Source organism: Vipera ursinii, assembly GCF_947247035.1.
Source record: "Vipera ursinii genome assembly, chromosome: 1".
NCBI lineage: Eukaryota > Metazoa > Chordata > Lepidosauria > Squamata > Viperidae > Vipera > Vipera ursinii.
Window position 1 is genome coordinate 286,028,609 of NC_139512.1, and position 288,358 is coordinate 286,316,966.

A 288,358-nucleotide genomic window follows, 5' to 3' on the forward strand; every position below is an offset into this window, starting at 1 on the left:
ATTTGATTTTTCTCTCTCTTGATTTCTTGTGTTTACAAATCTATCTTTTTCCATTGGAGGCTTACCACACCAATGCCAACTAATTCATAGGTAGCATTTCATTCAACCAGTTTGATAACCATTTTGATGGTATGCTCCTTTCGTATGTTTTGCCGCCATGCCACATTCTCAGGATTTACTGCTGGAAAAGCATACTTGACAAGATTCACTAGGATATGGCTTCCCGGGATTTGCTCTGCAATGTTGACTTGGAGCCATATTGAATAGACAGCTTTTGAAACTTCCCAGTACAATCATTAGTAGTTTCAAAAACTAATCTATCCTTCCAACCAGCTCCAGAGCACCAGACAGATATACTAAGTGCAGGCAGGCATAAATTGTATGTATTACAGGGGGAAGGGCCACATTCTAGAAATATATTTATTTTTCTTTGGGGGAAGGAAGGACTGTTTGTAATTTATGGAGAACAGGAATCTGTGAGTGTAGACTTTTCATTTGGCTAATTTGAAACAGAAAATGAGAACAGATTGACTGGTGTCTCTACTATTAGGCAGCTTGCTCTGAGCAATGATTTATGGGTTCTGCAAACTCCAAATTCACAAGCTAATAAACAGCTATTCTGAAAACATTTGAAAACATTTGAGTTCTACAGTAAGATCATTGAGAAATAGCACTGTGGAAAGTCAGCTCCCCCTTCCCAGAGAAGGAAATATTAAAAGGGCAGAATATTATATTTCCACAAAGGATCTTAAAGAGGCAGAAAAGCATGCCCAGTTTTTCTTAATAGCCCCAAATCTCCCTCCCCCAAGCAGAAACCAGCTCTGTAGAAATGCAGATGTGATAATCCATTCAGGAAGGTTGGAACCCTCCAGCTAGAAGCTTAAGAAGACAAAGACCCTTAAAATCTACATACCCCACCCAAACTCTAAGACAGGATATAATAGGATTAACCCACAGATGCCAAAGGGGCGCACTCAGACTCAGGTGAAAGTACATGACAAAGGAAATACAAAGCCTCAAACAGGAACAGGAAACAACCTCAAGAGCCCCAGAGGGTATAAAAACCCACTCCCTACATGTGCTCACCCTCTTTTCTTTCAGAGCCATCTTTCTGTCTGGCTCTCCTCTTCAATAAACTGCAAACTTCTTTCTAAAGCAATCGCTATGTTGTTTATTCCCGACTTGGACTGAACCCTGATGAAGACTTTTTCCTACAACAGCACGTTGGTTTTAAAATGTATTAGCAAATAAAAAGAGTTGTATTCCATGAAGGCAATTGGGCACCATGTTGGAGAAAGATGATTTAGTGCTAACTATGAACTGTAAATCCATTAAATACTTATTTAGAAAAGAGAGGGTTTGGAATGAAAAAGGAACTGTTTTTAAGGGGTGATTGAGTCTCTCCTTACACAAGTAATACAATACAATAGAGATACCATAGAGAATAGGAATCAGCAGGGGTGTGTTTTCTGTTGTGAGTCAAGAGCCTTGATTTAATTGCTGCTCTAAATAGATAGCAGCAGCCTGATTTTCTGAGAAACAAGATGAAGAAATTTCATCTACAGCAGGGAGGAATTAATTTCCTAATCCATACAAAACTCTGCTCCAAATCAGGCACAGTTGACATAGAAGAGATATTTCCACTTCTTCCCTGACTCACTGATGGATTCTTTGGCAAAAGCTGTTTAGCTCTAGAGGCTATTTGTGGTGTTTTCTTTGTCTAGGGATGAGTGGAGGGGGCGGGAAGGCTGGCAGCTTCAGCTAAACCCAGCCTGGTGTTCATTTTCTCTGTCTCAATACATGTTTCCACCCCTTAATTCGGTTTCATCATTTCCTGCCCTGGCCTGTGCAGTTAGCGGGAACAATAATGGCCCTTATTTTTTATTGTTACTACCAGAATCCAACATCTGGATTTGGATCAGCACTTCATGTCAAGACCCCACCTCTCTGTGTCTGGGAATGTATTATTTACAATCCACCTCCTTTTACTTCCACCCACTCTTCCGAATGACTTCTGAAAGTTGGCATAGCACTGTACCATTATAATAATGTATGCTTTACTTAAAAGACACGTCTCTCTGGTTAGCCTTAAGTAGCTCTGATCTGACTGACCTCATTCTTCCTTTGTTACTTTTATTTCATATAGGGTGATATCATATAGTGAAATGAATACAAGGTCAATTTCAGTTTGTTGAAAGTAGAAATGGATGAAATAAAAGCAGGAGCTTGTTGAGCATCCCATCCCTCACCCTAATATGGTCTTTAGAGTCTTGGCTTATCAAACCCTTCTTCAACTTGACCTCCAGGAATTATGAGCTAGATGATCAGGGGACTGAAGGCTAAAACATATATGGAATGGTTGCTGAAATTGGGTATGCCTATTTTAATGAAGAGAAGGAGGAGGGGTGACATGATAGCAGTGTTCCAGTATCTCAGGGGTTGTCACAAAGAAGAGGGAGTCAAGCTATTCTCCAAAGCACTTCAAGGCAGGACAAGAAGCAACGGATGGAAACTAGTCAAGGAGAGAAGCAACCTAGAACTAAGGAGAAATTTCCTGACAGTTAGAACAATTAATCAGTGGAACTGCTTGCCTCCAGAAGTTGTGAATGCTCCAACACTGGAAGTTTTTAAAAAGAGACTGGACAGCCATTTGTCTGAAATGGTGTAGGGTTTCCTGCATGAGCAGGGGATTGGACTAGATGACCTCCAAGATCCCTTCCAACATTATTGTTGTTGTGGTTGTTGTTGTTGTAGCCAATAATGTGGCACTCTGGATCTTATAGCGACAGTACACAATACACCTTTCACAATTGGGGAAATCTGGGTATACCAGTTCAGTAACAAAACACAGGAATCAAGAAACATCCTCAGCAGTAGACAGATGTACCAGATTGGGCAAGGCTGTTACTGTGCTAGGCATTCACAAGGTTTGTGCCTTCTTCATGATTTGAAGAAACAAGGCACCTGGAGCCTCTGTAGGTGTAGTCCCATGTCCTGTTCTATCTTGCTAGTATACTCAAATATTTCTAAATACAGTGAAGTAGACTCTGACAATTAAAGTTTTTATTTATCTATGTTGTCTTCATTACTCAAATTGATCTAGGTGGAGAATCGGATGCTTTCTTAGTGCAGCCTTTCAGTTAGTCCAAGATAATGATGGAAATTACCCCATATCCACTGGCGAGGGTGCTTTTAGAGGTAGGTAGATAGGATGGAATAACAGAGATGACTTCCTGATAGGAAAGATGCCTTCATTGCTATATGCCTCTTCTAGGATAGTATGGTCCTTTTTTCTATAATATCATTTTGTCTCCAGTTACCAACTCAGCCATATTTTTTTTATTTTTTTATTTTAATTCCATTTATATCCATTTATATATGGCTGCTAACTTCTAAGAAGGAGAAGTGATTTATGCAAACAATATTTACAACTGCTTTCCAGCAATCTGCAAAACAGATTTTTTTTTGTGCTTTCCAACCAAACAGGCACAAAGTTGGAAGAAAAACAAAACTATTATAACTGCCTCTGAATGTTATGTGGGATGCTGATGAAAGAATGTTGGAATGGCTGCAAAACATTTAAGTGTTCACAAGCCTGGACTGAGTCATGATCTCATCTGGGTCCTTCTGCAGAGCCATGCAGAACACACACAATTGGCACACAAGACGATGATGTAAACTTCATTTCTCTTCTGGAAATGACTACTTGGTTTTCTGAACTTTAATATAGGTTAATTTGGATTTTAACTCTCTTAAGATTGGAACATTTACAACTATCTTCCAATCTTCCCCAACTCTCCAGATGGCTTTGTGAGTTGGGAATCCTGGTACTTGTCATCCAACTCATCTAGAGATCACCAGATCATAGAAGGCTGTATTTATTTGTATTAATTGATTACCACGAACAAGTCAAAGCATGTTTTAATCATAGCCTAGTAGTTGGACCTTGTGGGTGATATTCAAGAGTTTTGATTCTCTAAAAGATTCTCTCTTTTTTTAGCATTTGGGCAGGAAGTTAGTACTAGAGAACAAAGGTAAGATTAGAGTAACTGAATCCAAGGGTCCATTCTTGTATGAAATAAGTTCGGTAAACAATTGCCCCATTCACAGAAAATAGAATTTGCAGTATTATTTATAGAAGCATCTAAACCTGGAAATAGACATCAGTACTAAGAGAAGAGTCTAGTTTGTGTTACAGTTTTTCATTGTCACGCAATGGATTGCCTAGCTATGTTAAGCATCAGTGCAAGGAAACATTCATAGTCTAAAGGAAAATAATAATAATAATAATAATAATAATAATAATAATAATAATAATAATAATAATGATGATGATGATGATGATGATGATGATGTTGGAAGGGACCTTGGAGGTCATCTAGTCCAACCCCCTGCTCAGTCAGGAAAGCCTATACCATTTCAGACAAATGGCTGTCCAGTCTCTTCTTAAAAACTTCCAGTGTTGGAGCATTCACCACTTCTGGTGGCAGGTTGTTCCACTGGTTAATTGTTCTAACTGTCAGTTCCTGAGATATTGGAAGACTGCTATCATGTCATCCCCTTCGTCCTTCTCTTCATTAGACTAGACATAGCCAATTCCAGCAGCCGTTGCTTATATGTTTTAGCCTCCAGTCCCCTAATCATCTTTGTTGCTCTTCTCTGTACTCTTTCTAGAGTCTCAACATCTTTTTTACATTGTAGTTTTTATGTCGTGGGCTCTGATGAGCAGGAATGAAGACACACAGTTGAGTACAGAGAAACTCATTCTTTTATTAAGCTGGAACTGTACTGAGAACTTGAGTGCACCCCGCCACAATATATAGCCAGACCCTCTGGTAGCAACCAATCGGATTGAACCCATGCTTGCCGCCCAAAGTTGACCAATTGCAGGACTGGAGACGTGCAATGCACGTGGTGAAGTACCACAAGCCCAGTACATAACACCCCTCCCTCCTAAGATCAGACTATAATACCCTTATTAACTTGACAATAGTCAAGATTTATAACTCACTCCCAACAACCAAAATACTAAAATAATAATAATAATAATGCTTGTTAAGTCAAAGCAGTTAGAATGACATTACGCGACCTTTACAGACGTGCCTTGTAGAATGGACTACAGTGAGATTAAACAATAGATAAAATAGCTTGTCAATGCAGTATAACTACAAAGAGATAAAACAACGTCTCAGTGAACATGCTTGACAGCAGTTACAATTTACCCCCAATTTCTGTAGGTAGTGGTACAAAGTCATAGCATTACACATCACTTTATTTTACAATATAGTCTGTAAGATATGCTGGGGGTTTGCATAGTCTGGAGGAACGCCTTGGAGTTCCAGTCACTTTGTGGTCTACCAGCTTACCCGGTGGGCTGGGTAGACCCATGTCCCCTTGTGCTCCGTCGTCCAGGGGAATTGGAATGCTCTGGCTGGCCTCTCCAGGTTGGGCCACCCCAGAGTCATACTGTTTTGCAGAGTCAGCACAGCAGTCGCTGAGATATGGCTGGTTCGCCTGGTCAGGGGTCCCATGTTGCACTTCTGAGCTGCCATCTTCCTCCTCAGAATCAAGTTCCACTGAGAAGGGAAAACCCTGGTGGTTCTGGTGTGGGCTGGCTTGGTTGCCAGCTTGAGGACTTCGTGAGGGACTTGTGCCATAGTCCTCACTTAGTGACCATTCTGGAAACCTCTTCCTAAGTTGGTCAATGTGTCTTCTGACCAGTTGCCCTCCCTCCAACCCCACTTTGTAAGATAGGGGTCCGGATGCTTTCGTCACCTGACCAGGAACCCACAAATTTCCAGGCCCATAGTTTCTGGCCCAAACCCAATCACCTATTTGCAGCTCCCTTGGGGGTTTTGGTCTAGAGGCTTTGGATGCCACTCTGTCTGGATGCAACCTGTCCAGTTTAGTAATTAAGCTCCTTCCCCAACAAAGTTCAGCAGGACTTTTACCTGTAGCTGTGCAGGGTGTAGAATGTTGACAGAGCAAGAAATCTGCCAGTCTATGATGCCAGTCACCAGTGATAATGCGCTTGAGTGCCTCCTTTGTTGTCCTCACCATGCATTTGGCTTGTCCATTCGAAGAGGGATGAAATGGTGCAGATGTTGCATGTCTGATGAGGTTAGCTCTAAGAAAAGCCTGAAACTCAGCAGCAGTGAATTGAGCCCCATTATCAGAAACCAAAACATCAGGCAACCCATGTGTTGCAAAGTTTTCTCAGCACCTCGATAATACTAGCAGTAGTCATATTAGGGACTGGAACTACTTCCAGCCATTCTGAGTGGCTATCCACTACTACCATAAAAAGCTGTCCTTGAAAAGGCCCAGCGTAGTCTATATGAACCCTGGATCAGGGAGTATGTGTTTCCTCCCACCTATGAACTGGGGCCTGAGGCATTTCAGGCCTAGACCTCTGGCAGATATAGCACCCGTGAACTTGATCCTCTACAGCCTTATCCAGGCCAGGCCACCAAAGGTAGCTTCTAGCTAAGGCTTTCATCCATACAATGCCTGGATGGCCTTCATGTAAGGATTGTAAAACTCTGTCCCTCAATGATGTGGGGATAATGACTCTGTTGCCCCATAATATGCAGCCCTTGTGTGCAGACAACTCATGTCTCCTGACAAAATAACTTTGGAAATCAGGACCTGGACTTTTTTCCAACCAGCCCATGTATACCCATGACAGTACTCTGCTCAGAATTTTATCTGTGGCAGTTTCAGCAGCAATATCCCCAGCGTGGAGGGGAAACGTAGGCAAGTCCTGAATGGATAATATTTTAGCAGCAGGAGCTGGATCAGGATCCATTAGTGGCAGTGGTAGTCTGCTGAGGCCATCTGCATGGCCCATTTCCTTCCCAGGTTTGTGAATTAATTTAAATTTGTATGCAGACAAAAATATAGACCATCTCAGCATTCTTGGAGATAGTATGTGGGGACTTTGCTTATCCGTTGTGAATAGCCCCAAAAGAGGTTTGTGGTCAGTGTAGACAGTGAAATCCCTGCCATATAAATAATCATGAAATTTCTTGACTCCAGCCACTATGGCTAAGGCTTCTTTATCAATTTGTGCATAATTACGCTCAGCAGCAGATAAGGTTCTAGAATAGAATGCAATAGGAACTTGTTTCCCATTCTTCTCTATGTGGCTTAAGACTGCCCCCACCCCGTAGGGAGATGCATCACATGCAAGACATACAGGTTTAGACTCAATGTAATGAGTTACAGTGGACTTTTCTGAAATTCAGTCCATTTCCAAGGGGCTTTTTTATCAAGTAGCCTGTGGAGGGGCTCAGCTATTGCAGCCTTATGAGGTAGAAATGTGTGATAAAAATTCAGGAGGCCCAAAAATGCTTGCAGCTCTCCTTTTGATTTTGGCCTAGGAGCCATTTTGATGGCCTTTACTTTTGAATCAGCGGGGTGAATTCCACTAGCATTGATACGGAACCCCAAAAATTCTGTTGATGAGACCCCAATACTACATTTGTTTTTCTTTAATTTGAAGCCCGCATCGTGGAGCCTTTGCAAAACAGCCCTGAACCTATTGGCCAATACTTCTGGGGATTCCCTGGCAATGAGAACATCATCAAAATAAGGACAGACACCCTGTATACCCTTAAGTGTGCGTTCCATAATCCCTTGGAAAATACCCGGTGCAACACTGACTCCAAACTGCAAGCGTTTGACTTTGAATGCCCCTCTATGAGTTACTATTGTTTGAGCTGCAGCTGTGGCCTCATCTACCGGCAGTTGCTGATATGCCTGCACTAAATCAAGTTTATCAAAAATGGTTCCCCCTTGCAAAGAGGCTAGAATATGGCTGACTATCGGGACCTGGTATGTATGTTGATTGAGGGCCTTATTTAACATGCATTTATAGTCTGCGCAAATGCAAACCTTCCTGTTTGACTTTAGTGGGGTGATAATAGGAGTTTCCCACTCCCCCACCCTTCAACAGGCTGTAATACACCCTGCTCTACTAACTTATCGATTTTGGAATCGATTTTGGTTTCAAGGTGAAAAGAACCCTGCGAGGCTTGACCCTAATCGGTACAACGTTAGGATCTAATTTAAAAGAAATTGGTGGCCCAGTATACATTCCCAGTTTTGACTCGAAAACATCCACATATTCCTCACAAACAGCCATGAGGTCTGCTGTCTGTGTCCGGTTAATGCCTGTTATTTGAATGCCCAAAGCCTCAAACCAATCAAGTCCAATAACACTTGTTCTTTGGCCCTCTACTACTATGATATCCAGGTGCCCCCAAAACCCTTTAAATTTCACCAATAAGGTGGCTTCACCCTTAATTTTAATGTGAGCATTCTGAAAATCTGTTAAAATAATATCTGAGGGTCTTAGTTTAGCCCACTGGTTGCTGCGTCTGCACACAAAGTTGAATGTGTCATGCAAGATGATTGAGACCGCCGAGCCGGAGTCCAATTCCATTTGACATGGAACTCCTTGTAGTTCTACCAAGAGCTTGAGTTTAGGCTTAAGGGGGCAACGAGCCCCAGTGCGGCAAACGCTTTTCCGGCTCCTGAAGAACCCCACACTAACTGGATCCTGGGCCCCAGTACCTCTCTTAGTCGGTTCCTCCAACTGGTGCTTGGGTGGCCTGTCTCTCTGGTGGGCTCTGCACACCACCACGATGTGGCCGGTCCTTCCGCAAGCTCTACACGTGGCCAAATGAAATCTGCAATTGGCACGGGAGTGGTTGCTTCAGCACCCCTTACATCTAGGTAAGAGAACTGCCTTGTAATCATTCTCTCTTTGTTGGTTGCCGCGGTTTTGCGTGTTTGGCTGTCTCTGGAGTTTGTTTATTTCAGGTTGTCTTCTGATGATTCTCCACTGCATTTGGCGACCTCAAGGTGGACGGAATCTTCTATTTTTGAAGATTTGGTGGGCTGCACTGTTTGTACTGCACCTCCGGCTGCTTTATCAGCCATGACCTCGTCCTGTGCTTTGGCGAATGTGAGATTTGGTCTGGCAAACAATCTCTGCTGCAGGGTTCTGTCTCTCAGGCCACAGATGAGTCGGTCTCTCAGACGTTCCTCTAAGTTCGAAAACTTGCAGAGGCATGCGGCCTGCCTTAGGCTCGCGATAAACTCTGATGCTGTCTCACCTGGAAGCTGCACTCGTTGATCGAATTTAAAACGCCATGCCATCTCCGACATTTTTGGCTGAAAATGCCTGGTCAGCTTCTTCTTAAGGTCAGCAAAAGATACTGCTTCAATGGGCGTTGGCGTGAAGAGATTTTCCACTAGATCGAAAGTCTCTGGCCCACACACGCACAGCAACATTTCAGCTTTTAGGCCTTCCTCTGAAAACTGGTTTGCTCATAGATAGTTCTCCACTTGCAAGAGGTAAGATGGCCAATCTTCTGGATGTTTAATGTCAAACTCTCTGAGTTTGCCGACCTTCAGCATTTTTTCCTAAATTCCTACATTGTTGGATCCTGCTTCTTAGGCTCAGGGAATGCGTTCTCTGAGCACGCTGCCACTAGTGTAGCTTTACTAGCCAGCCTGGGGGGGAAGTTGCCTCTTCCCACCAGCGAGTAATGCCGACCCCTCGTGACTTCAGCCCTTAGGCGGTGAAGCAGGATCCCATCCTCGTCACCACTATTAGGTCGTGGGCTCTGATGAGCAGGAATGAAGACACACAGTTGAGTAGAGAGAAACTCATTCTTTTATTAAGCTGGAACTGTACTGAGAACTCGGGTGCACCCCGCCACAATATATAGCCAGACCTTCTGCTAGCAACCAATCGGATTGAACCCATGCTTGCCACCCAAAGTTGACCAATTGCAGGACCAGAGACGTCCTGTCTGGGTTGCTGGAGAACCGTTAGTTCTTCAGCAACGCATGTGGTGAGGTACCACAAGCCCAGTACATACCAGTGGTGACCAAAACTGGATGCAATATTCCAAATGTGGCCTTACCAAGGCATTGTAAATTGGTATTAATACATCACATGATCTTGATTCTATCTAATTCTGACCAAATACAGTCTTTCAGGTTTAGTTAAAAAAATAGTACATTCCACTTCATTCACATTTAAGAGTATAATAATATACTCTTAAGATTATAATAATATACTATTATATTAAGAGAGTCGCAGGTCAATATTCAGCAAGATTAGTTTCTGCTCACTCAAAATGTATTCAGGCAATGCATTTGAGAGGACAATTTTCTTTGTTTCAGTGTGTCTATAACTACCGCAAACTAGCCAAAATCAAAGAGACAATCTGAAGCAAAGTGATGTGTACATACCTACCAGATTCCATCTTTTCTCTAGCAATGATATATCAGATCAGTGTGATGGGTAGCCATAAACATCCCACACAACTGAGCCCTTTTCCCTCCCTTAAGAATTACTTTTCCCATCTTCTTCGTTGTCAAGGAAGAACAGCCTTGGAAATAGAGCATGACCTCCTCCCCAGCCAAGGTGGGTGGCTGCTGTAAGACAAAATCCCAGGTGGGCAAATTTCTAACAGGGCCACTATTTCCTGTTATTGGCCAGTCAGGTATCGGGTCAGCAATAATGTTAAATTTGTTTATATACAGGAGTCAAACTCCTTAAAGCTATAGTGCAAAACAGCCTCCAGTCGGATCAGATCTGGATGGGAGGGCACTGTTTTTTATTTTTAATACAAATGCCAAACACCAAAAATTCAGGTTTAAAAATAAAGTTTCATTGAGTGCATAGTTTTAACAAGTCTGTTTCATCACCATCTTTTCTTAGAAATGTGCTTACAGTAATCATCCTGCATCTCTCAAATAATATAGGGTAGAAGAATTATCTATTTATTCTAAAAGCAAAAATAAAGTACTGGTTTTTTTAAAAAAAAACATATGCAGTCAACCCTAGGGATGGTCTCTAGAAAAAAGAAGTATCAATCCTTTCTATGGTGCAGCCATTCTGAATATTCCCAAATTCTGAAAGCATCTCAGAACCACAGGCCAAATTACAATCCCAATTTGTTTTACAACAACAACACCCCATATACTACCTCAATCCCACCTCTCTTCCAATGAGCAGGTGGAACAAAACGGCTGATTTAGAGATGGTTGAATTGACTGGCCAATCGTTTTTGTCAGTTAAAATATATTGGAAAACAATGAATAAATGTGTTCAGAATTTGCAGGCCATGCACAAATGGCCCAATTTTGAAATTACTGAAACTATAGGGCAAAGGATGGTTCTCCAGCATCCTCCAGATTTCAATTACTTGATAATCACTGAAGTTATTGATAGTGGAAATATATCACATTACTATAATCAAATCTGTGTCACTTGTGAAAGAGAATTAACATATAGGTGTTTTTTCCCCCAGTGTCTAAGCAGGTAATAGTAGGTCTGGGTTCAAAAGCTAAGCAAGCTTAGATGTGGTTTATTTATTTATTTTTATTTTATTTTATTTTATTATATTTATATACCGCCCTTTCCCGAAGGACTCAGGGCGGTTAACTCTTGGATGTGAAACTACTAGGAAAACCAAAGGGTAGACCAGGTACTAAAACAAAAAATAACTTGAAGAGGTCAGTGGGGAAACGCTTCGGTTTTGTTTCCAACAACATGATAAGGACAAGTGTATAAAATTTGATGATTGAGCTTGATTTGAAAGAGAGTTTACTTTTTTAATTCATGACTAAAAGGGGGGAAAAAATCTACCTCTGTTCAATAAACACCCCAAGAAGATACACGTCAGATCTTTCTCAAGTCATTTAAATGTTGTTCATATTGCTGAACTGAATACATATTACTTTCAGTTCCTCTTTATGCAATCAGGAAGTATTGTATGGGCTCTCTGGGAACAGTGTGAAATATGCTTTTTCTATCTGCAAAAACTTTGTTTCTCAACCAACTGAAGCTAAGATAGCTGCTTCCAGTGATGATCTTGATCTCGATCTCCTTCTCCTCCTCCTCCTCCTCTGCAGTGCTTATTAGACTGCCACCAAAAGGGAAGGTATGCATTTGCATTGAAGGCAATTGTGTTAATTTATAACCGTAACTACATATTCAGTATAATTCATACAGAAATGTCATACCCTAAATTATAATAGAGGGGATTCTGTCCAGATAATCTATGTTTTAGACATGCTCACTTTGCAGCATGTTGTCCTTAGGTAGTAGTTTCATACCAAAACTCTAATTACTGAACTATTCCTTCCTTCCTTCTAAAAGAGCCTTGGTGGAGCAGTGGGCTAATGCCTCCTTAAGTAACACCAGCTGCCTGCAATTAGTGCAGGTTCGCATCCCACCAGGCTCAAGGTTGACTCAGCCTTCCATCCCTCCGAGGTAGTTAAAATGAGGACCCAGATTGTTGGGGGCAATAAGCTGACCTTGTAATAATGCCGCTTGGGGGGGGGCGAAAGCCCTAATAAGCAGGCATATACATAGAATGAAGGCTATTGCTAAGCACATTTGATTTGTGCTTAGATTGTAAGCCACCCTGAGTCTTCGGAGAAGGGCGGGATATAAATGGGATTAAAATAAAAAATAAATAAAATAAATAATATAGGATTGCACTGAACTTTCTTGACTTTCTGTATTTTTCAATGCCAGGTACACCCTCCTTGTCTCCTCCCCTTCAGATCCTGAATCCAAGGGGCCATGTTGGCCTGCCACATTCTCACATTTTATTCTGGACAGGACAGGGCTTTCACTACAATACAGGTAGTCCTCAACTTACAAAAGTTTATTTAATGACTGTACAAAGTTACAATGGCCCTGAAAAAAATGCATTATGATCATTTTTCACACTTAACGACTATTGCAGAACCCCCAGGGTCAAATGATTCGGATATACTTGGCAACTGGCTCATATTTGTGACAATTGCAGTGTCACAACTGCAACATTTATAACCTTCTGAGAAGCAAGATCAATGGGGAAGCCAGATTCACTTAACGATCATGCTACTAACTTAACAACTGCAGTGATTCACTTAACAACTGTGACAAGAAAGGTTGTAAAATGGGACAACATTCACAACTGTCTCATTTAGCAACAGAACTTTTGGACTCAATTGTGGTTGTAAATTGAGGATTATTGTGGCTGCCAGTTTTAACTTTTTCTTTTTAAACTTCCTGGACAAACACTGGTTTTAAAAAAAAACTTTTCAAAAGCCCAAGAAGGGTGCATTTGTATTTTGGGAGTCAGCAGTCATGTGGAAGGGCCTCCTTTAGAGCAGCACATGAAACCTTGAGTCTAGTTTTAGCAGCTGTGCTTCTGGAAAAAGGAGCCCCCAATAAAATTGTCAAGGGAAGGTTTCAAACATTTTTCATCCTAGGAATTGGCTCAAGAAAAGAAAAACTTGAAAAAGAAAAAAGAAAAAGAAAACTTGAAAAACTTTGGCAACTTGTAATCACTGACAAAGATTAAAAAAAATCCTCATCAAAATAAGAAAAACCAATTGACACTTCAGAAAAAAAGGCTATTAGAGAATAAATAATCAGAAGTTTAAAAAATCATTATTATCTAGATAGTTTTGTTTCTTAAGGGGGAAAAATAGCCTTTAGAGGTCCAAAACTTAGCCATTTTATGTAGATTTTAAGATAACTGCTTGAAGTTTAAGATGTCCTGAAAACCTTGGGGAACCAATGGTTTTTGAAATCTTTTAAAGTTCAAATTTCCAAGAACTTGTCTTCTGCACTCAATCGCTGAGCTACACACATAAAGACACACATTGAAGCCCAGGGAGTGGAGTTTCTCATCTCTTCCGACAGCTCCGTGGTTTGTTTCAGAATGTTTTCATCATAACTGTTGGAATTTGTGGTTATCAACACAGCTGTCCCATCATGCCTTGCAACATTTCAATCATTATACAAGCAAGGAAGTAAACTCGCTTAACCACGAAGTCAGTTTCTCTTTCCAAGTGCTTACTGTTGCCTCAGAAGTTGGCTTTTTTTTAAAAAAAAGGGTGAGTGAAAGGCTCTTTCCTGTTTTTGAAATCAAACCATCTGCACGGTTGACTAGTTACACAAATCTTATCGCTTAAAATAACAAGGGCATGAATTTCAGAACTGCCTACTTGAGTTGCCCTCTTTCCTTTCCGTACGTATCTCTATTTACTCACAGGAACCCATATTTATACTATTCTCTTGCCAACTGCTGACATAAAGGAAACATAAAACCTGGTTACACATTAAGCTGTGTTGCTAAAGAATGCCAGGCCTTTTCTAAACACGCTTTTCTGATTGCCTTAAGCCAAGAAAAGCTGAAAAGGGACAGTATTTCTCCTTGTTAGCCCAAATGGTTGCTTCTGACTGCTTCTTCTCATCTTTCTCGGAGAGCCATAGTTACATTCTTCACAGGAGGCAGAGTTTCATTTTCAGAAGTACACAACTCCATCTAAGGTCACCAGGGAAGGCTTGGGTGAGGAGATGGGCGTTAAGATGGCATCTAATAAACTGCTCTATAGATACGAAGCTCTCTGGGGCTCAAATTTTGACCTTACAAACCGTATACAGTACTGTCCAATCAGCAGGTCATGTTTCCCTCTTTAGAAGAGGGAGGAGGGGAGGGAGGAGGGGGAAAATCCCAAGAAAAAAAGGATGTGCTTAGTAAAATCCAAAAATTAGTTTCAATATGTCTGTTTTGCACAGCAGCTTTGGAAAAAGCTGCCAAATATAACAGCTTTGTTTGATAGTCATCTCCTGGCTTAACTCTTGAGCTGGCTACTATCCATTTTACATTGCACAATAAATGCCTGCAAAATTAATCATGAACTCTCTGGTTGGGATTCAGACTGCAGTTTTCCTGGAGGGTTCATCAATCCATAGTCTTCTGCCAGCAATATTTTTTTCTAGAGGCTGTTTTCCTCAGTGACCCTGGCTGTAAGGGCAAAGCACGTCTACGTAAATGCAGTTTATTCTTGTTTTCCTGCTTTGCTTTAAAAAAAAAAACAACAGCCTTGGCAAGAGGTAACAGCAGATAGCTAAACTTCACACATTTGCAGCCTTTTTTTTTGGCAAAATTAACACTTAGCTCAGAAAGGAAAGAACACATGTTCTTTAAAAAGAATTGTTATTAAAAAGTGTTTTTCCCCTTTCTTTGCCTACCAGCCAGACTTGCAGTTGTCACTGCTCTTCTGTTTTAATATTATTTTTATGACATTTGGGTAACGCCAAGTGAAACTGGTCTGTTCTACTTGATGAACTTGCCATTTTATAAATACGCTGAAGTGCAAAATAAAAAGAAAGGGAAGAATCCCTATTTCATTCCAAATAAATGTGCTTTAAAATGTGTGTGTGTGTGTGTGTGTGTGTGTGTGTGTGTGTGTGTGTGTTTGTTTCTGTGTTGATTATATTAGCAACTGCAAAATAGGGACATAGTAGAGACATGACCAAACTCTTCATACATTATTCAAAGAAAACAGCCTCTTCAATTTCAGCTATTTCTTGTCTTGATGCCCTACATAAAGTTCTGCCAATGAAATCTTTGACCTAACTTTTCTCTACTGTTCCTAATGGTGAGGGAGAAAATAATCTTACTAGTTTAATTCCCAAAGTCCCAAGATGGTGGAGTCTAAATTAACCAGATAAACACTACAATATAATTTGCAATTTGTAGATTTTTTTAAAAAAAATGGGGGAGGGGGTGTTATGTGTGTGGAGGAAATTGCATATAAATATATAATCAAGATCTATTGTATTTAACTCATTCTTCAACCCACATCCACCCATTACATCTGGAGGGAACTTATTCTGCTGTATCTGCATGAAGTCCTAATGGTGCTACCTACCATACATACAATAACGAAAATCCTTCTAGGTTTTACTGTTGCCTGAGCTGCATAAATCTGGATGACCAATAAATGGCAACAAATATTTTCAGAAAACCTAGTGATACCTAGTGGTAGTCTGGATTTTTGCTATATAGCCATGAAACCCATAGTCTCTACCCAAGGTTTCCCTGTGATTGTGCTCCAATCAGACCCTGCCTAAATTCTAGAACACTTTTATCTCAAGTAGTTTTCAAAAAGTAGTTATGAACTTATAGGATTTATGAAGCATTTTGCTGACTACAAACAATAGACCATGTTACATTGCTTTTGTTTTGATTCCTTCTCCTTCTAAATTCACAGGTATTATCAGAAGAAAGCTCTGACACAAACAAAAAATGAATATATAGGACAACTGCTTGAAGAGGAGGGTGGTTTTATTTAACAGCATGACAGACTGTATAGCTCTCAAAGGTGGACACAGGTGAAAAGGTTAGGGGCAGTAATATTTATAGTGTGGTTGAATTGCCGTTCCTGAGTGTTGTCCTGAAGTGTTTGCCTTGGGGGAATGTGTAAAGTCTTGCAAGGAGGAAATGTGGTTTTCTCCCCTGTGTGGGTGTGATAATTTTTATTTTCCTTGCCTGGTTGTTGGGTGAGAGGTGTTAAGGAGGGGAAACTGTGTTATGTGTCTAAGGGATTTTCATATCTTGATGAGATCTGTATTCTTATGATTAAGTTGCTGATATTTACCAAATTCTTAAGAGAAATGTCATGTGCAAAGGATCAGGACCATTTCTTAAGTTGCAGCACGGAAGATTTTTTTTCAAGCCTATACACATGAATCTAGTTAACTAAAGTTTAATATTAAATTGGCACCAGATAAGGGTCAACAGAATTCAAGAGAGGTTGAATTTGAATTGTTTGTGGGAGCATAAGGACTCTAAGCCAGGGGTCTTCAAACTTGGCGCTTTTATGACTTGCGGACTTCAAGTCCCAGAATTCCTCAGCCAGGCATGTTGGCTGAGGAATTCTGGGACTTGAAGTCCGCAAGTCATAAAAGGGCCAAGTTTGAAGACTCCTCCTCTAAGGGGATGGTACATTTAACTCAACCTCCCAGCTCTGCCTGCTCTTCTCCTACTGAAGATGTGCTTTGTTAGTTTCAGCTTACATGACAATGTAGGATGAAAGGCTTAAGCAGTGGTCTCTTGCAACATTGTGTTTTTGCTAGTATCATTGGTGGATTCACTGGCGGGTGGAATCAGAGACTCTTGTATGGAATGGATCGTAAGGGGTGACAAGGGTATTTTCGTCCCACAGTATCAAGTCTGGTTTTTTTCTTTCCATTCAATGTGACAATGACTACTTTATCTACACCTCAAATTCACAAGGCAAAACATCCAACACCACACAATTGTTACATTATGTTGTTTGGTACAATGGTTACTTTAGTTGCTGGTGTGTATTTATTATTTATCTGAAACATTTTAAACTCTTCAACTGGGAAACCCTTCTAGAAAGAGCTTAGAGATGATATATTATGCATGATATATTACAGATGTTTAGATTGGATGTAGCGTTTTTATCTACCTATTGAGTCCTTCCTAGTATCTGGGATAGGGACATATTGTTATTTGATGGTGTTAAAGATTTTTTTTTTGCAAACTATAAGCTGTTCTAAGTAGTTTCCTTTTTGTAATTGATTTTGTTAATCCCAGTGGTGTTCAAATGATGCTCCAGATGTTCTGAGATTGCACCTAAGTCATCTCTTACTATTGGTACTATCTTCACTTTCTTTTGCCACAGTCATTCTACTTCTATTTGCAGACTTTGTATTTTATGATTTTCACCAGTTCTTTCTCTTCTCTTCTCTTCTCTTCTCTTCTCTTCTCTTCTCTTCTCTTCTCTTCTCTTCTCTTCTCTTCTCTTCTCCTCCCCTCCCCTCCCCCCCTCTCTCTCTTTCTCTTTCTCTGTCTCCAAGTACTGCAATGTCATTATCCAGGCTTTTTTGTCTTTATTACTAATAATATATGTTATAAAATATAATATGCATTGTTTATTAGTTTATAATATAAAAATGCAGCCTCCAAAAGTAGGAAGGGAAAGGAAGGACTACTGTATTTTGAGAAGTTTCATTGTTCTAATCACAACCAACTGGAATGCAAGGAATCAATTCGAGAAGAGCTTGATAAAATCAATCTCTGTAATGCTCATAGTAATAGACTTCCTTTCATCTTTGTGTTACAACCAAATTGAAAGGCTGATGCTAAAAGGCAGGGAAAATGCAGGTGAGGTTAATGATATATCTCCATGCTGAAAATATAAAAGCAGGTTTGCACCAACAGTGAAAAGGCACGAAATAGATGAAGTCACATTTTCAAATTTTCTCCTGCTTCTGTGACAACTAGAATCGGGTTTTTAAAAATGATAAATCCCAGAATGAAAATGTGTGTCTCTAAATGCAAAATATATCCTAATTCATCAATTTCTTCTTAAAGGCCAGACATGAATTCACATTCATCTAAAAGAGGAAGGGTTATGAAATGAAAAACACGTCTGTAATAATATGCTTAAATTTTGATACTGAAAGCAACGTAATGATCATATAAATTTAACTAGTAATAGGAACATAATGTAACAAATCCCGAGTTACAATCATTCTACCTTTAGCCTCACTTCAGCTGGAAAAGCAATTAAGCCCATGCAGTTAGGAAGTCACTGGGACTTTGAACTTTGCCATCTGGAGAGTGGATTCAGTGTTTTCATAGCCTTGGGTTACAAGTTAACCTTCTAAATCAGGTTATTTGCGTAGATAGCCTGGGCTCTCTCAGACTTTGTCACTGGGAGTGTTTTGGGAAGTGTAATTCAGCTAAGTAGGTTATTGTTGCCAGGATGTTTGGGAAAGGAGCAGAGGTAAAGGGGGGAGGGGGGAGAGAGAAAAACATCAAGACAGTTTCAGCTAATCTAAACTTATCCGTTTTATTTTATGAGAAGAGGTTGCAACATTACTGGTAATTTTGCCTCATCCTGCAAGTCAGCACACACAGGGAAGCTAAAAGTTCCTAACTTACTGGAGAAGATCAAGCTAGAGCACGCTCAGCTCACCAGGCTGAGCACGTGGTGACAACACAATCCTCGTCCATCTGTTGATGTATTCCTGGAACCCCTCGGGCATTTTTCCATCCAGCCTTGCAAGCAGCTGGATCAATTTACTCTTGCCTATAGTGCCCCTGCACGGGCAAGGAACTCATGGAAATCCCCCTTCTGTTTCAACTTTTGAAGAAGGAATCAGGTAGCTTTTAAGCTGCTGTTGATTTAAAGTTTCTGTGATGGAAGGGAACTGAAATCTCAAGCAGCTCCTGCGATTGCTAGCAAAATGGAGGATCTAGAAAGGGGGATTCAGTGCAACATAGCTCTTTACTGATATCGCTAAGGATGCCTCATTCTTCCAGTCTTTTTTTAGTTTAGTTTAGTTCCAGCCACAGATGCTGGAAAGAGCCTCCACTTTTAAAAGCCTACGGGTTATCATAATGTGATTTATATCTTTCAAGAAGCACTTTTTTCCAACAGTCATTGAAGGGAGAGGTGGGTGGGAATCAGCTGGGAACTTTTGGAATTAACAATACATATATTTTTTGCCAGCAATGTGATTAATGTTATGACTAAGAAAACACTTTTTCCTGTGGCCAAGGTAACCTCATACAGTACTCAGATGTTGCTCCGTTTTTAGTTTGTAAGAGGCTCCTCCCTTGCCCATAATTCTTGGCAAAAAGAGTTGGAGTATGTTGTCTTGGCTTACTAGAGAATGTTGGTTCCCTTTAAGTCATTTCAGGTCCCTTTTAAAGAACCTTACATATTGGGCAACAAATGCTTGCACCAACTACCAGCCTTGGACTGCAGAAATCTGGATGAGCACTAGACAGCTGCAAAGGGTTGAAGTTGTCTGGATTTTTGCAGTCCAGATCTACTAAACCTATAAAATGTGGAATAAGATCTAAAGGACCACTGCAAATGTCCAAGGTATCTAAGTGGTTTGCAAGCTCAGTTTTAAATTGAAAGATATTACAAAAACACAGTACATGGTTAAATGTTAGAAAAAACTCCCAACAATAAGAAAAGCTTGACTGTGAAACCAATTAACTAAAGAAGTGGTAGGCTCCCCTGATTGAATATATTCAAGGGTTGGTTATATAACCATCTCTCTGGGATGCTTTACTAGGATTCTTTCATTGAATGGGTGGTTGAATTCTATGACTTAAATAGGCCCTTTCAATTCCATGATTCTATAATGTGGCATAGAGATGTGCAATTCCATATGAAATTTTCTTTCAAAATCCACTGGTCTGGAGCAAGTCTGGTTGTCCATCAGCTCAAGTCTTCCTGGAGGAACAGGGATGCAACAAACCTATTGCTTCTATAGTATGGCATCAGTAAGAAATGAGAACATGGTCTTAAGCTCAGAAAACACAAATCCAGCCTCTGCACTCAGAGCTCCTGCAAATGCCAAGAGAACCATAAAAGAATGTTGTGCTTCTACCTGGAAGATTCATTTTGCTTTGTTTTTCAGCTGTCCATCTCATATGCAGTTTTAGCACCATGAACAGCCTTCAATGGTCACAATGAGGAAGATGATAGTATAGTAACCACAGTGATTAACAAAAAATAAAAAAAATAAAAATTGAGTAACAACTACAAGAGATGAGCAAACCTCTTAGAAGAAGCAACATGCCCGTCTTTTCTAAGAAAAAGTTGCATTTGTATCAAAGGGCAACACTACAGGGATGATATCAAAGATACTAAGTTCTTCTCACTATATCTTTAGAGGTGTGAAGAGAACAAAGACTGCATCTTGAGCATCCTCAGTTAAATCTTAATGGATTCCATTCTAGAAGTAGGAAGAGTTTATGAGCCCCTGGTGAATCTATACTGGGATTATAGATTATAGCCTGTTTGAGGAATTCTGGGAGTTGAAATCTGCACATCTTAAAGTTGTCAAGGTTGAGAAGCAAGGAATTACATTTTAGGCACTGCTTTGCTGAAATAACCTTGATTATTACTGAGCCTTGGTGGAGCAGTGGGCTAATGCCTCCTTAAGTAACACCAGCTGCCTGCAATTAGTGCAGGTTCGCATCCCACCAGGCTCAAGGTTGACTCAGCCTTCCATCCTTCCGAGGTAGGTAAAATGAGGACCCAGATTGTTGGGGGCAATTAAGCTGACTTTGTAATAATGCCGCTTGGGGGTGTGTGAAAGCCCTAATAAGCAGGCATATACATAGAATGAAGGCTACTGCTAAGCTTGTAAGCTGCCCTGAGTCTTCAGAGAAGGGTGGGATATAAATGGAATTAAAATAAAAAATAAAAAAAAAATCTGGAAAAGCAAAGCATGGTCAGACCAAGTAGGATATCATCAGAGAAGGCTGTAAGCTAGGAATTCCAGAAAAAAAGCCATCACAAATTACTTCTACCCTCTTGCCAAGAAACTCCATAGATGTCTCCATGCAAACCCTAGACATCCTGTGACTTGAAAGAAGCATGACTTTATTTTGCTGAAATGATGATTTCTATCAACAAAGACCTTGCTCTTTTCCACCAATGTACAGCAGGGAAAACCAAATGAATTGAATGGAGTCAATTCAGTGTGAAAAGAAAAAGAAGCATACATATTCCTCTCTGTTCAAGAGTTAGTATGTATATAAAAACTATAATATTTTTATGTATTAGTTAAATATGAATATATTACTGAATTGAACTACAATATCTTTATAACAGGATAAGCTGTTGAATGGTTGCTTCCATGTTTTATATAAATTTCCTATCATTTTTTAAAAAAATAGAAACATACATAATTTGATGCTATGTGAGCTCTTTCCACGCATTATAAAACGTCATATATCAAAAATGTAAACCATAATTCAAAAAAAGGCTACAGTGGTCTGTAGCCTCTTTTTGCATTATAATTTCCTTTGTTATTGTTAGTTGCGAAGTCGTGTCCAACCCATCGCTACCCCATGGACAACATTCCTCCAGGCCTTCCTGTCCTCTACCATCTTCTGGAGGCCATTTAAGCTCACACCTACTGCTTCAGTGACTCCATCCAGCCACCTCATTCTCTGTCATCCCCTTCTTCTCTTGCCCTCAATCTTTCCCAGCATTAGGCTCTTCTCCAGTGAGTCCTTCCTTCTCATTAGGTGGCCAAAGTATTTGAGTTTCAACTTCAGGATCTGGCCTTCTAAAGAGCAGTCAGGGCTGATCTCCTCTAGGACTGACAGGTTTGATTGCCTTGCAGTCCAAGGGACTTGCAGGAATCTTCTCCAGCACCATAGTTCAAAGGCCTCAATTCTTTGGCGCTCAGCCTTTCTTATGGTCCAACTTTCACAGCCATACATTTATTTATTTATTTATTTATTTATGGGACTTATATGCCGCCCTATCTCCCAAAGGACTCAGGGCGGCTAACAACAATAAAAATACAATAATACAAAAGTTAAAAAAGAATTAAACTAGCAGCCCCAATAATAAATTAAAAACATTTTAAAAATCCATGTCAGTCCAGGTCAGCCTGATGGAAAAGGAATGTTTTAAGGCCGCGGTGAAAGGACTGAAGATCCGGGGCCATCCGGAGCTCAAGGGGAAGTTGGTTCCACAGGCCTGGCACTCCCACAGAGAAGACCCTCCCCCTGGGGGTTGCCAGCTGACATTGTCTAGCCGACGGCACCCTGAGGAGGCCCTGTGTGAGCGCACTGGGCGATGGGAAGTCGTTCCCGGCAGTAGACGGTCCTGCAAATATCCCGGGCCTAGGCCATGTAGGGATTTAAAGGTAAGTACCGTATTTTCCGGCGTATAAGCCGACATTTTAACCCATGAAAATCTTCTCAAAAGTTGGGGGGTCGTCTTATACGCCGGGTCGTCTTATACGCCAGAAAAAAAAAACAAATCAGTCGAGCGTCCCCGTTCTTGCAAAGCCGGGCCGCCCCGCGCAACCGAGCTATCTCCGGCGCGGCTCCGGGACACGGCTGGGCGGGAGCGTTGGGCGGCTCTCCCCACGTGAAGGCAGTGCTGCCCATCGGCTCTTGGCCCGAGGGGAGGGCCTCGCGCCTGCCGGACTCACCTGTCACCAGCACCGCTCTCCCCCCCATGGGGATGCGCTTCCGCCGGGCGGTGCTGGCCGAGACAAGCCAGCAGGCAGCCGCCGTGAGCGTGGCACTGAGGGGCAGCGGCAGGATGGCCCAGCGCCTGCAGGACGGCCAGCAGCCCCATGCGCAGCAGCAGCTGCCGGCTCAGCAACAGGTCCGAGCCCAGGAGCCGCACCCACCGCCAGGCTGCCCAGGAAAAGCAGCCACACCGAGAGGCTGCATGCCCAGTCCAGCTCCATGAGGGGCAGGGCGGGAAGCCGGCCGGGAAGAGGGACCGGGAGCCTGGGCCGAGCGCGCCTCGGCCGACGGTGAGAGGGAAGCGGCACATGAAAAAGAGGCTGTGGGCGGAGCTGCCCCGCCCTGCGCCGAATGGGAGAAGTTCAAGGCCTGGGGGGGAAGCAGGAGGGGTGCCGGCCATGGCCGGGTGGTGGCTGCCCTCTGGCGCTGCCTGCCGCCTGGGAAATGCTGCGCCTTGGGGGCTGGCAGAAGCGCGGGAGCAGTGGGAGGGCCGGCGGGGCCAGTCGGGCCTTTGCCTCCTCTGCGACAGACAGGGAGGGCAGGGCATGTAAGTATTTTCCGGCGTATAAGACAAAAAACTTTGAAAAACGTCTTAAAAGTAGGGGGGTCGTCTTATACACCGGGTCGTCTTATACGCCGGAAAATATGGTACCAACACCTTACTGGGAAGACCATAGCCTTGACTATACACACTTTTGTTGGCAGGGTGATGTCTCTGCTTTTTAATATGCTGTCTAGATTTGCCATAGACATTTCTTATGCAGATGCTATTCAACATTGAGAAAAGCATGAAGTCCTCTTATACTAGGCTGCACAACCTGTTCTTACGAGTCCACATGAAGTTCTTTACAGCCTTGGATCAGCCTCTAGAACCCTCTGCCAGGAGATATACTGAGTAAAATTCTCCTTCTTTAGCACAGTATTTGTGCCACTATCTGTGTGGTGTGTGGAGGATACTCTACTTCCCATTGACAGATGACATTGAGTGTCTTAGGGATGACTCTTCCATTTTGCATGGGGCTTTGGCTTCTGTGAATCTTTTGTTTTTGAACATGAAAGCATGCTACATGGGTCATGATGATATGGCCCTATTCCTTCCCCAGCTCCCTTTTTGATCCTGCATGCCTGGAATCTAAAATGAGATCAGATCATAAATAGTTCAGCTGTCTATGCTTCATTTCTGGAAATCTTCCAGTGATCTATAGCCACCACCATGTCTTCTCTTCTTTGTGAACTATTGTCACCATTGCTGTCAGCTTTTACTCCATCAGCTTTATTTAAAAAAAAGTTCCTAAGATGGAATCTTTTGTGACCAAACAAAGGTCAGAGTTTTGCCTGTTATAAATCATACAGAGCCAGTGAGGAGGAAAATTCAGCTGACACTGTCATCTGATCTCTGCAGCTGTGCACCAAATCTAAACTAGTTCTTTCTCTTGTATCTCTTTCAAGTTAAGCATAAAGCCCAGACATCTGTTAGTTCCTGAGTTACAGTGCACTTGCATCAGTGGACATTCTCATGCAAGCTTAGAGTTTTCCAAAATTTGTCTTAATCTTCAAATGGACTTAAACCAGGGGTAGGCAACCGTGGCTCTTTTATGACTCGTGGACTTCAACTCCCAGAATTCCTGAGCCAGCCATGCTGAGGGGAAAGGGAGAGGTTTCCAAGCTGAGCCAGGCTGGCTCAGGAATTCTGGGAGTTGAAGTCCATGAGTCACCAAAGAGCCAAGGTTGCCTACCCCTGACTTAAAATCTCAAATGAATTACCATGGGCAGTGGGAAGTTTTGTTGCAGAAACGTCAGTTGGGATTTCAACAACTCTCTCCTTTATATGTTGTAACTGAATAAATAACTAATCCTGTATCAACATAGTTCACAGTTCTTTGTTCCACAGATCTGAATTTGAAAAATTCTATATATTGGTTTTTTGTTTATGGTCCTCTGTATATGTCATCCTGGTCTTTAAATTTGCACCCACACTAGGAAGCTTTCTATTTTAAATCAGGGGTGTTAAACTGCTGACCCGCGGGGTGGATGCGTCATGCCAAAACCACGCCCACCCCAGCTCCAGCAATGGGGGGAAAGTTGCAATACATCGTGACACATCATGTGACATTGCAAGTTTGACACCCCTGTTTTAAATGGTCTGACAGAGTAGCACTCCGCTGCCTGCACTTTTCTGCATGTTCCAAAATACAACCAGAAATAAATAGGTATGTTTCCTAACAATCATACTGATTTTTTTGTAAAAGTGTAAAAGAAGTTATACAATTCCATCATTAAATTAATAATTCCATCATTAAATATCTTTATGAATCCTGTCAATCAATTTAAGCAGAGATTCAAACCAGGTACTTCATTGTGCACAATATAACGTACCGGTATCTAATTTATTAGATACATATGTGCATGTGTGCAATGACACAAAGTCATAATATAATATAATATCTTTATTTGTTTCAAATGGAAAAATTATTGTGCTGCAACTTCTGTGCCTGGTTCAATATTGCTTTACAACCTTTCTTCATTTATTTAGATGTTACACATATAAATATAGGATTGCAACTCAAATGTTTATCATCAATAAATACATGCACCCTTGCTTTGTTCTTTTATCCCTGCCAAATTATTGGGACTTTTCACCATGAATGAGTCATACTTCCTCTTTTCACAGATCTAATTTAATGCACAAAGAGGGAACTTGTGCGACTGTACAATATTTCTGCAACCAACATTTGCAAAAATTGCCACATTGGTAATGGCCAAGTTGCATCTTTAAACATTGCAGGAGGATAACAAAGGAAAGAGATTTAGGAATTACCTTTGTGTAATCATATAACACAATACAAACTGTACTGCTTGATAAAGGATTATAACACAGGCATGCGCTCAGCTGTTGTAGCAATTGCTCACCTTCCTGTTTTCATCTTCCCTTTCACCTCTGTTTATTGCTGCATTTAGTTATTTCTCAGTATTTAATGTCTAAGATTGGGCCAAGCACAAAACAACACAATCCAGTGAGCTACATTCTTTTGTTCGGGGGATCTATGTGTCAGCAGTGACTCATTTACTGAGAATTACATTACTGAATGCACCAGGACCACTTCCTGCAGTATTTCCTTGCAGGCCTTACATTTAACATATAGTTAACCAGCAATTATGTCTAGCTGAATGTTTCTGTCCCTCTGAGACATGTAATCTCTTCCATCTTCATTTTGTTTCTGCTGGCTTTCTTTTAATTTCTCTGCAAAGGGACTGATGCCATTTTCAAAGCCCGTTGAATCATTTTCTCTGTGCCTAAATGACCATCAAATGAATCAAAACATGCCAAATTTAAAAATGGCTGTAGTCTCAAGAGTCTGCAGTCAATGACTCCATATGAGAATCTTCATGGTAGATAGCCAGAGCAAAAGGGATAAAATCTCAACTAAACACTTTATCAGCCATAGATAATGACTTTATGCTACCTGAAAAATCTATGGAAAACATGAAATCCCTTTTCTTCCCCAGATTGCTCTTTTTTCATTTAATTTACTACGATATATATTTTACAAGGGAAGGTGACAGTTATAAATCATAATTTCAATATATATATCTAATATCAGTCATTGTTCCCCAATTATCAGCATATTCAATCAAGAATATGCATCAGCCTGCAAAAAAAAGATACCTTGCTTTTGTTTTCCTGTATATCAACATAAACACAAACACACACAATCACACACACACAAAGCTTTCTCAAATATATGCATTTTTCTCAGCTGCTTCCATGGTTATATATATATATATATATATATATATATATATATATATATATATATATATATATATATATATATATATATATATATATATATATATATATATATATATTATAGCTTTTATGGCAAAAAATAACTTTGAATGATGTGCCCATTTGTGCTACAGTACATTCAGTCTCTGGCAATCGTTTTACCTGAAAAAAATGAGAATACGGTAGGTGTTTCAAATTCCAACTTCCTCTCCTGCCTCAAGGGTTATTGCACTGGGAGGATATAAGATGGGATGAGAGGGGTGAAATAGTTGGACCACTTTTGGAGGTCATATTGAAGATTAAGGAGCACAACTGGTTCCTTAAGCCTTGGAGAACACAAAGCATCCATCTGGTCCCTTAAAAATCTCTCCCCCCTCACACAACTGGGCAGAAAGAATCAGAGTCTTTAAAAGGCACAATGTATGTCGATTTAAAGCATCCTTCTACTCATCACCCAAAATGCAAAAGAGGTTCAAATATTTAGGTCCTACTTTCAGGGGGGGTGGGGACTATGACAACTGTGTCAAGATTGGGCCAAAGCATTTTGTGATCTACCATCCTTTAGACCTTGTAATCCATAGGGTTCTAATTATGCCCAGGTTCCATTGTGCCAATTCAGTGTCTAACAAACACAAAAATGAAACCAAAGCTTCAGATTCTACAAGTAAAGGAAATGCTTAGGAACAGGTAGACAATAGGCAGCCAAAGAAAATAAATTATAAGAGAATCTTATCTGAAAACTCTTATATATTCATGAAAGAATGGGAGTAAATATCAGGATGCTTTATTGTGCTTTTGCTGCTATGTTTCTAATCTTAAAGCTACATATTCAGCAGCACAGCATTACACTGCTTTAAACTCCCTCTTACCCCAAATTCTACTGTCTAATTGCTGTGTTTCTTTTCTATTTCCTTCTGTTGCAGATAAGCAAAACACAATCTATTTTAGGTCAAAAGGCAGTCAAGATACCAGGAGATACATCAATGCTTGATGATATTGCTGCCAATAGTACAAGGTAGGCAGAAATTAAAAGTCTCACTCTACAGAATGAACCAAAACTGCTTTTAGCCACCTTGTATCTAAAATAATGATAATTGGAATAGGTACAAAAGATAGTATATCTATCATTCTTCTATTCCTGGCAAACTCTCTTTGGAACAATAACATCTATGAGTTACAAAGGCAGAAAAATGCAAACTACCAATCAACAGACACACATTCACACACAATGTAAGCTATATTCAAGTGGCTGATAAGGAACCAGTGCCCTGAAATTACTGACACATTTTTACATCTCCATATAACCCTCAAGATACCCCCAATTACTGGATGGGTACTACTGGGAGGGCAGGTTTTTCTTTCTGATTTTTTTTTAAGTTCAGTACCATCCCTATTCTAAAAATCTTACTGCTCCTGTTTGCAGATTTGTTCAAACATTTTAGCAACTCACGGGTTAAGCAAAAGCTTTAAATCGCACTGCACAGGGAAATGGAATGCCCAAGGGGATGCTGGGTAGAGTTTCTGCTGTGATTGGGTGAGTGTGAACGCCTTCCATCACTCTGCAGTGCTTACTTCCCTTGCACACACAGTATTTGTTTGCCTTAAGGCCTTATATCTTAACATAATCAAATCAACTCTTACAACCCAGACTGTTTTTCTTTCCCAGATGGTTAAGGTGAGACATGTGTTGGCTATCAACCCGTGTACGAGTAAAAGGGGATTCTGCTGTACATACAGGAACTCAGCTTAAAAAAAGAATAACATCCAAGTCTGTACAGCTGTGATGAAATCCCAAAAGAAGAGGGGATTTTCAGCCATTGGAAAAAGTCAGCTTTCGTGGTCCAAGGAGTTCCTTCTTTCAGTTCTTGACTCAATTGCTTAGAACTGATGACTCAAAATGAGTAAATGCTTCAATTGCTTTGTGGTAATTTGAGGTATTTATTCTGACCCTCGAATGTTTGCTTTTTCTTGAATGTGAGATTTGGTGTAGGGTGAAACATGCACACCCTATCCTAAGGTAACATCACCTTCAAGATGATGGACCTCACTGACACATTGATGTAATTCTTGCCAATGATACTGGTTTGCCACTGCTGCCTTCTGGGATATATTTTTTTTCCCAACTGCTCAGTTCACCCTACCCTCTTAGTACTTCATGGTGCCGCCGCCCCCCCCCCCCCGTTTCAAGCAGTAGCCAGGTCCAACTTTGCTCAGCTTTTCAAGATCAGCCAAGATCAGATTAATCTGATAAATATAGCTGAGTACATACCATATTAACTATAAGCATATTGAATGTAATTGTGTGATACGGGTTACTTAGCAAGTCCTTTCTTTTTCTTATCTATGTACATATATACATATACATTTTGAACTGTTGATCCAGGAAGGAGCAAACAAACGCTGGCATCACACAAAAGCGGTTTGGTGAGAAACAACAGAAGAGGGGGGGAAAAACCAAAAGAGTAAGGAAGGGAAGTTTTCATACTCTCGACTTCATTGTGAATGGCATTGCTTTGGGCAGGAATCTCATCTGTGCCAGATCGTATTCAAAGACTGCACTTGGGATCTTAGCTCTGCTAATTCTGAGCTGTTTATAACCTAAGGCACAAGTAGGTCTATGTATTTATTGCTAGTCCGTAGATAATAGCTCCCAGAATGATATACAATAAAATGCAAATAACATTCAACATTGTAATATAGCAATCAGTTAAAAGCAGCAGAGTCTAACTATAGAGAGTGAAAAAAAGAACTAAATATATCACATTAAAAACTCTTCTTCAAAGCACAGTATTTTTGTTTCATCTACTTTGGGGGGGTTCCCTCCCATTATTTATCTGGCTATGCTTTGAGGGTAGGGAAATTTTGTTTTTATTTTATCTTAAAACTTATCTTTTTCCTTTTTTTTAGCTAGTCTGTTCTAAGCTCTGATGGCTACTTGCTTTGTAATTTTTTTTTCTCTGCTTCCAAAGCTGCAAGGAATGAACTGGGAAGGGCATAACTTCCAAGTCTGCTCTTTAGATTTTGGGGCATCAGTGGAAATGTAAAAGAATAGAATGGTTGCTTGAAGCCTTGTAAAGGCCAGTTTGAAGCTTCATTTCCACCCAAAGGGACATATCAGCTGAACTGGAAAAATAAATTACATGCTGCCAATGTTCTGGGTCACATGCAGCCTGCAGTCTGAGAAGAATCCTGGAGTTTATGAATGGAGGGGTTCTTCTATTACCTCCTCTCTGCTGAATGGAGGCCTCTCCCAGAGTCTTTGGCTCGGGAATTGCCAGCGTTCTGGGTGTGGCGATTGATTTAACCGAGCCTGGGGATTGTAGCAGTGTTGCTGTGCAGCTCGGTAAATGATGGGTCGTTGCCTAATTATAATGCACTCAGTGGAAATGTTGGTCCTGAAACATTATTTCATGTTTCTACTAGCTTTGTTTTTTGCTGTTTTATTTCACTGCCAAGAATGCATTAGACGTTTCTCCATTAGGTTGAAGTAATGCTCATGTGAGCATTTGTGTAGCCAGATCATAGGAATTTGTATCATTCAAGAGAGAAATGTTTGAACTTTGTCTGCTGTTGCAAAACATATTTGTCCTTGAGACATAGCTGTTTTATTTTTTGGCTAGATTTATATTCTGCCTTTATCCTAGGAATATTCAAAATGGATTGTGGGGGAGTCGATATGGGAGAAGGACTTATAATCGTCACAGTAACCCTATGAAGTAGGTTGGCCAGAAAGTGAGCAGGTGATCCCAAGTCACCTGCACAATACGTTTCTATGTCGGGGGGGGTTTCTCCTATTTTACCATTTTACCCATTATAAAACACTGGCCACTAAGCATCATTAAATATTCGTAATAATAGCATAGTATAGTTCTTTGAATGGAACCCTGCACATACATAGTTGTATGTTTGAAAGCTTCCACCAGACAGACATTTTACATATCCTGGCCTGTCTTTTAAGTGACATGCCCAAAGCACCATGCCAAGGGAGAAAGCAGCTCACAGCCACTTGCACTTGCAACTCTATTTAAAATTTCAAAATTATACATCAATTTTCACGTTTTAAGTAAAAAAAGAGGTTACAGTAACAACCATTCTCTAATTTTGCTTCTTTTTTTAGTGCTCAGTAACCCACATATAATATTGACTTTTTTCTTTCCTAAAAACAGGCTCACTCAGAGCAAAAAGGGGGGAAAAATGTACTGGGAAGAAAGCAAGGTCCCGTTAATCTTAACTTTGTCTTGAAATGTCAAGGTGGGACTACAGAACATTAGCAGCCGAGAAACGTTAAGCAGGAAGTTCTTTATCCTTTCCTTGCTTGTTTTTTCTACTCAGCTCTCAGCCCAATAAAGCAGTTTTTTTCCCCCTACTCAGGTGTTGAGTCCAATAAAGAAGAATAGAATTTTTCAGGACACAATCTGCTAGTTTAGGAGGAATTAGGTTCCCTCCTGCCCACTGGTCCTCCCCTGGAAAAAACATCACTTCTGAAAAAAATGGGCTGAAGATCACAAATTTGCCAGTTCAACATAATACATACCTTATACCCATCATCCCATGCACCTGCTCAGTCACATTGCTTTGGCACCACCGTGTGGACATTTTTCAATGCCTCAGCAGGGTGGACTCTACAAAGGTTTTTTTTTTAAAAAAATAGAGCAAGAGGTTGAAGTCAAGCAAGATGGAAAAACTTGGACAGCTTTTTCTGGTTAGTGTAAAGAACTGGCCAATTTGCAAATTGTTTATTGTGTTTGACTTCAGAACTGACCTGAATTATCCTATTTGTATTAAGACCACCATATCTGTCCTGCAAAAATCCACGTGAGGATTAGATGGCAGCAAAGAATCAGAATTTGTTTATCTCTTTGCAGCTATCGTTCATGTTTTTGCAGTCTAGCTACAGTAGCCCTTCCTTTTAAAAATCATAGGTAAAGGTAAAGGTTCCCCCGCACACGCGTGCTAGTCGTTTCCAACTCTAGGGGCCGGTGCCCATCTCTGTTTCAAAGCCGAAGAGCCAGCGCTTGTCCAAGGACATCTCCGTGGTCATGTGGCCGGCATGACTAGACGCCAAAGGTGCACGGAACGCTGTTACCTTCCCACCGTAGTGGTCCCTATTTTTCTACTTGCATTTTTACATGCTTTCGAACTGCTAGGTTGGCAGAAGCTGGGATGAGTAACAGGCACTCACTCTGTTACGCGGCACTCGGGATTTGACCCGCCAAACTGCCGACCTTCTGATCAACAAGCTCAGCGTCCTAACCCACTGAGCCACTGCGTTCCATGGTATTCTGGAACTTCCTTGAAAACCTTCTGCTCCTGTGCTGAGAATGAAACCAGTTGCTTTTCATGCTGAGAAATGATTTGGCTTGCTTTCAGGTTCCCTGTATACCCCTTTGCTCTTCAACAGGTGTATCCTATTCCTGTTACAAGCACGATCGGTGAGGTAATGGCCTGTAGTGCAGACATGTGCAACTCATTGAGACAATGCTAAAAGAAATTTAAAATAGTCATCTGTGGCTATTATGGGGAGAGAATCAGCTGCATGTAAATGAGCTGCTTGGTTTTCCCCTGTACTATGTGATAAAACCACCTACTTCCAAAACAAGCTGAGCTGATTTATAACATCAGCGTTGAAATGCTTTTACTCAAAGGCGAGCCTGGAGTGGGGTCTGTGGGTTTTTGGTTTTTTTAAGGCCTCTAAGGGCTATATATGGTGTTAGCAGTGACATTGCGCAGAATAAATAATGTTTAATCCCCCTATTGCCCCCTTTTATGGATAGGAATGTTGAAGTGCAGGATATGGATGCCAATTATTTTGAATGGTGCCCTTAGCCTGGCAGCAGTGATTGCAGTGTCTTGAGAATGAGGCTTGCACCCCAAATATTGTGACTGGAGTATCCTTCCGAATCACACTGCATTCTGTGATATTCTGGTGCTCCTTGTCAACCATTATATCCCTTTCTCTCATCACATTTCTAGGCAGAGAAGAGTCTAGAAATGTCTTCTCCTTTTTAATAACTTTCTAAACAAAGGGAGTGCATTGAGTATGGTAGACAGACTTGTGTATGAAGAAGTAAAGAGAAATGGGTGAGTGTATGGACGTGCTGTGTCCTTTCATCTAAGGAAAAGGTAGTTTGTTTGACTATATTTCCATAACAAGGTCCATGTATGCTAAGAGGCCATTGTTAGCATGCCAAATAGTGGGCTGATAACAGAAAGTGTCAAAAAGAGTCCAAGATGATTGGTTGATGCTGCTTCATTAATGGCATCCTTAGAACTGGGAGGCCATCTCTCCAGGTTTTAGCATGACATATCCATGAAATGTAGAGGGGGGGGAATGATCCAGCTAGTGCAGAGGTGTCAAACTCGCAACGTCACCTGATGTGTCATAACATATTGTGACTTTTTTTTCCATTGCCGGCAATGGGGTGGGTGCAGTTTCACCATGACACATTCAGCCCACGGGCCAGCAGTTTGACATCCCTGAGCTAGCAGGAAATAAAGAGAAAAAATGTTTGAAATTTTGATTACCATTTGGATGGTTGAACATTAAAGAATTATGCCATTTATCAAAAACAGCAAATAATAGTTATCTTTAAGATATCAGAATTTCTTGGATGGATTTACTATAGAGAACTACATGGTGAAGTTACTAGAAACCATGGAGGAATGTCCTGGGTTTATAACTTACTGGTGGAATATATTTTTTAAAAAAGTTATATTCAACCGTATAAAACAACCATATCATGGGCAACTTGGACTTTATATGTTGTACTGAGATGGCTGAAACACAACATTCATTCTTGACAGACTGCCACGGAGTTTAAAATGAAGCCAGAAGTCAACGGTGGAAGGAATTTTGTGGCTGAAATCCAAGCTGCTACCAACAGTGGGTGGGGTGGGATTCATATTTCACAATATTTTATACTGCTTCATATTGCCCAGTTTAAGGTATTTTTCTTTCATGATTTCTTTCAATTCTAGTATTACTCATTAAAAAAGAGCATTATTCTTTTTTTAAAAAAAATAATTAAAAGCTTCTGAGATGAAAGCTTTATTAATTTGGTAATCTGAAGTCAGGCCTTCGACAAGTACATATAAACATACATTTTTTTAAGTCAGAGTGATGTTGCATTAGAGGGACGCCAAAACAGCTGAGCATCAAATATTTGGCTCTAGAGGTATCTAGACAAGGTTGTAAGTGCGAAAGAGAGGGGGCTTCTGAAAAGGCCAGGCATCTGGGTGGGCTCTGCAGAGCCCCTGCTTTAATATCCAGCACTTCCGCAGAGGCAATTTTTCTCAGAAAGCTGCTGATGGGAAAGGCAGATGCTCCATTTAAGATCACTGTGGTACAAAATAACTATTATTATGCTTTAAAAGCCTGGTCTAAATTATGGGCCTGTAGTTCCAGCTCGAGCTTTGGACGAAATGATGTTTTTCATTTTCTGATTTTACAATGCCAACAGTAGAATCATACAGAACAGTAAAGCCTTCAGAGCTGGAATCTGTCCATGATTTACCCACCTCAACTCCAGCTGCAAAGCCAAAGTAATAAAAAAACATAATGAAACTTTAAGCTTCCCTGACAGAGAACGATATTTGTAAAAAGGCAGAGTGATGTTACAGATTAGCTCACTGATATCTGAGTTGATGTGAAGAATCCAACCTTCCCTTGTCAGAACTGAAATCAGAATTCAGAATCAAAAGAGAAGCAGAGAAATAAGGGCCCTTAAAAGACTACCAGGTTAGTGCGAAAGTCAGTGGGGAATTCCGTCATGTGTAGCATGTAGGAAAGAGGAAGTCAGAAGTACCGCAATCATGCAGCATCTATAGCAAGATGAATTGATAAAAAATCTAGAGATGGAAAGCAATTGCCCTGGAAAAACATTGCACAAACCATAGAATTGTCATAAAAAAATCCCAGATGAATCTAGATGGAAGTTCTAAAGATAAACCAATATGGTTTACATAGTTAATATACTTATCAAAGTGTGAGTTTAGGATCGAGGAGTTGTGTTGGCTGCATTGTGTAGACTAAGAGGATATTTATTAGCCCATAACCACTGATAGCTCAGAAATGGGGCTCAGATTGGAAGGCATTCTTTGCACTCTGTTGTTAGATACCTGGAGGGAAAGCTGGAAAACACTGGCTCACGATGTCGCCTGCATGATATTTGCATTTTGAAGACTGTGAGGAAAATCCCAGGTCAATTTTAAACCATCTTTGTAGGTCTGAAGAGGTAGAAACACTAGTAGCTTAGAAATTTCTTTAAATGAGTCATTTTGAGACAGTAGTTCATATGAAGTGAATTACATTTTGAGTTTCCCTTCTGGACTACAGTATTCAGGTTTTCTAATAATAAAATCAGGAAAGCTCAACTGTATTTCAGTGTGTAACTTTAAAAAGAAAATTTGATAGCTGTAGTGTAGTGCTGTTGTCATCCAGAGCGATTCCACAATATTCCTCTGAATATGTAATCTTAGAATTTCTACAACCCTCACTAAAATTCTGTGCCTCAAAACAGAAGGGCATCTGCCAGTTCCTTGCATAAATAGCATTTATGAAATTATCCAAAGCTGGTTTTGCCAAAATCAATAAATAATTTGAAAATGTTTGGGCCAAACCGACTGGTGTTTACAGAGTTAGTCAAATGTTTTGTGCAAATACATAACTGAACCCTGACATTGTTTTTCCAATGAAAGCAGCTTTAAAAGAGGGAATTCAGAATTGTTTTTTCTACCCCAAATACCTCCCAGTGGCTCCCCACCTCCCTGGTTTTCATAGGCATGTTTCTCTTATACAGTACATCTTCAAACAGTCCTCCTTGCCCCCGCAAATGATTTTCATTGGACTGGATCCAAAATAACCTTATCAGAACAAGTACAAGAGATGGTATTGTTCCACTCGGGGCTATGAAAATGCTAAAGGAACAATTAGTACAAGCCACATTTAGTGTGTAGTAACATAATGAAACTGCTTGTATCAGCAGAGTCAGAATAATGGAACTGCCACTTGTAAAAGGGTGAAAACAGGATTTCTGAAGAATGACGCCATGAATTGCAATAAATTTTCTTTAAAACAGTGTCAAGGTGCAATTTTATAAAAAGGTGAAATCTCCTTCAAGTCAAACCTGACTCCTAATGACTTCATGTGTACAAAAAAAAGTACACAAAAGAACAGCTGGTTGATTTGTCCTTTTAGGAAATTCCCCTGTGATATCACACTGGGCAATCGCTTCCTCAGGGGCATGGCAGTGGGTTAAAATCAAATGCGCTGTAATGTGAACCAACTTCAGCAAGCAGAAGTGAGTTTTCCTGCTTCCCCCTTCTTAATTTACCCAACTCTGTTAACTAAAGGTCATGCTTAGAAAGTGGAAATGGGTTAAAACAGGAGAATGATGGATCCTTGAACTTAGCTACCCCATTTCTTAAAGAATTCTATGCATGCTAAGCATTCCTCCTCTGGGATCCGGCCTGTAATATGAACCTATACATTTTTATTTGGGTCACTAAACCAATGCTAGATCAATTTGGCAAGGATTGTCACCTTAATCAATGGATTCAGCTGATGCAGTTTTGTCAATATTTACAAAGATGACACCTGCATGAAAAATAAATACTTACATGGCAGAAACTATTGCTGATACCTGTTATCTTTGGTTGATGAAAGAAAGTGAATAAAGAGACTGTGTTAAGCTTATTTCAGGGGTAAGAGCTTTTGATCAATAATAAATGAAACATAAGAACTTTTCAGCAATGCTGGCTCTGGCACCTAACAGGCACAGTGAGTGACTTGAGGGAAATGATGAATGCTGAATCATGATGCAGTTTGCTTAATTTGCCAAAGTACTTACATAATCCCAAAATAAGACTGGAAGGAACAGCAGTTTGTTGGCAAGGAGCACAAGCGCAATTATTGTATATAGAAACACACAGCACGATGATATTAGCAGAACAGAAGATAGGTGGGGACTCTCAATGAACATGACAAAAAGAAGCCACTGGGGACATGATTGTTCCATGAAATGCTAGTAAGCTGGAAGGCCTCTGCTGCCCAGCTCTTTAATGAAAGTGCTGTTTTGTCTAAGCCTCAGTGCAAGGTCTTGTTTTTTTAGCTGACCAACCTGACTACCCTGAGATGACCTGAAGGACATCGATACGTGAATCTAGCAGTAGTTAGTTAAATACAGTTTAACTTCTGAGTATCTGCCAATCAGACAGATACTCTTAAGTATGCTAACTTGAAACCCAGGTTTAGCCAGCTCTCTGTTTCCATTCCAGATGACAGAATTGTTGTTGCTAAATAGCTATTGAGAGCCAGCAAAGTGTAGTGGTTAAGGCATCAGGAGATCTTCAGGTCCAGTCTCGTGGGTGAAGGAAGCTGGGTGATCTTAGGCTAGTCACTCTCTCTCTCTCTGCTTTAGGAAGAAGGCAACCGCAAACCCCTTCCCAAAAACTTGCCAAGAAAACTTCAGGAAGGAGCTTGTCCAGGGAGTTGCCTGGAGTCAGCACTGATTTGAAGGCGTGCGCGCACACGCACGGCCACGCACACACACATAAACAATGAGTTCCTTCAGTTTCACCTCAAGAGCAGGTGGGATACTCATGCATCCTGCTATGTCTTAGCAATTAGAGCACATTTGCCCCACCAGACCAAGCTGAATCGCCAGCCAAGCTAAAGATGAAGGTTGTTGAAATATATTATTTATATGTTTAGCAGTTTTGCACACCACTGCAATCATTTCCTGGACTCCCAACAACAGTCATGCGACAAAAGAATAGGTGGATAAGTGTGGGAACAAAGTGCTCGTTATATAAAAAAAGAAATGGAAAAAAGAATGAGGGAAATAAGGACACCAATGCAGAAGAAATCAGAAATGAAGGGAAGGCTGATTCTTCAGAGTAGGACAATATGGATTATCTTTTACAAGAACTAAAAAGAAATGAGGATAAAGATATTGAAATGGCAATGATCAGAGATCATATCAAATAAAAGGAATCTTTTTGTAGAACGGGAAAGATAACTCCGAGTACAGACTTAAATAAGAACTCTGCTTCTGTGTTGCCTAGCAACCAGATAAAGCCAATTACATTTTATTATCGACCTGGGTTTTTTGCTATGTATAGTATATCTGTGTGTGGCTGTCAGCTTGTTTTGATCTGGGAAAGGCGAGTTTCCCATGATCCTTTTTAGTAGGTCATATTATCAATAAAAAAATTTTTTTCCACGTAGGATGAAATCAGCTGGAGGAACTCTTTCCTCACTATCTATATCTTCTGAAGGAAAGCTACCATGTGACAGCTTTAATATGAGGCAGTCATTAAGGATGAATCAACACATGATGACAGACAGCAGTCACAACCCATTTGGTTATTAATTATCACACAATTACAAAATGTGTGATCTGAACCATATTTCTGATGGTGCAGAAAGCTCTGCCACAAGGTGCATCATACATTGCCCTGGAATTCCAAATAAGATGATCAACACTGTATATATTTTAAAATATTTTAAACATTAAAACAATAAGAAGCTTCCCAGAGTTTTCTACACAATTGACATGTGTGTGACTGGCTAACACTACTGTGTTAATTTGGAAAGAGATCCATAGAAAGTAGGAATTGCAGAGTAGATCACATGTAGCTATTTTTCTTAACAAAGTCAACAACACACTGTAGTACTGTGGTGTTGAAAATAATGGAGAATTGTCTGTGCGGTAAAGAAACTGTTTAAGAAATTTACAGTGCAGGAAGCAGTGACTTCATATTCTTACTGCTATCCTCACACATTCAGGATTTTGGCTGTCTCTTCTGGAAAATATAAACACAGATATCCTATTTGTCATTTACCATTCATAAAGGGAAGGGGGAGAGGTTAAATAAATGTGAAATTCCCAAACAAAATAGAGTTTTGACACGTTGTAAAAGTTTAATCTTCCACCAAGCATTATAAAAATGAAACTTCCCTTCCTCAAGCTTTTGTGCCCCAGAACTGTAACTGAAATCAGTTTGATTTGAAAGTAAACGATTATTTCATTTCTCAGAACCTGACAAAATTATTACTTTTTCAATTTATACAGGTGTAGGAAAGGAGCTCAAAACTATAACAGGTGAAAATAAGAATAGGCATGAGAAAACTTTTTATTTATGGTGATACTGAAGAATGCTAAGCAATCCTCATGTAAAATGTGAATGGCACCTGTGACTAAAATATATATATCACAATTTTTGGCTCTTAAAAGTTCTCAGCCATAGCTAAAAACAGGGGCCACCCAACCTGTTCTACAACTAGATCTTTAGTTTGGAAAATATTCTCCTTGTGCTGGACCTAAAATATAGCTCATGATTTATTATATACAATTATTTAAACGGAAGGAAGCTAATGAATGTTTTGTCAGAGAGATAAATGAGTGATAGGGGATTAACAGGAAAAAATGGAAAAATATTTATTTTAAACCAACTGTTAAAAATGGAATACATAATGAAAGAATTGAGAGGGAAAGAAAATGTATGAAAAATTGAATAAATAAACCAGCCAGTCCAATGATATGCAAGTGAGAATAGGGATAAGGATAATTAAAAAAAATAATTGGTTGATTGATCTGCAAGAAAGAATATAACTACCCAAAATAGAACAACATAAAAAGAAACAGCAACAAGTGGTGTGAGTATACAACACTGAAAACTCATACACAAATATAGAGATGCACAGATACATATACCAGCCTTGCCACTCATCCAATAGTTTGGGTTGAGGTGACCAATTTCAAAGATAATTCTCATTTGACAATAAACTTATCCATTTCAGAATCTGGCAATTCCACTCCCCACTAGGGCAAGACTGCCTTGGTGGAGCAGTGGGCTAATGCCTCCTTAAGTAACACCAGCTGCCTGCAATTAGTGCAGGTTCGCATCCCACCAGGCTCAAGGTTGACTCAGCCTTCCATCCCTCCGAGGTAGTTAAAATGAGGACCCAGATTGTTGGGGGCAATAAGCTGACTTTGTAATAATGCCGCTTGGGGGGGGGCGAAAGCCCTAATAAGCAAGCATATACATAGAATGAAGGCTATTGCTAAGCACATTGTGCTTTAGATTGTAAGCCACCCTGAGTCTTCAGAGAAGGGCGGGATATAAATGGAATTTTTAAAAAAAAGACCCCAAAAGTAGTGTTTAGAAATTTTCACCATTTTGATCTTTTGCCTATTCTGGTGCCATGAGTTCGAAATTAGATATCAGAAGTAGGAGATTTGGAATCTTAGCTGATTTTAATAGATGTTGCATTTTATTGAACAGTTTATTTTAAATATTTCAAAAATAAAAGAAACAAAAATTAAGGGTAGATTCTGCTTTAGCTATGCTTTACTGAACTGTTTACATATTCAACACTTTTTTAAGCTTGGAGAGTAATTGGGAAGACATTCATAAAGAAATTCTGATTCACTCACTAAGACCATGTCAACAGAAATGTCAACCTGTTTTTATTGAGAAGGTTAGTCCGATTCTTTCATGCTTTGCCCTTCATTAGCTGTATGTGCACCACAAACACAGAGGCAGCATCACCAGCTGTTAATGCACCAGTAGTCATATGTAAGGACTATAAATATATGCTGACATAAGTGTATGTGACCTTTTCATGTAGGCAGGAAAATTCTTAAATAGAAAAGCCCTTGATCAACATGGCCTCTAAACATGTAACCGTGGAGGAATTCACCAGCATGTCTGTCTGTCTGTCTGTCTGTCTGTCTGTCTGTCTGTCTCTCTCTCTCTCTCTCTCTCTCTCTCTCTCTCTCTCACACACACACACACACACACACACACACACATTCATGTTTTCTGTGTACAAAATGCAGTGGACTAGAGAATTTAGAAAGCATTAATACAATGGCTTTGAGGTCAGACCCAACCATTCTGCGAGATACCTTGGGAAAGTAAACTTTTTTTTTGCATTTCTGGTCTTTCTTGCATTTTCTGTGTGCTTCAGCTACATTCTAGACAGCAAGGAAGTTAGCAGGTTGGCCCTTGTTCATTCCATATGTCTCAGCTGTTGGAGCTGCACACAACGGTTTCCTGCCAGGAACCGTTTCCATATTGTGTCCTGGATACACCTCCCATGCATTCCAAAGAAAGCACAGGACTTTTCTACTTCTGTGCTGTGGATGAACATTTCCATATTATTATCCTGAAGAGTAAGGTCTTTGTATTTTCATATGATTATCCTGTTGATCCATCCAGATACAGCATCATTTTGGGCTGGCTCCTGGCTGAACACTACTAGGGCTATTAGCACACTAATAATATGATGTGCCATTAAAAGTACTATTTAATATTGGTCATATATTAAATGCAATGTAACAGGCTGCTAATAGTGCAGCATGATTGGGGCACATCATGGCTAGAGTTCATAAAAGAGAATCAATGGCCTTCGTTTTAGTCTAACCTACTTAGCTGAACTATTTTCTCCTTGCACTTGCTAATTCATCCTCAGCCAGTTGCCATGGAAACACTGCAGTGTGCCACACACAACTGCAGCTCACCAATGAGAAACGCACTCACGTTCTCATGAACCTGATGAGTCACGAGAGGTGCAGAATAAGGGAAAAGCAAAATAGGACCAAGGCTAATGCAAACAAAGTCCTTTCCCCAAAGCTGTAAGTTAAGGTGGCACCTATTCTAATTCTCCCAAATAATTCGTTTCCTTTTCTTTTCATTTCCCTTTGCCTAACTACAGAATCATTCTCAGCAGATTACTAAGGCAATATTCATTCATTCATTCATTCATTCATTCATTCATTCATTCATTCATTTATCAGTCTTGTTTTTATAGCTATCCATCTCATAAGAAAGTGACTCAGGGTGGTGTACAATACTTAATTAAAAAAAACCAATAAATATATATAAAACAACCACTATTAAAAAATAACTATAAAAATGACATAAAAATACACAGAGCACTCAGCTCAATGAGTGTCTTCAAATTAGTTCTTCTTTTATGTCAGCAAAGCTTGGTAGTGTTGGTAAGAGGGGAAGGATAATAGACTTCCTCGGCTTTTCCACACACATGCCCATGCATATAGATCCAACCCTTTGTAGCCATCTCTCCATAAGTGTTACCTCAGATGTCTGTCACTGCAGAGCCTGGAAAACATTCCATCTGTCCAAGATGTTTCATCTGGTGTCCTCCAAATGTAGGTTGGATTATAATTAACGCCATCCCAATAGGACATTATAGATCCTCCGTTATCCCAAGGATGCTCATGAAAAAGTATCCTTGGGATATCTATGACCTGGATGGCTGAGAATCTCCATTGACAGCCTTCACTTTTAATGGTTTGTTACTTCCTGTTTCTTGACCTAAAGCATAACTAAGCTGATGGAATTGATAAAATTGCATTATTTCTTCCCTATTTACCTCGTCTTGCCTTCCTTTCCTATTGTTGAGGTTTCCCCTGTTCAACATTTAGATGGAAAAGATCTCAGGCCCCTGAAGGATTCAACTATCAACCTATTTGGTAGGTCTTATCTGGTGAAAGTCACAGTAAAGGAACATGTTCTCTGTGGGATTATCCTTTTCCCACACCTGCACAAAGAACTTAGTTTTAATGAAATGAGAAATCAAAAAATCACAAGGCATATGATCAATTTCTTTGCTGTCAGGGATATTTTGAATGTTTTAGCTCATTCCTTTCTTGCCCTATAAAAAGGTTTTGCCCATCTGTAGGTTTTGCTCACCGACTGATTACATACACTTATTTCATCTGTCTCTCAACTTTTTTCTTCACAAAATACTGTATGTTAAGGTTCAAGTTATCAATCAATGGTTGACAGTTAACTCTGCAAATGCATGTATCCATACCGTAATCACAACAAGGATATTGTACCCATCGATCACATCTACAGCAGGCAAAAATCTTTTGGACAAAAGATTTTAACAATAGGTGAGTATGGAGCAACGAAGTTTTTTTCCATAGGATATACCATGTATTATTTGTTTATTTATTTATTTGACCACATCTACTGTAATCAAGGTTGACTCAGCCTTCCATCCTTCCGAGGTAGGTAAAATGAGGACCCAGATTGTTGGGGGCAATTAAGCTGACTTTGTAATAATGCCGCTTGGGGTGTGTGTGAAAAAACCCTAACAAGCAGGCATATACATAGAATGAAGGCTACTGCTAAGCTTGTAAGCCGCCCTGAGTCTTCGGAGAAGGGCGGGATATAAATGGAATTAAAATAAATAAATAAATAAATAAAATAAATCCGTCAGATCACCACCAATTCCTAAATGAAAAACAAAAGCAGCACTTCTTAGCATATGAATTTCCTTGATTATTTTCCCATTTGCAGATAGTAAGTTGATAGAAAGTGGCATCACAAGCAAGTGTAAAATTGATGTGAGAACTTAACAAAAAAAAATATCTAGCAGTTCCCTCCCCACACTCTTATAAATTCTAGGAGTTGTGTTCATAAGAAGGGTATCAGGTGGGAGAATAATTAAGAATATAGATTAAATCTTTAGATTTCCTTTTAAATTACCGTTATCCAGAATTGTTATGTCTGTTCTGTGCTAAAGCCTGTCAATGTTTAATACATTACGCTCACATTTTTATAAACAGTAGATCTTCTAACCTGATGGGCAAGCAATTTGAAACTATACAGTAGAAGCCAAGTTTATGAAAAGTGCAATAGCAGGATAGACGCAGGCGGATAAGGAAATGAGGCTTGCCAAAATAATTGTAGGGAAATAGAAGACAGTTCCTGCAATTGGAAATTTGGCTGTTTTGATGTTGGCAATGTCTTCATGGATTACATTAAGATTTATGAGCTTCAAATAAGGAATAATTTGCAATCCAACATGTTACACAAGGTAGCTGCGGGGAAACCAAAATTTGAATAATATTCATCATCTATCCAGAAATGGGTGTGTTAAATTTTCCATGTCACGGATTTTGCTACTGCTTCCAGCAAAGTTAATTAATTAGCCATGCTTTGCCTGACTATCCATATAGAAACTATATGGAGAAAAGCTGGCCATATTGATCTATTTGTGACAATTCACAGGATATTCCAAGGACATTCCACTGATCTTTGGTATCCTATCCATTCACTTTATCCTTTGTCTTCCTCTTCTATTTCTTTTAACTTTGCCAAGCAACTTTGTCTTTTCCCCCCCTAATCCATCATCTGCTCACATCCAATGCCCAAATTATATGAGTTTCTGCTAGTTGATCCTTGCTTCAAGGAAACAGCCAGTTTGTTTGGTGCAGAATTGATTCATTGATTCTTTTTGCAGTCCTTGATACTCTTAATAATATATCCAGATCTGTATTTCAAAGCCATCATCTTTTTTTTTTTTCTCTGACTATTTCTTGCTGTCCTGCTTTCGCAGCTCTTCTTTTACCACTGGGGAAAAAGCTCACTGCTTTAAACTGTTCTGACTGTTGTTGTATTAGAAATATTCTTTCTTGTCCTGCATGATCTTTCTAAATTCATCAGTGCTTTATTCTCAAAGATTAATGTCCTGTTCTCAGAGGGTAGACTGTTCATCTTTATTTTTGAGCCTGAGAAAACTTCACTTTCTTACCTCAACTCTGAGTTACAGATAGCAAAATGATTTAAACTCTCCTTTAACTTTCTCTGGACAGAATAGAAGGATACACTGAACTAATAACAACAGCAATAATGGCAGCAAAGGGAGGCCAAAAAATAATGGGTCTCAAATGCAACAGAAAGAACCGCATTCAAATGTCATCACAAATGCTAACAAAAATGGCTTTGTCTTGGTATGTCAAAGAAGCCCTTTGTCCATATAAAGCCCTTTGTTCAGCAGATTACAAACTAAATGTAAGGCAGTAATCTGATGTTGCAGCTGAAAAGGCTATGCAACTCTACCCTGCATCCACATAAGTACAGTGTCCAGATCATACTAATGGTACCATTCTGCTTTGCTTTAGAGGGTGAACAGATTCAAATTACAAGGGGATTCTGATTAGTTTATTAGGAAGATCTTCCTGATGGTATGAGCTATTTGACAATGGGCTTCTTCATTAGAGGTTTTTAAGCAAAGGTTGGGAGATTTACCTGTCAGAGATGCCGAAGCACTTGATTTCCTGTATCAGCAGGAGTTTCAATTGCACCTTTGAGGTCCTTTCCAACTGATTTTGACTGCCTGTCACCCTTCTGAAATGATGACCGACTGGCTACAGCGGTAAAGAAATAAAAAGTTACAAACCAGTGCTCACCTCCCATTATTGGAACAATAGTTTCTCTGTTGTTTCTAATCCAATATTTATCATTAAGATTCTTCATGGCTTGATAGAAGTAGAGGAGAATGCATTATAACAAGATGCTATTAAGCAAAAGCAGAATAGCTTCTGTTAGCTGCATTTCTGTTCCAAATTGGCAACAGCCCGCTTTATTGATGGACTGAGTCAAACATAAGCCCAACATTTTGCAAATGAAATACATTGGTGTTTAAATGTACACCCCCTCAATGAAATAGAGTTTAGATATTTGGCCTGAATTTGTGACACATTTTTATAATGTAGGTAGTCCTCGACTTATGGCCATAACTGAGCCCAAGATTTCTGTTGCTAAGTGAAATATTTGTTAAATGAGTTTTGCCCCATTTTATGACATTTCTTGCCACAGTTGTTAAGTGAATCACCGTAGCTGTTCAGTAAGTAATACAGTTTTTAAGTGACTCTGACTTCCCCTTGACTTTGTTTGTCAGAAGGTCACAAAAGGTGTTCACATGACCCTGGGACACTGAAACAGTCATAAATGTGAGTCAGTTGCCAAGCAGCTGAATTTTCATCATGTGACCATTGGGGATGCTGCAACAGTTGTAAGTGAAAAACGGTGATAAGTCATTTTTTTCATTGTGGTTGTAACTTTGAGCGGTCACTAAACAAACAGTTGTAAGTCAAAGACTACCTATAATGTCAGTTGTCTTAACTGTCCATGAAAAATTTAACTTCATAAATGACAGTAGCAGATGTGTCTAAGCTGGCCTTTGGTGAATTGGTCCATACATTTATTGATCCTTAGTACATTAGCTCATCATCTAGTCTTCATATATATAACATATATATGACTTTCTCTACTGGTGGTATAAATCTGTATTTTTCATAGTTTACATTTTATCATAACTCCTATATAACCTCTCTGTTGTGAGTCCACAGTGGATTCAGCTAGATTTTGCCAAAAAAACTTCAGCAAGCAAATGTGCATGATTGAATAATAACCACAGACATGGTTACTAAACATTACTCCAATCCAGAAACCCTATTATAAGACATTTCCCTGTAACCAACCCCACTTTCTTTGTCTAGTGATGAAATAATGAAACCTTCTAAAAAAACAGCAGGGGAAATCATCTGGTTCTATTTCTTTTCCCAATGCTACATAAGGTTTTACCTACCTTAGTGTGACTGGGCGATCTTCACTTTATATGAACTGTTTTCCCTTTTTTTATAAAGGGGTAGCTGCACTTGCAAAGTTCACTGATGCTTTAATGAGAGGATTTTTTTTGCCAAAACAGCTCTGGGAGAATTTTACTATTCCCACTAAAAGTCCTCCCTCACCACAGACACACACCCAGACTGGTTTCTTGTCTAGGAAAAAGAAGCTTTCCCCTTAATTCAGGGGGAACTCACAGCCAACATCAATGATATGGTAGACTTCTGGAAAATGGAAGGATGATTTTCCTGCACTTCCAGTGAGAAACAAGAGGGATACAAGCCAAACGAAAGGTAAGTCTCTACTGGACTTCAGTTTCTAATGGTAAATAGGCATGTCCACCTGGTTTCCTTGGGGAAAAAACCCCAAGTATTTCCCCAATCTATTCCACAATTCTAAGCTTTTCTGGGGTTCTTCCATTCAAGTACTAAACAGGACTGACCCTCACTTAGCTTTCTTGAGAGACAAGATTAGTTAAGTGCTAGTTCCTGAGCTGGAAGAAAAGGCTTCACGGCCCCTAAGAAAGGACACACACACACAGAGAAAGCATAGTCCTCATGTGAATACAGTGTTTATCGTCTGCCAACCCTCAGAGGTTTGGAGTTCTTCCCTTTTTTATTACTTTATAACATAAGGTAGAAACAAACACAAAAGAAAATAGTGGGAAAGTAAGGGAGGGAAAAGAGAAGGCAAAATTGTAGGGCAAAAGGAAAAAAGAAAGGAAAGGCGTTGACTTCTGACTGCCTTTGGTGCAGAAGAATAAAATAATACTATCAAACCTTAACTTTTTATTTTTACATAGTATAAAGTAGCCATTTCTGTAACAACAAACCTATCTAATCGGTAAAACCCAAAATCAAGGTTTTATTTTTTTCCACCTCAAGCACAAAGTCCAGAAGTGGTTTCCAAGTAGGTAAAGGTAAAGGTTCCCCCGCAGATGCGTGCTAATCATTTCCAACTCTAGGGGCCGGTGCTCATCTCCGTTTCAAAGCCGAAGAGCCAGTGCTTGTCTGAGGACGTCTCCGTGGTCATGTGGCCGGCATGACTAGACGCCAAAGGCGCACGGAACGCTGTTACCTTCCCACCGGAGTGGTCCCTATTTTTCTACTTGCATTTTTACGTGCTTTCGAACTGCTAGGTTGGCAGAAGCTGCTCACTCTGTTACACGGCACTCGGAATTCGACCCACCAAACTGCCGACCTTCTGATCGACAAGCTCAGCGTCCTAACCCACTGAGCCACCACGTCCCTTGTTTGTTTCCAAGTAGAAACAAACATAATTGTGGTTTTTTTCCCTTTAATACTATAGGTTTGGCTCTCTTCCATATGTGAACTACTGTCACTGCTATAGAAGAAATTTCACTTTCCCATTCTTCCCTTATAGAATCCCTTTGCTATTGTTGCAACTGCTTTGGGACAAGAGAATTTATAAGTAATAAATCATAAGGGTTGCATGAACTATATCTCAAGGTTGTAGTAGAACTACATTGGGTACAAAAATAAAAAAGAAAGGAAACTTGTGGTTTTCAAGGGGGGGAATGGAGTAATGGCTCTTTGCTCAATATATTTCAAGTATTTGATAGTGAAAATAATAAACTATATTATCATGTCTGTAATGAACATTCTGCCATCAACAAGATACTTGTCCATTATTTCCTTTTATTACCCAGATATATTGGTCTTCATCTCCCAGAATTCATGAGCATTGTATCAAAAACCTGGGATAGAGCATGAATTTTTAAAAAGCATCTAGCTCATCAAGAAAAATATTAGTGATCCAAACATTATGTACCAGACAAAAAAATATAGAAAGAAAACCACCTTTGTTCATTTCAGTGATCTGTGCCTTTGGATAGGACTCATTATATACAATCAAGAATTTTCTTTAAAACACAGTGCATTGGTGAACAATAAAGTTCAAATATTGGCACATACTATATTTCCCTTGAAATCATACCAAAATCCAGCATTAATCCTACTTAGCATAGATATCATGATTTTAATAGATTGGCATAATAAAATGCAGCTTAATGTTCTATCATAAAGAGCCAAAACTGACATTTTTATAAAATACTCTTTTGTCCACCTTGGGATCACACTGACTCATAAGAAGTCACAGCTTCAAAGAGGTGTGATATTTATCTTAAAATCAAACAAAAACCTACCAATGTTTGCTTAACGTGGCCAATACGTATTTCGTTAAAGTGACTCTTGGAGCCTCTCTATATTTGAAGATGTTGGTAAGAAAATAGAGCTTAGCTCTAATGTGCTTGAGAGGGATGGTTAAAGTATGTGGTTTTAACCTGAGGTAAATGAAAGGGGTTACAAGTCTGTCTTTTGGTAAGCTAGGCTTTATGCTTCAAGAATTTGCAGTGTTCTCACAGCAGGAAAGCCAGGAGACCTGGGGAGTGAAAATTGAGGGAATAAGGCTGCCCTCCTGGAGTACTGAAGTAATTGATGGCACAACGAGATATCTGAAATCCATGATATACTCGAAGTCTGCAGAGAACACATTACAGAACAGAGAAAAAGACTCTCCCAATGCACAGTCAGCCTGAATGAAGTATAGTTTCATCTCTAAGGTAAAGGTAAAGGTTCTCCCGCACAGTCGTTTCCAACTCTAGGGGCCGGTGCTTATCTCTGTTTCAAAGCCAAAGAGCCAGTGCTTGTCCGAAGACGTCTCCATGGTCATGTAGCCGGCATGACTAGACACCAAAGGTGCATGGAATGCTGTTACCTTCCCACTGTAGTGGTCCCTATTTTTCTACTTGCATTTTTACGTGCTTTCGAACTGCTAGGTTGGCAGAAGCTGGGAAGAGTAACAGGTGCTCACTCTGTTACACGGCACTCAGGATTCGACCCACCAAACTGCTGACCCTCTGATCGACAAGCTCAGCATCCTAACCCACTGAGCCACCGTGTCCCTGTTTCATATCTACCTACCATCATTTGCCCTCCACGAAAGACCTCTTATATATTCTAATAAAATGGAAAGTGAGGCTTCTCTGGTAAGTTAAAAGATTTGTTAAAGTTGCTTTTTTGCATGAGTTGGAAATGTTCTAAGAGTGGAAATTTTAGTTGGAAAAAAATAATTAACATGCAACATTTTCTCAAGCTTTCAAAAGAAACCTTTCCAGTATTATGGGCAAAGGAATTTTCTATTCGACAGTGATATCAAAGAAAATACATGACCCCTGGAGACTTTCACAGTTTTGTTCATTTGTTGCAAGAATTCAACTAAACAGCTTTATATTTAATGCGTTTATCGTTTTGTGGATTTGGATTTAACGTGATTTTCATTTCACATTTCTTAAAGTATTTCTAGTTCAATTACTGTAGCTTACCCCAATTTAATTCCTTCCAAAGTATTACAATATCCATTGGCCTCTACCACCAGGTCTATTGGCCTGTTGGCTGAGTTGATGCCAAACTTTGGACAGGAACCATGTTGAGCAAAGCTAATACATACTGGCCAAGCCTAACAATCCTTTTCATGCAAAACCCAGAACTGGAATTCAGTCTGTGGTGATTTCTTTTCAAAGAGTCCCATATCAAATTTCACGGAATTTAACTCCTGCTTCCAAAAGAAGTTTTTCCACAGAAACATGCCATATGCCTGGCTGAAGGGATGCCAAATTGTTTGATATTCCCTACCTTGGCTTACAGTTTCAAGGGATGGTCCACATGTACCTAATTAATTAATTCTAGCTAATTTAAGTTAAGGAATCTTTGGAAGTGGGGCCCCAGGATAAGGGAGGAATCACCGGGACCCAACAGACTACATCCCAGAGTTCTGAAGGAGCTGGCAGATGTTATCTCAGAACCACTGCACCATAACTTTCAAAAATCCTGGAGCACCGGGGAAATACCTGAGGATTGGAAAAGGGCTGACGTGGTTCCCATCTTCATGAAAGCAAAAAAAAAAATGGATCCAGGAAACTATAGACCAATCAGTTTAATATCAATACCTGGGAAGATCCTAGAAAAGATAATCAAAAAACAGATCTGTGAACAACTAGAAGCAAAGTTATAACTAGTAGCCAGCACAGGTTTGTTAAAAACAGATCATGCCAAACCAATCTTATTTCATTCTTTGATAAAGTGACTAAACTAGTAGACCAGAGAAATGCTGTGGACATAGTATACTTAGATTTCAGTAAGGCATTTGATAAAGTAGACTACAACCTACTCCTTGTAAGCTAAAAAAAGGTGGGATAGAAAACATCACCACCAGATGGATCTGTAGCTGGCTGGCAAACCGTAGTCAGCGAGTAGTCCTCAATGGCCCCACATCCACATGGAGAGAAGTAAGCAGTGAGGTACCACAAGGTTCCATCTTAGGCCCAGTACTCTTCAATATCTTCATCAATGACTTAGATGAGGGAATTGAAGGGGAACTCACAAATTTGCAGATGACACTAAACTGGCAGGAGTATCCAACACCCCAGAAGGCAAACTCAGGATCCAAAAAGATCTTGACAAACTTGAACAATGGGCCCTATCCAACAAAATGAGTTTCAATGTGGAAAAAAGCAAAGTTTTATATTTATGCAAGAAAAATCAAAGGTACAAGTACAGATTAGGTGAGACCTGCCTTAAAAACAGTAACTGTGAGAGAGACCTTGGAGTCCTAGTGGACGATCACTTTACTATGAGCCAGCAGTGTGCAGCAGCAGCCAAAAAAGCTAATATAATCTTGGGTTGTAAAAACAGAGGAATAGAATCAAGATCATGTGAAGTATTGTTGTTGTTGTTGTTGTTAGTTGTGAAGTCATGTCCGACCCATCGCAACCCCATGGACAATGTTCTTCCAGGTCTTCCTGTCCTCTACCATCTTCTGGAGTCCATTTAAGCTCACACCTACTGCTTCAGTGACTCCATCCAGCCACTTCATTCTCTGTCATCCCCTTCTTCTCTTGCCCTCAATCTTTCCCAGCATTAGGCTCTTCTCCAGTGAGTCATTCCTTCTCATTAGGTGGCCAAAGTATTTGAGTTTCAGCTTCAGGACCTGGCCTTCTAAAGAGCAGTCAGGGTTGATCTCCTCTAGGACTGACAGGTTTGATCTCCTTGCAGTCCAAGGGACTAGCAGGACTCTTCTCCAGCACCATAGTTCAAAGGCCTCAATTCTTTGATGCTCAGCCTTTCTTATGGTCCAACTTTCACAGCCATACATTGCAACTGGGAAGACCATAGCCTTGACTATACGCACTTTTGTTGGCAGGGTGATGTCTCTGCTTTTTAGTATGCTCTCTGGATTTGCCATAGCTTTCTTCCCCAGGAGCAAGCATCTTTTAATTTCTTGGCTGCAGTCCCCATGTGTGGTGATCTTGGAGCCCAGGAAAATAAAATCTGTCACTACCTCCATTTCTTCCCCATCTATTTGCCAGGAATTGAGAAGGCCAGATGCCATGATCTTGGTTTTCTTAATGTTTAGTTTCAACTCAAATTTGCACTCTCCTTCACCCGCAACAAGGGGCTCTTCTTCACTTTAGTTCTTCTTCACTTTCTGCCATTAGAGTGGCATCATCTGCATATCTTAGCTTGTTGATATTTCTCCCAGCAATCTTAATTCCAACTTTTGATTCATCTAGTCCCGCCTTTCTCATGATGTGCTCTGCATATAAGTTAAATAGGCAGGGTGACAGTATACAGCCTTGCTGGACTCCTTTCCCAATTTTGAACCAATCAGTGGTTCCGTGTCCAGTTCTCACTGTTGCTTCTTGACCCGCATATAGGTTTCTCAAGAGACAAATAAGATGGTCTGCTACTCGCATCTCTTTAAGAACTTGCCACAGTTTGTTGTGATCCACACAATCAATGCTTTAGTATAGTCAATGAAGCAGACGTAGATGTTTTTCTGGAACTCCCTAGCTTTCTCCATGATACAGCATATGTTGGCAATTTGATCTCTAATTCCTCTGCCTCTTCTAAATCCTGCCGTACTTCTGGTAGTTATCAATCCACATACTGCTGAAGTCTAGCTTGTAGGATTTTAAGCATAACTTTACTAGCATGTGAAATGAGTGCAATGGTGCAATAGTTTGAACATTCTTTGGCACTGCCTTTCTTTGGAATTGGAATGTAAACTGATCTTTTCCAATCCTGTGGCCACTGTTGAGTTTTCCAAATTTGCTGGCAAATTCAGTGTAGCACTTTTACTGCATCGTCTTTTAAGATATTCAGCTGGAATACTGTCTCCTCCACTAGCTTTGTTGTTGCTCAGCTTTCCTAAGGCCCATTTCATTTCACATTCTAGGATGTCTGGCTCGAGGTCAGTGACCACCTCATTGTGATTATCAGGGACGTTAAGCTCATTCTTGTATACCGTAGTTCTTCTGTGTAATTTTGCCACCTCTTCTTAATCTCTTCTGCCTCTGTTAGGTCCCTGCTATTTTGGTCCTTTATCATGCCCATTTTTACATGAAATATTCCCTTCATCTCTCTAATTTTCTTGAAGAGATCTCTAGTCCTTCCTATTCTATTGTTTTCTTCTATTTCTTTGCACTGTTCATTTAACAAGGCATTCTTATCTCTTCTAGCTCTTCTCTGGAATTCTGCATTCAGTTGGGTGTATCTTTCTTTTTCTCCCTTGCCTTTTGCTTCCCTCCTGTCCTCAGCTATTTGCAAAGCTTCCTCAGACAGCCATTTTGCTTCTTGCATTTCTTTTTCTTTGGGATGGTTTTAGTTGCTACCTCTTGTACAATGTTGCAAACTTACGTCCATAGTTCTTCAGGCATTCTGTCTATCAGATCTAATTCCTTAAATCTATTTGTCACCTCTACTGTATATTCATCAGGGATATGATTTTGTTCATATCTGAGTGGCCTAGTGCTTTTTCCTACTTTGTTCAGTTTAAGCCTAAATTTTGCAATGAGAAGCTCATGGTCTGAGCCACAGTCAGCTCCTGGTCTTGTTTTACTGACTGTATAGAGCTTCTCCATCTTTGGCTGCAGAGCACATAGTCAATCTGATTTTTGTGTTGACCATCTGGTGATGTCCATGTGTAGAGCCGTCTCTTGGGTTTTTGGAAAAGAGTGTTTGCTATGACCATTGTATTCTCTTGACAAATTTCTATCAGCCTGTGCCCTGCTTCATTTTGTACTCCAAGGCCAAACTTGCCTGTTATTCCAATTATCTTTTGGCTTCCTACTTTAGCATTCCAATCCACCATGATGATAAGGACATCATTTTTTGGTATTAGTTCTATAAGGTGCTGTAGGGCTTCATAGAACCAGTCAATTTCATCCTCTTCAGCACCGGTGGTTGGGGCATAGACTTGGACTACTGTGATATTGAATGGTTTGCCTTGGATTCGAACTGAGATCATTCTGTCATTTTGAGGATTGTATCCCAGTATTGCTTTTCCTACTCTTTTATTGACTATGAAGGCTACTCCATTTCTTCTGAGGGATTCTTGCCCACAGTAGTATACCTGATGGTCATCTGAATTAAATTCACCCATTCCTGTCCATTTTAGTTCGCTGATTCCTAAGATGTCAATGTTCAGTCTTGTCATCTTGTTTGACCACATCCAGCTTTCCTTGATTCATGGATCTTACATTCCAGGTTCCTATGGAGAAAAAAGTCTTTACAGCATCGGACTTTCCTTTCACCACCAGATACATCCACACCTAAGCGTCCTTTCGGCTTTGGCCCAGTCGCTTCATTCTTTCTGGCGCTAGTAGTACTAGCCCTCTGCTCTTCCCCAATAGCATATTGGATGCCTTCCAACTTGAGGGGCTCATCTTCCAGCGTCATATCTTTTTTCCTTTTGGTACTGTCCATGGGGTTTTCATGGCAAAGATACTGGAGTGGGTTGCCATCTCCTTCTCCAGTGGATCACGTTTTGTCAGAACTCTCTGCTATGACCTTTCCGTCTTGGGTGGCCCTGCATGGCATAGCTCATAGCTTCATTGAATTACGCAAGCCCCTTTGCCATGACAAGGCAGTAATCCATGAAGGGGGTGAAGTATTAGTACAGCTTTATAAAACCCTAGTAAAGGCCATACCTGGAATACTGCAAGCAGTTTTGGACAAGATATCACAAAAAAGATGTTGAGAGTTTGGGGAAAAAAATTCAGAGAAGAGCAACTAAGATGATCAAAGGCCTGGAGACTAAAACATATGAAGAACGGCTGCGGGACTTGGGTTTGGCTAGTCTAAAGAAAAGAAGAAATAAGGGAGACATGATAGCAGTGTTCCAGTATCTGAGGGGCTGCCACAAAGAAGAGGGAGTCAAACTATTCTCCAAAGCATCAGAGGGCAGGACAAGAAACAATGGTTGGAAACTGATCAAAGAGAGAAGCAACCTGGAATTAAGGAGAAACTTCCTGACAGTGAGGGCAATTAGCCAGTGGAACAGCTTGCCTCCAGAAATCATGGGCACTCCATCACTGGAGATTTTTAAGAAGAGGCTAGACGGTAACTTGTCTGAGATGATATAGGTTCTCGTGCTTGAGCAGGGAGCTGGACTAGAAGACCTCCAAATTCCCTTCCAGGTGTATTCTATTCTACTTTTAGGTCAATCCAGGAAAAATGGTATATAGCAATTAGTGGAGGGCATATATTTTTGATGTTTTGGGATAAAATTGTCCTTATTAAAAACTGGAATATTGGGTATATCACTGAGAACGAAGCACCACTTAACAATCTTTGATCAGAGCATAGATTTAACATCTTCCTTAAACATCAGGCTTCTTAGATTGACTGATTTTTTTATTATTATTATTTTTGCATTTCCATCCTACCTTACTAGCACAAAGCTGCAGATACAGTTCTTGGGTTTAAAGGATGATACCAGTCTTCTGGGTAGAGATAGTAACCTACCAAGAAAACACAGGGGTTTCATAGCTCAGGTGTGTGCAACCCATGGCCCACTTTTTTACTTCTGAAGAGATTGGAAATTTTAAATAAATAATCTTTAGCTGTCTTTGCAAGCTTCATTCCTTTAAACAGGGCTTTGTGGTTGTCTGCTCTTTCATTTTCAATTTGGTTTTTAAAACCTGATGAAATTGAGAAGTATTCTGCCATTTTCCTTTCTGGACAAAATGACAGGAAATATGATAAAATTGTGGTGGGTTGGGTTTTGTTTTGTTTTTACTATTCTAGGAGGGGTTTAAAAAGAGGGGAATAACAATAGCACTTAGCAATTAGAATGCTAATTAGAATGCACCAATCAGGAGTTGTGGGAAGTGCAATTCAAACAGAATATCAAGTTATCTCTTGTAGCCAAAATGGAGGAAGGGATTGAAATCAAAACAGGATTTCTTAAGCCAACTTCATTTCAAACCAGCTGGAATTTAGTAGCTTAAGGCTGCAGTATAGTACAAAAAAGCTTTACTTTCACTGTTATTCTTTGGATTTGTTGTACAAAAACGACTAGTTACCTCATCAGGTTCAGAAGTCATTGATGTGAATGAGTTGTGTTGTTTTACCATCATCCTATCTGCACACAGTTTTAACTCAGGGAGGAATCTTAAGGACTAAGCAATGTTGCTGTAGTGGCTACATATCTACTTCAACAGGCAAATGGAATAATTTCCTTTGAAAGAGGTTTCTACCTATTTTTAGTTGTAGGAGAGTTGGGGAAAGAATATGGTAGAAGATGATTAGAAGAGGCAGGATTGATGGGGACCGAGAAGCATAGAAACAAAATTGTTTATATAGTGATTATAGCAAAAGTAGGGCTATGAGTCAGTTCTATGCAGCAAAACTGTCTGATCTCTAAAGGCCAACAACTCGCTTATGCCATGAGATTTATGATCCTGAGGAAATTTATATACACAGTTGTTTGTGTTTAGAGGGCAAGGAAAAGTGGAAAAGGTAAAAACAAAGATGAATTACAGGATTATTTTGAAAATGACCAAATGTGAATTAATCATACTTTGTTTGGCATGGACCATTTAGCACTGATTAACTCTTGTTCAGTCACTGTTATGTCAGACTCTTTGGACCCCATGGACCATAGCATGCCTGGCGCTCTGTCCTCCACTGTCTCCTGGAGTTGGCCCAAATTCATGTTCATTGAGTCAATGGCGCTATCTAACCATCTCAATCTCTGCCATCCCTTTCTCCTTTTGCCTTCAATCTTTCCCAACATCAAGGCCTTTTCCAATGAGTTCTCTTTTCTTATTTGAGCTTCAGCTTCAGCATCTGTCCTTACAAAGAACAGTTAGGATTGATTTCCACTAGGATTGACTGATTTGATCTCCTTGCCTTCATTAACTAGCCAGCTAAAAACTATAATGCATCCATACTCAATCCATGAGAAATCTTGTAGTGGAATCTTATAGTGACTGGGATGGGATTTGCATAAGGAATGGATGGTAATTGATATTACTTGGGGTAGGGTAGTTGGTTATTTCTAGTTAATACCTGTTTAAGGGTCAGTGGGTTATCATGCAAGCCTATCTCAACTTGATGTCCTCCAGATGCCACTGATCTCCCCATAATAAAATAAGATACTTTTTCATATTAACGTAACCATGATACATACATGCCCCGGCAACTGCTTTTTTATGTGTACAGGGTCACATTAAGACTGTCTACTAGGAATCGTTTGACATAGCCTGTTGCCAGCCCATGAGTGAGACAAGCTAAAGTGGTCCTTTCTTGAATCAATATTAAAGTGTCATTTCCCCCCTTATCACAATGCCATCCAAAGAATAGGAACCTTTCTTAGGATTTTCACTCATTAAGTGAAAGGGAAGTCAGGGGCCTGCAGCCACTGGGGAAAGAAGCAGCAGGGTCAGGATAACGATGGGCAAAGAGGAAGAACCCATTTTATGTTGGTGTCATTTTCTACCAGCTCAGCAATGGTGGAGAGTCCTGCAACTCAGGAGACGAGAAAGGACAGCAGACCTCCTGAAGGCCAGCGACCAAGCCAGCCACTTTAATAACCTGACTGCCTATGTAATTTGAACCGCTGTGGGGTTTTTAAAAAAAAAATGTCCAAAAACCAGATAATGGGTAGAAAGTAAAGCGTGAAGTATGCAGTGAAATTTGGGGGGAGGGGGGGAAACAAAACTTGCTGAACCAAATCCTCTTGACGAGACAGCTTCAAGATTAATCATGGTAATTCTGAGGTCCCCCGAGAAAGAGGAGAAGACTCTTTGGTTTGGGGAGAGCAGATCCAATTACTACTGAATGTTGGGAAGTCGAGAGAAAAAATATTGTTCCTGGCATTAAAATATATTGATTTGGTTTTTAAAATGTGTCCAGAGTCTATTCATTTCCCCACTTGGCAACTTCTCTTCTTCTAAAAGTCTTCCTATTTGTCAAAGGGTTTGCAGCTGGATCCCTTCCTGCTCGCATATAAATTGGTGGTGTCTGAAATGGCAACAAGCAGATTTAACCTTACAGTACTGACTGTGCTGCAAGAGAGAAAAAGAACACGCCAGCCTTTCTGCTCCCTGGGAACTGTTTACCTGGAGAGGCGATTGGCGTGCGTGCACACACACACACACACACACACACACACACACTCCTGGCTGGAGCCCACTCCGATCTGCAAACCTGCCAGCATGCTGGAGACTTTCCCAAACTGAAGCCTCTAAAAAGATGATTACTTGGCTCTAAGGGATCAGATTTCTTTGTTCTTAGAGTTACATTTTAACTGGGAAAAGTTTAACAGCTTTGACTTATGGACTTCTACAACTGGCAGGAGAAAAATGAGCAGAGGAAGCATGGAAAATAACCACAAGTGAGGCCAGCCTATGCTCTACATAATTCCTGTGCTCTTTGTCCAATTGTTTTTGGGGGTGGTGGGGGGGAGGGGGCTGGGGGAAATATTTTCCAGATACACAGGCCTGGCCTCACGAAGTGCTGATTTATGCCAAGTTTATAAAAAGCAGCTGCAGACAGAGCTGAATGAATGGATTACACTGCTGTCTCCCTTCCAGAATGTGCTTTAGTTCACACCCTGTCCCAGAGAGCAAGGCTGATCTCTTAGCACTCCATAAATTTACTTTTACACACGTGTGCACGCTCAAGCAAAGGGGGAAAATCCTCTTCCTGGCCAGTATCCTCCCTCTTTGTGTCTATATCAGAGTAAAAACTGTTCATGAGTCAGAAAATATTTTTTAAAAAAATAATAAAAGCTTGTTCCAGTGCCTTTAATGCTAGCATGATGCAAAAAGCTGAAACCAAGGTGAATGCTCCAACACTGGAGGTTTTTAAGAAGAGACTGGACAGCCATTTGCCTGAAATGGTATAGGGTTTCCTGCCTGAGCAGGGGGTTGGACTAGATGACCTCCAAGGTCCCTTCCAACTTTATTATTATTATTATTATTAAACGTCTCCTCACTGCTTTTCTACCACTCCTGGTAGAAAATGAAAAATATAGCCATTTAATTGCCAAAATGATCTGAACTGCTTCATTAGAACAGCCCCGCCCTATGCATTGAGGACAGTCGCAAGATTCGGAAACAGATGTGGCAACAGATCCAAAATTTTGCGTACTACAGCAGTTGCACAAGATATGAACATTTTGTGCTGAATCCAGAGGACCCAGGCTAAGCCATGAAATGTCTGGGAATATTTTACTAATTGGGATACAAATATCGATATTGCTAGGGGCTGAATAAAGTAAAAAAAATGTTTTTAAATGTCACAAATGACCATCCAGTTGAATGTGCTTGTAATGAAATTTTGATTACTAAAGGGATGCATTTTAAGTCACAAATGGGTGGAGTCCATCCATTGTACACCCCACCCCACCCCTCCCAGATAGTTGCAGGAATGGGAAATAGCAAGACAATGGTTGGGAGAGAAAGAGATGGGAATAGATGGTGTTCCCAAAATCCTTATTCTAATTATTATTACCCAAGGCTTTAATATAATCAGGATTTGTTGGATTGTCCAAGCTCTTCGGGTCTGGTTTTGCCCTTCTCCAACACTGTCCATCCTGTGTGCAGGATAACAGCTTCTATTGCTGCCAATACTCAGCCATCAGCCAGGCTGGCTGGAACACAAGACAGAGTCACCAGGCTGAGGGAAGAGACTGTCCTGCACAGCTGGAAGGTACCCAAAGAGGATAGAAACATAAGGGCAGCTCTTCATAGTGCTGTGCCAGAGACAGATCAAGCTGCCTGACCTTGCAAATATTACAGCTTCATGTTTTTCCATTAAAGGCCATCCCCAACTTGCAGCCAGCATCAGCACAAGCATGCCTCAGTGGCATCTTCTTTCTGCTGCTGTCCCAGCAAAATTGCTCTCTTCATCTCATTCCTGCCCACCCCCAGTCCCATGCCTGAAATTGTCCTTTACTAGATCACCATCATAGTGTAGCCCTCAGTTATTCTGACATCATCCCAGAACAGCCTCAAGGTGTATATAAAATCTGTTAGGTTTTATCACCCATTAAAGGGGACTTAGGCAAATGTGATGTCTTTTTTTAAAAAAAGGGTGGGGGTGGGTCCAGCAGGATTCCAGCAACAAGAACAGTAAATTTCATGCTGGCATAGTTTTCTGTTGACAGAATGATGGGTGGGTAGCATTTCAACTCAGCAATGGAGAGACTTGAAAGATGGTTGGGCTGCGGGTGGCAGACGCAATTGCAGTTTGAAGGATATTGAAAGCCTCCTGCTTTTCAATCGCCTGGAATAACGTTGCTGAGAAACTCAGCCCCGCGTTACAAATATCGGTCAAAAGAATAGTTCCTGGCAATTGTTTTGAGAACAGTTTTTCTCAGAAGTAATTGCTCCAGAGAGGCTTGCCTTTACCTGGTGGTTTTTATTATTATTGTTATTCTTTTGGAGAAAGGAGGAATGTTTGCACCACTGTTTCCTACAAAAAGACAGGAGTTGAGGATTGGATCAAAAATATAATATTCCTAATGGATCATCAAGCCATTTCTTTTTCTTTCAGGGTGGACTGCTGGGTGAAATTATCAGTTCATGGAAAATCAGACCCTGGGAGGAGGCAATATTTTTACAGGAAAAGAGGAATTACAGTAGTTTCCCACACAAGAGTGCCACATTGCCCCCTAGTGGCAACCTTTTAGAAATCGACATGTTTCTCCTGCTAAAGTTGCGGCTTCTGAAAGGCATAATCATCCTTTTCAATTGAGAAAAAAAACACTAATGTTCAGTACCAGACAATGGCACTTTGAAAATTAACTTATTCCTGATGACATTCCCCCATCTGCCCCCTTTTCTGGGACTAGATTTCTTTAGAGATGTGAAGGCAGCAGTCTTTTAATGGCTTATGGAAGATCAAGAAGATCTTCCATAAACAAGCAGTTTAATCATGAAGCTTGAAAGGAGTCATTCAGTTCAATCCTTTGTTCTGGCACTAGCTTTTGATTTGTTTAAATTCTGCTATATAGCAAGGAATCCAGTGAAGAAATTAAGTGTTGTGATATAGCAATATTGCAAGAGAGTAGCTTAGAGAGTAGTATTGAGTGACGGAGGTTCTGGGATCCATGTTGATCTATATTTTCATTAATGGCCTGGATGAAAGGAATGAGGGAACATTTTAGAAGGAACAAAAGCCACAGGTCTCAATGGCAGGAGTCAAAATTTGCAAGATGATAGCTGCCTGGTTGTGATCAAATTCCCACCCCTTGTGTGTGTGCCGTACATACTAAAGGAGTGAGAGTCACACTGAAAAAGATTTTAAAAGTTTGAACGCTGGACTACAAGGAATGATATGAAATTTAACAGAGGGAAATGTATATCTTACACCTGGAAAGGGGTGAAAAAGGCACAAGGATAGAATGGGACAGATCTGACTTGGCAGGAGTTGGTATGAAAACGATCTGGGTAAGATCACAAGATAAACATGAGCCAGCATTGTGATGCATTGTGAAGGCAAATGCTATTTGGGGATGAACGAACGGAACATAAGAGTCCAGATAATAGGAAGTATTGTAGTTGTCCCCCTCTTTTCTGCTTCCCTCAGACCCTATTTAGGTTGATTTTTAAACATGGTGCACATCTAAAAAGAATATTTACAAACTGGAATGTTTGGAATGCTACTAAGGCAATGAGGGACTGGAAACCATCTGAAGAACAACAGTTAAAGGAACTGGGTTTGGTTAGCCTGCAACAGGGAAGACTGAGGATAGCGGTCTTCAGAGATCTAAAGAGGTATAGACAGTGCTTTTTTTGTAAAAGAAAAAGGTGCCGGAACTCACCCATGTCATACAACCCGCCTTGCCTACCCTACAAGGTTCCATCCAAAAAAGGTGCCGGAACTCCGTTCTGAGCGTTCTATGAGAAAAAAAAGCCCTGGGTATAGATATCTAAAGAGGAAGGGGTAGACATCTTCTCTGATGCCCCAGAAGTAATCAGGGAATTAGACGCAGGTTAGATATTAGAAGGAATTTCCTGACTATAGGAGTCTATATAAGCCTGTGTTCCCCTTTGTTGTAGGCATTCAAAGATCAGATTTCCATTTGTTCCAAATGCAAATCCTACATGAATGAGAGGTCGGATTAGAGGACCTCATCGTTCCCTCACAACTGTTAAGATTTTAAGTTTCCAAAGAGCCTCTGTCACTCTCTGCATAATATGGGGTGGTTGATACAAGCTAATATTTGGAAATACTGGAAAAAAATTGAGCCAATACATTGACTCAGTATATGTTCCAGCCTTCCCTAACCTGATTTTCTGAGGTTCTGAAGAATAACAGCCAGTATCTGCAGCTCTCATGGCCAATTGCTAGAAATGCGTGGCTTCTGGAGTTGCAGATTAATTTCCTATACCTTTTAAAAGTAGATACAATCAGCTCTTATTTCTCAGTAACTCTCCTCTTCTCCCCCCCCCCAAGCCCGTGTCAAACTAGTATTATTTGGGCTAAAGTGGGGGGATCTATTTTGGACATAATTTGAATGCATTCAGACATAGGCATTTTAACAGCTGGGCACTTGAAAGCTAGGCTTGCCACATATGATGTTTTATTTGCTTTGACAGTACCACTCCAGGCAATCGTTTGCTCCATCTTCAGCTTTCTAAAGACACACGCATTAACCACAGGCAGTGCAGGCTGTTGCGATGGCCACCAAATTCAACTTGTGTACTCTCAGTGTATCATTGCTGGGAATCCTGAAAGGGTCTTAACAGGGATTCTGTTCCATCATTGAATTCACTACTTTTATATAATGCTGCATATTTTTCATTCATTGTCCAACCTGACCTGACTTCACACTCACTGGGAAATTAGCAAGGAATGCTTCTGTTCCGATACATCCCTCCAGGAAAAAGGGCTTGTGAACCAGGTGGATCAATGAGTGAAGATTTTCATCTTGTACTTCTCACATTCAGCCCCTCTTCGTACTCTATCCATGGTGATCAGTATTAGGTGCTTTGTGTCACTTTCAAATACTAATAACATCTAGGAGGCCTTGAAGACTCAGACCCACCTTACATACAGGGATCTCTCAAAGCTTTGGTTTGATCATGAAAACCTTGAAGATAGGGCCAGATCAATCAAAGATTTTAGAGTATAACAAAGATAGCGGACTACAATATTTGCAAGAAATGGTCTTCAAAATGAAAAAAAGTTTACAAAACTCTATTGAAAAGAAAAAAGGAAGAAGCTCAGAGAGGTAACTGGTAGACGATTGTTCAGTTTACAAAACAAATTCCGCCTTTTTTGGTACTTCTTTGCTCCCTGGGTTCCCAAAGTCTCCATTGAACATCATGCTTGATTGCTTCTGAGGTGCTGGGTTAAATATTTTTACGCTTGTGTTGAGATGCTGTTAGGCATATGGTGTTAGCCTACAATGTTGGGTTGAAAATATATTAACCATGATGTTATGTCTTTAAGATGTTAATTGGCCAATGGGTGTGTAAGTGTTCTCATGGCCATAAGAGGGAGCTAGGAACGTAGCTTCTCTCTCTGAATTCACTGCTCTCTACTATTACTGTTTTTGCTCTGTTTTGCTGTACTATTGGTTTACTACTGTGATAAACCTGTACAACTGTGTATTGACCTCTGGACCAGTAAGAAGACTTTGTATTTTGGATTACTCCTTGGACTGTTGCTATTGTGTATGACCTGGACTGTTTATTTTTGACTGTGCATTTTTGTTTTTACACCAACTCAAAAGTAAAATACTTTTTGCTTTTACAACTCAATGTACTCTTGTGTTTACTGTGTGACTCTTACTGCTCTCAGTACCCTTCCTTGTCTGTGCAACTCTTTGGTAGCACAAGGAGACCTCTGCACAACAAATCCTTAACAGATGCAATAATGAGCCCACCCTTGTTGGATCTCTGCAGCAAAGTGACCTCCTCTCAAGATGACCAGACACGTTTTGCAATTCAACAGCAGCAAAGCAACCAGAGGGGATACTAGTGGGCCTCATTGGGCGATTCTTCTCCCATGCAAAGTATTTAGAAAATCTCTCTTGCCTGTCCAATTTCACCCACTCCGGCTACAGGGTTTTACCATCTTTATTATCAGAAAGACGATGCAATGGCATCATCACAGCACAAGAGAGAACTTGCCCCACCTGCTGGTTGAAATAGAAACAGTCTCCTGTGTGCTTTTATTGTCCCTTTTTTATTTGGTGTGACAAGCTGACCCAATCCCTTTCATCTCCCCCATTTCTTGCACTAGCCATTCTCTTTCAGTCCAATCCAGTTCACTTATGGAAAACTAGGAGTAGGGAGCATTACCTTTCTGCTTGGAGTTTACAAAACAAAAGGCAGAATGTCAGTTTAATAAATAAATTCCCTCCTCTTAGCTGACAGAAGCAATCACCATCACTATCAAACTGTTTTAACGAGATTCAATACTTTTACGTAAAGTTTTGTCTGAAAACTCTTGGTTATCTTCTTTCTCCCTCACCCCTTGCCCAGCATGAATGTTTTTCTGTGGTTGTAAAATAGTAAAATAAAACACAGAATAAAAATACAAGGCGACATCCATGTTGCTTTCTTAGCAAACAAACTGCTGTAGTTCATCACTACCATTTTATGGGACTTTTTTTTTTAACTTCTCAAGGAAAGCTCTAAAATTGGGGTTTTCTAATGATGTCCTAATACTAACCAGGTCCCATCTTGTTTCACTTTTTCAAGATCAGCTAAACCCAGCTAGATGCTAGGTGTTGGCATCTACTGTAACATAATGTCTGGCACACAAAATATCACTTCTATTTTCTAGGGGAAAGGAGGATTTTGTTTGATGTTGCATAGGGCTGATCACACTTCTATCGTGACTAGCTTAGATTACTACATATTCATTCAGTCTTATTTGTGTCCCAGCTATTCTGGTACTTTGGAATTATGGAAGGTGAAAGTTTAGAAGGAAAACATTTAGTCCTATGAGACTGCAGTCTTGCACAATACTTGAGATGCTTATACAATAAATAGCTGATGGCTTTTGTGATTATGTAAAATTAGCCAGGAGGGACGATTTGTCCCAGTGAGGTACTTCTTGGTACCCTGCATTCTTGGCAGAAAGGCCTTCTTCAGCTTTTGCAAGGGCCAGAGAAGGCAGACACAGCAGGCCAAGTGAAACAAAATGGCGTCTTCACTTTTCCCTTAGAACAGAGATGGCAATGTTGCTTTGCAAATTCTCCTTGGGTGGGTGCTTTGCTTGAATCCTCCTTGGATAGCTGCACAATTAGTCACTGCTGTGTTTCTCTGCTTTTTTCAAGTAATCTAACTCGGTGGTAAATCACCACGCCTAGAGTTATAAAGAAACGGTGCTTTTTGTCTGTCCTCAGTTTCCCGCCACTCAGCTTGACTCAATGATCTTGATTCTTGTATTGCTGAAAAACCAATCTTCTCCTAACCATCCTTCTACACACCGTTTTTCTGGCCTCTCCCTTGGAAGAAAGGCACAAATGGTGCCTTGGTCCACAAAAGAGCCTTGGTGGAGCAGTGGGCTAATGCCTCCTTAAGTAACACCAGCTGCCTGCAATTAGTGCAGGTTCGAGTCCCACCAGGCTCAAGGTTGACTCAGCCTTCCATCCTTCCGAGGTAGGTAAAATGAGGACCCAGATTGTTGGGGGCAATTAAGCTGACTTTGTAATAATGCCGCTGGGGGTGTGTGTGTGAAAGCCCTAATAAGCAGGCATATACATAGAATGAAGGCTACTGCTAAGCTTGTAAGCCGCCCTGAGTCTTCGGAGAAGGGCGGGATATAAATGGGATTAAAATAAAAAAATAAAAAAAAAATAAATATACATAGAACGAAGGCTATTGCTAAGCACATTGATTTGTGCTTCTTAGATTGTAAGCTGCCCTGAGTCTTCGGAGAAGGGCGGGATATAAATGGGATTAAAATAAAAAAATAAAAAAAATAAATATACATAGAACGAAGGCTATTGCTAAGCACATTGATTTGTGCTTCTTAGATTGTAAGCCGCCCTGAGTCTTCGGAGAAGGGCGGGATATAAATGGGATTAAAATAAAAAAATAAAAAAAAAATAAATATACATAGAACGAAGGCTATTGCTAAGCACATTGATTTGTGCTTCTTAGATTGTAAGCCGCCCTGAGTCTTCGGAGAAGGGTGGGATATAAATGGGATTAAAAAAACAAAAAAAAAGGTGGCTGCTGCTGTTGCTCTTGCTGGATGGGATAAGAAGGAACATTCTTTTCTGTGCATGCCTGAAATGCCTCCCAGGAGACTGGAGACTATGGCCGGGTCCCAGCTGACTTCTAAGTACGGCACAAGCATGTCTCGGCAACCTCTTTATTAATCCCAGTTGAAACAGGTTTCAATTGTCCTTAACTATTTCAGCGCTAAAGTATTTCCTCACTGCTGCCAGAACTTCTAAGGCAGGCCACATCCCATGTGCTGTGCTGAATGTGGAAACGGCCCAATGACCATTATTAATTCAAGTCATATAGCCATCCTTTTTACCACAATGAAGCTAAGTGGTGTACAGAGATTAAAACCAAAGGAATACCATCATTTATAAAACAATATGCAAAACCCCAAAACATTCTACATGCCTGATGTTGAAAAACTGATTCTACTTTTTCACTCAAACGGTATTTAAACAGCCAACCAAAATGTCTCACTTGTCCTCCTTGTCCAAACACCTGTGGGAACACCCAGATCTTTAATGTTTTACGAAAGGCCAACAAAATTGAGGCCATCTAGATCTCCAGAAGGGAAAGCACAAGACACTCTTGGGTCCCAGATGTTTTAGTGGATGAGACCTTGAGTCCCAATTAAAAATGATCCCAGTTATTTCATTGAAATTACCATAAATCAAAATTTATTTTTACTCTAAAGTTACCTAGGTGCAAGAACAACAATGGTAGTCTCATAGCATCTGCCTTAATAGATGTCGTGTTGTTATATTGTTAATCTGCCTATTTTGCAATCCTCAACTGAAATGTATAAATGGCAAGTCTAATAAAACCAGGTCATCCTTCATTACACTTCAGCAATAACAAACTACTTCAGCAAAGAATCTACTTTCACTCAAGTTACTATCTGACCTACAGTATATTTTGGTATTGCTATCTGTAAGTCAGTTAAAGGTTCCATTCAGGCAATACAGTTAAGAATAGTATTTCCATCCTGTGATCTTGAAACTCACTTATATTTAAAATGTTTGCTTCCAAATGACACCCCAATGAAATTCCAACATTATCTCTCCTCTATAGTCACATCACCAGCACGTTTCAAGGACTCCAGTCCTCAGAAAAAGTTTTGGGGAGGGCTACAGTGAGGAGACAGGATGGAAAATTCCCACTGCAAAATGTTTTGAGTGGGTTTGATAGCAATGGATATTTTAGTTATTTGGCTTATAATAATTGAAACTATAACGCATTTTGAAACTTACTCAACCTACTGTGTCAAACTAAACACATACCAACCGTGTACAGTGTTCACCCTAGAACTGTTATAAGGAATTAAGTTGAAATTAAGAATTCCATTTCAGGAGCTTCATGAGATTGAAAGAGTTAAAAGAAAAAAAGGCCCATCTGTCAAGTCAGGTTATTAGCAAAGAAAATGAAAAGCCCAGGAAAATCAACACTTAGTAGTTAATTCAGAGAGTGGATTTCCGTTGTCAGGGGGAGGGCAATCTCTTGTTGGCCCAGAAATGGGCCAAAAGCAGAAAGGCTAGAGCTTGGATTGGAAGAGTAAGTTATGATTTGCAATACAGAATGTTAAATTTTACCGCCTGTACATTTCTTTTGGAGTGTGTTTTAAGATCCTGGGCTGGAAGGAGCAACCATTTTGTCTCTTTGGAAAGTTAACTGCCCATTCTTCCTCTCTTCAATTTTCTTCTAAGGCCTGTAACACTGCTATATATAAATCACACATATCTAAAAAAATGTTTGTTCTGGGAAAGGGATCTAGCCTTCAGTATATATCTTGTCAAGGAAATCAGTAGCAGAAAGTAAAATGGCTGGTGGCTGCTTACTCAGCCAGCTCACCAGTAGCTATGGAAGAGAAGCTGGGAGACCCTTTGTGGGAATCAGCAGAGGACCAAGCCACCACATTCTGTGTAGTCTGCCTTAGGCTGTGAAATGTAATTTGCTAGAAAATTAATTCAACCAGTATCTGGGTGTTTTTTTAGCACTATTAAAAGGCAGAACAATGACATCCATCCAGAAAGATCTGGGAACAGTGATCCAGTGAGAAAAATTAGTAATGACTGAGGTGCAAAATCCTATTCCTTATAGTGGATAATCATTAACACCTATTATAATACAATCACTGCTAGCAACCTGATAAACATGCTGCACAGATCAAGTTAATAAACTGTGAGATCTTAAACCTCTCTATCTGACATTGAGAAGCTAAATGAGACTGTAATTCTTATTCAACATCAATATATCACAAGGAATGAACTTAATAAATAGTACATATGGGAATGCTTTCATTCAAGAAATCTAACATAGAGCCAAAGAGCCAACAACTTTCAGTTTTAAGAATTTAAAATAGTGTAAAATAGGTAGCAATGATCAGAACTTTATTTAATAAACATGGGAGTAATTGATGAGAAAAATTAAACTAACGGATGTCTAGATAGAAAATGGTAAAATAGACTGGGCATAAACACAATATGCAGGAAGAGTTACAGACTTAAGAGACCATAAAAGTCAGATGTCTGAAATACTTGTCACAATGCACAGTGTTATGCAAAAAGAAAATCCGATTTCTAAAATTTGTGGTAAATCTCTGGAGAAGTTGCAGCAGATGGTTAAATAACTAAAAGTCAAATTCCTGCGAAGAGCAGAAAAATTAGTAGCAAAATAGCACTTTTTAGCAATTTACATTTTTTTCTATCACATAACTCATAAAATGATTGTGATAAACATGGAGCAAATAAATAAGACTGAAATAGGTTTGTTATACAGAAGGTCTGGGAATTTTACTCGGTTCACAAAACACAATTCCAGGCTTAGTACTCTTTAATTCTAAGTGCCCGTCTTTTGTACTGTCCTTTGGTAGGCAGTGGACCTGAAATCTGTTGGTGCTCTTGCAGCAGAGTGAAAGGAAAAATATTACAGTTGCCACTATGAAAAACCGGTGGTAAATTCAATGTATAATTCAAAAGTGGTTTCCATTTAGACGCAAGGCACAAATTCCTGCAGCCAGATTTTTTATTCTCAGTGATATTGTTCTACATTTATTACAGGAAAGCTTCCAATACGTAATATGATTATTTTATGGTATGTGGCTGAAAGACTCTCAATTAATTTACATTTAAAATCAGAGTGCCATCTTATGTGGGTCGGTAACATGGTAATAGAGATCTATCTGTTCTATCTGTCAAATCCAGGAGGCAGTTATCTTAATTCAAGATGATGTTACTTTCAGGTACATTGATCTAAGACCCCTAGGCAGCTTTCAGAGAATAAAGGAAAATGTATGACATTCTTAATAAAAATACAATCAAATGTCAGGTCTACTCGTTTTCCATACCACGAGTCCCTTTCTGAGTAACAAGCATAAGAAATTTCCAGAAGATGCTGAAATCTGTTGACATTGTCCCCCCCCCAACCCCACCGCTTTGACTGCTGAAAAAGCAGGCTTACACGTGAACGTACCAGGTACATCTTTAATGCCTTAGCTTCGTGTTTTCCAAAAATGAGCATGGGGTGTGCATGTTTTAACTTTGCAGTCTGTGTATGTACAACTGTATTTGCATTGACGTTAACGATATTTTTATAACTCAATATGATGCATTTATAAAATGAGTTTATCAAAATACACTAGTTAATAAATAAGTCCAGCCAAACCAACCTACTCAGAGTTAAAATTAACTTTGGCAGGCTTAAATGTGGTACATAGTCCATTATGACTATTATCATCATTCTTTTACTCCTCCCTACCCCTGGATGCTCATCTTTTGACTAAGGAAGCCGCATTCCTGACAGATTTCTCATTCCACATCATCTTCAGCCAAGCACTGCGCACTTACAATTCTCTGCAAAATAAAATATAGGAACTTTAAAATGAAACTGTTAATGGTATATTTCTCCAATTAAGCACATTACTGAGATCAGTTACAATCTCTAGCTTTTGACAATCAACCTCCTTCAAAAATCAACATCAGTAACAGTATTTAAAATGCAATTAAAAGTATTTAGAGAAATAATGAACCAAGACAAGCAAATAATTATAGGAGATCTTCACGGTTTGCTGTAGTTTTGTTTGTGGAGGCAGTTGAATTAATCATACCCAAAATACATTTCTGACAAGACAGTAAGCTTTAAATAAAGCTGCACATTGATATTTCTTAGCCACATGGCTCACGATATGAATCCAGGGGGCACATTTAACCAGTAAATCATTCTCTGAATGCACCACTGGGAACAAAAAGTTATTCAACTTATTCAGAAGCCTTTCTAACTTATCATAAGCTGTGGTAGCTGTTTCCCTTTAAAATTTCTTATTGTGCAAAACTGAAATAAGCACACATTTGGCAGGAAAAGAGCCAAGATATTTGAATATGTTTCTTGCAACTATTGCAAAAAGATCTAATACAAACTCAACTACATTATGGGTAAATTTCATCTATCCAACAACCTATAGAAACTTGTATTAAGCATATTTTTAGCAGCCTGAACTTTATCTCAGCCTTCCTCAAACACTTTGGACGTGCCCAATTTTTCCTCATTTTTGCTTGAGTTACATTACTATAATAAACATATCTATGTAACTTTACTAACTAACTTTACTTAGTTCAGTTCAGCACAGTCACTCATGCACTCGTGACCTCCCGTCTAGACTACTGCAATGCTCTCTACATGGGGCTGTCCTTGAGGACCACTCGGAGGCTTCAGCTGGTGCAGAATGCGGCCGCACGAGTTGTGATGGGGGTTTCCCGATACTCCCATGTAACACCTCTACTCGGTGAGCTGCATTGGCTTCCGGTTGCCCTCCGGGTGAGATTCAAGGTGCTGGTGATGACCTATAAAGCCCTGAATGGCTTGGGTCCGGGATATCTGAGGGAACACCTGCTGCCAGCATCAAGCTCCCTTCGTCCAGTGCGCTCCCACAGGGAGGGTCTTCTCAGGGTGCCGCCAATAAAAGACTGTTGGCGGATAACACCCAGAGGAAGGGCCTTCTCTGTGGGTGCGCCTGCTCTCTGGAACCAGCTGCCCGTGGAGCTTAGGACTGCCCCCGACCTTCGCACATTTCGCCGGGACCTGAAGACCTGGCTCTTTGAGCTCTCCGGCCCAGGCTGAGAATTTTTAACTGGGCTTTTAATTTTAGGGATGATTTAATCTTTTTAAATTTGTTTTTAACTTTTGTACTGGTTGTTTTAAATATCCTGTAAACCGCCCTGAGTCCTTCGGGAAAGGGCGGTATATAAATTTAATAAAATAAATAAAAATAAAATAAAATTAGTGTACAGGACTATCAGGTTTGGCCCAGCATCAAACCAGTTCAAAGAACAAACTGATGTAAAATCGAAATTTAGTTAATTTTTTTCTCGGAGCCATTTGGAAAGTTGTTTCTTGTTTAGATGGAAACACTGAGAATTTCAAATAGGGAAAACTAAATTATGTCATGTCAAAATATTTTTAAGAATTGTTTTATCACATTCGAATTACAGATAAATATGAATTATTACATAATCCTTACAGAAGGTTCCACAATGGAATGCTGAACTATAGCCTCTTTATACGAATAATTTATAAATAGCATAGATAGCCAAATTTCAGTTCTGACACGCGACCGGAACTGTCTGGAAGGAATAAGCTGTGATCACTACATATAACCTCATCTACTTCAATTCTGGATCTGATCTTAATGGATTGAAAAACAATACTAATGAGATCAGGAGAAATAATACCGATAATTACTAATTCTATTTCATAAACCAAACGATAAAGAATTTCATACCTGACTAATTGAAGGAAGTTTAGTAAGAAGCATTTGGAAAACTGGTGGTGGAAGAGTCTGTTGGAGAACTTGTAGTAATTGCTGAGGTTGTCCACAAACAGCGATGGCATTTGTTAAGTGATCAACACCTTTTTCATATTCTCCTGAATAAAAAAACAACTATATTATAGTGACTAAAGATTACGCATAATAATATTTAATGAAGATTTGAATAACTTAAAAATTCAAATTAATTCACCAAGTAAAATAAAATATCTGCATGACACATCTAAAAATTTGTTAACACAAAATACCCACAGTTCAAATCACTATCCTAGAATTTTCAGGCTTTATTCTTCTGTTAGTGGCATTCTTGATTTATGAACTGTTTTAGCCAAATTTAGAAAAACAACATACAGTATATTAAAATAACAGTGATAACATCACAGATCCAACTGTAAATTTAGAGATTATTTTTACTTTTTTTGCAACTCTCAAAAAGTAATTTGGCCTGCAATCCCTGGGCTCTGGGATTTAGTGTCCTGAATTTAGCTGAATTTATTTTTGAGTGGCTTAAGACGGGCTTCTCTATAGTAAAATTATATACAAAAAGGAAATAAATCATCAAACTCAACAGAGCTGGATTACAAGTTTGTAGATAAACATAGGCTTGCCCTTTATGTCACGTGCAACTTAGCAAAAAGAGAGAGAGAGAGAAATGCAACAACCTTGTGCTAGAAGTTCCTCTCCCAACTGTATCTCTTCAAGAAAGAATTTTTGAACTGCTTCAGCATCTTTTAGATCAGGCAACTACAAGAACAACATTCATCAAATCAGCCATTTAGGTATCATAACAAAATCTTCCACCCTCCCCACCACGCTTTTAAATATAATAAACTTTCAATTTCAACAAAGTTAATAATACTAAGAATTTTTCAAAAATAAAGAGACATTTATTTGCTATAGAAATTAGCTATCCTTTGTGAAGTACATCATCCCACAATATGCCACGCTAATTTACACGGATCAAGAGAAATATCTATAAAAGGAAAATAGCAGAAGGTTATTTGCCCCCTCCCCAGCAGCTCCTGAATAGGCTAAGATGGGTTGGGAGCTCAAAGGGAAGGGTTGCTTGCTGACAAACTAGTTTTCCATCTTCAATGGAAAAGGGGAAGGGGGAAAAAAAGAAAGTTATTATTCTTGCTTCTCCAAAATTAGGGCTATTGGATATATGCTACAAAAGGTTGATGGTACAATAATTTCAAGCCAGACACTTTGGAAAAAAATACTTTATTGTATTCATTCAATTATTTTATACCATCTACTCCAGAAATTCTTGATGATTATCAGGAGATATAAAAATATATAAAAACTAACACAAGAAAAATCATCCAAACAAATCAGTAAGAATAAATGTAAGATCGAGCCAGTATATTCACATTAGCCCCAAACCCTGCCAGGAGAGCGTATTATGCAGCATAAAAAAGCATATTACTACTACCTTAGAAAATCCTGCTCTTTCTTTGGCAAGCTTCTGTTTCTTTCTTCCTATAGATTAAATAAGGATATATTGATTTTCAAACAATCATGCTACTTGCACTTCAGAGTAATTTTCAGAAGAGAGGTCCCACCTTCACATATTTCTGTATGTACCATAGCAAAGAACATAAGGGAGATGCTCACATGCAACATCAAAAAGAATATTACCTTTTACATGTAGAACAATTATTCTTGAATTATGCAAAATTATATGTACAGGTCACCCAAGAGTCAATGATAGATGTTATTAAAATATTCCCATACAGGTAGTCTTCGAATAATGACTGTAATGGAGCTGCCCATTAAAATCAGAAGTTGTGATGACCATTAAGTGAAGCACCTCTGCGTCCTCCTCACATGTGATCGCTCCATTATCCCTGCCCTCCCTGATGTGCTTGTTAAATGCACGGGTCGTTAAGCAGAGCACGTAGTGCCATCCTGGAAGTGGTCATATTCCGAGCGGCGACATTGAACTGTGGCCACTAGGGAAATGGTGGCCACTTGTGGGATTGCACCAGAACTCCCAGCAATGGAGTGACTCGATTTTCTTCCTTAATGTGAACTCTGGAGATCTTTGAAAGGTAAGCGAGGAGGAGGCCTACAGGGATGTGATAGTGGAGGGGTTTGGGGGAAATAGATGGAAGGGCGCTGCAGCATCCCTGCGATCAGTCATAAAAGTGAGTGACCATGGGGGTTCTGAGCAGTCGTAATTTCAGGATCAGGTCATAAGTAGCTTTTGGGGGGGGGGTCTGCCATAACTTGCTAAACAACCTGTTGTAAATCAAGGACTACCCTATCTAAATTTCTCTTATTTTGTTCTAGCACCAAGAGACATGTGTATTGCTTCTTGTGTGTTGCAAAAGACCAAGAGTCCTTAGAAATTTGATGGTTATACATAGAAATATGTTAGGAGTCAAATTTTAATCAAATGCTGTACTTAAGCTCACCCATAAGCTCTTCCATATGGGTATAGGAAGACCACCAGTAATAGAAATATCACATAATCAGGGAGTTTTCAGCATTGTGACCCTTGCATCAATTGCAAAATAGGAAGCAAGTTAATTGTTTCTTGTTACTATAATCTATTGCAAATTGCTTTGGAGAAATATTTACTTTGATGGTAGGAAACTCATTTCACTTACTAATGTAAACAGAAAAGTATTTTCACAGTCTGGGGGGAAAGTTTCTACAAGCATGCCTTTTTATTAAGGGAAAACATAACAAAGGACATTGAGTATTTGTTGTAGAGGTGAAATAATGCAGAATTACAAAATAACATGCTGCATTTTGGATAACTCTACATTTTTCTTTTGCATTTCTCCTTATCCTGGAAGTTATTAGTGAAACAGTACCAGGAGGGTTTTGAGAATGCATTCTGTAGCATGACTCTACAAGGAGGATTTGTATGTGCTGCAACTTAACTATCGAATATTACCAAGTGAAGGTAACTATAATATATATGTAGTACTATGCCAGAAACAAGAATCTTTCCCCCCTCAGATTTCTTTTTCCAAGACATACAACCTTCTATGGCAGTCCAAAACCCTCTTATGTATCGTCAGATGCCAGGTGGGTGTAGCCCATTGGGTGGGCGTGGCTGCTGTGGTAATGGCAGACTGGGTGGGACTAAAAGGTTCAATCAATCAATTCCAACTTTGTGAGATTTTTTTTTCCCTGCGAGAAGTTGATTGATTGAAACTTTTTTTTTTTTTGCACACGGTGGTGGAGGCCTAAAGTGAAAAGGTTTAATAAAACTCAGCTGCAGGTCTCGGACTGAGACGATGGCACAAGTGCCCACAGAGAGGGCTCTGCGTTTCCACCTGTGCCATAGGTTCGCCACCACGGTTCTATGGCATCTGGATGGTGAAAGAACATGTTGGGGAGGACAAATGACCACTGTATTTTAACTATTTTTTTCATGTCCATGAAGAATGGCGACATAAAACTAAGTCTTGTTTCCCAGTGGCCCTCTTTTGACTTTAATTAGCATTCAGCCAACAGGGTTAGGAGCAATGATAGGATACGTCATTACAATATTTTGGATTTTTAGTGAATAAATGTTTTAGAGGATTATATAACTTTTCCATGAATACAGAAAGTATTTGCAAAAAAAAAATCTCCAAACATGAAGCAGGTTTCTGAAATTTAATTGGAACGTACAGGTAGTCCTCAACTTGCAACAATTTGTTTAGTGACTGTTCAAAGTTACAACGGCACTGAAATGTGTGACTTATGACCGTTTTTCACAGTTATGACCTTTGTGGCACGTGATCAACTAGTTCATATTTGTGACCATTGCTGTATCCCAGGATCATGTGATCACCTTTTGTGACCTTCTCATAAGTCAAAGTCAATGGGGAAGCCAGGTTCATTTAACAACTGGGTTACTAACTTATCAAGTGCAGTGATTCACTTAACTGTGACAAGAAAAGTCATAAAATGGGGCAAAACTCACTTAACAAATGTCTCGTGCAGAAAGGCAACAGAAATTTTGGGCTCAATTGTAGTCGTAAGTTGAGGACTACCTGTATTACATATTTTACAGTAATAAACATTTATGTTCATTGTTTAATTTAACAGCTGGACACACCTCTTTTCCCAGGACCTAGGGCAATGCTATATGATTAAAACAGCCCGGCACACACATTGTGTCTCTGTATATTAAGAACATTGCTTATGTGTATACAAATGTCAGGCTATGTGTTCAAAGTGGTATTCATTTCTGAATCTCCCGATTGTGGCTGGCTAACACTAAAGGTGAAGGAAATGTTGATGATGAATGAAAGACCTAATTAAGCAAGCAAGTAAGCCCAGAGAGCAGTTTGACAAAGGAGTTTAGATGGGCACAATCGTTACTGGTAGGAACTAACAAAATGTTATCAATCCAACCAGATCTTCTTCTTTCGATACAATGACCAGTATATATCTTGATTGAAAGGTAAGAAAACATTAATACATTATTCGTCAACAACAAAAATTTGAGGCAGGGTAAATAGCAAATTCCCTGGGGACAATATCAAAATTCCAGAAATTTTGCATAGCAAAAATTAAATACATGAATATAGGATAGGGATATCATACTGGGCAGCAGCGCCTACAAAAAGGGTCTGGTACTGTTGGTGGATCACAAGACAAACATGAATGTAATACAATTGGTTTTTTTAAAAAAGAAATGCAATGTTGGGTTGCAACAAAGTAGCATAAGATCAATTACAGCTAGTCCTTGACTTATGACCATAATTAGGACAAGAATTTTTGATGCCAAGTGATGTGGTCAAAAATCAATTTCATATGACCACGTAGCTTAGCAACAGTAATCCCAGCATTTAACATTGGTGTTAATCAAATTCCATCAGTCATTAGCCAAGGATCCACCCCAATCCAAGTCATTATGGGCTTGATCCCCTCCCAGCCCAAGCCTTGATTCTTCCAAGGTAAGAGACTATCTCCCCTTCAACTTCTTATTCCCCCATCTTTGCCCCTTTGACCTCACACACCATGTCTTGAAGAGTGGCAAGCAATGCTAGAAGTCTGCAACTCTGGGGCTGCTTATTACGCTGTGGCACAGGAACTTCTTTGCATGCCATGCTTTCAGGGCTGGAAGAAGCCCGAGTCGCAATGCAACATGAAGCCTCAGCCACCTCAGCCCAGCATCACAGCGCAAAGCTGCAGCCACCTCAGGAAGCCCCAGCCAGAGTTGTCTCACCACTCTGCACTCCAAAGCCCCTGCTGCCCTGCACTCTGCCACTCCAGCTAACATTCACCACCATTTTCTTGCTGCACTGCTAAATGGCATATCCAGCTGGCCCTTCCTGAGACAGCTGGTGGTCACACATGGCCAACTTCCCCAGGTCTTGTGAGGAAACCACTGTGCATGATCTGGGAAATAAGGTCTAATGAGGCCAGCAGCTGCCTCACAACAGGCCAAGCAGAGCATGCTTGGTCAGCAGCAAGGAGCAAGATGGTAGATGTCAGCTGGGCTGGCAGAGCACAGGGGCCCTGGAGGCCAAAAGAAAAAGGCAGGTGGGGTGAGTTGAAGGGCACCTGCGCTTGTAAGTGCAAGTAGGCTGCCCAACACCCAAATCTGTATCACGGGAACAATGGAGGTGTTACCAAGACCATAACTTTGGAGACGGGTGGTTCAGTTCCTTTGTTAACTTCAAAACGGTCATTGAATGAAGGGTCCTAAATTGAGGACGACTTTTAACAATTCATTTAACCAGACTTAGACTAACACGTTTAGTTCTGGGCATTTCATTTTAAGAATAATGCTTACAACTGGAGTATGCCGAGAGGAAAGCAACCAAGAGTGATAAAAGGGCACAGAATGTAAAATAATGGTTATAGGCACTGGGTGTGTTTAGAAGGAAGAGAAGGTTGAGGCGAGGCATAAGGGGATGGGAAGGGAGCCATTTGCTGGGATACGCGATAGTCTGTCTATCTATCTATCTATCTATCTATCTATCTATCTATCTATGTATCTATCTATGTATCTATCTATCTATCTATCTATCTATCTATCTATCTATCTATCTATCTATCTATCTATCTATCTATCTAATTTATATACCGCCCTTCTCCTGAAGGACTCAGGGCGGTGTACAGGGCAATAAAAATAAGAATACAGGATACAAGATTTAAAGTTAAATGATTGTGCCCAATGTTGTAGGTTAGTTAAAATAATGTTAAAACCCAAACCCATCAGGCCAGGCCGGCTTGTTCGAATAGATAGGTTTTTAGATCACGCCGGAATTTGTGGAGTTAGGGCAGGACTAGATGATCTCTAGTGATCTGGGATACCCAATTTGCACCTAGTTTGCACCTGTGTGGCTCTGGTTCCTTCTCTATCCAAGGTTCCCTCTCTGGCAGGGGCCTCTCACTATGGCAGGGGTAGGCAACCTCGGCTCTTTTATGACTCATGGACTTCAACTCCCAGAATTCCTGAGTCAGCATAGCTGACTCAGGAATTCTGGGAGTTGAAGTCCATGAGTCATAAAAGAGCCGAGGTTGCCTACCCCTGCACTAAGGAAAAGACTAGCAGCCGTTAGCCGAGGACTTCCTGGACCTTGAAAACCACAAATCAGGGCAAGGGAAGCGACTCTTCCAGGCATCCGGGGGGGTGGGTGGGGGGTGGGAATGACCCTAACGCGCCCAGCCAGAAAGGGAAAGGTTAAAGAAAAAGCATTCGGGCCGTGAGGAAGGCCGGTGGGGAGGGCAGCGCGAAGTCAGCTCTCGGCGGGCGGGCGGGCGGACGCACGAGGGGAAGAGGCCGAAAGACTCACGTTCCCGCAACCGGTTCTTGAAGTTGGGGTCGCTCCTCCTCTTGCGGTCGAAATAGATGCAGTAGCCGATGAAAAGGGCGCCGCACACGCCAGCGGCGATGGCGCTGCTCTTGCCGCCCATCATCCTGCCTTTCGCGCCCACCTCGCGCTTCCCCGAGCACCTTGGCCAGGCACGCAGGAGAGGAAAGGGAAGGGAAGGAAAGGAAAGGAAGGCCCGCCTCGCGCGGGTAGTCCGTCATCAGCCGACGACGGCAAGAGGCTCGCTTTGCCTAGGGCAGGGGTCGGCAACCTCGGCTCTTTTATGACTCGTGGACTTCAACTCCCAGAATTCCTACGTCAGCCTAGCCGGCTCAGGAATTCTGGGAGTTGAAGTCCACGAGTCATAAAAGAGCCGAGGTTGCCGACCCCTGGCCTAGAGCAGGGGTAGGCAACCCAGGCTCTTTTATGACTCTAGACTTCAAGTCCCAGAATTCCGACGTCAGCCTAGCTGGCTCAGGAATTCTGGGAGTTGAAGTCCACGAGTTGCCGACCCCTGGCCCTAGGGCAGGGATAGGCAACCTCGGCTCTTTTATGACTCACAGACTTCAACTCTGGGAATTCTGGGAGTTGAAGTCCACGAGTCTTAAAAGAGCCGAGGTTGCCTACCCCTGCCCTAGGGCGAGCACTTGAGAAGCGAAGACCGGGCATGTCCTACCTGAAATGCGCCTGTGCATTGCAGAAATCCCCCCCCCGCCCCCCGACAAAAAAACCCCCCAAAACTTTGTATTACGCATGCGGGAAGGATTCGCACGAGGTTATCTCCGTTTCCGTAGCTGCAGGAAAATTGGTTGCATCGACGGGCTTATTCAGAAGTAATTCTCTTTATGGAATTGGTCTGGACGGGAAGCGTGCAAATCAACCCGTTGGTGTCTATCAGCATTAAGTCGAAATTAATGCTCAATGATTTACCGTCAACGATAAACTGGAGCATGCTAACGCGGGCGAACAGAGAAAACTTCTAATTTTGTCCGAAGCAGGCCATAATTTTAAATATTCTTAGAAACCCCGAGACATACGTTTTATTAGACTACCCCGATCCCTCATGGCAATTACAGTAAAAGGAAAGCCTGGTACAGGATACATGCTTTCTTCCTGCTATGAATAAAAAGAGGCAACTAGATACTAAATACTGACTTTGAAAAAGGCAAATAAAGCCATTGGAACAAAATTACATATTTTATGTAAATTACATAGTATATTCTGCTTTTTTCCATGGGGAAAAAGCCTCTAACCGTAGAATTCTGACATCATTAAATCAATGCAGGATAATCTGTAATCAAATAATGTTAACAAAATTCATGTAAGAATAGTAAAAAAAAATTGTCTAAAAGAAAAAAAATATTAATTGCTATTGAAGAGCACTCACAAAGCTTCCCATATCTGATCTGAGGTTGAATAGATGGGCTCTTTTAAGAATCAACCTTTCAAGAAATATTGATGTTGTACAATGCTTCTTAAAGATTTGAAAGCTGTAGTTAGTATTAGATACTAAATGAAAGTAAATAGCATTTATTCCCTACATAATCGCTTCAAAAGAATATGTAATTAACATCAGCCAGCAATGTGAAAATTGGAGATGATCAGATTAGATTAATAAATGGCCAGGTTATCATAAAAAAATCTATTACTGAATACACAGAAAGACCTGAAATTATTCATAATGTTATTGCACACACATTTAACAGAAAGGACAAATAAACATGACAAAAGAATACACTTGTAAATAATTAATTGCCTCTTATTAGAACCCTTTAAGAGAGGCTTTCTGATATTTATTTACATTATAAGTACAATAGATGAAAGGCTATTAAAATAGTCATAAATTACTGGTGGGACATTTTTAATTTATCTTCTTCCTATGCTACCTTTGCAGATTAATTTAGATGACCTTCTAAATTGTGAAAGTGGAGATAAAATATCTAAGAAATCCAAAAGATTTGTCTATGTGATAAATTTTATTGAAAAATATCTTAACATTGCAGAGTAACTGTGTCATTTGGGTTTCCTCATTTTCATGCTGTTTTTTGATTTCGCTTTTTTGCTCTTTTTCATTGGGTCTGCCTTTTCGCCAACAAAAGAATTAGAAGATCCTTTCGATTTTTTTAGAGAAGTAGTCTTTGTGTGTTTCAATCGAACTGAGCTCTTTGCATTTTTGTTTGATTTCGTCTGTTCTTCTTTCTCTCTTTTTACACAACGTTGTACTCTTAGCTTTCTTCCTTGTAATTCAGATTGGTTTAGTTTCAGAGCAAGGTGTACAGCATCTGTGGTCTTTTAAGGAGAAAAAAAATAAGAGAACAACTCATAAAATTTCTCTTACATGGACTGAGAAGGGGAGGGGAATTTCCTCATCACAATACAACCCCATGCCTTCTTAATAGATGATTTGGAGATGCTTCAGAGCAGATCTGCACAGTACATAGTAAGAAGGCAAAAAGTAATTCCCTCAAGGAAGCAGACTTCCCATCACTTAATGCCACATTCTACTCTAATTAAATTGCCCTTTAATTTCAAGCATGACATACTGGGAAATTCAACTATGTACAAGGACTTGTATCATGACATGAATCAGTTTTGCGCTTGCAGACCCATTAGCGACACTTGTCACAAGAGACAACACAGAAGAGCTCTCTTCTAATGCTATTTTTGATTACTGCAAATGAAAGCATTTCTATTTTTCCCAAATGATCGATAGATAACTATGCAAAGTATTCATGTTTTGGGATACACCAGAAGTAAGTGTAAAGGTGTAAAAAGTCAGAAAGAATGAAATAAGCTGCTAACAGAATGATTTGAAAATTAAGTGTTCTATTATAGCATTGCCTGTTGTTTTCAAGACTTTGCTGATTTGTGCCATCCAAGGCACAGAGTGGCATACCCATCTCACCATTTTTAATGGGCAGTTTTTTAATTACTGTTATTTCAACAGACAGTAAAATAGTGGCTAGCTAGTTGAGCATTCAACCCCCAGGTTATCCTGTTTCAAGTTTTATTGCTGGGATAACATTACTGATGACTGATTTACACCTATTCTAATCCTTTTAATAACTATTACTGGATGAAAAAAGATTACCATCTTTGAAATTGGAGTAAGTGTGCAATATTCATGTAAATATTTGATGTTTTAGTGCTCTCTTTGTGAAGTTACAAGGGAGATGTCTAGATATGGGTACTAGTGCAGTTCTGTGCATTTCAATAAATTATTTAGGAGATGCCTAATTATACCTAATTGTTTACCATGATGTTTTACTGTGTGGCTATTCCCTGAGTGCAACACTGCGTGCTAGATTAAATAACCAATACAGTTATGATTTAAAGCCACGCTAAATGCATTGTTGCAGCCACTGAATAACTGACATACCTCAAATAGAACATAACCAAATCCTTTGCCGATGCCTGTGTTTCGATCTCTCACAATTCGTACACCTGTCACATTTCCACATTCCAAAAAATGATTTCTTATAGTCTCATCATCAATTTCTGTAAATATAACATCTTTCAGAAACATGCAGCTATTTAAACACAACAATTTTACGACATAACCAAATTCCTATCACTACTTAAAATTTCTATTCTTCTTTAAACAAATACAAATATAGTTGCTGCCTCTCAAAGTTATCTGCTTAAAAGAAAGATTAAGGCTATTGGGACAGTATTGGCAAGGAAATAGCTCTATATCCCTTATGTTTTAGTTATCTCAGACATGTCAAACACAAGGCCCGGGGGCCGGATCCGGCCCGCAAAGTGGTTTCATGTGGCCCGCGAAGCCATCCTGGAAACAGTGAGGGAATGGCTCCCACTGCCTTGGCCCTGGCCCAGAGACCCTCCTCCTGCCAGAGACCCTCAGATTTGTCCCACTCCTGCCCAGGCCCCCATAGGCACCCTTGATGCAAACGATGTAGAGCTGGCCATGCCCACCCAGTAGGCCATACGCACTCTAGCCACACCCACCCAGTAGGCAACACCCACCCAGGCCATACCCACCCGACCCCCTGAGGGCAACTGCAATGCTGATGCGGCCCTCAATGAAATTGAGTTTGACACCCCTGAGTTATCTTATTTTGACATACTTCCTAAACAAGGTAACAAATTTACCAATTCAAAGCAACTTTTTTTTGCTTTATCTGCATTTGTAGATAACATTATGTCTATAGATAATTATAAATCAAGAACTTAAAAAAACAAAATTCGGCTTGGGGCTAAAAGAAACAAGTAAGCTGAGACATTCTGGCTTGAAAAGGTGTTAGTTAATGTTACTTGCAAACCAGTCTTCCAGTAGTTGTCACAATACCTACATGTATACTTTTCAGCCACTTTTGACAAAGGAACTATTACATTTCACCTTCTACATTTAAGTTTGTTGTTAATATGTTTACAAATATACTCACTCCATTAATCTGCAAAAGTATAATTTTCTACCAAAGTAATGTACATTTCTTTGAATTGATTAACATTAAATTATAATACTTACCATAAGGCAGATTTCCTACGAATATTGATTTTTTGATATCATGCTGTAAAACAAACAACAAAAAGAACTAACTCAGGAACTTAGAGAAAAAGCTAGAAAAAATATATAGCAATTGAATTATGTCGATGGAGATTCTCAGTCATGCCATGGTTGTCCCAAAGGTGCTTTTTCAAAAGGCAACTGGATTTTGTTTTTCCTTGAAGACATTTTGCTTCTCATCCAAGGAGCTTCTTCAGTTCTGAAGCTGCCTTTTGCAAAAGCATATTTGTGACAGCATTTGAATTACTTACACAAGTAGATTTTGAGGCAAGGTCAACTCTGATATGGAATCCACTGGTAATTTCTGTTCCATTACTATGAAACCATAAGAAAATAAAGTAACAATATAAATTACCCTAAATTTGATCTGAACATTGTTTATTTTAGAAATAGCATTTAACAATTAAGACTGATATATCTTAAACATGGAAATTAAAGTAAACATACCATTTTAAGGCATTGTTTGCTGCAGACTCCTCCTTGAAAACAACGTAAGCATTAACATATTTCATATTAGGGTGTAGCTTTCGCCTAAAGGAAAAAAAGAAAGCATAATATTTGTTATATTTTATACTGCCAGACTCAAAAATAACTCCATATATTTTACATCATAAAAACATAAAGATGTGTCAGAATAAACAATCCAATAAAAATACAGCAACAGTCTCCATTCATTCCAACAGTGCCCACTAGATCAATTTTGTCTTAAATAATTTTCAGAAGGCCAGCAATACAAATGCAGCCTAACTTCCAGACGATGGATATTCTATACTGTATAATTATATTATCGCATAAAGATGAACTTTCATGCGTTGGGACACTAGCCATAACAAAACATGAGATTTGCTACACAACATTTAAATTTAAATTATATTTAAATTTAGAGTTAAGAGGAACAGTATATTTTCTAAAGAATACATTCTGATTTCTTGAATCTAGATTACAGCTCAACCATGGAGAACTTACAGTTGTCCAGATTCTACTGATCTATTACTAGGTTTTCCCAGCCAATTGAAAAGCCACAGATTAGCATCTACAACCCACAGAGTCAACTTCTTTTAGTCTTTTAGTTACAATTTCCCACAATGTTATAAATAAGGCAGTTCTGCTATGGTGAAGGAACAGGACCATCACTTAATTCCATAGCATTTGAAGAGGCCATTATATTTCAGTTTTACAATTAAAACTTTACTATAATCTACAAAAGTAGGTTACATGCTGCAAAACTAACTTCAATTTTTACTTTGGCCCAGAATAGCTGAAAAATGCCCTGATATAAGCAAAATATAAGCACTGCTATGATACATCAGTATTTTCTGTTATACACATTTTAAATTAGGGCTAAAAAATCCAGGCTGCACAAAAAAATCACCAACAACAATTAAGTGGTAGCAAAGAACTAGATGTTTTAAAAATATTTCTTTGCAACTATCTAGTGGTCATCCAGATTTCTAAAGCCCAGATGTGATAGCCCCAATATAAGAATAAAAAAAAATATAACCCACAAATCTATTCTCATGCACAAATTAAAACATACTTTATAGCAGCCATTTTTTTGGATATTGCATCTTCTGCTGGAATCTTCAAAGAGAAAAAAATGGTATATTATTAAGTAGGCATTATTTACCAATATTATGAACATTTACAATTTCTTTAAAACAGACAATCCAACTCAACAGGAGAGATAAATTGGATAAGCATTTCTAGCCATGCTAGCATTCAGCTTATAGCACTAACACACACACACAGAGAGAGAGAGAGAGAGAGAGAGACAGACAGACAGACAGACAGACAGCCCTACAGACAGCCCTCAGTGGGAGATCAAGTCTCTTCAATGAAGCAACCTGGAACCAACCCTTCAACTGAGAAGAATGTATGCAAAATCTTTCCTCTCTCTTTGCCTGGAGGAAAAGGAGCATTTTCTTATATTACGCTGCTGACTTCCTGCCAAGTCCAAGGTTAAGTGTGTTGTTGGAAATCTACCCTGAGATCACAAAGAAATGATGGGAGGAAATTATACATTGGTTAAATTAAGCACATCTCCTAGATACAGTATTCTGTTCCTCCTTGTCTGCTTCTCCGTTTTCCTAATAAATAACAGTATGGTCCTACTAGAGGCAGATAGAAAATCAACAAGCAGAAGACCTATTGGTAATCTGCAAGTGTCAGTAAAAAGTGAGTTAAAATAATAAGAGTATAGGCAAGGAATTTGTATATTCCAAACATGTTAGTTTGGAGCCAACTCATGAAAGATTAGGCTGAGAAAATGTTAAGGAAAAGAACTAGGTTGCTTATGCTATTTATGTTATCCAGTAATCTGTCGTTCCATGTGTAACTCTATGCATACTTTCCATACCATTATGAAACTTAAGGCGACTTTTAGAAACATAATAGTCTTACATACTCTTACATAATGCATTCAGCAGCTGGCCAAATTACATTAATTTGCTAGTTTTACATCATAATCAATTATGAAACGTGAGATGATTTCTTAGAAACAACTGAATTATCTTACACACTAAAATGCATTCAGCAGCTGACCAAATTACATTAATTTGCTGGTTGTACACCCAACCATAATCAGTAGGCTCAATGGCTTCCAACAAATTCAATGAAACAATATTTTAAACACCTATGTAACAAATCAACAGAAATGCCTATAAATAAAGAAGAATGAAATAACAGGCATGGCACCATATATATTAACAAATTCATGACAATTTTCTCCACATTAAATTTGTATTTTAATAGCTTCCAAAGGCCAGTAGGGCAGGGGTCTTCAAACTTGGCCCTTTTTTATGACTTGTGGACTTCAACTCCCAGAAGTCCTCAGCCAGCCAGGAATTCTGCGAGTTAAAGTCCACAAGTCATAAAAGGGCCAAGCTGAAGACCCCTGCAGTAGGGAGAGGGAAAGCTTGATTTTCAGTGAGAGGCTATTCCTTAGCAGTGGTGCCTCTACTGAGAAAGAAACTCCACCTAGCCTACTTAGACATTCAACAATATTTGGTTTCCAACCAAAGCCAACCATTTAAATAAATGGTTTTGCTTAACAACCATGACATTCACTTAACAACCATAGCACTCGCTTAACAACTGTGACGTTTGCTTAATGACAGCTGCAAAAAAGACTGGAAAATTACTTCCAGTCACATGGGTGCCTCAATTTATGACTATAGTGACTTATGACTGGATTACTGGTGTCTCAATTACCATCGTAAGTCAAAGACGATCCATATATAGTGCACTTTTCGTGCAAGCCAGAAACTGAGATTATTTACTAGTGAAGAATCACAGAATAAAGTAAATAAATAACATACCAAAGAACGGAAACGAATTGATTCAATTTGTCCATATTCTTTGAAAAATGCCTTCAGCATCTAAATCCAAAGAGATATAACTTTATTAGGTCAAGACATATAACCAGTAATAGAGAAACAGCAGCAAACAATCCACATACAATGAACAGAGCACCAGGAACCCCAAATAATACGTGTTTGACCAATGATTAAAAGATAAAATGAAAGTAGTTGGGGTTTTTATTCTAGCAGAATTATTAAAGATTAAATCAAACCAAAAACATTTTCCGAAAGTAACCGGGGGTTACTTTTTAAGTTGAAATAGTAATACAAAAGTCTACATAAAACACTTTACCTTCTTTGCCTATGCACATTTACTCACAAGAAAATGTGCTTTATAAAATCAGTAGGCTAGCACAGTATAATGGTTACAGATTAACACAGGGATTCCCAACCCCCTTTTTATTTGTGTTATGTTTTATATTTCTGTATATACCATATTTTACCTCTTTTCTCTATTTTGCTTACAGTTGTTTATACTAGAACTAGAACAAAACAGTAATGGGTACATATCTATTGATGTAATTTAAAAAATGCTTAATATAATCATACAAATAGTCCATTATCAAAGTTACTTACTTGTGCTGTATAGGTAACAGGTAAATTCCCCACAAAAAGAGTCCTCTTGTTCTTTAACTTTTCTTTAGCCAGGTTAACTTGGATTTTCTTTTTTTTACCTTGAGCAGCTTCCTCTGAAGTTGGAAAATGTTTGGTAGCCCTATTTTTCATTTGCATTTCTTCTTTTTCTCCTGATTCTCTTTCGTGAGCCAAAGCACATTCCCTTGATGAAAAATTGATAACCAAGTTATTAAATTGAGTGTATGTAAATAATGGTGAATGTTCACATAATCAACCCCCCCAAAATCAGTATTTTAAAACTAACTTTTCACTGACAAATTATCAGTGAAAATTATCAGATTGTAATTATCAGATTGTAATTACCTATATTAAAAGCATGCACTTACTATCATTTAACTACATGCAACCAACAAGCTTTGAGGAAAAAGGAAACACAGAAAGACCATAGCTACAATTTTAGCACGACACATACTTGCTGGTAAATAAGTCTTTATCAGAATGAGATTTATTTCTAAGTAATGCATCGTAAGAGACAGTTTATGTTACAAACAGAATTGTCATGAGACTTTACCATTTTTAACAGTATGTGGGAATGACCTTGGGAGATTGAGTGAAGAGATACTGCTTAGGGAATGGTCACATAAGAGGGAACATTAGTTCACAGTTGCCTACTGGGCAAAACCAGAGGCTCAGGAGGGACCCTCCCTAAGAATCAGTGTGGAAAGGAGATGGTAAGACAATTGTATTTTCAGATTTACAAGATTCTGTTAACATAGCTTTATGATGAAGTCAAATTAGCCTGGTTACCTGGTAAGGCTTACAATAATTTTCAACTAGAACAAGTACACATGTAGTGTTTGACTTACAACAGCTGATTTAGTGACCATTCAGTTACCATAGCACTGAGAAGTGACTTAGGACTGCTTTTCAGGCTTACGACCATTTCAGCATCCCCATGGTCACATGATCAAAATCCAGTCACTTAGCAAGTGACTCATATTTATGACAGTTGCAGTGACCCGGGGTCATGTGATCCACCTTTTGTGACCTGACAAGCAAAGTCAATGGGGAAGCCACTTAACAGCTGTTACTAACTTAACAACTGCAGTTATTCACTTACCAGCAGTGACAAGAAAGGTCATAAAATGGGGCAAAACTCACTTAGCAAATATCTCACTTAATCACAGAAATTTGAGGCTCAATTGGTCGTAAATTGAGGACTACCTGTATTTATTTTAATAGCAATAGGACCTTTTAAGAGGCAATTCTCATGCTACATTTTTAAAATTGCTAATCTGCCCTTTCCTTTAGGACCCAGAGGCAGTAACTAACCAATGCGTGAAATTAAGCATAATGCATACGGATGCTGTGTATAGTTTTTCATTTACCTGTTTGCTACTGTTTCATTTGCTAGAGAGGTATCTTTCTTAGATTTCTTTGTTTTTTTAAAAGGCTGTCTTTTAGCTGATAAATCTTGAATTTCTGTGATAATTTCCTCTTCTTTATGGTTGCGTTTCTTACTTTCCTTTTAAAATTAATACACAAACATGAAAAATTAAAGTGTTACACTTGTTAATTTTTGAGTGTAAGATCACATGGCTATAGGCTTGTAAGCTACATTGGGAAGTTGAAAAAACATCCCAGAAGAAAAGAATAGCAAGTTCCTCCCATATTGTTGCTAAGAAAACTATACAAATATGTTCATGAGGCCTCTGGATTCAAGCTTGTTTCAAAAGAGAGTTTGCACACTGGGCTAAAAAATTTTACTTGTTCACCCTGATCCCCAAGTCCCTTTCCTGATCAGTCACTGTCAGCTGAGATGCCATGAAAGTATAATGGTGTTTGGGTTTTGTGTGCTAATATGCATCTCTGCCCATAAATGTACTTAGTTGATAATAATAAATACTGTATTAGCCTTATATGAGATAGTAGATATTAAGGGAAAAAGAGAGGAAATATCTGATGTTGTAACTTGAGATTTGTACTAAAGATTCATATGTTATTGAACTATTGATTAACCCAGTCACCATGTTGCTTTTTAAATACCTAATTGTAAAATTAGAAAAACAATAAAATATTATAAAAGAGAAGTTCTTTACATAATACACAAACTGCACAATTTACTAATAATAGGTGTCACTAAAGGAATGGAAAATGTAATAGAGGATTGGGCTATTAGCAGCCACTAATTTTGATTGGCTGTTTGCTACCTTTCCAAATAGAGGAAGTCTTTGAATACCAGCTTTTATAGTGGTCCATGATACCAGAACAGAGGTCTGCTCCTTTCCTGTCCACATTGGTGAGCTTAATGACTATATCTAAATGGCTATGATATAACAAACTATATTGGATTAGATAAAACTGGAGCCTGATGCAACAGGGGCTTTCTTATGTAAACTGGATATCAATTGTGAATATAGATATGTTCTTCTGCTCAGATAAGTCTGAAACTGGTTCACAAGTCATAGCATTTGCATGATATTGTCACACCTACTTTCGAACATAAATTAGTTAACTTACTCCTGCCACAGCAACATACATTGGCTGTTTTTCAGCCTCAGGAGCACTGAAGAGTTGTACAAGGACATTTGAATCACATGCTGCAGATTTGTTTTGAAAGAGGCTGCCAGCCACTTGCCCCACAACATAATCTTCACTTGATTCAGGAACAGCATTCCTGCCACTTGTTTTCCTATTTAAAAAAGATAGAGTTGGTCAGGATTCACTACAGGAAACAACTGCATCCAAAAATGTTAACTGTTGATAATTTTCCTTAAGATTTTTGAAATGTATAAAAAGAGGAGATAATGTCATCAACTGTGGAATCCCTATGAAGAAATTTGCCGGTTTGTGGAGCACTGCTACTTAAGAATGCAGTGTCTATTACTGTAAATATAAGATAAGATAATCTTTATTGTCATTTTTTTAGTGTGGGCACAACAGCACACATCAAAAATGAAATTTAGTTGCCTGCTCTCAAAGTGAAACATGACACACACCTAAAACATACTACATACAACATATGTACAGACCCAGACCCCTACATATACCCCTACAATATTAAATACTGTCCATCTTGAATATATAACGGAAGGAGGAAGCCTGAGAGTTCACAAGGTTATTGCTGTATGGAATAAAACTATGGCTGAATCTGGATGTTCTGCTGCGGATACCACGAAGCCTCCTCCCAGAAGGTAACAAAGAATATATATAATTGCCCACGTCATTTTATTACTAGTATGTCATGCCCTATTTCTGTGTCTCTGTGTGTGTGTGTGTCTTTGAGTCAGTGCTGACTACTTGCCACTTCGTGTACTAGTCCTTGCAGTTTTCTTGGCAAGTTTTAAGAAATGCTTTGCCATTGCCTCCTTCCCAGGGGCAAAAAGAATGTCTGGCCCCAAGATCACCCAGGGAGCTTTGTGCCAAATGCAGAACTAGAATTCCCTGCTTCTAACCTGGCGCATTAACCACTGCATCAAACTGGCTCTGAATCGTTTAATTGCCCCAAATCAGCTTTCAAGTTCTTTTTTCAGCACAAGAGCAGACGAAAAAAATGGGGGAGCGGTCTTTAAGGGGGAAACACGTGGTACCCCGGGCACAGCTGGAGCTTCAGCAACTCTCACTTCTTGGAGGAGCGACCACGGCATGATCCTAGGCGAAGCGACCTGGCTCCGGGTTCAAAGGAACAAAACAAGGAACATTCCCACAACCACAGTCCTCACCCTGAGGCTGGAGAAACTTTAACCGTCCGGGCACGCTTCATCTTCACTCGGCAGCTGCTGCAGCCACTTCCGCTTTCGCCTTCAAACATAGATCTAAGCTAGCAAAACAGAGGAGACTTCATCGCCTTTCAAATTTCGTGAAGGATGTATAAACACGGGTACCTTCGGTTTGGTGTATCCCTTGAGCCCATACCAGTATTTGGGCGTGCTGGCATTTATAGCATTGTTGCCCACTGACTGGAAAAGACATTTCGGTAGGGTTTTACACATTCTGATTGAAACTCAAGAGAAACTACTAAGACCGCCTTCCAAAACTTGCTGTGGTTCCCATCCTTACATCGTTCAGGTGCTGTTTGAAGATCCGGTTATTTTGCCAGGCCCCCTTTTTACAGTATTTGGGCTTGCTTTGCCTTTTTATATTTTGCTTTTCCAGTCTTGTTGGGTTTTTACTTGTTAGCTGCTAAGAATAGTTTGGGATTCAGGCAGTCTCTAAATAAAATTTTAAATGTTTGAGCAATCAGTAATGAGCTGAAGGGTTGAATCGTGTTAAATCATCTGTATTTAACTATGGTTTATTGAATAAGCCATAAAAGGCTGGCAGATATAGGCACTGATGCACTGCAGGAGTGGATGACACTAAGCAGGGGAATGCGATCCAATTTATAATTGAAGTTCTGTAACTAATAGAGCCAGTTTGGTGTGGGCATCAGGTTATAATCCGGGAGGACATGAGTTCTAGTTCTGCCTTGGGTACAAAGCCAACTGGGTGATCCTGGGCCAAGTCACTTCCTCTCAGCCCTAGGAAAAAGCAATGGCAACCATTTCTGAAAAAAACTTGCCAAGAAAACTGCAGGGATTTGCCCAGAGAGTCTGTGAGAATTGGACATGACAGAAGAAACATAAATATATAATATAATAATAATAAACCTTTATTGTCAAAGTACATGTGTACATTGAGATTAGCTGAGCCCCCCCCCTGCTCTCTCCCCCCCAACACACAGTGACAACAAACCCTACATCCTACCACACCATGTGAACCATATGCACAATTTACTGCTGATTTACAAGGCTCCTGGACCATCAAGCCTAGGTATGCTTAACAGCTGGATTGAGCTGCCTAGGGAACACAGTGTGCTGAGCTTGATGTTGTTCAGAATGACCGCTGTTTTATAGCAAGGAGATTGAACTGAACTCCAACCAAGCCTATAACATCATGAGTGAATTACTTTATGGCAGTTTTTCCTCAATCTTGGTAAATTTAAGATGCATGGATTTTATCACCTGGAATTTCCCAGCTGTTTGAGGAAATTTGGAAGTTTAAATCTACATATCCCAAAATTGCCAAGATTGGGAAACCTTGTTTCACAAGGTTTGGCTTTAGATGATTGTCTCTAAAATAAAGCCCTGTATTGGAACCAGCACGTTTTAAAAAAAGTTTAAATCTTTTTTTTTTTTAGTAAATTGGAGTGAAGTATCATATTTTGCTCCTGGATAAATGCAAGTGTCTGCTATCACTATCTACTAATGCTTGGATTTCTCCATATATTTTAGTGGACTGTTTTTCACTTCCTCTTGTAGACAGAAATTATAGATCTCTGTCCCGGAAGTCTGAGGTAAGAGCACTCTAACATTTATCTCTTCTACCTGCAAGCGTTTAATTACGGTAGTACTTGGACCACAAGGCTGAAGCGTTCCGATTTTGTCTCCCCGTCGCCGGCGTTGTACGTCATATTGTGCTAATAGACTCGATTGAAAAAGAACTTGCGCGCTCTCTGCTAGGTGTCCTATTCGGAAATGCTAAATGGTAGCAAAGGGACTCATAAGAACGGAAAGCAGGAAACGAGAGAGCTACGGTACATGTACTTAGTTCAGTGTTTTAAATGCGTCATTAAAACCTTGACCCACTATCCCTGCCCCCAAAATGCTTAACTGGTCTTTCCGCTACACCAGGGGTCTTCAAACCTGGCCCTTTTATGACTTGTGGACTTCAACTCCCAGAATTCCTCAGCCAGCAAAGCTGGCTGAGGAATTCTGGGAGTTGAAGTCCACAAGTCATAAAAGGGCCAAGTTTGAAGACCCCTGCGCTACACCAATAGAGAACCGGATCAATAATAGTCAGCAGGTACACAGTATTGATGCAGAACCTTAATGCATTCCAAGCTTTGTGAACCGCTTGAAATTCATATAGTGATATATTCTTTTTTAAAAAACACTGATTAAACGCCATCAAATCATTGTCGGTTCCTTTTTCATATATAGTTCAGGAATACATCTCTTTCAAAGTTAGGGAACTTTATAACCCCCCATATTAACAAACCTACGGATATTAAATTAAAGGGAAAGATAGTGGGGTGTATCCATATTGTATGTTGGTTGTCCTATTATCCGCTTTACACTTTCAGCATGGTAAGGTTGATAAGCAAATCTTTAAATATTCTCTCAGAGACCAATAAACACACCAAAAATGATAGTTTGAATTAATCTGTTTAAACCATGCTTTATATTCTTTTAAACCCAACCATTGAAATTTTTTATTGAGTATTCTAACTATTCCAGTTTTTGTAAATATTAATATCTACTTGAATGGCGCTTTTAAAATGTTTACAAATATTGCAGAATTAAAAGCATCCAGTCCCCATAACAATCCTGAGAGTTTTAGATGGTGCATCTTGCCTACATTGCAAATTTAAAAGATATTTAATTGAATAGATTGCTATATTTCAGGCAATCAAAATATTCCTTCCAACAATGCAAATAGTTTAAATCTTGATTAGCTATAATTCAAAGGTTAATACTCCTTGCACAGGATTTAAAAAATATTCCAAATTTTATATTCCAGTATTTGTAACAAATATGCTTTCATTTCTACATTTTTAAGTATGTTTTGCATCACCTAATGCAGGAAATGCAGTAAAGCTATGTATTGCTAACTACAGATCCAGACTCCAAGATTTGGAATGCAATGGGCTCTCTGGAATACAGCCCTTAGGAATGTCATAATCATAATCATAATAGTAAAGTTGGAAGGGACCTTGGAGGTCATCTAGTCCAACCCCTTGCTCAGGCAGGAAACCCTATACCAGTGATGGCAAACCTTTTAGAGACCAAGTGCCCAAAGTGCAACCCAAAACCCACTTATGTATCTTTGGGTGCTGGGTGGGTGTGGCCCATTGGATGGACGTGGCCCATTAGATGGGCATGGTTGCAGTGGTAACAGCAGACTGACTGGGACTAAAAAGTTCAATCAATTCCAACTTTGCAAGATCTTTTTTTTTCTGCGAGAAGTTAAAATTGATGGATTGAACCTTTTTTTTTTGTACGTGGCGGCAAAGGCCTAAAGCGACAAGGTTTTATAAAACCGAGCTGAAGGCCTAGGACTGGGGCAACAGTGCGCGTGCCCTCAGAGAGGGCTCTCCATGCCACCTGCGGCATGTGTGCCATAAGTTCGCCACCACAGCCCTATACCATTTCAGACAAATGGCTGTCCAGTCTCTTCTTAAAACCTTCCAGTGTTGGAGTTTGCCTTGTTGCAAGAGAAGGAAGTGCAAGGTCCTGGCTGGGCATTAACAAGTACTTATGCATAAGCCTTATTGAAATACAGCTTCAGTGGTGCTGGGATATGCTGGCTTCTTTGGTGAGGTAAAAATTAATTTTTTAATTGTTTTTTTTTAAAAATATACCACTTAAAATTTAATTCTTGTACTTGTAAAGTATTGCAAGCTTATAAATGGAGTTTAATGTGATGGTTATATAGCAACTTTTAAACTCTTCACAATATATAGTTTATATCAAGCAAGTGAGGGGTTTTTTTACATTTTCAAAGCTCCTTTTTTGCATTTGCAACCAGAAAGCTCAACTGACCAGTTTATCAAAATTTGATTTCTATCTTATTTATTAATGTGAATCCCAAAGACCAAAACCCCACTTAGAGCCACATTGGTTTAATATTTTATGAGAGATTGTTGCTAAATTGCTTTCTGTATTATCTTTATTGTTAAATCTATATGTTATGTAGAAAAGAATTCTGCTTATGTCTCTCATTTTTTTTAATTGGAAACAGTACTTTAAGAAGCTAACACAGCTTTCCAAGAACTGGTCATAAGAGTTCAAATCTAGTTTTGCTAATACAACCTAATTATTTTTGGTAAACTGCAAGCTCAACTCATGTGAACAAATTTGAAAAAAAAAATTGTTTGGAAAAGACTCAGTGAGTCTCTCAGTGAGAGAGTCCCATTATGGTTTACTGATGAACAAGCAATGTCCTGGTGCATACTGCTTAAAACATATGTTTGCTTCATCTGCAAGTAAGCAACATTAATTATAAATTATAGGTAGCTCTATCTGTGGATTGTTTAACATATTATCCAAATCATGTCCTCTGCTTTGTTCCTCTCAGAAGGAAAGCTAAAAGCTAAAGGGAAAAAAATACAAATATACTGCATCTTATTTGAGACATTTATGAGCCGTGATGGCACAGTGGTTACAATGCAGTACTGCAGGCTACTTCTGCCGACTGACTGCTGCCAGCAGTTCGGCAGTTTGATTCTCACTGGCTCAAGGTTGACTCAGATCCTTTCGAGGTCGGTAAAATGAGAACTCAGATTGTTGGGGGCAATAAACCACTTGGAAAATACTGTAAAGCACCATGAAGTGGTATATAAGTCTAATGTTATCGCTATTGGTTCCACAAGAATCCCAAACCTTTCTTTAGACAAAAGAGCTAACAAAATCTGTATATTGTATTTTTTTTTTTAATTTGCCCTGTAAACCACCCTGAGTCCTTCGGGAAAAGGGCAGTATATAAATCGAATAAAATAAAATAAAATAAACAAATAAAATAGGTAACTACAACAAAACACAACAGTCTGCTCTTTTTTCTTATTTGGTATGTCATGAGAACCAGCACAACCCCTGCAAAATTTGGAGCAGTCTTGATACTAATTTCTAATTAGCAGATCAATTGTGGATTATTAGTGGGGTTTTCTTTTTATATATAGTCATGGCCGAAATTGTTGGCACCCCAGAAATTTTTCCAGAAAATCAAGTTTTTCTCACAGAAAAGTATTGCAGGAACACATGTTTTGCTATACACAGGTTTATTCCCTTTGTGTGTATTGGAACACAACAAAAAAGGGAGGAAAAAAAGCAAATTGGACATAATGTCAAACAAAACTCCAAAAATGGGCTGGACAAAATTATTGGCACCCTTTCAAAATTGTGGATAAATAAGATTGTTTCAAGCATGTGATGCTCCTTTAAACTCACCTGGGGCAAGTAAAAGGTGTGGGCAATATAAAAATCACACCTGAAATATACATGCTGGTTTCAAACATGATGAGACTACTTACAAGGAAATTTTAAGTTTGGAAAGGAATATTTGGTGCTTGAAATCATATAGTTTCTTGCGAGAAGAGAAGGTTGTTCAGACTTGGTTTCAATATATTCAGTTACAGGCCAGGTGGAAAGAAGACCAAAAAAATGGATTTGCAACAATTGATGAAAATTTGATAAAGCAAATTAGAAATCAAGGACCAGCACATATTAAACGGATATATCTTGCATTGATAGAGATCGATTCAGAAACAGAGCTTGTTAAGGATTGTATGATAAAATGGGCCCAAAACATTCAGGAAGTTATTACAATGGACACGTGGGAAAAGATCTGGGTGAGGAATGTAAAATTCACTCAAGCTCAAAGTCTAAGAGAGAACTTTTACAAAATGTTTTATAGATGGCATCTAGATCCTAAAAAGCTTGCAAGTATGTATCCGAATTATCAGCCTAAATGTTGGAGGTGTGGTGATGAAGAGGCAACATATTTTCACATATGGTGGACATGTAAAAAGGTCAAGGCTTTTTGGATAAAAGTCTGGTGGAATATGCAGAAGATTTTTAAACGGAGGATAAAGTTTTGTCCGCAATTTTTTTTGTTGGGAATAATTGTTGACGCTACAGTTGTGGACTCTAAGCTGATGTTGAATTTAGTTACGGCAGCAAGACTTTTGATAGGTCAATATTGGAAGAAAGAGGAACTGCCGACTATACAAGAGTGGATTTTAAAGGTTTCCGACTTGGCAGAGATGGCGAAGATTTCGGCCTATTTGAAAGATTACTCGCAAGAACATTATATTATGGAATGGAGAAAATGGATTGAGTTTATCCAGAATAAGTATAGGGTCAAGAAGTTTTATCTAGCATTTGAATAAGTCTTCTTTCGTTTTCTTTTTTCTTTTTTTATTTTGTCTTCTATATATATTTAATAATGCTAAATGCCGCTTCAGCATTGCAGTTGCCCTCAGGGGGCCGGGTGGGTATGGCCAGGGTGGGCGTGGCCTACTGGGTGGGCGTGGCTAGTGCACGTATGACCTACTGGGTGGGCGTGGCCAACTCTACATCATTCGCATCAAGGGTGCCTATGGGGGCCTGGGCAGGAGTGGGACAGATCTGAGGGTCTCTGGGCAGAAGGAGGGTCTCTGGGCCAGGGCCAAGGCAGTGGAGGCCGTTCCCTCACTGTTTCCAGGATGGCTTCACGGGACGCATGAAACCACTTCGTGGGCCAGATCTGGCCCCCGGGCCTTGTGTTTGACATGTCTGTTCTAGTAGGACAATGACCCCAAACATACGTCAAAAAGCACCCAGAAATGGATGGCAAGAAAGCGCTGGAGAGTTCTGAAGTGGCCAGCAATGAGTCCAGATCTGAATCCCATTGAACACCTGTGGAGAGATCTTAAAATTGATGTTGGGAAAAGGTGCCCTTCCAATGAGAGACCTGGAGCAGTTTGCAAAGGAAGAGTGGTCTAAAATTCCAGGTGAGAGGTGTAAGAAGCTTATTGATGGTTATAGGAAGCGACTGATTTCAGTTATTTTTTCCAAAGGGTGTGCAACCAAATATTAAGTTAAGGGTGCCAATAATTTTGTCTGGCCCATTTTTGGAGTTTTGTTTGACATTATGTCCAATTTGCTTTTTTTCCTCCCTTTTTTTGTTGTGTTCCAATACACACAAAGGGAATAAACCTGTGTATAGCAAAACATGTGTTCCTGCAATACTTTTCTATGAGAAATACTTGATTTTCTGGAAAAATTTCTAGGGTGCCAACAATTTCGGCCATGACTGTGGCTGCAAGTTCCTCTCTTAAGAAGAAGGAGGGAATATTTAAAGGTGCTCACCCAAAGGTGCTTACCCAAATCAAGATCACAGAAATCTTGAGGGAGTTTGAAAGGTTTACAGCCTACTAAGGGTTTGGGCTTTTGTTACGTTGTTCACTGATCAATGTTTACACATTCCCCTTTGGGCACTGTTGATATTAGGAACTCCTAATAATTTATGGAGATAGGAAAGAAAATTTAGGCCTGAAACCTAACTGAATTTTAAATTTGGTCAAAAGAAACATTTATGTTGCCCCAATAACAAATGTTATTACGACCAACAAATGAACAACACTGGATTTACAGCCAAAGCTGCCGAATATGCTGAAATGTCTTAATTAAACTGTTAGAAACAGAATCCAGTATTCACAAACTATGGCATTTTATTTCAGAGGCCTTTGCTTACATTTTTACAATATATTACATAATTCCATTGTCTGCAGAACCTAATATATATTTTATAGCTTTTCTTTATATGCCTTTCCTTCAATGTTTGTCAACAATTTTTACAGTCCTGTACATATGAAGAGTTTGAAACCATTTTCAATAAAATCAGTTACCTTTAAGCACACACTACTAAGACTGAAAATGCTTTTCTTAGAAAAGTCAAATGTAAAGATTCGGACACTCTAGCATCTACAAACAGAATGTTTGAAATTCTTACATGTTGTATTGCCAGAAAAAGAAAAAAACATGCCAGCCCCCATAAGCCCAGCCAAAAGAAGTACACAGAACTACAATTAAAACAGTAAAACAATCTGTACAGTAAAGTACTGTGTATTAACAGTGCCAGGTATTAAATAGCTCGAATGAACACTCCCGCAATATACAAATGTCTTACAAAGTTGTGTAATTAAATACAAGTGCCAAACGAGAGGGCATGGGTTCAATACAACATAAAAGTCAATAGAAGTGAAAACAGCTGAATTGATTTTGGATTTTATACAAGGCAATTTTAAAAAAAAATCATTTCAACCACTCAGTTAGCTATTTATATTATAAACAACTATCCCTTTGTGGCAATGTTCTTCTCAACAATGACTTAATATTAACACCCTTTACTCCTTCTTGAAGACCTCTCAATTGCAGCTCATAATAAAATAAGCATTACTAATGAAATATTTGTTGCTTTAACTGAAAAGAAACTTTTACAAGAAAACACAAAAATATAAGTGTTATAATTCATTATGAATAAATATACACTTTAAACTGGCTAAATACAATCTTTGTACATTAAGATTTAATACAGTTTGTTAGCCGTTTTCTTCCTTTTTCACAATGTATTTTATCAAAATTAAAAAAAATACTGATTCATAGAAAAATGGCAAAGTACAGTAGTTTCATTCCAATTCATGGGCTATCAAAAACCCACGATAACCTATTTTGCCTAATTCAAACCTGTAAACATTAGTCAGCCTTTTAAGCAGAATCCTTATATTTGGTTGTCAATCTGATGAGAAACATCCTGTTAACGGCAGGTTTGGAACTGAATTACCTGTGCTTGACTTGTACAGTTACAGTCACCATTAAGGCAACAGTTAAAAAACAATTATCTTGTAAAAATGAAAATAGGTTCATTTTTCCTAAAGAATGGAAAAATATCAAATGTTCCAGCTTTAACAAAATACCAGGGAATACATGAACAGTAAGCCACTTTAATGTTTTAATTTGGCCTACCCAACAACTGCATGCTTACCACATTGATTCTACTGGCAGTGAACAACTTCCATTTGCCACAGTGGAAGGCCTTCAATTCATTCAACATACAATTCCCAGACAAGTTGGAAACAATTATTGCTTGAGGAAAAGCAGTCTGTTGTACTTTTTCTTCATAAAAGTGCACTTAAGTGCAAAGTTAGCTTGTCAAGATTTTTTTAAATACAAAATAGTGCTTGTCTGAATTTTGTGCCACTGTGCAGTATAAAAAGTGGCTCTCAGCAGCCTTTAAGTGCAAAGTGCTTCGGCAAGTCTTGCTGTCACCTGCACTCGACTGACATTCCATTCTGTGATGAATTGGACACGGGTGGGTCTGCTAAACTTAACATAACTGCTGCCGTAATGGTACTGGAGGAAGGTGAGGAAGAAGAGGAGGAGGATGTGGTAGCAGCACCTGCAACGATAGTAAACAAATAAATTATCCCATCTGAATGTTTGCTGCTGAAACTAAAATAGAATATGGGGCATACACATATGTACATTTTAGAAAAGTCTAGTTGCTCAACACTTGTAGTCCACCAACTAACTTACGGATATAGGTAGTCCTCAACTTATGACCACAATTGAGCCCAAAGTTTCTGTTGTTAAGCACAACATTTGTTAAGTGAGTTTTGTCCATTTTACGACCTTTCTTACCGCAGATGTTAAGTGAATCATCAGAGTTGATAAGTTAGTAACAAGGTTGTTAAGTGAATCTGGCTTCCCCATCGATTTTGCTTGTCAGAAGATTGCAACATGACCTTGGGACACAGCAAGAGTCATAAGTATGAATCAGTTGCCAAGCATCTGAACTTTGATCACATGATCTGGGGATGCTGCAAAGGATGTATGCGTGCAAAATGGTCATAAGTCACTTTTTCAGTGCCATTGTAACTTTGAATGGTCACGAAATGAACCATTGTAAGTCGAGGACTAGCTGTAGTTATGCACAATTATGGACACACTCTGAACTGAGTTAAGAAAAGGAAAGTCTTCACCCTTAATAAGGCTAACTATGCCTACTTCTTATAATGGATCTATGAGAATTCACTAAAATCTTGTAGTGCTATATTTTTTATTTATGTGAAGAAGAAAAAACATACGCGGGATGACCAAGTTGCTTACTTTATATTTTTGAAGAATTCCAATTTACAGTTCATTATAAGCACACTTCCAACTTATAAGCAGTAAATCAGACATGACTTAATTATCAGAGTACTTTTTCTTTTTTCTTTTTTTTTAAAGATTTACAATACATTTTGACTTTAATCCCCCCCTCCCCCACCCCTATTTAACCCTCCCTATCCCTCTCCCCCATTCCCTCCTCCCTCAAGAGTACTCCTCAGAGTACTTTTTCTGAATTTAAAACGGCAGCATCAGGCAGATCCTTTGTTCAAATAATGCCCACAGACATACAAAATATTCCTCCAAAGCCTATATATGTTCTCACTTTCAGAATTGAATATTCCTCAACTGTATATGTTCACCACTGTTATCAGTGAATATACAGAATATTAAGGCCATGCCATATTTTTAAAACATTACGGAGTTGGGATACACAGAAAGAAATTGGCTCAGTTCTAAACAAATGGCACTTAGATCAAAGAATTAAGGTGGTCTGTATTATTACTATGGAAAGTGTAACTTTTTCTGACATATGCCAGAAGTAATCATCAGAAATATAAGGATAAATACTAAGATGTGACAGTTTGTGGATATTATAATTAGCTGATATTTAGTTGTAAGGGACGTGGTGGCTCAGTGGGGTTAGGACGCTGAGCTTGTCGATCAGAAGGTCGGCAGTTTGGCGGGTCAAATCCCAAGTGCCGCGTAACAGAGTGAGCGCCTGTTACTCGTCCCAGCTTCTGCCAACCTAGCAGTTCAAAAGCACGTAAAAATGCAAGTAGAAAAATAGGGACCACTACAGTGGGAAGGTAACAGCGTTCCGTGCGCCTCTGGCATCTAGTCATGCCGGCCACATGACCACGGAGACGTCCTCTGACAAACGCTGGCTCTTCGGCTTTGAAACGGAGATGAGCACCGGCCCCTAGAGTCGGAAACGACTAGCACGCATGTGCAGGGGAACCTTTACCTTACCTTATCTTGTTTAGATAGTTAAAATATTAGTCTGAACCCTGCCTGTAGTAGCTCCATTTTTTAAAAGTTTATGCATGAGGCAAAAAGTTGGCTAGTTTTTGCCACTCACCCTCCAGAAATGGATGTTGATGACCAAATAATTGTAATTAAATAAAGTGATAAGCTGTCTGAGAAAGCCAAGGGAAATCATCAAAACAATTAAAAAAATGAAAGTTAGAATATTTCAGACATGTGATGCGACACCCAGAAAAATAGGGCATACTCCATTTAATCCTCCAGGGAAAGACTGAAGGGAAACGAGATCCAGGCAGAAGAAGAACATCATGGCTTCAAAATCTAAGGGACTGGTTTGGACAAAACTCAGCAGCACTTTTTCGTGTGGCTGCTGATAAAAACAAGATCGCCAACGTGATCGTCAACATCCAATAATGGGTATGGCACAAGAAGAAATACATCTTCCAAACTCACTTGCATCCACCCTCCCCACCAATACTAAATAGATTAAAATTTAAGTCCACCATTTGTGGACCTTGGTTTCATTGTGGACCTTTCTTTTACTGTGTCTCTCCCTAGACAAATTTTTAAAAATCCATTTAACACATTGTATTTGCAGACTTTAAGCTTGAAAATAATAGGTGAGATAAAGGAGAGGTGTTGATCCTTATTCTAGATTCTAGAAGACTCTAAAATGTCCTTAAAAATTTTATAGATCTGAAAACCCATATATGGAATAACGACTGTTATGAAAACTTTTCTTCCAAAAACATTTACTTCTTTCAAACAAATTTAAATTCAAAGTCATTAAATATAACCCTAACAGTTGCAGAGTTAAGACCTAATATTTTAAGATAACTAAGGGTGAAATTCTAAGTTTAGGAACTCCATTTCGTCCCAGTAAAAAAAGACATAGTTAGACCTAATCACTTACTTTCCCGCTCTTTTTTCTTCAAACGCTTTCTTCTTCTATCAATGGAAGCCACTTCAGATTTTAAAGACATGTAGTGTTTCCTGATTTCCTGAAGTTTTTCTTGAAGGATTGCAATGCGTTCTGCACTGGTCATATTTTCTAAGTCAGCTGGCAAATAAAGCAACTTTTATTAACCCACATCAAAATTTCAATTCATTTTTATTTAGTGAAAGCAATGCATATATAGCATTACATTCAGTAATTCCATTACATTCAATGGAATCAATCTATGCCGGTCTCTCAGCCCCTTTAGAGAAAGCAATACTTGACAAAATGAACAGACAACTGTTGCTCATATTTATAATATTATTCCTATTAGCGGAGACCAATTTTTATAACTTATGTTTGTTCAATCCCTCAAAACTAGTTACTTATACATTAGAGTAAGTACAATATTTATACTGCTAATCTTGTAAGCCGCCCTGAGTCTTCGGAGAAGGGTGGGATATAAATGTAATAAATAAATAAATAAATAAAAAATAATGTCAATTAATTAACAATAATTTACAATTACACATTGTGTGACTGAACTGTTTTGGTAAGCAAAAATAAGTCTTGGGAAAAAAAGAGCAGGAAAGGGTGTGATAAAGAATACTTTTCCCCATAAATATGTGGTTGAGAGCTGCTTGATGAATCAGTAAACGTGATGGAAATAAAGCCAGTGTAATAATAAATGGGATATTTAGTAAAAGACTCAATATGGAATGGAGAATAAGCTAAAAGTATGCAAAATCCTTTTGGTTGTTTGATTACTTATGGATAAATGTTTAATTAATGCTTGGGGTTAGGGTTAGGTTTGGGAATAGGAATGTTGTGTGAGAATTCTATGGTTGTATGAAAGCTAAGAAGGCTGCATGATGCAATGAAGAGAATGGATCTGAACGTTAATGTACAGAGGTCCTCTTTGCTTAACCACTAGCTGTTTTACAACCATCCAAAGCTATGATGGCCATAGAACAGGTATTTTACTCTCAGTCAAGAACTGCTGGCCATTATAAATGGTCATGCCACTTCCTGGTCATGTGACTACATGTTAGGCAAGTCAGCTTTATAAACCATCACAGCATTTTCAGAGACATGTGACCATGAGTCATGAGTATTTTTGCCAGTTTGTGGCAAAACATCAATTCAAATGAATGGGGTTCACTTAACAAAACTGCTTCCATTCACGTGGGTGCCTCAACCTATGACTATAATGATTTATGAATGTCATTATGGGCTCCGTTATAGTCGTCATTCAAGGACTATCTGTACTGAAGACCAAGTTAGCTGTGTTTTATAAGGAAAATGGAGTGAATGATCACATTACATATAAGTAGTGGAAAAATAAGAGCAAATAGATGGATCTATGGACCCTGGTAAAACAGGATGGAAAAAAATTCTTGTAAAATTTTATGACATACCAATGCTGGTAGAAATGTAATGGAAACTATATGGACTGTTGTCAAAAACGGAATATTTGTCAAAAGCAAAATGGCTATGTATATTATATGGAAATAAGAGTTATTACATCAGGAGAAATGAATGCAGTAAAACAAGAATTTAATACAAAAATGAGTTATCAGTATAAAAGACAAACCCTGAGGTGTTTGGGTCATACAGAAAGAATAGTTATTGAATTTCAAAATAAATATTTGAATGAAGGATGAATGGGTTGACAGAATGGGAAAGACTGAGAAAATTTATGAAGTTGATGAGATTTCCAAAGAAAGAGAAAAGGAATGTTTAAGGAACAAAAGAAACATAGGAAGCCATGTATGGATGTGATAGAAATAATAATAATAATAGTAATGGTTTTCAAAAATACAAATTTATGAAGAGGTATAGTGAACAGTGTAGGTATAAATTAAGTGTAATTAGATTTCCTTTAATCTCCTCCCTCCTTTAATTGAGGTTTTATTACTTCTTACGCTTTGCATAATAATGCTTTTCCATATAATTTACCGACTATTTTACTGCATCATATGAAAATGAAAGGTTATGTCCATTCTTGGGAATTCAGCAGATATGAATTCAAAGCACTTGGTACCCTTCCAGAATTCAGGAGGAGCAAACTCAGCCACAGGAAATCTTTACTTACATAATTGGAAACTCCATTTGTAAAGTTTTGGCAAACGACTGTTCTGTTCTTTGAGATCAGAATCTTTTTCTCCATTTTTCCCACATTTTCCAGGAGACTGTGTTCTAGCTGGAGCTTTTGTATGCTGAGATTTCACCCCTGTAGAAACTGATTTTGCTGGCTGGGATTTGGTAATACTTTCTCCACCAGAAAGTTCTTCACTATCACTACTGTTTGCTGAAAGAAGAGACAACAAATGAATTGTATAGGCTTAGACTGATAAACATTTCAGCACTTCAAATACTTATATACAGTCACAAAAAGCATTGTATTCTTATCCTCCAATAAACTATATAATGGAATATTTCCACAGATAAATTAAAAGCTTGCATTTTTTAGAGATAAGTAAGAATATGACTCACTTTTATTTTTATTTATTTTATTTTAATCCCATTTATATCCCGCCCTTCTCCGAAGACTCAGGGTGGCTTACAATCTAAGCACAAATCAAATATGCTTAGCAATAGCCTTCATTCTATGTATATGCCTGCTTATTAGGGCTTTCGCATGCCCCCCCCAAGCGGCATTATTACAAAGTCAGCTTATTGCCCCAACAATCTGGGTCCTCATTTTACCTACCTCGGAAGGATGGAAGGCCGAGTCAACCTTGAGCCTGGTGGGATGCGAACCTGCACTAATTGCAGGCAGCTGGTGTTACTTAAGGAGGCATTAGCCCACTGCTGCACCAAGGCTCTTGGGGAGCACTGCACAGTTTCCTAAGGGTGGAAGCAATCTTTAAGCGGGGTTCAATTTAGAATGTTTTGGCAGGCTGAAAGAGGAAGGGGAAGTACTTTTAAAGGAGGATCTTCAATGCTTTGGGGGAGATCGGAGAGGGCTGCAGAGAAAAGGAACCAGCAAAAATTCCTTCCTCTCTATTCTGCCAGTATAAATACAAGGTATGAAACTTTTGTTTCTCCCGATTCCAGAAGGTTTGGATTCAGCTCATGATCTATTCAGAGGTTTTAAGACGCAAGTTTTACACTCCATCAATTTGCCATACTTACTACTTTTGTTCTTTTTTTTGTTGTTCACCACAGATGTTTTATGACTTCTTTTCTGCTTTTTTGAGGGACCACCACCCTGGCTATCTTTAAGTCTTTTCTGACCTGTACAAGCTTTAACATAAAAAAGATATTTTACATGCAATACATCAGAAACACATTTTGATTTTGATCATCTATATCATTTTGCTACTATCTACTATTTTGCAGTGATAACTTTTTACAATCTAGTTGGGAACAGATAAAGCAAAAACAAAACAGTGCAAGTGTCTTCAAAATGGCTGCAGCTTAACATAAACACAGACACCTTAAAATGTATTAACTAATTTTTTTTAAAATGATAATCAGGAAACTGTAGTAACATTTTAAAAGGGAGAGAGAGAAAACAGAATTTTCTAAAATTCATAGTTAAAATTTTCTTATTCATACTAAATAACTTTTCTCAACTGAAGATTCCTGACTAGACATAAAGGCAGGCCCACAGAAATTAATACACTAATCAGGCTTGAATGTAACCAGCATATGAACTAAGTACGTGGTATTTTATTCTGACATAACAGCTGAGGTGGATAAAGGTGCTCCTGGCCATTGCCTCCTCCAGATAAAGATTGGGACACACACACACACACACACACACACACACACACAGACACACACACACACAAATTTCAAACTGTTTTCTCTATTTGGGACAACATGACTTCATTCATTACAGGAAAATCTACCAACTTTTTGGAACTGTGACCCCTCACAACGAGCACCTCCATCTTGCCTGGATTCAATTTCAATTTATTATCCTTCACTGGACCTATTATTGACTGCAGTAAGCATTCAGGAGAACCAAATTATTATTTGACAATATTACAGAATTATAAATTTGGGGATTATTAGTATATTAATAGTATCCTGCTTCATATCTGACAGAACAGAGCTGCAAGGAACTCCTTATAATATTTATCCTTTCAAACAGCAACTATCCTCAAATTACCCCATTTGAAAGCTATCTTAAGAGAGAGAAATAGAACCACTTCAGAGCAATTCTTCATATTTTTAGGAAGATAATGATTCCAGGCAAGAGGTGCAAATTATAGAAGCAGTAGAATAGTTCTCTGTTTCACTTTCAAGTTCACTCTCATTTCTACTTCTATCTCTTCCATTATCTCACCTTCACCAAAGGTTACTCTTTGAACTGCTGTGGGCTGTCTCGTAATATCAGACCTTGTTAGGACAGGGGGTTTCACCAGATTTCAAGATTCCCCCCAGACACATCTCTGAAATCCCCTCCCCTCCAGGCAAGCCAAACAATATTTATCTAGCTCATTTGCCCTATCCTTAGAACTATGCAGCCTGGAAAGTCAGAAGAAAAGATCCTAGTTTATATCTCCAATTATGATGTAGTTTTGTCACAAGAAACCTGGCATTTGGGAGCATTGTGCTTGGAGGAATAGAAATATTATTATGGAAGCAGAGTTTGGAGTGGGACAGGGGGAGCTTTGCATTTGTCTTGTTTGTTAATTTCCACTTCTTCCCAGCACCAAATCACTAGTTTGCAATCCCTACAACAATATGTCATAGCAATGTGAAAGAATGAATTGCCCTGCAATATTTAAATTCTTCAAGAGTCATTTATTGTTAATGTATTCACTCATCCTTTACTTATTCGAGATCAAATAAAAAAACTGTGTGAAGTAAAATAAAATTATACTTGGAAGGTTTATTAAGTAGGTTTCCATCAATATATATTATACAGGCTGGAAACTTCAGTGAAAAAACTGGGATTGATGATGAGCTTGTGAGACTGCATAGTCAATCTCCAGATCAGAGAATAAAACAATATTGCCGTTACTGCAACAATCCAATGACAAGACTGGGAATTTTAGAGGATTCTGCTTTATAAAAATTTTGCTTTATCCAAAACTGCCTTTTAAACTGAATCTGACAGCAGTGATATTGGCAAATATATTACTCGGCTGGTAGTAACCCATCACTGGTTGGTAATTAAGTAGTGTTGCTAAACAGCAATACACCATTTACCGTAAGTTTACACTTGCCAACAAATTTGATCATATTTAACAACATTTGATAGAATTCTTTTATTATCCTGCTATTTTTGTAACAAAGCTTGCCCAGGTGCTATTAGTCTTCTCAGACTGATGGTAAGACTGATATAGTCCTTAACTTACTACTTACTCACATAACAACCATTTGAAATCATGATGACCCATAAAGCCACTGTAAAATAGCCCCCCCCGGGGGGCACATGGGCACATTTTGAGCGCTTGGCAACCTGCTCGCCTTTACAACTAGTTATGGCACCCCATGATCCCATGATCATGATCTGTGACATTTTTTGCCAGTTTCCAGCAAAAACTGCCCATTCAGAAGTATGGGTTAGTTAGCACTTACGACCATGGTACTTGCTTAATGGCTGCCTAAATGCAGTAAAATACAACCTAAGCATTTTACTGCTTAGATTGAATGGATATGAATTGATCCTGAGAGACAAACAGGCAATATTCAGGGCAGGCAGGTTTACATTAGCTTATGCTATAGTGCTCAGCATTTGGGAAAAGGTATCCTTTGAAATGTGGTTCATCTCCATTTGTGGCTTTCACTGACTTAAGCTTGGATTCAATTCAATATTCAGGACCAAATTGTGATGCAAATTTAATGATTCCACAATTGATAAGTATCTGTTCCTATTAATATTTAACATGTATGACAACACAAGTAAAAGTCACGATGTAATGCGCAAGGACATCTAACCAAAGAAATAGTGAAAAAAACAGAGAAAGCAGGACTGCTATGTTACCTCCCACTACTTAGCTATTTTAAGCAACCAGGTTTTCCATCCTAAGATGGACAATAACATGTCAATTGCCTTTTATATGCTGACTATGTGGTAGTTTTGCCTTTGAATCTCGTAAGACCTGTAAGATGATGTGCTATAAACTATTCTAAGAGTTGAATATCCAAGTTATAAAATTGCCAAACAGGAGAACACATCATCAAACAAGTCAATTTTTTTAAATACTTAGGGTTGGCTTTCTAAGCCTCTGGAGCCTGAGATGCCCAGCAGGACTATGTATCCCAAAGAACACAGAAATCATCCTCAACTATTCAAGCTTTCCACTTTAACTGAGTTGCAGAGTTTATCCAATTGCTGTTAAGTTATGCCCAGCTATTGTATGGGATTCAATTAGAGCTTTGTAACAGGAGGCAATATTAGAGAAAGTTAAACCTAACTTCTCAAGAAATGTTTTCCTGGTCCCTTGCTATGTCCCAAATATAATGTTTCATTGAGAAGCAGAAGTAATTTAGAAGCTTTGGATTATTATTATTATTATTATTATTATTATTATTATTATTATTATTATTATTATTATTATTAATTCAATTTGTATACCGCCCTTCTCCCGAAGGACTCAGGGCGGTTAACAGGGCATATATAAATAACAATACAAAAATTAAAAAGAAATTAAACAAATGCCCAATAAAAATTACAATAACAATAAAAACAGTAAAAAACCCATTAAAAAAACCCTAATGTTCCCCATCAGGCCAGACCAGCTAAGTGGGTCTTCAGCCCGCGCCAGAAGGAGCGACGGTCCGATGCCATCCGGAGCTCAACCGGCAGTTGGTTCCATAACGCCGGAGCGCCCACAGAGAAGGCCTTCCCCCTGGGGGCCACCAGTCGACATTCCCTGACCGGAGGCACCCTGAGGAGGCCCTCTCTGTGGGCACGCACAGGGCGGAGGGGAGTTGACGCCGGCAGCAGGTGGTCCTCAAGGTACCCCGGACCCATGCCATGTAAGGACTTAAAGATCATAACCATTATCTTTAATGTTTGGTTGAAACTGGTACATAGCTCAGGTGGATGGGCCACTTTAATTATAGCCGATGATTTTGATTCTTCCTGGAAAAATTATAATCTTTTTTTCTGGGATGCTCTTTTGCCTTCGGGGTTACAGCACGGTAACTTAACTTTGAAACACAGGATTTTAGATATAGAAGGTCAATGGGATTATGTGCTTGTCCCGATGAAGCGTTTATTGACAACCAGGTTCTAAATTTTAAATCAGTCAATTACTTGAACAAGATCACTTTCAAAATTCAGAAGAACTTTAACCCTGATCCGTTTAAATGTTCTCCTCACAGCAGTACCATATTGGAAGGGAAATATAGGAAAATCCCATTTGCTACAGGATGGAGTCCTGATAGTTCAGGTGGGATAGAAATTACAGCCTATGTTTTGTTACACTGTCAGTTCTGTGTAATTATTACCCCTCTCCTTTCTAAATCCCTATGGCATTCTGATTTATTTTACTTAAATTACTTATTAGATAATAAAGGCAATTAATTATATGTCCTTAAATGCTATCTACACTGTTATACTATGTGCATGAACTCTGTAATCAATAATGGTTATGCAATGTTTTACTATGCAAGTTTTTTCCTTTAGTCCATGAATGCGAAAAAAGTATATCACTTAAAACTGATGAGATGTCAATAAGATCTGCAGACAGAATTATCCTCAGGTCAATAAAGGCAGTCAAAACCCTGAAACTTGATCTGAAGACGTCTGAAATGAACCAAACCATCTGGGTGAGAATTAGTTTTACTAAAGCAAAGGTTTACCACTGGTTTTCAATGGGCCTTTGCAGTACAGTTAGTCCTTGACTTACAACCATTCATTTAGCAATTATTCAAAGTTACCATGACACTGAGAAAAGTGACTTATGACAGTCCTCACACTTACGACTGTCACAGCATGCCCATGGGCATGTGATCAACAACAGCTGCAGTGTCCTAAGGTCCTGTGATCTTCATTTCTGACCTTCCCAGCCAGCTTCTGACAAGCAAAATCAATAAGGGAAGATGGATTCGCTTAACCACCATGTGATTCACTTAATAATTGCAGTGATTCACTTAGCTACGATGGCCAAAAAAGATTAAAAACTGTGTGTGGTACACTTAACAATGCCTTGCTTAGCAATGGAAACTCTGGTCCCAACTGTGGTCATAAGTTGAGGACCAGCTGTACTTCAGTTTTGTGAGGTGGGGCTAGAATGTACAGATTAAAAAGAAAAAGAAGACAATTAAAAAAACCCAGAATTTTGGTTCTATTGATGTGGTTTAACTAGCAAATAAACTTAAAATTTCAAAACAGTACTTTATTAAAAAGAGTATTGCTAGGAATATTTTATTACTAACTTCAAAGGACCCATCTTTGTAAAAAGACTACTAACCTAATACTGAGACCTTATCACCCTGGCTTCTAAGCATCTACAAGTTCAGCTAAGATGTGAAAAACGTGTTTTGAATACATGGTAATATAAGAAACCTCAAAAGAGCAAACATGAAAGAAACAAAATCTACTAGAGTTGGTTAGCAATGTCAAATAGATACTGTATGATTAAAATTACCTTCACAACCAGCTGCATCATTACTCTCGACCCAACCCTCCCATCAGGGCAAATACAGTGAATAATGACACACTGAAATCTGAAACTATCTCATTCAATTTCCATGGTTGGCTATAATGAAGCAGATTAGCCCTTCTGAATCCAGCACTGTCTGAATGTGTTGGACTATAGCTTCCATAATCCTCAGCCAGACAGATACATACTTAAGGGAATTGGATTTATTATACCTTTCTCAGTATGTTCTGGTTGATTACTGCTGCTGGAGCTGACACTGGCATCAAAGCCTGTAGGAGATACGTTTCCTTCCAACTGAAGGTCCTGCAGTTCTCCTCCAATACTGTCCACCTCAATTGTGCTATCGGTTTCACTCTTGATGCTTCGTACTTCTTCTTGACTCGGTGCCAGAGTTTCAGAAATAGATATGCCCGACTGATGCCTGCTGGAATCTGCTGCTGTTACAGATGGAGGTGACTCGGGTGTAGTGGGTGGGGTGTTTAGAACTGAATTACTGCCACTACTTGGGAATTCAATTTTCTTGTCATTCATTTCCGCTGGCTTTTCTTCAACAGGTTTTGTATCTGTGCTTAGTGGCAAAGATCTTTCAACTTTAGAACTAGACAAAGAGGTATCCTCTTCTTCAAGGGTTTGCAGATGCTCCTCTGGTGTTGCCTCTTCGGGAGAAGCATGGGGTGGAGAAGCTGCTGCTTCTGTATCAGAATCTGAAAAAAGTTCTTTGAGAGTCTTTTTAGGCCATTGCCCCTGAATACTTGACCACACATCTTTCCGGTCTTTTGCTCTGGTATTCTGAAGCCTTTCATCAGAGTTACTTAGAAGCTTTATTCTCTTCTCTGACACTTCAGAGAACCCAGGATAAAAAGCATTCGTCCGTAAAGATTTCCTTTTATCATCTAACCCATTATACTTCTTATTAGGTGTTAATTTTAACTTATTTTTTACTTCATCGTCATCTGAAGAACTATTACTGCTGTTTTCCAAGCTAAGTACATCTTTGCCATTTGATTTCTCATCCTTACTATTAGGGGACCCAGTTTTTAAACATTCTTCAGGTACACAGTACCTTCGTTTACCGCGTTTTATTTTATCCGTTGCCTCCTTTTTTATCTCTTTCCTTTTCTTGGCACTTGCATGGTCACCATCACAGTCAGTATCATCAGATAATTCTGTCAATTCTTTCTGGTGTCTTTCTGGGGATTTTGATACTGGCTTGGAAGCTGTAGCATCTCCAAGGGTTACTGTTTCTTCTGGCATGGATAAGCTGATTTGCTCTTTCAGACAAACTTCATTATTGTCTTGGGTCAAAGTTTCATCTTGAGGATCCTCCTTCCCATTGCTATAGACATTTGGAGCACTTTGGTCATCATCTTGTTCACTATCATCTGAGCTTTCAGATGCTACAGGAGGAAAAAAAAGTAAGAAAATCAACTCCTCTAGTATCAAAATCCTACATGTAGATATGTTTCAAACATCTGAATTAGCCTTTAACTTCTCTGTGAGTGGTATCCCTATTTGAATTTATTTTTTTAAGAAAAAAATAATGTCTATATGAAAGTATGACAATGGATTGAATCCAAAGTTTCTACTACATAAACAAACTACCACTTAAGGACAAAGTTTTCTGTAATAATCAGAACACATGAACATCTTTCAAATGAGTCCAGTTTTTACATCATTTCTTGCAATTAATAACAAAATGTCCCTCCCCAACTTTTGGTATCCTAAACAATATGTGTCATATTCAATATTAATTGAATATGTGAATACAAATAATAAAACAATTACAAATATGGTATAGGAAGAAACATACTTTCATTAAACAAGCTAAGTCAAGTGATGAAACATTCTGTTGAAATGGCAATCAGGCAATAGAAATGAGAATTATTCTGAAACTGTTTATGTTTTGGAGCACAAAGGCAAATATATGCTGCATACAGAAAGAAACAGTGAATGAGAAAAGGAGAAAGTTCCCCTTTCCCCACCAAAAGAAAGCATTCTTGACTCCAATAGTTTTACCTCTGTTTTTTCAGGATTAGGAAATTCTACAAGGCTTAAGGCATCCATTGTACTTCCTAGCTATCCCGCAAACTTCAAAAACCAATTAATAATTAAGGACATGCCCATTTACTAGCCACATTTTCTGCATCCCTCAGAGAAGGCAGAAAAACAAGATGTACCATCCAAACTAAAAAAAAGGTTGTGTACCCCTACTATATATGTTTATATCCAAAGAATTAAGTAAAACTATATACGTCCAACAATGGTTTATCATCTTAATCAGCAACCTGCTGCTTCAGATAATTTTTAAACTGAAATGGATTTCATGGAGATCGTTTCAATCAGCCGAAATTCTGACAGTAAAACAACCCTTGAATTCATCTAAAGTACTAATTAAAAATTGGGAAGAGGCAAACACTAAAGGGATGCTCAGGTTAAACAAAATTAAAACTGGAATTATAATTTTAGTAATAAACACAGGAACAGATGAATCTAGAATAGTAGGAAGCTAACAAAATAAAAAAGGAGCTAACAATAATACATTGGCCATCGTACACTATAGATTTATTCTTAAACAAGGAGATAAAAAGCAAAAACCAAACTCTTATCAACATTATAGAGAAATCCAATCTAATTAAAAATAAATAAATAAAGAAGGTCTGAATAAGTAGCTCAGGTTTCCCATGTCATGGGAAGCCAAATTCGCTGGAATTTGGGTTTGCCAAAGCACAAGCTATGTGATGATAGATCCTGCTCAAATTATGACTGCTCACAGAAGCAGCTTAAAAAATACAAATGGCTCTGCCTTTAAACTGTCATGAAGATGAAGGACTTGGATTTGTTCCTCTCAGAAAGAAATACTTTTTTGTGCTCATTACCTTGCAGTCCATTAAGGATAGAAATAATCTCTAAAGATTTATTTGGAACTAGTTCAGAAGTTTTGGCTTCAGCGATGTCAGGCTTGGATGCCATCTCAGGTGATATACCAACATGAAATGGTGGTTTCGATGAACGGCGTAATTTAAATGCTCTGGGGGAATATTTCTCATCTTTATCAGCTTTATTCTAGTTTAAAAGAAAGATATATTCTATTAATATACCCATATGATTTATCTTATATCAGAATTAACAGGATGTTGAGAATAAAACAAAATCAAATGGCAAGACATCATATAAAGTAAATCTAGTTGAGATGCCAAACATGTTTTTAGAATAGATACCTAAATTATATACTTGTAAATCTTCTATAGACCTTAGTATTGTGCAGAACCATTTCACATCCTCTCTGATACATATCTACATCTTACAGAATTTTAAGTATCCATTTTTCAAATTGGTAATTTTAGACACAACGTTATTATTGTCTACAGGTTGAGTTCTATTCAATGACTTGGAAATCACTGAAAAGATTTGAACAGCTTGAAGGCAATATTTAGTGGCTGGGAAGAACTCAGGTTTACAGGGGCAAAATGCGCAAATAGGCAGAGTAAGATTTTTGAATTTCTTCATTTTGAGGAACAATTTGGAGGGTTTTTAAAAATTGATTCAGGTCTATTCATAATGTTTATTTCTGTAGGTATGATAGATTATGATCACCATATAGTCTTAAAAAAGTTTTAGCTCTTTGCACGGCTATTTAACCACCTTGTTTTGCATCTCTGACTTCTGCTATGTGTGTGAAGAAAAATCTTCAGGCTACAAAGTTTGCTTATTAAAAGAAATAATGTAGTTTATCAAATGATTATCAATGTGGCTAATTGTGTGTCCGAATAAACGTGGTAACATAATTTGAAATAATCAGATTTGTTATCAGTTTTGCCAACAAATCAGGAGAAGACTCAAGTATGTTACTTCACAATGAGTGGCATAATGATAAGTAAATATGAAAATGAAATCCCTATGTAACTCTTCTTTCTGGTAGAAAGCTGCTATCAGTAGTAACTAATTATGAAAGTCTTTCTATTTCTACAGGTAATATTCAGCATTAGCAATCTAAAATAATCTACCTTTATTTTCTTTCGATGCTTTATTTTGGGTACATTTTTGTCTGCTGGTCTCACTATCTTGTCCGCTTTTATCCATTCATCATACCTAGAAAGAATTGAAATACATAAATTTATATTTTGGAGATAGTTAAATGTAAGCTACAGAAAAACAAGTATACATTTTATAAAATTATATCTTCTCTAACAATTTGATATATTTTTATGTTCATTATATAACAACAATAATTATTTTTCTGGAGATATTTACAGAATGGCTTACTATTAAAATGGAGCAGACATGAAGCATGTTATTATCATTAGCAGTGTTAAAAATGTAGAGGTAAATCCAATATCAAATTAGCAAACATTTGACAAGGCAAGAGAAAATTCCCTTTCTCAAATCATTATCTGAAATCTTCTTTAGAGATTCCAGTCAACCAGAATTCTGGAGCAGATGTGGAAAGAAAACACTGAGGAATGAATGTAAGATGAAAGCAAAATCCAATTATCTACAATATCTGTTCCAGAATATGAAATCTAGCTATTATTTTGATTAAATTTTTTTTTGCTGCGCTTCCATATTCCTATAAAACCTGTAATAGTTCTGATATAAAAATTAAGGAAATTTTTACTAGATTCTTTCTCCCATCAACAACATATATTTAGAATTTAATTCAAATTACACAATCCAAATAAGCATTGATATAATCAGAATTAACATATTGTCTTAGCCACCTCCCCCCCCAGGCTAAAAAAACTAATGAAATAAGCATGTTATACTACTGCTAAGTAATCTTTTAAATTATAATAATTCATACTATTCTATCTAAGTCATCAGGCACAAGGAGTCAGGTGAGATATCTATACAGTGATCTTAACATATTCTGGTAGAAAACAGGATACAGTGTATTACAGTAGCATATATTTATCACAAAAGAACATAAAAGAAATACCCAAGCAATTAAAAATACAATTGCCAAAGTGATCTCATTCATAAAACACACATACAAACACACACGCTGTACTATACGATTCATGTCAAAATAAAACACTACTCTATCCTTGTAATCTAAGCTAAGAAGTCCAGAGTATATATTTAGGGTTTGTGTTACAAATAGAAGTTTTGCTGGGTAGAATCACAATCTCAGTGGGAAATCTGAATTACAACCACACGCTCCAGCACGAGTCCGAAAGCTTGGAAGACTAAATCTCTGGTTCCGGTGAACAAGTCAGATTGGATCCAGCTACAACCACATTCCTTTGCCTTTAAAGTATATATTTCCTACTGTACAGAACATCTCAGTATCATACTCCAGAGAAGCTAGCATAAAAAAGCCCTTGTAAACACTAGTATCTAAACATCAGTCAAAATTAAAATCATTCTGAAAACATGTACCCGAGGGCATGTATTACAGAGTCCTTGCCTCTGAATTTGTACCACTGATTTTAAAGGCCCACATTTTCAGTAATGTCTACAGCAAGGAAAGTCTTCATCGTGGAAAGGCTTCCATTCACGTTTGAATCCTGAAAGTACATATTCTATGACATAAAATACATTCCTTTACTTTTCTGAAATACATATCCCATGAAGTTAAAAAAGGAACGTGAGGCACAAGTTAAGAAAGCAAAAGAAAATAAGACCCCTAACATTCATGATCTTTAATACCAGCTTTTTATTTGTCTGATTAGTGGTGACTTCATCGAGCTATAAAATTCAGTTATAAAAATTAAGATGTAAGCATGGCAAGGTTTTTCAATTATGACTCATGTTTGGCCAACACCCAAAGAGTTTAAGCATGGCCTTTCTTAGGTCTTCCTAGACGAAATTACTGATAAAAGTAATGCAGATTGTAAGCAAAGATGATTAAGGAACTTATTTAGAAATATCCAGAAGTAAAAGGCCAGTTACAAAGTCTGTGCAAAGAACATTTCAATAAAGGGAATGTGTGAAAGATATGAAGAATTGAGCAATACAGGAACTGCATAGATTGGAATACTTAGTAAATGGTATAAAAGAAGACAAGACTATTTTGGCAAAAATATCAAATTTTCCATTTCCCCAAAAGCACAAAAGTTATGGCAATAAGCCAGAATAAAGAGAAGATGCTCAGACATAAAATAGAAATATAAGACTATGCGAAGATGGATCTTTTAAAGAAATATATGCCAACAAGAAACTAAGTTTGACCATGTGAAAGTATAGATAAAGATTCTAGGTACTCAGAGAGAATGATTATTGGATTTAATCCAGATTTTCCAAATGAAACCTCATCTCACTTCTACCGCATATTAAAAGGTTTGAGTTTAGGTTTTGAAAAATGTGTAGAAGTAATTATATTTTGTCCAACATAACATGACAGCAGAATAAGAAATGTACATGTTATATCATTGCTTAATATTAAGATAAAACTGAGGCAGGAGACTGACTCAATGATTTTTTTTTATTTACAGGTTACTTAGCTATTTTTTCCCTAAAATAAAAACAATTTTAAGTACTATGATGATCTTCACAGAGCAGTAATATTCTATGTGTTTTAGAATACACAAGTGTATTTTAGACTATTTTAAAGGAAGTAATCACTAGCTAAATCTCAATTACCTCACATTCCATCCGCAGTAGTGCACCAAGTAAAGGACTTCTCCACCTTCAATATCAGAATCTTTAATACTAGCTTCATACATTTTTTGACTTTTCCCTCGTCCATACCGCACTTGGACTTTCATGCCTGGTGGATAACACTCAAACTCTTCCTCTTCATTTTTGTCATCTTCCTCCTCCTCCTCCTCCTCCTCTTCTTCTTCCTCCTCCTCTTCTCCTTCTTCATCTTCTTCCTTAATGGTGACATCGCTTGAAAGGTTTAAAAAATGTCAGTTAATAAAAATATTGAAAAAATGTTCAGTGCCAAATGGTGTATACTGATTAATATTGGGGATGCACAGAAAGTGAGGAATAGCAGGTTCCATATATATTTATATGTATAGATAGACAGAAAGATATAGGTATATACACGCGTCCGTATATATGTGTGTGTATATGTATACATACATGTATATATGAAATCCTTTAAAGATGAGTGATTTCTAATTGAGTTGGCAACTGACAAGAAAATAGCAAACAATCAGAATAGTGACAAAGGAGGCATTTTAAGGAAGATTTTAAAAGATGACTTGGTTTAATGAAAATGTTTCATTACTATCTCTGGAAGCTAAAGATGTATGTTACAGTGCTACTGGGACAAATTATTCTTAGCTGAAGTATGTTTTCCTCTTGAAATTGTATCAGTTTAGTGTGCTTTACATAGGACTAGTCCTTAGAGTATACTATATCTCTGATTTCTCTTTGTTATGATGGCTCAATCAGTAACAGATTATTTAGAAAACACATTTGATTATTTTATCCTATTTTATTTATGTGTGATTAATATTTTAGTTTAAAATCAGCACATTCAAAAATGCTTTGAACTAGTGTTTTTCAAAGTTGAAGCAGTAACCTAAGCCTCAAGAGAGTTTATCAGAGTACTGTGAGGCTCAAAGAAAAAAAGATTTCTAAATAATAGGAATATTATTGGGAGTTCCAAAATAATATAAACTTTAAAACTCAATACTAATTTATTATGTTTTTGGACTTAAGAAATATTTCTCTGTTAAATGCTGGGCAGGGGCTTTATTTTCTCTAGTGAATTTCAGTTTGGGAAAGGAAAGAACTCAAAATTAAGGATCCACATTTGATTGAGTAGATCAGAAATGAATACACTATATGGCAGTTAACTTTGCCTGTTTCTGCTGAAGTCACATTATTTTATCCAGTACAGTTAGTCCTTGACTTACAACCATTCATTTAGTGACCAAAGTTACAACAGTGCTGAAAAAAATTACATATACCTAGTCCTCACATTATGACCATTGTAACATCCCCAGAGTCACATGATCAAAATTTGGATGCTTGACAACTGGCATGTTTTCACAATGGTTGCAATGTGGTCACCATTTATAACCTTCCCAGCCAGCTTCTGACAACCAAAGTCAATAGGGAAAGCTGGATTTGCTTAATGTCTGCAGGATTCACTTAACTGCAGTGATTTGCTTAACAACCATGGCAAAAAAGATCATAAAATTGGGTGTGACTCACTTAATAACCAGCTTGTTTAGCAACAGAAATTCTGGTGCCAATGGTACATCAAGGACTATCTGTATAAAAAATTAGCCTGCTTCTTAATCTTGGTAATAAGTTATGAGAAGCAGAGAACAAAACTCTGGTTACTCCCACAGTTCACTCCTGTTCCATATTCTTTCTCTATATTTTTCTCTGGTAATATATTTAACTTATGGTATTAAAAACAATTATGTTTTAATAATTGAGCATTATGTTAAAGAAAATCTCAACCCACAATAAGCGTGGTTGAACAGATTACAATTACAATAGAAATATTGCAGTAGAAATGATAAATCTAAACTGTAATTTTTAATTTGTGAAAAAACCCTCATCTTTTAATTTAATGCAGTTTAATAGCTCTCTCCCACCAGTTACGTAATAAAAGTTCATTTTAATACATATATCTTTCTTACTTAGTAATATAACCAGTCTCCCAAAAAAGATCAAACCGTACCTTAGTATTTTTAGTACTGTTGAAGACACTTTTAACAATACAAAAAGTGTTTGGGGATCACTCAAATAGCTTTTTCTTATTTAAAATGCTTTTGAATAGAAAACCCTTTTTTCCTCATACTACAGTATAGAAAGGTACAACATTGCAAAATTGGTTTACTTTACTTCAGAGTCAGGCTAAGGAGGAAGCATAAAAAGTTCAAATATTATTAAAAACTAAACAGAAAAATGCCACTGAGTGTATGGAACTGTTTAAGTGATTTAGAAATCATAAATACTCTTCTTAAGGAATATTAAAGAGATCTAAAAATAGCAGATAGCATTTACCTCCCGTTCTCTTCTTCTCCTTTCTACTAATTTATATCACCAGTATTTTAATTCTCATTTTAAAATATCTAAAGCTGATGAATGAGATTAATTGATAATTCTATCCTTTTAGCATAACAATAGTTTACTATCAGAATAGAATAAAACGAGAATGGCCAACTAGTGAAGTAGATAGATGCCTAGCTGATTTGCAGTAAATCGGAAATAATGGATCAGATTTAGGTTACGACTAAATTTTACATTTTTAAATGTTGCTTCTTATTTATCCATCAACTCTTGGAAAAATTAGGAATATAACATAAACCTAAGCAATTGATGGAGCTGCTGTACTTAAAGGCCACTCCCACATTCTCAGAAAATGCAGTTACATAGAACCATGGGCTTGTATTTATGCCACTATTTATCCTCATACTTCCTTCGTTTTGTTCACCATGTTACCTTTGTGATAGCTTAATAAAAAATACTGACCCAAGAGAGAATTTTATTTTTATTTTATTCTGGGCAGCTTGAGTACTTTTCTTGTGTTATGCCCAACTATTTAAAAGAATCAATGGAAATAAAGGCAAATGGATGGGAAAGGAAACCACAAATGAATTGTTCTGTGGCTATCTTAAGAGCTCAGTTCTCTTAATGAAAGCAAATTCCCAGGCTGCAGTAGGTATTCAGTAGTACTCTTTAGCTTTATTTAAATTTTATGTGTGCCACATTTAGTTATAATGGAAATCTTTGGTTACAAATGCTGGATCCAGAAGAAAAGCCAAACTAGAATCTGCAAGATATGTCTCCAGCCTTCTGTAGATAAATAAAAAAAATAATATAATATAATAAACATTACATGTTCTCAACTGTTTCTTGTTAAGGTTAATTTCTAAGATTCCTTGTTGCAAATAAAAGGTTGCAAAAATCATGGATTGTGAAAGCAATGCCAATAGTCCTTAAATTCTCACAATCAGGCAACATCATCTCCTGAGAATATATATCAATTTCTAATGAAGTTAAAGCACAGATCATTTTTTTTAACTACTGTGTGATAAAGAGTGATTAGCAATTATAGATGGAAGATACAAAGATGTAAGTAAATTCAAGAATGTTCATTTGAAGGCAAAGCTGAATGGTTAAGAATACATACATGTTACACGTTTCTCAATAGATTGCTATAATGTGAGGACCAATGCAACCTGTCCCCAAATTGAAAATCTTGAATTATAGATAAGAAGCGAAGTATTGAACACCTTGAGATAGAAATCCTTAGAAGAAAAGTCCAGTATGGCTTTGGGGAAATTTACTTTGCCATGTTTGCATCCAAGTAAAAGCTCACTTTCTTATATTTCAACTTTGATAAACCTAATACAAGAAGGATTTGTGTAGCGGGTGATATCCACAACTCTTAAAACATGTTTATAAAACTGATGTGTAATTTTTTATATACATAAGTAACAGTGCAAAAATCATAGTCTTGGAAAGCAGTGAACAAACAGGCTTAGAGCATTACAGCATCAGAGTTCAGTGTAGCAATAAGATGGCAAAGTAAGATGAGAATGTAAGCAGTTCCCATATATAAACCATTCGAAGCAAATAAGGTAAATATATTAAGGAAAATAGAAGCTTTAATCTTCAGTATAGGAAAATGAAAGAATCCAGTAAGCAGCAAAAGGAACTATATTAGAACGTCCTTTGGAAATGGAGACACATTTTTCTTGACCCTAATTGTATAAGATCTGTATTAATGAAGTGTGCAAAGGAATTCCCATCAATTCTAGCAAGGATTCCTATAATAATAGTGTTTTATTATTTTTACCTGCCATGCACTTGTATCTTAAAATAGTACAAGACCTACTTTTCCCCATAACAGACACCTTTTTTCTCAGTCTGAGAAAGTGTCACTAGCCACTCATAAACTTCTATGGCTGAGAGTGGAGAAGAATTTGGGTCTCCCACCTATCATGCCAACATGTTAACTCTATGGTATTCAGAAAAAGAAAAATATCAATTGCCACCAAATTCGTTCTAAGAATATGTCTGTCAGCAAAGTTCAACAGGAGCTCAGTTAGTCAATATTCCAACATTATAAAAATTTAACTACTTAGCTTGTCTCTTGTATGTGCAAGAATACACAGAAAGAAGCATTTAACTGTTCTGCAAATTAATGAGGTAAATCCAGTGACATATTTGAATCTTTGATATTTTAGAAGATCACTAACTTTCTTGGCCATTTTAAAATGTATCCCATAAAGTTTCATCAGTTCATAGAAAGTATAATCAACAGCAACATCTGGTAGAAGGCAATGTGATCCTATTAGTGTAACTCATCAGAAGATCATTGTATGTTATGCTGTTCAGATACTCGTCACCAAATATAAAAAGTAAATTGAATGTTTGCTCAAATAAAAACTATTTTGCATTATAGAAATAAAGATTCTGTCAGGTTTCAACAATTTGCTATTCATTATAGATATGCTGACTTTATACACTTTATATACAAAGTACAATAATCCCTGCCCTTTTGCCTCCTTTAAAAAATTGTCTTTGTCTCTAAATTCTGTCATGACATAATTCTCAAACCATAATTTTTTTAAGAAATCATTTAATAAACCTATCTGCCAAAATATATTTAACAAATACACCATTATAATTTTATAAACTCAACAGCTAATTAGGGAAATTATACTGTTGTTAGCTGATCTTTCTTCTTACTGCAAATATTACTTTGACTAAAAATCTACCATGAAACCCCTTTATAAAAAATTAAACAAAACAGTGACATATAATTCAAAACTTGACTCCATATAAACATGAAGAACATTTTTCTAAGTGCAAAGAGACTTTGCTTTAAATTTTTACAGTTCCTTTCTCCAAAGCTACGTGCAAACAGAAAATTATTTGTCAGTAAAGCTCACAGCACAATCCTAAATCTCTTACTGTATTTCAGAGACTAATAAAATATGGGCATTATATAAAAGGCAAAGTGTTATTGATTTCATTATTAAGGCCAAAATTACAGTTGTACTACAATGCATTTCAGAAGTATGTTTGGATTTGTAATAATAATAAAAAGAGAGAATGTGAACTTTAGGAAAATACGATGCCATGGTAAGGGAAGAAAAAAGGAACACCCAATATGCCATGCTATATCGGGGCAATAAGCTGACTTTGTAATAATGCCGCTGGGGGGGGGGCGAAAGCCCTAATAAGCAGACATATACATAGAATGAAGGCTATTGCTAAGCACATTGGTTTGTGCTTAAATTGTAAGCCGCCCTGAGTCTTCGGAGAAGGGCGGGATATAAATGGGTTTAAAATAAAAATAAATAAATAAATAAATTCATCTCCTAGGAGGAGAAGAGAGGGAGAAGGAGAAGGAGTTATAATTTAATATGCAAAGTGTTTTATTGCACTTAAAACAAAATTCAACAAAGACATTAGTCTGACATCTTGCCAGGCATGATTTAGAAGGGGAAGCCACACGTTCTCTGCTTATTAAGCTTCGAGTATTTTCACACAAGTGTAAACAATTAAACAACCTGAACAGTGAAAGTTCTAGCTGCTGCATGTGCGTGTCACTCTAAGCTTAGCCATGCAGAGTTTGGGAATATGTTTTCACATTTGTTTGTCTGTTTAAAAGATTTATATGGTCACCCATCTTAGTCAACTCTGGGTGGCTCATAATCTATATAGTACTAAAACTCTGGTGTCAGTCAAATATATTAGCCACTATATCTTAATCTTTGCCCACCAGCTTTCATTTTTCAACTGCTTCCTACTCTGAAACTGAGTGTAGACCAGTTCCTCTCTGGCCACCGGAAATCAGGTAGACCGATCCCAGTCCTGCTGTAGCTCCCAGGAGATCCCATGATCCTATCTTTAAACTGTCTCTGACAGCTTCCTACAATTCCACGTAAAAGCCGGCAGAGATTCTAAGCTGTTCTGAGGTCAAAAATGCAACATATAAAATTTTGGTTAAAAAAATTAAATTAAATTATTTCCAGCATAATTGTGTCATGTGGAGAGAGAGCTGAAGAAACAGAAGATGAAAAGACTGCTTGTCTCCAGAATCACAAAGAAAGGTACAGAATGAGGAGACAAGAAAAGAGGTGAAAGGGGAAGATCAAATGAAGAATATGTGGCAAACACTAATTACTGTGAGAGTCACTCAACGCACCAGTACCCTTCAATAACAAGACCTCAACAGAGGAAGAGTGAAGCAAAACGCATGGCTTGTACAATGTATGATGCTGCTGCTGCCATGGCCAAAGTCTGCCATCACTGTTGTACCTTCCTATTCCCTGGAGAAACTGAGGAAGGGAAGGAAGGATTTTCAATTGCTCCTTGCCAACTTCACACAAAGAAACTCAATGGGGAAGCTAGTAGGAAATCAGAAGTTGCTCCAGCTTCCAGTGCTTTTTTGCCCATCCTTGATCATTCTGTTTCTCTGTTCTTAGGTAAGGAAGTATCTCTTAAATAATGACCCAATGAGACACAGGCTGTCTGATAGCAATTATAATTCATTGTAACACTTATAATGAAGTTAGCAACCACTGCAGAAGCAATGCCCTAGAACAGACCTCTGTGTTTCCTTGGAAAAAACAATCAGTTCTTCCCCACTTTATTGGAAGGGCACGAGAAAGAAAGGCAAAAAGATAACAATTCCCAGTATATCAGACTCACATTTGAAAACAAGAGTATTTATTAAAATTCTTGTGCACTTACTTAAAATACATATTTTATTTCATCTAATCAAAATTCAGAAAAACTTGTGCCTTGGCTGTTCATTTTCCCTCCTGGTTATTGCTGAGAGGTTTGACACTAATTTGTCTGTGTGTTGGGGTGGGGGTGGGGGATGTTAATCCATTAATCAAGTTAAGGATGAATGTAACTTTATTGGTTGTGTTGACTTTGAACTATGATAAATCATCAGAATCTGTAAACTCTAATATTAACTAGACTTAGCATTGGTACAAACATGAGGATTAAAATCTGAGCTAAAATGGAGTGTGTGTGATTACTTTCTAGAAATGAGAGAAGGAATAGGGAGGGATATTCCCAAGCATATCAATGTAGGAAACTAGTATTGTATAACCGATCCTTAAAAGAGACCTAAATGAATACCGATCACACAACATTAAAAGTTTCCCATCCTTTAAAATGCAGCCCATGCAGAGTAAAAGAATAGGTTAAGTCAATCTCCAGATGCTGGCAATATTCAAAAAGTAGTAGTAAAGAACATTTTGCAATTTCAACAGATTTAATTGTAACAAAGTAACACAAACTTCGCATAAATAAGTAACTTCAATGCAAACATACTATTATTAATCTCCAGAATGAAGCAGTTACTAAAAGTTTATAAAGATACCAAATTTTATACTGTTTTTATGAATTCCTAGCAAATTTTGTACAGATATCTAAAATTACAGATATATTTTAATTAGTTGTTGGTAAACTATCATATCTTCTAATCTAAGAGATATTACATTAAATCACTAACCTCTCTCCCATGAAAATTATGTACCTTTGTCTAAACGTCCTAATTTATAAATCAAAAGGTAACAATTACAGACAGAGGAATTAATATGATTAATAAATCAGAGTTGCAGAATGTTAGAAATGGACACAGATTAGTAAACCGATTAAAAAATGTCTAAATCTGCAAATATCAGATAGATAGATAGATAGATAGATAGATAGATAGATAGATAGATAGATAGATAGATAGATAGATAGATAGATAGATAGATAAAAACACATATATAACCTTGGAACATTCTGTTCTATGATAATCATATAGTAACTTTAAAATGGATCCTTTTATATCTCATCAGATTAAATATCTTTTAATCACAAAATATGAACAGCTGCAGTTATATGCTGTAATCTGATGTTATATATATCAAGCAGAATTCCACAAAATTCAGTAGTGAATGTTTGTAGCTCTGTAGTTTCAAAAGTTTGCTTTTATCAAATTATAGCCTAAGCCTAACTTTGAATTCCCCTATGTATTTGCATAAAGCCGCAACAAAGATGTAAAATTTTGAACTCTGAAAGCACTGAGTAAAAAAGTCTGAAAGGCCAGAAACTTAATGGCAATCATTTTACAGTTCTATTTTATGTTGTTGCAACATAACCTTAGCAAGAGGTTCTCACCTTGTTTTTTTTTTCTAAATTACCAAACACTATATCTGAATAAATTTTAATGATGTAAGTCTTTACGATGATCATTAACCAGCACAGGAATGAAGTTTTGATGAAAAAAACATCCACACAGGAAACTGTGTGACTATGTTCCATGTCTACACCCTGTACTTGCAGTGTTCCATCCACAGATACAAAAAAAGGGTTCTTAAGTTTAATGGCATCAGTACATTTGTTTGCCAAGGGGACCTAACAGCCATACCAATATATGCAAGCTATGGAACTGAAGTAGAACAAAAGAACAGTGAAAACTGCAAACTAAAAGCAAATCACTAATGCTTTCATCAGGTGTAAACATGATCTATGAGACAGTATCTTCTAATCTAAAACATCATATAAACACTACATTGACAATGTAAATTGGTCTATCTCTCTGTCTCTTTCACACACACACACCTACACATACGTGCACACATGCACGCACACACTTAAAAATAAACATTCTGGAGCATGTTAGGATATTGCCCAAATATCCTAAAACAAAAGAATGACACTGCATATTTCAGTCACATGACTAACATATTTTAGGTGCATCAGTAATAACTTTGTATGATACTCAACCCAGAATCAACATTTCTGCTTGTTATGCCCAGTATTTTCTGCAACCTTGAGGGCTGTAAAACAACTTTTGAAAAAAGCTGAAATTCAATATAATAGTTTATTAGCTAAAAATATAAGGGAGTCAAATCAAGCTTTGGGTTAGTAAGAGACATTGCCATTTGAATGATACTAATATACAGTGAAACTTCATTTTAATGGGAGAAGTATTCAATATTCACAAATATCCATTAAATAAGTCATATAATTGGATTATGTCATTTTCATAGTGACATTACATAGATTGTACAAATTATATAATTTGCATCAATTGTACAGTTATTCGCATCTATGTGAGAACATTACATGAAATGACACAAATGATGTAATTTGTGTGACGGTAATGATGCAAATTATGTCATGTACAGTATGTCATTTAAACCATGTCATTTTGTTAATGACAAACTGCCATGTAAAGTCTATCAAACTCTAGTAAGTTGAGGTTTCACTGTATTTAACATTAGATACATTGTTAAAACATTTACATTCAAAGGTGGCATATGCTAATGAATTCTAAAGTATGCAAGGCAATTTAGGTTTTTCAAAAATACTTCTCAAGTTTATGCCATACCTACAGTGCTTCCCTACATTTTTTAAAAGACTCCTTTTACTTAACCTCCCCACTTTCTTAGCAGGTTTTTGTCACAATCTAATTTTAAAACTCCACCAACAAAACCACCAGAAACATGTAATTATGAAAAGGTAATAGCAATTCTCAATAAGGCAGTTAGTGCAGTTAACTGAGAAATTAACTCACTTTTCTCACTAATAATACAATATAACATTTGAACAGAAAAGCTCCTACACATTAGTTCTGGGAGTCCTTTCCTCCTCAAAACCTAACTGCCTTAAAGATAAATTTACCTAGAGTCCCTACTCTAATAAACGACAGTCAAATCACAGATACTGCTATGTTCATTTCCAAGTGATTTTACTAGAATCATTCATTCTGTCAAATACTGACCAGCTGAACACAATGAGTGAGCAAATGCTTCAACAAACTCCTTAATACTTACAGAATTTCTGTTAATCAGAAACCAGAATAAAAATTCATTTACAACAGTGATGCAAATAAACTGGATATCCAGATAAATTATATCCCAACAAAAATTTCTGAGTAAGGCAGAACGGTTATAAGAAATGCGATTTTCTTCCACAGTTTTTAAAAATTTACATCTTGTTAAAAGTCTATTTTAAAAACCTTGTTCCTTTCATAGAATTTAAGGGAAACAAAAGAATCTTACTTTGCTATCTCTCTCTCTTCAGTTTCCGGAATGGTGCTCTGATTTTCCAGATTTTTACATTCTGTGTCTTCGTTACATTCCACATTGGCTTCATCATTTGTTATGGTTATTCTTAACTCTTTCTCCTGCTCATCTGGAGGCTCCTGAAAACATTTTTTAATCCCCTATATGAAAGAAGAACATTGCTATCATTCACAATTAAAGAAACTGTTAATTACAAAGTTGACTGTCTTTGCACCAGCCATTTTTCCAACTAATGTCCAAATACCAACAATCAATTAACACATCCTTAGTATTCATCCACAGTAGGGGTCCTTTTTCATGTTTTGTTACTATGAAAGGTGTGGTATGGATATGTTTATGAATCAGCTTCATTGTTAGGTATGAAAAACTGCACATGCTTAGAAATAAATTTGCTTGCAAACTGGTGCCTTGCCCAGCATCTTTAAGAGAGGGTGATGTACATGACCTCAAGCAAGAAATAGGACAGAAATCTGTAATCAAAAGACTACACAATTGGGATAGACTACTTGGTCATTAAGCTAGGTGAAAATCACATGGCTGTGATTGTGCTTATGATTTTACTTCAGTTTTCCTTTGCTTTAATAGCATCAGAAGAGTACAACCCAAACAGATGAGTGACCCAAATGGCAGGAAGTGCTTCCAGAACTTGATCCACAAGGAAACCTGATAAATGGGCAAATGTTATAGCCCTTTTCCCCTCACTCTGCTCCCTTTTGGAATGCTTATCCCAGCACTGGGATAATTAGCAAGAAGAGAAATTGATGTATTTACATTCATTGGGATTATAAGTGACTAATATTGGGGAGTACACATCGAAAGGAATGTGCTAGTACCAGTGTTTACCTAGCACACTCACGGCCTTCAATGAAAAACTGATTAGGATTTTGTCAAGTGTCAGGCAGCAAGGGAGAGTCTAATTGAGGTCAAAGACTTGAGCTTGTTAACTTACGATTAGCCCTTTTCAGGGATGTGCTGTGCTGCAGCTAAAAGCAGCTTAGGAAGATATAGCTTGTTTAAACAATCCCTATGATATTTTTTTTTGAGGGGGGGGGGGAGAGACACAGGTCAGGTATAGGACAATGCTAACGGATTGTAATGTTGAACATGTGACTAAAAGAGCCGGACACAGCAAAGGTCATCAATATGGAAATTGGTTTCCAAGTTATTTTTTCCATGAGTGTTGTGTATATATATTTGCCAGTGGCCTTTATCCCAAGATGGCAAGCTTTAAAAAAAAAGATTAAAATTGCCTGTAAAATAAAGTCCTTTTATAAAATTAATTGACCCTTAATTAGCATACAATGATTGGGTCCAAAGGTAATCCTTCTTTCTTTACAATAGAAAAGATGAAAAGAAGATAGTATAAGTTTTATTGGGAAGAAAAGATTAGAAAAGCGGAGGGAGGGAGGAGCTCCTCCTAGGCAATGGCTAATCTTCAAAGACAAAAGCATCTTGAAGACTTCTTCGATTTCAATAGTGCCTTAGAGTCTTCTGAATGAACATTAAACAAACTACTACTCAACTGCTGGCCTATTTGCATCCAAATGGAACAGAGGAAATTCAGAATCTTCTGTTAATTATAGCAATTCTTTGGAACAGAAAATTACACACACACACACACACATATATATATATACACACATACACACACACACACACATATATACATATACATATACATATACATATACATACATATACATATACATATACATATACATATATATACATATACATATACATATACATATATATATATATATATATATATATATATATATATATATATATATATATATATATCAATATTAACATACTAACTCCTCCCCTTATTTTTTAATGAAAAGATTGTTTTAAAGAAAGCATTCCTATACAGATAGTTCTTGTTTAATGGCACTAATTAAGACAGGAAATTCCATTGTTAAATGAAGTGGCCATAAATAGAAAAAGCACATAAGTGCACCACTTAGCAACAGCAATTCCAGAAATCCCAGTGGCTGTTGTTAAACAAGGATTTGTAGGTTGTTAAGTAATCATCTCAAGTGTCGGCGACTTCTTGCTGGCTTCCTGATTGACTTTGGTTGTGGGAAGCAAGCAGAGAAGGTTGCAAATGACAATCACATGACTGTGGGACACAGCTCTAAGTATGAGGTCTGGTTGTAACTACAATTCATTCAGCACCATTTTAAGTTCAAATGAGTTCTAAATGAGTGACCATTAAATAAGGACCACCTGTAAGATAAATCAGTATTAATATATGTCAATATTCAGTTACAATTTATAATGACGCTGAACTCAACCGGATAACATCACTGATGAGCATCTTCAAAATCAAACACTGCTTGTTCTACCCTAATAATGTAGCAATAAATTCATTATCATCAGCACTTTGGAGGTATCTCAGATTGAAATAATGAACGGGATGCAATAACATTTCATGATACAGTTGCAAAGTATCTCAGGTCATTTCCACACTACTGGTTTTTACAGTCTTTATAGCATCAGACAGCCAACTACTGAAGTACTAATAAAGGAGAATATTTGTAGCTTGGGTTGACATGAGGGGTCCTTGGCCCTCTTAGACCACCCCTACCAACTGACAGGCAAGCCACTAGAATATAAACCAGGGCTCTTCAAACTTGGCCCTTTTATGACTTGTGGACTTCAACTCCCAAAATTCCTGAGCCAGCTAGCTCAGGAATTCTGGGAGTTGAAGTCCACAAGTCATAAAAGGGCCAAATTTGAAGACCCCTGATATAAACTGACGGCAAACAGCACTCCTTACTAGCACTGATGATGTTACCTAGTTTGGGTAATGAAACATCTGCATGAAAACAAGCAAGGTCAGAGAGCTTGTCTTTGTCTTTTGTGTGTGTCCTTTCCAGTCAGTCTCATTTCCTGCCAAGTGCCTTTCAAAAGATCATTTGGAAATAGTGTTATTTTTCCTGACTTTTCCCCATTTCTCCATCACCACACAACTAGGCCTTTATATACTAACTGAAATTTCACCTTCCACCAATAAAATTACTTGTATGGTAATTCTACTAGTAGCAGTTTTAAATTTCTCCCTAAAATAGTGCATTTACATAAGGATTTAATAATTTTTTCTGGAATGTTTCCTGCACTTCTCTTCCTGTGTGAGCAATACAAAAGAAGAACATGTGGGTGGGGGGGAGGTACGGGGAGGGAAGAGGGAGGGGGGAGCTGGGGAGGGGAGGGTCGGGGGGGATGGGGGTTTTTAATGGAAAATTGTATTGTAAAACTTTTCAATAAAAAAAAAAAAAAAGAAGAACATGTTCTCGTTCTAGAAAATAACTAGCTAATGTGGATATAATTATTCTTCACTTGTACTATATTATTACTATGATACATTACTTGTTGATTACACAGTAACTATGCTGTGATTAATATTTGCCCTGTTAAACATAAATAACAACTGCAAGATTAGATTAATGAAGTAATTCCAAGTCCCAAATCTTTTCTAATTTAAAAGCTGCATGTTTACTTTCCCCTTTTTGATTCTGAACAGAAAAAATGTTACAGTCTGTGACACTACACTATAAAAAGTACACTAATTAGATATAAATTATGCAAATCTATCCATATTTAAATATAGCACATGCATATAATTTGTCCTAAAGGGACACGGTGGCTCAGTGGGTTAGGACGCTGAGCTTGTCGATCAGAAGGTCGGCAGTTTGGTGGGTCAAATCCCGAGTGCCGTGTAACAGAGTGAGCGCCTGTTACTCGTCCCAGCTTCTACCAACCTAGCAGTTCGAAAGCACGTAAAAATGCAAGTAGAAAAATAGGGACCACTACGGTGGGAAGGTAACAGCGTTCCATGCACCTTTGGTGTCTAGTTATGCCAGCCACATGACCACGGAGACGTCCTTGGACAAGCGCTGGCTCTTCGGCTTTGAAACGGAGATGAGCACCGGCCCCTAGAGTCGGAAACGACTAGCACGCGTGTGCGGGGGAACCTTTACCTTTACCTTATAATTTGTCCACGTAGTATGGCATCCAAAAGATCCTAAATAACATTTTAAAAGAATTGTTAAGCTGATAAAGGCAAAAATAACACGTGATTTGGCCTTATAAAAGTTTCTCTTAAAAACTAGTATTTATTCAGAAGTGCAAACATTTCAACTAATAAATCCTCCAAATATCTATTTTGTTCAAAATAAGTTGAAGATCTGTTAACTCTGCAAATGCCATTCGTTCCTTGAGATAATAATAATTTGTACACTAAAACCGAACTGTGGAAGAAACAAAAAATGTAGCTCTTACCAAAGAAGTTGTTTTATCATTTTCTTTTTTTTCAGTCTCATTCTCAGTTAGTATGACTTCTTTGTTCACTGCTGTTATTTCATCATCTTTTTCTTCATTTTTCACCTTTGTTTCTTTTATATTTAGCTCAACTTCTTCCTGCTTTTTCACCTCTTGTTCATGGTCCTTACAGGGTTTGCTTGATGTTTTCTCTGGCAGTGCCATTTTAAATTCAACATTAGCTGATGTGCAATACTCTTCAAAGCCATAGAGATATCTAAAAGATGATAGCAACAAGCAAAATCAGTTTCCATTGGTTTGCTTTACAATTACACTTTGATGATATGAATTCATTAGTTAAATTACAGTAGTTTAGGAATGATTCACAAAAGCTCCAGATAATGACAAGAATGGAAGACTGAGATTAGTAAAAGCCTAAAAACATGTACAAACGTCTAGGTCAGCTTTAGAAGTCCTCAACTTACAACCACAATTGAGCAATATTTCTGTTGCTAAGCAAGACAGTTGTTAAGTGAGCTTTGTTCCATTTTATGACCATTCTTGCCATGGTTGTCAAGTGAATCAATGCAGTTGTTAAGTTAATAACACAGCTGTTAAGTGAATCTGGCTTCCCCATTACGTTTGCCTGTCAGAAAGTTGCAAAAGCTGATCCCGTGACCTGGCACACTGCAACAGTCATAAAATACATGCCAGTTGCCAAAACTCTTGTTCACGTGACCACGGTGATGCTGCAACGGTCATAAGTGTGAAAAATGGCCATGTCACTTTTTTTTTAGCACTCCTGCAACTTTGAACGGTCACTGAATGAATGATTGTAAGTTGAGGACTACTATACAGCTGAGTGTACTTTTATATGAAATAAAAAGTTCATTTTTGGGTGCCAAACTGAAGTATTCAGTATTATATTAATTACTTACTTTTTGTAAGCACATTTAACATTATATCCAGCAGCAGAATTCAAGACGGGGATACCAAGGTCCTGATATACTTGCTTCCAGACAGCTCCACTTTCAATCTGCAAAATATAATGAAAATAGCCTTTTGTTTAGGCTTAAATAAATAACACCCTGATGATTAAAATAACTCATTCTACAAGGTCTGAAATTTCAAGAAAAAAAATTGATGTAAACAAATACTTTCTTATTGCTTTGATGTACAGAAATTTATTTTCATCTGCCCAAGTCTCACTATAGATGCATTACTCGAGAGGTTTAATATATACACAAGGACATATGATGGAATTGTCTCTTTTCCTTCACTTCTTGAATAGCCACCCCTTTCCAAATAAGAACTGCCCAACCTCTAGCATAGAGGGGAAAAGGGATGAACAAGTTTATAAGTGAAAGGATTTAACTGGACTACCTATATCAGGGGTGTCAAACTCAATTTCATTGAGGGCCGCATCAGCATTGTGGTTGCCCTCAGGGGGCCGGGTGGGTATGGCCAGGGTGGGCGTGGCCTAGTGGGTGGGCGTGGCTAGAGTGCATATGGCCTACTGAGTAGGCGTGGCCAGCTCTACATCGTTCGCATCAAGGGTGCCTATGGGGGCCTGGGCAGGAGTGGGACAGATCTGAGGGACTCTGGCAGGAGGAGGGTCTCTGGGCCAGGGCCAAGGCAGTGGGGGCCGTTCCCTCACTGTTTCCAGGATGGCTTCATGGGCCACATGAAACCACTTCGCGGGCCGAATCCGGCCCCCGAAATTTTGTATATCTAAATTGAATAATGGGGAAGAAATGGAGGTAGTGACAGATTTTATTTTCCTGGGCTCCAAGATCACCACAGACGGGGACTGCAGCCAAGAAATTAAAAGACGCTTGCTCCTGGGGAGGAAAGCCATGGCAAATCTAGACAGCACACTAAAAACCAGAGACATCACCCTCCCAACAAAAGTGCGTATAGTCAAGGCTATGGTTTTCCCAGTTGCAATGTATGGCTGTGAAAGTTGGACCATAAGAAAGGCTGAGCGCCAAAGAATTGAAGCCTTTGAACTATGGTGCTGGAGAAGACTCCTGCGAGTCCCTTGGAGTGCAAGGTGTTCAAACCGGTCGGTCCTAGAGGAGATCAACCCTGACTGCTCTTTAGAAGGCCAGATCCTGAAGCTAAAACTCAAATACTTTGGCCACCTAATGAGAAGGAAGGACTCACTGGAGAAGAGCCTAATGCTGGGAAAGATTGAGGGCAAGAGAAGAAGGGGACGACAGAGAATGAGGTGGCTGGATGGAGTCACTGAAGCAGTAGGCGTGAGCTTAAATGGACTCCAGAAGATGGTAGAGGACAGGAAGACCTGGAAGAACGTTGTCCAAGGGGTCACGATGGGTCGGACACGACTTCGCAGCTAACAACAACAAAGTTGAATAAAGGGCATCAAATTTATAGGACTGCCTCTCCCTGAAGATATCTGCTTGCCCACCAAGTCCAACAGGGTAGGCATGTTCCTGGGTCCCCTCCCTTAAATGTTGCCATCATATGGGATCTAAGAAGTGTGTCTTTTCCATGTCAGTCCCTGCCCAATGGAACACCCTTCCCCCTGAGGTCCAGCAGGCCCCCATATTTTTAATTTTTGGAAAATCACTTAAGATTTAGGTCTTTTCCCCCAAGTGCTGGGATAGGGTGAAACTGGCATGGGACAAATTTGTTGGGCGGCAAAGGAACAGTTAGTTGTAATGACAGGTCTTTATTGTTGTTCTTTGTTTTGTTGTGTTTTATTTTATTGTTGATGCATACTGCTTTTATTTTGGCACTGTGAACCACCCCAAGTTTGGTTTAAGATGGGCAGCCATATAAATGTTTTAAATTAATTAGGAGACTGAGATTATCTATTTTTAGATAATCTAGGGAGAAGGGCGGCATATAAATTTAATAAACCTTAAATCTTAACCTTAATACTTCAGATTTCCTGTGGCAGATAACACATTACCCAAATAAATTTTAAGTGACTTGGAATAAAAAAGGTGGCCTAAGCTATACTGTTTAGTGAATCATAGCACTAGAATCCACTGATATCTATGTTATACAGAAAGTGTCAGTTGAGAGCAGGACAGACTGATGAGACTGACCAATAAGCAAACTTTTTTAAAAAAAAATTAGCCAAAGTTAAGTACACGTGAAATTTTTAGCCAAAGTTAAGTACACGTGAATTCTTTTACATAATCTTGCTTGTTCCTCAAATATTACATGAAGGTTAAATAATTTTAACTTGTTTAGTTTTGTTATTAATGATTCAACAACTTTAATTATAGTACCATTTATAACAAAGAAGACCAATTTAAGCAATTATATTGCCCTCTTCACTTGCATTCCAACAACTGAAGCTGTCACGGTAGTGAAAAAATGCTACAACACAGCACCCTAGGTGACAGAACCAACCTCAGCCCAGACAACATATGTGCTATACTGGACTTCTGCCTGACCACTACCTATTTTAAATTCAGTGAAGTTTTCTACAGACAAAAACACGGCTGTGCCATGGGCTCACCTGTGTCTCCCATTGTGGCCAATCTCTACATGGAAGAGGTAGAAATCAAACCTCTAAACTCCTTCATATGAATTCTACCCACTCAGTGATAGATAGATATGTGGACAATACTTGGGACAAGATCAAAACACAGGAATTGGAAGCATTCACTAAACATATCAATTTGGTGGACAGATACATCAAATTCACATGTGAAGATGTTAAGGAAAATAGTCTAGCCTTCCTGGACTACACTGTATACATTAAGGAAGACAGAAAACCCAAACACAGAGATCAATATTTACTGCATTTTACATTCCAAGTGGCCCTTCATCAAATCTCAAAAAAGACCTAGCAGGAACTTCTCCATAACAGACCAAGAAGAAAAGAATAAATGAAGCAACGTAGTCATCCCATACGTTGCAGTAATATCGGAAAAGCTCAGGAGGATCTTCTGCCAACACAACATACGTGCACACTTCAAACCCAAGAATACACTAAGGCAGAAGCTTGTCCACCCCAAGGATAAAACACCCAAACAAAGCAACGTGGTATATGCAGTATAATGCACTGAGCGATGTGCAGATCTGTACCCTGAGGAAACGAAACAACAACTTCATAAACGTATGGCACAATATAAGAGAGCAAACACATCAGGACCAGATTCAGCAATCCATCTGCATTTAAAAGACAAAGGCCACTCTTTTGAAGACAGCAAAGTTCACATTTTGGACAGAGAGGACCGCTGGTTTGAAAGAGGGGTCAAAGAGGCCATCTATGTATTGAACAGCCCTCTCTCAAAATCATTTATCTCCAGTCTATAATATAGTCCTTTCAACAGTTCCAAGAAGGCTCCACACACACATTTGCACCACTCAGGTGACCCTGAGGACACAGATAAGCCTCTAGGTAGCATTAATGACTCACTAAAAGAATGCAAATGACCAGCTGTCTGCAAGGAGTATAAATCTTTCCATTCCTCACCATCCAGTCAGAGCTGAAGAAGCTTCTTGGATGAGAAGCGAAACATCTTCAAAGAAAGAAAAACAAGAAAGTCCAGTTGCCTCATGAAAAAAGCATCTTTGGAATAACTATGACCTGGATGACTGAGAATTTCCATAGACATCATTCCTCTGTTGTTTGACAGCTGGATTTACAAATTATCTGGAGAAGCTACGTCATGAAATGCCAAGCAAACAGTTCTCTTTTATTAACCTTTCCTTCCCTAAAACAAACAAAAATCATTATTTGACATCTCTGCCTAAACGCGTGCTGGATGCTTCAAGAAGACACGCCCTATTTTCTTCCTGGCTGTTCTTTCTATTCATTACAGTTTAAACAGACTTTTCTACCTATCAATGGAACAATATTCTTACCTTATCAAAGAATATATACCGTATATACTTGAGTATAAGCCGAATTTTTCAGCCCACTTTTTGGGCTGAAAAATTCCACTTCGGCTTATACTCCAGTCAACAAAAAAAACTTACCGAGGACTTGTGCGCGGCCGAGGCTTTGGTGCTTCCGGGATTGCGCGCACCTCTCCCAAGCAGCCGCCGTCCGGAGACCTGCCGAAGTTTGGGGAGGTTTGGGGAGGTGCGCGCGCACCTCCCCAAACCTCCCCAAACGTCGGCAGGTCTCCGGATCTCCGTGCCTTGCCTGCCTGCTTCTTTCCGCTGCGGGTCACGGAGATCCGCAGCGGAAAGAAGCAGGCAGGCAAGGCACGGAGATCCCGAGACCTGCCGACGTTTGGGGAGGTTTGGGGAGGTGCCCAAACCTCCCCAAACGTCAGCAGGTCTCCGGATCTCCGTGACCTGCCTGCCTGCTTCTTTCCGCAGCGGAAAGAAGCAGGCAGGCAAGGCACGGAGATCCCGAGACCTGCCGACGTTTGGCGAGGTTTGGGGAGGTGCCCAAACCTCCCCAAACGTCAGCAGGTCTCCGGATCTCCGTGACCTGCCTGCCTGCTTCTTTCCGCAGCGGAAAGAAGCAGGCAGGCAAGGCACGGAGATCCCGAGACCTGCCGACGTTTGGGGAAGTTTGGGGAGGTGCCCAAACCTCCCCAAACGTCAGCAGGTCTCCGGATCTCCTCCCCAAACCTCCCCAAACGTCGGCAGGTCTCCGGATCTCCGTGCCTTGCCTGCCTGCTTCTTTCCGCTGCGGAACAAAGCAGCCGGAACGAAGCAGCCTGCCTGCTTCTTTCCGCTGCGGAACGAAGCAGCCTGCCTGCTTCTTTCCGCTGCGGAACGAAGCAGCCTGCCTGCTTCTTTCCGCTGCGGAACGAAGCAGCCTGAACGAAGCAGGCTGCTTCTTTCCACTGCGGAAAGAAGCAGCCTTCTTTCCGCAGCGGAAAGAAGCAGCCTGCCTGCTTCTTTCCGCTGCGGAACGAAGCAGCCTGCCTGCTTCTTTCCGCTGCGGAACGAAGCAGCCTGAACGAAGCAGGCTGCTTCTTTCCACTGCGGAAAGAAGCAGCCTTCTTTCCGCAGCGGAAAGAAGCAGCCTGCCTGCTTCTTTCCGCTGCGGAACGAAGCAGCCTGAACGAAGCAGGCTGCTTCTTTCCGCTGCGGAAAGAAGCAGCCTTCTTTCCGCAGCGGAAAGAAGCAGCCTGCCTGCTTCTTTCCGCTGCGGAACGAAGCAGCCTGAACGAAGCAGGCTGCTTCTTTCCGCTGCGGAACGAAGCAGCCTGCCTGCTTCTTTCCGCTGCGGAACGAAGCAGCCGGCGGCGGAGGCTTGCAGAACGGCGGATCGGCTTATACTCAAGTCACCAACTTTTTCCAGTTTTTGGGGGTGAAATTGGGGGTCTCGGCTTATACTCGAGTCGGCTTATACTCAAGTATATACGGTATTATACCTAAGTGATTACTAGACTCCATTCTAAATTACATATAAATTAATCCATGAGTTGGTAAAACCCAAATTAAGATTTATTTCAAGCATTTATTTTATAGATAATTAAAATAAATTCTGATTTTGTAGGGTGTAAAATAGGTTTTCATTACTATAGGTAAGAATATTTAATTTTAAATTTCAGATTTGCTTTAAAAGTAATGAATTCATTAATACTGAATATATTATAGCTGCACATTATCATTGGTTCTGCCACATTAAATCCCACACTGGTCATTTCATTGCTTTAAATTAATCCATGCAAGCCCTATTTCACAAATTGTGATGTTACCATTATATCCCATAAACCACTTATATCTTGTCCATTTTAATCACAGTCTTAAGAATCTTACCTTTAATCTACTCTATCTATTTGCAGGTTATTATTTTTAGATATGTGAGCAAATCTCACCTTCTCAGCAGAACCATGAAGCTGTCAAAATTGAAATCTAAACCATAATACAACTTACATTTTGAAATCTATTGATCTTCTCACTTTTCAGTAAAATTTATTAATGTACTGCCACAGGCATAGTAACTATTTTTCCAGTAAATAGTTTACAACTAGTCCTTGACTTACAAGCATTTGTTTAGTAACTGTTCAAAATTACAATGGCACTGAAAAACGTGACTTATAACACTTATGGCTGTTGCGCACCTAGGGCCACACGATCAAAATATGGGTGCTTGGCAACAAGCATGAATTTACAACAATTGCAGGGAGGTGAGGTCATGTGATCATCATATGTAAACTTCATAGCCAGCTTTCAACAGGCAAAGTCAACAGAGAAAGCCAGATTTGCTTAATAACTGCATGATTCACTTAAGAATTGCAGTGATTTGTTTAACAACTATGGCAAAAAGTAAAATGGGGCAAAATTCACTTAACAACTTTCTTGCTCATCCAGGAAAATGTTGGGCTCAATTGTGGACATAAGTTGAGGACTACCTGTATATTAGATTACAATTCTATCATTTATTCACTTTATATTTTAAGGAAGTATCAATTAACTTCCATTATCATAAATTACATTATACATAATAACTTAGTACAGTACAATGTCAATTTTTGATATCGGCAAACAAAATAAAGGTTGCTGTTGGAATAATAATAATAATAACAACAACAAAAGTGGCCTCTGCAAACAAGCTGAAGAAGCAGTGGACCACCTAGTCATCTATTGCCTCAAATAGCTGACTACCTTGCATTTAATTTATAGCTAAACATCTTAATGAATTATTGCATAATAAATCAGCAATTTATTAATAATTGACAAAACCTAGATGATTTTTAGAAACCAGCAAAAGAAACAACATAGGAAACTGTAGACCAACAACATGTTTGCCTACAATGTTTATATTACTTGCAGGCACGATAGCAGACAACATTCAGGCTTTGAAGAAAGTAACTATTTCCCAGTAGAAGAAAAAGGAAATAAAAGAAAAAAGAAAAAAATCAACATCTGAATGATAAAATGTTCCTGGAGAACTGCAGAAAGCCAAAAAAAAATTACACATAGTCTACATTGATTATAAAAAGCTACAACATACCGTATTTTCCGTCGTATAAGACGACTTTTTAATGCATGAAAATCTTATCAAAAGTCAGGGGTTGTCTTATACGCCCAGTCGCCTTATATGCCGGAAAATAGTAAATCCTCGGGAGCAGAGACGTTAGTGGAAACAGACAAATCCAGCACTCGAGAATGGCGAAAGACGGCCTCCTCATAAATAAACCGACCAGCCCAACCGAGGCTGAGGCTCCAGCTTACTGGCGTCCTAGGGCAGCAGCCCTTTTTTTTGTGGAAGGGAGCGGGAGTTAAGCGTGTGCCAAGCCGCTGGCGCTCCGCGAGCACGAGAGCTCAAGGGAGCGCGGGAAGCCAGGCAGAGGCCGACCTGACATGTTCATGCAGAGCTAAGCTTCACCTGACCCTGGGAGTTTGACTTCAGGGTGTGGTGCCGCGGAAGACCTACAGCAACACCCGCCCGGGAAGGCGCAGCTCAGGAATTGCTACAGGCAGACCGCAGCGGAAAGCTGGCACTGGGGCTTCAGCAGCCCGGGGTCGCCCCTCCGCCCTGAAGTAGAAGGCGGCTTTGGGGAGGGTGTGTGTGTGAATCTTAAACTTGCAGCGCAGGGCTGATCCCGTTTCTTTCCCCCCCACTCCGCCACCCTGTTCATTAAGTAACCTATGGAAAGAACCGCCTTCTTTCAGACCTGGTGCCTTCCCGAAGTGTTGGGCCACAATGCTCGTCGCTCCTGGCCGAAACAGCCAGCGCGTGTGGCTGAAGTAGAAGGGGGCACCAAGGCGAGAGGAGACGAGGTTTAGACGAGGCAGAGCAAAGCTGATCTCAAGGCCAAAAGCTCTTGATAAACCTTCACCTAATTGAGAAGCAGCCCTGACTTCCTACTTACCCGTATTTTCCGGCATATAAGACAACTTTTTAACCCATGAAAATCTTCTCAAAAGTTGGGGGTCGTCTTTTACGCCAGAAAATACGGTAGTTGGATCATCAAATGTTTGGGGGAAAAACTAGTGGCAAATAAAAGCATTGCTGTAGAATGTATGTAGAAGAATCATGAAGCACAGGCAAGACAGAATTGGTGGTTGGAAATGAAAAGTATGGGCTTGTCAACATGAGCAGAAGCATTTTCAAGGGTAACTTATTATCACTTATTATTTGTCATTGCTATGATCCCACTTTCAATCATTTTGAACAAAACAAATCTTGGTTACCAAATGGCAAAAAACAAATGCTAATAAAAAATTTCATTTGCTTTACTGTATGTGGATGATCTGAAGCTTTGTGGAAAATCAGAAATCAAAATCCAGTCTTTGACAAATACTGTAAGATATTTTAACACAGATAAAGCAATGGAATTTGGCTTAGAGATGTATGCTACAATAGCAATAAATGGGGGTAATGAACAGTTAATGAAATTGAAATGCCAAACACCCAAACCATTAGGAGCCAACAAGATGAAACCTACAAAATGCCCAAATATCTGGGCATTTTACAGCCTGGATAACATCAGGCATAAACATGTTAAAAATGTGATTAGTAAAGAATACATCCAAAGAGTAAGAAAAGTGCTAAAAAGAAAGCCATTGATACTAGGGCCATACCTGTGATATGATACTGCTGGAATTAATAACTGGACAGAAGCTGAACTGGACAGTTTGGACTGAGAAACAAGACAGCTAATGACCATTTATTATGAATAACATCCTCATAGTGATATTGATAAATTTTATCTGCTCCACAGATATGGAGGCAGAGATTTACTTGTCAATTGCAAAAAGTCACTACTATTCCAATATATTACAACATTCTAGGTTCTTGGGAAGAACTCAATGTGTATGAAGGCCAATACCAGCTAAAGAACTGGCAGCTGGAACTTCACATTTTTGTATATGTAATAATAATACATCTAAAAAAACCAGCCAAGATAGTACCAATAGTACTATCAATGAATAGACACCTTGTAAACAATTCCAAACAAATGGAGCACCACTTGAATGCTATTGGCATTGACAGAATCACCATCAGTCAATTGCAAAAGGCAGTTTTACTTGGAACAACTTTCATCCTGCAATGATACCTTTAATACCATTAAACAATATCTGCCTATCCCAGGTCCCTGGGAAGGACTTGATAGGTAGATAAAAATGCCAAAACCAGTCTAAACATCTGACTATGTGACAAAATATAAAAGCAACCAAATTCTAAGCAATTGCTGTTTGCAAAAAGCACAAAATACAGTCAGCCCATATTCCATAAGCCATAACTTTGTTGTATAAATAGAAATCTTTGTACTTTCATGCTCCTTTAGATGTTATTCTTCTAGCACTAACTTCTATCATATATAAAAAGAACTGCATCTTGTAGTTTAATGACATTTTTGTGGTATGTAGTTATCTCTATAATTCTAGCACAAATGGGAGAATGTTATTTTCTTATTCTTTGTATAAGAAAAACAAATATACACAACTGCCTTAAAAGTTGTGTTCTCATCTTCTATACAACTCTTTTTAAAGCTACAGAAAGCGACACATAGTTATTTTAGGCTTATTTTTTCTTTTTACTAAAGTTTATAGTACTTACATTATCAAATCCTCCAAGTTTATGAACAAGTCTGAATAATTTGAAGAGATTCAAATTTCTGTATCCAAGGACAGGTCGTTTATTAATAGGAGTCCCTATGAAAGAAAGTATTTTGAATTAAGTGCTTGAGCACCGTGAGAATTCTTCATATAAACATTACTGAAAATAAATTTAGAACTTTAGTCTCACACAAAAATAATGTAACATACAGTATATTCTATCCATATTTAGTCAAAATAATCACAACCATATTCAATGCTACTTATTCCAAATAAATGTGTAGAGAATACAATTAAAGCTTTGTCTTCCCAATTAAGCTACATAACAGTATTTATAATAAAATAATTATCCAAATAATTAGAGAAACTTGTACCTAGGAGGTGGTCAAAACGAAATAGAGAGCAGCACTTAACAGGAAACCTTATGATAAAAACCATTTACAAAACTAACACCAAGTCATGTTACTAGAAACTTTGGCTAACATCCTGCATTTGCTAACGTGTGTCTGGCAAATTCATATTGGTCCTACAATATTCTTGCCAACATCCCATCTGATCTGGACCATGGGAAGACCTCAGAGGAGGAAGAAATTGGAATTCCATGGATGATTTTCCTTCCTATCCCCATAATTCTTTATTTGCCAAATATAGGAGCTAGCAAGGATAATCCATTTTAGTTGCCTGCTTAGGACTGCAACAACTGGGGGAAAAAGTCACTTCACAAGTGAATGTGCTGTTTGGTAATCTACGCTTGGTTTTGGCAACCTAGAAGTTGTGCAAACATTATATAAACACATTTGAGAGGGTTTTTTTTTTAAATGTAGCCTTTCAAATTATTTTTAAGTGTAACTTTAACAGTAAGCTACCTTAGTAACACTACATACTAAAATATTTGTAATTACCTTTGGTTCCTATGTATACAATTAATTAAGAATGAAAATATTAAAAAGGAACACACTCAACTATCAGGAATTAAAAGCAATGTGATTCACAACTATATTAAATTCTCATACAATTAAAACAAGCTGTACAATAAACCTAATGAAATGCTCACCTCTGTCTTCCATGAATTTATAGAGTTGTTGCAGAAAGTTCTCTCTTTCTTCAGGAAAGGGTTCTATTTCTTCCTAATGAAATAAATAGAGATTTATTTATTTATTTTACATAGCCTGCCATCTCAAAAACCAACAAGGAAATAAAAAAATCATCATCATATTATTAAAGGATATTATAATGTTTTACTCTGAAGGTTAATATTATTTTTTTATCCTTAAACTAATATTCTTTTTTCAAATTATTTTATTTCAAAATATTAGAGTGTTCCACTGTGGGAAAATACAGAAAATTTAATGCATACAAAAATTAAAATTTTATGAAGTTCTACTGAGAATTTAGCATTGCTTTCTTGGAAAGCTTCTACGGGACTAAAGCTTTAGAGTGCCAAAATGAACGCTTTGGTACCATTATATCTGACTAAATACAATTTAATCTGTTGCACGTTATTTGATTAAAGCTGTGAACTGGGAATTTTCTCCTTTAAAAAACGATATGGTTTATTGTGGATTCCTGAGCTTTCATTCTGGATAAACATTTGCTGATACTTCCAAGACCTCAACCCATAGCTATGATTGCAATGATGATATCATTAGTTTTATATTTACATTCCTTTTACTATTCAAGCTATTATTCATGAATAAAGAATCCAGGTATAGTTCTCCTGAGGTTCACTTTGATCGAATACTGATTTTCACTACTGCTTGTACGAAACTTGACAGAAGTGACTAGCAAGATTTACAAATACAAATTTTGGCACATGCAGCGTAATACAAACCTATTACATTATAGGATTATACTTGCCTCTTCTTCACTGCTATTATCTTCTTTTTCCTTTTCATCTTCATCCTCCTCTTCTGCTTCACTACTGGAACTTTCTTCTTTCAACTCGGTCTTCCAGTTACTAGGAACAGTTCTATTTTTACAGAATTCTAAGGCCTGATCAAAAGCTGTAAATAAATTAATTTTATTAGAATTGAACGATCTACCTGAAACAGTCACATTCTGACTTAATATGGATTTTGTGCAGCTATATAGTCCCTTTTCTTCTATTTAACTGAGTGAATGAATCAAATGAACAGTGTGAATGAACAAAGTAAAAAATATTTAGCAATAGCTTATGTCTGAATTTAAAAAAAAATTAAAGGGTTTCTAAACAAGGCAGACATACTGTATGTCTTGATTTAACTTGATTTCCATTTCCTAGCTTGCTTGCAAGTTCGTTATCTATAGTCATATCTATAGTTATTCAAAGACAATGTCCTCACTGCCCTGAACAAACTTCTATAGGGCTATATAGGGACTCACGTACCTAAAGAAATGTTTCATTCCATGAAAATATCCCTTATTATGAAGATCAAAGCTACTAATTAAAATTCTTCAGTTTCCTAAAGTATAATTGGCAGCAATAAGGAATATAGCTTTTTCAGTTGTAGATACTAACCTTGCCATGTTTGATCATTTTTAAGGTACCAATTAAAGACACTGCTTTTGGCAGTTGGGTCGGACGACTCAGAGGAGGAGGAGGAGGGGGGTGTTGAAGAGCTTGCTGAGGGGATTGGACAGCTTGATGAGAGCCCTCAGCCAGGCCCCTCTCATCTGGTCACGACGGAGACCCAGCTGTGTGAGCCTGACAGCGTGGATGAAGATGACCCACAGCTGGCCCTGTTCAAGGATGCCCGACGCAGGAGGCAGTCAATCAGGAGTAAACAGAGGAAGGCAATGGGGCTCCTCAGAAGGAGGCAGAGAGAAGCCACGCCCTGAACTGTATTTAAGGGGGCATGCGTGGGAGGGCTGGTTTGCTGAAGGCAACCGCTTGAAAAGCTCCTGTTTCTTGGTTCGTGTCTTGTTCTATTTGTTTTTGTAGCAATAAATTTGGCAGGCGTAATTCCAGCCTCTTGCCTTCTTGTAAAAGGGGTTGTCCCTGCCTTTTCTGCAAGGCCGGTAGCAGGCTGGTACAGAACAGCTAGGCATACAATCTCTCAAATTGTTTTTAAGCTTGAAAATGTTTTAATCCTTTAATTTCTATAACTTGATTTCTACCATTGGTGCTATTATGCACTGAATCTTAGTGATGGTATCGAGCCTTGATAAGACTATTCTTTTATTTAATGGTGAAGATAGGCAGCACAACTGCTGAAAACTGCTGGCATGATTTCTTGTCATTTTAGAACAGGAAGCACATAATTATTATAATATAAAATCTAAAATAGGCATGATGCAGTTTAAAAAAAAAATCCAATCCACTCAATCTAGGAAAAGGTTAATATTTAGATTTTGGCATTTGATTTTTTTCCCCCCTACGTCTCAGACCAATACTACCTATTTTCTCTCACGAGGCACCCTCTGTGGCCCTCTTACAATCCCACACTTGTAAAAAGTACAGAAATTATGATTAAAAGGTAGAGAAAAATAAATAATAAAATACGATATTCCTGGCATTCCTGGAAACATTTTTTAGAATTCTCAGTCTAGTCTAACCCTAACTCATTTTTGTTCTAGCCAATTATAACTGAGATGAAAAGCAGTCTAATTTTTAAGTCAATTTTTACCTTGTTTTAATGCAGCGTCAGGTCTTGGTGAAGATTCACTAATTTCCCGTACATCTTTTCTTGGTACCGAAGAGCTAAACAAATTGTGATCACAGTATTTTTTAAAATAAATATTTTAAGTATTTTGATAATAGAGCAATCTTCATTTAAATAAAGCAATCTTTTATTATTAATTATCCATAAAATGTGGGTCTCCCACTGTTACAAAGCAAACAGGAATTTTAAAAATTTGAAAACTTTTTCAGAAAAAAAAATATTTGGTCTTAAACTACTTTGTGTAAATCAGTTATTTCTAGAAAAGGAAAATTAAGATTTTGATCTGAATTTTTAAAACAGTGCTAAAATGTTTTCTTCAACAACAAGAAGAAAAATTGCTATAAATCCAAACTCAAAATAAAAAAACAGGAAGGGGAACACCCAGTTTTCCTAATGATGAAACACAGATGACTGCCTAGCAAAACAATTATATCTACTTCAAAATAAGTTTCTTTACAACAAACTACGCTAAAGTTCCTTTCAATTCAATGGCTTGTTGGTCTAGGGCAGGGGTAGGCAACCTTGGCTCTTTTATGACTCGTGGACTTCAACTCCCAGAATTCCTGAGCCAGTGGCTCAGGAATTCTGGGAGTTGAAGTCCACGAGTCATAAAAGAGCCAAGGTTGCCTACCCCTGGTCTAGGGGTATGATTCTCGCTTAGGTTGCGAGAGGTCCTAGGTTCAAATCCTAGACCAGGGCTTTTCAACCTTTTCACCCATTGTACCACTTTTAGGATAAGGCAATATCCGAGTACTACCAGTAACCCAGCAAGGTGTCAAAAACTTGACCCCCCCAAAAAAAAGAAAAAAAATCATAAAATACAAGTAGTCCTCGACTTACAACAATTCTCTTAGTGACTGTTTGAAGTTACAATGGCACTGAAGTGAATTATGACCATTTTTCACACTTATGACTGTTGCAGCTTCCCCAGGGTCATGTGATTTACATTGGGATGCTTGGCAACTGATTCATACTTATAACATTCAGTGTCCCAGGGTCATGTGATCAATGGCCAGGTCATCACTCAGATTGTGGGGTGCCTGTGGGAGGGGGATCTGTGGGTCTCTGGTGGAGGGGAGTGAGACTGGGATGGGTGCCTTTCCTCTCTCCCAATGTCCCTTCCTTCCTTCCTTTTTTCCTTTCCTTCTCTCCCTTTTTGTCCCTTCCTTCCTTCTTTCCTTCCCTCCCTCCATCCTATGCTACACCACTCAGATCCCAGCCTGGTTTTGGGCAAAGTAAAACCACTGACATCACAGCCCTGCCTGTTCACGCACAAAGGCAGAGGAGAGCGCCTCAGCCTCTGCACGCGCACACAGGCAGGGAGGGGATGTCACCGGTTCACCTCCTGTTTTCAGGCCCGTACATTATGAACCGGCTACTTCTCCCAGTCATTTTTCCCCTACTGGAGCCCAGTGTTTGAGCCAGGTTCTCCAATCCTCTCCGCGTACATCATTCTTCCCATAGCTCTCCCCAGCGCTGTCAAGAGATACCCATTTCTGGCCGCATTGCTACCGTTCTTAAGTTGCATTTGCACCCGCCCGAAGGAAGAGAGTGACGCTTTTCTCCCTCCTCCAAAGGAAACAAACCCACATCGCCACCAAGTCACCCTTCCTTCGGGCGAAGTAATTTCTGGACCCAACTTTGAGACTGTTTTAGCCTGAAGCAGAGAGTCGGAGAGCTGCGTCACTCTCACCATTTGGATTCTACTTTTACGCCCTGGGAGCAGCTTTCCTTTCAAACCTCCAATATATAACAGAAGGGGAACCTGCTGCAAAGGCGCATCTCGCAGAGTGTTTCCCAAGTGACGCCTGCGCTCCACTGCTGCAGAAAAAGAAGCGCTGCATTTCCCACCAGTGCAGGCAGCCTGGGTCCTGTGAGAGGCCGAGTGGGAACGAAGCAGCCCTAGGGTCTGTGCTGCGGAAAAGCCGCAAGCGCCGGTGTCGCCTGGGCTCCTGCCCAGCTCACTTGCTTGCAGAAAAGAGGCTGCTTGCTAAGTGAGTTGGGCAGCAGCCCGGGATCAGCATTTCTGAGTGCGATTTCTGAGCGCGACCCAGATGATCCCGGGCTCCTGCCCGGCTCACTTGCTTGCGGAAAAGAGGTTGCTTGCTAAGTGAGCCCAGGATCAGCTGAGTCGCGCTCAGAAGTCACGCTCAGAAATGCTGATCCCGGGCTCCTGCCCAGCTCACTTAGCAAGCAGCTTATTTTCTGCCCGGCTCACTTGCTTGCGGAAAAGAGGCTGCTTGCTAAGTGAGCCGGGCAGGAGCCCGGGATCAGCTGAGTCGCACTTAGAAATCGCGCTCATAAACGCTGATCCCGGGCTGCTGCGACACCGCGTACCACCAGCCAGGTGCTCGCGTACCACTAGTGGTATGCGTACCACCGGTTGTAAAGCCCTGTCCTAGACTGGCCCTATTTTTGCTCCATCACTGGAGGTTTTTAAGAAGCTAGACTCATCTGAAATGGTACAAGTTCTCCTGCTTGAGCAGGGAGTTGGACATCCAAGGTCCCTTCCAGTTTCTATTCTATTCTATTCTATTCTATTCTATTCTATTCTATTCTATTCTATTCTATTCTATTCTATTCTATTCTCTATTCTATTCTATTCTATTCTATTCCATGATTACCTGACTGAACTATGATATTCTACATCCTAATGAGATTGGAAAATAGAATCAGCTGTCTTTTCCTGAAATAATATAGTAGCTGCAGAAGGAAGTTCCATGATTTTAGGTCAAAGAGGGGAGTCAGATTTGCTTAAAGACCATGTGATTTCCTTAACAACTGCAGTGATTCACTTAACAACAAAGTGAAACCTGGAAAAAATCAGGCACAACCCACTTTACAACCACCTTGCTGAGCAATGAAAATTCTGGTCCCAATTATGGTTATAACTAGAGGACTACCTGCCTGGCACTTTTCAAACTGATTAAAATGATGCCACATTGTTATTATCATAATTATTTACAAGCATATTATACAAGGAAATAATACTTTGTTTAGAAATCCTACAACAGAAAAAAACATTTAAATTGTAGAAATATTCTATCCATGCACTTCAATATTAATACAAAACAGCACACTGTTTTTCTGCATTCATATATCCATACCCTATATGGAAGTAGAAGGCAAAATGCAAAATTATTTTATTCATTCTATTCCCCCCCCCTTCATTCTCATGAATAAAAGAGATCTGTGTCCATCTGCCATCTCTCTTAGTTACATTATAGTAATTAGACAAATAGTAATTAAATCAAACAGTTTCACTTACAACTTGCCATCCTTGAAAGAACGAACAAGAACATTATCTTTCTTTACTGCAACTTCATCACTGCAATCTGGACAAACCACCTGTATAAAAATAAAAAAATATATATAATTATTAGAGAAACTTTATTTAAAATTATCTAAGAGATCATACAAACGTATTTGTATGCATAAGGTAAGGTCTACACATCTGGTTGTTATTGGCATGGATGGTCAGCATACAAAATCCCCTTTTCCAACTACTCTAGATATTTCAAGTAACTCGGTGGGCGGGGGAGGCGGAAGGATCTTAAATTGTTTCCTGCATGAAAAACAAAACCCTTGGCCTCCATCATCCTCTGCCATCTGAAAAAAAACACAGCAGAGGGGAAAAAGTATTTTTATCTGAGAGCAAAAAAAGAAGAAGCGTGAGGCACTGCAGCTTCTATTTTCCTAAAAGGCCTGTGTTGATTGAGAGAAAAAAGAGGTTGTTTGCCTCTGGGTGCAGCATGAGTTTGAGCAGAGGAGTATTTTCTTTTACTTTTACCTGCTTTTTAGAGAAGAAAACAAACTGCATTCCTTTAAGTGGAATTCCCTTTCACCAAACCCTGATGTAAAGTGAAGAAGAAGAAAGGTTCTTGCAATCTCTACTTCTCCAAAACTCAGCACAATTTTTTTTAAAAAAAATAAACTTTCCCTACTTTTCTGATGCAGAAGTGGAACCTAGTAAGCTAGTATATTAGTAAGCTATCTCAACATATATTAACCCTCCTATGCATATGATATTTCTGCCAGAATTTAATAAATTTCTGGGCACTATGGACACTTTGCTGTAATCTCAGATTTATTGAGCTACTATTTAAATCACACTGCCTACTTCATAGCAACACTGTATAACTGTAAGGTCCTGGTTAACCTAAATTAAGCTGTGCAACCCTGGTGTTACTTGATGGTTATCTGAGACTAAACTGAAATGACTTTTTAAAAATGTACTCCAGGATTTTTCTTCCAGACCGCAAACCTATGTTCTAAATTAGCAGAAAAGAAATGTTATTTATCTGCCAACTTCCAGTGGATATGGCAATGGAATGACAGCTTTTAAAATCATCTCAAAAAACAGTACGAAGTTCTACTTAGTCCTTACTGTTGTTGCTATCATGTTTCCCTGAAAATAATACCCAGTCTTATACTTTTTTTTTGCCTCCAAAAGAGGCACTAGGTCTTATTTTGGGAGGATGTCTTACGTTAGGACTGCCGCAGCCAGGCCTCCCATGACTTGACACCTGTTGTGCCACTGCTTGACTTCTTCAACAGCCACTTGCCACCACTTGCGGACAGACATGTGATGCATTGCGCTGGTGCTACCACTCACAGGCTGCATGATGCTTCACGCTGTTGCTGCCACTTGCGGGAGGCTGCATAGCCCTTTGGGCCGGTGGCGCCGCTCACGGTAGGAGGCTGTGCGGTCCTTCGGGCCGATGGCAACACCCTGAAGCAACATGCGGCCTCCTGCCACAAGCAGCAACAATGGCCCGAAGCACTATGCAGCCTCCTGTGCGAGCAGCGGCAATGGCGCGATAAGCCACCTAGCGTGACAAGTCTCAGGGCAAGGGAAGCCTGGATGCGGTGGGCCTACCAGTAAGGTAAGTGGGTGCAGGGTGTGTGGGCAGCTGCAGCCCCCTAGCATGATTTTTAGGGGTACACCTTGCCCCCAAAGTAGGGCTTATTTTGGGGGTAGGACTTATATTAGCCCCCCCCCAAAATCAAGCTAGGGATTATTTTCGGGGTAGGTCTTACTTTTGGGGAAACACAGTATCTTCTTACTGATCAACTTATCCAACTCTCAGTAGCATAAAATACACTTATTTGGACTACTTTTTTATTTCTACTAATGCAGAGGTGTCAAACTGGCGGCCCACAGGCCGGATGTGTCATGGCGAAACCTCACCCACCCCATTGCTGGCAATGGGAAAAAAAGTAACGATATGTCGTGACACGTCATGTGACATTGCGAGTCTGACACCCCTGTACTAATGGCACACTCTTATTATTACATAATCACCTAAAACATAAGAAAAGTCCCTTGCCTAACCCAGCACCTGTTTTCAACCATGGGAAAACTACAAGCAAGATATAAAGCCAGTAACTAATAAAACCTTCGTAAAATAATTAAAGCATCTCTCTGAATTCATCTTCTCAAGGCTTGGTGCAGCTGCTTCAAAGGCCTCCTCACATCAGATATCTGTACAGTATATGCATGAAGTCAATTCTGTTGGAACTGCATCTGCAACACAATCCTAAAAGCTAATCCTACTATTTGCATTCCAGTAACTGATATTCAGAGGTTACACCATCTCTGAATATAAGTGTTCCACCAAAATATAAGTTTTGTATCATAATACAACAGCTTTTGCCTTTTCAAATCATCTATGTGGCTTGATAGACCAACAGCAAAAAAAATGTTAATAGTTTAGTGTTTGAAAAAGGAAATGAGTCAAAATAGGGTTCCGTTTTTCATAAAACATACACTCTATATTGGGTACATACAAACACCAATTTACACATACTTGTTTTAGTAGCTATTAAGCATCAAAATGTTAAGGCCTTTATTAATGTAGTCCCCTGCACATATAATAAATTGTGTGTTATTCTGCATTTATTTGTTTTGTATCAAAGCACTGATTTATTAAAGATTGCAACTAAAATTGCAGTCTTATTTCTAGGACTGTATTATCTGTTTCAATTTTTTTTAAAAAAAGAATACAGAAAGTAAGTACTTACCAAAGCTGGAAACCAAATATTTTTCTTTTTATCCGTACTAACAGTTTCTACGCATACAACTTTTCCTAATAATTCATCAGTTTGTTTTCTGTCATCTTCGTCCTCATCACTTGAGGATGAGGAAGATTCTTCTTCTGGGCTATAAGGGAAAAGGTGTCACCATATAAATGTTTATTATACAATTTATAGTTAGAATTAGTATGAAAAGTGAATTTTTGTTTAGACATTGGCTTATAGTTACGACTTTACAGCAAACTAGTGGGGAGCACTATAGAATGAGTGAATGGAATAAATAAATGAATTAATATGGTGGCTGATGCATAGTAAAATCAATAATTTTCCATTAACAATCCCACATAGTAATACAGCATTAAAAGGTATGTTGACTCAGCCTTAATTATGATGTAATACTTTAAATTATGTTATCCTGGTTCCAAGTGCCATCAGAGGAATTCTTGGTAGGAATTATCTTCTAAGTTATTCTGACACTGACATCTCTATTGTACAGGATGCCTTTCCATCTTTTGGGAATTAATTATTGTCTGTCCAATGGTGTCCTTAGCATACCAATTCAACATTGGAACCTTTTTCTGAGTTCTAAAATCTTTTGGAAATTCTGAGATCTTTTCTTGTTATTCAATGTCTATTACAAAGTTTAATGTCTTTACAATACTGCGCTTCTAACAGCCCCTAGACATTCTTCGTCAAGTTCTCTTCTGGTATTTTTGTTTTTCTTGGCTTTGGGTTCACTTCTTTTTTTGGCAATTTCCCACTATTTGTTCTGACATCCAGTTTGCTTTCTTTTGCTTCTTGGTCTCTGGTAAATCTCTTTTCACATTCATCCCTAGGAATTTCTCTGACTTCAGTCACAGTTATCTCTGTTTCCCTGCCAATGAGATTTAGGACTTCAAAGTGATTCTGGAAATTCTGTTTGATCAAGTCAAGATCAGATCATGGAAAATGATTGGCTTTCTTCTGTTGCTGTTTTAGCTTAAGTTGGAATTTGCACATGTGAAGTTTACGATCCACTCCACAGTCAATCATTGGCTATGCCTTTACTGTTATAGCTGACTTTCTCCACCTCCTTGTATCCTTGTAATTTTGTTAACTTGATTTCTGTACACTCCATATGGTAATGATACAAGGAGTGGTATAGTAATGTCTTGTAATGTCAGTGTGTGTGTGTTTGTGTGTGTGTGTGTGTGTGTGTGTGTGTGTGTGTGTGTGTGTGTGTTTGGGGGTGGGGAGTGTTGGAAAAGAAATAACTGATTCTCAGAAGTTGGTAAGTCATTTTTAGGAATTGGTAAGTCATTCACTACATTATTTCATTTTCCTAGGCCAAACTTTATTTTCTTCTTTAATATTTCCAACGTTTGCATTCCAGTCTTCAACTACAGATGGCATATCTTGCTTGCATATTTTTGCCAATTTCTTGGCAAAATCAACTTCCCTCTAAATCTCATCAGTCTCCTCTTCTTTTGTATCAGTGTTAGAGCATAAGCTTGGATAAGCATTATATTAAAGTCTCATTGTATTGTTAAGTCATTGGTTGCATTGCAGTTAAATCTTATTTTCTTGCTATATGTCTCCTGGTTATAAAAGCAATGCTATTCCTTCCTTGTCTTTTGTGCCCATAGTAATAATGTGATCTTCTGTGTCCAATTCTAGTCCATCTTAATTCTCTGATGCCTCAGAGTTCAACATGTGGCCGCTTTATTTTATCTTCCCCTGTGTTGAGTTTTCCCTTGTTCATGGTGGTTATGTTCCATGTTTCCACCATAATTCTGCTTCAGATATCAGTAGTTATATAGTGCTGGATGATGGTCCCCTCGGGTCAGATGACATTCAACGTGCTACTGAGATAGAGTTGAGGATCTTTTAGAGTGTTCATCATGAGGCTGGATTAAAGCCTTCAGGACATATTTTTCACCAACATCCTATGCAGAGTAGTGAGGCTAATAATTTTGTCCTACTAAATACAAAGAAAAGCTTATACTTTCATATGCAATGTTCCTCCAACTCTCAGCCTCCAAAAGGGGAGTATTCATTTGAATGAATAAGCAGTATATTCAGGGTGATCAAAAGCATTTTCAGCAACTTATGGAATACACCTTCGTAACACCATCCAATTTCCTGTTAGGTTGTAAACAGTGGAAGAGATCATCTTCCTTTCTGCCTTGCTTCTCAGAAATAATGTGTTGCCCTTTGTATAAAGCAATTAAGTGAACTACATAGTTCTTCCAGTAAGCTTATGCCGATCTAAACTGTAGATATAAGAGAATAATAACAAACTTTTCCTTAATCCATTCTAAACCTTGCCTGTATTTTTTTTAAAAAAACCTAAGATTGGCTTCTATTTCCCCAGGTAACTTCCCACATTTTCAACTTCTACTTTAAATTATATGCTGCTTTTTTACTCAGTTCAAATAATTCTAAAATGAAGATAATCATGAATCAGATAAATATCAAACTTACATGTGATTAGATCTTCTTCCTCTATTAGTTTTCTTTCCAATGACAGGAGTCCCAAAATGTTCAGGGTTGGTAAGAGGGAGCTGATCTAATGTCTATTGACAAAAAACATTATTTTTTCAATTACTGAAGAGAATTTCACAACACAGATTTGTCAGAATATGAACAAACACATTTGTTTGAAAAAAAGTAATTCAAACAGGAGGCCCTGTTATGAATAAAACTCAACCTGCAAGGAGCATGAAAACAGAAATAAATACAAACAATACAACTACAATAGAGTATCTACAAAGAGATACTATTTTATACAGGTCTCCCAAATGCCATTTTTCCCTTCCTACCTTCAGCAAGGCAAATAACATAAAGGGGCAAGGTTTTTGGATGGGGAATCTCTATTCAGAAGATAGAGCCAAGCCCCATTTTCCTGTGGTCATGTCTTCTCATGGAAGGGGTCTAGGATAATTCCCTGAGGCCAACCTGCCATGGCCATTTTGCCGCAGCCAACTTGCTGCAGGACAATCCACATGGGATAACTCAGTGCAATAAATGTTATCCGCCGTTGTTTCTTTTGCATTATTTTCATTTTTGTCATACAAGACAAGAAAAAATGATGATTATTCTCACCTCATCCGACATAAAATACATTTTATGTGCAGGAGAGAAGATGCAATATATAGGAGCAATCAAATGAGGAGACTGTATATTTGAAGAATTAAAACTACAATATCTCTTTTTTTGTTTTTGAATTAACTTAAAGGTTCTTATTTCTTATTATTGCAAATTATTGGTAATCATTTGTTCTTAGTACGAGTTATACAACACTGTTCTATAATTTTAACCCCTCTTACCAGAATTGAAATCTAATTATAATGTTCATTAAACACACATTTTAATGTACAAATAAATGTCTTTGCCTAAGTTTCCAGTTATAGGAAGCTAATTTGGAAATAAAAAATATGCTATTCCAGCCACTGACACATGAACACATGACAGTAACAGAGATTCTCTTTATCAGAATTACATATTTTTCTAGATTTCACAACTATACCCCACTGCTGACAGTGAAGCACAACTTATACATTCCATTCCATTAATCAGTGGGCAAATATTATCAGAGCATGCTTAATTTCTATAGCATAGCTACATTAAAAAGAAAAAGTTTACCTCACTTTCAGCAAAATGTCTTTCTCCTTTTAGGCAAAGTGAAGAGCGTCTAAGAGTTTTCTCATCTCCATCATCAAATACTGTTATCAATGGTAAAATGAAACACAATATAAAATTTTGTACAGTTTTTTTTAAAAAATTCCTTAAGTTTAATTAAATTTCAGTAAAACATACAGCTGAGCCTACTTTTTCCATGAATTTCATACTTACCAATTTTATCATGACTTCTAGCTAAAAGTAAATCTAGCATTTCTAAGCCATATTGAGAGTTTCCCTTAATCAGAAATATCAAAAATACTATAAAATACTATAGGCTCTAACCTAAGTAAACCTGTGCAGTGTAAGAGGATAACCTTTAAGGACTCTTTCTAGAAACAGTTTATATATCCGGAAAGCCAGAGAAAGGAAGAAGGGAGATAAAGTACAACAGACAGAAGAATCTTAAAATTTTGATAGATAATACTTTATATATTGTGTGTGTGTGTGAGAGAGAGAGACAGACAGACAGACAGACGGGAGGAGGGAGGGAGAGAATGAGAATGAATGTATAATAGTATTGAACTATGTTGATGGGACATAACTTGTTAATGGGACTACCAAGCTCAATCCAGATCTCATGGCTATTTTGTTTGGCAAATTTTATGTAAACAGGTAGTTCTCAAGTTACAACTGTAATGCCTGCCCATTAAAATGGCAGAAATTGGATCCATGTCATAAGTCCCCTTTTTCAGGTAACTTCAAATGGTTGCTAAGTGACCAGTCATAAGTCAAGAACTACCTGTATAAGAGAGCTAATTTCATGTAGTAGTTAAGTATCAGGCTAGAAACTGGGAGACTGTGAGTTCTAGTACTGCCTCAGACACAAAGCCATCAGGGTGACCTTGGACCAGACTCAGCTCTAGGAAGGAGGCAAAGGCAAACCACTTCTGAAAAACCTTGCTAAGGAAACTGCAGGAACTAGGCCAAGAGAATTGGATAGGATTGAATGAAAGAAAAATGCACACAACAGCCGTTTGTTCTAGAATTTCTAGAAGCAGCTGGGAGATGTCCCAATGGCATAGAAGTAGTACAAAAAAACAAATCACAAAAATAAGAACCCAAAAAAGGGCCTTTTTAATGCAATTTATATCTTGAAGTTTTAAAATGTTAAAAGAGTAAGATTCTAACTTCTATGAAATGGCAAGAAGTTATTATTTAAAGCTTTCAATAACTCCTGTTTCCTATCTCTGTCTTTTTATCATTATCAAGCAGATTCTGTCCCAAAACATTCTTGATTCATTTGATTGCATATCCTTTTCAATGTAGGTACTATACTGAAACTAAAAGTACTCATTGAATGCAAAAACCATCCCTTGGGGAATATGACACGAAAAAGTGCATTTTTTTCCAAATTTAATTTTTCAATTGTGTAAAAAGAAATTTAAGGTTTCCTTACCTACAGTATACCAGCTAGCATCTGTTAATTTATTGATGACAGCTTCCTGATAAGTTCCATCTGGATTCCTGACTTCCACCACAGTTCCTACCTACAACAAAAACAACTTTAAAGGTTTTTAAAGAGCCACTTGGTTATGAAACACTGAAGCACTTCACTTCTTATTTTATTAAATGTAGTTTTTATACTCATGTACAATACCATATGAAAACCAGTTTGTTGTAGTGGTTACAACACCAGACTAGAAATCTGAGGAGACCATGAATTCTATTCCCACCTTAAGTACAAAGCCTCCTGAGTGACCTTGAGCCAGCCACTCTTTCTCAGCCTTAGGAAGGAAGCAAACGAAAAAATTGAAAATCCTGCCAGCAAAACTGCAGGGATTCTCCAGGCAGTTGCCAGAAACCAACACTGAGGGTGCACACATACCCAAGTGTAGCATATAAAAATGATTTTTTTTTAAAAAAAAAAAGCAAAATATGATGTGTTGAAGATCCAAAAAAGCTACACAAATGATAGGATGGAAGGAGGGAATAGACATCTTTATTTTCTGACTGCACATTTTTACTGTTTTTTATTACAATAATTCTGTCCTTCTGAAATACACATACAACAAAGATAAAAAGCCATGACACCTGAGTAGCACAGTTTTGCAATATGGATACTAAATTTATTTTGGAAATGAAAAGACTTTTATTATAATTATCTAAATTCTATTGCTAAAGTATTGAGTCTTATACTCACAATTTTTCAAAACAGAGGAAAAGTTATAGCAGTATAACATTCCTGCTATTGAAATGTGACAATATACTACTGAAATGTACCAATGTAAAGATGTAATAAAGTATCTTATTCACACGACTGAAACACCCATGATACACATTTAGCTTAATTTTGTCCCACAGAGATGGGACACAGCATGGATGGCATTACAAGGAGTACTATAAATAAATCTCAATGTTCAGTTAAGTTATAAAGCAAAAGTTAATTTATATATATTAAGATTTGAAAATCATTTTAGTTTTATTTATAACAGTGTAAACTAGTCTTCAAAAATTCCAGTTAGGGTAAGGCCAGAATTTGTAAAACAATCATTGATCAGCCTGTTCAAATTATTTGTAAAAGAGGTATTGTTTTTAAAAAAATCTTTTTTATGTACATGATGTGCTTTATATTACTTCCTTACTGCCAGCAGATGGTGAAAAAGAGTTGATGTCAAAATGCTTTGCTAAAATAGTACCTAAAACAAGAGCCAGACAAGCTTCTTAGTACTGAGGGTTAAAAGTCTGAAAGTGTATGTGCAATATAGTTTCAACTTCTCTGCATATCAAAGAAGATTGAAGAGAACATCTCTAATCATTATAAAAGACTTATTTTGGACAAGAAAGAAAGGAAAGCACCAATTATTTTTTTAAATGTTCAATTTAATATTCATATATTCCTTTTTGTTAAACACCATTTTTCTTTTCTTTCTACTTTTATATTTTCTATGAGTACAAACGTTAAGGATCAATTAATATTATAGCCAGCAAAAGGAAACTACTTTCTCTCCATCACAAGAGACTGCAGTTGATTTCCATTTTAAAGGTAATGAAAAGAAATTAGTCATAAGGAGATACTTTGTTTTCTAAGAGACGCCTAAACTACTACTGCAATGTGCAGTTTGAACATTATAATACAGGAACTTCTCTCACCAGTATAAAGGGAAATATATCATTTAAGTTGAATAAAGGACTGTATTTCGAGTAGGAACAATTTTAGTGATACTATTTAACATAATGTACAGTCCATACATTCCTTGCAAAAAGTGAAAGGAAGGGGAGGTGAAGGATTGTCTTAAGTCAGAAAATAGACTGCTATTTCTAAACTACATAGTATCTAGCAATTACTCTTTTATGAGAAATCTTTCCAGAGTACTTACTATTATATAAAAGAATAATAATAAGAGCTTTGTTGGATCACATCAAAGCCCATCTTAGTCCTTATGTCTTTCCTGCCACTTTTGCATTTGAAGACATGTGGCCCCCAAAGTGGAAATGTGACAGAACAGTCAAGACTGATAGACTTGTCTATGATAAATTTATCCAAAAACTTTGTATCATATTATATTTACTTAAATTAACTGAATTTCATTTTCCATATGACTGACCATTTATTCAGTTTAAACAGACTCTTCTAGATTTTGATTTGATTTTCATTACCTCAAGTCATTTCCTATCATCTGCAAATTTGGCCAATTCATTGCTTACTCCTACATTAAAATAATTTATGAAGTTATTCCTATATACTGAGCTAGCAAATCACAAAAAGACAGATTCTCTTATTCTATGATCATCAGATTTACTTAAGAGCTTTTCATGAGTAACTCGGTCAAAGCTTTATGAAAATCCTGGTATATTATGGCAACAGCGTTATATGCAATTGACACTAGTCACCTGCCTGATGATTCTCTCAAAAATTTCTAGGAAAAAAAAATGCAGATTTTCTTTTACAAGGAATTTTCTTTTATGTGCTTAAGGTTTTTTTTCTGTGACACTGATGAGCTAAGTGACTGGCACTTGAGAAAAAGAGATGAGTATTTCCTTCATACAACAATAATATTCCCTCCAGCCACGTTTTATGTCAAGCCTGTAAGAGAAATATATTCCAGAGATGGGCACCTGTGGCAGGTTGAAGCTAAAAGATTCTGAGAGTTGATTGCAGCCTGAAGTTCACAGGCTGCACACTGGTAATCTCTATATATCTTTAATAGAAATATACAGATTCCTAAGTGAATTCCAAGGAGCCTTATATGTAGATAATTACACTTCCACAAGTATTCAGTAGAAGATGTTGACTGATACCCAACAAATATTCAATTTATATAACTGCCCAGTGTCACTTATTTGGGCTACTATATATATTGAATAAATAAATATACATTATGTATTGTTCTCTACTATTCACTATACAGAAAACAAAATCTTATCACAGGAATAGGCTCTTAAATTCTATAACACATAACATTATTCTGCAAATTACATTTCAGTGTTTTTAAATAATAAATGTTTGTATATAGAGGATAATGTTAATGCTATATTGAACTGTTCAATTTTAATATATTTCAAATACACTCATACACTTCAAATACACTTTAAATTTTCCAAGAATTATTCATTTTTTCAGCAATTATTCAGATATGTTACCTTTAAAGGACCTTTTATGTGATCATCCTGAACTTCTAAAGTTGATGAATCATGCCTAAATGTTACCTAGAAAATGAAATTGTAAATATATTTAAGACAACGTAAGAATGGCTACTGTATTTCTGAACCTGAGCATAACCTATTTGCAACTGCTATTAGATGATGCTATTGATGTTCAAGTGAAACTCAAATTTTGCATTTTTCATCTGTTACCACTTTTCTATCATAGTGGAACAGCCAGATTGTAATAGAATTAAAAGATCAGAATTATTACACATTTATAAAGATCAACTGATTTTTTTATCCTTTTCCCTTTTATAAAGGAATACAAGGTTATAGATGCAGGCACAGGAAACATTTCTTTAAATCTCTGCATCTATCTTCCAACAATAACAGTTAAGTAAGGTAATTAGATGATTTAACAAGGAACTCTCAGCCCAACCTACCGTGACTGTTGGAAGATAGATGCTTCCCTGAGAACTTTAAAAGAAAACACATAAATCCAATCAATAACAATATCATTAGGTTACAATTATACAAGTAGTTTATAATATCAACTATTCTTTCATTTTCATGCTCTGCAACCTTCTCTTGCCTCACCTACAAAATATCTGAAATGTGGATTCCAGCAAAGTTCTGTGGTTCCAACTTAACTATATAGCCACAGGAAGATGAAATGAAATTACAGTTCACATCAATTTATCATTCTCTAAACCATACGGATAAAAAACAATTAGGATATAGCTGCAAAGAGATATAAGTATTCCCCTATTAATAAGCATTTCTGAGTGTTACTCTAAAAATATACCCTGGCCCTTAAAAACTCCATAAAAAAATAAATAAAAATAAATAAAAAACCTGGAAGCCAATGACTTCAATATCTCAAAATGGCACCAAAAATGCTACAAGAGAAAGATTAAATACTACTGCATTGATACATATAGTGTCAATGAGAGGTCAGTACATGGAGTGAAGTCTAATTCAAGCATCAATCAAATAAACTTGTTTTCTCCCCTAAAGTCTTCAAGTTTGCTTGGGGGAAATTCTGGTTCAGATTTTGAGATTATGTTAAAAGGAGTTCCATGAGGTGGACCCAAAAATTCCTGAAACAGCAATCTAAATATAGCCCCAAGGATCTTAAAGATTAAGATCACAAGGGCTAATATTCTTACCAGGGGTGTGTACAAATTGTCTAGTGATAAGTATGCACATTTATTTTTCTGTGATAGAGTTTTAGCTTCCCATAATTTGGAAAAAGCAAGTAGAGCAACTGAATACAAGAATATATGAAAACAAGAGAGAGCTTTTCCCAAAGGTGCTTTTTCATGAGGCAACTGGACTTTGTTTTTGTTTGAAGACATTTCACTTCTCATCCAAGAAGCTTCATCAAAGGTGAAGAGGCTTCTTGGATGAGAAACGAAACATCTTCAAAGAAAAACAAGAAAGTCCAGTTCCCTCGTGAAAAAGCATCTTTGGGACAACTATGACCTGGATTACTGAGAATCTCCATAGACATTAAGAGAGAGCTTACTTCAAAGTATGCCAATTTCGAGATTTTTGAAGGTGAGACTGATTTTTGCTTTGACCAAAAGGTATAATTATTTTATCCTATTTGGATTACACATATTTAATTAAGAAATTGATCATTTTAAGTAATTCATGCTTTTAATCTTGCAAACAGAATTACAATCCATATGTTACTTATTCAAGAGTAAATGGAAACAGGTCCTAGCTAGATAGCAAACACAATATTTTGTCAAGGTTGACTCAGCCTTCCATCCTTCCGAGGTAGGTAAAATGAGGACCCAGATTGTTGGGGGCAATAAGCTGACTTTGTAATAATGCCGCTTGGGGCGGGGGACCGAAAGCCCTAATAAGCAGGCATATACATAGAATGAAGGCTATTGCTAAGCACATTGATTTGTGCTTTAGAGTGTAAGCCGCCCTGAGTCTTCGGAGAAGGGCAGGATATAAATGGGATTAAAAAAAAATATTTGGAACTTGGATTTATGGAAACAATTGACTCAATTTCTCTTGTGCAAGCCTGTGTAAAATAAATGGATTTTCTGCAACTGCATGCAGACTATAGATCAGAAAGTCAGTATCATAATCAGAAGGATTTAGAAAGTTTCTGTTAAATGGGAATACATGCATACACAGTGCTATTCCTTTTCTCCATATTCATTATATTAATGTTATAGGCAAATTTAGCAGAAATAACTACATTTCCATTCAAACTCTAATGCTCTTTATTTCTTATATGCCTTCAACTGCTATGAGCCTAGCTAATCAAATGGGAGAAAAAGTGTATAGCCTGACACAATCTCTAGTCACAAGAGATTACTCCTCAAGAGTTCATCAGTTATGTATTCTACATATACCTAAATTGAGTTTATAAATGCACATAGATACATACATACCTTGACTTTAACTAGTCTTTTTGCTGTTTTTATCTTGGCTTCACAAAAGGCACCTCTATATTTTGCACTCACATCAGTGCCTACTGTCAAATATGGCGGTTCATCAAGGGCCTAGGAAAGAAGTGGAATACATTTGGCTTTTAATTTTTCTGGCTATTTCCTACTTATTCAATTAGGAGTCTTAAGTCACTGTCAGCCAAGTTTTGTTTTAATAATTATTTATTTAAAAAATCACAGTAACTGAATTCATAAAGCATGCTTAAACCACGGTGGCTTGATTCACGTAACACATTAAGACAAAACAAAATAAACCACATGTGCTGTGGGAACCCAGTTTAGGCAAGTCCTTTAAAAAGTACTAACATATTTGTAAATATAACATATTTAACATTAAATTTTGGGCCAAGCTACTACCAAAACATTTATCTGTGAGAACAATTAAATTCTTTGTAATTAAATTTCATAAACATTAAAATATGAATCAAAGATTTTTTTAAAGAAACAAGACCTTACCACGTTATTATACAATCAACGTTCATTCTATTAAATAGAATGACAAAATCCTTTCAGAAAAGATTTTTGATTTTTTACAGTATTTGTAATTCCTGAACAGATATGGGTTACATATATGAAATTGAGAGATGAAAGCAAAAGGGGAGGGTGTCATGCATTTACCGAAGTGAATTGTTCAAATAAGACCACTAGTTTAAACTAATCTGCAGTGCAAAACTTATCACAGACTAGGCTGGAAGTTCCAAATGCAGGAATGAAAAATAACTGTCTTCGATGATTATGTGTTTCATCCAGGATCAGGGAACCTGGAATAGTTGCAGAACTTCAATCTGGGAGGTTTCTTTCTCCCCTCTGCAAGTTCAATAGGTCCTTAGGAAGCCAGCTTTCAACCTTAGTATCATAGGTCTAGAATATAGTTTTACAATTCTCAATATCCCTCATTATTTCTGGGACAACAGACCTATACGTAGGATCCCACACTACATATCAATCTCAATATATTTTTCCTATTTTTCAAACTGTACTTTTCAGCAAGTCATAGCTTCAAGTGTTATGTCAACATAGCCCTTAAATATTGAAAATTATGGAAATCTCATTAAGATAGCCATAACACATTACTGTATTGTATGACTTCAAAAATCTTTATTCTCCCCTGAAATAACCCTACATTCAGTAACCAATAACAGCAGAACCTGCACACATTTATTATTGTGAAATCAGTTGTTTTACAACAGACAAGCACACACAGATATCCACAGTGCTGAATACGGAAATCTCTGTACGTATGACATTTTTAAAAAATCATTAAAACAGCTGCATCCTTTCCCAGATTTGTTTCTGCATGCATGGCTGCTCAGCTGGGAAAAAGCTGCTTGCTTTATGATTTGAAAAGAGATGCTTCATATGCACAACTGCATGTTGCAAAGTACTTATTTCAAGGGATATTCATAGCTCTAAAATTAGCTACATGGACAGGTAGCTAACAGAAGACTGACTTTTGAGTTCAGATATAATGCTGGATAAGTGTTTTTAATCATTTTGACCTTGAATATTTTTCCCACTATAAATCTATTCATTATTCCTCAGAGTAGGGGTGCATACAATTTTGCCAAGTACCACAGCTTGTCTCAGAATCAAAACCTGAACCCCTGCTGATTGCTATTTTTAAAAAAAGTTGAAAATCTACCTTTATTTTGGCTCTCAGCCAGGGTTTTTTAACCAAGTTTTTTTGTTCATAGTTAAAACATATTTTAAAATATTCATTTGAGCAGCTATAATTTTAGACCAAAGTTTCATCATAAAAAGAAATATCTGAAAATAAAAATACTATTAAACACAAAACCAACCTAGCACTTTCCAGATGTTTTGCATTACAACTCTCATAATCGACTATATTTAATGTTGGGTGGAGTTTATAGGAACTGCAGTGTAAACACTGGTAGGTGCTCGGTTACTTACGCTTATTCTTTGGTCTAATAATGTAACTCTGGTGAGATGGAGCATTTTTTAGCTTTTAAAATTTTAACAAAACTGTGATGAGATCTTAACAACAAATATATATATGGGAAATACTAAATACAGGATTAAAATATTTCTTCAACAGTTTTGCATGCATTTCAATAACTGAAGTAAGTGTGTAAGATATATCAGGGCTTTTCAACCTTTTCACCCATTGTACCACTTTTAGGATATGGCAACATCCGAGTACCACCAGTCGCCTAGCAAGGTGTCAAAAATTTGACCAAAACAAAAGAAAAAAAAGGAAAAAAGTGATGAAGTACAGGTAGTCCTCAACTTATAACAGTTCGCTTAGTGACTGTTCGAAGTTACAATGGCACTGGAAAAAGTGCCCCCCAAGCCACAGCTGAACAAGACACCTGTCTGCCTGCCCGGCGGCACTCTTCCTCCTGTCCGAGGTTTTTATTGTTGTAAGCCAGACATGTCAAACACAAGGCCTGGGGGCCGGATGCAGCCCGCGAAGTAGTTTCGTGTGGCCCGTGAACCCATCCTGGAAACAGTGAGGGAATGGCTCCCACTGCCTTGGCTCTGGCCCAGGCTGGCCGGGAGCCAATGTACAATTTCGTGGTGGCCATCTATGCTGAAACACATTCAGTCTTAGCTCCACAAAGCCGTCTGGAAACAGCGAGGGACCAGCCCGTGTCGGCTCCGCCCACTGGGCATGCGCCGGGGAGGTATCACCTTTTGTGAGGAATGAACAAATGCACCATTGCCTGGAAGTGGCCAGCACATGGCCCTCCCTACTTCGGGCAGGCTAGGGGCTGGGCAGCACTGCACTTCTCTTCAGATTCATGCCACCTGGCTCAGCCTCTCAGCACTGTGAGGAGAGCACCCCGTTGCCTGCCAAAACTGGGCAGGCTGGGGACTGGGCAGCACTGTACAAGTAACATTGACTCTCACGCTGCTCACGGCATCCCCTCCCCCAGAGCCCACCAAGCCGGATATGTGAAGTAGACGAGGGCCATGTGCTGGCCACTTCCAGACGATGGTGCATTTCTTCATTCCTCACGAAGGATGACACTTACCCAGCTGCGTTTCTTGCTTCTTTTTCTCCCTCCCTCATCTCAAATATTTTCCCACCACACAAAGGAAGGAAGGAAGGAAGGAAGGAAGGAAGGAAGGAAGGAAGGAAGGAAGGAAGGGAGGGAGGGAGGGAGGGGAGGGAGGGTCTGAGGGAACTCCTGCCTTAGTCCTTCCCTGCTGCCCTTTCATTATCCCCTTGCCCCCTCCTCCTGGCCTATCCTGGGGGGGTCTCCCATCCTATTGCTAAGGAAGCTTTGGATATAAAGCCAGGTCTCCTCACATGGAGAGGGAGTTGGCCTCCCTCTTGACTTTGCCCTCGTACCCATCATAAGCAACCTGGCTAAGGAGAGCAAGCACAGCAGCAGCAGCCTTGAGGAGGTAAGTGCAGATGGGTGCCCCCTTGGGGAATTGGGGCTGGGCTTAGTGCCACGGCTGCTTTAGGGCTGGGCTGGGCATTTGACCTCTGTGCCACTGTCCAGTCCCCCCCCGCCAATGGCCTGAGAGGAACAGTGAGGCTCCTCCAGTGGACCATGCCTTGGCACTTGCCCTGCTCCCATCTCCTTCTGCCAGAGACCTTCAGATTTGTCCCACTCCTGCCCAGGCCCCCATAGGTACCCTTGACGCAAATTATGTGGAGCTGACCATGCCCACCCAGTAGGCCACACGCACTCCAGCCATGCCCACCCAGTAGGCTGCGCCCACCCTGGCCACACCCACCCGGCCCCGAGGGCAACCACAATGCTGATGCAGCCCTCAATAAAATTCAGTTTAACACCCCTGTTGTAAGCATTTCTGTTGAGGATTGGCAGCAGGGGTGGGGTGGGGGGGTGTTTGGTTTTTATTTCCCCCCCCTCTGCTGGGTGGTTGCAGGAGGTTTTGGTCACTTCACATGACACTGGGACACTGTGACCATCATAAATATGAATCAGTTGCCAAGCATCTGAATGTAAATCACAAGACCCTGGAGATGCTGCAACATTCCAGCTGATCGGCGCTTCTTCTGGGCTCAGCAAAAGCACCAGGATCAGCGCCAAGCTCCAGCTGGAGACTGGCGCTTATCCTAGCATTTCCGCTGAGCCCTGACAGCCCCAAAGACGCTGGCGCTTCCGCTGAGTCCTGACAGCCCTGCAACTCCAGCTATCTCTTGCTCAGGCTTGTGCGGTGCTGCCACCAGTTCAGCTCATTCCCCTCCCCCGCTACCACTTTTCTAGGATGGTTGCATACCACCTGTCAGGTGCTGATGTACCATAGGTGGTACCCATACCACTGGTTGAAAAGCCCTGAGATATATCATGTATTATCAAAACTTAAGAATTAATCGAGTTTTTAAATGTTTCTATCATGATTGGACAAAAGAACAATAGGAATAGTTCATAAATAAACAGGGTAATTGAGAACATAAAGAATTGTTAAGTAAAATTATTTTTTCATACTTAAAAAACATGATTTATTGGATTTACTATTATCAAGATAGTTGGCAATCTCGGCTGGCTGAAAGAGAGTTAAAATATGTGGCTTTCAGAAAGATACACACGTAGCTAGAGACACAATAAATATAATCTATATACAATTGCATTTGAATTCATTTAACAACTCTTCTCATTGGTACTCACTATGTTTAGTCAATGTTTCTTCTGACACAAATAAACTGAAGATAATAGAATGAAAAAAGTACTATCATTTCTAAATTATTAATAGAATTCACAAATAATACTGAGAATCACAAAAAGACACTTATCTTTCTGTCATAACTTAGAAATATGTCACAGTGATGGAATGTTGCTCACAAGGAAAAGCAATGATAATAACCAACAAATTAACACTCTCTTTTCTATTTATATTACAGAAAATAAGCAAGGAATACCAATATTTATCTACCCTTTTCCCAAATACAGATTTTATAGCAAATTTTATGATTTTTTTTTGAAGGATCATGCAGCAGAAGAAAAAAATAGAAAACAAAAAGGCAAATGAAAAGGATAAAACTGGTTTATGTTGTTCTATACACATAGGATTTGCTGGTTCATTTTCACGTGCAGTATGTGCAAATTAAAAGGTTTTGGTTGCAAGAAACAGTTGACTAGGAAATACCTCAAAGACCCTACTTTCAAGTCAAATTTGATAATTCAGGACTAAATACAACAATATACTATAAATCTATACAGGGCACTATAATAAATCCATGCACAAATATGAATCCATATGCAGATAATGCCCATCTCATTTACTTACATTACTTTTTAACTATATATTAATTAAATTTATATGCTACTCATCTCACTGTCAAGCAACTCTGGACAGCTTACAAACATCCAAAAACATTAAATATTAAAATACACAGATTAAAAAAGTTAAAAACTGGAAGACTAAGGGGTGGAGGTAGAATCTTCCTAATCTATTAACCACATTCAACATGGAACACGCCCACTGAGGTCCCAGGCACATCAGGAGAGCCGGGTTGTGAGGCTCTTGCGGAAGGCCAAGGAAGGTGGGGGCAAATCTTACCTCAAGGTGCATCATGTTCCAAAGGGTAGGAGCCATGGCAGAAAAAGGCCTTTCTTCTGGATCACACCAGAAGAAGCCAGAATTCATTAACTGATGGAGTCTGCGGCATACCCCTTCTGACAGAAGGAGTATGCCCAATCCTAACTCTGAGACTTTACCTCAGGTAGCCTGGTTCCATGCCATAAAGCTTGGCTCCATGCTTTAAAATCCATAACTAACACCTTGAATTGGATGTAGCTTTTGAATAAGTAGCCCCAAGTAGAGCATATTGCAGTAATCCAAATGTGAGATGACCAGGGCATCAGTGACTGCATAGGTTGTATCAAAAGTCAGCCCTCCACAGGCCAATCATAATATATTTATTTATTTTATGTATTTTATTGAATTTATATACCGCCCTTTCCCGGAGGACTCAGGGCGGTTTACAGGGTACTTAAAACATTGATACAAAAATTAAAAATGATTAAAAAAATTAAATTTAATCCCTGAAAAAATATAAAAAACCCCAATTAAAACTCTCAGCCTGGGTCGGAAAGCTCAAAGAGCCAGGTCTTCAGGTCCCGGCAAAATGAACGAAGGTCAGGGGCAGTCCTAAGCTCCACGGGCAGCTGGTTCCAAAGGGCAGGCGCACCCACAGAGAAGGCCCTCCCCCTGGGTGTTATCCGCCGGCAATCTTTTACTGGCGGCACCCTGAGAAGGCCCTTCCTGTGGGAGCGCACTGGACGAATATACCGTATGTTATTAATTCTATTAATTTTTCCAAAGAAAATATTACTGTACTTCGGGATGCTCAACGGTCAAGTGTCAAATGAGTAAAGAAAAGTTTCAAAGAAAAAAGCAACCAATTTGAATTTTAATGTAATCTATATAGAGTAATTAATTGTCTATGAGGTCTGACTTTTGGTACACCTTGTATTAATTTGCATATGGATTCCCGAGTTCCTCTGGAAAACCCATTTTTTTAACAGTGGAATACATTGGATAGAGCAATTAATTCAAACAAATTACACGATTGATTACTAAAACAAGTTACTTATATTTCCACAAACTATAGCAGCTTTATGTCTGGCATTTATTAAGAAAAAGTATCAAAATCATTATAAAACCCCTACAACAGGAGACCAAGCTCCACTGAAATGAACCTAAGCACACATCCATATGACTGCATTATAAAGCAATAAGCTGGATGAAGAATAAAGTATGTGCAAAATGCAGCCAAGATTGCTGAGTGGGGTGGGAGACAAGAAGGAAGATGATGAGGAAGATGAGGCCTCTAAATACTATAAATATCATGGAAAGTGTCTCTTTACCTGATTTTTAGAAATATTGAATTTCCACCAGAGTCACTTGACATTTAGGGGCATTTTAAGGGAAGAAAAGTCATCTTCTGCCAAATATTTTACTACAGATTATATCACTTGGAGGAAAAATGCAAAAGATGAATGTGCAAGTGTGTGAGTACCTGTTATAAAATAACCTATCTGGTTCAAAATGAAGATTTGATTTGATATTTCTTTTTAAATGTCACAGCAAAATTTTAGATGTATGTTAAAGCAGTCAATCTACCCCTTTATTGCTTGCATTATTTTGGGAAACTTTAGTTACCCTTGTGAAAAAGTTAACAAATATATTTAGAATACAATTTTGGAAAAACTAAATTTAAGAGTGCCTTGTATGTAGGTAATGTATAAGTGATAGTGTCAAATAAACAAAGGACCATCTTTCTATCATAGCTTATTATGCCAGTAAATTATTTAGACAACTGATTGCCAAATATAACAGAATGATATATTGGACAAAAATGTAACATATACTTCAACCCACAAACAACACAACAGTGTAATCTCTTAAATCTATCAAAACAATTCATCAACAATTAGTATGCAAGCATCATGTTGCATGCTGGGCTATTGTGCATATATGTGAATGATAGTCGTCCAGGTTCAATATTTTCAAACCTGTGATATAAACTAATAATTAAGTCTGGATATTTGGCAAAAATTATTAAATATAAAATATATACCGAAGATATGGACAGGACATAAGTTTTAATAATGGGTTATACTCAGAATAACGTATTGAACAAAAAGAGAGTAAATATTTGAACAAATATTTGAACAAAAAAGAAAAAATAGACTTGAAATTTTAATTATGTTCTTAGTTCATCAATTAACTAAGTTCAAAAGAAATGTATTTGAAACAATTTACCAATCACATTTAGTGCTACATAAGTTAATTAAAATATCCCAAGAAATCAGGATTATTTTGGAGATACCAAACATTTAAAAGCCTATTATATATTTTCTGATTTTCTATACAATATTAAATTACTCTGAGGTGATGTGCTATACAGCATTTAATAATGAATCCTGTTTAGCCACATGCACTAATGTACGTGATAAATTGTGAACTCTGAAGACTTATCAGTTATGTTAGTTTTACTAATAGAGGCTATAATAAGCCTTTCAATGATATGTTTTTCCTTTATCCTGAAATTTTGATTTAATATTATTCTGAATTTGCATGATCATCTTTTGTGGTTAGCCCAATCATGGCCAAGACATTCATGCAGGGCAGCAAAGAAACCTCAAGGAACATATCTCTACAACATTTCCTGCAAAGACAACTGTGGTTACTTGGGATTTTATCATTTCAATTTTTTTCACTGTGGTGTTGGCCAATTCTTCCCCCTAGCCGATTAATTTTAAAAGCAATATTCTTCATGTCTACAGGAGAGAAAAGAAATGTCAGAGCAACAGCTACTCATAATTTATGTTTCACGTAAATTATGGCTGTCTAACTAAAGGCTAGTCACTAGCTTTTCACAAAACAGAGGACTACGGCTATATCAAGTAATCCAAGAATAAACCACTGTTTCAGATTGTGGTTAAGATGCAGTTGAAGCTTTCTATTCTTTCCAACAGAATTGTGGAAAGAAATTATGTAAAGGAACTCAAGAATCTGTCTGGATCTTTCCTTCTATAATAGCAGGATAATTGTCTGAAAGCAATTATGGAATCAATGGAACCAAATCTAGTATGGGAGAATAACTTAACAAATGAAAATTGGGCAGATCAGGTCAAGGATTATAAAGAAGAAAAAAATACCTCAAATTCAGTGTATTGCTAGAGGTAAAGCAGCTGGGGACCTACTTAGAATATTACTTACTGAAGCTGGAGGGGATTTTTGACTCCCTATATAGCTGACCTTAACTACAGGTATAACTGCATTATTTCTACCTTTAAATAAATATGCAAGAAAGGTCAGCAGATGGACAAGTTGCGATAGTAGATTATCCAGCTAAATTATTCAAATTGAAAATATTATTTCCCAACTAGTGTCACTTCAAACCCTAATGAGAATCAAAACAGGAAATTTAGCAACTAATCATTACTTGCCATCACTATCACATCTCACTAGACTTCCAGTAGACAAAAATTCAATATGGACTAAGTCAAGAATGCATCTTATTGTCAATATCACACAGCCTCATGACTTACTGTTGATAACAGGATCCCTAATGATATTAATGTTTTACAGCAGGGGTCTCCAAACTTGGCAATTTTAAGACTTGTGGATTTCAACTCCCAGAATTCCCCAACCAGCATGGCTGGCTGAGGAGTTCTGAGAGTTGAAATCCACAAGTCTTTAAGTTACCAAATTTGGAAACTCTCGTTTAACAGAAATTATGTTTACAGTGAAAGATTGATTTGGGGACCTTGATACAGCAAATTTGGATGCAATGGGCAAAATCCCCATAATATTTATAGCATTTTTAATCATTTACATTATGACATCAATATGGATGACATATTCTGAATTTATTTATTTATTTATTTATTTATTTGTTTGTTTTTATAAACCGCCCTTCTCCCGAGGGACTCGGGGCGGTGTACAGAGGAAGGAAGGTATACAGATTGAACAATAAAAAACAATAGTAAAAACAAACTGGGACCCCAATTAAGCTATCAGGCCAGGCCGGACTGCTGGAACAGGAAGGTTTTTAAGTCGCGCCGGAAGGTGCGGAGGTCGGGGGCCATCCGGATTTCGGTTGGTAAGCTGTTCCAGAGGGCTGGTGCACCCACTGAGAATGCCCTCCCCCTGGGGGCCACCAGCCGACATTCCTTGAGCGGTGGCACCCTGAGGAGGCCCTCTCTGTGGGAGCGCACAGGACGGTGGGGTGCTGACATTGGCAGAAGGTGCTCCCGTAGGTAGTCCGGACCCATGCCATGTAGGGCTTTGTATGTCAATTTAAAGGAGATTCCCCACCACATTGAACATTAATCATGATCCCACTGTATATAATTTTCTATCTGAATGTCACTCTGTAGAAAACTTCAGATAAAATGCTAAACTATGAATAATAAATTAGAATGGCTGTAATTGCAAACAATGCTAAGCCAAAACAAACAAGTACACATTATGTTTCAAGATAATAGCCAAGCTCATATAACATACAGAGACATAATGTGATTCATTTAATCTGGGTTTAGCCAATGTGGTTTGTAAAAATATAGTTTGTAGTTCAACAAGTTTTTGTGCTTTCACATATATGCTAATGCAAACCTATTATATGATTTGGGGTTAATTTCAGTCATTTTCATTAAACACAATTTTTATTTACTGTTGGAATCTCGTGCATGGCATTGAAGGGGATCATATATATCAACCCAGGTTATGTGGCAATCCTCAAATGTTTTTAATGAAGATGTAGCAATGCATATGAAAGAAGAATGGGAACTGTTGATTGACAAGAAAATCTAATTTTCTTAGTTTGTGGGTGTCAAACTCACCACGTCACGTGACATGTCGTGACTTTTTTTTGCATTGCCGGAGCTGGGGTGGGCGCGGCCTCCACATGTTTGACACCCGTCTTAGCTCATATGCAACACAGAAGCATAAACTACCACAATGGCACAGCACTCTGATTGTGTTTATATGCAGCCCTAACCCATAGTTGGCATTAACCAGGGCTTGTTGAAAACTCATAATCATGGTTTGTATATCATCATGGGTATCATCATAAAAAACCAAAAACAAATACATTACTTCTTTGTGAGATACATGAATCCAATTAATTACTGAAATTCAAGAGGGGCTGTCTATCAAAATACGATGTCATGTTAATCCAGTGGTTTTAATTACCGAGATATTGCTGTTTATAAACCATAGTCTATTACCGGTATGTCATGTAAGCAAATACAGGAAACTGTGGTTAATTCAGTAAAACTTGGTGAAGCAAATGATGGCTTAGCACTCCATATTCCAAAAATCTGTTCCCAATGACTTGGAAGATTCAAAGAGAAGGACAGAATGTTCCATTGTTTGAGAACAAATTACTTATTTATTATTACATATTGCCCAATGCAGGAATCTTGCATTCTACTTTATTCTCTGCACAGCAGCTATTAGAGCTCTAGGTGAACTGATAGTATCTACAGTACTTCCAAGCTTATCAACATATATACCTGTAGCTGTTTCTCCAACTTCTCTTAACTCCTTATGGCTGCAGCCTACTAATTAGTTTACAAGTGTGTCTACTGCTCAGGGGAAAAAGGGAAAATACACTAGAATGGTAGAGTTTAAAAAGGAACTGCCTCACGAGTTCGCCTTCAGGTGAATGGATACTTTAGGACTGCCCGTGCCCATCAAAATGTAACAGATACCTGGTCTACAGATAAGTCTCCCACTGGCAATCATTCTGTGTGATCACCCACAAAATGTTCTCAAAATTCAAAATGTGCCACCAGAAGACTCAGGGAATTGCAAACTTTATTTACATGACTTTATTCATATTAAGAAATGGAAGAAAGTTATAAAATTAATTCAAAACAGCAACAGCCAGCAGACATCACATCAAAGACACTATGCTTAAAGTTTTATTTATAATAACTATTTCTTAATTTTCATAAAATATTTTTGAACCTACAGTTACATTATAGTTAGTCTGGCTATACAGTCACAGCCATCATAAACCAAGATATCACATGACATGGACTTAGAATGGCAATCCTGGCATTCTCCATTGTGGTCACTAATTGAAAATCATGAGGTATTACTTGACCACTTACCCCGGTTGAAGCTATTCTGAGCTTGATCCTTCCCAGCCCTGAGTCTCAGTAAGGCAAGGGCCTGCCTCCAACTCCCCACCCCATCTTCCACCAAACCATGCAGCCCCAGCAAGCCTCAACCACTCCAGCCTGCCCAACAAGTGCCATCAAGCATTCAATCACTCAACTGCCTTCTCTCCCACTTCCTGACCCAACCTTTCACCTTTTGCACCGAGTTAAAGCAAAAGTATCCAACTGCCTTTTCTGTGCTCTCCCAGGCACTTCAGCTTCTCCGGCTTCCTGTACATGGCTCACCAGTAGAACGGCACCAAAGCACTAAGTCCAAGAAGTTCCAGCAGGCATTCATTTCCTCAGCTGCTTTCTTTCCAACTTCCGTGCATCAACAATAGGCACCCAACTGCCACGGCCAAACTAGAAGTTGCTTGCTGTCCTTGTTGTCTCCTTTTTAGATCTGGCTTCTCTGGCAAACATTCCCTATACGTGACTCCCTAAGCACTGTTTTCGGAAAGTTGTGCTGCCTTCAGAAAGTCTTCCAGCTTTCAAAGGCAGCACAGCTTTACCAAGACAGCACTCATATGTAGGAAATGTTCACCAGAGAAGATGGGTAAAAAAATGAGACAGCAGTGAGACACTTCTGCTTCACCTGCTGGGTGCAAAAGCTGAAAGATTGGTGCAGGGAAGCAAGAAACAAGACAGCTGGGCAAATTAATGCTTGCTGAAAAATTGCTGGGGCAACTGAGCCTCACTGGGGCATGGCAAGGAGCCGCAGAGGCACATGGTTATGAGGCTGCTTACTGCCCTGCATGGCAAGGTGCAGGCAACCAGAAAGAGTACACATGGGGGAGGAGAGAGAGAGAGATAGATGGCAGAAGTTGAAGTGCCCCTTCAGTTATTAAGTGCAGGTGGGCTGAATTTTGTTCATGTAACCATAAAGGTGCTGGAACTTTGATTACTAACAAATGCCAGAATTTGAATATTACCTGTAACAATGAAAGTCCTCACAACTTAAGTGTTCAGCAGGTGTTTACTATATTTCACATGTTTGGAAAGACTACTGTACTGAAGTATATTCACAATACTTCAGACACTCCATAAATTTCTGACAGAATTTAAATCAGACATCAAATAATGAAACAATCGGCAACTGGGGATGCCCCCTTATTTCTGTTTCCTTCCAGATTTATTTTCTTTGCCATCGTTGTTCTTTTTCTAATATTTTGTCTATTTTATGGTCTGGCCAATTTTAACTTGCAAGCAGATGGTATTTCTTGCAGATATCCCAGTAAACCACTGTTCCTACTTTGTCATAAATGCATCATTGTTGCTACTTTGTCATTCGTATGTAATTTTGAAATTGTTATTATGGTCGGCACACAGTCAGATGCTTAGACTGGAACTGGCATTTTTATCCACCTATCAAATCCTTTCCAAGAACCTGGGACAGGCAGATGTTATTATTATTAAGGCAGAAAAAAGGGGCAAGGCAGTAATCCTAGAACATGGGTGTTAAACTCGCCACATCACATGATGTGTCATGACATATCATGACTTTTTTTGCATTGCCGGAGCTGGAGTGGGCACAGCCTCCGCATGGCCCGTGGGCCGGCATTTTGACACCCCTGTCCTAGACCTTTATAAGACCTATAGCTGTTCCTTCTCTTCTACATCAGCACATTCAGCTTCTTTCCCCATCTTCATTCCTCTAATTTCTACTTCTAGAACAACTATGTGAGAAGACATTGTGGCTTGATAAAATCCAGCATGACCATTAAAATAAAGGCATTAAACTGCTGGGATTCTACATAATCAGCCACAGAGTAGTGATTTGAAATAAGGTGGTGGGCAAGATACAGGCCATGTTCACCATATGATAAGCTATTATTTGCTTTACTACAGTAAGTTACGGCTGGCTAGATATACCCAACCACCTAAGCCAGGGTTGTCAAACTGCCGGCCCGTGGGCCGGACATGTCATCGGGAAGCCACACCCACCCCATTGCCGGCAATGGTGAAAAAGCTCCAATATGTTGCACGACATCACGTGACATCGCGAGTTTGACATGTCTGACCTAAGCTGTGAACCACAAATTACTAATCAAAATGGCAGGATTCAAATATGTTAAGCCATTTAAACCATTACACACATAATGTATAAAGAACTGTTTAAAACCTCTAAAACTCTTAAATGACTTTCTTAATCAGGCTTAAATTATGCTGAGAGGTGTGTGGGGGGGTTGTCATTGTAGCACTGTGCTGTAAGTTGTATTGCTTCTGATGTCATTTCTTTTGTATCATGATTAGCCCCCAGAATGCTACATAACTCTGACTACCACTACTGATCTCCTAGCTGACAGAACTAAACATATCTATTTTTGTTATGTGTTTCAGATATTTCAGCCAGAACACTGTAGTAGGAGGCAAGGCAACAATGTAGACAGCCAGGTTCATTTCAGAGAAATGTATTCCACAGTTGAAAGTTATGGCAAAGAAAGAACAAAGTGTCGCGAATAAATTAATTTTAAGATGGATACAAAGCAACTTGTTAGGGGAAGGGCATTTCTGACTACCAGACATTTATTTGATCATAGAGCTACAGCTACTATATTGACATTATACTGCTTTTGTTTAAAACCAAGTAGAACTGGACCATTCTTATTTCAGAAATGGTTATCAAGATATCCTAAAAGGAAGCTCTCAACCATGTAACTTAATAATAGCCATTTGCATGTGTCCTGTGCACCTAAAACAGACAAATATTTCTAGTCATACAGGATTCATTCACAGCTATCATAGTTAACCATTATCAATAATCTATCCTCCATGAATAGCTTACTCTTCCAAAAGTTACATAAGTCATTGCTGACGATCTGGTGAATCATGCTTGAACTAAAAATGGTTCAAATACTCTGGCACTACCACACTTTGCTTTTGGAAGAGAGAGGCAGTGGAGACAGATACAGAAGAAGAAAACTAATTAATGAACTAGTTTGTGTACTATATGAAATAACATGCTTTTATTAGCCTTCAACCTACTATCAGCAGATCACTTTGACTAGATGACTTGGTTCCAAGAGTAACTGTGGACCAATAGTAATTTCTATCTACAGAACTCTCAGTGTTACTTATGAACTTTAGCTGAATTTATAAACAAAAAAAGTTACAGAAGAGCCCCACAATAAGATACACATGGAAAAAAAGCTATACAAGGTGTCCTCTCTAATCACATGTTTAAGGAAACATGTTTCTTTTCCATTTTTATCTATTCATAATAAGAGAGTCACATCCCACAGAACTATGGTCTACTACAGTGTTTCTCAAATTTTACAATGTTATGACTTCTTCAAGGTTTTTATGCTAATTCCAGGACATCTACAATCTACACAGGTCTAACCCCTCAGATGTAAGCATAGAATACAAGCCTTCAGTTCTCATGGCCAAGAACAGTCAAAATCAGCTGACTTGAATGACTGTTTCTCCGTTCTCACTTGCCCTTTGCTGAACAAACTGACACTTAAAAGTTTACCTGGCAGCTCTGCTTTTGCAATCTGTTCCATGGACTGTAGACTCTCTATCAAAATCAATCCATACTCAGCAGAACAAAATTCAAATGTGCAAACTTGGAGAGACGATCTTTGGTGCGACTTTGTCTTATCCCACCTTTTTTGGAATGGGAAGAACTGCATCATTCAACCGTATGCTCTTCCTTTCTTGAAGGAAGAAGTATTGCAGTTCTGCTGTGGTAGGCTGGATATTTTGAATTATGACCCATCTCCTTTTCTGTGCCTTTCCCTGGCCTTCTGTGAAAGGAGATGTTGATGTTCTTAGTACAACGGTTGCTATGCTAAGCTTCTCATGAAATAGATAGGCTACTGCCTGACTGGCTACATGTTCCATCTTTAATTGTTGACTTCTAACACTGAGGCAGTGGAGACAGGCTTGGGGAACGGGAGGCAAATTTGGTATGACTAATAAGAGGGAACGGGAAAGATTGAGGTCAAGAGAAGAAGGGGACACAAGAGAATGAGGTGGCTGGAGTCACTGAAGCAGTAGGCGTGAGCCTAAATGGACTCCAGAAGACAGTAGAAGACAGTAAGGCCTGGAGGAACGTTGTCCATGGGGTCGCGATGGGTCAGACACGACTTCGCAACTAACAACAAAAATAAGCAGGGGATTGGATTAGAAGACCTCCAAAGTCCCTTCTAACTTTGTTATTCTATTCTGTTCCATTCCGTTCCGTTCCATTCTACTCTATTCCATTCTTATATTTGGGAAGGGGGGCTTTTTAAAGGAAAACTGTACTTTAAAACTTTTCAATAAAAAAAAAGTTATTTCAATCATTACAGAGATTAGATTACTTGGAAACCAATTTAAACCAGCTTACTACTATGCACACTTTTTATAATATTTGCATTTGAAGAATTATAAGTATGAGTAATTTTAATGTATAAATTAAGACACCATCTTGAATGAACAATTGCAATCTCCAAAAAAAACCTTTTTGAGAACAGGACATTTCTAGGAAAAGCAGTGTTCCTTTTTTATTGGGAAGAGTAATAAAAATATTGGGAGAAAATGGAGAAATGTTTGTAAAAGGGTAGGAAGTGCAGGTTCATCTTATAGACTGATGCTGGATCTCAAGATGAGCATCCTTTAGCTTGGGGTTCTTTCTTTCTAATCAGCATGGCCAAAGTCAAAAATAGCCACTGACATTAATAAGATTATAAAAATCCTTAATAGTAATTTCTGTAAGCATTGTAATGAGATTAAAGAGATATGAAAAAAGAACTTTTTTAAAAAAAATTATTTACTACCTAACTTTCTGATTAAGAAAAATCATGCAAAGATATTAACCACCATGAAATATTTGTAAAAATGTTTAACAAAAGAATCAAGATTTCCAGCAAACATGCAAAAATTCATATCAGAAAATGAATAAAAATGTATATATTGAACCAGGAATATCACCACACTGTTGAAATCAGTATGAAAATGCTGAAAAACTAATATGACCATATATGATTCACATATTATCTTTTTAAGAAAAGCATTTCTACATAGTGAAGATAAGTAAGTCCCTACTAACATGTTAAAAAGAGAAAGAAAAATATAATACAAAGAGAAAAATGCTTGGAATGACAAAACTTTGTGTCTGTTAAACAAATTCAGTAAGAACAAAAAATAAAGCAACAACAGCAAAAGCTATACAATGAAAAAAGTCATATATAAATATAATTTGAGAGAAGAAAATATGAACTTTTTAAAAAAGGAGCAGAAAAACAAGGTATGTGAAACACCGGAAAAGAATTCTATGTAACAGTCACACAAGGCAAAGATTAAAGATAAGAGATTATTATATATTTAGTCTATGCCACAGAAAGGACACACAAATAAGAATTTAAGAAGGCTTGGTAATATTGTCAGTATATGGAATCAGTATAATTCACATTCCTGAACTACCCAGATTTCTTGGAATGCTATTATGCCCCTGGTTTCTCATATTTCCCAATTTTGACATTTACTTTTCAGATTTAAGAACATGCCAACATGTGTTGAAAATATACTTGTGTATTTATTTTAAAAGCTAACCCAGATTAATATGAAAATGCAGTTCAAAGAAGTATGAACACAATGTTAGCACATACCAAAACCTGACTAATTTCTCCTACTTTTTTTATACTGTTACCCGAGAGAAACAACAGAGGAAAAATAGTTGCTATTTGTTTTTTTTAACATAAATTAATGGGGAAACTATTTCTTCCTTTTAGTTAAAAATAGTTATATACTGAAATCTTTTACAGAGTTCAAACATATTCTTAGTACAAGATATATACAATTACATGCATCAAAAGCCAGCCTTGTAATGGTTTCTAACCTCAGAAGATTTGGGGTAGGAGTTGGAGGATCCAAAATGGCAACACATTAGCTACTTCTGAAATAAGCTCCTGGCTTGCAATAGGCCAAGGGTAGGCAACCTTGGCTCTCTTATGACTCGTGGACTTCAACTCCCAGAATTCCTGAGCCATCCATGCTGAGGGGAAAGGGAGAGTTTCCAAGCTGAGCCATGCTGGCTCAGGAATTCTGGGAGTTGAAGTCCACGATTCATAAAAGAGCCAAGGTTGCCTACCCCTGCAATAGGCTTACCACTTCAACCTGGATCAGCCCCAGCAACGTTACTGGGTAGAAATCACCTTTGAGCCACCACTGAGTATTGGTCAAAGGAGGAAATTGCAAAGTAACCTCTGTGATCCGCAAAATAACTTCTAGAAAACCAATGGTACAAAGCCTATTCATCACATTCATTAAATCACAAGTTTTTATTCATTTCTTAGTTCTCTGACTGAACCCAATCCTTTATCTCTTCTGATCTAGAAAGTAGGCCTGATTTCATGTATCTACATATGCCATGATATGGAATTAAACACAATGGCTGTTCTATTCAATAGATCTTTAGAATGCACTGGGCTAAATCAACAGTAAATCCGCAAGGTATTCTCATTTGCCTCCATCTTGCCTCCTTAATATAAAGTTATGAAACTGCTGGAAGAAGATTTGGAATTGTGGAGTGAGGTGCTATCAGTATGCTAACGATAATATTTAACCCTATCATACTTTGTTATTTAAGAAATCAATGCATACTGTGAAAGCTGCTAGGACGCAATACTGAATTACATAAAGATGAAAGTGAGACTGAATCTCCTGTGGGAAGCCTGCCTTACAATTTGCATAAACTCTTCAAAGGTTCACAACTTGGGAGTGCTCCTTAATCAGTAACAACTTCATTTTAAAAATATATTGTTTAGTTTTATATTTTATTGTTCATAAGACTTTATAACTGAATTATTTTGGCAATTTTGGAATGGTATAGGATTATATGTTTAAGTACTTTTTAATCATTGTGTAGAATTATATCATTCCAGCAAGATAATTTACCAGTTGTTTTCCACGATCAGTTCAAAGAGATGGTCTTAATCTTTAAAACATTAAACAGTGTAGGAGTTGGCAATATGAGGCACCTCTCATATTTTTATGCACATGGCCAATTACTAATCTCTGCAGAAAAATCCTTGAGCAGCAACTTAGATTGCAAAAGCTCACTTCCTGAGTATGTGGGAAAGGGCATTCTTTTGCTTTGTTCCTAAATAATGAAACACTGATTCTTCATTTTGTAATTTGGACTCATTCTCTTTGTACTTTAAAATGAACTAAAAGTATTTCTCTGACTTCATTAAATTGTTAGTAGATAGGATTTTATGCTATTTCAGTATGTCTTTCATTATTTTTTATGTATTATGTTCATTACACTGCTATTTATTAAAGCAACATACACAAATAAATATGTGAAACTGCGTAAGATGCTGTTGTCCTCATCTACAAGAGTTGGACAGGGTTATAACAATTCACAGTATAGTATAAACTTTTTAAGAGAAGCAAGAGAAAATGCCTGCTGTGTTAAAGTTCCGCTGTTACAAAACTTCTATGTTTCAGAACAGGACAAGAGAAGAATTTGGTGATAAGAGATAAATAACCGTATCTAAATAAGGATACTGACACAAATGGTCAATATACACAAAGGCAAATCACTTTACACGTGTGCAAAAAAGGCATTTCCCTGCACTTAAATTCTGTTCAGAATTCTGGGCAACTCAATAAACAACAATTAAAATCAAAACCAAAAAATCTGGCACTCCACCCATCCTCATCAAATACATCCAACAAGACTATCCACAGGATCCCAACTCACTCTACACAGCTACCTGAGGAAAAAGTCAGCTCTTTGTAGCCTTCTGGAAAGTTAAAAGGGTGGAAGCTTGCTGGATCCTGAAGTTCCACAAGGTAGAGGCTGCTAGAGAAAAGGGACAGTTCCTAGGTTTCATTAGCAGGCAGCATTTAAGGGGGAGGGAGGCCTGGAGCATGCCCAGTCTTAAATAACCTGATGGAGTAGGCAAATACCCTCATAAAGAAGGGGTCTCGCAAATAACCTGGCCCCATTATGGATGCATGCACTATTCAAGTATGTTAGGAAATGTCATTAACTTCAATAGACAATATAAGAAAAGTTACAACGTTCTCTATATAAAGCATGTTATCTACTAGTCTGATTCTCTCTTACTATATTACTATGTCACATTTGCTTGCCTCCCACATTTGCTTGCCTCTCAACCATAGATTTAGAAATTTATGAAATAGTTCTGATTATAATATAATTGGCTTGGTTTTCAGAGCTAGAAACAAAGTCATCTGCTCTGATTTCTATACTGTTTGCAGAAAATAATTCTTCCTGATCCCTTTGTGCATAAGCTTATGTAACTGCATTTTTTGTACAATATCCACCAATACATTCATTTTCTAAGAACTTTTTCCTAATATATGCTATTTTGCACACAGCTTCCCCAATGTATTTTTCATAATTTTATCATAGATTGATAAACCACATGAATGATGACTATTTTACTATTTGGAGAAGAATAAAAAATAAAGAATATAGCTTTGTGATATACCAGCAACATTCAATTTTAAATGCATTTATTTATTTATTTTATTTTAATTCCATTTATATCCCGCCCTTCTCCGAAGACTCAGGGCGGCTTACAAGCTTAGCAGTATTTCTATTTCTATTTAAATTGTATTTAATAGAAACTAATTCAGGAAATATGAATTAGTTTTCATTAAATAAATTTAAATAGATTTCCTATCTTCCCTATTAACAACCAACAAATTAAAAATTTGTTTAACTTATAATTACTTTTGAGCAACATTAAAACACACCTGACATTTTTAGGAAGGGTTTTTTAGAAGGGATCAAAGAAATTACTTCAGGATTCATGATTCATTTGAAAACAGTGTGCAATTCTCCACGTGATCATCTCAACAATAAAAGCAGAAAAAGCAATAAAAGCACTAGAAGTAATGGAAAACAAAATTTTCTTAAAGAAAAAACCTGTCACATTACTTATAGAAAACTACATGATTTCAATAAATTTGTACATCCTTCCGAGATGTATTTTCAATGATATACTGCTGTACTTAATCTGAATACTTGTATAAACATGTAAAATTTATATAGTTCACTGAAGTAAGAAAAGGAAGTCAGAAATCTGAACCAAGAGAGAGAGAGGGAGAGGAAAGAAATAACTTCATTTGCTGAATTTCTTTCATCTCAACACTTTCCTTTCTGGTACGTTTGTTGCTTCTCATTTCATTCAGCCACACATTTAGCACATGTTCTTAACTTTGATTCTTCTAAGAATGAATGTAAACATGCACTACTTTCAAAAATAAAGATAATCTTTAAGTTGCACCAACAGGAATGAGGCTCCAAACTGGAAAGATGCTTCGTCCCTTCATCTTTTTCAGTTTGAAGGAGGAGAAAACATACACTAAACTCCAGTTTTATTTTAGCTAAGTCCAGATTTATAATTATGTTATTTAAAATACACTGCTACGTGTTGTATGTCACCCACTATTACATGTTGTATGCTACCCAGAGTCACTTGCTTTTGAGATGGGAGGCCCTATCAATTAGATAAATAAAGCCAGAAAAAATTACTCATGGTGCATTTCTTAAGAGACTAAATAGAATGTATTTCATCAGGATTCCCATTTGCGATAACAAGCTAGGAAATATGCTAAAGTTAAACTAAATCCTAATTTGTTTCTCTTCACAGTAAACTCTAGTTCCTATGTACACATACTATCCTCTCCAAAGAGGATAAAATTAGCATAATCAGATACAAAGTAGATAGGGATTCTGAAATGTTAAAGCATTAATGTCTAGAAGGGTGGGTTGAATGTAATCTTCATCTGCTGGTATTTCCTCTCTTTCCCTGCCTACTTTTCTATATGATTATCCCTATCTCTAAAAAGTTACAAAGTTCAAAATTTGGCAGAATGTGGTTCTTCTCTTATTCCTATAATTCAAATGTAACTTGAAACTTACAATTACATTCCTATATGACTGTATTTTCTAAACAGTATTATTCTACTGCTAACTAATTGGGAATATATTAGAAACTGGCTTCCAACTAGACCCATGGGACATTGTTTTTGTCTCTACATTAATTGAAGACTGTTACTGCCAGAAGTGGCTCAGCAGATGATGGACCCAACTGATCTCTCAAAAGGTAAGCAGTGTTGGTGTTGATTACCTGGATGGGGAACTACCTGGGAATCCTGGAGCTATTGGTTAAATAAGGAAGTGTTAAAAAAAAAACCCAAAAGAAGGCAAAGCCAAACCACTGCTATCGTTACCAAGAAAACTGCATGGATGGAGTCATGAATTGAAGTCGCTTAAGAAGGTTGTTACCTTTTACTGACAGAAGTTTAGCCATTTGAATGGCTGGATAGTTCACTAGTAGCTGGGTTATTCAAAAGTTAGAATGCTAGGAACTTGGTCACACTTTCAGAAACAACTCTTACATTCTATTGACATACAATAGAAACAAGTGATCATATCAAGAGCAGTGATTTTTATTTATCTGGAAGCTGATAGCTAACAGAACAGGGTTGGCTACACAAAACTTAATGATGAAAACAAAAGAACAAGTTGTTCTTTATATAAGCCTAACAGACCATAAGCACAGCAGAACAAATTCCAAGAAGAGTACCAGTTTGTAATTTTAATCTGAAGAAGAGCAATAATTTTTACTTTATGTATTCTGAAAACTATATCCATTCCACCTTCTTCTATTCAATATTATTTTTACTTGTATTAACGTACAATGATAAGTCCAATTCACACACTATACAAAATTAGGAACAAATGATAAGTCCAATTCACAGGCTATACAAAATTAGGAACAAAGAAATTCAGATTAAAATCCCCATTCGTGCACAAGGTTCACAGAATAATCTCCAGCTAGTCATTATGTAAGCATGCAATCCAACAGGCATATAAATTGGCAGGATAAAATAGTAAGAAAGAAACAAGTACATCAACTTTCTGTCACTGAAAGAGAAGTCAGACAGTAAGATAAACAGACTGGGAAATCTCCCGCAACCCTTCAGTTCAGCTGTGACCAAGTTTAGAGAAATAGGTTCATGTATGCTTCTAAAGACAAGAGACACAGATTCAAACAAGAGTATCAAAGTAAAATACAAATACTATTTTGAATTCTACTATAGAAATCCACAATGGTATACAAAGAGTAAGGGTCTAGGTCCAGGAGATAATTCATTTGCAAAAGTGCAGCTCATTCCTTAAATAATTACATTGTTTTCAATATTTATAATCTTTTGCTAACTATAATTATTTAGTTTCTAATTTTTAAAAATATGTTAATGTATATAACAGAAAGCCACTTGTTGAAGCATGGATTAAACATCAGTATCCACACACCCCTGTCTGAATTATAAAGTAATTTGTAATGTTCATTTTATACACATATTCAATAATTTGTTAAAAAATATAACTGCCAATTCATTAAAAACAATTTATTATATGAAAGAGTCATTGAGCAAAGATGGCACTATAATATAGCTTTCTATATTTTCTCCAATACTCCACAGCTATATATTTTAAAATTGGTTATTGCTGTAATAATAATTTCTGAACAAAATAAATTTCATCCTAAATCAGGCTTAAATTTCATAAACAATGAAAATAAGTTCTGTAGTTAAATGAACAGACACTGCACTAAAATATTCATTTGTTCTCCTTGTTATTGCAAACAACCTTAATACTAATTTCAGAAAGAATATCATATGGGAAAAAAGAATCATTATGAAGTTTAATAGCTGAAAACAGCCATACTTGTATGAAGTATTTAATGTGTTATTCCTAGAGTTTCCGGCACAGCTGACGTGTAATTACAGCTATCATATCTCTAAAGAAAAGCCTTCCTTAACAGATGAAGTAACTTACAGTATTTCATAACAAAGATGGTAGACAGGGCTTATCAATTCCAGTATTATACAATGTTTCATTTTCATTTTTTCCAAAAATGTCTTTAGCAGTCTATATGAAATTCAACTTTTACCACAGTTTTAAAAAAATGATATTCATGAACAGGATTCCACACCAGATTCTGTACTTGTGGATACCGCAAGTTTAAAAATAAGGAACACACTAGATTTTTTTCCATCCCATTTACTTTTAGGATTCTGATCACCAACTGTCAGTGCCTTTCAATTAACACACATATACAGATACTGTATCCCCTGGTTAAAAACCTGCTGTTGTTTTTTTTAAATACTCTACAGCTTGCAGCAATATTTATGCGGTAGATAAATATTGTAAAGATACTTCCGGGAACTCAAAAATTTACTTCAACCAGATCCAGAACAAAGAAAAACCCATTACAGCTCTCCTTTAATTTCAATGAACAAAACAAAACAAGGTAAAGAAAAACCGCCCCCCAGCACTCCAGAAATAAAGGAAATCCTCCTTTTTTTCCTCCAGCAAGCTATCAGTTCTGGCCTAAGCAGCCATGTCCTCACTTCCCTTTAAGGTGTTGCAGAAGAAAAACTCTAGCACTTGGATTTACATTTTGCTTTCAGCACCCGCAGAGCAAGAGTATCCGAAAAACGGAAAAACTGAAAAAGTCAACTCACATATACATCACTCGCCTGAAAGCTAAAGGGAGGAAAATAATCCGCAGGCTGGAACTGAAAACGGCTACAATAAGCACATCGGGGAGTGAAGCTCGGAGAAACATAACCCTCCGCGACGCCCCATTTCCCCACCACCACCACCACACACACAAGGGGGTTTACCTTCATGATGAACTCGGGCTGCAGCAGAAAAATCCGAAAGCGAACGTGCTGCCAAGGCTGGACCTGAAATTTAAAACAAAGCACTGAGCCACCGCACCATCCCCCTTTTTCAACGGGGAGGGGGGGCCGTTTTGCAGGATCCTCTCCCCTCGTCGCCCATTCCAGCCTACCTCTCCGATGCCCTTCCCCACGGTTCCCCCCCTTTCTCTTTACGCCGCCTCTCCGCTCCTGCCACAAAAAGCCGCTGCTCTCGGGAGCCTCACACCCGCGGCTGGCTTCCCCCCTCATCCGCTGCCTTTGACGCCATTTCTGTCAGAGCAGAAACTTGCCACAACAACAACCGCTTCTTAACAAACCCCCCCCCCCACCACACACACACACACACCAACCTCCCTACGCTTGCCTCTACGCAAGCGGCTCTCGGGGCACCGCCACAGAGGGAACAAGCTCTTCATCGTTTCATTTGTTCTATCCCCGAACAAACTGGGGCTAAGTAGGGGGAAAAGCGAGACAGGTCAAGAGGTGTCCAGTCCGGACTGAGGTGCTTTCTCGCCCAGGCGCGCGCGCCCGCGCGCACACACACACACGCACACACATCCCTGCGGGAGGGGAGGTTTCTCCATTGTACTAGGGACAAGAAGCGGAGATGGGGGCGGCTCGATAAAGCTGCCCTCCTTCTTTTCCGCGTCCCCCTCGTTCCATCCCGCGTCCGAAGCCGCGGCTGCCCGCTTTTTCCCGCAAGCTGCCCCTCTCGCTCTCCCCCCAGACTCGCTCCGCTCCGTTCCCCTCCCCTCCCCCCCGGGGCGGACTCCGCGGTAGGAGTTTCAGCCACAGCCGCAGCTCCCTCTGCTCCAGCCCAGCTGGTGGGGAAGCCGGAGAAGAGGCGCTCGGGGGCGGCCAGGGCGAGCGCCTCCCTCCGAAGCCGGCCGCGGGACCGCCCGCTTTCTCCTCCCAGGCTCGGAGGTCCCGGGAAGCTGAAGCGACCAAGTGCCGCCGCCGCCGCGGCCTCAACCGAGCAGAAAAACAACAATCCCAACAGCGCTCCTTCTCCGCTCCCTCTGCTGCGGAACGGCTTCGGCCTTCGCCGGGGAGCTCCGCCAAACGCCCAGGGCCGGGGCCCCGCAGCCTCTTCCCGGGGCAACGTTACCTTTTGTTCCGCGGCCGTCGCCCGCTCGCTGGTCCCCCAAACCTGCCGGGAGGGGGGCGAGGAGGACGGAGCCTCCTCTCGACGCCGGGCCCAATCGCCCGGGCCCCGCTCCCGCGTCCGCCCCTCCCGCGATCGCCGGCCTGGCTCGGAGGCAGGGGAGGCTCGCGAAGAGGAGGCTTCTCCCTCCCGTCCGAACCCCGGTGGCGACGGCGACAGCGGCGGCTCGGCTCCAAGCCGTTCCGTCCCCTCCCCCCGATCCGACGAGTGATTGACACGCCGACGCCCGCCCTCTCCCCCGCCTTGCTCGCTTCGCATTGGCGCGCGACCCGAGCGGCCCGCCTACTCGCCGTCGCCATTAGCCGGTGCCTCAGAAACGCTGATGTAATTCCCACTCCAACTTCTATGGAAACAGAGACTCGGCTTCGTGGCGCCTTCTGGGTAACATGGTTTTGTCCCGCCCATTTGCCGCAGTCTATGAGGGAATTTTTCTTCGCCGCTACTACAGCTCCCGAGATGCCTCGCGAGGGCGAAGAGGAGAATGAGAAAATGGAGGGGGAGAGAGAGAGAGAGAGAGAGAGACGAAGAGGGCTTCTGGAAACGGGAGGAGGGGAGGAGCTCGCGCCTGCGCCAACAGGCCCCGGTGGCGCATTTTCCCTCCATCGGGCGGAGGAGCGGTCTAGGCGGGAGGGGTGGGGCTTGCGCTTCTGGCTAAGCAGAGCGAGGCGGGCCGAGGCCGGTGAGGAAGCCGAGGAGGCCGCGGTAAGGTTGAAGCCGCCGCGCCGCTGAATCTCCGTTCGCTTCGACAGCCTCTTCTACTCGAGTGGCGGCTCCCTTCCGTGCCTCTCCGCGCTGTTAGCTATCAGGTGCCTGTCGCTCCAATAGAAGAGGCGGTGGTCCTTTACGAGAGAGAGAAGTCGCCCCTTGGTAAACAGCCGGGGAGGGTGTTGGCGCGCTTGCTTGCCTCCTCTTCCTCTTTCGATGTTTTCGCTTGAGCTGGCAGGAAAAGGGGGCGGCTCTTAGGTGCAAATATGACTGCCGGCTTGCCGGGATCGGTCGATGTTCATGAGAGGCTGTTCTTTCTTAATGTAAATTAAGAGCTTTTTTTGCCTCTTCCTTTGCCAGTTTTATTGTTTAATATATGTTGGGGGTGGCGTCATCGCTTTTATTCAGTCTGAAGTATTGATTAGTGTAAAGAAAAAGCGAGGATCTATTTTGTGGATTTTCTTTTTAAGTACAAAGTCTCGTTATTTCCTACACGCAAGATCAGTTCCAGTTAAAATATTGATGTCTTTTGGTGCGTTTTCATTAAGTTTCTAAACCGTATTTTGGGCTATAGTTAAGTACATTATCGAATTATGTCTTGGTGGACTTCTTCACATTTTTAAATTGTAGGATAAAGATGCCTGAGAAAACAAATTAAGACTTCATTGTGAAAAGGAAATACTGTATGTATCTTGTCCAAATTTTTTGTTAATTATAAAAACAAAGATAAAGTAGGGTTAAGTACTTAAGGGTTAATTGGTCATCTAACCATTTACTGTCAAATTCTTAAGGAAGTATAAAATTTTATTTTAGCAATGTCAAATTTATTTAAGATTTTGGTAGTTTAATAAATTGATATTGTTTCATTACACAAGTCAGTACGGAGTTCGTGGTATAATTTTTTAAAAAATATTCACAAACCATGGGATCTTTGAAAATACAGTACTTAGGACAATTGAGCCCAAAATTTCTGTTGCTAAGCAAAACAGTTGTTAAAGTGATTTTGCCCTATTTTCAACCTTTCTTTCCACAGTTGTTAAATGAATCACTGCAGTTAAATTAGTAGCATAGTTGTTAAGTGAATCTAACTTCCTCATTGACTTTGCCGGGTCAAAAGGTCATAAAAGGTGATTTAATTTAACCTTCGGACACTGCAGCCATCATAAATACGAGTCAGTTGCCAAGCAGCTGAATTTTGATGATGTGACCGTGGGGATGCTGCAATTGTAAGTGGGAAAAGCAGTTATAAGTCACTTTTTTCAGTGCCAGTGTAACTTCTAATGGTTTCTAAATGGACTGTTGTAAGTAGAGGACTGCCTGTACTATAGCTTCCCAGTGACTAGAGGGAACTGTGCAGTACTGTATATAAGTGTGCCACTTCCTTTTTCTGTTTAATAGTTTTGTTTTGATTGCTCAGTCTAGTTTACTATTCTGTGCACTAGCATTCAGCAGTATTCCATGGAGAACTACACTTCAAATCCTGCTGAAATTTCTCAAGTCATATAGGAAGGAATGGAAATTTAGACTGAACAAATCTGCAATTACTTTATACAAAACATCTGGCAAGTGTGTAGCTTCACCCTTGTATTGGGGCTGATCGTGTGTTAATTTCTGGTTCACTTAATTTTGGCTTACAGAATTTTTGTGAATTCCGTATTAGGTACCTGCTTAATTTAGAGTGCATTGATATGAGTTGAGGCTTTATCAGTTCAGGTTTTCATTTCAATACATGGATTCCAATGCTTTGTGAATTTACAGGAAATTGTTAATCTGGTCCTTTTGTTACAATTAAAATGCTGCAGTAGTATGTACTATTCTCTTTATATAAAATTAAGTAAACTAAGTAAAACTTTTGGGAAATAGAAATTATATGCTAGGAAACTACTAGTTTGGTTGTGTGTGTGTGATTGGCATAGGCCATATTTTGACTACAGGTTCTGTATTTAAATTGCCTGAGATAAATTGTTTTAGTGCACAGCAGCTGCAGTGCACCGCAGTAAGATGCCTTCAGAGAGAAGGAAAAGAGATACAAGTTCAAATAAGAACTTTACTAAATATCTGAGAATGTTAAGTGTCCCATATGTAATACTTCAATCTGAAGGATGAGGTATTGAATTATTTATTTATTTTATTTTATTTTATTAAATTTATATACCGCCCTTTCCCGAAGGACTCAGGGCGGTTTACAGGGCATTTAAAACAACCAATACAAAAGTTAAAAACAAATTAAAAAAAGATTAAATCATCCCTAGAATTAAAAACCCAGTTAAAAATTCTCAGCCTGGGCCGGAGAGCTCAAAGAGCCAGGTTTTCAGGTCCCGGCGAAATGTGCGGAGGTCGGGGGCAGTCCTAAGCTCCACGGACAGCTGGTTCCAGAGGGCAGGCGCACCCACAGAGAAGGCCCTCCCCCTGGGTGTTATCCGCCGGCAATCTTTTATCAGCGGCACCCTGAGAAGACCCTGTGGGAGCGCACTGGACGAAGGGTGCTTGATGCCGGCAGCAGGTGTTCCCTCAGATATCCTGGACCCAAGCCATTCAGGGCTTTATAGGTCATCACCAGCACCTTGAATCTCACCCAGAGGGCAACCGGAAGCCAATGCAGCTCGCGGAGTAGAGGTGTTACATGGGAGTATCGGGAAACCCCCATCACAACTCGCGCGGCCACATTCTGCACCAGCTGAAGCCTCCGAGTGGTCCTCAAGGGCAGCCCCATGTAGAGAGCATTGCAGTAGTCTAGACGGGAGGTCACGAGCGCATGAGTGACTGTGCATAGGGCATCTCGGTCCAGATAGGGTCGCAACTGGCGCACCAGGCGAACCTGGGCAAAAGCCCCCCTGGGCACGGCTCCTATATGATCTTCAAAATTGAGCCGTGAATCCAGGACGCCCAAGTTGCGAGCCCTATCAACGGGGGTAACACCTCACCCCCCCATCGTTAAAGGTGTATCTGTTCCTCTAGATAGCATTTAGAATGTGTCTAATTGTGTATTTAATTATATGCAACCTCATTTCTCTCATGATCTGTTATCAGCTCTTTTAGAAGAGTCTTCTGCTGTGTAGCTCTTGGAAGCAAAAAGCTTTAATTTTAAGAGAAGAAAAACAAAATAAAAGTGACACCTTACTAACCTTGTCCTGGACCTGTGGCCGGATGGCAAAAAGAAAGTTTGCCATTTTTAGCATATAGGTGAAACCTTGCTTGGTCTACTTTAGCAGATTGATACTGTTATTTCCTCCTTTTATCTCTATGGGAATTTTTTCAATGACAACCCCCTCACAGTAAAACAGATCAACTTTTGTTAATGTGTTCTGCTTTCTCATTCTCAGCATACACAGCCAAGAAATGTAGAGAGAAAAAAGCAGAAATTTATCAGATAGAATTATTCCCTTCATACTAATTATAGCAATGATAAATAGGTAATTGTCTAACAGAAGACACGCTTCCGAGGGACTTTCCTCTAAAATTAAAATTGGCCCTGTGGTGGTGATTTCTACCATAAAGGTCTCACATAGCTCCTTGAAATCATCTGCCCAGCCATCTGCCAAAGCTTTGCTGTTATTGATAAGGCAAGAGAGCCACTGAAGCAATTATTATTACACTTATTAGTATATAAATAGGTACACGCTCATAAAATTTTCATTGTAGTATCTTCTCAGTAATATGGTGATTGGATGATCTTGAATAGTGTGTTTAATAGTTACTTGAAATGACATCATAAATACTTCAAAGAAGTACCTGCCACTTCTACATTGGCACACTGCAACATTTTCTGTTGTTTCTCCTGCCTACATCATATGTTATTACTACAGTCATATATATATATATGACTGATGAGAACAAATAAGTTTGAAATGATCATATTGGTCTCCCTTTATTCTTTGTTAGCAAGCCAAAAAATTTACACAAATATGAGCTGCCACTGCTGTGGCTACTGCCTGTAGATGGCCTTGGGCTAGGCTGAAACAGGAAATAAGATTTGTCAGTGTCTGGGACTAAGCAAGTGTATTCTGAATGCTTAACAAACATTTAACACACACACACACACACATGTATGTGTATATATGTGTGTGTGTGTGTGTGTGTGTGTGTGTGTATGTGTATATATAAAAGATCTATAACCTTTCCTTTTTTTTCTTTTTCTCTTTCTTCAGACTAAGGCACTGCTTTGGAAACACATTTTTAAAATGGAGGAACTAGAAGATTCATCCAAGAGAATTCTTTTAGAGCCATACAACTACCTGCTTCAGCTCCCTGGTAATATCTTATTGTTTGAATATTAGTGATGTATGAAAATATATAAATTGGGATAGCCATAGCAATCTCTTCAGTTTGTGAACTACACATTTTTCATTTATTCCCCAAATCAGCCTTCACTTTGTTCCCATTGTACCTGATCATGTTGTACTCTTGTTTTCAATCTGCATAGCCTTGTTCTGTAATGATATTTCTCTTAACATATAAACCAGGATTTATTTTAACAATGGTTTGAGCAAATCAACCTGTCTTGCAGATGAGCAAATTGATAATGGTTGAATCATTTTTTTCTATCAAAAGTCAAAAATAAAATTCTGGGCTTAGTGATAGTAACAAACATGGGATCAAATAGTGGTTTAAAAAATCCAGTTTCTTTTTGCAGATCATTTACATATGGTAAGCAAAAAATTAAACTGCTTTGTGTATGGTATGAAACCAGCCTAATATGAATTGCTTTCACTTAGGATGTTGTATAGACTAACCAAGTTGCATTTTGTTAATGAACTATGGCTTAGTGGGATATGTGAATGCACCCATTGTGTTTTGCATAAGGCTTGACTAAAGTCAAAACTATGGATTAAATACTAATTTCAATTATTTAAAATATGGGATGTACCCTAATCTTTCTTTTAAAATCAGTGATATTGCCATGTGTGTGTGTGGGGGGGGGATTTGGAGAGAGAAGGGGGTATTCAAAAAGTGCTTTGAAGACTGGAATTTTAACTTTAATTTACATTTTGTCTATTAGCAAAATAAAGAAAAAATCATGTTTGGGTTAGAGCTAATATATGAATATAATTTTAAGCATTAATATAGTTATTAGGTACTGTAATAGCTTGGTGTACACATCACCATGTAAAGCCATAATATAGTTACATTTATCATTAAATATACAGACTTTAACTTTATTTTTTGTGATCTACCAAGCAACAGAAATGGGTGAAGGGAGTAGCCAGGGATTGAAATTGCTCTTTCAGTGCTTGCTTGTTTTTACCAGGACGAACCCCCAAGGGTATTAAAAAAAAAAGAAAAACAGAGCAAATGATTTAACTCAAGCCTTAACCAGTTTGCTTTTAAGATCTTAATCTTTTTACTCAGCAATATATATTAAGAATATTTAACTGTTTAAATATGTCTCCTCCTTTAATTGTAGCTTTACAGATTTCTATATGGTCAGATTTTTCTCTCCTATTTGCTTTTTGTAGCATCCTGAAAAGCTCTAGAACTCTTGAAAGCTTATTTTTTGACTTTTGAGTTTGTCCTAACAAAAATTACCCTTTATGAATGTTGAGGTTAAACCTGGTATGGGGGGGAGGGAATTCTCCTGTCCTTAGCTTCTGGAAAGTTCCAGATATTAAAGCTTGGTATCAATGCAATCCTTGAGTCCCGGTCCTTAGAAAAAAATACTTCATTCTGTAAGATTTTCAGGTAAGCCCAGAGATATAGGATCCAATTTCAGCTTTCTGGTCGCAGTGCTTTGGAGTTAATAACAGGAAATATTGTGCTAATATTATGCTGATAAAATATGCTAATTACAATTCTTTGGCTAGTATTAAGAATTGCAGCTGCCTTATGCAAAGTTCTGCTGAGCAAACAAAGACGAATGGTGATGATACAGAATATAATAAGGTGTGGTCTGTAAATAAACTGGTAGTTCATCTACCTAAGTCTTTATTCTAAAAATGTCAAACTCATTCTGTGCAGCATTATCAGTCCTAATTGTCTAAAATTGTATTAAAATTAACTGATAGAATATTTACAGAAGGTGTTGTACAATAGTATAAATTATAAAAATTGATGACGTTTGAAGTGTGAAATATTTCCAAAATATTCAGGTTTTGTGCTCAAGGCAGTTTGATTGAAAACTCTCTCCCTATTCATTTAATACATTTCCTAGAGCTTAATACAAATAGATTATATGGAGCAAAAATGTACAATATTATCTATGTTCTTTTTAAAATCATAGGTAAACAGGTCAGATCTAAACTTTCCCAAGCCTTTAATCACTGGTTGAATGTTCCAGAAGACAAACTACAGGTGAGTTATATAAGTTAAACTGATTTGACAGTTAATACAATTTTTAAAAAGGCAAGGGAAATATAATTACTTTTTTCTTATTCTGCTTGTATCTAAATATTTAAACTAAAGTTATTGTAATAGTGTAACAGGTAAACCTCTGTAGTGGCCAACACCAAGATATTGGGCTCTGCAACTGCTTCGGATTGTGATATATTGAAACAGAATGTTGTTAGTAAGAAAAAGAGCAGTTTGGGCTTTCTGAACATTTTTATTTTGGGCTCTTAATGTAACATCTAAATGAGTGATGCCTATCTTGATAAATGCTCATCGGGGCAAATATTTCTTGAAACACATCCCCTACTTTGCACTCTAATTTGTACTATGCAATGAGGAAGGCAGTTTTCCCAAACATATCCCAGCCTATTTCTACTTCAAGTCTCCTGGCATATGTGTCAGATCAAATATATTTCTGCTTCTTCTGTAAGTAATATGATGAAAGAGAGTTGATGAAGAGCACAAATAACTTGGTTAGCATGCCAAGCCAAAGCATTCATTTCTTGATTGCTGTTTTCAAACATTTTAAATGCTTTAATCACATGACTGAACGTTACATGTGTATTATAATATCATAAACATTGATTCTGTAGTCAGGTGTATTACATTTGATATCTGTATGTATATACAGTACATCATCTGTTTTCATTTGTGAGTTATTGTGCATATAGATCATCCGTTGCCAATTATATTGTGTAAATTCATACTAAAAAAGCCACTCTATACAAACAAAAATATAGAAATAGACAATAGGATGTGTGCTCCCAATGGGAATGGCACAGACAGTAAGATAGAATTAAAAGCCTGATTAGCAGAGAATTAACATATTGCAAGAAGAAATGAAAATAGAAATGAAAATAGAAATAATCAGGGAATCTAAATATAGAAGAAGAATAACAATATAAAACTGTTTTGTCTTTTTATTAGATTATAATTGAAGTTACAGAAATGTTGCACAATGCAAGTTTGCTTATAGATGACATAGAAGACAATTCAAAGCTACGACGTGGTTTTCCAGTGGCCCATAGCATTTATGGAATACCGTCTGTGATAAACTGTGCAAACTTTGTATATTTCCTTGGTTTACAAAAGGTTTTAACGCTTGATCATCCAGATGCTGTAAAAGTATTTACCCGTCAATTACTTGAACTCCATAAGGGCCAAGGCCTGGATATTTACTGGAGAGACACATATACCTGTCCTACGGAAGAAGAATATAAAGCCATGGTTCTGCAAAAGACAGGTGGCCTTTTTGGACTAGCCGTGGGCCTTATGCAGTTATTTTCCAGTTATAAAAGTGATCTGAAACCACTCCTTAACACTCTTGGGCTCTTCTTTCAAATTAGAGATGATTATGCAAATTTACACTCCAAAGAATATAGTGAAAACAAAAGCTTTTGTGAAGACCTAACTGAAGGAAAGTTTTCGTTCCCAACTATTCATGCAATATGGTCAAGGCCAGAGAGCACACAGGTTCAAAATATTCTGCGACAGAGAACTGAAAATGTGGATATAAAAAAATATTGTGTACTTTACCTTGAGAATGTGGGATCCTTTGAATATACTCGGAAAACACTAGAAGAACTTGAGGCTGAAGCTTATAAACAAATTGGATTCCTTGGGGGCAATCCTGAACTTACAGCATTAATTAAATATTTAAGCAGAATGTTCAGGGACAATGAAAATGAACATTATTAATTGAATGTTTCTGCAAAGGATCAAGAAATTGCTCTAATTGTTCATATGAATTATGCTGAAACAGGTCTTAAGGGGTAACTGGAGATTTGTGCATTCAATATATTACCTTGAAATTTCAATTTTCAGTTGCTTATACAAAATCATGTGACAAAATCAATTAAAGTAGCTTCAAAATCTCAATGATTTTAATTTGTAATCCCATTTCTCAATGATTTTGATTTGTAATCTTATTTCATTATCACTTAATTCTGATTGTGACACAGCAAAAACTAGTGCAATGTGACCTATTTTTTTAAGATGAGAAAATATCAAAAGAGGGGTAGAGGATGGTAGTACCCTAAAAAAACAATGCTACATTGAAGGCTTTTGACAGAGTTCCTACTGCTAAAGCAAAGTACAGGTAGTCCTCATTTACTGATCACTCATTCAGCAACCATTCAAAAGTTGTGGTGGTGCTGAAAAAGACGTTTTACACTCTGTCCTCAAACAGTAGCTGTCATAGCATCCCCAGTCATGTAATTATGACTAAGGTGCTTGGCAATGTGCATTTAAGAATTCCTCAATCATATGATCTCCATTTGTGATCTTCACAGCCAGCTTCCAACAAGCAAATAAATTGGTGGGGGGGAATCAGGGAGTTCCTGGTCATGGTCACTTGATATTAACTTAATGACTGTGGGAAATTCATTTAATATCTGCAGCTAGAACTGATGTCATAAGTTGGCACAATCACATGACATTTCATTTTACAATCATGTTTAGTGATGGAGTTGAGTCCCAATTGCAGGAGGACTATCTAATACCATTGGCACATGAAATAAGTGGATGCTAATGTTCCCTCTGCAGTGTGAAAACTTGTATTATCTTTTAAGGTAGCTATATTCAGATTTCATATACTGTACATAACAGAAAATGTGCAAAACAAGAGCTTGTAAGGAATCTAATGCCTAACAAATTATTAGCTACTGAAAAAAGTTCATAAATGAGGTAATGCTTTTCTTCAAGAAGTACACTCTCAAACTGAGGAATTCTGGGAGCTGAAATCCACAAGTCATAAAAGGGCCAAGTTTGAAGACCCCTGGAATACACCAATGCATTCCCCAAACTCCATTTCCTGCAATTACATCAATGTTGACCTAGAATCTTAATTCCAGGGCAAAAATAAGTAACTGCAAAGAAAAAAAATGGGGTAACTAATCAATTATCCCCCCCAAGACAAGATAATTTCACCTGTAAGTCTGACTTATAGAGGGCATTCTGTAGGATAACCTTATAGCATTAATTAATGTAGGCAGGCAATATGTATTAAAACACATAATTCCATTAACTGAAGAATTATGCCAAATGGTATTTTACTACCATTTAATGTTATTTTTGTGAGTTTATGAATATAATTTATTACATTTATGCCACCTCTATTTGGAGTCCCATTTGCCTCACTTTTGGCTAGGTTTGGATTTTGCTCACTACAAAGTGGCTGATACTGGCACACACAGTATATAAAAATATACTTGATACAGATGCTTAGGTAAACTACATATTTTAAAAATAAGAAGCTAATATGAAAGCCAGCTATTTATACAAATCAACAAAAATGGTTAAATAGTAGCTATTTTGCAGAATGCAACCTTTTTTATAATTAACACAGCTGGTGGTATAATTACAGATTCAGTTCCAAAATTAAGAGCAGAAACAGCATCACTCTATAATTCACTCTCCCAATATCATTGTTTAACTATATGATCCTGGGAAAAGATGTAGCCACAGACAGATGTATGTTCATACCCAAAGGACCTTTTGGAAATTCAAATCAATGCAGTGTCTTTGTAATTAGCATCTTTTTCAGGCTGAAAATCAAATAATTTTATATCTCGCTCTCCCCCTTCCATCCTTAGGTAGAAATGTTGGTATGGGCAACCTAGAAGCTATCCTTCCTCTTCAAAACATTGCAGAATTGTAGCAGTTTAATAATTCAGCAAAATATTATTTAGCAAAAGCATGGGGAAAATCTCAAATGAAAACACCCAATATAACTGATGATATTATACAATTATCAATCTTTCTACCCAAATATTGGGTAGAGATTTTTGGCTGGAAAAAAATGCCCATTGTTCTTACTATTCTGTCATATTCCTAAATTGAATCCGAGGTCAAATAGCTGAACATCTATTATTGTAATCCTAAAATTTAAATTGTTTCTATCCCTAAAGATAGTTCCTCCAATTAATGGAGTGTTGTTCCTTTTCAGCTCATCCATCTTCATAACACAATTCCAGAAATATAGCTGGCCAATATTCCTGAAACAGACAAGCTCAAGAGTGACTGGTTTCTTGAAATTCCAGTCTAGTATACTGTGGAAAGAGGAGACAGTATTTCATGAGCTGAGAAGTAAATAACTCATGAAGACATGTGTCATTTCCATAAATAAATGCCCTTTTTCACTTAACAGAAAAAGTAAGAAACATGCAAAAACATGCAAGTGTTTGTCCTAATTAAGCCATCTTAGATCTGCAGAAGGGCAGGTGTCAAGTTTTGTTTGTCCCCTTTATTAACTGCATTGAATTTGATGGTTTGCCAATGCCTACTTTAAAATAATTCCTCACTGAATGCCTCCCAAATTTGCTCTGAAGGCTTGTGGTTTTATGTATCATTACCAATTCTAGATTTTTTAAAAAAGAAAGATCTCTAAATATTTTATTAAGCAGTAAGTACATTAAATATAATAATCAGTGCAGCATGTTATTGGAAAGCATCCAGAGTATTTAAATGTAAGTTGTAATGTTTGTTGGAAATGAGTTGGAGAACATGATGATTTTACAAACTACATTCCCAAAGTATTTGGTGGGTGAAATAAAGTATACTGTGAAAATCATAAACTGGTAGACTACATTAACAGCTGTGTTTTAATTACCAAGATTACAGCTTTCAAGTGTTCAATATTTATCAGCTTTACAAAGTTTTTATGTTTTAGAATATCTGTCCCATAATAATAAACACTGTCTAGAAAAGCCCTGTTAATTAGCTCATACTGATTTTAATTGTTAGCCAAATGAACAGTTTTCTGGACAGAAATGCAAAAACTTATTTTGTGGACCAAGAATTTCCCCATATTATTTAACTCTTATTATTTAAAACTTCTGTTAGTTGTTTTGATTCACTACATTGCATAATATTCTGCTTTTAATAATTATTTTCTCATCTTGAAATTACTTGAAATTCAAATCATCTTGAAATTAGACCCTAAAGTCTTAGTAAACTGCCACAGTACCGTAGTTTAGTTCTTGACTTACAGTCATGGCCGAAATTGTTGGCACCCCAGAAATTTTTCCAGAAAATCAAGTATTTCTCACAGAAAAGTATTGCAGGAACACATGTTTTGCTATACACAGGTTTATTCCCTTTGTGTGTATTGGAACACAACAAAAAAAGGGAGGGAAAAAAAGCAAATTGGACATAATGTCAAACAAAACTCCAAAAATGGGCTGGACAAAATTATTGGCACCCTTAACTTAATATTTGGTTGCACACCCTTTGGAAAAAATAACTGAGATCAGTCGCTTCCTATAACCATCAATAAGCTTCTTACACCTCTCACCCGGAATTTTGGACCACTCTTCCTTTGCAAACTGCTCCAGGTCTCTTATTGGAAGGGCGCCTTTTCCCAACAGCAATTTTAAGATCTCTCCACAGGTGTTCAATGGGATTCAGATCTGGACTCATTGCTGGCCACTTCAGAACTCTCCAGCGCTTTCTTGCCATCCATTTCTGGGTGCATTTTGACGAATGTTTGGGGTCATTGGCCTGCTGGAAGACCCAAGATCTCGGACAGAAACCCAGCTTTCTGACACTGGGCTCTACAGTGCGACCCAAAATCCTTTGGTAATCCTCAGATTTCATGTTGCCTTGTACACATTCAAGGCACCCAGTGCCAGAGGCAGCAAAACAACCCCAAAACATAATTGAACCTCCACCATATTTCACTGTAGGTACTGTGTTCTTTTCTTTGTAGGCCTCATTTCATTTTCGGTAAACAGTAGAATGATGTGCTTTACCAAAAAGCTCTATCTTGGTCTCATCTGTCCACAAGATGTTTTCCCAGAAGGATTTTGGCTTACTCAAGTACATTTTGGCAAACTGTAATCTTGCTTTTTTATGTCTCTGTGTCAGCAGTGGGGTCCTCCTGGGTCTCTTGCCATAGCGTTTCATTTCATTTAAATGTCGATGGATAGTTTGCGCTGACACTGATGCTCCCTGAGCCTGCAGGACAGCTTGAATTCCTTTGGAACTTGTTTGGGGCTGCTTATCTACCATCCGGACTATCCTGCATTGCAACCTTTCATCAATTTTTCTCTTCCGTCCACGACCAGGGAGATTAGCTACAGTGCCATGGGTTGCAAACTTCTTGATAATGTTGTGCACTGTGGACAAAGGCAAATCTAGATCTCTGGAGATGGACTTGTAACCTTGAGATTGTTGATATTTGTCCACAATTTTGGTTCTCAAGTCCTCAGACGGTTCTCTTCTCCTCTTTCTGTTGTCCATGCTTAGTGTGGCACACACAGACACACAATGCAAAGACTAAGTGAACTTATCTGCTTTCAGGTGTGATTTTTATATTGCCCACACCTGTTACTGGCCCCAGGTGAGTTTAAAGGAGCATCACATGCTTGCAACAATCTTGTTTATCCACAATTTTGAAAGGGTGCCAATAATTTTGTCCAGCCCATTTTTGGAATTTTTTTTGACATTATGGCCAATTTGCTTTTTTTCCTCCCTTTTTTTGTTGTGTTCCAATACACACAAAGGGAATAAACCTGTGTATAGCAAAACATGTGTTCCTGCAATACTTTTCTGTGAGAAATACTTGATTTTCTGGAAAAAATTCTGAGGTGCCAACAATTTCGGCCATGACTGTACAATCACAATTGAACCCAAAATTTCTGTTGCTAGGTGAGACAGTTGTGAGTTTTGTCCCATTTTATGACCTTTCTTGCCACAGCTGTTGAGTGAATCACTGCAGTTGGTTAATTAGTAACATGGTTGTTAAGTGAATCTGGCTTCCCCATTCACTCTACTTGTTCAGAAGGCTACAAAAGGTGATTTATATGACCCCTAGGACACTGCATAATATGAACCAGTTGCCAAAGCATCTGAATTTTGATTACCTGATGCTTCAATGGTCAATGGGTTTTATTACATTTAATGTGTTTTAACCTATTGTAAGAGCTGTGGGCATTTTGTTTAATCTCTTTTAATTTTTGTATTTTGTCTTTTAACATGTACTGCCCTGTTCACCGCCCTGAGTCCTTCAGGAGAAGGGCGGTATACAAATAAAATTATTATTATTAATAATAATAATAATAATTAATAATTGTAAAAAACAGTCATAAGTCATGTTTTCAGTTGTAACTTCAAATGGTCAACTAAAGGAATGGTTGTAAGTCAAGGACTACCCAAAGTATATTCGAAAGGAAAAAGAGTATATACCACAATGATTTTGGCTAAAGACATGAATTCTTGGGCTCCCAATCGCTTGCATACTTGTCAGAAATATTGCATAAATTTCAAGTTCTTCGTATGCGTAGAGCAGGGCTTTTCAATCAGTGGTATGAGTACCACCTATGGTACATTGGTACCTGGCAGGTGGTACGCAACCATCCTAGAAAAGTGGTAGCATGGGAGGGGAATGAGCTGAACCGGTGGCAGCACTGCACAAGCCTGAGCGAGAGATGGCTGGAGCTGCAGGGCTATCAGGGCTCAGCAGAAGCGCCAGGATCAGCGCCAGGCTCCAGCTGGAGCTCGGCACTGATCTTGGCGATTCTGCTGAGCCCAGAAGAAGCGTCGATCAGCTGGAATGTTGCAGCATCTCCAGGGTCTTGTGATTTACATTCAGATGCTTGGCAACTGATTCATATTTATGATGGTCACAGTGCCCCGGGGTCATGTGAAGTGACCAAAACCTCCTGCAACCACCCAGCAGACGGGAGGAATAAAAACCAAGCATCCCCCCCACCCCCCCCCCCCCGGCTGCCAATCCTCAACAGAAATGCTCACAACAATGAAAACCTCGGGCAGGCAGGCAGGTGTCTTGCTCGGTTGTGGCTTGGGGGGGCACTTTTTTTAGTGCCACTGTAACTTCGAACAGTCACTAAGCGAACCGTTGTAAGTTGAGGACTACCTGTACCTCATCACTTTTTTCCTTTTTTTGGTCATCAAGTTTTTGACACCTTGCTAGGCGACTGGTGGTACTCGGATGTTGCCATATCCTAAAAGTGGTACAATGGGTGAAAAGGTTGAAAAGCCCTGGCATAGAGGAGAAACCTATAGTACTGTCACTTCACCAAAATAAACTACTACAGGAATCATATTAGCCGTAGCACCAGAGAGGGGTTTCCCGCAAGCTGCCCCTCTCGCCCTCCCCTCCCCTCGGGCGGACTCCGCGGTAGGAGTTTCAGCCACAGCCGCAGCTCCCTCTGCTCCAGCCCAGCTGGTGGGGAAGCCGGAGAAGAGGCGCTCGGGGGCGGCCAGGGCGAGCGCCTCCCTCCGAAGCCGGCCGCGGGACCGCCCGCTTTCTCCTCCCAGGCTCGGAGGTCCCGGGAAGCTGAAGCGACCAAGTGCCGCCGCCGCCGCGGCCTCAACCGAGCAGAAAAACAACAATCCCAACAGCGCTCCTTCTCCGCTCCCTCTGCTGCGGAACGGCTTCGGCCTTCGCCGGGGAGCTCCGCCAAACGCCCAGGGCCGGGGCCCCGCAGCCTCTTCCCGGGGCAACGTTACCTTTTGTTCCGCGGCCGTCGCCCGCTCGCTGGTCCCCCAAACCTGCCGGGAGGGGGGCGAGGAGGACGGAGCCTCCTCTCGACGCCGGGCCCAATCGCCCGGGCCCCGCTCCCGCGTCCGCCCCTCCCGCGATCGCCGGCCTGGCTCGGAGGCAGGGGAGGCTCGCGAAGAGGAGGCTTCTCCCTCCCGTCCGAACCCCGGTGGCGACGGCGACAGCGGCGGCTCGGCTCCAAGCCGTTCCGTCCCCTCCCCCCGATCCGACGAGTGATTGACACGCCGACGCCCGCCCTCTCCCCCGCCTTGCTCGCTTCGCATTGGCGCGCGACCCGAGCGGCCCGCCTACTCGCCGTCGCCATTAGCCGGTGCCTCAGAAACGCTGATGTAATTCCCACTCCAACTTCTATGGAAACAGAGACTCGGCTTCGTGGCGCCTTCTGGGTAACATGGTTTTGTCCCGCCCATTTGCCGCAGTCTATGAGGGAATTTTTCGCCGCCGCTACTACAGCTCCCGAGATGCCTCGCGAGGGCGAAGAGGAGAATGAGAAAATGGAGGGGGAGAGAGAGAGAGAGAGAGAGACGAAGAGGGCTTCTGGAAACGGGAGGAGGGGAGGAGCTCGCGCCTGCGCCAACAGGCCCCGGTGGCGCATTTTCCCTCCATCGGGCGGAGGAGCGGTCTAGGCGGGAGGGGTGGGGCTTGCGCTTCTGGCTAAGCAGAGCGAGGCGGGCCGAGGCCGGTGAGGAAGCCGAGGAGGCCGCGGTAAGGTTGAAGCCGCCGCGCCGCTGAATCTCCGTTCGCTTCGACAGCCTCTTCTACTCGAGTGGCGGCTCCCTTCCGTGCCTGCGTCCTGTCTTTGCTTTTTCCTGTGAGTCCCGAGTCTTCTGCTCCGCTCTCTGTTGTCTTACAATCCGACGTGCCTACAGATCCCGGGTCCCTGCTCTGGAACTTAGGCGCTGCAAGCGGTGTGCAACTGAGCTCTGCCGCCCGGCGCCTGTAACCTCGGATGGGACGCAAGATCCAATCTTTGTCAGTTACCGGGACCAGAGCTTTCCGAGTCGTGCTGGAGCCCCTCTTCAGGCAACCACCTCTCTCTAGCAGAGTGTGTGCTTTAAATCAGCGTTTCCCAACCTTAGGAACTTGAAGATGCGTGGACTTCAACTCCCAGAATTCCCCAGCCAGCTATGCTGGCTGGGGAATTCTGGGAGTTGAAGTCCACGCATCTTCAAGTTCCTAAGGTTGGGAAACGCTGCTTTAAATATAAGAGGGGCTCCAGCACGAGTCCGAAAACTCGGAAGATAAAACCTCTTGGTCCCGGTGACCGACCCGGATTGGATCCTGCAACGTTATCCTGGGACACGCAGATTCGCCTTCATTCTCCAGGTGTGCATTCTAGCACAGGAATTCTGAAAAGCCAGTCCATTTACCAGGTCATCACACAGTCATCAGCTTCACTCTTAGTGGATCCGTCTTCAGTTTGCCATTGCTTCCCCGGAAGTCCAACAATATAATTTATATTGTTAAATCATTTTGCTACAGACCTGTACAACCGCTTACCGGTTGAGCTCTTGATGCCCCCCCCCCGATCTTCGCTCCTTCCGACGTGATCTAAAAACTTAATTTATTTGAACAAGCCGGCCTGGTCTGATGGGTTTGGGGTCTGGGGTTTTAACATGGATTTTAACCAATGTACTACATCGGGCATAATTATTTAATGTTTTTTAACTTTTGTATTTCGTATTTTGATATTTATTGCCCTGTACACTGCCCTGAGTCTTTCGGGAGAAGGGCGGTATAAAAATCTAATAAATATAATATATAAATATATTCGGATAGGATGTTTAGTTGTTTTTTTCTCTTTAAAAGATGCTCGGATTTCTAGAAACGCGATGTGATTTTCATTGTAACAAACAACATAGACTTTTTGTTCTCTTATGCATGAAAGACTTCAGATAATATCTTTGTTCCACAGAATTCAGGATTCAAAATTGAAGCGGTTGTCTGGAAAGGGGGGGAGGGAAATGTAGGATTAAGTTCTTTGGACATTGCACACCCATAAAAACCTTCTTCTGGGCTCTTGACATCAGAAATGCTAACACTTTATTTGACAAATTTCTTGCATTTCAAGACATTGGGGAGTAACCAGTACCTGTTATGGCTGTGGTGTAATTCATAGTAAAATTGCTATTTTAGCTTAATTTTAGCAAACTCACCCTCATCCTTACTATATGGGACAGTAAGCTGGCTATCCTGTAAAGATCCAAATATTGATAGAAGTATTACTATACAGTTTCTTGGAATTACTGCATTGTAAATTACTGCAAGATTATTTGATAACTAGATTTATTCATTTTGCTGTTAAGTTTTTAATAACTCTTTATCCACCTTCAGTTTTAATTCCTTAAGGTAGATGGTGTAAAAGTATATGTACTATTGTCTCAGTAGGTGGCAGTACATGGATGACCTTTCTTGGCTTTAGAAAAGAAGCAGGATCCTTTAGATATAAAACCAAACATCCCAGAATAATGTATTGATGCACAAAAACTGCATTTCTAGTGACTTATTTAGTCACTAGGAGTCTTGCTCAGTTTGAACCTAGATATAATGTACTGTATGTGATTAATTTCATAAATGGCATAATATTTCAAAGTACTGTTAATTCTTTCCCTAGATCCATAAAGAAATAATCCTGAACTCATCTGTTTTTCTTGATGAGTGATACCATTCCTTCTGATGCAGTTGGTCGAAGAATTCTCTGTAATGGAGAATATGGAACAGTACTTTATGTTGGTAAAGTTCCTCCTACAACAGGTAGAAAAAATATTTTTATATCCTATGTATTTTGGGGGGAAAAAGGGTGTCATTACTGTTTATTTGTTTTGTAATATTTATCAGTTGCTTCAAAACTCTGAACAATCACAAGGAGAAAATGCCACTAATAATCAAATTCCAGAAGACATAATATTCATCAGTTTAAAAAGTCACATTGATGTTCATTAACAATCATATTAGTAGCCAAAAGTTTGTTGAAATAATATGATTTTGGGACTCTCCCAGAATGCAGGGAGGTGTAAAGCCAGGTGAATGTTTAGAGATAGCATGTTCCATAGTGTGAGGGCTACTAATAAAATGGTTGCTTTGAATTCCTTTTAGTATTTATTATTTATTAATCAAACTTACATAGTCGCCCATCTCACCAACAGCAACTTTGGAGAGCACACAACAGTCAGATGAAAACAACAAATGTTAAAAACATATATAATAATTCATATTACTACATATCATCAAAGACAAAGGTGAAGGGAGGATGAAAATAGCCACTTTCAACAATGGAGCCATCTAAGCATGTCTTTTTCATTAGGAACTCTAGGCCTAATAACAGCCAGGTCTTGAGGGCTTTTTAGAATATCAAAAGAGATGGAGCTGATCTAATTGGGGGGGGAATATTTGATAAGGTGGGCCATACGGGAGAGAAGACATGTCTCTTGGGACCCACCAAATATAGCTTCTCAGTCAGTGAAACCCTCAACATGACTACTGTCTAATGGGGTGGACTTACATCAGTGGGAAGAGGTGACCCCTCAGATAGTCTAGTCCCATGCATGAAGGGCTTTAAAGGTTAAAACTAGCATCTTGAATTGGACTCACATGCAAACTGGCAACCAATGCAGCTCATGGAGCAGAGGTGTAGCATGCACTGTTCTAGGAACAGACATAACTTCGCACACTACTGTGTTCTATACCAGCTGAAGCTTCCGGATACTCTTCAAGGGCATCCTCATGTAGAGCACACTGCAATAGTCCAGTTTGAAGGTGATCAGAGCATGAGTGACTGTAAGCAGGGCCTGCCCCATCCAGGAACAAGTATAATTGGTGCACAAGACAAAGCAGTGCAAAGATCCTCATAGTTTCAATTGCCATCAGTTCATCAAACAGGAGTTATGAGGCTAGAAGGACTTTCAGGTTGCCTGGGGTAGTGTGACTCCATCCAGTACCAAAGATGATATAGTCTTGGAATCAGTGGACCTCAAAATACAAATCTATTCATCTTGCCAGGGTTCAGCTAAAGCCCGTTGTTGCCCACCTAGACCCTCACTACCTCCAAATGCCAGTATAACATATGCACAGCATTGCATAACTCACCAGGAATGGAGATATATAATCGGGTTATATTGGCAACAGATAAGCTCTCCCAGCAGCTTCATGTAGATGTTAAGAGCTCCAAACCCTGTGGCACCCAGTATAGTAGAGATCGAAGGCAGAACCTCTCCTTCCCAGTCATCACTGACTATACTGCTCCAGAAGGAAAGAGGCAAACCAGCAAAGCACTGTGCTGCTCACCCCCAATCTTCTGAATCAGTCCAGAAGGATACCATGGTTGTTGGTATCAAAAGCCACCAAAAGGTCAAGTAGGGCAAGTATTGATGCTTATAACCCCATCCTTCCCAGTTCAGGGGTCATCTAAAGGCGAGACGGATACCATATCTGTACCAAGCCCAGGTCTGAATCCTGATTGAAAAGGATCCAGATAATCTGCTTCCTCCAAGGCCCATTAAATCTGTTCCATTACCACCTTTCCTACCACCTTTACCAGGATTCTGCAATGTCTTTTGAAAGTGGGGGACAAACCCCAACCTCTTTAAGAGGTAAAGGAACAAAGAAAAATCAACTACTGCCAGAACCCACTCACAATACTCTCCAGGCCACTAAGATAAGCCAGGAGGGGCCTGTATCTAAAGAACAGGTAGTTGAGTTCATATTCCTGAGGACTCTGTCCATTTCCTTACGTCCCACAGGTTCGAACCATTCCCAAACACCAAGCAAAACTCCTCCCTAAGAATTTCCTCTAGACCTGTGACAAGGCTAGTATTCTGTTGGGTACAAATTTAAGCAATTTTATCTGGCAGATGTGCAAATTCCGCTGCCTGTCCCTGTAAGCGGTTCTCCAAGCCCCCTTGCCCAGGAGGGTCCATCCCACTCAAAACAGGGCTGCAGGTTTGCAGTCTCCAGATGCAATAAAGGCAGAGAAATACTGGTGCTTTGCCACACTTACCACCACAAAATGGGCTCTAACTCATGTTCAGTTGAGTTTGTCCTTTATTGAGAACCAGTAATATTCTAGTCATCTCTTGTCCCATTTCATCTCCCTCAACTCATCTGTAAACCACAGAGAGTGCTGGAAATCCCCCATTGGGAAGAGATCACATGGGCATCCAATCACAAAGGCCTCAGCCATTCCCTTTTTCTAATTGGCAGCCGAGACTTCAGATGGTCCGTGTAGCAGACCAATAGGGATAACCTCCAATTCATACTGAAATTGTTCTGGATCCATCAATCACTAGGGCTGGGCCAATCTATTGGGTCCAACCTCTTTGTGGTACCTGATTGTGTTAGAGAATCACATAGAAATCAGGGCATGATCCAGCCATGACAAAGGAGAGACCTATTTCAGATCACTTTGCCACTGCTTCAACAGGAACACCAAATCCAGAGTGTGACCACTGTTTCGAGTCAGGCTCTGGAAGACATGGAATAGGCCATTGCTTCTTGGAAGCCAAAGCCACCTCACTCCATTCCTGTGGAAGGAAGATTAAAGTCCCCCCAAAGCAAGACATTGGGGAATTCCATTGCCAATCTGGAAACAGAGTCAAAGAACTTTGGCAGGGAAGTTGGTATGCAGCAGGAAATTAGTACAACAGACATTTTCCTCCTCTGGGAAATAGCCTGAGCGCTTCTCCAGCCCAAATAGGTCCCTGCAATAATGGATGCCTCAAGAATAGTTAGGCCAGTCTGAGAAGGTGAGAAATGCCACAGTCTAATTTTAAAAAGTCACCCAGATCCCAAGTGTGGCAAATGTGGTTGGCATGGCAGGCATGGTTAGCGGCTCAAAACAGCAAGTACTTCTGGCCTCTGTCCCAGTTCTCCCACTGAGAAAATCTAGATTGGGCCAGGGACTCTAATCCAGCAGTCCCTTCAGGTGTCACCCGCATGCACATAGCAAACAAAAAGCAAAGCTAGCATAAAATCACAAGAACAGTAGTTCTGAAGCTCCCTCCACCATCTTAACTAGAAGCTGTATAAACTAAATCAGTCTTCTTTTTGCCATGTTTGACTGCCAGAGGTTTCCTTTCCAACTTTTTTCTACTTTGGAGTTCAGATAAAAAATGTGTTAGTGTAAATATTTCCTTCGTTTGCTTACAAGTTGGTATATTTTGAATTAATAGCTGAAAAATATAGCCCTCAGCATAAACTGTTCTTTTAAAATGGCTTACCTTGTGCTCTTCAGAGTGGATGCTAGAATTATGAATCACACAACCTGATAACTCTTTGAAAAAGAGCTTTGAGTCTTCATACTGTGTTTTCAATGAAAAGAAGTCCTCAATGAATCTGGAAGCGTATTTCAGTTTGATAAACACTGAAAGAAATGCAGCGATACCATAGCAGATATAAAGTAATCTGAAGTGAAATAAATGTTAGAGATATTTTCAGTACAGATTACTCAGAAGGAAGACTCATTAAAATTTAAAACTAATTTAAGTCAATAAGTTGTCTCCTCAACTTGAAAAACAGTGCACTACATACTAAAGCTTAAGCCTTCGACCTGAGTTTATTCTAGGTGATTTAAATTTTATGTGTAGTTTTTGAAAAGCCTCTAGCCGGCTTGGTGACTTTGGGCTAGTTACTTTCTCTCTCAACCCTCCTGACCACACAGGGTTGTTATGGGGAAAATAGGAAGAGGAAGTAGTATTACTTATGTTCACTGCCTTGAGTTACTTATAAAAATAATAAAGGTGGCAATAAACAAACAGAATGCTAAAATCACAGAGTTGAAAAGGTTCATTTTGGCAATTAGGTCCAAGTGTCAAAAGAAATTAGTGTCTCTTTAAAATGAAAATGTTAATTCATCAGTCTTATTGTTGCAACCTAAACATGCTGAAACTTTGTTACATTTTATGCATTATTAAAAAAACTCAGCTCTTCTGGTAATTATGTAGTTGAATTACTAATAATGATGGAAGTCGTTGTTACAGAGCTTGAGACAAACCCTACTGCTATACAGGAGTTTTACCTGAAGCAGTTGCTCTATTAGAATATTCTTTTTCCAGATCAGACCTGTGAATGTTATGATATAACTTTTATTCATTTATGATAGCGTAGCTTTTTAAAATTTAGAATTAGCCCTTCTGTCAGTATAAAAGTAATTTCATATGAAAGAGGCAGACTATGCAATTTTGAGTACAGAGAGAACAGATCAGATCACCTGAGTAGCTATTAAGACCTTAAATAGATTTTATTGCTGAACTATTTTGAAAATTGCATTTATAAAACATTTATTTTTATAATATTAGGAATTTGGCTTGGTGTTGAATGGGACAACCATGAAAGAGGAAAACATAATGGTAGCCACGAAGGAATACAGTATTTCAAATGCAGGTTAGTTAATTCTGAAATGTAGTTTCCCTTTCAACAAATAAATAGCATATGCAAATTACAAATGAATCAGGCAATAAGATTTATATTTTCCTTTGACTCTTAATAATATTACCTGAGGGACACGGTGGCTCAGTGGGTTAGGACGCTGAGCTTGTCGATCAGATGGTTGGCAGTTTGGCAGGTCAAATCCTGAGTGCCGCATAACAGAGTGAGCGCCTGTTACTCGTCCCAGCTTCTGCCAACCTAGCAGTTCGAAAGCACGTAAAAAATGCAAGTAGAAAAATAGGGACCACTACGCTGGGAAGGTAACAGCGTTCCCTGTGCCTTTGGCGTCTAGTCATGCCAGCCACATGACCACGGAGACGTCCTCTGACAAGCGCTGGCTCTTCGGCTTTGAAACGGAGATGAGCACCAGCCCCTAGAGTTGGAACCGACTAGCACGCATGTGCGGGGGGAACCTTTACCTTTACCTAATATTACCTGGCATGCAGTAACTTGAATGCATTGTATCTTTGTACCAGTTAGCCTTAGCAATGTAGATGTTTATTGCCTTTACTGAATCTTTTTGAAACTTTCAGCCAACTGCCTGATTTATTTGAATTATTGGGGATCAAACAACTTATTTAAGTAAAGTATCTGTAATTTTTTTTTCCATGCCAGATATTTAAGTTTAATTTTGCTCTTTTCAGAGCTTTGAATATTTTATAAAATTACGCTGAATATCACCCAAGCACATGCACCCAAGAATACACAAACACGTACTAGTAGATTAATTATACAAATAAGTACATATTTACAAATTCTCCTATTCATAAAAATGTATTTGTAACCTCAAATCAATATTCGTGATGTGTTCATGTGGAGAACAGCAGAAATTTTGAGTTGCCATTCTGTGCGGGGCTTCTTTTATACTGGTGATCTTGCTGGTTAAGATGGCCCCCTGTGCCTAACGTTCTGAAATGCAAGGAGACTGTGGTGAGCCTTAAGAGAAAATATGCATGGCTAGATAGGCGTTCTTCAAGTATGACTTACATTGCTGTTGGCCGTGAGTTCAGTGTTAATGATTTAGCAATACAGTGCATCCAGGAAAAGGAGAAGCAAATTTGCCAATCTGTATATGAAACCACAACAGAAACTGCCAGATTAATGTCTGTAGAGTGAGGAAATGATGAAAAAAATTGGAAAGGTAGCTAAATTTGTAGATTCGTGAGATGATGATCAACTTTATAAAAGCAGAATAGACCACAAAGTTGTGAGGCTTAAAAGCCAAAGAAGTTTACAGCCACCTTACACACTTCAAGGGCAATGTTCTACCCTTCTTGGCTAGTGCTGATTGGTTTGCACATTTCGAAAGGTGAAACAAGTAGTCCTCAACTTACACCCACAACTGAGTCTGAAATTTTGGTCATAAGTCATTGGAAGACATTACGAGACTAATCATATGAGGACTCACATTTTTACAGCTGCATTGTGGCTTTCCAAGGCATGGTTGTTAAGTAGTCATGTGGGTCATTAAGCAGAGAGTGGAATGCCTCAGAGGTGGGGGAGTCCCTGGGAGTCCCAGTGCAGGCCAAGGGCAAGTTACGGAAAAAGAATAGAAGCTGTAACTGCCTCAGCCTGATCCAGCAGCGCAGTGAAAATGTGTCACACCCAGGAAGCACAAAACACTTGGGAAGCTTCCACAGTGGGACAAGAAATCAGCCACCTCCTACCGAGAGCTGAAAACCAGGAAGTCTCTACACAGAACACAAAGCAGCTGCCCTGCTGGAAGCTCCAAATGTCTGGGAGGTTTGAAGTGTGTGAAACAGCCACACACACCCTTGCCAGCTGACCTTCACCATTTTTAAGCTGCCTTTACTATGAAGAAGACTGCTAGTGTGCACTAACTCAGATTCCAAGATTTCACAGAACATTACTACTTTTTATAATATGAATTTATTGTACTAGTGTTTTTGTGTTTAACTACTGCTGGACCTGATTGGAGAATGCAAATATGACAGCTAAAATGGAACTTTAAAAATATTTGTAATTCCTCCCAACTGTTTCAAGACCATATCGGAAACAAATCAGCTCTGATTCGGTCTATATCCGGAACATCAGTTAAAACACGTGCATTTTTTTTATTCAGGAACAGATCACCTGGAATCGTCTGTTTCTTGAATAAGATGTTTTAAAACCGCTTTTAAGAAACTGCTGTCACTTTCCTTCCAGGCATCCTACAGGTGGATCCTTCATTCGCCCAAACAAGGCAAATTTTGGAGTAGATTTCCTTTCCGCCGTTAAAGAGAAGTATGGATTGAATGAAAATGAACATGGTCCAGAGAGTGAAACAGCACTGTCATTAGTAATTGGAAGGAAAACTGTAGAAACAGTTGGATTTGATTCCATTAAAGAAAAACAAAAGCAAGTACAGTTCCTCTGAGAATGAGCAGCACCAGAATGATTGAATATATTCCCATCCTGTTAGAATATCGCACTCTATTACAATTCTTGCCCTTGTGCAACTTTTCTACAATTTTACTGTCTTGTTTTTTTAGATTTATCCTGTACCTGTTTATTTGTTGTATGCATTGATTATAGCATCTTCTCTCTCAGAAATATACTTTGTTATAGTGGCGCTGTGTCTTTGGTGCTGCAGAACAGTAGCATAAAAGACTCAGCTGAGAAGGGCTTCTATTGTTCCTGCTGACTTGGCAGTATGCAGGATTTCAGCAGACCTTTGATTAGAAAAACTCAGTAATTGATCTTGAAATATTAATATATCTTTTAAGTAAAGTAAGGCAATGAAGCTTGGAGGGAAAGCATGTAACCCTTTTTTCCTTGGGTTTCATTTTCTTTTTGCTTGAATATTTTCTGCTTCAAGAGCATTTTTGCCATGCTTTGCATCACCTTGCCTAGCTCTCTTTTCGGTCTGCCAAAAAAATACCTTGATACTCCACTCTTGATAAGGACAAAAAAAGGGCAACGCTTTTCTAATGAGACTCTTTTTTTGTAGGCAACTGAATACCGTAAGTGACCTTTCAGTAGATGCGTGTGCCGTGAGTCTTGCAGGTCAGGAAGAAGAAATCAGAAAATTGTGCCCTAGTATCCTTTTTATATTGTCAAAATGCTTATTCAGTATGTGGTCTGAAACATAGCATTGATTTCAAGAATTAGATGAGGTTATAAGAATTAGATGAGGTTATAACTTCCTTAGACAAAATTATTAGTAGTCTAAAATTAAAGCCTTTTGAAAAACACTGTGAAATATAGAAGCATTTTCCATGTCCGCAGTCCACTGTGCCCTTTATTAAAAGTGCTGAAGAGAATTGGGGCAAATTTTGAAGATAATACAGATAATACGGCCACATTCTAGTGGCCGTACCCTAAACAGCATATGGAAGTAATATGTTCCATTACTGAGAAAATAGATGAATGATGTTTTGGGGAAATACACCTCAAATAAATTGTAAAAGTAATGTATTTTAAAACAGCTGATTTTAAATAAAACATTTCTGGGAATGCGGAATAAAATTAAACCATTCGACGTATCAAAAAAATAAAATGGAAAATGTTTAATATAAAAAGATTATACAAAATGAACCCTATATAAAAATGAGTGGAAAGTAATCTTGTTTTCAATTGAAATAAACATTAAAAAATAATGCTGATTTTCATGGCTAAAATTGCAAAAATGACAATACCATACTATCAGAATGTACAGGTTCTCTGTGGGAATGTTAAAATTAATGTCTGATCTAAATTCTCTTGTTTATGGGTATATCCTGGAGTCCTTTATACAGTTCCTCTGACCAAAAATGGATAGTGCAGCTTCCTTGCCATTTTATATATAAGCTGTGCAATAGGGTTAAGACTGTTTCCTCCCCCCCCCACTCCATTTTTAAAATCTATCTCTTCTCAGAAAAAATGGGAAGAATATTAGGCGTGGCTAGTGTTGCCATGTGCACAAAGTGGCCCAACCTGTAGCTCTGCTTGCTATGATTAACCTGTCCCCATGTGGTCCCTTGTTGTCTTCTCCCTGTTTAAACTTTGGTATTTCTTGAGTCATGGAGTCCTTAACCTAGCATAATGCAAGATCGTATTTCTTTATCGTATTTATTGCACAGTTTTTCTAAATATATTTGCTCAGATATTCGGCAGATAAATTTATCCAAAAATCTTTTGTCATCTTGGAAAGAAGTGTTAGCTATTGCCTGCCAAACTGAAAATTTAGAAACACTTAATCTCAGGTATTCACAAATAATTTCATAATGCGTAGATGTGCTTAGACTTCTCTTTTTTTGGGGGGGGGTTTCTTGGATCAAATGAGTTAAGACAATTTTTGCTGATTCTGCTTTTTTCAGTGTGCCCAAAGAAAAACTGCTCCAGCATTTCCCTTGATTAGAGTTTCCTTGAACAATAATACAAGGTTCCACAAGGGAATCATAGAAAAATCACATTTTCCTCTTCCATTCTTCCAGTGATAGACTCTACTGGATTTCTGCCCTTCTGGAAAATGAAACAGCGTTTCCATTTGTGAAACAAAACTCTAAAGCTAATCCTTTGTCTGTATCAAATAGTGTCAAGTCATTTCAAATATATATGTTAATGGTACCAATACTCACTTAACATTGTGGTCCCTGCTACTTTTTAGCATTCTTCTCAAATTATTGCTATTTTTCTTTAATTCCCTTAGTGCAGACATGTCAAACACAAGGCCCGGGGGCCAGATCTGGCCCGCGAAGTGGTTTCATGTGGCCCGCAAAGCCATCCTGGAAACAGTGAGGGAATGGCCCCCACTGCCTTGGCCCTGGCCCAGAGACCCTCCTTCTGCCAGAGACCCTCAGATCTGTCCCACTCCTGCCCAGGCCCCCATAGGCACCCTTGATGCGAACAATGTAGAGCTGGCCACGCCCACCCAGTAGGCCATACGCACTCTAGCCACGCCCACCCAGAAGGCCACACCCACCCTGGCCATACCCACCCGGCCCCCTGAGGGCAACCGCAATGCTGATGCGGCCCTCAATGAGTTTGACACCCCTGCCTTAGTGCTATCCTTACATAGCAAAGGATGAACTCCTTTTCTGAATATATGTGCACCACCAATATGGGGCTTTTCCTTTATTTTGCAAACAAAAGCTTTGATTCTGGAGTTAGGATCTTACGCCTTAAACTAATACTATAGATTTAATATGACTTGAAATGTAGTTTCATCTCTTACATCTCTGAAATCTCAGTGTCTAACTCTGCATTTGTTTCTGACATGAAAAATGGGAGACCAATGTAAGCAAAAATGATAAATTAAGAGAAATGTAAAGAAGTCCAATATAACTTTGTCTTAAATTATAATAGAAAGATTGATGTACTGTATTTGTTCCATTTTCTAATGTATTTTTTCCTCAATTTTGTAATAGTAAAAACAAAATGAAATTTCCATCTGTTCTACCACCTGCTTCACAAACATTTTGTAAACTCAGGGTTTTGGCACTTAATCAGACTGGAGTGACATGGACTGAGGTAATACGGTTTTGGTCTTTGAAAGCTTATGGTTATTTCTTAATCATATCATTGGTAATTCTGATAAAACACTAAAATATATATAAGCCAACATTCTTATAAAATATGCAATCTTTGCAAAAGTTTATACATGATTTTTTTTTCTTAGCCAGATTCCTTACCTGTTCTTTTACTATCATCATAATTTATTCTTCTTCTAGTTCCTATAGAATATTACTTATGAAAAGTGAAGGAAAAATATATCTAATTTTGCCTCATCAATTGTGTCGTCAATTGTATTGATGCTACGTAAACTTTGCTTAAATTGCATCCTGGAAAAATCAAAAGAACAGTAGATTTTCCAATAAAATGATGTAATTCTACTAGCTTTGCATGTCATGATAGCAGATGTTCCTCTTCCCATTATGCAGATGTGCACATAATTTTTTTCTCAACTTTTGAATGTTTTCCAGCTTTTCTGAGTTATATGTAGAGCTTTTTAAAGTTAATTATTTATTTAATATCTCTAGGTGCCCATCTCAAGCCAATGCCTCTGATCAGTGAATATCTGGTTTCAAAGATTTCCCATCTTGCTCATGAAGTGCTCAGTAGAGTTTCCTATTCAATTTCCCTCCCTTCCAACTCTAGAAGTTGCCATTTCAAAGTACCATGAAATGTAGTTTTCCAGGTCTTCACTGTTCTCTCATTTTTTTCTGTTCATGTGTTTGATTCCAAGTTCTCTGCATTGATCTCTAGTAACAGTGGCTCTACCCACTGTTAAACTCAACTGAAAGAAACTGATTTTTTTTTAGTGAAAATAGGTTCCCTAACCATGAAATGCATTTCAAGATAGCTCTGAATATTATTGAAATAAGTTTATAAAGTTGGTATAACTTGATTTTAATGTGTCCTATGCCTACGAAGGCAAGTGAAATTTGCTGTTTGGACTAAATGGTGTTTTCCCATTAGGTTCTTTTATGTGCTACAGGGTGGCCAGCTCTTGAAGAACTGTACCTTGCTTCCAATAGCATTTCACTTTTAAAAAGGTACGAGAGTAATTATTCATACAGCCACTGTTTTGCAAATATGATTCAGGTAGACCCCAAATGGGGACTGCCAACTCCATTGTTAAATGATGCAGTGTTAAAGTGAAACATCACATGGATGGGCCAACTTACAACATCAGTTTGTCAGTTCCAGCTGCAGTCATTAAATGAATCACAGTCATCAAGGGGGACCTCACATGTCTGCGGCTTACAATTTCCTGCCAGCTTCCCTATTGGCGTTGCTTGTCAGAGGCTGGCTGTGATGGTCACAAATGGCAACCATTTGACTGTAGCACACCGCAACTCATTAATGTGTTTTGATTGGCAAGTGCCCAAATTGCAGTCATGTGACCACAGGAACACTACAATGCCCACAACTTAAGGACCAGTCATGAATCTCCTTTTTCATTGTCATAATTTCAAACGATTGCCAAACAAGTAGTAAGCAAGGACTCTATATTGCATATTTTCAGCGTGGCCTGAAATATTTAATTATGAACCATACTGATTGGTGTGATTGTAAGCATTGGACTCCTTTTATGTTTATAGATTTAATCCTAGGCATATGTATCTTATTTTTATATATAAAAACATCTTGGAGTAAGAGAACATTTGTTCTGTTTAAAATATTATTACAAACATGTTGACTATCCATTAATTAATATGTAAATTAAGGATGGTTTGCTGACATTCAAGGTTCAATATCATTTCATTATGATATCCCCACCTTCTATCCTGATTTGAGAAAAGCCATAAACCAAGATCAGAAACAGGAAATTGCCTTTGAGTAGACTAGGGACGCGGTGGCTCAGTGGGTTAGGACGCTGAACTTGTCGATTGGAAGGTCGGCAGTTTGGCGGGTCGAATCCTGAGTGCCGCGTAGCAGAGTGAGCGCCTGTTACTCGTCCCAGCTTCTGCCCACCTAGCAGTTCGAAAGCACGTAAAAATGCAAGTAGAAAAATAAGGACCACTACGGTGGGAAGGTAACAGCGTTCCGTGCGCCTTTGGCGTCTCGTCATGCCGGCCACATGACCACGGAGATGTCCTCGGACAAGCGCTGGCTCTTCAGCTTTGAAACGGAGATGAGCACCGGCCCCTAGAGTCGGAAACGACTAGCACGCATGTGCGGGGGAACCTTTACCTTTACCTTTTAGACTAGGGGGAAGTAAATGGTGATAAAAGATATGTGTAGTTCAGAGTAGGTCCACTGCTTTATCTGTCCACCTTGCTGTTAAACTGTGGGTTGTGTGATAACAGCCCTTCCAGGTTTAGTAGAGTCTGTAAAAACTATTGTATGTAGAACCAAGTACTTCTGATCGTTTAAGATCTTGAATTATCTTCAATTGCATCAGTGGAGTTTTATTAGTACTGTAGAAACAGTAAAAAATGTATAACACTTTTGGTTTGGTTTTCCTTTAAGGTTTAGTATTTTTCACTTGTAATTATTATTTGGTTTAATATTGATGTTTTCCTGATGCTCTATTTATATTAGTAAAGAAGAAAAGGATTGTTAAAAATGCACTTATTTAAATGAAAATTATATTCCACTCCTTTAGAATGTATACATTATTTAGAGTAGTGAACCACAATGCATTTTAAAAATTGCATGAAACAATTACAGGGAAGGGATAAATTAAACAAGCACATTATCTAAACCAAAATTTCAGATTAAATTTACAATTCCTGAGATACAGCACCCAGAAGGCCTTATGTTTTTCTCTCCATCAACTAAGCTTCCACTATGGGATACAAACAAGGTCATCTCATCAGATGTTAGGCTGAAACAAGGCTGGTATGGCAATTAAAAAGTCTTCCAATAAAATCTATGTAGGTTATTAAATCAGGGACTATATATATATTAGCGTGGAGATTTTGTGATTTAGAAGAGTTAATAGTTCAGAAAGAATCCGGTGTCAAGTCTGTATATGCTGCTAGAAATACCTTGAATTATAATACTGTCAGAACAGAAAGCACTGAATTAGAACAAATGATTTTTGTGACGGTGTTTGTACGCTTTACTAATATTTTAGGATCAAATATATATGGTTTAATAGAGACAATCTTGGATGTATTATGATCTGTGATCATTGTACTCCAGTGTAGAATAACAAGAAAACAATACAAAGTATGAAAGATAGTATGATAAATCTCAATCTCTCTGGACAGCTCTCAACAGTCAGACATGGAAATTACAATAGAATTAATAAAAGATAAAGCTAAAAGATGGTAAGAGGTCTCAATCTCCCTCAGCAAAGCCACGTCTTCCCAGCTCTTCTAAACTATCAAAATTAAAAAATAGTCAGAGCAGAAAATGATTTCTATATGATATAGGGTAGCAAACAGGTAAAAGAATGTAACTGTATTTTCTATTTTTTAATTGTAAAGTTATAATATTACAAAGTTTTAAATAAGGAGTTTTCCTTGCAGACCTATTGATGTCCTCCAGAACCTGAAATGGCTAGACCTTTCTAATAACCAGTTAACTGACGAATATCAACTTCATCTAATTGCGGATCTTCCCAGGTAACTGTTGTACAGCACTACTGTTAATGTCAGTGTCAATGTAACTTTATTGGTTATATCTAGCAAAATACATTTTTCTTCAGAGTGGAATATGATCCTACTATTTTCCTAATCTCTTAGTCATGGTACATTACATACTGTACTTCTGTATTGAACCAAACCTGTATAGTGGTGAAACTGACGTTTTAGTTTTTTGCCAAACTGTTTTAATCAGAGCTCCAAAAATTGTTACATGACTGTATGTTTTTTAGGAATCGTCAAATACAGTGACTGCAGACTATGATGACATAATAGTTTCTGCTTTTATTTTTTTTTTAAAAAAAATCAATTTGTTTTCATTTATTCTACTTTATTTGATTTATTTTTCATTTCATTATACCCTTACAATAAAGGATCTTAATTACAACCTGTATCTTGCATTCTGATTTGACTTAATACAACAAAATGCTAATTTCAGATTTACGACAATTTATTGGATATGAAATCCAAATTATTGGCTTGTATTTTAATGGTTTGTCTTTTACATTTCAGGTTGGAAAGATTAATACTTTCAAACAATGGAATTTATTCTATGCACTTTCCTGATGCAACATTTGGTATGTAAATTAAATGGTCTTATATATGCCTGTAATTTAATTTTTCACTATTGTTTCACCAATTTATTCTTCTGTTTTGCAGGTTACAAGACTAGAATGTTTCCTTCATTAACTCATCTTATATTAAAAGACAATAGAATAGCAGAAGTAAGATACCTGTGTCATGAATTGGGTTCTGAATTCAATTCTCTTCACTTATTACAGTTTTTAATCTTTTGATTTCAGACTCAGTGGTTCAAAACCGCCATTTTCTTATTCTCTATGTTTCAGTGGTCTGTTATCAATGAACTTGACAAGCTACAAAAACTTGAATCATTTGATTGTCGGAGTAATCCTTTGATGGATTCAGAGAAAAACGTAGAGACTGTGAAACAACTTATTATTGCCAAAATAGGACAATTAAAGTTTTTGAACAAATCACAGGTATATTTTTGTGTTCCATTAGCAATCTTAAGGAAGCACATACAGTAATGTTTTTTGAAAACTGATGAGTAGTCATGGATTCTAAAACTTGACTGGTGCATAATAATACCCAACAATAATAAATGAATGTGTGACTTTCCTGAATTAACACTATTAGATGCATTCTGACAGGGCGTTTCCTGTCAGATAGAATAGCGTGCGATTTGACAATGGTCACACTATATTTGTGCAAGCCAGCCTGGCACACCAATTGTTCCCAGAATTCATTTCCAAGGCCAGCACTCTCCTTTAGCAGGGTCGATATGAATCCCGCTCTAACTGCTCAGGATCCTTCAGCCTGTTTGAATCACTGTAATGGCCCTTAGGAATAGGATGGGGCTCCTTCAGAAAACATGGCTGTGAGCACAAGGGCCTTTAGAGCAGGGCTTTTCAACCTTTTCACCCATTGTACCACTTTTAGGATATGGCATCATCCGAGTACCACCAGTCACCTAGCTCCAGCCATCTGTCTCAGGCTTGTGCGGTGCTGCCACCAGTTCAGCTCATTCCCCTCCCCCGCTATCACTTTTCTAGGATTGTCACGTACCACCTGCCAGGTGCCAATTTACCACAGGTGGTACCCGTACCACTGGTTGAAAATCCCTGAGGAGAGAGTGGGAGAGATTGCCATCTTCTCACATTTCCTCACAACTGTTTAAGAGATTGCGACCCACAGTTTTAAGACGCCTTTCTTTAATGAATAATAATGGTAAATATTAAATGATACTACATTGATTTGGCTATTCTAATGTCATATAATACAGTCTTGTTTTGCCCCAGATCTCTCCTGAAGAAAGGAGGGGAGCAGAACTTGACTATAGAAAAAAATATGGGATTCAGTGGTTAAAGGCTGGTGGTAATCAAGATCCAAAAAAAAATAAACCAAATGAAGAATTCCTTGCTGCTCATCCAAGATTTCAGCTACTCTGTGACCGTAAGTGTAGCAGGAAGTTTCGTTTCTGTCCTCTGGCATTTTCTCTTAGGTTTCCAGCTGTCTGCCTGCCTTAATTCTATTTCTTTGACAGATGAATAAGAAGAAGGAAATTTTGCATGTTTGCTATGTTGGTACATAGCTTGAGTGAATTTCTTTGCTATGGTTCTCACTGGTCTTATTGTCTTTCTCTAGCTTAAAAATTCTTGGCTAACCAACCTGCTCCATCCAAGCTACTTAGCTATCTTAATTTTCTTAGTTTGAACATCAGCCACTAGAATGTGTTATGGAATGTTCTAGTGAAAATTGACTGTCATGTTGCTGTCATTCCTATATTTACTTGCTTCATTTGAGACCCCTGGATTGCAAATCTTCTAGATATTTGCCCTAAAATTCAGTTCCAAAGGAAGCCGTAGCTTTAACTTTACATTCTCATTCTGGGAGGAAGGACAGTCAGAGAGTGCTCTTAAATCTTAAACACTTTCACTTCCCACAGTAACAGTATTTGCTAAGATGTAAAGGTATCCAGAAATGAGATTTTGCTTCAGTTTAATAATATGAATTGTATCTGATTGGAGAGATGATAATTAAAAAAGCTTTAGAGAAGGATAAAAGGAATTGAATAGATTATTTGTATTTCCCTTCATAAAGGACTACAGATACCAGTCCCCAAACTTAAAGGATCAGAATTGATTTTTGCACTTGTGTCAGAAGCATCGAGGTACTTCCGGGTTGAAAGGATTAACAGGTGACATCATCGTAGACCAGGGGATGCTTAGTTGCAGATTGTTTTCATGTGCCTGGCAGGAGCTGGAGCAAAGGATGAGAACTCATCCCGCCCCACGGCAGCACTCTGGTCTCGAACGTGGGCATCCTAACCACAAGAGCCACCGTGCTCCTATCAGAATTGATAACAGAAGATACTGTTACTGGTTTTTTAAAAAAATCATTGATCCAGATAGCATCTATGTTCTACATGTTTTTAAACAAACTAAATGTTGTTCTAAAAAAAGCGGTGTCCTTATGAGACGATTTGCATGCAGTCAATATACTATTAGGTTTCAAGAAGGGATTCAGAACTGCTGGTTAGTTTTAATGAAGGATGTACAAAATGTTCCATGCCTGAATCTTTCTATACACTCGGCAGCTGGTCTTGAATAGCTGATGCCCAGTCTGAACATGTAGACAAAAGTGTTTCAGGGGAGTGAAACTGGGCAAAAGCCAAGAATGAGAGTTATCCTTGGTGACAGCATTACAAGTAAGCAATGATGACAGTGGAGAGAAAGACGAGAAGGTGCTGATGAGACTACAGGGCTGGATTGCCCAGTGGATATACTGTTCTGGGACATCAGTGCTGGCTGAGAGAAGACGTTAAGGCCATGTAGAGGAAGAGGGTAGCCGAGCACTAGCCTGGCCCTACTTACACTGTAAAAATCACTCTGCCATCCCTCCAGATCTAATTTTGGCCAAAAGGTAGAACCACCAAACCATTTCAGGTTTTGTTTCTAATGAAGAAAAATATTTGTAGCTCAGGGTTGGAATTAAGGATGGTTGGTGGTCTCTGTGCTTAGTTGATTTCTTGCAGATGTTTTATTACGCAGACAAGGTTAGAGAGGACCATTGATTTGAAAGAAGGGTAAAGGAATTTTTCTTTGCTAGAATTGAACACCCGTCTCTCAACAGAGGGGGAGGAATAAGACACCGCTTATCTCCACTTTACGATGCAGCCTTTGCAGTAGTTCCAAGAAGATTCCACATCCAATTGCTCACTGATTCACGTGACTTTGGGGGTGCAAATAAATCACCAAGTGGCCTCAACAGCTCTCAGAGAGTGCTGTTGACCAAATGACTGTAAATAAATACCGTGTTTCCCCGAAAATAAGATCAGATCTTTTTTTTTTTTGAACCAAAAGACCCATTAGGTCTTATTTTCCAGGGATGTTTTATTTTTCCCATGTACAGTAGGCAAGCACGAGGGAATGGGGCGGGACGACATTCAGTACGAACAGCAGGACATGGCATGCACATGGGGTGAAGACGCAGAGCTTGGAAGCGTGGTGGCAATTGGGCCAACCTCGGAGTGTGGGAGCGGACCAACTACCGGTATGAGAGAATTCAGGTAGGGGGACACGTGCCCTTTCCATGCCAGGCAGGCCCCTGTGGCCATGCTGGGTATCGGCAGGAAGAGCGCCAAGGTGGGGGCGGCCAGGCCAACAGCCCTCTGGGTGGAGCAGAGGGCCTTTGCCCCACAGATGCTGGGGGGGGTCTGCCTTCCTAGCCCAGCCCACCCAAGAGGTAAGCGGGGAGGTGGCAGCCCTAGGCCAAAGTGCTGGCAGAGCCCTGGAGTGTCAGGGAGGGTGCTGAAGTGAGCAGGCATCCTTCCTGCAATGCCCATGTCAGCTGCCCCTTCCCCGCCAGAGCTGGAATGCCACCGTGTTTCAGTAGATGCCGGCCTTGCCCTCTGGTGGGCCTGGGTAGCTGCTGGAGAGGGATGGGCCCATTTCAGAGCCTGGAGCCCTTGAGGGTTTGCCTTGCCTCCTGATTTTCAACTCCATTGCATTTCTTCACCGCTGCAGAGCTGGAGAACTTGGCACGCTACCGCCCAGCTGCCCTCGCTTCCCTAAAGCATTCCTTCGCTAACCTGCTTTTCAGCTCCGTTGCGTTTTTCCACTGCCACGTGCAGGGAAGCAAAAAAAAAAGTTTGTGGGACTAAAAAAAAAGTTAAATCGGACCTTTCAACTTCTTGCAGAAAAAAAAAAGAGATCTTGCAAAGTTGGAAGGTCCGATTGAACTTTTTTTCTTAGTGCCAAACGTCTTTTGTTTCCCTGCACACGGCACTACGGGTAGAACGTCCACTCCCTTCAGCCCCCTCTCCAGCCCTCCGGAGCTCCACCTGCCACTTTGGTGGCTCTGTGGGCAGAGCTGCGAAGGGAGGCAGATGGCTGAAACCGCCATCCTAGGGACGATGCAGAGCTGCAGGCCTCCAGAGCTGCTGCCATTGAAACGGTGGAGTTCTTTCACCGTCACTCCCCCCGGGCAGCGAAACAGCGGAGGTGGACCTGGTAAAGAGGACCGAGCCTCCCTCGCCCATCCTCCATAGCATCGCAGTCCGGCATGGGTGGGAAATGAAAGGGAAGAGGCGGGTGGGCAGCCGGGTCACTGAACAGTTGGGGGAATGTCACCACGTAGGGAGTGGCCTGGCTGCAGGGGCCCTGAAGTGCACGGGTGCTGGGCGCGTGGGAAACCTTCCCCCGCCACCTGCCTCACCTCACTTCGTGGCAGTGTGGCATGCCGTCCTGCCTAATTGCAGCCACGAGCAGTCAGATGGTGGGACAGTGGGAGGGGTCTTAACTAGGGCTTATTTTGGGGGTAGGGCTTATACTAGGTGCACATGTAAAAATCAAGCTAGGGCTTATTTTTGGGATGGATCTTATTTTCAGGGAAACACGGTACAATCCTTCCATACACACACATCCTATCAGAACCTTTCCTTTCATCCCCCCCACCATCCAATCTCAACTGTCAGTATCCATCCTCCCCTCCCCCTCCCGCCATTAGAGTTGATGAAGCTTCTTGGATGACAAGTGAAGTGTTTTTTTCTCTTCCTCAAAGAAAAAAACCCATCCAGTTGCCTTTGGAAGAAAAAAAGCACCTTTGAGACAACTATGGCCTGGATGACAATCCAGACAATAATCAGCGCTTGGTTTTGTTTCTGCCAATTGAAGACCAACCTAAAATGGTTCAAGAGAGCTTTTAGAAGACTATGTTTGTTTCTGGTTTGAAACAAAGCCCTTTCCATTTTTGCGTACTGTATAACTTTAGTCTTAATATCTATTCTGGGTGAATTGGAGGGAGTGCGCGCGTGTGCAGGACTGCCCTGCCGGCTCCTGCCCGACGCTCTTCCCTCTTGAGGCAGCATCGCTCCCCGGCTCCTAAGGAGTCCTCGGGGATGCTGCCTCAAGAGGGAAGGACTGCCCTGCTGGCTCCCGCCCGATGCCGGATGGCTCCGCCGATGCTGCTTCAAGAGGGAAGAACGTGAGGCGCCTGCCATGGCTCTTGAGGCAGCATCCCCGAGGACTCCTTAGGAGCCGGGGAGCGATGCTGCCTCAAGAGGGAAGAGCGTCGGGCGGGAGCCGGCAGGGCAGTCCTGCACACGTGCGCACTCCCCGGCTGCTAAGGAGTGCTTCTTAACAGCCGGGGAGCGCACGCATGCGCAGGACTGCCCTGCCGGCTCCCGTCAGACGCCAGCCTGCCCTGCTTCCTCCACAGTGAGAGGGGAGGGCGTGCGTTCCCAGGCTCGCTGATTTTCCGGCGTATAAGACGACTGGGCGTATAAGACGACCCCCCAACTTTTGAGGTGATTTTCATGGGATAAAAAGTCGTCTTATACGCCGGAAAATACGGTAGGTGTTTCCTTCTTCGTGACTCTTAAGCAGCCATTTATGTACGATGTACCTGCTCCAATAGGGAACTATGGAAAATTTGACATCCTATAGGAATTTTGCTCTTTATACTGTAACATTCTTGTTCAATGTATATTTTTCTTATTATTTTTGCTTTTAACAGTCTACGGTGCCCCAGAAGATGGCGAGCTGGAAAGAGAACAGCCTTTTTCTCTGAAAAATCAACTGTTGAGTAAGATGCAAATGTTTACTAATTTATTGAAATATATAATACTACGCTGAGCAATTGTAAATATCTGCAAACAAGTTAACTTTTTCCTCCCAATGCAAATTATTCCTCTAATGTCTAGAAGTATTCCCATAGCTATTATTTGTATCTAGTTTGCTTATCTATTTGCAATGCCTTCTGAGAAAACATGCCTTAATTAGCAGTGATGTGATTGTATAGACCAGTGGTTCTTAAACTGTTTGACCCAATTACCCTTTTTCCTGGTCTTGAATGTCATTATTCTCTCCCACATACACACAAAAAACTTCTTTTACACAAGTGTTTCAGCAGTGGCAGCCCTAAACTAGAGCCTCACCTCAGGAACCAGCAATTAAAAAATGCTTCATTACACCAGGATATGCCCAAATTGTCCCTTGAAGGCAATTACCCCCAGTTTCATCCCTGTAATTGACAGAAGTCTTTGAAACCACTTCAATTCTTCTGGAAAATGTAATTGTTTCAGTGCTTGATAAAGAATGCTTTGCCAACTCCCGTGCATATTGCAAAGTACCTTTTTCAGATGTTTTGTATAGCCCTACTCTTTGTAATCTGGGAATGGGGGAAGAATGCATTAATTTTGTAACCTAATCGGTATTTTGACTTCTGCTTTTGGTACAAAGGTAACTCATGTGTTGCCATCATCATGTATGAGTAAGTTTCACTGCGGAATGGCCAATTGCATAAACTTTAAGGGTGATTCCCTAGTACCCTAACATTTGTTGTTTCAATTAAATATGCTACATGTTATCAGCCAACCAGTGTATGAATGTTACCATAACTTACTCCAGTATTGTAGTCAATGCACCAAAATTTGAATGGAGTTAACTCTTGACTAATTTCTGCAATTGGCTTCACTAGGTGTACTTTGGCTGTAAAAAAAAATCTAGACTAAACTCACTTTGTTTATACAGATTTTTCTTTTTTTCTTTATTCAGCGTTGACTTTTAAATGCCCTGACAAAGCCGACCAAAAGCCCATAGAGAAGAAACTTCCAGGTAAGGAAAAGAATGTCTGTATTCCGTATTTCCTGCATGTTACAATTATTTTGGTCATTGTGTGCATATTGCAGTAAGATAGGCAGTAACACTTTTTGAAGATATTTTTCCCTATCTGAAATCATTGCAAATGTAGCTTTCAAAAGAAATGCAAGTCAACATCCATTTTGAAGCAGAGCAAGACAAATCAATATAATATATGGAAAATAGACTATTGTAATTTAATCCAGAGTATTCTAATTAGATTTTTTTCTACAGTGAGGGGAAAAATTATTTGATCCCCTGCTGATTTTGTATGTTTGCCCACTGACAAAGAAATGATCAGTCTATAATTTTAATGGTAGGTTTATTTTAACAATGAGAGACAGAATAACAAAGGAAAATCCAGAAAAACGCATTTAAAAAAAGTTATAAATTGATTTGCATTTTAATGAGTGAAATAAGTATTTGATCCCCTATAAATCAGCAAGATTTCTGGCTCCCAGGTGTCTTTTATACAGGTAATGAGCTGAGATTAGGCACACTCTCTTAAAGGGAGTGCTCCTAATCTCAGCTTGTTACCTGTATAAAAGACAGTTGTCCACAGAAGCAATCAGTCAGACCAAAGAGCTGTCCAAGGATGTCAGGGACAAGATTGTAGACCTACACAAGGCTAGAATGGGCTACAAGACTATCACCAAGCAGTTTGGTGAGAAGGTGACAATGGTGCAATTTATTTGCAAATGAAAGAAACACAAAATAATTCAATCTCCCTCGGTCTGGGGCTCCATGCAAGATCTCACCTCGTGGAGTTTCAGTGATCATGAGAACGGTTAGGAATCAGCTCAGAGCTATATAGGAGGATCTTGTCAATAAGCTCAAGGCAGCTGGGGCTATAGTCACCAAGAAAACAATTAGTAACACACTACACCGTGAAAGATTGAAATCCTGCAGCGCCAGGAAGGTTCCCCTGCTCAAGAAAGTATATATACAGGCCCGTCTGAAGTTTGCCAATGAACATCTGAATGATTCAGAGAACTGGGTGAAAGTGATGTGGTCAGCTCTTTGGCATTAACTCAACTTGCCGTGTTTGGAGGAAGAGGAATGCTGCCTATGACCCCAAGAACACCATCCCCACTGTCAAACATGGAGGTGGAAACATCATGCTTTGGGGGTGTTTTTCTGTTAAGGGGATAGAACAATTTCACCATATCAAAGGGATGATGGATGGGGCCACGTAACGTCAAATCTTGGGTGAGAACCTCCTTCCCTCAGCCAAGGCATTGAAAATGGGTTGTGGATGGGTATTCTAGCATAGCAATGACTCAAAACACACAGCCAGGGCAACAAAGGATTGGTCCAAGAAGCAGCACATTAAGGTCCTGGGGCGGCCTAGCCAGTCTCCAGACCTTAATCCCATAGAAAATATGTGAAGGGATCTGAAGGTTCGAGTTGCCAAATGTCAGCCTTGAAACCTTAATGATTTGGAGAGGATCTGCAAAGAGGAGTGGGTCAAAATCCCTCCTGAGATGTGTGCAAACCTGATGGCCAACCACAAGAAATGTCTGACCTCTGTGATTGCCAACAAAGATTTTGCCACTAAGTACTAAGTCATGTTTTGCGAAGGGGTCAGATACTTATTTTACTCATTAAAATGCAAATCAATTTATAACTTTTAAAATGCATTTTTCTGGATTTTTTTTGTTGTTATTCTGTCTGTCACTGTTAAACCTACCATTAAAATTATAGACTGATCATTTCTTTGTCAGTGGGCAAACGTACAAAATCAGCAGAGGATCAAATAATATTTTCCTTCACTGTACATCACTAAGGATGGTTCTTTGTACACCACATAGATCCTTAGTATAATGTAATAGAAAATTAACATCTGTCCCTGTTTTTTTTATGGAAAAGTGCGTTTTGTTTAGAAATGTACAGCTCATTTCAGTAAAATGCCTAGTAAAGAATTATGCCCTCTATTTTACTCATTGATAATGATATAACTAAAAGATGAGATATCTATAAACCCTTTGATGTTTGTATTTTTGAAAAGTATTTATTCAAAATAAAAATCACATTTATCACAAGTTGCATAAAATGATACAGCTTTTTCAAAAAGTTAATAGAAAAATACTTTAAAGTACATTGTTGACAATAGAGGACTATTGCTGTGCCTTCAGATAAAGCTTTAAATGAAATAAGGGGAAAATTACCCAGCATAGCCAATCTCTAGATGGGTCAGATTTATAATACTTTTACTCCTTTAAATCTTACTATAAAAATACAGTTTCACGTTCATATTGTTAATTTGAAATACAAGTGCATAAGGTTAATGGTAATCTGGACAAATCAGCACATAAATATTTGGGGAGCCTCATACCATGAAGGAGAGGAAAAGGCTTCACTCATAGTGTTAAGGTACAAAAGAGCTAATGCCATAAATAGTGTTTTGAAGGTCACTTAGGTCAGTCAGTGTGTTGTAGATAAGTAGAGTCTATAATTTGGTAAACTTTTGCTTGGGAAGAGTACGGTTTTAATGTCAAATGATTCTAATTGGTTTCTGTGAACTGCAGGAGCTCAACTCCCACAAATCTATTTCGGTATCAACTTTTGCTAGAATTTCAGTTGCTGTGGCGTCAAGTGTTATCTGTCTAGAGTTAAACAATTCTCTCTTTAATGCAGATTCTATGACTATCCAGAAGGTCAAAGGACTGCTGTATCGGCTACTTAAAATTCCAGGCTCAGAACTGAAACTATCATATGAAAGTTCTAAAGTAAGCTCAAATTCAGTAATGCAACAATACATGAATTGAGACTTTGCAGAATAATGCAACTTGTTACACTGGTAAAATCAATACATTGCACTCTAAGGTTGGATGATTGATTTCTTTGTAAGAAAAGCAGTACTATTGTTTTGAAATCGATTCGCTTCCTTTCCTTTATATTCCATCTTAGTCTTTTAAGATATGCAAGATTAAAATGTGCAAATCTAATATCTGAATCATTTTTTAAATCCTAGATGAAAGGCAAAGAATTTGAATTGGACAATGACCTAAAGCCCTTGCAATTCTACTCTATCGAAAATGAAGATTGCATTCTAGTACGATGGTAAAAGCTGCCTTTGATACATTTTGAAGATAACTTGCACACTGCTAATAAAGTTTAGGCTGATTTTTAATTGTATTGTTGGGGAAAGCCTTTATAAAAATGTATCATTGTTTGGTAGAGAAGCTTTTGTACTCTTGTGTTGTTGTTTTTTTAAAAAAATATATCATGCCTGTAAGAAAAAATGAAAGCTTTTGCCAGCTTCAAATAAAAAGTAATTCATTTGTGCTACACTAGTAACTTACGGAAATCAGTGGGACTCCCAACAAACCTTCCACTCACTACTATACAAATAACATATTTGAGAGAATTAAAAGCTGAGGTATTTCATTACCAACCCATCCCAATAGCCACAGAATACCAGAAAGCATAAAAATCACTCAACGGGGGGGGGGGGGGACCTAGTATTTAATATGCATATAGGAGAAAGGGCTACTGTCTTAGTCGCTCTACATGTTGGCTGAAAGTACACAGAGGATAAATAGAATTACTACAGCATCTGACTTCCTTCTTTACAGGAGTTACATGATAATATATCAGTGTTCCCAGCAAGAGGCACTGTTTCCCTCATATTTAAAATACAGACTGAAATTAAAACATCAGTCTGATCCACAGTTCATTAGAAGCCAACACCTGTGCAGTCTGCCTCGGTTAAATGTCTTCTCCAGCAAGGCATACGGGCAGAGATGTGCAAGTTTAATATGCAATATGTACAGTATTGTATCTGCCTTTCTCAGTTTAGCCTCAGTCCCTTGATCCTGTATACACTGAATGCATGAAAAGTCAAGTTTATCTACTTCTGTAATATATTAATAAAGAACTCACATTTATATTTGGCTTCGTAAAAGAGTATGTTTAAAAATGAAATGAGTCCATTTATTAAAAAGGGGGTGTGTGTGCAAATACAGCCCTAAGGGCCATTTCACACTAGACAAATTATCTACATGAAACACTTCTTTAAAGAATGTGTGAAGCTTGTCTGTAGTTTACTGCCATATTGAAATGAACATACATTGTATGTAACCAGTGGAATACAGTAGAAGCATAAATTGGCTAGCGACATACTCATACTTTGTCACCAGCAACAGACTACGTAGGAGGCTGATGGAACATCTGTTTTGAGGCTTTCCCTTCCTTTCCTCTCTAGCATTTTCCTTAGTGTTTGCCACCCTTCATTTTTCTTCACATTTGCAGGGGTCTCCACAGCGTTCCTTTATTTTCCACAGCTCTTCAAGCTCCTGAGCAGAATACTGAGGAGAAGACAGCATACCACTCTCGCAAGTCTTCTCACACAACCAGAGATTGTCCTGTTTTAAAAGAAAGCAAGATACCGTAAACGTTGCTGTACTATTGCAGGCACAGCTTAAAAACCAGTTTTAGGGGATTAGATGTGTGTGTGTGTGTGTGTCTACATATATTTCATTTAAAATTGATTTTTGCACTGTCCTTCCATAAACTATGTTAAAAAAACATACAAATTCCAACATGGAATATAACTAAACGGACTATTATAAATAACATTTGACAGACAAATCTACACTTGATTTTGCAACAGCAAATTGACCGAGGTAAGGAAGCCAAGTAATTTAATCAAGTTTAGTCTTTAATAATTTTTACAATATGAAGTTATTTGTATGTTTCTTTGTTTTTTAATTGCCTTAAAAAGCAATTAATGGAATTTAGCAGATTAAGTTTTTCTTTGTTTCCTCATTACTGTATTACAAATTGTTGAAACCACTCACATTTCAAAGTAATTTGCCATGAGACTGGAAGGAAAGATTAATTGAAAAACAAGTCTGTAAACTGGTTTGGAAAGAGCTGGATTCTGCCTTAAATTTACATTTTTATTTGATTAATCACTGGGGGCCTCTCTTAGATAGTAAGACAAAATTATCTGAAGTATTTATCAATGTCAGGTTGATAAAACTTACACATATTTATAAGCATAAGTCAGTAGCTCCGAAAAATCACTTCTTGAGGTTTTCATGACTCCTCCGCATCCTTGAATATATATTTCAGAAGTCCACAAAACTGATTTTGGGGTATTTCAAAATGTTGGGATGAACTAGGGGTCTGTAAAAGCTACTACTATCATTCATATAGATTTATTCAGAAATTTCATCTTACACTAACACATACCTGGTATCTTTTTGGCCCAATGGCTGCCATCCAAATACCCATGCTCACATCTTCACCCTATGTGGATAAATTAAGTCAGAAGCAAAACAAGGAGCGTAGTCAATAACCAAAATCAGAACTGAAACTCGCTGCAGAAAGCACATGCTTCAGAAAATAAATTTTGCCTTATTTGTAAACACTTATGTCAACAAAGTTTGTTTATAGATGCCTAACAACCCTATACCAAAAGAAGCATAATGAAGAACTTAAGCAACTTCATAAGGAAAAAGGTTTCTACAATTCACAGCAGATTTCCAGTAATTTCATAGATTTAACTGTTTTTTTAGTTTTGGAAACAAAATGGAACTGGTTTGCTACTGTCACCTGGGTTTTTTTTAACTCTAGTCCTTCCTATGGTCTCACATCTAAATATTTATCAGGTCTGAACTTGCATAGCTTTTTTTTGGGGGGGGGAGGGGAATAAGTCAAGATAATGCAATATTTCTTGACCTCAGCAATTTTTTAAGATGTAAGGGCTTCAACTTCCAGAATCTTTCCAGCCATCCTGCTCCCTGGGGTAATTCTGGAAATTGATGTCCACATATCTAAAAGTTAGTGAGGTTGATAAGCACTGGTCTATTGCAGTATGAAAATCCTGTCCAAACAGAATTCTATGTATACCATTCATTCACCTATCTACCAATGTGCAAGTGTTTCCATTATTTTGATTTTATAGTTTACATTACAATACAGAAAGTATATAAATTTGCACAAAGAATCTTGAAGGACTAACTTATCCGTACTCCAATATCAGAAATCAAATTTTTATTGGTGACCCAATTTATTCAGTAGGTAAACTCCCACTTTGCTCGAATCATGTCCATCTCTCCTATCCAAAAACTTACCTGATATATTTTGAGCCTTTCAGAATTGCTTGCTAGCCATTCTACAACATCTTTGGAAATAACATAACCAGACCCACAAGCAAAGGCCGGATATGCAGGACTTGGGTATTCCAACTCTTGCCATTTCCCAGTCCGATCAACTGCCCAATTTAATCTGAAACTTAAGCCAAAACATTCTTCTTTTGATACAAAATTAATAAATCGTCCTCTAACCTATCTGTGCAATTGAGGAAGCTTTCCTAAGCTCTCTTTTCACAGGCAAACTCTCCTTTCTCCAAAACTGTCAGGCAGTCATTTTAACTCCTTTTTGACCGTTTCCTTAAAAGTGGTGTGCTTATTCCTCAGCTTGCCCTTGCTCTCTTATAAAGGGGATAAGTAGATCCCTTTAATAATTCATCAAGAGGCTTAAGTAACAGAAGAACCCAAACTTGTTTCATGCTTTGAGAGGTTTACCAACAGACAACAGTCAGGGTTTTATAAAGTGAAGGGAGAGCACTATCTGTGTCGTCATGTTTTAACCTTGGGCTAGAACCCATTACTTAAACCAGGGGTAGGCAACCTCGGCTCTTTTATGACTCATGGACTTCAACTCCCAGAATTCCTGAGTCAGCTGACTCAGGAATTCTGGGAGTTGAAGTCCATGAGTCATAAAAGAGCCGAGGTTGCCTACCCCTGACTTAAACTCTTCAATTAAAATACATTCCAAAGAGGGAGAAAAATAAATAAAAAATAAAGCTCCATTGGAATATTTTTCTTGTAACTTCAGTAGACAGGTTTAAGATCCTTAAAGGAATAATTCAATTATTTGGATTTCTTTTCCACTTTATTCCAGAGCAATTAAGAATGTAAGTAGTAATTTATCACTGCCTTCTGCTGAGATTTTTTGTCCAATTTCCAGTCTAGACTAGAATCCCAGAATTTTCTAGAAGTCTCCTAACCAACTACTAATAATGGCCTACCACTCTTGAACAAAGCTAAAAAGACTAGGGAATTTTGGGAACTGAAGTTTACACATCTTCAAGTTGCCAAATTTGAAGAACAATGATATAAACTGAGAAATTAGTGCACAAATTATATTAAACCACACAATATTTAGCAACACAACAGACAATTCTGAATCCCAGAACACATACACCCCCTGAAATCTGTCAGTTAAAAGAAGGTTTCACTGTTCATTCTCATTGTCAGCATCTGCACATACTGGTAAGTCAGGACTGGGGAATCTATAGCACTTTATTAACTTTAAAGTTCATTTGTGAGAGATGATTTCAGATTTCTGATGAATATTTGTCCTTTACCAGCAATTTACTAATTGGTAAACAGAAACAAGGGACGCAGTGGCTCAGTGGGTTAGGATGCTGAGCTTGTCAATCAGATGGTCGGCAGTTTGGCAGGTCGAATCCCGAGTGCCGCGTAACAGAGTGAGCGCCTGTTACTCGTCCCAGCTTCTGCCAACCTAGCAGTTCGAAAGCACGTAAAAATGCAAGTAGAAAAGTAGGGACCACTACAGTGGGAAGGTAACAGTGTTCCTTTACCTTTTAAACAGAAACAGGCATCGGAAGAAAAAGGAGAATATAAGGGGAAAAATCCTGTTAAAGAAATATTAGTTTTTGGCTTTAATCCCTTCCCTCCTTCATTAAACACCATATTCACCTGGGTAGTTGTTGCTGCCCTATAGGACCTATCTCAGACATTCTACGGATGAACACACAGAACCAATGAAAATAACTCAATGCAGATTAGTCAATGAAGCAAGACATTTTGAAACAAGGTTCTTGGATCTGTTTTAATCACTGTTTGATGTCTTCTCAATAGTGCTTTACAGAAAAGAACATTTAACAAAAAAAACAGTTTTTAAAATGATTTTTCTATTTAAAAGATCTTTCCTTCTCTTTTAACAGTCAACTCTCTTTAACTGCAGCACATCTATTTTGATTACTATGAAATTTTTTACACTAACTGTATAACAACACAATGTATTACAGTACGATACTCACTTTCCCCACCAGATATTTGGTCTGCCCAAGTTTTTAAGCTTTATTCTGTTAAATATTGTCTCTAAATCTATGTAGCAGTCATCATCTGTCTTCAGCAGGACATCAAAACTTGCAGCTTCTACAGTCCTATATCAAAATCATCAATATTATCATCATCTAGAAAAGTATTTGTTAATATACATCCTTATCTGTGATGAATGGCAAGTATCTAATCAAATTTTAATTAAACCCATAAGAGCAAATAAAACAATAATCTTATTTTAAGAATATATTAAACGGTGACCCAGCATATTGTAGAATAGCTCATTCTTATCATTGAAGGCTACATTAAATAAAGGAGCAAAGAAAAGTAATCTGATTTACAACATTTTTTGCCAGAAAATGGCATTTATTTCCAGTTTCCAGCAAAAAAACACCCCATGGCGAACAATGGGTTCATTTAACAACGGTTATGTTTGCTGAACAACTGCTGTGTTTTCCTTATGGCCACATTTGCTTAATGACCACTGCCCAAAAGATCATAAAATCAGACGACCCACTTAACAACCATCACAAACTACAACCAAAATTGCAGGCTCAATTATGCTCCTAAGTCAAGGACTACCTATATTCAGCATCATAGTGTTATTTTTATACCAGAAATCAACAAGCAAAATCCATATGGTATCACCACCTTACACTCCAGCTTACCATCGGTAGAAATTCAGTAATTTGGCTGGAACATTTCTGTAAGTATCAACAACATCAACAAAAACTATATCATCGTAAGTGTTGCTTTCTTCCTTTAGTAAGGCATCCTCCTTTTCTAGTTTGTTCATATGATTTAGGAATCTTTCAGAGCGACTCTGCAGGGTTTGTAAAAGCGTCTCACCTTCTGAAAGAGAAGTAGGAAAAGGCTATCTCACATTACAATCTTATACTGTCCTTACACTGAAAGGTTTCTGGTATGCTTCCTTTGAGCTACATCCAATGATACATGAGGGAATGTCCTTATGCAATGGGGTTTCTTGTTCTTCTCCCAAACCCACCCAAGTGTGTTGCCACAGACTCCCTCAACCCTCCATATCTGATAAGAAATCTGCAAATGAAAAAGGAATTCATTTTGCTACCAGATTTTGATCAGTAAATGCATTCAATGAAAGAAAAAACTGTGCAATTATGGGCAATGTATTAGTTCAATAAACTTGTGCAGTCTTCTAAAGTACAAAAGCCAGTGAAGAATTAAACAGCAATAAAATATTAGGTACACTGAAAAATGACTGGGCAAAATAACCACACATATCATTTCCATGGGTGCGAAATGCCTTTTCCTATCACTTCTCCCTCTGAATTTTACTAACAGAACAATGATATGCTTCCAGAGGTTATGGGTACTTCTGTTTAAGAAGAGATTGGATAACCATTTGTCTGAAATGGTCTAGGTTTTCCTGCTTGAGCAGGGAATTGAAGTAAAACACCTCCAAGGTTCCTTCAACTCTGTTATTCGGTTATCCTGAATACGCAGTCAAAATTTCCAGCTAGTAATCAAACAATCCAAAATACATTTTGAGAAGAAGTGGCTAGAGCAGAGAGGTGGAACTGTCTCCATTCCTCTGATGGAAATCCTCATGTCAGCAGCAAGGCTATTTCTTTAAATTCATACTATTTTGCATAATACTAAGAAAAAAATTTGCAAGGTGAGGAAACTCAAGTTGAAACATAACTTGTCTAAACATGTATTCAAAACGACTTCCTTCACAAAGTGAACCACAAGCCACAAAGTATTCTTCCCCTCCGGTGGTACAAAGTGACACAGAGAAACTTCTAAACAAGACTCAGAATTTGGACGCTTCATGTCACAAAAGCTCTGTATTTTTTTTACCATCCGTGTTTTAAGCAGTCAGACAAGTGCAACGATTCCCAGTGAGACAGGGTGCTCCAAGACTGAGGTAGCTGATCAGAAAAAGCACATCCACTAAGCCATCTGGACCTGAGGTGTATTTCGTCTACCTGCTTAGCATTAACAGAAGGAAGCATCAGCATCTTTTGCTGCTTACCTTGAATAGTATAAATAAAGCCACCTGCGATCCCCTCCACACCCTGTGTAAATTCATGTGGTAGTGATCCTTCTCCTGCCTATTGTGGACAGTTTAAAAAGATAATTAATTAAAACTTACCACAATATACTGTACTTATTCTACTTAGCCCAATTAATAGGGGGTAAATCTGATTGGACTGTCGGAATTTGTTCTTAACAATAATTTCTTACTCACAAAGGGGAGGGGAGCCTCCACTCTTCCAGTTTCCCAGAAAAAGAGTTAAGACTTGGCTTTGCCAATTAGCATGGGTGTCTAAAAGTATGATGTAGCCCTGGGAATGGCTAGTGGCCTGGCAACAACTTCCTAGCCTTTGAATTTTAACCTGATTTAATTTTACTTGTAAGTTTTAATTTGTTTTCAGTCTGGTTTCTAAGCTACGCATTTATCCATGTACTTATATGGCTTTATTATGGTGTTGTAAACCACTGAGATGAGACAGAGCAGTTCCCAACATTTTCTATACTCTGCACCCCTAGAACACTTCAGATATATTCTCACACCCCTTACGAAGGTTCGAAATAACAGCAACGAATTATACATATATACTAATAATTTTGAAAAACCAAGTTTTCACACCCTCAGGGGGTGCGACCATCCCTGGTTGGGAACCCCTGAAATATCGACAGTATAGAAATTTAATCAATAAACATATTTCTTAGTGCTATCGTAATTTACAATTCACAGCCTCTGCCTTTAGAATTCCCAAAATTCTTAAAACTTTAAACTGGAGATGGAGATAGGCAACAAGCCAAGGAAATATCAAAGAAGTTCTATTCTGCAAACAAAACAGCACTTTTCAGCTCACAAGATCCAACATTTTCTCTCTAGAAATGTATCTACGTGCAAACGTATGCATATGTAGGTGTGCAATGTCACAAAAATGTCAAGCAATACTTCAGACACATTTGACCTAGATAAGATATAGTTAAATACTTACATAATGTGTTCATTATAGATTAGCTTTATGTGGTTTTTATTTCAGCATTAAGACCTCCAAAAGTTTTATCTTATTTTCAGTGCTGCTGAAGCCATGTGCTGGAGCATACAGCAATTATATTGCAATAATGTACAAAATCAGAACATTTATTTTAAATGCCTTGTACCACCTGATATATTTGTAGAGCTTTTAAGCAAACAGAGTTTTCTGTTTTAACCCTGTCTTTTCAGGGTCTATGATTCCAACAGCATTTGTAGGGCCACTGGTTTCCTTATCCCTGCTTTACTTCCTTAAAATTAGCAGCTAGTGTCCCAATCACTGAAAGGGGCTATTCTATGTTTCATGAGACTAAAGTATTCATGTGGACACAATGGTAAAAAAGGGAAGAAAGGGGAAAAGCTAGAATGTAACACCAATTCATCAGTAGTATGTTGAAATAATAATAGGGACGCGGTGGCTCAGTGGGTTAGGACGCTGAGCTTGTCGATCAGATGGTCGGCAGTTTGGCGGGTCGAATCCCGAGTGCCGCGTAACAGAGTGAGCGCCTGTTACTTGTCCCAGCTTCTGCCAACCTAGCAGTTCGAAAGCACGTAAAAAGGCAAGCAGAAAAATAGGGACCACTATGGTGGGAAGGTAACAGCGTTCCGTGCGCCTTTGGCGTCTAGTCATGCTGGCCACATGACCACGGAGACGTCCTCGGACAAGCGCTGGCTCTTCGGCTTTGAAACGGAGATGAGCACTGGCCCCTAGAGTTGGAAATGACTAGCACGCATGTGCGGGGGAACCTTTACCTTTACCTATGTTGAAAATAGCTACTGTCACCAGACAAAAGAGGTCATATAGAACAAGAAGCAGGACTCAAGAATACTGAAGTATATGGAAACCTTAAGATCATCCTGGAAACTATTAAGTAAATTGCACCTGTACCAACCTAAATGGTTAATATTTGATTAACAGTCCTTAATAATGGAAAATAATATAAACGAAGACAGTTCCTTTGAAGCAACTCTTTGGTGATGTAAATGGGTTTTGCCAGAAGACCACTTTGTTTGCAAGGTCATCCTAGTTCACTGCACTTCATATAAAAACAGATGCACAGAGAGAATTTCCACTCCCCTGATACGCCACAAACTACAGGAAGAAATTAGCAATATATAAAACATTCTGTGCACAAAGCACTCCATGCAGGAATAATTATTTCCAAATGCTCCATGTTTGAACCAAAACATGCCTGTTTAAGACATTTTTGTCTGTAGACTGGTTTCTTCTTTTCTTGAGACAAGAGCAAAAAACAATTGCTTCAGACAGCAGTGGTGAAAGATAATAGGAAAATCTCAAGGCTGCAGGGTTTTCTCGGCGCTGGCATCTACTGACATTAACAACAGTGGAAGGCGCTGGGAAGCTCAGGCGGCAGGCAAGCAGGCCAAGGGAATATCTCTCATTGGGACATCAGGGGCAGAAATTTGGGGGAGAGGTATGGTGGAATGTGCCATGTTTGGAGCCTGTCCTTCATTGCTGAGACCACTGTAGTAAGGGGCAAGTGCATGGTCAATACACAGATGGCAACAGCTGAAAAGAGGCAATGAAGGAAGATTCTGGGAAGACGGCAGACTGGCAGTCTGGTGGAATGTGTTGTGCTGGGAACGGAGATGGAGGAAGAAAGAAGGAGGGATGTATTGGGAAGATAGGAGGTGGCCCGTAAGCTATGTGGAATGGAGGATGCGTAATAGTCTTGGCGTCTCAACCTCATAAAATCACGGTGAATCACTCTGACTTTTGTTTCAGCCCCAAACTGGGACAACTGGAAACACTCCAGCTTTTGCTTCAGTTACACTGTGTCTGAGCCCAAATGGTTTGGCAGAATTTCTAGATTACGTTGCCTTGTGTCAGAAAAAGAACACAAGATATTTTCTTTCTGTTTTCTACATAGCCTTCATGGAATTCAAACTTGCAAAATCTGAACAAAGTTAACGCTGGGTAAAAGAATGATTTTGGATACAGAGCCCCCCAATTTATATCTATGATTTGTAAAGTACAACTCAAGAGGACCACTGCCTTCTGGTATACAGTGATTTAGAACTGCAATCCAACTGAAGATATTTTAGGTGATAACTCATGGGTCAACCTAATTAGGTTTGTAACTGTAATTGAGTAAGCATCAACAAAAGAGTTCCAAACACTCCTGCAAACAAAATGTTGAGGGGTGTGTAATCCACATTTTTGGATGGTCTCCAACACTCCAGTCAAGGAGAAACTGCACATTCAGCTGTTTCTCACAGAAGTCATACATGGAGTTCTAATGGTTACTTTGGTCTCAAATTAGCTGTAGTTATGTAGGGCATCTGCATCTGAAAAATAATTTCTTTTGTTATTAGCTTCTGACTTGCGAATGCTTGCAGTTTTTCAAGCACCATCCCAATAATTGCATTCACCGAATATTTCCATATAGATTTTAGAAATAAAGAACAAAAGGGAATGCACAAAGTACTGGATAAATGTGGCAAAAACAAGGAAGCCTTGCAAGTTTAAAAGATTTGTGAAGTCAGTAAATAGGGTTGCTGAAACTAGATCCAGCTACATGGCATGGGTCCGGAGTACCTTGGGGACCACCTGCTGCCGGCGTCAACTTCCCTCCGGCCAGTGCGCTCCCACAGAGAGGGCCTCCTCAGGGTGCCTCCGGTCAGAGAATGTCGGCTGGTGGCCCCCAGGGGGAGGGCCTTCTCTGTGGGTGCTCCGGCTTTATGGAACCAGCTGCCGGTTGAGCTCCGGATGGCACCGGACCTTCGCTCCTTCCGGCGCGGTCTGAAGACCCATTTATTTGAACAAGCTGGCCTGGCCTGATGGGGGAAGTTAGGGTTTTTAATTGGGTTTTTATATTGTTACTGTTTTATCTGGGCGATTATTTAATTCTTTTTTAATTTTTGTATGCTTTATTTATATGTGCCCTGTTCACCGCCCTGAGTCCCTCGGGAGAAGGGCGGTATACAAATTTAATAAATACAAATAAAAATAAAAATAAAAATACATTTCCTTTCATTAATCTCTTGACTTTAATTTCTTTGGTTTATTATTTCTTATATCTTTTCTATAATTACCACACGCTGCTTACCTTAAAAGACAACAGCATAATAGTCTATACTGTATGTATATTTTAACAGCCTAAAACTCCTACATTCCCCCATTCTACTACATACATATTTATAGAGAACATCTATTTATGTGGTTGCTAGGAGTGCAAAACAACTTCATAGCACATAATCAATTCAATACATATAATTTTATATGCCTGTATACTGAAATGCACTCTTGGACTTTTATTATGCAGTGAAGATGTTACCTAGTTGGGTAATGAAACATCTGCAAGAAAATAACCAAGCTCAGAGAGCACCAAGGATTCAAAAATGTTACTTTTTTAAGGAACATAATAAAGTGAATAGTGACATATAAAGGAATTAGGATATTTTATTACTAATTTATACTTCAACAAGTTTCTTAAAACTGTTTTAGTCTAATTGTTCAGAAATAGTTCCTAGCTAAATTATGTCTCATCCTTCTTAATTAAGAACATTTACCTGATTAGTGGCTTTAAATAAAGTACTTGTAAAGGAGCTACAAGTGTTGACAACATTAGCATTTAATTTCTGCATACCGTATTTTCCGGCGTATAAGACAACCTGGCGTATAAGACGACCCCCTACTTTTAAGAAGTTTTTCAAGGTTTTTTGTCTTATACGCCGGAAAATACTTACATGCCCTGCCCTCCCTGTCCGTCGCAGAGGAGGCGAAGGCCCGACTGGCCCCGCCGGCCCTCCCACTGCTCCCGCGCTTCTGCTGGCCCCCGAGACGCAGCGTTTCCCGGGCGGCAGGCACCACCGGAGGGCAGCCGCCACCCGCCATGGCCGGCGCCCCTCCTGCTTTCCCCCCCCCAGGCCTTGAACTTCTCCCATTCGGCGCAGGGCGGGGCAGCTCCGCCCACAGCCTCTTTTTCATGTGCCGCTTCCCTCTCAACGTCGGCCGAAGCGCGCTCGGCCCGGGCTCCTGGTCCCTCTTCCCGACCGGCTTCCCGCCCTGCCCCTCATGGAGCTGGACTGGGCGTGCAGCCTCTCGGTGTGGCTGCTTTTCCTGGGCAGCCTGGCGGTGCGGCTCCTGCGCTCGGACCTGTTGCTGAGCCGGCGGCTGCTGCTGCGCGTGGGGCTGCTGCCCCTCGGTGCCGCGCTCACGGCGGCTGCCTGCTGGATCGTCTCGGCCAGCACCGCCCGGCGGAAGCGCAGCATCGGACGGGAGCAGGACTTCCCTGCCGGCTCCCGTCCGACACTCTTAGGGAAGAGCGAGCCGGCAGGGAAGTCCTGCGTGCGCGCGCGTGTGCAGGACTTCCCTGCCGGCTCCCGTCCGACGCGAGGGAAGACCGAGCCGGCAGGGAAGTCCTGCAAACGCACGCGCACGCAGGACTTCCCTGCCGGCTCCACACTCTTCGCTCTTGAGGCAGCTGCTGCCTCAAGAGGGAAGAGCGAGCCGGCTCTTCCCTCTTGAGGCAGCAGCTGCCTCAAGAGCGAAGAGCGTCAGCCGGGAGTCGGCAGGGCAGTCCTGCACACGTGCGCACTCCCCAGCTGCTAAGGAGCAGCCGGGGAGTGCACGTGTGCGCAGGACTGCCCTGCCGGCTCCCGCCAGACGCCACCCACTGATTTTCCGGCGTATAAGGCGACTGGGCGTATAAGACGACCCCCCAACTTTTGAGAAGATTTTCAGGGGTTCAAAAGTCGTCTTATACGCCGGAAAATACGGTATATATTTCAACTGTGAATTAGCATTAACTATTTAACACTGAAAGAGGAAGATATATAAAACATTATGGACAGAAGGGAAAATAAAATATTTAAAAATCTGAAACATTTACAAATTTGCTCATCCGAAGAAAAACTATTTGTCCATTTAAAAGAAATGGGAGTAAAAAGACAGACCGTAATGATTCTGAAGACACCTCCGCCATCATTCACCATCACTTTATGAAGATTTCTAGAAACAAGGCCTTGCAGATCCTGGCTTTCCCATACAATGGTGCCTTCAAAACTCTGTCAAAATTTATATATAAAAAAAGAACCTCTGTCAAAACAGCCATCACGAACTACTAACAGTGCATCAATGTGTGAATACGTTAGATAAATGTATTTCAGAAATCTTTTTGAATGCTTTAAAGACAGAATTAATCTAAAGTATTATAATTTAATTTTGATACAGACACAGATATAGACTAGAGCTGGGCAAAGCATTCAAAAGAAGTACCTTGCAATGGGTGGTCAGAGTGCCAAGCACCTGTCTTCCAAGTACCAAAGAACCCACATGTTATGGAAATCTTCTGCAGCTGCTTTCCTGACTGTGTTTACAGACTGTATGTATGTAGGCACAGCTGCTTCACTAGCAACCCCCAAAGAAAGTCTTCAAAGCAACTGAGCGAGAATTCCAAATAATATGGCTTCTATAGTGCTTTGCCCAGATTAAGCCTCTTTGCAAAGCACCTGTTCTGAATGCTTTCAACAGCCCAAAATATATGCCCAACTGAGCTGACAGCTGCACATTATATTTTGTAATGAAAAATCAGTGATAAGACAAAGCTTATAATTTGTTTATCATGGGGAATAATTCTTAAGTGGTCAAATACAATCCTTTAAAAAAAAGCAGTATTACCAACTAGTAAAACACCAGAGTTCTTTTTCCTGTCTGTCAAAGATACAGACCACTGGTATCTGTGGTTTCTGAAATATTTATTTATTTATTTATTTATTGATGGGATTTATATCCCGCCCTATCTCCTGAAGGACTCAGGGCGGCTCACAATAAAACATATAATAAGTACATAAATCAAGATAAAATGAAAATTGAGAACATCAGTGCAATAAAAATTAGAGAATTTTAAAATGAATTAAAAATACTAAATATAAATTAATTGAAATGCCTGTCAGTCTAGGTCAGCTTGGTGGAACAGGTGTGTTTTGAGGCCGCGGCGAAAGGATTGGAGGTTTTGGGCTATCCGAAGCTCAGGGGGGAGCTGATTCCATAGGGTTGGTGCTCCCACAGAGAAGGCCCTCCCCCTGGGGGTCGCCAGCCGACATTGCCTAGCTGACGGTACCCTGAGGAGGCCTTCTCTGTGTGAGCGTACTGGACGATGGGAATTTGTTCCCGGCAGCAGATGGTCCTGCAAGTATCCCGGACCTAAGCCATGTAGGGCTTTAAAGGTAAGTACCAGCACCTTAAATCTCACCCGGAGGGCAACTGGTAGCCAATGCAGCTCACGCAGGAGGGGTGTAATATGGGAGTATCGGGAAGCTCCCATCACAACCCGTGCAGCTGCATTCTGCACCAGCTGAAGCCTCCGGGTGGTCTTCAAGGGCAGCCCCATGTAGAGAGCATTACAGTAATCAATACGGGAGGTAACGAGTGCGTGGGTGACTGTACGTAGGGCATCTCGGTCCAAAAAGGGGCGCAATTGGTATATAAGACGAATCTGGGCAAATGCCCCCCTAGCCACGGTTCCAATGTGATCTTCAAAACTGAGTCGTGAATCTAGGAGGACGCCCAGATTGCGTGCTTTATCAATGGGAGGTAACATCTCTCCTCCTATAGTCAGAGATGGAACCTCTTGGACTAAACGAGATGACGGTATGTACAGCCACTCAGTCTTGGCCGGGTTGAGTCGAAGCCTGTTTTCTCCCATCCAAATCTGTACCGCTTCCAGACAACGGGACATCACATCAAGGGCATCACTGGGTTGGTTCGGGGTGGAGATGAATAGCTGGGTATCATCAGCATATTGATGATATTTCACCCCGAAGCTACGGATGATCTCTCCCAGCGGCTTCATATAGATGTTGAACAGGAGGGGCGAGAGCACCGAACCCTGAGGCACTCCACAATTAAGAGGCCTAGGGCTTGACCTCTGCCCTCCTGCCAACACCGTCTGCGAACGGTCCGAGAGGTAGGAGGAGAACCAACGCAGAACGGTGCCTCCCACTCCCAGCCCCTCAAGACGACGCAGTAAGATACCATGGTCGATGGTATCAAAAGCCGCTGATAGATCTAATAGGACCAGGACAGAAGAATAACCTCTATCTCGGGCCCGCCAGAGATCATTCACCAGCGCGACCAATGCCGTCTCCGTGCTGTGCCCCGGTCTGAAACCCGATTGGTACGGATCTAGATATTCAGCTTCCTCCAGGTTCAAAGGGAGCTGTCGCGCCACCACACTCTCAACGACCTTCGCAAGGAAGCGAAGGTTGGAGACAGGACGGAAGTTGTTTAAAACAGCTGGGTCCAGTGCCGGTTTCTTGAGGAGGGGCCTTACCACCGCCTCTTTCAAGGCAGCAGGGAAGTACCCTTCACTCAGTGAGGCATTGATAACTGCTAGGAGCCAGCCTCGTGTAACCTCCCGAGAAGCATAGACTAGCCAGGAGGGACACGGGTCCAACAAACATGTGGCGGCACTTAGTTTCCCCATGATCTTGTCCACTTCATCCGGAGTCACAGGATCGAACTCTTCCCAGATGTACTTGGCCAACTTCATCGATTTCCTCTCGTTAGATACTGCCCAGTCAGAGTCCAGACCAGCCCGAATCTGAGCAATTTTGTCCACCAGATATTTACTAAATTCCTCAGCCCGTCCATGTAGGGGGTCCTCTCCCGTCTCTTGACTTAAAAGGGAGCGGACCACTCTAAATAGGGCGGCCGGGCGATTATCTGCGGACGCAATGAGGGTGGAGAAGTAGGCGCGCTTTGCCACCCTCATTGCCACAAGATAGGATCTAGAAAAGGATCTTAACTGTGTTCGGTCAGACTCAGACCGACTGGCTCTCCAAATGCTCTCTAGGCCCCTTCTCTGGCGCTTCATCTCCCGCAGGTCCTTGGAGAACCAAGGAGCGAGTCGGGACTTGCGCCGGGTCAGAGGCCGCAAAGGGACAACGCGGTCGAGCGCCTCCGAAGCAGCCTGTTGCCAGGCATTAACTAAGGACTCGACCGGGTTGTGGGAGAGGGAGGTGGGAATCGGTCCAAGCGCCATCTGGAATTTATCTGGGTCCATCAGGCGCCTGGGGCGGAACCACCTGGTCGGTTCCGCTTCCTGACATCGGGGGGTGACGTGACGGAGGCCCAACCGCAGGAGGTAGTGGTCTGTCCATGAAAGGGGTTGTGATGTTGGAGTAACCCCACCCAGCCCATTTAGCCACTGCCCAGAGACAAAAATTAGATCCGGCATGTTTCCTCCCTCGTGAGTTGGGTCCTGAGTAATTTGAGTAAGGTCCATGGCCGTCATGGAGGCCATGAACTCTCGGGCCACTTCTGATGCACTGCCCAGGGAAGGTAGATTAAAGTCTCCCAGTACCATAAGCTTTGGAAATTCGACCGCCAATCCTGAGATGGTGTCAGGTAGCTTGGGTAGAACCGTTGCTGTGCAGCTTGGAGAGAGGTATACCAGAAGTAGGCCCAACTGACCACCAGGACCCCACCTTAAGAGGAGGGATTCACATCCGTCTATCTGAAATATTGCAATCTTCAAAAATCAACAAAGAAATCTAGCCACTTTTAGTATGAAAAGGTGACAAAATATTGTGCAAGTACTAGTACAATGAAAAGAATATAGGCACTGTGATATGTCAGCAAGTGCCTAAGACATTTTAAAACTACAGTTAACTTACCAGGATTCGATAGCCTAATTCATATTTAATGTTATGCTTGAATCAGATTAGCAATTTAGAGTAATCCCTACTGAAAATGCTAGAATTTCCTTTTGACAAAGCATACACAGATTTTTATCTACACTGGTAAATTTTCATCTAAAACCAGAATATCCTCTATCTTGTAATTACAGCTATTATTGTATATAGGCACAAGTTGGTAACCTCATCTATTATATTGTGCAAAAAAACTACGTAAACGCTAGTTTTTTTATTTACAATATATTTCAATTTACATTATTCCATATGATACTATTCTTTGAATTCTAGGCAGATATATTACATATAATCACATACATTCATAAACAATATTATATTGGTCCACTCGTTAACCAAAATGCTGACAACTGTATATGAGATTCTCCTCTAAAAAGCTTGTGTAGAAAATCAAGTTTTTTTCCTAAATGACAAAAGGGAAATAACTATCCTAACCTCCAGAGCAAGCTAGTCCACAGAGAAGGCTATCCTCCAGGCCCTAACTTCTAATCTCCAGCGAGGATGGAAACCACACCATTCCCCTTGGCTTGCATGTATTGGACAAAAAGATTCTACAAATGTAACAAGGACTCAAATCATAAAAGATTTTGTAACAACCAAAACTTTGGTTTGAATCTGGAAGACAATCAGCACTAACATGGCTCCTGTAAAATCAGTGTCTTTCTAATATATCAGGTCTACCAGCTGATGGGAAGGGAGTTGCATTCTGTGTCAGCTCTGCCTTCTAAATCATCTTCATCGACAGTTATTAAGTGCAGTTAGTTGTCTTGCCAAGAGACAATTATGCGAGCACTTCTGGTGAATGAGAATGAGAACTTGATGAATCACCAAACTTGACTAAATATTTTCCTTGAACATCTACCTGTTATTTGAGCCCAAGGTTATATATACAGCCTCAATTCTAGCCATCTATGGAGCAACATCTGGCATCAAATTCTCCTGGAGGATCATCATCAACTCTTCTCCTCAATCTTGGTGTTGAAGCTGATGCAAAATGCAAAACCCCTCCATCTTCACTCAATCAATATTAGTAATGTATGCTATGTCTACTCTCTCCTCCATCACTAAGTCACAGAGGGGCAAGATCTAACAACTCACAGATCTGTAAGTATTAAGTCAAATTTGAAGCCATGGCTTCTAGTACCTAAGGTCCCAAAAAGAAATCTGACAAGAACTAGGTAAAGAATGTTGTAAGCTGAGAAGCTCATGGCTTCTGCTCTGGCCTCAGTTGGTAATGTGTTACTAAGTTTTTTTTTTAAAGAGACACTCTATTCCATTATAAACTACATTAGTATAAAGAAAAATAAGAGAAACAACCCATCTATCACGCACTGCTCCCAAGTGCATGGCACAGTAGTCTCATTCATAAAATATGTATCCATGGCACGGTTACTTGTACCATGGCTTATACAATTAACTGGATTTTCCAGGTATTTGCACAACAGTGAAAATGCAGCTAGTCAAATTGAATTTCATTGTTGCTAGTTTAAGGCAATTAATGCACGTTAAAGAAGAACAGCTGACAGAAATAACCCCAAGCTAATTTATAGCTAGATTTAGTTAGATACCTCTCTTTTATTTCAGTAATACAGGGGTCTTCAAACTCGGCCCTTTTATGACTCGTGGACTTCAACTCCCAGAATTCCTCAGCCAGCATGCCTGGCTGAGGAATTCTGGGAGTTGAAGTCCATGAGTCATAAAAGGGCCGAGTTTGAAGACCCCTGCAGTAATAGATCTCTTTCTTCCCATCTGCAGCTTGATCAACAAAATAAAATACTGAGCATTTTCACAGAGGCAGCTGCTACTAATTTATGTTTTAACAAGAAGCAGTGAGACTGATACCTTCACATTAATACAGCGTTTCCCAACCTTAGGAACTTGAAGATGCGTGGACTTCAACTCCCAGAATTCCCCAGCCAGGGAATTCTGGGAGTTGAAGTCCACGCATCTTCAAGTTCCTAAGGTTGGGAAACGCTGCATTAATAAATGAATTACATCATACGCTTTTGCAGAGTTGAACACATTCCACAAGATTCATATACTAGTAATGTATATGTATTACTAGGAAGTAGGTACTAAATAAAAAAAATGCAGAAAGGAAATGCAATAACCATTAAAGATAAAAATGTATGACAGCCTGAATACATTCAGAATAGTATTTAGACCTCCAGAATAGCAGTAACATTTTGCAATAATCAATGTATCAGTATTAGAACTGCTGACTCAGACCTAGGTTCCAATGAATTAAGTGGGATTTACTTTCAGATGAATGTGTGGAAAAAGTGCAGCTTTATTTAATTAGGTACGATCCAACTAGGCCTGTCTTCTGATGACTGAAAGAACAAATGCCCTTCATTTTGATGTGTTTTTAGAAACATATGGTTTAAAAGATGGTTCTCACACTAATAATGTGGCTAGCAGCTATGATGTAAATTAGAGTTCCCCAACCTTTCCGACTTTGCAGACGGACTGAGGGTGGGGAAAAGGGGATATACATGCATGCCCTCACCCACCACTTCTGCAGCCCGGTTCCAAATGGCTCAAGGCGCGGTAGTGGGCCAGGGCCCAGGGGTTGGGGACCCCCAATGTAAACAACACCAAGAAGCACAATAGTTTAGTTGAGGGGTAGGCAACCTTGGCTCCTTTATGACTCGTGGACTTCAATTCCCAGAATTCCTGAGCCAGCTGGCTCAGGAATTCTGGGAGTTGAAGTCCACGAGTCATAAAAGAGCCAAGGTTGCCTACCCTGATTTAGTTTATGAAAAAGTGCAGGAGAAATAAAGCCAGAAGCTTAAGACTTTGAACTGTCTGTATATAATTGAATTCAACCTTTTTTAAAATTTGGAGATAATTGCTCCTTGCGTATTCTTCTCTGATTCTGTTTAATAAACACATAAAGGCATGAGGAGCCACAAACAAATCAGTATTTCTTTAAACTACTATCTTATGGGATCTACTTCTATAATTATTTCTTTTGGCAGTAATATACTTAATCAATCTGAAGCTTCCAAACACTGAAGCTTATTAATCTTCCTTTCAGTGACACCTTTAGAAGCATGAACAAGATCAGCAGATGGACAAATCTCACCTTCATTTTCAACAAACTATTGTTGAAATTGCTATCCATATTATATATTATCCTATTACCCAGGCATTAAAAAGTTCAAAGGAATAAATCAATATCTAACCCAGTAGAAATAATATTAATGTAAAATCAATATTTTAGAATATTTTTAGAAAATCTATATTTTAATTCAGGAAAAGGTTCTAATTTATATAATGGAATGGGCCAGTTTTTATAGGCAGGTGAACTTAGGATATTGGTGGGGGAGGATGTCAGGGATGCTGATAAGAGCTCTAGTTCAGAGCTTTTCAACCAGTGGTATGGGTACCACCTGTGGTACATTGGCACCTGGCAGGTGGTACGCGACCATCCTAGAAAATTGGTAGTGGGGGAGGGGAATGAGCTGAACCAGTGGCAGCACCGCACAAGCCTGAGCGAGAGATGGCTGGAGCTGCAGGGCTGTCAGGGCTTAGTGGAAGCGCCAGGATCAGCGCCAGGCTCCAGCTGGAGCTCAGCGCTGATCCCGGCGCATCTGCTGAGCCCAGAAGAAGCGCCGATTAGCTGGAATGTTGCAGCATCTCCAGGGTCTTGTGATTTACATTCAGATGCTTGGCAACTGATTCATATTTATGATGGTCAGTGTCCCAGGGTCATGTGAAGTGACCAAAATCTGCTGCAACCACCCAGCAGACGGGGGGGGAACAAAAACCAAACACCCCCACCCCACCCCCACTGTCAATCCTCAACAGAAATGCTCACAACAATGTAAACCTTGGACAGGAGGAAGAGCGCTGCCGGGTAGGCAGGCAGGTGTCTTGCTCAGCTGTGGCTTGGGGGGGATTTTTTTCAGTGCCATTGTAACTTCGAACAGTCACTAAGCGAACCGTTGTAAGTCGAGGACTGCCTGTACTTCATCACTTTTTTTCTTCTTCTTCTTCTTCTTCTTTTTGGTCATCAAGTTTTTGACACCTTGCTAGGCGACTGGTGGTACTCGGATGTTGCCATATGTTAAAAGTGGTGCAATGGATGAAAAGGTTGAAAAGCCCTGTTCTAGTATGTCTCTTCTTAAGAAGGCCCAGGCAAGTACTGTATTGTCCAGTCTCCAACCTCCACTTTTGTAAGAAGTTTATTGAAAAGGTGATGGGGCTTCAACTACACAGAACTATAGAAAAGATTAGCTGGACCCTTTTCTGTCAGAAGTTAGATCCAGGCAGGGGATGGAACTGATTACTTTTGTCAATGAATATTGATGAGTCTTGGACAGGGTAATGCAATGTTCCTCATCCTGATGGTTCTCTCAGTGGCCTTTATTACTGTCAACCATGATAATAATAATAACAATAATAATAAGTTGGAAGGGACCTTGGAGGTCATGTAGTCCAACCCCCTGCTAAGGCAGGAAACCCTATACCATTTCAGACAAATGGCAGTCCAGTCTCTTCTTAAAAACTTCCAGTGTTGGAGCATTCACCACTTCTGGAGGCAGGTTGTTCCACTGGTTAGTTGTTCTAACTGTCAGGAAGTTTCTCCTTAGTTCTAGGTTGCTTCTCTCCTTGACTAGTTTCCATCCGTTGCTTCTTGTCCTGCTTTCAGGTGATTTGGAGAATAGCTTGACTCCCTTTTCTTTGTGGCAGCCCCTGAGATATTGGAACACTGCTATCATGTCACCCCTCACTCTTCTCTTCATTAAACTACACATACCCAATTCCTGCAACCGTTCCCTATGTTTTAGCCTCCAGTCCCCCAATCATCTTTGTTGCTCTTCTCTGTATTCTTTCTAGAGTCTCGACATCTTTTTTACATTGTGGTGACCAAAACTGGATGCAATATTCCAGGTGTGGCCTTACCAAGGCATTGTAAAGTGGTATTAGTACTTCACGTGATCTTGATTCTATCCCTGTTAATGCAGCCTAGCACTGTGTTGGCTTTTTTGGCAGCTGCAGCACACTGCTGGCTCATATTTAAGTGACTGTCCACTGGGACTCCGAGATCTCTCTCACAGTTACTACTATTGAGCAAAGTACTACCTATACTATACCTGTGCATTTGATTTTTCCTGCCTAAATGTAGAACCTTACTTTAGATATCCTAATCTAAACCATCTGCAAGAGCTGGGGTTGCAGGCACCGTTCTGCAGAATGTTGTTCTGTTCTTTTATAAGAGGATACTTCCATTTGATATATGGGGGAGATGGGTGGTCAAGCCCTCAGGCACTGTAGTATGAAACGTCCAGGAGCTTTGACCCCCTCCTTCATTTTATTTAATATCTACATGAAAACTCTGGGAGAGTATATTATTTGAAAGTTTGATGTATACAATGCACTATTTTCCATAATCAGATGATATCCAACACTACGACTGTACCCTAGACTGAATAGCAAATAGTGAAAGTCTTGATCCAGTGTATGGAGGCTATAAGGAGATTGGAAGAACAAGTTAAAATTTAACTCAAATAAGGCAGGGTAGCTACTAACATAGAAACTGAGATGCTGCGTTTCCAACATTAACTCTTAATGGAACTATGCTTCCCAAAAAGGATCTGATATGTAATCTGAGGATTCTCCTGGACTCACAGCTCCTGCTCTATCTGCAGACAGAAGCCGTGAACAGGAGAGTCATTGCCCAACTTTGGCTTATGTACCAGTTATGTGTGTTCCTGAAACAGGAGGCATTAACAATAGTCATTCATTTCCTCACCATCTTCCAACCAGACTATTTAAGTCAATCTACATAGGTCTCCCTTGAAGAGCACCTAGAAGCCACTGTTAGCACAGAACGCACACTAACGGAAGTGCTTTAATACTCCCATACAGCACCTATAGTGAGAGAGCTACAGTGGCCTCCAGTTTTATATTAGGTGCATTTCCAGGTGTGGTAATAATTTATAAAACTGTGCATGGCTTGGCTATTCATAAGATCATTTGGTCTTAGTAGAATCTCCCTGCCCAAGATCTGCAAGTAGATAGTACATGTTAAAGAGTCCCCAGAGGTATATGGGAAGGGGCCTTGGAGGTGAGCATTCTCTACCAAAGCCTTTTTCCTGTGGCACCAGCTGTGTTCTTTGTGCAGCATCCTCCCTATTAACATCTGGAAAGCTGCTGAAGACCAGGTTGTTTAAGCAGGCGTGCAGTGACTGTTGATGCAACAAAGTCTCACCGAGGGTATGTATCAATCAGTGCTGCTTGTTAAAATTTTTGTGTTTGTTATAGTTGTGGTTATATTACAATATTTATAGTTATTTTATATATTTTTCTCAGTTGTTGGATAATGTTAACTTAGATTCACTTGAAAGGTAATACAGGAAGAAGCATCTATAAAATAAGAATAAAATGGCATTTAAATGTTTTTGCTAAAAAAAACTATTGTGTCTGAAAATTATGACAAATGTAACTTTTGTATTATTGTTCTTAAAAAAAACAATAATGTGGCTAATGTTTAATTAATGGATAAGAATTTAACCAGCATTTATTGTGCTCCTGAATTAACAACTTAAAAATGTCTTAATCCAACAACATTGCTGTCTGAATCCACAATCCTCTCTTCTATGCCTAATCTCAGAATCTGAATAGCTGCCTGGCGGTAAGTGCCAAAGCACAAACTGAACAAAAACATTCTCTTCCAAACAAAGCCCTTTGTGTTCACAGTTAATGATATTCAGCTGGCAACATTTTCTTAACGTATGAAAACCTAACTTCACTAAAAACAATGCTGCCACTTTCTGAAACCAGAACAAATGTTTTAAAGTTCATTTTTGCTAAAGTAAATACTTCAAATATTCTGGAGTAAAATTCTTACTAAATTCCACCTAATCAGAAATTATAAGATTTATAATCTAGAATGTATGGATAACCCTTCATTGCTTATTCTTGTGACTTCATCTTACTTTTCTCCTCTGGTAAATCTGCAAGGACAAGAGTTTTTAATTCCACTTTTAAACTAACAAAACCTTTCCATTATATTTAAGCTCAGTCACATGTATTTACCTTAGACTACTATTTATTAAAGTAAGCCAGATAAAATGATGATTCATAATTCTGTCTTGTTCATTGGTCATAGCTTAAATCAGGAGTGGTCAACTTGTCACTTCCAAGAGCTATTCAGCTTCATGCCACTTAAATTTGGAGAGAAAAAGTACTGTCAGCAGTTCTTTTTTATTATTATTATTTCAACTTTAAAGTAAATATAATCAGTTTGGGAGATCTCAGCACCTAGTCAACCTTTTAAGATCTCAGATCAACATACTTTTTCTACGCACATTTTTTGTTCGCTGAGCATGATTTCTATGCTGCTTAGCAAATTTTTTTTTAAAAAATCAGCCTCAGAATAGAGCCATGAATTGTTGGGAGAACAACCCTCCCAATCTGGAGGAGGGCTAAAGCAGGGAATTAGCCTGGACTTACTACATAAATCCAAGAGGGCACGATATGACCTCTCCCAAATGCTTTTGAGCCTTATCTAGTTTTTCCCAGGTGAAAGCTGCCAGTTTGGGGAGATTCCTCTGTTATAGACAGAGAACAATAAAGCAGCTAGTTTGAACTCCACATGTATGGATGGGTGTAGTTGTTCACACCTGAATGAACAAAGTTGGCCAACTTTATAGAAATCAGGCTTTGAAACAGGAATTTTATTCTGCAGTTCACAAGTTGTCCTCACTTGAACTTGATTTCAAATCTAAATCCATCTGGCTATTTTTCCTGATCTATTCACCATCCCCTCTATAATGATAAAAGCTTTAAACTTCATAATTCCAGAATGCAATATAATACTTTTTGTTTTCACCTCATGAACAAAACGTATGTAATATCTTCTGTTTCTGTACTAGATGTGGAAACAAATTCAGGAAAGCTTATATTTAATTTCTGTCATGTTAGTAAGCAATCAATAAGTTATTCTTTGAGGGAGATGGGTCAGAAACGTGAAAAATAAATGAAACAGTATCATAGATCTTTAAATATAAAAAAAAGACAACTAGCAGGTTCTATGTGAGATTTTTCAGAGTCCTAAATCCATTAATAGTTTATTAATTACAACAAAATGCTGAGCAAATATAAATAAATGAAAAAAAGAAATGTCATTGAAAAGAATCAGTTTCATGTACAGTATGTCCCATAAATACACTGCACATACCTCTGGCAGAATGAACTGTTCTACAGGTTTGTACCAAAGTCTGCTCACTTGCACTCCACAACTAGGTGGACTAAAACGAGCGCTGAAGAGTGCCTCCTATGGAAATAATAAGTAACCCATTTGTAAGCCAGGAAAACCATTCATGAAAAGTCACATCTTCTTGGCCAGTTCATGAAAAAAAAACATAACTGGATCTTAAAACAAAGCAAAACACTTTTATGTATGATGCAATTTTGATAAATTCAAGCCTCTAAGTATCCTACTCCTAACAGATACAAAAATGCTACTATGTTGTTGAAATGCTTTAAGAAGTTTCTTATGTTTTAGAGACTGTGGTAAAACTTTATTGTTATAGTCAATTTCTCTCACACTGAAATGAATTATTGTCAAAACAAAAATAATTTAGATATTTTGACCAACCTAACAATCATAAATATAACCTCTGGAGGTTTATACGTCTATATAATTGAAACTCAAATACTTTGGCCATCCAATGAGAAGGAAGGACTCACTGGAGAAGAGCCTAATGCTGGGAAAGATTGAGGGCAAGAGAAGAAGGGGACGACAGAGAATGAGGTGGCTGGATGGAGTCACTGAAGCAGTAGGCGTGAGCTTAAATGGACTCCAGCAGATGGTAGAGGACAGGAAGGCCTGGAGGAATGTTGTCCATAGGGTCACGATGGGTAGGACACGACTTCACAACTAACAACAACAAAATGTCTATATAAAGAGTGCATTAATGCAGGGGTCCCCAACCCGTTCCGGGGACCAGTACCGGGCCACGGCATGCCAGCAACCAGTCCACACAAACAAGCAAAGCCCCATCATGAGATACAGGCAGCACATAAAACCACGCACCCTCCAGTCCGTGGAAAAACCTCTCTCCACAGAACCTGTCCCTTGTGCCCAAAAGGTTGGGGACCTCTGCCTTAATGCACCTCTGAATTAAATTATATTTTTAATTACCAGTAGTACTTCAATGTTACACAACCTAAATATTAACTTTAAATGGTCAAACTTGTGGATGGTCTTGTCTAAAGCCTGTCATCTTGGAATTATCATAATCCATCTTTAATCTCTTTAAAACTAGCATATTCTAGCATATGCAGAAAAATCTGCTATTATTTGTCCTGGAGAATAAGCAGACAGCTCACACAGCTCAGAAGAAGACTATCACTTTTTACTGTATCCAAATTACAACATAAATGAGAACTCTCTAGAGGGTGCTATGCAATGCACTTCTCTGCAAACGGCCAGGCATTCGCCCCAAGACAGCAAACATGTTAATCTATGGAAATATGGCCACAGTGAATTAACATTTCATAGCCATAGAGAAAAATGTTATAAGTGATGAAACCAGTTCCCATGTCACACATATACCTTGGGTGTGTTACACAGTAAACATCATTTAGCATTCAAATACAATACTTTTCCTTGTATCAAATCAAAGTTTTATTGTATTTGAACGCTAAATAATGTTTACTGTGTAACACAGCCAAGGGATATGTGTGAAATATTTAAAATCTTAACACACAGTCAGCCAGATTTCTTTTTATTCATGAACATCTAAGCCTACCTATAATGCCCTCTCAAACTGCTAATTTTAACACTGGTATATTTTTGAAAGCGATTCTGAGATTAAATTCTATCAGAACCTTCCTTAAGCTTAAGGTTTCAACCTGTCCCCTCAAATAATGGCTTTAGAATGAATTAGCAGAATGCTGACTAAAAAGACTGATTCACAATGGACTTCTGAAAAGCCATTCAGCAGAATTCATCTGCTACAGAAATGGGTTGATGGAAGCAGAGCTGAGAAAACGGCAAAGAATTTCTGCCTTTAATAACTACTGCAAAGCAAGGGAGTTTATTTAGTATTCATATTGTGGCTGCAATGCTTTACATATCTACTTAGTGGTAAGCCCACTGAGCTTTGTTGGATTTACTTTCAAAGAGGCTACAAGACCACACTGCTGCTGTACTGTATTTAGATTTCATTTTACAATGTGCAAACCTTTGAGATGCAGTTTACAAAAATCCAGTAAACAAAGCCACCCTCAAAGAACACTAGGAAAATAACAACACTGTTCTACACTTAGTGCAGACGTAAAACAAGGTGACTGAAACCCATGCAGTCTCCAGTTTCCCTTTCCCATTGTTTTGGTTAGTAATTCTTGACAAACTGTGGCTCAAGAGCTGGAAACTTAATTTTATTGTTTGCTTTAAAGTTTAAATGTTTTTTTCCCCCAGGTCTGTGATCTTCCTTAAAGTGCCATGAGTTTCTTTATTGAAGTATAGAAAGAAGACTTTAAAAAATTAGGACATAACTACTGTCCCTATCATGTTGCCATATTCAGGACTTCTAAATGCTCACAGAATATATATAACACACATAACTGATTACTTGTCCTTCACTTACCCACTCCCCTCCCATTATTCTCACTTATTCTGTTTTACTAGCTACTTCTGATTGCCCCAATTAAAACAATGATTAAGAAACACAATAGTCAAACTGATTGCACATAACAGCACTGCCAGTCATTTTGCCTATTCATATCTGCCAATTCTCTCTCTAATAATCTCCTATTTAGTTCTGCCACCTAATGAGACTGTGGATCTGGTCCATTCTATTAAGAGAATTACAGGGACATGGCATACCTCTTGCTCTGCTTGGTACAGTTTTACTGTAATGTTTCTCTGGAATCCAACACCCTTCGCATCGTAGAACACCCCAAGACTGGTGATGACAATTGGATAAAGGACTTTGAAATGCACGCTGACCACTCGGTCTTCTGAGAGCACCGAAGTATCATCCTCTGGCAAAGTGAAGGCTTCAATTTCTTGATTCAAAACTAATGAAAAAAATTAAGAAAGCAGGCAAAACAAGCTCATCTAAAATAAGAAGAAAGCAGTCAAGACTCAGTAACTCTTTGAGATACTGTTGTTTTTACCACAAAAGGAAAGTTTCTCTATTACCATTCACTGCAGGGGCAGTGAATAAATGTATTTACACCGTAAATCCTCAACATATTCATTTGAAACTATATCCTATTTACTTCAAGCATTGTTAAAAATTAACGTGGATAAGTGGGATTGTAGCTTATTTTCTGGCTCACTACAATGCAGTTTGCTATCACAACTACTTGAAAATATCAAGAGCTCCTATTTAAATGCATTTTAACAATACTTTTGTGGTTAAGAAATTGTAGCAGCTGCAATATTTTGTATGACTGAATATAGGAATGTCATACAGTATATCCCTTTTTCTCTAGCCAAACCTTCAGTTCTTACCTGGATTAGAGATATTTAGAAGTTTGCATGAATAGGGATCTTCTCTATCTTCTACTGGCACATGACATCCATGGGTACCAATTATAAACTTTACAAGGACACTAAAACAAGATTAACAACATTTATTTTTTCTTCTATTAGCCCAATTCTGTACCTTTTTTTCAAACAATACACACACACATATCTATGTATGTATGGAAAATTCTCGTTATACAGGCTAATTCTGAGATTTCATTGAAACTATTCAAAGATAAGATAAGGTAACCTTTATTGTCTTTTTTCTACTGTGGGCACACTGGCACACATTAAAAATGAAATTCTGTTGCCTGTTCTCAAAAGTGTACACATACATAACACACATATAAACATGCTATATACAACATTTGTATACACCTACACCCTTACATATAAGTAACATATAAATGTTAATCACTGTCCATCTTGAATATATAACGGAAGGAGGAAGCTTCAGAGATCACAAGGTCAATACTGTATTAACAAAACTGTGACTGAATCTGGATGTTCTGCTTGGGATACCACAGAGCCTCCTCTCAGACGGTAACGAGGAAAACAAGCTGTGAAACTATTAAGAAAAATAAGATTGTTTTTTATAAGAACATATAGGAAAGACTATGTCAGAATTCTGTTTAATATAAGTTTTGGGCTCATTCAAATGATGCTAAGGATATCTTGAAATAATTCATTTAAACCAATGAGAATCTATAAATCTTGAGTGAAGGCAGTAAGAATGGGGAATTACCGATGGCTTAAAGTTGGGTGCTGCTTCAAATGCCTAAACCAAGTATTCCTTATAGCATTCCGTAGTCCATCATTGTGTCGTGCAGAGAGTATCCCAACAATAACATCATAATGTTTTGGTTTCCAATGAGGAAAGAAAGCCAGTAGACCTAAGAAGTAAAAATTAAAAAATACTTTAGCAGACAAATAAGCAAACAAGTATGCAGATCAATGTTATTTAAAAAAAGCCATTTTTCAATTATTTGTAAACATTTTAGCCAAACCCATATAAAACGAGAAGAAAGATTTTAGAAGAAAATATTTACTTAAATTTAGAAAAGGACCCTGGAAATATCCCGATAACTGAAAAATTAACACAAAGAATTGAATATGAATATATATAAAAGCAGAATATGAAGGTGTGTGTGTGATTCCCACATTACAAAATAATATATTCTCTTCCTTAAAAGATTAATATTTATTTACTGTACACACAGATCTAAGAATTAGATGGTAAAACAGATACAGCTTAGATGTAATGAAATGATTCTAAAAATGAGAAGCTAAGCTGTTAATACAAAACAACTGTTAATCAAGGAGCAGAATATGAGAGACATCCATGAACTATAAATATTTCAGGAAGATAGGAAACAAAGCTTTCCATTTATTACTGAATTATATTTCCCTGTACAGTAGCTTTATCTGGCAATGCCAATGGTGAGGAATGCTAGTTTCAGAAGCATCTGGTGAGCCACATGTTCCCACCTGCAGATACACACTATATTCAGATACACGTATCTATACCCATCACTAAATACAGTGATTTAGTTTTTACTATTATGGTTTCATAAGTCCAGTAAACAAGACAAGTAATTTACATTCCATCATGGATGACAGCATGTATTCATGGTTTATTTTTAATAAATTATTGTACAATGGATATATTCAGATTTATATTTAGCCCTGGCCAAAAAAATCAGTTTCATCCCATTCTGCTTAATTTAAGAATAAAAAGAATTAAGTGTCAAATCAACTAAATGCCAACTCTGTTTAGAAAAATGACTGCACACAATGTACAAGACATAATTTCAGAGTTTTAATTTTAGTGTGAACTCCAAAAAAAAAAATCAACAAATTGTGTGTTCCAGATCTAGTATGGATGTTTCCAGATCTTGATGATCTTCCAACTATCTCAGTCCTTTAATATAGTACATTTACAAAGATTATCATTGCTGTCCTCTTTTTAATTAAGAAAAATATTGGTGGAAAACACAATTGGATTCCTTTTAACTAATATTTTATCATTGAAACAAAAAGAAATTATATGCTGATAGCTGAAAACCAATATACAATATGAGTAAGAAGATATGTAGTCTAAACTAGTGTCATACACATTTAAGTGTTTTCCTTGGGAGCAGCTATGTTAACGGAAATTGCCCGTACTTTATAATTTTTCTTTGTTCATCAGTGAGAATTCCATCATCCACAGCAAGACTGATCAATTACTTTTTCATCATAATATATTTCCATGGGTATATTACATAAAAAGAGAAAACAGAATTCAACAAGAATATAAAATGTATAGAAATAGCATTTATTTAGGCTTAATTACCTAAGACAAAGAATTACGTTTTCTATAAATCAGTTGTTTAAATCTACAATGTGTGAAGAAACAGGAATATCTCCATGTTGCACTCAAAACCATGTGGGGACCAGACGAGCCTTTCTGAACAGAACATTTCACGGGCAAAATGAAAACAGCTAAAAAGATCACCCATTCTCTTATAGTCACTCATTTAACTTTTGTCAACAAAGGTATTTAAAGAAGAAATCCCAAAGATATAATAAGTACACATGGGAAAATAATTCCTCCAGATACACTGCCCCCTAATTATTTGGGCTTTAATAGCAATAGTCATGTTTTGAAACGCAGTCACAAAGAGAATGGAACATAGTGTAGCTTATGAAGGGAAAAACCTGGCAGATGAATTTCTCACTAAATGGACATCTAACTTTCTGGACTGAACTTTGGTCTCTGTCCAGTCCATTACTCAGCTGGACACTGATTCAGGACATTCACTGTCTCCATTTGAATGAGGTGAAATTATAAAAAAATAACTGAACCTCAGCTGTATGTTGATGACCTCTTAGTCTACATCCTCAGAGAATCTCTGCAGCAGTTACATGTAGAAGTAATAAAACATGTGAGATAAGAGTGATTAGAAAACACTTTAATATTACTGCTCTGCTATATGGTAATCCTTCAGGATTATTAAATCATACTAGACACCTAAACAGAAGGAGAATCACCGAAAAAAATTATATCTGTGACTCAGATGCCCATTTCAAAAATAAGACTGTGATTGATGACAGGAAAGCTACTGAGAGATTCGGGGAGCTAAAAGAATTCTGTCTCTTTATTGATAAATGCCATCCCTCGGGAAATCATGGCTGTTTCTGTCTCAAAACTGCACTGAAATCTGGGTTGAAATGGATCCTGAGAATCAACGTCATCCAAAACTGCCTGGAGTTGAATGTCAATTAAATGAGCATCTTGCTTATGCACCTGCTGTTGGAAGAAAGGAGAGAGATATTGTTGCTGTAGCTATGAGAACATTAAATGGAAAATCCCTAAATCCCTGAGAAACTCATTACCAAAAAGAGGGCTGTTTTCTAGAGTTGGGGAGGAAATCAGAGATTAGCATGATTCTGTGCGTGGTCAAAAGATAGGTGCAGAATCCAGTAACTAACCAAAATCCACAGATGGTAATATATAGCTATTTTTATGTAAGAATTTGTCTTGGCTTCTTTTTTTAGAAATTAATCTAAATAATGAACTGCAACTGGATTCACATATCACACACAGCTATAGTTTATTCACTATGATTTAAAACACTGATCAGATGAGCCCACACCACTACTAAGCCATAAACCATGGCTAGTTCATATAACTTCCTAAATCAAAATTGAACAAAATATATTATTGGCACATAACACAAGTCCTATACCTGTGTTTTAGCACTGAACACAAGGGATCTTTTTTTGATAAACAATATGTTTTATTACATCATCATCTGGGGTATTTGAAAAATGTCTGAGAAGACTTTAATCAGATGTGGAAAATAATAGCTCATGATGCCAATCACAGAAGCTCTGTCTGTAAACCTTAGTTCCTTAGATTATCTATTTTTCTAGAGGCACTTTTTTAAAAGAGAGAGAGAGAGGGAATATACAAGTCTTCCAAAACAGATTCATAGATCAATAAGCATCTCTGCACTTCTAACGGAAGAAAATAATTACACCAGATTGTGTAATGTAATACAGTTATGTTTACTGCAACTATAAGTTTAAATCTTATACAAAACACTTTTAAGTGTTACATGGCTATAGAGCACACAAGATGCAGTACATGGTTATATGGACACAGAGCAAGAAATCATGAGACATTGCACAAACGAATATGGTCCTAGTTCTACTTCCAGGGTAATGGTAGAAGGCAGAAAGCTAATAAAAATATAGACCTCCATGAACACGTTGAAGTTTTCTGTTACAGCTTATTAAATAGAAACATGAGGGAATTGAAATCAAATTCCCCAAACCACTTATGAAGCAGATATAATGAATAATTAAGATCTAGCTACCTTTTCAAACTAAAATATTGCTTGACTACAACTCAAGATCTTAAAAAGAAAAACTGCTTCGACAAAATAACAGGAAGATGATATAAACAGATTGTATTTACCCAATAGGAAAATAAAGTTTTCTCCCATATAATAACTATGAATTGGGGGAGGGGCATATAATCTTAGTGTCAACTCTACAACGAACCTGGCTGCGGCCATTTTCTTCGTTCTACGTTGCCACAAGATTGGGAGGGGGATGGAGGATTTCTACTAGTCTAAACATTTTTACTGTCCCCTGGGAACAGTAAAAGGTCATTTCTGTCAGTTAGACAGGGGCGGGAGTATTTATTTAGAAAGCCTGCCAAACGTTTCTATTGGGGAACATGGCTAATTGCATAGTACTGGGGTGGGAAGTTTAACTTTGTAATATTGTTGCTCTCTGAAGGAATCTTCAGACTTGGTTTTGCTTTTGACCAAGCCAATATTATGTAACCAATAAACATGTTCTTTGAGGAAATCTCAAGCCTCTGAGTTCTGATTTATTTGGTCTTGTCTATCAGAACCTTGACACAGCTGATAAAAATAGAACTTCTATTTTCTATTTTTTTCCTTCCTTCCTTTTACAAAGTGATCTTTGTTGTTGTTGTTATTATTATTATTAGGCTATTTTTCTCAAAGAAGACAGTACTTTGAGAAATTTATGGGTGCAAAAGAGAGTGGTTGATATAAATTTATAAGGATCACTTAATTTTTAAAATGCGGCTTTTTATTTTACAGGTAATTAAAGAATTCTTTCAGCAATGTGGGTTTTTTTTGTTCTGGCCTTGCCCTTTTTTTCTGGTGTGAGGCTTCTGGCTCAGTGGGTTAGGACACTGAGCTTGTCGATCAGATGGTCGGCAGTTTGGCGGGTCGAATCCCAAGTGCCGCGTAGCAGAGTGAGCGCCTGTTACTCGTCCCAGCTTCTGCCAACCTAGCAGTTCGAAAGCACGTAAAAATGTAAGTAGAAAAATAGGGACCACTATGGTGGGAAGGTAACAGCGTTCCGTGCGCCTTTGGCGTCTAGTCATGCCGGTCACATGACCACGGAGACGTCCTCGGACAAGCGCTGGCTCTTCGGCTTTGAAACGGAGATGAGCACCAGCCCCTAGAGTCGGAAACAACTAGCACGCATGTGCAGGGGAACCTTTACCTTTAAAGAATTCTTTCAGCAATGTGGGGTTGTTTTTTTGTTCTGGCCTTGCCCTTTTTTCTGGTGTGAGGCTTCTGGCTAATACACAAGAGATAGGCACACTTCAAAATGATTTGAAAGGAGAGTTAGGGCACTGCAAACACAGCCACAGCCATATATTTTTGTCAGGCTTGAATGACATTCTAACAGTTGAAGTTGTTGAGAAACACTGCTTTATAGGAACTATGCTTTTAGGACTTAAAATTATCTTAAAGACAAGGTCATTCATATATCACTGAAAAAAATGCAAAAAAAATTCAGGCAAAAAGAATGTCCTTCTCAAAACTTGACTAATTATAACTGCTAGGATTGACAGAAGTCACCCACCACACTTAATTTCTTCTTCTATGAATGAAAATAAGAGTCTTAGTGTGACATTTACTAGGTCTCCTTTACCCCCAGTTTCCAGACAACCACAAGTTTCTTCAAATTGCATATGTTTGTGTGTGTGTGTGTGTATGTATGTATAAACAATTTTGAAATGAAACATTAGAACCTACTTCATCAAATGCATGAAATGTTAATCAGAGAAGCAGACATGCTTATATATGGTGATGGTGAATGAAATTACCGGAGTGGTGATAGATGCATAGTTACAAAAGACAGACGGACAGATAGGTAAAATCATTTTCAAATTCTGAAGCCTCCTTAGGGAAAAAAAATCATTGTAGTTGTTTACTGATGTATAAAACATCAATGCATTAGTAGCATGATAAATTCTTCTATTGCTATTTCGTTTTCCTACAATGAATATATCTCAAAAAATTGCAGCATATTGACAACCCAATGTGGATCAAAGCCTGACCTCTTGGGAACACCAGACCTATAGGTTATCCTGGGAAGTGGAAATAACATCCCAGAAAGCAATAAGCATTCCCTTCCCAACAGCTGTCAAAAAACCCTGCATGAACTACCCATGAAATCACCAGAAGCTAAGTTCTGACTTGAAGGAAAGTCTATATGGAAAGCAATCTAATTTCTTCTTTTTTTTCTATTTCTCAACTTCTGCTCCATATTTTCCAAAAGCAAAAAAAATTATTCATATCTACCGGCAACTGTATCTAATTTGCAGTAGATTAGCAAGGATTTTTGACCTTAACTGTTTGAAGAATTGCAGTTATGCAAACATATGCCTCCAGCTGGTGGAACTAGTAAAAAAAAAATAACAATCCAATATACTATCAAGCCCACTCTGTTCTTCAGCATCTGCCATTTCCCTCTTACTTTTATCAAGCCTCTCTCTCCAATTGTTTGGGAATGGGGGGGGGAGACTGTATATCATAATCCTGCACCTTTTCTCCTACCTGGCGAAAGGGGATCCCCCTGGATCCAAACCCTCTGCCCTCCAGTGCTTAAGCTCTTTCCTCCACGAAAGGCACCCGCATGCTCTCTTATTTCTCCAAGCAGCCTTATTTGCTCCAGAAGGGCTGTTGGCCATCGCCTTCCTCTCTGCCGAGATGAGGGTTACTCCACCTCTCCTCGGTTTGCCCTCCAGAGCCCGGGGAGGGGTGGGTGGGAAATTCTGCCCCACCGTTTGGCTGCAAGGAGGAAGAAAGAGCGCTGCCCGCCTCCTCTACCTCACGCCTGGCTCTCCGAGACCGTAAAGCCGGCCGGCGGCATAAGCGGCTCCGTCGCTTGGGCGCGCGAAGGAGGCCCTCTCCCGCAAGACGCCTCTTGCCCCGTCGCCTCCTCTGCGGGAGGGCGGCAAACGTGCAGGCTGGGTGGCTCGGCGCCTCCCCCGCCTCCTACCTGCCGGGTGTTGTTTCCCGGGGCCGCCGGCCGGGCAGCTGAGGAGGAGAAGCCAGAGGTGCAGCACGACCCCGACCGCACACGGGCAGAGAAGAACCAACCAATTTCGCATTGGCCGCCGGCCGCTGCACAGCCGGTCGCGGCCTCTCTCGGAGCGGGGACGGTAAAGGTCTCCCTCGCTCCGGGCGGCAGCACAGACCCAGAGACCCTCGCCGGCCCCTCCCGCGGCCGGCCCCAAGCCAGAGTCCCGCCCCTGACCGAGAAAGCGTGTGCGCAGAGCCGGGCCTCTAGGACTACGATCCCCACAATGCCTCGCCGCGGAGCGGAAGCGGCTTTGACCTTGGCGCCATCCGACGGCGCCCCCCTCTCTCTCTCTCTCTCTCTGGTCTGGAGGATGCCTCTCCGGCACCTCGCGCGAAAGGAAGGCTGGAGGTGAGCGAAGGAAATCGCCCTTCTAGGCGATCTTAACTCCCGGTGACTCGGTGGAAGGGAGGGAAGGAAGAGGAGGTAGGGAAAGGCCCGCGGGGAGTTTGTATATAACTGCAGGTTGTTTTTGTAACTCTTTATTTTTCCCCTTAAAAAAATAGAGAGAGAGAATGAGTGTTTCTGAAGTCAAAATAGGCACCCAGTAGGAAAACTTTTATTTAAGTACAGGGGTCTTCAAACTTGGCCCTTTTATGACTTGTGGACTTCAACTCCCAGAATTCCTCAGCCAGCTTTGCTGGCTGAGGAATTCTGGGAGTTGAAGTCCACAAGTCATAAAAGGGCCAAGTTTGAAGACCCCTGATTTAAGACATCTGGCGTTTTCTTCAGAGCCTTTCCATTTTTACACTACCACCGCCCCCGCTTCACTTGCTGGAATATGTGGAGCAAATCTTTTCAAAACAAAATTTTCCGAATGAGTAGTTGCCGCCTCCGCCGTCACCACTTTGCTAAACGAGGCAGGATTGAACGGGGATGCCCTGTCCTTTGGGAAGTGGGAAGTTTGTAAGGAGAACGGTCGTTTTCGTTGAAACAGGAAGAAATCAAGAACTTATTCTCGAGCCCCAGTAATCATCCATGACGATGCCCTGCTTACCATTTTAAAGGAAATATCCTCAGGGTATCACTTTCATCTCATAAGCAGCCCACTAAAAAGGAAACCTGAATGTGCCTGTAGGAAAGTTGTTCCAGTGCTAAAAATAGCATCTTCCTTCTTCTGATAGGAGCCAAGTGATAAGGACAATCTATTGTCATTGATGATGTGGGTGATGACAAAATCAGGGATGGGATCTCCCCGGATCTTATTTGGTCACTTGAGGCTTCTCCCTCCAGTTCATGGCATGGCCCTCCATGGCCATTTTGGCTTGGATTGTTGGGAAGACTGGACATCCAGCTTCTGCAAGAGCTTTAGGTAATGCCTGACCAACACTTTGCAAAGGGTTGGCCAGAAATTACAGATTCCTTATGTACATAGATGTTGCATTTCTTTGGAATAACACTAGACCTCTTTTTTTAAAAAAAAAAAAAGTGTTTAGAAGTTGATTGATAAAGTGCTAGACCTGACTTTTGGAAAAACAAGGTCAATTTAAGCTAGGAAAAGTCAAGTACTGCTCATTGTGATGCTGTTACGTTTGGCCCAAGTTCTAAGTTTTCTTCTGCTCCAGTGAACAAGGAATATTTTTATTACTTTTGTGGGAAGCAGTGGCATCATGCTGTGTAATACATGAGCTACTTCTGAGTACTACCAACCGTGGCATTTCACTGCCAACACTGCTATTGAAGTGGGACGGAGAGTGCCCACAATGCTCCTTGCAACCCTCAGGTTGTGACATACCAACTTGATATATAGAAAAGCTGGGATGTAGTTAATGAAAAGTCTGCATTCCCTTTTAGCCCTAAAGGAAGACACAAAGTGAAACGGGAGAGAAATCACCTGCGTTCCTCTCAAACCTTCTATCACAAGTGACCTGTCACTAAAACTATTTCTGGACATGAGTCTATTTTTCTTCTGGAAGACTGCTAAATTGCTGTCATAAATAGCTGATATGTTTGTAGAATAGGGGAGAGACAATAGGAGACCCAAGGACCCAACAGGGCTCTTTTTAAAGACAGGTTTAGTAGTCTTCCAAGGGAACATTAACCCCATGTCTGGAAATAGCTTTTAGGTCACCGATGCAAAGAACTTCCTTGTGCACAATTCGGCACCTTGAAAAAGAAAGTAATGCAGATGGGCTGATAAGTAATCTTTACAGGGGAGGAAGAATTGAAATTCTGTTATTTGCCAAATACTTATGAGGAGGTATATGAGGATTTTTGTGCTGGAAAAGTGTGGCTTCTGAAAGCTATATAAAATATAGCCACTGATGGTATTATGTCATAAGAGGGTTTTTTTCCCCGCTGATTGGAATCTGGAAGCACATTAAAGAATAGAGTGTCTAAAGTCCTTAAGTTTGTCTTAAGTTGGTTCAAGAAATGGAAAAAAATGCACCACAGAAAATCAATGGAGTTATCACTAAATTTTTGAAAAATAGCAATGAGCTATTAGCTGGAAGTTGCCAACCCCTGTTTAGAACTTATTAAAAATTTTTGCATGTAAGTGGCATTTCTTTTATTGTGATGGATTTGCATTTTATTCTTTTGGAATAATTTCTGAAAGATTCCATGTATTATGATGTGATGAAGAAATATAAATCAATCAAAATAAACATTTGAATTAGGGCTGGTACCAGTTGTTTTTATAGCCTGATATTGTTGCTGTGAGGAGATCAACCCTGACTGCTCTTTAGAAGGCCAGATCCTGAAGCTAAAACTCAAATACTTTGGCCACCTAATGAGAAGGAAGGACTCACTGGAGAAGAGCCTAATGCTGGGAAAGATTGAAGGCAAGAGAAGAAGGGGACGACAGAGAATGAGATGGCTGGATGGAATCACTGAAGCAGTAGGCGTGAGCTTAAATGGACTCCAGAAGATGGTAGAGGACAGGAAGGCCTGGAGGAACGTTGTCCATGGGGTCGCGATGGGTCAGACACGACTTCGCAGCTAAGAACAAATTGTTGCTGTGTCTCTACCTTCACTACACTACCAGATGTTATTTCCAAAGTCTGCAGAAAATAAACCCCTTTTTATTGATATGAAAAGCATGGGGATTTATTTATATGAGGAATTCCTCTACAATTTATTAATGCAGAACAAAACATAATATTTATGGTCAGCTGTATCTTAACTATCCAAGGGGACCTCAGTCAATAATATTCCCTACTACATTCATCCACTTCCACATTTAATACATCTGTTGTCCTCGTGGGCATATGAATTTTCTTCAGCTGATGTGTATAAAGAGCAAATTATTATAATAAAAATAACATTTTGCAAGGAGTTAAATATATAAATGATTATACACTTAGTTGCTTATTACTGAATTCTGAGGTCCTAATGGAATTACCTAACCGATTTTTGGATCATATACATAATTATTATTTCTTTATCCAGCAGATGGCAGCAATAGCTTACAAATAATCCGAGAAAGATTTTGATAGCTGTAGAATCCTTTTCGGATAATATTCCTCTACCAATAAATCACCAAACAAGAAGTAAATACATATTAGTATGCAGCAGAAATTTTATCTTGCATTTTATGTAGCTACTGAGGCTAGACAATTGTATCATCAACTTCTTCCAACTGTATACTTCAGCCAAAATAAATTAGCTTTTAAAATGCTGATTCAATGTAAAACTAAAGTAATGAAACCGGAAATATGATTTGCAAACTGATCAATGCTTAGTTCATATGGCATCGGTATAATCAAGGATTTAGATGAATTTAGGATTGTTAGTTTAGTTTTTAATAATTTGATTAGTTTTGTAATTATGTCTACCATACTCAATGTCCTGTCCCAAATTCTTGCTTTTTATCTGCAGATCAACTGTTATATTTTAATACTGGAAACTATTTAAAGCCCAGCCCAGCTTCTCCAGATAGTACATGGCCTTCTCTATCAGAAATCAGACAGAAAAAGTAGATAGCAAAGAAATCTTAAAGGCTATTTGCTAAGCTTTTTGAGAATCAAATTTCAAGTCTGCAGAATTTCTGATGCCAATTTAGATACTCTCGTGAGGACTGGATTAAGAACACAGTTAAACTAGATTTAGAGGCGAAAATCAGTTGCAGAGAGCCATGGGTGTTAACAAACTGCTTAAAAGTACTACATGCCAGTTTTCTGTTTTCTGCCCCATTACAAGGATCAGAACAAAACTGGTTGATTGACTGCAGGTACTTAAATGAACAAATCTTTAGTATTAGATTGTTCTAAATAAGGTTTTCTATTATCAGTTGATTTGACCTTTTGGCTCAAGGTTTTGAACAAACAATACCAATGCAATTCCAATTATTTGGAGTTTAGCTCCATTTCAAACTGTTTTCCATTCTGGTATTGACAAAAGAAAACATGTGGAAGTATAGCCATTTAATTGGCCACATTTTGACAATTCATCACAGTATCCTTCTCTAGAAGCTGCTAGAAATGGTGATTAGGATCACTATTTTATAACTAATTTAAACTGGATTTGGCATTTTTGTCCGTCTATTCAAGGACTTGAGAAAGTCTAGTAAGTCTATTCAAGGACTTGAGAAAGGAGGTGTTGCCATTTATTAATACTAGAAATATAATAACATTAGAAAGACAGTTTGGCACCAGGCTAGAAAGCGGGAGACCATGGGTTCTAGTCCTGCCTTAGCCATGAAAGATGGTGACCTTGATGGTATTTCCAGTTCTGAATTTAAACTTTAAAATATTTTTCATTCTTCTGCTGTATTCACTATTAACCTTCTTCTTGATTTTAGTATGCTTGATGCTGTCAGAGTGAAGGAAGCCCAGGTATTTGTAATGATCTTCAACATCCAGATGCTTGGTATTATTTCCATAAAACATCTTGATTCCTTCAATTTTCACTGTCTTTCTCCTGTTGATGGTAAGGGTAGCATATTTGTCCAGTTTAAACTCCTTTGAAGTATCTTGGCTGTATATGTTGAGCAGTAATTCTGTTTCAGGTAGTGTTTTTCCATACAGCTTCAGATTATCTATATAAAGGAAGTAGATAGCCTGGCAGATGTTTTTGATATTTGATAACCATGGCCTGACCTGTTCAGTATTGTTGACAGAGAAATCAGTGCAATGACAAACAGTAGTGGCGATAGTGAGTCTCCTTGAAATATTCCTCTCTTGATATTAACATATCCCAGTCTGTCACCATGGACTAGCACCTGTCTTGTCCATTGTGCCATTGATGTTACACATTTTTTCTGATGTTTCTATTGATTCCTTTTATTTCTATGTACTTAATTATCCAGTTGTGTGGCAGGGAGTCAAATACCTTCCTGTAATCAATCCAAGCTACATTCAAGTTGCTCTTCTCTTACAGTTTTCCAAAATCATCTTGTCAATTAGGAGCTGATCTTATGGCTTTGTGCTGTCTCCTTTTGGATAGAAAGATCTTGTTTTCAACTAGATGCTGTTGTAGGTACAATGCCAATTAGTAATTTGAAAATTCTTGGTAAGCAGGTTGTCATCATCATCATCATCATCATCGTGTGTTTTCTTATTTATCTTCTAAAATTATGTCATAACTGAGTCAATATATCGGAATGCACTTTTAATTATATTGTTTCTTATTTACATTGGGTAGGAAAGAGAATAAACGTTGTGCTTACATTTTTGAAGGATAAACCCTCTGCTTATATTTTCAATGTTCACTATGCCGGTTAGACTGCTATCATTTGGAAAAGCAGAAGTAAATATGTTGCCATGGGAACCGATGCAGCCTTGTTAAAATTAAAATCAGTTATGATGTTCGAAGGGTTCCCTAGTTCCTGAGTATCGTATGAAGAAAGCAACTGATAATTTTTTTTTGCTTTCCAAAACCATATTTAAATATCACAATTTTTGCTTAAATACAAGTATAGATTGAATACATAGTGGATGTAAAGAGATAGCTCTTCCAAATACATACAGTTCTAGAAACTAGAGCTACTAGTAAAATAAGATTTTACTGTGGTGCAGAAAGAAGTAGTGTGGTTTTATCGTTATACTAGCCAGACTTTTTTTGTCATTCTTACTGTAACAATTGCTATTATGATTTGTTGCATAGTCAGCCAGATGTTTAGACTGGATTTGGCATTTTTAATCCAACTATCGAGTCCTTCCCAAAGACCTGGGATAAGCAGATGTTGTTGTTTCTTGTTGTTAATGGTATCAACCCAGGATATAAGCTGTTCCAAGTAAATCTGCTTTTTACAATTGACTGATGGTGAATTTGTCAATGCTGGAGATGTTCAAGTGGTGCTCCGGTTGTTTGGGGATTGCACCCAAGGGACCTGTTACTCTTGGTACTATTTTTGCTTTCTTTTGCTACATTCTACTTCTCTTTGGAGGTCTTCATATTTTGTGAGTTTCTCCATTTCTTTCTCTTCTATTCTGCTGTCTCCAGGTTCTGCCATGTCTACTCTCCAGTGTCTTTTGTCTTTCTTATCATCAGTTGTTAAGTCTGGAGTGTTATGTGGCAAGTACTTGTCTGTCTGAATTCTAAGAGCACTTCAGCATCATCATTTTCTATTACTTTGTCAATTCCGTGGTCCCACCAGTTCTTGCTTGCAGGAAAATGGTATTTCTTGCAGATCTTCCAATGCACCACTGTTGCTACATTGTCATGCCATTCTTTGCGGTCAGTCAATGCAATCCTCTTGCAGAATGAGTCTTCTTAAAGATTTCTCTCTTGATATTAACCTCTACCAGTTTATCACCATCGAGCAGCAGTTGTGTCTTCCATTATGCCATTGATCTTTGCACAAACCTTCTGATGTTTCTACTGACTCCTGTTAGTTCTAGGCACTTGATTATCCAGTCTTGGCTGGAAATTAATGGCGTTGTCTGTGATCAGTCTGTGCAGTCTTCTTAATATGCCTTCAAAGCAGTGTTGACTCCTGGAGACTATCTGGACAAGTCTTTTCAGTTTTCTTGGCAATATTTCAGAAGTTTCCGCAAGGGCTAGCCAGACCAATGGGAAGCCTAGTAACATGTTTACCCTACGCACAGTCACCCATGCGCTTGTGACCTCCCGGCTAGACTACTGCAATGCTCTCTACATGGGGCTGCCCCTGAGGACCACTCGGAGGCTTCAGCTGGTGCAGAATGCAGCCACGCGAGTTGTGATGGGAGTCTCCCGATACTCCCATGTAACACCTCTTCTCCGCGAGCGGCATTGGCTTCCAGTTGCCCTCCGGGTGAGATTCAAGGTGCTGGTGATGACCTATAAAGCCCTAAATGGCATGGGCCCGGATTATCTGAGGGAGCACCTGCTGCCAGCATCAATTTCCCATCGTCCTGTGCGCTCCCACAGGGAGGGCCTCCTCAGGGTACCGCCGGTCAAGGATTGCCGACGGGCGATCCCCAGGGGGAGGGCGTTCTCTGTGGGTGCACCTGTCCTATGGAATCAACTGCCAACGGAACTCCGGACTGCCCCCGACCTTCGTTCATTTTGCCGGAACCTAAAAACCTGGCTCTTTGAGCTATCTGGTCTGGACTGAGGGGTTTAATGTTTTTAAATTGTGATTTTAATTTTTTGCGGCTAGACTTAATTTAATTTAATTGTAATTTTATATTGTATTGTTTTTAAATTTTGCCTTGTAAACCGCCCTGAGTCCTTTGGGAATAGGGCGGTATATAAACCGAATAAATAAATAAATAAAAAATAAAAAAATAAATGGCTTTCCATTGGTCTGGCTAGCCATTGTAAGAACAAAATACGAGATTAAGTAATCCTCTAAGTTTGTTTATTTGTAAGCATCACAATTAAAATAAGGTATATTATATGATGTAACATTTAAAATATAAAACACAAGATTAAAATATGCACAAATTAAACAGATCTTGCCCAGATCTTGGTCTCTAGGTCACTTTGTATTATGGTTTGTGCATACACATCTGGTCCCACAAATTTGGAACAGCTTTCAGTTTGCATCACTGATGTTTAGTTGTTTCCCTGCAACTTAAATCTCAATCCAGTTTCTCCCCCACCCCCAAAGGAGCCATCAGTTAACCCCACTATTTTGGGCAATTTTTGACTTGCCTCTGACCTTCTTTCTTCTACTGAAAATTGTTGAGGTGGTTGACTACAGCTGCAGATGACAATAAAAGTAACAGATTACCTGGATTCCTCTCAGTCATGTTTCAGGCCTGGCGATAGGACCAAAACAGCACTGATTCTACTTCTGGATGACCTCTGGCAAGAGCAGGATGAAGGTAATGCATACATCCTGGTTGTCCCTGATCTCTCTATGTCTTTCAATGCCATTGAACATGCTGTTGTTCTGGATCAGTCCTGGGGGCTTTTAATTGGGGCAGAACTTTGCTTTGGTTATCTTCCTCCTTCTGGGGTCAGTTCTAATTGATGTTAATGAGAGGGAGAAAATTGAGCCCACATTCCCTTTTCCGTGGAGCTCTTCAGGATCCAGTATTCTTCCCACTCCTGTTTAACATATGCATAAAGCCATTGAATAAGGGCATGTCAGAAGAGGTATAGTCCTATCTTGGGTTGTGGATTTTATGTTTCTATGTGTGGGCTCCAACTCAACCAAGCAGGACTGAAAAATGATTCTGGATTTTAGGGTATCCAGAATCCTGGACTTTAGATTTTCTGTCTATAGTTCTAGGCAGAGTTGTGTTTCCTCACACAGAACCAATGTAGAATGTGGGAGTTCTCCTAGACTCATGGGGTTAGCGGTAACTGGGGCCAAGTGGGCTTCTCCACAATTTCATGTCATGCACTAATTGACCCTTTGCTGGATCAGGAAAAACTGTGCATGGTCACTCGTGTTTCATTCATCTCCCAAATGGATTAGAATGCAACGTAGTCTAAATGGTGCTGTCCTTTGTTCAAAGGAAAGTTACAATTGGCAGCATGAGCAATTATGGGCATCCTTTAGTATGTACGTACTACACACAAATAGTCTTTGACCTACAACTGTAATTGAGCCTGGAATTACAGTCATAAGTCATGCCGGTTGTTAAGCGGGTCATCACTTGACTGCACTCAATTTTATGACCTTGTTTTGCAGCACTCATTAAGCAAACACAGCAGTGGTAAAGCAAACACCATGGTCGTTAAATGAATCCATCGTCTGCAATGGATGTTTTTTTTTTCTGGAAACGAAGTAAACACCAATTTCTTGCAAAAAAAGACACAAATCACAGTCACGTGACTATGAAGTGCTGCAAATGGCCGTAAATGCAGACCAGTTGCCAAGAGCAACAATTGCAGTCACGTGACTCTGGTGGGGGACAGCCATCAGAACTTCAAATTTGGATCCTATTTACCTTATCTGAGCTCTGTTGTAATTTTGAACATTTGCAAAGCAACGGGTTATAAATCAAGCATTATCTGTATCTGGCTTTTAAGCTGCACTAGTTCCCAACAAGTTTTTAGGTGCAATTCAGGATGCTGGTTAGTGCCTATAAAGCTCTTCATGGCATAGAATCAAGATATTTCAATGACCACTTTTCTCCAATTGTCTCTAACTGGCCCATCAGGTCTGGCAGAAAAAGCATGCTCTGGATCTTGTTGATCAGAAAACATGTCTTCTCTGTAACAATGTCAGCCCTTTGGAGCACTGTTCCTCCTGAGATTAGATTAATCCTAAACTTGCTGCACTTCTGGAGATGACTTTTTTTTTAGGCATAGGATTTCAGAAATGGTAGAGTTCGTGAACCTATGAATTAGTTATTTGTCCAATTATCTTTGCTGCCGATTTTTTCTTTTTGATGTTTCTATTTTTTGTTTTGATGTTATGTTAGTTGTCTAGAGTTAAAGCCCAGAGATGGCAGCCATAGAAATCCAGTCTAGTGCTCAATTTTGGGATGAGGTTTTGAGCTCCATCAATATATATGCAAATTAGTCGTATTTTAAAATGTTCGAAAACTAAAAAAATGTGTGCTTAATATATAAGTCAGACGGCCCATACTTAAGAGTATTAAAATACAGCATACTTACTTGGGACCAGAAACAGATTAAAAAAGAACTATTTTACAGAGTCATTCAATGTGAATCTATGACATCGATGGATTTTTAACCCTGGGTTAAAAATTGATGGACAACTTTATATTAAATAGTTTATATTATTCCAGTAGACAAATAAATTACTAGAAATACAATCTTAAATTAAAAGTAACTTTTATTAAAATATTCAAGTAAGGAAAATGATTAACAGCACATTTTATCATACAACATATATCAAATGAATGATATAATTGATTTCAAACAAACAAGCTTTTGCCTGCATAATTTAAGATTTTTTTTAAAACATAAGAGCCAATATAAAGACCATAGAAATCTATGTTGCTTAATTCACACTCAGCTGTACTAAAAATTTGTATTTAGCATATTACAAAGGCTAGAGGTATATAATCTGGAATATTAAGGAACATATCTAGGTGACATCCTTTGCTGCAGGCTGCATAGTTTATAGCAGGGGTCCCCAATCCCTGGTCCATGGACCAGTACCGGGTCACAGCATGCCAGCAACCGGTCTGCACAAACAAGCAAAGCCCCATTTGGGGGATGCAGGCAGCACACAAAACACCTAACCCTCCGATCCACAGAAATACCTCTCTCCACGGAACCTGTCTCTGATGCCTAAAAGGTTGGGGACCTCTGGTTTATAGTACGAAATGGGAATCTGCACCCACAGAGACTATAATTAATGTGTAGGATTTTGAGAAATGATTCTTTATTTGAACTGAACTCTACACTGTGCCAGTTTGACCTATAGAATGAAGTCAGTATGGTCTTTATTTGGCCTGTGGTTTTTTCATGTGCTGGTACTATTACTACAATGATTATTAGTAGTGCTACTGCCTGCTGCAATTAGCATACTGCAGTACAAAAAAGAAGAGTAACATCTCAATGGTAAAGGACACATTTTAATTTTAAAGTCCTAAATTAAATCCTTGGCATCTCAGGTTGGGCTTAAGTAGGCTCCTGTTCAAAACCTGAAAGTGCTGCCCATCAGTACAGATAATTCCAAGTAAGTTGACTAGTAGTTTGACTTGATATAAGGCAGCTAGTTGGGAAGATTTGATTTAACTTTAATATTCATAATTCAAACATTTATCAAGCACATTCTCTTCTGAAATCCCACTTTTTACATGGAAATAGTTAAGAAATCGATAGTGCGTATTGCTCATCATAGCTTCGGTCCCTCTGAAAGACAGCCTGGGTTGGCACAACACACGAGGCTAAAAGGCGATTGGCCAATTTGTGACTCAGTGTGTTGTGCAAACCTAACCTGTAGAGTTGATTTATGATTCACTGTGTGTTCCGTCAGGCAATTTGGTTAATTCATAAGCCATTATTATATAAGCTGTGGCTAGTCTACTGTGCAAACAAGCCAAAGACAGTTCATGAAATTTAACCAACAAAATCTAATTATCACATACTTAAAAACAAATAGGATTCTTTTATTACAAAACACAAATAGAGAATAGAAATGTTGGACATATACCACTGATAGAAAAATTGACATTAAAAACCTTCACTTAAAATGTATTAACTTGGAATATATTGTGTTCTAGAAAGGGTTACTTTTAGCCTAAATTACTATATGGGAGAAACCTTTAGGAAAAGCATGCACCATCAGTAATGTATTTTCACAGATAACATTTTTAATTGCAGGGTGAATCATAGGATAGTACATAAGAGCTTCTTCTCCCGGAAGGGATTTTCAGATGCAGGCACTGGTATAATAAGGGGATCTTCTCCCATATGAGCATCACAATATGCCAATAAATCAGCAGCTGCCTTGGATACCTAGGAGCATTTTAAAAAGAAGAAAAGGAACAAAAGAAAAATGGGGGAAGGATTATCTAAATATTATTACTACTTCCATAGTGTTAATAGGTTGATCCAAGGAGTTAGAATATTTCTATGAAGTAGTCCTTTATACCATAGCTGGGGAACCAGATGCCCCAGGCTTGCACATGATTCTTGAAAGCTTTCTGTGTATCACCCAGCCTCTCAAGAAAATTCTCTGTATTATAATTTTGAATAAGGCAGAAACACAAAAGTATTAAGTATATAAGCAGTAATCATATAATTAAACTATTTCATGTTAAATTAAATTATTTTAAAGTTTTTACCTTGCCCATCAGATCTTTTTTGTAAATAGGATTTGGAGGCATGCCATGCATATACCTCAAACTATAGTTCAGTATGTTATTTATTAATCTCTCTAAAATTATAGTACATTCCTAAAACAGGACGTGTGTAGACTAATAATAATAATAATAATAATAATAATAATAATAATAATAATAATAATAATAATAATAAACCTTTATTGTCAAAGTACAACATGTGTACATTGAGATTAGCTGAGCCTCCCCCTGTGCTCTCTCCCCCCAACACACAGTGACAACAAACCCTCCATCCCACCACACTATGTGAACCAACTACACCACACACCGGCCTCCCAAGTCAATTCTGCATAAGATAATGTCCCATTTAAAAGCCTAACAGCCCACGGATAAAAGCTATTCTTCAGCCTGTTGGTACGGCTGGCTATATTCCTATATCTCCTACCGGATGGTAGGAGAGTAAAGAGATACCGTCCAGGGTGTGAGTCATCCCTGAGAATCTTCCTCACTCTTCCAAGGCAGCGAGCCCTGGCGATGTCATCCAGTGGTGTCAGGGAACAGCCCACAATGTCTTGTGCTATGCTCACTACCCTCTGTAATACTTTCCTATCCGCGGCTGTCAGACCGGCATACCAAACCACAATACCATATGAGTGGACGCTCGCTATGGTAGACCGGTAAAAGAGGGTCATTAGCTGTTGTTCTACCCTGTTCTTCCGCAAGATCCTAAGAAAGTGAAGCCTCTGTTGGGCCTTTCTAGCCACCTGGGTTGTGTTAACTTTCCAGGTCAGATCTTCACAGAGGTAGACTCCCAGAAATTTAAAGGAGGGAACTCTCTCTACACAGTCCTCCCCGATGTAAAGTGGGGCAGGTTCCTCTTTTTTTCTCCGGAACTCTAACACCATCTCTTTCGTCTTGCTGATGTTTAGGTGCAAGTTGTTGTTACTACACCATATGGATAGTTTTTGTACCTCCGCCCTATATGCTGTCTCATCCCCACCTGTAATAAGACCCACCACAGTTGTATCATCTGCGAACTTGATTATCGCAGTGGATGGGTCAGATGATACACAATCATAAGTGTATAAAGAGTACAGGTAGGGGCTAAGCACACAGCCCTGTGGCGTGCCGGTGCAAAGCTTCAGGGGGGTGGACAAAGCAGACCCGACCCTCACTGTTTGTACCCGATCCCTAAGAAAGTCTTGAATCCAATCGCAGATAGCGGGGGAGAATTTCAAGTCAGTCAGCTTCTCGATGAGAATGCTCGGCAAAATGGTGTTAAAAGCCAAGCTGTAGTCAACAAAAAGCATCCTGACGTAGCTTCCAGGTTTCTCGAGATGGGGAAGAGTCCAAAACTAAATATGAAAAAAGCAATATACTGTGTTTCCCCCAAAGTAAGACCTACCCTGAAAATAAGCCCTAGCTTGATTTTGTGGGGTGGGCCTAATATAAGCCCTATTCCCAAAATAATCCCCAGTTTTGGGGCAAGGCACACACCTAAAAATAAAGCTAGGGGGAGAGCTCTCCATGCGCCCCGCACCTACTTATCTTGCAGCCAGGCCTCACCAGCCCACTTTTCCCGCATCCACAGGCCTGAATTTTGCAGTCAGGCCTTTCAGGAAGGCTTCTGTAACCGAAAGCCAAGCTATGGATTCAATCCATAGCTCCATTTTGCAAGGCCTTTGCAGCCGAGAACCAAGCTACGAATTCAATCCGTAACTCGGTTCTCAGTTGCAGAGGTCTTCCGGAAAGGCCTGACTGTGAAATGCAGGGCCGAGCTCCACTGTGAGTTGCAAAATGAAGCTGCTTCTTCGGCTGCAAAAGAAGTGGGCCGGCTGGGTGGGGCTGTCAATGCCAGAGGTGAGTGAAAAAGACACACAGACCCCGAAAATAAGACCTGGTGCCGCTTTTGGAGGCAAAAAAAGGCCCAGTCTTATGTTCAGGGAAACACAGTATTGATATTTTTTTCATATTTTTTACAACAATGTGGAAATCTTCACAAGTCCCACTAAAAGTGGAACAAAAACAGATGCAAAGGGAAAGAAAGACTGAGTTATTTTAAAAAATGTGACCAGTATCTTTGTCAGATATTTTCATGAATAATTAGGCACTTCTCTTTAACAGCGAAGCCTCTGTAATAAACAGTGGCCTCTCTGCATCATACCATATCTCAGATCAAAGAAATACAGTGTAGGTGATCCTTATTATTCATAGGAGTTTCATCAGCATAAAAGCATAAACTGCAAATAATGCAACCTTGATTATATGAAAATTAAAGGATTGTCTTCTTCTTCTGCATCATCCTTGTATTTACTCTTCTTTCTCCCTGCTCTATCTTTGGATCACCCCAGTCACAGGGCTTCAAACAGGTTCTTTACAGCAAGCATCCTCCTTTGGAGTCTACACTCAGACGATGATGGAGAGGGTCACCTCATTCATACCCAGTGGTTCATGATGGGTCTCCACTCTGTACAGCTCTTTCCGATGATGGGGTTGGTGACTATCAATTGCACACAGCAGTCTGTATGCAATGCTTAGAAGGAATTGTGAATGTGGTGGAGGCAGAGTTAACATTCAGTGGGTGGACCCTAGTGCTTTCTGCAGACCATTCACTGCTCATTCCAATTGCTGCAATTGATATGTGGGCTGCATTAGTATCCAGTGATATATTCAAGAAGCCATTCTAATGTGACAGACCTGCATCATACAGGACAGTTATCACAAGTTTTGTTGTCAAAACAGGGCAGTTTGTTCTATCACCAGCTATAAGTCACTCCAAAGTCAATGTTGTAAGGAAGCCATGTGAAATGTTGTAGCAGAACTGGCCAGCAAGACGCATTTTTTTATTCATATGTAGCTCCTATACATATTTTATTTTTAGTCTATGATAATGTACCAAATGGTACATTCTGGCACAAGTACAAACATTCAGAAAAAGAAAAGCTCAATTAGATTGGTCAGTTATTTTTGTGCTAACGGATTGTAAAATAGTAAGAGAAAGGAAAACAAGGAAAAATTAGAAATGTATGTAAGGAAACTAAATTTTGGCATATGTGTCCTTCACCAAGCAATGTAACTTGGAATCACTTAGACATAATGTCTGATAAATTGGTTTGTAGATCTCACAATCCAGACAATGTAACTATATTAAACCAGTAGTTGATTAAATCTCTTTTTGTTTATTATAGATGAATATTACCACAAATTCTACCTCAGAGAGTTGTTACCGGATATTTATGATTTAAGAGAAAGTTAGCAATCTTTGAAAGAACTAGAGAATGTTATCATTACATTTCAGAGTAAAGAAGGTGATTAAAAACAGCCCAAGTTAGAATATAATCCTGTTAGATACCCTATAATTATAAGATTCGGTGACAAGACAAAATGCTGCAATTACTACAGTCACCTTCCATGAAAAGACAGACATAATTACTGTTCATGCAGTGACACCCACTCTGCTTGTGCTTTGTATCTAAAATGAGCACATCCACAAACATCTCACTAATGCCAGTGTTGATTTCACAACACTATTTTAGAAATAATTAACAATTCCATCTTTAAAGGAGAATGGGAAAAGTACAATAGCTGCCACACGTAATTGTTCACAATGCTACTTATGTTAAAAATCAGTTTTTCTTGACTGAATGTCAGCAGCTTAGTTTTATTGCTCTAAAAGGTATCTGCAAACTACAGTTAACAACATACAAATTTATTCTACAATATTGACTTTAACTGTTTCAATTTCACTGTTTTATTTTTAAAAAAGGAATTTTCTTTCAGCAGCAATATGTATCTACAGTGCATTAGTTGCATTCCGATCATGGCTACTGTTCTTAATTAAGATCTATTTTTTAGTATATTTTGCTCGTTATTCTGAATATTTTAGAGTTTAATTTATGTTCCTATTTGGACAATTGGGGCTTTGCATATTAACTTGAAATATACACAAATCTCTTGTTAATACAAATAGTAGTGATTAAATCAAGAAGCCTCTCACGTAGTTTTTTTATCTTTGCTCAATTGAGAAACTATTACGACAAATTGAGAACAAACCAAAATATTAAACTTTACAATATTTTGAAATCATTTTAATAGCTTTTAAAGTCACTAGCCATTCAAAACAACAGCAATAAAACGTAGAGGCATTATGGTCTACTTATTAGCTTTGTTTGCATATAAGCTATGCAAATAAGCTCTATATGCTAAGAAAGATGAAAATATTTCTCAGTTTAGTAATCAAAATTAATTATCTGAACATGCCCTGGGCATGCGTATGGTTTCCAGATGTGTGGTCATCCAAGTAGTATATAAAATTGGACCTCTTTAGCTTTAGAAATAAAACTAGATTAGATAATATTCAACTTCTGGAAGAGAAGAAATGTTAGCAATAAACAGTATTAAATCCCCAGTCTCTGTTTTCCTTTCCATAGTTGTTAGACCTAATCTCTCTGCTCTTTGGATGTATATTCTTTATCTATTTTGACTTGCTTCACTGAATACAAAGAGCTATGACTGGCTACTAGCCTAAAATATACAAATCTAAGCTACATCATTTTTATGTCATCAGTAATGGTTTAGAATATTATATAAAGCCAGCCAATGATGTCTTTTCAGTAAACCATGGTTATATAAACCATAGCTAAGTACATGGATTTAATTATGAACTCACTTTTATAAGGCATTAACAGTTTACCAAAGACATAAAAGATTCTGTTGCTCAACAGGTATTGCATATATTATCACAAAGCAATATAATTGATCCTCATAATCCTCAGCATCAGCTTTTTCAAAATCTCAATTGAAATATATCATTTAGAATGTTTTGTACATGTGGAAATGAGTCATCTCTGTTTATGAATATGCAGGGATACAATAATGTTTATGTGGGAATGTTATTTGAGAAACTAATAAAAGTTAATTAATTTACAATGTATTTGTTTCATTTCCAAAGAGAAGTAAATGGGTGTACATTCATTTTGCTTATCTCATGAATGTGAAAATCACAGTCTTAAGATATTCAAGCCAAACACCTGTCATGTGTAGTAGTAATTTCAAACCAGAGAAAAATCTGCTTAGGCAGTGTTTTTAAAGAATGGGTAACTATGAGGTCTTTCAGAAACAATTTTAGTACTGCAGTTGACAAGACAGCACAGTGGGTTAGGTGTTCTGGGGTGGGTTTAAACTTCACAGAATTGTCACTGAGCCAACAACATTTAATTAATTTTACAAGCCAAGATATCCTCTGTTCTGTATTGTGAACAGAAAATCTAAAAATGTCAAAGGCTTTACAACACTTCCAAATAACTGCTTTGTTCACTCAAGTACCACAAAATTGTGCTCTGAAAGGATGCATCCCATCTAACATTCAATAAATTTACTAACTCCAGTGACAACGGATATAATCTACGGTACTTTTTTCTTAAGTTAAAATGAGAGATCGTCTTTTCTCAACAGTAAAATTTATCAACAAACTAAGAGAGTTACAGAGCTGCTAAGGAGATAATTCAAGGATAATCTGATCCTTCACGTGCTATTAACTTCCAAGCATAAATGCTGTAAGTAATAGCTATATGCCCTAATTTCAGTATAACCTAAACATTTATGTAACTTGAGTAAATTCCAACATTATACAAATGTTGAACAGTAGGATTTTTCTCTCTTTAAATCCACAATGCCAACCTTGGCCTTATTCTATCCTAGAATTACCCCAAGGTCTCTGAATCAGATTTTGAGAATCTAGGGGGTTCTAGGAGAAAGAGTAACTTCCCCTTTTTTTCTACAATAGACACCCATCCATGAACAGTGAAGGTCACTGTAAATCAGGGGTGTCAAACTGCCGGCCCACGGGCCGGATGCATCACACTGAAGCCATGCCCAACCCAGCTCCACCAAGGGGGGGAAAGTCGCAATATGTCGTGACACATCACGTGACGCAGCGAGTTTGACATCCCTGCTGTAAATATTTATTTATTTATTTAATTTATTTTAATCCCATTTATATCCCGCCCTTCTCCGAAGACTCAGGGCGGCTTACAATTTAAGCACAAATTAAATGTGCTTAGCAATAGCCTTCATTCTGTGTATATGCCTGCTTATTAGGGCTTCGGGCCCCCCCTAAGCGGCATTATTAGAAAGGCAGCTTATTGCCCCCAACAATCTGGGTCCTCATTTTACCTACCTGGGAAGGATGGAAGGCTGAGTCAACCTTGAGCCTGGTGGGATGCGAACCTGCAATAATTGCAGGCAGCTGGTGTTACTTAAGGAGGCATTAGCCCACTGCTCCACCAAGGCTCTAAATAGTTGCAGCTTCCCAATAACAAATATCACAGGATAATATCTGTAGGAGTTACACTGAGAATTGGAGAGCGCCAAGGAAGGGATTATTGTTGTATCAATGGCCACTGAGCTCCCTGCCCGAGACATGCAAAACAGATGTCCCTTAAGCTATGAGAAAATTGGTGTGGTAGGAAAGCTACAGGTTTAATTTGCGCTGGACATAAGGGGAAATTACACTCTCATATTGACAGATGGCAAACAACTAGCTTCAGCCTAGTACCGATGCCAGTATGCCATATGAAAATTCTTATCTAGCTATGCTGGTTGAAAATATGAATAGCGTCTGCAGATTTCTAACCAGTGGATGGCTAAAATTTGTAAATATGATTACAAGTTCAAATTTACCTTTATCCTATCCAGATATGCTTCCATTTTTAATTGCTCCACTGCTTTTCTTGCTTGAGATATACTTGTTGTACTGTTATTAGGCATTATCTCCTTCATTCTGATTTTCCTAGATCAATAAAAATGAGAGCATTACAAATTGTTTATTTTTAAAAGATAAACCATTCTATGAATAGATATATTTTTCTAGCTCCAGTTTCTTAGATCCTTCTTTCATTTCACTGATCAATTCTCATTGAACTGCCAGTATGGAATTTTATCTTTGTAATCTTGCTCAAGGCTTTTCAATATACTCAGAGATCAGGTTACCTAATAATAAACCATCATATTTAATATGTAATTAAGTCATTTATTGTAGCAGGAGAGATCAGCTTTGCACAATGCCCTAATTTGAGAATGAGTAAAGGCAGCATTGGCAAAGCAGGATTTTCAGTTTTCCCCCCCCTAATTATTTGAACTGGGAAGGTTGTTTTTTATTTTGATTTGTTTTCTTTAATTGGCCTGTTTCTGCATTTCCTGCCTCAAAATATCAAGAAACTACATGTCCTCAGTGATAAGTAATAATACCACTGATTTTCATCTATCGGTTTCAGGGCTTCTAGGATTTCAAAAATGCTTATGGGGGCCACAAATTATCCATGTATTCATAATTGCTTTGGAGAGAGAGAGAGGGAGGGGGGAGAGAGAGATTGAGATCGAGATCTTGCATCTTCATTTCTCAAAACCTGAGTTGGTTTTAGAAATCAGGGAATTGTCCATTTGTCCGTCAAATGAAATTCCAGCCTTTAAAAACACTGATATTTGTTTCTTTATTTTAAAGAATTGCAGGCCAGATTTAAGGGTAAAAGATCCAGTTATGTAATTTCTATAGCATAAACTAATAATGTTGAGCTGAAGACGTTTAACATCTTGTATATGTTTTTCCTGGTAATTTAGTTTTAGGTTCTTAGTACATTTCTTCTTTGATATTGAAACAGAATATTTCCTATTGTCCTCTGCTTTATCCTCTACTTTTATCTTACCAATTTTGTAAACCCAACAACTATAATTTATAGATAATTCCTTATGGCTTAACTCATGTCAATTCACCCTGCGGCAATTTATTCAATCAGTAAAGAACCAGTTTGTTCTACCAGTTAAGGCAGCAGGCTAGAAACAGGGAGACTGAATTCTAGTCCTGCCTTCAGCATGAAAGCATGCTGGGTGACTTTGGGCAGTCATTCTCTCTCAGCCCAACCCACCTCACAGAAAAATAGAAAACAAAGGAGTATTAGGTATGTTCACAACTTTTGAGTTATTATTTTTTAATTTTTTTAAAAAAACACCTTTACACAATATGTGAATTCACACTAAATTAGTACTGAAATACTTATGAATGCTTAAAATGTCAGCATGCGTATAAAATTAATGTATAAAATGTTATATCTAGAGTTAATACAGTACCAGAAACAGAATCACTACAGAGAAAAGGAGAATCAATTGATTTATTTGTACCTTAAAAGAACCAATTTATTTCTGTTGTAAAAGAAATCTTACAACCAAATTTTGAAAGAGGCAAATCGGTAAAAACCAATCAGTGAGAAGCAATGCCACCCTGTAATATGAACTTCCCTATCATTTGCCTCACAACCTCTCTTGCTATTACTGATAGTTAGAAGGGTTTGGTTTTGATATTAAGATATTTTATGCATCATTTGTATTGCACTATTCTGATGCAGACTTTATTGCAACATTACAGTTTTACCTGAGATATGCTAATGTGTGCAAGGTGGAAACATTTTTTATTACAAATAGCAATAAAATAACTTGCAAATCTAGCTTAGAATCAATTTACATTCCTGGAATATGGGGATATGAAAATAAAAATGGATGGTTAGAGAAAAACTGGATGTGAAAGATGCGCTGCTTTCTAGTTCTACAGCAGGGGTAGGCAACCTTGGCTCTTTTATGACTCGTGGACTTCAACTCCCAGAATTCCTGAGCCAGCCATGTTGAGGGGAAAGCGAGAGGTTTCCAAGCTGAGCCATGCTGGCTCAGGAATTCTGGGAGTTGAAGTCCACAAGTCATAAAAGAGCCAAGGTTGCCTATCCCTGTTCTACAGAATATGAGAAGACTTAACACATAGGACAACAGGCTGTTGTTTAGGCTTACAGCCCAGGGGGAAGAGAATCGCTACAAGAGAGCTGAATATTTGTGAGTGACAGGAATTTTTTTTAAAGCAAAATCTCTGCAAACTCTCCTGCTAAATAAGACACCTGAGGGTTATTTCAGATTCAGATTAAAGCATTCCCAAATAACCTCCTGCAAAAAAGGGGGAAATTACTCCGGAACACTCACATCTAATTCATTATTTTTGAAAAGGAGGGGGGGAGAAATCAATTCTTTAATTTATTGCAACTCAGTGCGAATATGAAACAGAAACAGTAAGAAGGTAATATTTGTCAGAAATTTGGATTTCTCTCTCAGGCAAGATTTTTTTTTTAATTCCATTTATATCCCGCCCTTCTCCGAAGACTCATATTGTTTGATTTTCATATTAAAGTTTTGCAAATAAGAAAATGGAGAATAAGCTACACCACAGATCTATCTCTCTTAAGAAAGAATCCCAAGGTTCATAGTGCGCATCAGGTTTTTCCCCTTTGAGGCAGGTTTTATTTCATTTTATTTATCTAACTTGGTTGCCACCCATCTTGCTGAAAGGAAACTCTGGGTAGTGTACAAATTTAGTTCTAGATTTACCCAGAGAGATTTACCTCTGAGACCAGCAATTCCTGAAGACAGAGACATGAAAA

General features: G+C 38.9%; 7 protein-coding genes across 13 annotated transcripts in view; 2 read left to right on the forward strand and 5 right to left on the reverse strand.

Moving 5' to 3' along the window:
* Positions 1–67,983: 67,983 nt before the first annotated feature.
* Positions 67,984–78,409, reverse strand: TOMM20 (translocase of outer mitochondrial membrane 20). Its single transcript, XM_083350781.1, has 5 exons — positions 78,191–78,409; positions 72,871–72,917; positions 72,098–72,179; positions 71,391–71,533; positions 67,984–69,465 (listed from the first exon to the last, which is right to left on the reverse strand). Exons 1-5 carry the CDS (start codon positions 78,312–78,314, stop codon positions 69,421–69,423), a joined length of 441 nt encoding a protein of 146 aa, XP_083206907.1. The 5' UTR covers positions 78,315–78,409; the 3' UTR covers positions 67,984–69,420.
* A 1,762-nt stretch (positions 78,410–80,171) lies between these two features.
* On the reverse strand, positions 80,172–90,465 carry RBM34 (RNA binding motif protein 34). The gene is made up of 11 exons (XM_083379908.1): positions 90,394–90,465; positions 89,192–89,363; positions 88,060–88,196; positions 86,672–86,873; positions 86,054–86,113; positions 84,274–84,317; positions 83,184–83,267; positions 82,988–83,051; positions 82,698–82,740; positions 81,588–81,706; positions 80,172–80,497 (listed from the first exon to the last, which is right to left on the reverse strand). The coding sequence occupies exons 1-11, from the start codon at positions 90,432–90,434 to the stop codon at positions 80,222–80,224; spliced, it is 1,242 nt and encodes a 413-aa protein (XP_083236034.1). The 5' UTR covers positions 90,435–90,465; the 3' UTR covers positions 80,172–80,221.
* Positions 90,466–97,904: 7,439 nt separating this feature from the next.
* On the reverse strand, positions 97,905–188,546 carry ARID4B (AT-rich interaction domain 4B). Of its 4 annotated transcripts, none has more exons than XM_083361614.1 (24): positions 188,383–188,546; positions 187,236–187,298; positions 162,895–163,005; positions 160,475–160,540; positions 157,290–157,380; positions 155,855–155,934; positions 154,694–154,785; positions 152,219–152,357; positions 149,463–149,542; positions 146,159–146,232; positions 144,411–144,556; positions 143,608–143,680; positions 142,555–142,649; positions 133,031–133,128; positions 132,114–132,369; positions 127,803–127,966; positions 117,442–117,690; positions 114,864–114,948; positions 113,736–113,922; positions 111,072–112,256; positions 105,422–105,532; positions 104,379–104,594; positions 102,260–102,406; positions 97,905–99,649 (listed from the first exon to the last, which is right to left on the reverse strand). In XM_083361614.1, the coding sequence occupies exons 2-24, from the start codon at positions 187,239–187,241 to the stop codon at positions 99,516–99,518; spliced, it is 3,885 nt and encodes a 1,294-aa protein (XP_083217740.1). In that variant the 5' UTR covers positions 187,242–187,298; positions 188,383–188,546; the 3' UTR covers positions 97,905–99,515. The 4 variants fall into 4 exon arrangements, with proteins under 4 accessions (XP_083217740.1, XP_083217739.1, XP_083217738.1 ...); XM_083361613.1 differs by lacking the exon at positions 188,383–188,546 and adding an exon at positions 187,625–187,948 and having other exon boundaries at positions 143,608–143,676; positions 144,407–144,556; XM_083361612.1 differs by lacking the exon at positions 188,383–188,546 and adding an exon at positions 187,625–187,943.
* A 416-nt stretch (positions 188,547–188,962) lies between these two features.
* On the forward strand, positions 188,963–201,062 carry GGPS1 (geranylgeranyl diphosphate synthase 1). 3 transcript variants are annotated; one of them, XM_083361667.1, is made up of 4 exons: positions 188,963–189,306; positions 193,293–193,395; positions 195,362–195,432; positions 196,396–201,062. In XM_083361667.1, exons 2-4 carry the CDS (start codon positions 193,326–193,328, stop codon positions 197,164–197,166), a joined length of 912 nt encoding a protein of 303 aa, XP_083217793.1. In that variant the 5' UTR covers positions 188,963–189,306; positions 193,293–193,325; the 3' UTR covers positions 197,167–201,062. The 3 variants fall into 3 exon arrangements, with proteins under 3 accessions (XP_083217793.1, XP_083217794.1, XP_083217795.1); XM_083361668.1 differs by having other exon boundaries at positions 188,963–189,245; XM_083361669.1 differs by lacking the exon at positions 188,963–189,306 and having other exon boundaries at positions 193,247–193,395.
* Positions 201,063–204,517: 3,455 nt separating this feature from the next.
* Positions 204,518–231,392, forward strand: TBCE (tubulin folding cofactor E). Its single transcript, XM_083361702.1, has 17 exons — positions 204,518–204,803; positions 206,607–206,746; positions 211,285–211,369; positions 213,581–213,781; positions 214,365–214,453; positions 215,499–215,598; positions 216,763–216,865; positions 217,814–217,890; positions 220,318–220,413; positions 220,945–221,009; positions 221,092–221,156; positions 221,280–221,432; positions 222,252–222,405; positions 226,969–227,037; positions 228,009–228,068; positions 230,730–230,821; positions 231,067–231,392. The coding sequence occupies exons 2-17, from the start codon at positions 206,647–206,649 to the stop codon at positions 231,157–231,159; spliced, it is 1,602 nt and encodes a 533-aa protein (XP_083217828.1). The 5' UTR covers positions 204,518–204,803; positions 206,607–206,646; the 3' UTR covers positions 231,160–231,392.
* Positions 231,393–231,639: 247 nt separating this feature from the next.
* Positions 231,640–267,021, reverse strand: B3GALNT2 (beta-1,3-N-acetylgalactosaminyltransferase 2). Of its 2 annotated transcripts, XR_014492398.1 has the most exons (13): positions 266,722–267,021; positions 260,144–260,291; positions 259,384–259,484; positions 258,751–258,944; positions 256,096–256,191; positions 244,146–244,256; positions 238,209–238,287; positions 236,863–237,046; positions 236,173–236,298; positions 234,176–234,335; positions 233,292–233,348; positions 233,084–233,153; positions 231,640–232,459 (listed from the first exon to the last, which is right to left on the reverse strand). XR_014492398.1 is itself a non-coding variant. In XM_083361651.1 (12 exons), the coding sequence occupies exons 1-12, from the start codon at positions 266,831–266,833 to the stop codon at positions 232,325–232,327; spliced, it is 1,503 nt and encodes a 500-aa protein (XP_083217777.1). In that variant the 5' UTR covers positions 266,834–267,020; the 3' UTR covers positions 231,640–232,324. The 2 variants fall into 2 exon arrangements, 1 of the variants encoding a protein (XP_083217777.1); XM_083361651.1 differs by lacking the exon at positions 233,084–233,153 and having other exon boundaries at positions 266,722–267,020.
* A 9,943-nt stretch (positions 267,022–276,964) lies between these two features.
* Positions 276,965–288,358, reverse strand: part of GNG4 (G protein subunit gamma 4) — a 19,568-nt gene continuing 8,174 nt past the window's right edge. Inside the window, exons 2-3 of the mRNA XM_083348156.1 lie at positions 285,567–285,675; positions 276,965–278,559 (exon numbers count right to left, since the gene is read on the reverse strand). Of these exons, the coding sequence (XP_083204282.1) occupies positions 278,431–278,559; positions 285,567–285,665 (228 nt within the window). The 5' untranslated portion in view covers positions 285,666–285,675 and the 3' untranslated portion in view covers positions 276,965–278,430. The remainder of the gene's footprint in view (positions 278,560–285,566; positions 285,676–288,358) is intronic.

Bases quoted from the DNA above. Each gene is read 5' to 3' on its own strand.
- TBCE (XM_083361702.1), top strand. From the start codon at position 206,647: ATGAGTGATACCATTCCTTCTGATGCAGTTGGTCGAAGAATTCTCTGT. The intron at 221,157-221,279 runs GTAAGATACCTG...TCTATGTTTCAG, and splicing joins AAGACAATAGAATAGCAGAA to TGGTCTGTTATCAATGAACT. The intron at 230,822-231,066 runs GTAAGCTCAAAT...TTTAAATCCTAG, and splicing joins TATCATATGAAAGTTCTAAA to ATGAAAGGCAAAGAATTTGA.
- B3GALNT2 (XM_083361651.1), bottom strand. From the start codon at position 266,833: ATGCGAAATTGGTTGGTTCTTCTCTGCCCGTGTGCGGTCGGGGTCGTG. The intron at 258,945-259,383 runs GTAAGAACTGAA...TTTTTTCATTAG, and splicing joins TCTAAATATCTCTAATCCAG to TTTTGAATCAAGAAATTGAA. The intron at 236,299-236,862 runs GTAAGCTGGAGT...ATTTTGATATAG, and splicing joins TTACTGAATTTCTACCGATG to GACTGTAGAAGCTGCAAGTT.
- ARID4B (XM_083361613.1), bottom strand. From the start codon at position 187,690: ATGAAGAGCTTGTTCCCTCTGTGGCGGTGCCCCGAGAGCCGCTTGCGT. The intron at 143,677-144,406 runs GTATAATCCTAT...TTCATTAGGAAG, and splicing joins TAGCAGTGAAGAAGAGGCAA to AAATAGAACCCTTTCCTGAA. The intron at 99,650-102,259 runs GTAAGTGATTAG...CTATCGTTGCAG, and splicing joins GAAGAAAAAAGAGCGGGAAA to GTGCTGCTACCACATCCTCC.
- RBM34 (XM_083379908.1), bottom strand. From the start codon at position 90,434: ATGAAGCGTGCCCGGACGGTTAAAGTTTCTCCAGCCTCAGG. The intron at 84,318-86,053 runs GTATGTTATTTA...TTCTCTTTGAAG, and splicing joins CAATTCGTTTCCGTTCTTTG to ATTCCAGCAGAAGATGCAAT. The intron at 83,268-84,273 runs GTATGTTTTAAT...TTTTTCCTTTAG, and splicing joins AAAAAAATGGCTGCTATAAA to GCGAAAGCTACACCCTAATA.
- GGPS1 (XM_083361667.1), top strand. From the start codon at position 193,326: ATGGAGGAACTAGAAGATTCATCCAAGAGAATTCTTTTAGAGCCATAC. The intron at 193,396-195,361 runs GTAATATCTTAT...TTAAAATCATAG, and splicing joins CTACCTGCTTCAGCTCCCTG to GTAAACAGGTCAGATCTAAA. The intron at 195,433-196,395 runs GTGAGTTATATA...TCTTTTTATTAG, and splicing joins TTCCAGAAGACAAACTACAG to ATTATAATTGAAGTTACAGA.
- TOMM20 (XM_083350781.1), bottom strand. From the start codon at position 78,314: ATGATGGGCGGCAAGAGCAGCGCCATCGCCGCTGGCGTGTGCGGCGCC. The intron at 72,918-78,190 runs GTGAGTCTTTCG...TTTAATCTATAG, and splicing joins CAAGAACCGGTTGCGGGAAC to GAAGAAAGAAACAGAAGCTT. The intron at 72,180-72,870 runs GTAGTAGTAATA...TTGTTCTTGTAG, and splicing joins AAAGAGCAGGATTTTCTAAG to TTGCCTGATCTAAAAGATGC.